The sequence below is a fragment of the Alosa alosa genome, chromosome 11 (assembly GCF_017589495.1).
Source record: "Alosa alosa isolate M-15738 ecotype Scorff River chromosome 11, AALO_Geno_1.1, whole genome shotgun sequence".
NCBI lineage: Eukaryota > Metazoa > Chordata > Actinopteri > Clupeiformes > Clupeidae > Alosa > Alosa alosa.
Genome location: NC_063199.1, coordinates 10861613 through 11144798, shown reverse-complemented (window position 1 = coordinate 11144798; position 283186 = coordinate 10861613). Strand labels below are relative to the sequence as shown.

Below are 283186 nucleotides of genomic sequence, written 5' to 3'. Positions count from 1 at the left end.
ATGGCTACTGGAACCTGGATGGTGATGCAGGATGCCAGCCTTGCAGATGTGACCCTGATCACTCACTCAACAATGTCTGTGACAAGGTAAGGTCATGCTGACTGATCTCAGATTAGTTCCAGTTTGTTATTTTACTAGTTGTGACTGGCAATTGGACAGTTGAACCTCTTATAACAGTATTTTATGATAGGTTCCACTACTATGTTTGGCAACATTTTTGCACTCTGATGCATTCCTCCATCTTTCCTCTCTTGCATGTGCAGGTCACAGGCCAGTGCCCCTGTCTGCCTGAGTATGGGGGTCAACATTGTTACGAGTGTGCCGAAAACTACTTTGGAAACCCCGACGTTCAGTGCCTTTGTACGTGGTGCAAATATAAGATTTATTTTTGTTGTTGTTGTTTGAATGTTTCATTGTTTGTAATGATGGTGCATGGCTTGTGCTTATCAGAACAGTATTACATTACTTGCCTTTGTGCCACCTGCATGAATGGCCTTGTGTTTATGTCCCTCTGTCCCACAGACTGTGACTGTAACATGGAGGGCACCCTGCGGCCGGCCTGTGACGTGGACACGGGTGAGTGCCGGTGCCGCCCTGGCGTGACGGGCATCCTGTGTGATGAGTGTGCCCCAGGCCATGAGGCCACCTTCCCTGAGTGCCCACCTTGCCATCCCTGCTCTTTGCTTTGGGCTGCAAACATCACAGATGTCAAGAAAGCTGCAGAGAAGATGCAAACCCTCGTCCCTAAGCCTGGTGACCAAAAGGAGTCCAGTTACAGTCAGCGCTGGCAACACATACTGGACCTGCAGTCCCAGCTGGAGTCGGCTCTGAACATGACAGGAAATACCCAGTCAGAACTCGATGCAGCCGAGGATCTCCTCTCCCGTATCATGTAAGGGCATGCCTTGCTTACAGTGCTGATTTACCTGGCCTTCTATCTGACTTCATAGCTTTTTCATTCCTGATAAATAAGTGTACTTGTTTCACTTCATAGCCTACCAAAGAGATGGCTCAAGAGAGTCTGCCAAGACATCTTGGGCTCTCTTTTTTCAGTTACCAGGTTTAGGTTCCATGTGATTGAGGGTGGATTAGATGCAGGATTTTTTTCTGGGCAGATAGTGTCTAGTGTTTTTAGTTACTAGGATGCTAGAACAGCCAGGGTCTGATATGTTGATGATGACACTGATGCTGAAATTTGTTTATGTTTATATAGTTCATGTTATGTGACGCTTTGGTCAAAAGAAACTTACAGATCAATAAACATTACATAAACATTAAATAATGATAATAATAGATAGATAGATAGATAGATAGATACTTTATTGATCCTCAAGGGGAAATTCAAGGGTCTCAGTAGCATAAAGACATAACACACAACATGCAGTTACAACAGAAATGGTAAACATTAGTATAGTATAAACATATAACTAAACTCCACTGTACAATAAAGACAGTAGAAGATAAGATAAGAAACTAACAAAACTAAATACTAAATACACTATATAAGTTAAATTAAGAAAGTCTGATGTGCTTGAGGGTGATCAAGCATAAGACGCTTGTAGTGACAGGGCCAGGACTGGTGAGGTGCTAAAGGGAGTGGGTGTCATGGTGAAGGTGCAAAAAGTAGTCCAACATTAGTCCAACAGTGCAACAGTAAGGTCTAGAGACCAGCATAAATAATATAGACAATGATAATAATGATGATACAATTTATTTATATAGCACTTTTCAAGTGTGCAAAGTGAACAGTTTAAAGTAGACATATAGCCTGAATTAAAAATACACCAATATTAATAATAGACTAATAATAATAAGTATATTACTAACATATACAAGTCTGTTACTAACATACAAACTGTGACTTAATTTGTTAGATACAGGGTAAATAGATGAGTCTTTGGATGTTTTTTTGAAGACCCTAAAATGATCCCTAAAAATAAGAGCATTAGATAAATCATTCCACCACTAAGGAATCACAGAAGAGAAGAGTCTTGACTGTGACTTCCTAGTGTTGATGGAAGGCTGATATAGCAAATGCTCATCAGAGGACCGCAGTTTGTGTTGAGAGATTATTGTTCTAGTTGTATTATCAAGATCTGTCATGGAATATATTGATCCTCCAAGATCTTTAATACAAGATATTTGTGCACTGAAATGATCAATGATACATACACATAGAGATGTGGCTGAATGTCATATTTGCTCTCCCTTTTTGTCTTTTTTTTTACTTAGGGAGCTGAAAGACAGCATAGATCCCAGTGCCATTGTCGTTGACCCAACATCACTTCTGAACACAGAAATAGATAACATCAAGCTGGAGTTCAAGAAACTTATAGATAAGTTAATCGATAAAACAAAGGAAGTCCCAATAACAGATCCTAAGGCTCTGAATGGTAAGACTCCTGTTTATAGTCAAAAAGGTCTCCTGTTTATAGTCAAAATATTTTGTCAGCAGCATTATCCAGTTAGATTGCCTGATGGTGTTGGAATCTCTGTGATGGAGATGCCCACAATCTATGTGAATTCATTCTCTTTATCTAGACACACTGGAGGAGATCAGACAGCACTATAAAGACTTCATCAAAGACGAGGAGCGGGTCAAGGATGCAGAGGACAAGGTGGAGTCGTCCAGGGACATCAGGCAGAAGACCAAGCTAGAGCTGGCCAAGTGTCACACCGGAGGCTGGGACACACTAGAAAAGAAAGTCAAAGCTTTGAATGTGGTCAAGTTCAATGAAGAGGTGAGCAGTGTGATTTCCTTCTCATATCATGGCATCATAATGTATCATTGTTGTGAGTATGTGTCATGCATTGGAAGTCTTTCCTGAATGTGGGGGGACGGGTGTGGCTCCTCAGGTGTGTGGGGCTCCAGGTGACGCCGAGTGCTCTGAGGCCAAGTGCGGCGGTGCTCTGTGTAAGAATGACGCTAACAAGAGCAAGTGTGGAGGCCCTGGCTGCAAGGGCAGCCTTCCTCTGAGCCACAACGCCTTCGAGACAGCAGAGAACACCGAGATCGACCTCATTGATCTGAACCACAAACTCAGAGAATCAGAAATCAAGGCAATCACGCTTCTTACATACATTACCTTTTAAGTCAGACCACATTGTTTAGTACAATACAGACAATGTCTCTGCTTGATAGTTTTATTTGATTTTACACCAGTTATATCCTAAATACGATACATTTCTACCATTTAGTTGTATGTAAAGCTTATAATTAGTGTATAAATTAAATTGTAAGCTGTTTATCCCTAAATAGCATAGTACCATGTAATGGCTTATTCAGCTTCTTTTGACATGTTTCTGTCTATTGAGTTCTCTGAAGTGCTGTTCCTCTCCCTCAGATTAATGAGGCCAGAGACATGAATGAAGAAATTAAAGGAGAAACAGTCAAGATGAAAAAGAAGATCAATGACAGCAAGAACAAATTTGAGAAGGAGAAGAATGGTACCAAGGATCTCATCAAGAAAGTGAAGGACTACCTCACAGGTAAGGCTGTTCATCTGGTCATGCAGCTCAACATCTTCTAAGACACACTCCACAGCCAGTGTAGTATCTTCATCTCGAACAGTGTTCTGTCAACAGATGAGACGGCAAGCCCAGAGGACATTGAGGAAATTGCCAAAGCAGTCTTAGCTATTAAGCTCCCCAAGACTCCGGATGAGATCCAAAGCATGATCAAAAACATCCGTGACCTGCTGTCCAACTTTACAAACTCTCAAGAGGACCTAGAGCTCCTGGAGGAGAAAGCCAAGACAGCAGAGAAACTACTTGAACAAGCCAACAATGTCAAGTAATCCAAATATTGCCATCAGCATTATCATTCAGACTATTACATAACTATTTAGATTATTCATAACAATTTGTGCAAGAAGTCTCATGTTTTTATTCATTTTGTATTTTTATTTACTTTTTATTCAAGAAACCGAGCAAAGGCAGTCGATGTGAGTGACATTCGGAAGACGTTACAAGAGGCTAAACTCTTACAGGATAAGGTCACGGATAACCTAAGGGATGCCACAAATTCCACAGTCCAGGGTGCTGACAAAGTGAAAGAGGTGATTCAGAAAGGTCCCTCTAGTTACAGCTGCAAGATTCTGCCCCCTCAGATCATTTCTGCAGCCTCATTTTAGTATTTGACATGGTTTTAACATGTCCCTCTTTGTGAAATTCAAACAGTGCCATATGTTTGTGTCTTTTCAGACTAAAGGTAAACTGGACACCATAGAGGCACAGTTGAATCCAAATGTGACAAAGTTGCTGCAAGATGTTGAAGCGTTGAAGAATAAAACTGAGATGAACCGAGCGCAGGCAGAGGAGGCCAAAGCTGCAGCGGACGCTGCCCTAAAAAATGCCACAGGTGTCAGCACGGTACGGACAAATCACTCCCTCTTCCTCAGATGATCTGAGGAGTCAGTCAATTACATAGATGAATTTCTTCAAGAATCACATCCTATGTACTGCAGATTGCTTTTGGTGCATTAAGGCATATATATACAGTATAACATATTTTAAATCGTTTTGTGTTTTTGCAGGATATCAAAGAGGTCATTGAACTGTTTGAGGAGCTAAAGGACAAAAAATCAAATCAGACTGCTAATGACGAGGTAAAAGATCGTCTGAAAAATATCACAGCTGAAGTGGAAAGTATGGCCAAAGATGTGGCTGACAAGATGAAGAAAATTGAAGGTTTGTGTGTGATGAAAATGTCAAATAATTTGATTTCTTTTATGTAAAGATATTAATTTATCCCGTATTCCCACACCAGAAATATGTGAAGGCCATTTTTATGCATACTTGCTCATTTGGTTGTGGCTGCTTGTAACTGGTTGTCGCTTGTAGCTCATTTGGATGTATCTGTTTGTTTAGACTTGGAAAAAAGACTCCAAGCAGTCATCAAAGATAAAGAAGATAAAGAGAATGATGTTGCTAAGCTGTTGGAGGAGGCAACAGCCCTCAGAAAAGTGATTGCCGAAAAAGCTGACAACTACATACAGTGCCGTTCCTAAAGAAAATATCACATCTTTTCATGCACACATCTCATAAGCTTTTCCACAGACTCTTCTGCGCTCATAATGGACTTACTTGTGTCAGTGTTTGTTCATCGCCCTGTCCATTAGGTGTCCACTGTGTCCACTGCTCATTCTGGACTCTGGTAAGACCTTTATTAATGGCACAGTGGTGTTGCTGAAGCGTTCATATGAAATTAAGCTACTGAATATATTGTCAAAGGATGCATATCTCATTGATAATCTCATTGACTGATATTGTGTTATTTTTGTAATGAGGCTTCTTTGAGATTTGTTTAGCTAAAGGATATAAGGAATTGAGTTCCTTCCTGGAATATTTTCCTTTTACTTGTTTTATTAAAAAAAATATTTTGCTATCTAAAACATTCATCTGTGGTTGTATAATGTTAAATGTGTGTTAGAATGTAATGCCTTTATATGTCGAGCCTTCAATGTAGGTAGTTCCCTTAATTGCCACAGGAGGGCATACTGTATGCAGGCAAAGTTTAGAGGTATGTCACTGACATGCTCTTGTTTCCCTGAACAGCTGGATCTTTTATTTATCAGTAATGGATCTTAATACTACCATATAGAAGTTGATCCATCTACACACTATTACTGTTCCCTTGTGGTCGTTACATTTTTAAATGTAAATATTTGTGCCTATTCTAACAAAATATTTTAAATTAAATTTTAGATGGTCATTTGACAGCTTGTTTCACATAAATGTAATCAACATTTAATCACATTAAAAATAAATATTGAAGATTCTCTTAAAGCAAAGAACAGGTATATGTTCAGCTGTTTGGTAGTATAGTAATGAACCAATGTGTAGGTTCCCCTTTGGCATCTTGTCATCCATTTAAGCAACACACATGGGAGAACACACATACAGTACCTATGGGCAGGAGGATCGCATGTGGGTGGAGGTCCAATACTATATAACACTAGTGAGGCTCTGTGGGGGCTCTCCAAACTGCAGACAATGCACAGGAACCGCATCAAGAGACTTCATTTGTAGTCAAAACATCCCTGCTGAAAAAAAAACCAGCTTATGCTGGTAGCTGGTTTTAGCTAGTCTTTGCTGGTTTTCTTCCAGCTCTTGCTGGTCTTTGCTGGTGTGGCTGGTTGGGCCACCAGCTGGATATTCTGGCGTGACCATCTGAGGAAGATAGTCATGCTGATGACCAGCCTGTCAAGCTTGACATTGTTGGTGTAAGATGGTCATGCTGGTTTGCTAGAATGACCAACATAAGATGGCATGGCCAGTTAAACCAGCAGTGTAGACCAGCAACACCAGCTAAAATGACCAGCTTAAGGTGGTACGACAAGCAAAACCATCTGAATTACCATCATAAGCTGGGTAAACCAACTGAAAGTATGTTTTTGCAAGAGTTTTGCTGGTCTAGCTGGTCAACCAAGCTGGTTAACAACCTGATCAACCAGCAAACCACCTTAAGCTGGTCAGGCTGTTTTTTTCAGCAGAAAGACCATTCTTGGGCCTTGAAAGCTGAATCTTAACAGTTGAACCTTATCATGTAATTGTGCCTCAACAGCCTTAGTCAGCTTTAGCTCTGGCCAACAGTCTTATTAAAGTGTAATAATAAGATGTTTATTTGAACATATGGACAAGACCTATCCATCCAGGCCTAATGTATGTCTGCTGTTTTTAGATGGCCAGTGATCTGACAATTGAATAGAAGATTTCCCCATACCTATTTGCACATGGCAATAAGGTGTTAGACACATTGCCCAGCCCCTTCACAGTTCAACATGTTCCATTTTCTTTGTCTGCATCTACTTTCTCAAGATTGCGCTGTGCCTGACCTGAGCCTGATTACATGCACAAAATATGCACACACATACACACACCACACACATACACAAGTGTAAGCGTGCACACACATGCATGGTTGAGTTTACAGTTGAGTGACCAGGATGAGAATTGAATGTTGACCAACGGTATTGGGGGTGAGATTAATAGTTTGATGTTTAGTGAGGTAATGTTTAATCATTCTGCCATATTGTTGTGCAACTGATGACCTGAAGTCATCCCCAAGAGTTAAGTTTTGTTCTTTATCTCAGTTTATTATTTTGTTCATTGATGAATTTCAATATTTCAATATTTAATTTGTTACATGAGGGATTGCCTGTCTCACCTATGTACATAATCCACAAGTATAGCTACTTCATGAAGAAGCTATCCCCACCATGGAAGTAGTAAGTTTACAGGTAAGACCACAATTAGATGCCCTTTCAATGAGGGAACTGTTAATTGATGATCTTGGTGCTGCATTTCGCTGAGAGTATGCACACACTACCGAATTGTGGTATTATGGTATTTATGACAGCCTATATTTGTGACCAATTTGGACATGTATTTCTAGAACTGCTTGAAATTACTGTGATGACTTGATGACACTGAATCAATTCAAACCACGGTAATCAATTAGACCTCAAGGCATAGCGAGTTCTTTCCTGCCCTCTGGAATGTCTTTTGTTATTGATGAAGTAGGGGGTTGGTAGCTTAGCCTACCTGCAGAGCAATCTCATCAAAATACCGCAACTTTCCTATTGTAAATAAAGATAAACAGACAGTTCTATGCGAACACACTGATGCTTTTCATGATAAAATAACCAACTTTCAGGTATTATTGTTTAACTTGTGATTAGTTCTAGTCAGCTCTTTGACTGGGCTGATAACATAGTCTGGACTTTTCGAATATCGCTCTAGGGGGTGGGTAAACCACGCATTGTGCGCATGTCTTGATGTCTTGCAGGAAAGTTCGTTCATTGACTGCTTGGTGAGCAGAGCAGAGTGGAAAATCGTGGCGGAGAAGGGAGCTCGCCGCTACCTAGAAGACACATCACTGGCCAGGCAAAATGCAAAACGACGGAATTGAGAAATCATCGTTTTGCTTCTTAATGTTTCATATAACTGCGCTTTTGTGTAAGTTTTTCTCACTGTTGTAAACGGTTAACTGTTACCCTTTCATTTATCTTGACAATGCGAAACTTGTTACATTTATATTTATTGTACAGGAAAGTAACTAATTTTTCAGACAGCGGAAATAGCGGAAACTTACTAACGTCTGAAACGTTTTAACTGAAGTAACTGCAAAATAAGTGTATGGATGCAGTGATGAATGAACATTTGTGCATGGTAGTTGTTGATCAGTTCTGCATGCTTTTAACTTTTGCTTGTGCTTGGTAGGCTAACCTACATTCGCATGATTCACATTATACGGCAGAATCTTGTGATGTGTGGTGAGGTGAAAAAGCCCACCGGTGGCTGGGACAGTAGTTTTAGATAACGTGCTGTTATTTCATGAGAGAGCTGAATGTTCATTGACCATAGGCTACTGCATGCAAATGTAGAATTTTAAAGTCCAAAATTTTAGCTCTCTCGCATGAAAGACACCACAAAGACCTTGCACGAGAAAATCACAAGAGAATGACATAAATCATAAAAATGGAAACGGCATAACTATGACTATTTCTTCCCTTCTACAGTTATCGGCGCCCTAGCCCTGGCCGAAGAGCCGGAGTTTGGAGACGTCTGCACACAGGGGAGCTGTTACCCTGCTACAGGAGATCTCCTTATTGGGCGAGCTCACCAGCTCTCAGCCACCTCTACTTGTGGCCTTGTCAAGCCTGAACCTTTCTGTATCGTCAGTCACCTACAGGTAACTAAAAGTGAGACTGGATGCTGTAGTGGTTATGCAGAGATGGTTATGCATCTTGGAAAGAGCACACTTGCTCCTAATCTATATACTTTAAAGGTGATTCCACATAAAAGTGCTTGCTGTAGGAATATTGCAGCAGCTGATAGTTTAGTCTATAATAATCACTGTGTGATTGCAATCTACTCCTGATCTACTGTCTGATTTAAGCAGAAGTCAGTGTGGGAACACCTCCAAGGGCTCTTGGCCCCCTTATCATCCCAAATCTGTTGCCTGAATCATCTTCGATCTCATTTATGGTTGAGCATTCATTGTTGCAAGACACTAAGAGAAAACTAGGCGTCTAGAAGGATTATTGTGTTCCAAAATATTATCTGAATTGTTGGATGGCGGTCCTACTCTGATTATTTAGAGACTTCAACAGCAGTTCTCTGTATGCATGTTGAATGTTTGAATTAAATTGGTCTTTGTAGATAATTACCCCAAACAAATGTCTTTGTACCGACCTGAAGGGTGGAGCCTATTATCAAAGTATGCAGAAAACCAGACCTAAGGCTGTCATCTAAGATTTCATTTCTTAAGACATCGTCTGCTTTTGATCAGCAAGACAAGTTGTAACACCTTGAACAAACAGTGACTGAGATTAAGTTAGACCTCCCTCTTCTTTACAGTTCTAGTTCTCCATGTAGACACCAAACATGATGCTTGAAGATGCTATTTTCAGTACAGTGGAGAAATCCTTCCTTTTCCCCTCTTGTCCCCTCTCACACATTCCTCCCCTCACTCACACACACTGACAAGCAGAACATCTGGAGAGCAAATGACATCTCTTCTGTGCCCTGCCTCTCATCTAGCAGGGGGGTCATAGTGAGCCAGTTGTTTTGAGCTATGTGACTTCAAAGGTTCTTAATTATGGCCTCCATATGAAGTAAAGGAAATCAGAGTTACCATAGTGCTAAACAAGTAACCTGAATCAAGTAGGTCATTAGAATGTGAAATGTTCTGTCTTTGGAATGTCGCTGACATTTAATCCTCCCCCTTTGCCTCCCCCAGGATGAGAAGAAGTGCTTTGTTTGTGATTCCACCGAGACCTACAGTGAGAAAATGAAGCACACTACCAGTCACAGGATTGAGAATGTTGTGACAACTTTTGCCCCCAACCGCTTGAAAACCTGGTGGCAATCCGAGAATGGTGAGTTCTCATGGGAAAAATGGGAGATGAGGAGGAGGAGGTGGAAATAAAGGCGAACTCTCTCCCTCCTGTCCTTTGTCTGGTCCCCTGTAATCAGGCCATCACTGAGGGTGTCAAAGCTTTAAGGCAAACATGTAATTGCTGACCAGACACGGTGGAGACCCACCATTTAACTTGAAAGTAATCGTCTTCCCCCTGTGAATGATTAACAGGCTGGTTGTGGGAATTGGTCAGTTTAGTGTGTGAGTAGTCAACTGCATGATTATCTATTAGAGCTCATAGACACCATCACAGACTCCTGACTCCATCGGACCCAGTGCTGTGGCATTACTGTTAAAGCCCATGAAACCAGAAGACTGAGAGTAATGTGTTAAGCATTAAGATGGTTTGTGGGGTGTCCAAGAGTCTGGAACTGAAACATGGAATGAAAAAAATGAAGTCTCTGGTTGAAACCAGAGAAGCGTGTGAGAGACGGGGAAGAGTGTGGGGTGGTCAGACAGGAAGGGAGTCAGGAAGGGGTGGGAGGGTTGGGCATATATCTCCTCTGAGAAGAAAGGAAGTGGTTACTCATCAAAAGAATGAATGAATGGTCACTCGTGGATCAGGGATCTGTAAATCCAGCTGAAGCAAGCTGTGCTGTTTTTATGATGAAGTGAAGCGACTGCCTGTTGCTTTGACCCAGCCAGCATGGTCCCAGTAAAACACAGGGCAGTTCTCTTCATGGCAGCTCCAAGGATTGCACCTAAAGACCACTTGCACTCAGGACACTGTCCCTTTTGCAAGCTTACTGCACTTAATCACCACTTTCATTCGAAAATTCTAAAACAACGATGTTTTTCAATATTTAAAATAACAATACTTAAAATAACATTTGATAAATGAACCTTACATTTTTCAGTAGCCATAGTGTAGATTTGAACAAAATCTGTTTTGGTTCTTAACGGGAGCATTTACTGCCTGAAATATCCGATTTTGTTTACTACGCCGTTTCAACAGTACATGAACGGTTAGACTGAGAATTCTCGTCATGAAATTAAAATTCCATTGGAGCTCCAAGCGGATGTGTACACGCAGCCTTACAACACTGTTTACAGCTCTTCGAGTCATGGTAAAATGTAATTTTTGGTATATAGCTAATTTAGATACACCTATGGTGTGGGTGCTTGCGTTTCTTTAGGAATCCGCAGTCTTGATTTGTATAGAAAAGGATATTAAGACACATACACGCAAGACGGTGGAAATACGGGACCGGCGGTAATAGGGGGAGTTCCGATATCATTAGCTGAATCAATTGTTGAATTGGTTTAAACCCACAAGAATATGACATTGTAATAAACATAAGAAACATGCATAATCCCCCAAAGGTCTGACTGTGTGTGACATTAAGAATGTAAGTGATATTTTCAGTCTCATGGAAATAAGCCTAGATGTCATATACAGCAGTACATTTGTATAAATCTAGATTTTCAGTAGTATTGGGGGCTTAATGATGAAGAATGCAGTTGAATCTCTTTTTGATTTATTTTCCCAACTTAAACTGAATTCTCTCTCTCTTTCTCCCTGTTTTCAGGTGTGGAAAATGTAACCATCCAGCTGAATCTGGAAGCTGAGTTTCACTTTACACATCTCATCATGACCTTCAAGGTACATATCAACTGCTGTTCTGTTGTTATTAAAGAAAATGGTTTCAATGCATTTTGGACGTCATTATGATGGTCATTTTCTGTGAGTTGTTAAAATGCTCTTGGTGAATATTGATATTTGATCAGGGTGCAATCACAGTGTTTCCCAAGACATTAACAACAGGATTGTTAATGTTTTCCTTAAACATGCATGTAGGTTTGTTGAGAGACAAGGGGAGGCTGTGCAAAGGTGCACATATCTCTACAATGAATGAATTCCATCCAATTTAAAGTACAACATGCAGAATCATTGTGTGGTGGTCAATGTTGATATTGTGGTGGGCCACCACAAATAAGTCAATATATGGGAAACACTGAATCATAAATGTTGTCTTTGTCTCCAGACTTTCCGTTCTGCAGCTATGGTGATTGAGCGGTCAGCTGACTTTGGAAGGACCTGGCAGGTATACCGCTACTTTGCCTACGACTGTGAAACCTCTTTCCCATCCATCTCCCAAGGGCCAATGAAGAAAGTCGATGACGTCATCTGTGACTCCCGCTACTCTGACATTGAGCCTTCAACAGAAGGCGAGGTTAGTACAGAGCTCCAGTCCAACACCAACTTCCTCCTGGGATAGTTTTCTTAATAGTAGAATGATGAAAATCTACACTCTACACCATTTTTATCTTAACTTATATGTAAACTAAATGCCAACCAGTCCACAGAAGTAAGTAACACATTGAGCTAAGCAAGATAGAATTTCATCTAAATAGATTAAGCAATCTTTAACGATACCGAAGTGCTTAATCTAGATGAAATTTGATCTTGCCTAGCTCAATGTGTTACTTACTTCTGTGGACTGGTTGGCGTTTAGGAAACACAAGGTATTTTAATTGAATCTGCATATATGTAGGTCATCTTCCGAGTTCTGGATCCTGTGTTCAGGATTGATGATCCATACAGCCCCCGGATCCAAAGTAAGTAGACTGCATCAAGGCAGAAGGACAAAAAGTTGAGTTGAGTGTATCTGCATCTGCCTCTATCCTCCCACAGCCACACTCACAAGGACTATTCACTCATTTCAGATATGCTGAAGATCACCAATCTCAGAGTGAAATTCGTCAGGCTCCACACACTGGGGGACAATCTGCTGGACTCACGCATAGAGATCAAGGAGAAGTACTACTACGCTCTGTACGACATGGTGGTCAGGGGAAACTGCTTCTGCTATGGCCATGCGTCCGAGTGTGCCCCGGTAGATGGAGTCGGTGTTACTGAAGGCATGGTGAGTCTGTCATTCCTGTTAAATCCACTTGTGTGTTTGTGTAGTTGTAGGTGTAGGTGTGGGATGGTAGAGGCAGCGTGTGTGAACACACATAGGTTTGTGTGCACTGTAAAAAAGGAAAAGTCAGGGCTGTCAATTTTCAAGTTTCATGTTAAGACTTCAATCAAAATGGTCTTGCTTTAACATTGATGTTGCAATGCCAAGTATATCCGAATGCCTACTGTCAGTACATGTCTCCACCTGTAATGACGAATATTTAATGTAAATTTAATTTAAACGATTTCTTTGGAATTACTTGCTTAAATTGGGTAATCACAGCATGAATCAATTTTGTAAACCGGATGAGAAATGCTGGACTAATTTCTGACATTTCATTGCAGCTGAAACCAAAGCAAAAAAAAAAAAAAAAATGAGTGTGGAAGGCTGTGTGAGTGTGTTAGGGTTGATACCGTCTTACCATTTTGTCTATGTCTGTAAAAAAACCATGCAATGAAGTTCCTGTTTAGTCTACACTGAGCTGTTTACACTCTGCAGCTGGCTAGAAATCCTCCTCTATTCATAGTTGCATGTTGCATGAGTCCTTAATTCTCTGGTTTCTTCTTGTACATTTCCCATGAAAGACTGGCTTCTTTAGCAAGATTCCAGTCTATGTGCTAGCATTTATTTAATGCAGACCAGATGCCCAAAGCTAAGGATAAACATCTCGCACAGCCACCCGGAGTGGGGGCTCTCAGACTGTGCAGGGAAAGCTGTAGCTAGACAACATCGTTTGTTTGTAGTTGCGTTCTCTCTCAGTGACATCCCCTCAACCCTAATTCATACCCAGGGGAGGGCTGTTCAGAGGACCTAGACCTAGAGCAGAAGTGGTTGTACTCAAATCCCCTTGCCTGTTTCTGTTCTATGACTGTAGGTTCATGGTCACTGTATGTGCAATCACAATACCAAGGGACTGAACTGCGAGAGATGCCAAGATTTTTATCATGACTTACCCTGGAGGCCCGCGGAAGGCCGCAACACCAATGCTTGCAAAAGTAGGACTCCTCTTCATCAGCATTCTACTCTTTCAATCCATTTGACATATATAATTACAATGATTATTATTACATTATTACAGAGTGGTTTTAAAAAAAGAGAAAATGAGTGAAGATTATGGTTCAGTGTGATGATTCCCACCAGCTAACCATTTTTCCCCTTGCAGAGTGTAACTGCAATCACCATTCGGATGCATGCCACTTTGACATGGCGGTCTTCGTGGCCTCGGGCAATGTGAGTGGAGGAGTATGTGATGAGTGCCGGCACAACACCATGGGCAACAACTGTGAGCAGTGCAAGCCTTTCTTCTACCAGCACCACGAACGAGACATACGTGACCCCAACATCTGCGAGCGTAAGTTCATCATTTCGACACAGTATACTGTATTTGTATAACTGTATTTCCCTATTGCTATTTTATAATTGAGATACATAAATAGGGCTAATAAGAAGGGCACAGTTTGGATGTAGTGTATAGCATGCCACACATACACACACTAGCACACACACCATGAACTGCACTTGTTTTGTGAAGTAGAGCTTCTGTTCTCTCCTCTTCCTTTGTTCTCTACTGTATTCTGATCTGTCATCTTCCTCTTTAGCGTTTGATATTCAGTCCATGTCATGGTTTGGATTCCTCAGTCTTGTCTGCCTTTTGTATTTAAAGATTCCCTTTGTGTTCTCCTCTCAGCCCCCACTTCCAGCCAGCGTCCCATATATCTGATAGCACGCATGCCTCACTTCTTTCTGACCTCTTTTTCTGCCTCATGAACACACCATCATGCGATAATGTCTGATCCTGCATCCTGTTTATGCTCCGCTCTGTGTCGGAAGTCGTATTACCCCCCTGAAGTTCCTCCTGTTGTAAATATGTCTCTGCAGCTTGTAACTGTGACCCAGTGGGCTCTCTGAATGGAGGGATCTGTGATGCTCTGACTGACGTCTCGACCGGGTTGATTGCTGGCCAGTGCCGCTGTAAGCCCAACGTGGAGGGAGAGCGCTGTGACCAGTGCAAACAAGGTCACTATGGTCTGAGCGATGACCATCTGGGCTGCAAGCGTAAGAATCCTCGTCCTATACTTTTAAACATGGCAGTTGGAATACCGCACTTGTATCTGTACAAATAGTCATTTGAGCTTGTGATGTGATTTGCTTTGTGTTCTCTTGTCACAGCGTGTACCTGCAATGCTCTCGGGACAGTTCCTGGAGGAAGTCCCTGTGAAACAGACAGTGGAAGGTGCTACTGCAAGCGTCTGGTCACTGGTAGAAATTGTGACCAGTGTATGGTGAGTTCCATTGATATATGGGCAAATGTATGGGAGAGCAAATAGAAATAGATACATCCTCAATGATTACACAAATCATTTGACTTGAAAGGTTTTTAGAAAATGTTTGTGCAATTTCTACTTTCTATACCTGTCCCTATCACCTCAGAGTGATAGGGACAGACTTTCGTATTGCCCTAAAGCTCTTTGACTGAGAGTGTTTTGTGGGTGGTCTAGCCTTTTTACGATGTGTACTGAGAAGCTGTTTGTTTTACAGCCTCAGCACTGGGGGTTGAGCAATGACATGGATGGCTGTCGCCCATGTGACTGTGACCTCGGCGGGGCACTCAACAATGAGTGAGTACTCTATCAGTTATTTGTTTAAGTTCTCACACTGAATGCCCATCTAGCCGTAAGAGTCCTAGCTGTTTGTCTTAATGCAAATCCCCAGCTGTTCTGCAGAGACGGGACAGTGTCAATGTCGGGAGCACATGTTTGGCCGGCGCTGCGACCAGGTGGAGTCAGGATTTTACTTCATCGGACTGGACCATTATACTTACGAAGCAGAGGATGCCAAATTTGGGCCTGTAAGTATAACATCATCTTTTAATATCAGTTGATATGCAATTTTAAAGTTTTAGTTTTTTTTTTTACAATTTTAGGCCACTTTGGATAAAAGCATCAGCTAAATGCATAAATATATATAAATATAAATGTACTGAACTGATACTTTTCTCTTTAGGGCGTGACAGTGGTGCAGAGGCCTTACCCTGTCGACCGCACTCCCACCTGGACTGGCATTGGGTTTGTTAACGTGCCGGAGGGGGCATACCTAGAGTTTAACATTGACAACCTTCCCCACTCCATGGAGTATGACATCCTTATTCGCTATGAGCCTCAGGTAATCTCACTTCCGGACTCCATCAGAAAAAAGAGTGTCCAAAGTAGTCTGAGCTCCCCTCATATGTGCTGTGTCCGTGTCCCTGTGTGTAGTTGCCAGAGCAGTGGGAAGAGGTGTTGATGACTGTCATTAGGCCCAGGGTGATCACAGCAGATAGCAGATGTGCAAACACAATGCCCGAGGACGACAACCAGCGGCTCTCTCTTCACCCCGGCTCCAGGTGGGCCCCTATTGTTCTCTCTCTTTGAATGACTTTGTGTGTGTGTGTGTGTGTGTGTGTGTGTGTGTGTGTGTGTGAGAGAGATTGAAAGACAAAGAAAAAGAATCTTCTTGGGTGTTCTCGTGGTCCTACTCCAGAGGTGCTTTTTAAGTGGACTGTATACCCGTGTAGGACCCGAGTCTTGTAGATCAAACTTATGCTTCAGCTTTTGATGAGTCTGCCAAGTAAAGAGTCTGTAAGAGTGAGTCTGTGGTTCTACTCCATCTATGTTTGTCTTCACAGCTCGATCTACACATCTACTTTATTAAACAGGACGTAGGAATGTACTACGTTAAATGTTAAATGTTATGTTATTGTTAAATGTACTATGAGTTAATGTGGTCTTATGATTTGGGTAGGTATGTGGCGCTCCCCAGGCCTGTGTGCTTTGAAACTGGCCTGAATTACACCATCCGGCTTAGTCTGCCTCTCTACTCCACACTCAGTGACATCCAATCCCCCTACACCCTCATAGACTCAGTGAGTTTCATCTTCAATCTTTGCATATCTCTGCATATTTTATTAGTTGAGAAATAATATTCTGTCCATGATTCATCACAGATGCAAGCACTAACACACATTCTCTTTCTGTGGTTAGATTGTGCTGATGCCGCACTGTAAGAACCTGGAGATCTTCTCAGGGTCAGAGGGAGGAGATGTGGTGACCAATAACGCCTGGGACACCTTCCAGCGCTACAGGTGTCTAGAGAACAGCCAGGGGGTGGTGAAGACCCCATGACGGATATCTGCAAGGACTATATCTTCAGTGTGTCTGCACTGCTACACTCAGGAGCTAAAGGTAATCTCAGTCACACGCCCAGGCACCTATACACACAGGCACAAGCAGGCACCCCCTCCCCCTACACACACACACACACACACACACACACACACACACACACACACACACACACACACACACACACACACACACACACACACAGAAAAAACAATGCAGCTTTGATTTGCCCACATGCACATGTCTCTTTAGCCCTTGTTGTAAATCTAGCCTTTCCTCACACTCAGTCAAGCATTTGTCTAGATCATACACTTGTCATTTAATACTCTAGAGTTGTGTTTGTGTGTGACCTCAGGCCTTCCTCCGTCTTGTGTGTATCCTCATGTCTCTTTCATCACTGAGCCACAGAGATCCCGCATGGCCCCTGTTACAAGTGTGAGCCTGTCCAAAGCCTCAGGCTTGATTACAGAGCTCGGCTTCTCAGGCATTCCGTCACATGAGAGACTTTCTCAAGCCAGCTGTAAATCTCCACTATTGTCAGACTGTGGTAGATGTACCCTCGAGGCACAGGATGCAGACTGCAATTTTGGCAGGTCTGATAATTAGAATGATATGCTGAATTCATAAAGCAGCTCCACAACAAAAACCCAGCGACAGATAGCTCGATAGACAGCACTCTGAAAGCATAAAAACAAAATACTTGATTAAGTTGTTTTTACTAAGTAGTTTAACTTGTAATATTTAGTTGATTCTGTGTTTGCGTGAAAAGCAAAAAGGTGCGTCTTTGGCTAGTTCCTGACTTGGCTTTTGCGCCTGGCACCTTCTTGCTTCGTATGCATTTCTTCCTGTTTGATGAATAGGATTTTCAGCCCAAGGACAGTGAAAAAAAAACTAAGATGTGCTCCAGATGAGCAGGATAGGTTATTAAACCTGTGAGATGTGGGTGCGGAAATGTGATATGACTGTTGTAAATAGTATTAAGATTCACAGACGGTTGGGAGTTCAGCCTTTCTTTGAACTGCAGTCAGCCATAGCAACAGCTGTCATCACGTTGCCCTAAAGAAAGAACAGGCTTTGTAGGGGTTCTCATCATGCTCAGCTAATTGGGAAGCTCTAATACAACTTGACACAATTCTTAAAGGTCCCATAACATGAGAATTTCACCTTTCAGTGCTTTTACGCATGTATTTGAGATGGCTGCCGATGCAAGAAGACAGACATTGCAAAATCCAGTTTTTGTTTATGGGCTGCATAGGTCTGGAAACATGTGATTCAGTCAATAGAATTGTGCAGCTTGTTGAATAAAACCACATCAGTTCTACTTATCTGAACAAAGTTTCGAAAAACGAAAGTCAGAAAGGTTGCTTTTATCCTGCATTCTCGGAACGTGCCTGTGTTTGTTAAGGTACAGGCACACAAACAGGGCGCTGAAAAGGGCTCTTCAGATGGTTATAGGGCTGCAACGATTATTTTTAATGGTCGACTAATGCCGAATATTTTCTCGATTAATGGATTAGTTGTTTGATCCACAAAATGCCAGAAAATGGGGGTCAATCATCGTTTCCCAAAACTCAAGATCAGCTCAAGTCTTCAAATGCCTTCTTTTTTTTCCCCACACACCAAAGATATTTAGTTCACTGTCATAGAGGAGTAGGTAAAGCTGAAAATATTGAAGTTTAAGAAGCTACAATCAGAGAATTTGTATATTGTATATAAAAAGACACAAAAACCGAGTAATCGATTATGAAAATAGTTGGGGATTAATTTAATAGTCAACAACTAATCGATTAATCGTTGCAGTCCTAGATAGTTGTAAACAGTGTTGTGGTGCTTCTTCCTTTTGGTATTTTGACTAAAGTATGCACAGATGTTTTATTAGGACGTCAAAACTATTTAAAGTATGTAAACCCTGTATCTGCTCTGGGTGTCTCAGGAAGAGTGTGGAGAGGTCTAAAGGACTAATAGGGGGTGGCTGTGTCCCGGGTGGGAGGTCATCAGGGTCCTCGCCACTCTCAGCTGTTTTTTCTAGCTTTCATGTCTGACTTTCCAAGTCAGCACACCTGTACTTTTAATTAATGTTTATATAGACAAGCTTCCCCAAATCCTTTTCAGATACACATAAGGTAGTTAAATAAACCAAACTGTGGAATGTGGAACTCATATACACAGGGACAGAGCGTTATTGATTTGTCATGGTAATTGTGTAACTTTGCTTTGTTTTCCTGTTTTTCCAGCCTGTCAGTGTGATCCTATGGGGTCCCTCAGCACAGTGTGTGACCCAAATGGTGGACAATGTCAGTGTCGTACCAATGTGATGGGCAGGAACTGTGACAGCTGTGCCCCAGCCACATTTCTCTTCGGACCATCTGGCTGCAGACGTGAGTTAATGAGGCAAAAAACAAGCAAGCTACACAAATGTGGCCACTTCATTTTTGTTTTTGTGAACCTGTTTTTGACTGTTCTAACCCCCCCACCCCCCTCTCCACTCCTCAGCGTGCGAGTGTAACCCTCAGGGCTCCCTCCATGCTTTCTGCCATGAGGCCACTGGTCAGTGTGAGTGTGTTCCCGGTGCTTACGGCCGACAGTGTGACCGCTGCCTGCCTGGCCACTGGGGCTTCCCCAACTGTCGGCCCTGCACCTGCAACGGCCACGCTGACCAGTGCGACGTCCACTCAGGAGAGTGCCTGGCCTGCAGGGAACACACCACCGGGCACAACTGTGAGAGGTCTGTTGCAAACTCTACCCCAGTGTTGTTCTCTAATGTGTATTGTGCAGTTGGATGTGACTCTCACAAGAAAAGCCTGCAAGCCACGGTGCTTCACCCACGCAATTAGGAGTACATTATGAGTCATTCATATTCCGAGAGTCGTGGCCATGTAGCTCACAGATCATACATTCTTTTGCCCATTTTTTTTTCTGAAATTCGGTACCTGAAATTCCTACAACTTGGTCCTCATCCACAGGTGTCTCAGTGGCTACTATGGTGATCCAGTTCTTGGATCTGGAGACCACTGCCGCCCATGCATGTGCCCTGATGGTCCAGGAAGTAATCGGCAGTTTGCTGGGGGATGCTACAAGAGCCCGGACTCCTTCCAGGTGTTCTGTGTCTGCAGCCCTGGATATCAAGGTAGGAAACACCCACCCAGTTACGAGCCCTCTGTCATCACTGCCAACACACAGCCATTTATAGTGAGACACTTGCAGGGGCTTGTTTGCGTTTTATAGCGGAGCTTCTTCCTTTCTCTCTCCCTGCCTCAATCATCTCTTCCTGTCTTTCAGGCGCCAGGTGTGATGAGTGTGCCCCAGGTTACTATGGTAACCCTCACCAGGCAGGAGGTCAGTGTCTCCCATGCCAGTGCAACAGCAACATCGACATGATGGATCCGGGCGCCTGTGACGCCAGCACAGGGGCTTGCCTCAAATGCCTGTACCACACAGAGGGCCAAGACTGCAGCCGCTGTAAGCTGGGCTACTATGGCAATGCCCTCACCCAAAGCTGCAGAAGTAAGTCCCACCATGACATGCTTACATGCCCATCATTCTCCTATGGTTCATTATTGTGATACATCAACAGGCAATCATTGTGCATTTATGGACCCATTTTTATGAATGTTAAAGAAATAAATGTCAAATGTTTTTTGCTGTCAAACAGCATTAAGCGGCCTGCTTTATCCCTCCTCCTGGTCTCCTAATGGGTGTTCTAATGTCCTTTTATCAGAATGCATCTGCAACCACCAAGGCACTGCCCAGGACTCCTGCCCCTCTCTGGGAGATTGTCACTGTGACCTCTCCAGTGGCCAGTGCCAGTGTCTCCCCAATGTGGTGGGACAGCACTGTGACCTGTGTGCCCCCGACACCTGGAACATGGGCAGCGGCAGAGGCTGTGAGGACTGCAACTGCAGCCCAGAGCACTCGTACGGGACCTCCTGTAATGAGGTAGATATGGGGGGAAGCTTGCCTTGTGTGTGTGCTGTGGGAGAATTCCAAAGCTGTGATGTCGTATAATGTGTAACTAGGCAGTGTTGTGTGTGGTCGGTTTTTATGGTTAAATTGTATGTTTATTTTCAGTGTGGCTGGAATATGGATGTCCTGTTTTGAGTGACTATACTTGTGAGTTGTTCATGCAGACACTGAGCCCTGTCTTTGTGCCCTGTACAGATCTCAGGCCAGTGTTCCTGCATGCCTGGCTTTGGGGGGAGGACATGTCATGAGTGCAGAGAGTTATTCTGGGGGAATCCAGAGGTGAAGTGTCACGGTGAGTTCAGGGTCTTTGCTGCACATTGCTTAATAGTTCTACTGATTACAGATGAATTATGATGCAAACATGTAGACTTGTATGATATCACTTATCATAAGATGGTAATAGAGAATTTTTACTGAAAAGAATTATGTTGAGCTGTGTAAACCTACACAAATTAAGTAGTCTAAAACTGTTTCAGCTGTTTTGTCATGTTTCAGCTATTATATCAACTAAACATTGCAGTCCATGTCCCTTAAAAAATAGTCATTTAAAATGTTCCATACAGTCATATCTAAAACATTCCAATGCTAAATCCTCTGCATGCTTTCATACTTTGCTGGGCATGTGAGGGGTTGTAAAGATGTCACACCACTGGAAGTCCCCCTCATCACCCTCCTGCGGAGAGCCAGCTGTAGATCTCTGCTCTGGGATGGCCCATCTGTCAGTGGGCTCCAGATTAGGGGCTGGAGGTACTCCTCCCTCCACTGACGGCATTCGCTCTGAGAGCATGTAGGGGATCTGTCTAAGCCTCTCAATATCCTGTGCGCGCTACAATACACCTTTGTTCGGACACTCTGTGAGGAGGCTGGGATGGCGATGCAGGACCCTGCAATAGAAAGGAGCCTTTTGTCCAGTGCTAAAGCGCTGAGTTCTTTGAACAGACTGTCATGGCTGAAGAGCATGCTGACTCTGAACGGGTTACTTGTGTGGAAGGTTCTGCCATGAAAAGTGAGACACTGACTACTTTGGGTCTATAAGACCTTAACAACAATGAACTCAGTCTTTGCAATGGCCAGTGTCAGTTGTTAAATGCTCTCATCACCTCTATAATAAGTGGTGATGACGTATGCATTTTACTTAACACACTACAGCAAGTACTTAGTTGGAGGTAATTAAGCAATCAATGTTTCAGTGTTATTTCAAACTAAATTTTTCTTATACTTTGGCCGAGCTTTATAGACCTCTTCAACTCTGATTCAAACATCTGGAAAGAGGAAACCCCAGTTATTCAAGGGTGGAGTAACAGGGACATATTTCACATGCTCTCTGAAGTGACTGTCTATTGGGAAATGAATGCAGTCCTAACATCCTGTAGTCCCACATTTGAGTTTTTTTTTTTTTTTTGGATGCTGTCTCACCCTAAAAGTCTCCTCGGTCAGTCTGGCGGGCTCATGGTGAGTGTCTCTCAGCAGGCAGCGGTGATGGGGAGAGTGAGCTCACAGGGGCTCTGCCTGTTTGGATAGCCTGCAAGCAGGAAATGCCCTGTGTTTCTCCCAGATCAGATTGCCTCCCCCGCAAAAAGCCCTGTGTTACACAGCCACAGTTTGCTGTATTTAAACAGCTGAAATCAGTTTCCCCTTATTGTCAGAAAAGCACTTGGAAGAAAAGCACAGGAACTTTTGTTCCTATCCCAGGCTCTTACATGTTTAACATTTTAAAATATTTTTTTATTAAATAACTCAAATATCATTGATAAAAAGTAATTACGTAACTTTAATTAGGGCAAGTCTCAACCACATGCACCCATGCCTTAACAGAAGACATGGAAAGATGGCTTTGCATCCGCCATTAAGTGGTGGGTGCTGTAAAGGATGCCTACCCTCTGCAGCAAACTCATGTTGGAATGTCAGCCAGATGGTGATCTTTTACTGAGGAAAAAAAGCCTGCTTCTCTTGTTGCAATAGTGGTGTTGTTGTGAATGATGGAGAACACATGCTCTGTGGAGAAGGCATATCGTAAGGGTGAGAGCCTTGTCTGAAAGGAACTATCATGTTTCAAATCCCAGGGATAGATTAGGATTATGTCAAAATTGTTTGAATTCATCAATGGAACATGTGTTATTTTGGCATAATTAACATGTAAAGTTATACTAAATGATCAAGAACAAAGACCATCTGATTGCCTATACTGGTAATGTGTAGACTTTTGTAGTTATTGGCTGCTTGTTAGGTAGAGATAGATTGAGTAGATTTACTTTATTGATTGAGAAATTAACATGTTTTCAACTTCACAATATCTTTTCAAGATTCTAAATTGTTGAGTGGTTTATGTCGATCCTTGCTTGCTTATGTTGAATGAGACTTAATTGTGTGCCGTGTGAACGTGGTGGCTAGACATACATTTATAACACCACACCTGGCCCTACTTCATGGTGTGTGTTTGCAGCTCAGTCTGTGTAAACAAGGCATTGCTTTTATCTCAGAGAAGAGTGCATGGGGTAAGGTGTGAGTGTGTGTGTGTGTGTGTGTGTGTGTGTGTGTGTGTGTGTGTGTGTGTGTGTGTGTGTGTGTGTGTGTGTGTGTGTGTGTGTCTGTTTGGTCATGGCGAGAAACTCCATTTGTTTCACTACTACAAGCCCACAATACAGAGACAAAAGGTCACATTCATAGCATACCTCCAGCTAGACCAAACCTCATCGGTGCCGGGGGTCCCTGCCTGCATAAAACAAGGATTAACCCTGTTCTAAGCCCCCACTTCCAGACCCCATTGTGCATTTGGAATGCCCTGAGGTGCGCTTGAAGCTTTTGTGTGTGTGTGTGTGTGTGTGTGTGTGCGTGTGTGTGTGTGTGTGTGTGTGTGTGTGTGTGTGTGTGTCAGTGTCTGTAAACACTTACTGTGGCATTTGTCGGTCATCACCAGCGCGAGTATTGTTTGTTGTGGGTCTGGCAGCACCAAGTGGGGCAAATCAGGCCCCTTTTGTTCTCCATCAGTGTAAGAGGCCCTAAAGGCTTTGAAGTGGGCAAACATTCCTGGCCCTTTCTCCTCCCCCTTGGTCACTCTCTTGACCACTCTCACGGCAGAGTTCTGTGGTTACTGTGTCTGACCTCAGGTTTTTTACAGCCAACAACCACGTAGGAACTAAACCCTGACCAAAGCATAGTTTACTTTTACTTTAGTGGAGGGAATCCTGTGTGTTAATTGTGTTAAATGTATGTATGTAGTGATGCATGTAATGACCTGAGAAGTGTGTGTGTGTGTGTGTGTGTGTGTGTATTTCAGCTTGCGACTGCGACCGCAGGGGCACTGCCGAGCCCCAGTGCAACAAGGCCACGGGGCACTGTGTGTGTGTGGAGGGTGTGTCGGGTCCCAGGTGTGATACCTGTGCTCGGGGATTCTCGGGCGAATTTCCCAACTGTGAGCGCTGCCACCAGTGCTTTGCCGAGTGGGATGTGATAGTGGGCGAGCTCACCAATCAGACCCACCGGCTAGTGCAGAAGGTCAACGCCATCAAGGCCAGTGGCATCACAGGGCCTTACCAGCAGACCATAGACAACGTGGAGAAGAGCGCCAGCTCCATCCGCAACATCCTGGCACAGAACCCAGCCACGCAGCCCCTCACTGAAATGCAGGCCCTTTTGGAGCAAGCCACGTAAGCCCAACTAATTCATCCCAGAAACCTCCTTACAGAGCACTCGGTGAAATGCTTAAAAGATAAATCAACCCATTTCTGACACTTTTTTTTAATAAACTTTATAAACAGGGATCTGGTGTCAGAAATGACCAACAAGTTGAACCTAACTGAGGAGGCTCTGGACAAGGTTTCCCTGGAGAACAATGTCACAGACACGAAGCTGGAGGCCCTCAAAGAGGATGCCCAAAAACTGGAGCGTACCGCCAAAGAGCTTCTGGAACAGGTGGAGTTTGTAAAGAACTCTGATGTGCGTGGTAAGTACACCAGTCATTTTCAGCTATATACAGTAGGCTGTAAACAAATGATAAACATGCTATATTATGTTAATGTTTATAGTCAGGTTTATGTTTGCTTTGCAGACAATTTTATCCAAAGCATCTTAAAACATAGAATAACAGTAAACATTACAGTAGCATTACAACGTGTCTCATGTAACTACTCACTGACTTGTCTAACCTGTCAGTTATATAGACAGAACTTAATCAAATTAAATTAACTTTCATTTTTAGAGATCGGGGAGGATTAACTCTAAATTGTGTTTTGTAGGAGCCACAGATAGCATCACCAAATACTTTAAGCAGTCTCTGTCAGCGGAGGCTCGAGCCAATGCCTCTAGCAGTGATCCAGACAGCACTGTGGAGCAGTCAGCTGCTCTGCGCCAAGCGGTGGAGCAGAGGATGAACGAGACGGGAGATGAGTTTCTAAACAGGCAGGAGGAACATGCCAAGAGGCTGGACGATCTAGCTGGACAGCTAGAGACCCTCAGTCTAGTAGAGCTTAGTGAAAAGGTATGACAGAACGTGCTCACTTTCTATCACTATGTTTATGACAACAGGGTGACTGAGTCACAGACAGTGTGTTTAGATGCTGCTTTTCTCATTTGATTTATCATGTTTTCTGAGTCTTAACATGAATAGAATTCATTGGTGTGTGTTGATTGTTGTCCGGCAGACGTGCGGTAGCCGTGCCGACTCAGAGACCTGTGCAGACTCCCCATGCGGGGGTCTCAGCTGTCTGGATGCCAATCGGGAACAGGAAGTGTGGCGGGGAGGGCTGCGATGGCCTGGCCACCCTGGCGTCCAGCGCCTGGCACAAAGCCAAGGACTTTGAGAAAGAGATTGGCAGTGCTATGGAGGAGGTGGAGAAGCTCTCCAAGCTGGTAAGCTACTAATTGAGCAGTTTTCGGTCGTGTTGTTTAATTCCAAACTAGAGTTTACTTGTTTGTGGTAAGAACTAACTCCCTATGAAGCCATGAAATACACAATCTCAGTAGAATGTAATAGCTCCACTTACTTTTCCTTAAAAATCACAAATAAAATGTTAGCATGATGTAATATTTTAAAACCCTTCTCATGCCATCATACTTGTATGTGCAGGTTTCAGAGGCGAAGGTCAAGGCAGACAATGCCAAACTGAGTGCTCAGGGCGTCCTCTTGAAGACCAACGAGACCAAGCGGCGTGTGGACCAGAGCAACGAGGAGCTTCGTGAACTCATCAAGCAGATCCGAGACTTCCTCACCCGTACGTTGGCTCTCCCTCTCCTCTCCCTCTCCTTTCTTCTACTCTCCTCTCCTTTCCTCTCCTCGTCTCTGTGCTTTATCAGAGCTGGCCCCTCCTCTGGGGAGTGTGGCTCAGCTCAGGGTTGTGTTGAGGATGGCACTGTGTTGGTGTCTGGTCTATGTCTGCTGGACTGCTCTCACACTGCTTAAGTGGCCCTCAGGAAACAACCTTGGAGGGACTGTTGGGGGAAAGGGCTTATGTTTGGAATGTTGGCGTGGGACCGATGACCATATATGGCATAGTAGCTTTAGGCTGTAATATCCAATGTAATGTTGTGGTTATTAACACCAGTTGAAGTATCATGCAGCTGTGGGCTGTAGTGAGATGTAGTGCAGTTTTGGGAACTGTAAGGAGGCTCCCTGCTCTGTTTGGTCACCCTGGTTATGACTGTTTCCTGTGCGGACACAGAGGATGGTGCGGACTTGGAGAGTATCGAGGCCGTGGCTAATGAGGTTCTGGAGATGCAGATGCCCACCACACCGGCCCAGCTGCAGAACCTGACCGATGAAATCCGCGAGCGCGTAGGAAGCCTGTCCAGCGTGGAGGACATCCTCAACCAGAGCGCTGCCGACATCCAACAGGCAGAGAGCCTGCTGGAACAAGCCCGCAAGGCCAGGTCAGTCAAACAGATGTGAGATGAGGTGTTGGGATGGAAGAGTCAGAGAGGCCCTTAGATTTCACTGCTTCCTCTGGTAGCTCTGGCCATTCAGACACAATTAGGGAGCAACTTCTACGCAGCAAACTGCTGCCATCTAGAGGCTATGGTATGGGATAACATAGCACATAGCATAGTGTTACCGTAGTAGGGTGGAGGGGCCTTTATAATAAAGCCAGATGTCTCCCAGATGTTGGGCGTGTAGCCAATGTGTGAGCATAAAAAGCAAATCAAAACTTAATTGTTGCTGCCAGGCAAACACATAATTTGCTACAGGAAATATATCTTGTTTCTTAGTTGTAGCTAAGTAATCAGTTTGATGGCACAAATTAGTTACTGTAGTCCTTAAATTCACAGCAAAGAAGCCACAGGATATCCGTGGCACAGCCGTGATGGTGAAGGAGGCCCTGGATCAGGCCGAGAAGGCTCAGAACACAGCAGCTGAGGCCATCAAGCAGGCCACCACGGACATCAAAGGAACACAGGACCTCCTCATCTCTGTGAGTAAACACACAGAGGGCCTGGGCAAGGAAGCACAACTTTCAAAGATAGAAATAAGATACGCCAAACAGAACATTAACTGTCACACATTTATGGGATAGAAATAGGGTTTAGGTGAAGTCTGGGTAACAATTTATAATAAATTTCAATGAAATGGAAATAAGTCAAATCAATGTTGCAGTTGAAAGTATTTAAACATTTGGGTATTTAAACATTTGAAACTTAACAGTATAAAGAAAATAGCTACCTACCAAACTACATACATTAAAAACAGTACACTTCTCCATATTGTTGCTTTAATAACGGACATAGGTAGTATTTAGTGGTTGTTTGAAATGTTAATGTATTGTGGTCTGTTTTCTGTGCCAGGTGGAATCTGAAACAGCAGATTCTGAGTTCAGGCTAAATAACGCAACACAGAGGCTACATCGTCTGGAGAAAGACGTGGCTTTGCTCAAGGAGAAAGCCCAGAACACCACCAGCACTGCTGAGAAGACAGAGCAAGACATGAAGAATATCAACAAAGTAGCTGAACAGGTTAAAAAGGTTAGAACGGTTGCTCCAGACTTTATTTTCTGTGCTTATTTGTATGAAACTGAATAAATTAAGTTTAAATATGCTAATGACCATTCTGGTAGCAGAAAAATATGGCTAAACAGAATAGAGCTTTCTCCTTGCTGAAGATACACTGAAGTACACGATCTTGGGAATATGTTCAAAACAGCATCCTGCATACTTGCTTCTTATTATTTGTAATGTATTTGTTCAGGATCTGGACGGTGACATAAAGAGTAAATACAACACAGTGGAGGGACTGATTACAGAGAAAGCAAGCGGCATCGCCGACGCCAAGAAGAGGGCGGAAATGCTACAGCAGGAAGCCAAAGACCTGCTGCTGCAAGCTAGTGACAAGCTGCAGCTCCTCAAAGGTTTGTCAAAGAGACTCCTCTGAACGAATAAAATATAACGCAAAAATATAAAGCGAATGTCTTATAGTTATGATGGTCTCCAGATATACATTCATGGCACTATCAAAATTGATCAATGGCCTGATGTGTCTCTTTATCACTAGACTTGGAGAAGTCTTATGATGACAACCAGAAGACGTTGGAGGATAAGGCCAATCAGCTGGTGGACATGGAGAAGGCTGTGCGAGAACTGCTCAAGGAGATCAGCCATAAAGTCACTCTTTACAGCACCTGTCTGTTTTAACACCAGGAGGAACAGTCACTAATTAACAGGCCGTTTACAACACTAATCTGGAATGCCATTCGATAAAATAGAAACTATAGGAAAATGCCATGTATTCAAGCTGATGGTATAAAAAAATATCTGAATGAGTAAAAGTTAAAAGAAGCAAAACATATTGAAACAAACTCTCAATGGCCCAAAGTCGTTACATTTCACTTTAAATACTGAGAGTGATATTGACTCTGTCTAAATTAAATGTTTAATTTATAAATTCCTGTCAGAATTGGTCTTTTTAAACTCAAAGTTGTGTGAACCAATGTGTTTAAGCAATTGTAAACTGGAAAAAATCTCCACCCATACAAATTGTTTTTCAATGACTATACTTATAGTCTGTAGTTATATAAACTATAGTTTTCAGGCTCATCAGCATTTATTCTGATAAGATTTGAAAGGATTACTTCTAGCTAGTAACCACGTGAGGCAGTTTCCTGGTGATTCTGGGCTCTCCCTCAGGTTTGACCCAGTCTGGTACAGCACCTTCACCAGTGTTCAGGCAGTGTTGACTACACTGGAGTGTGTTGTATTTCTTTTTAACTGACAGTATTACATTGACGTCGTTTGATCAGAGAGATCTGGCCAATGGTCTGGCCCTTTCCATGCTTTGTTACATTTGAACAGTGCTGACTGTCAATTCAACACATTGTTAAAGCAAAATTGGAACATTGTTTATTGTGTCATACATTTCTATGTTGATGTCACACTCTTTTGCAGATGACATGTCTGTTGTTAGAAAGATTTGAGGTGATATTTGGTTTACAGAGTATAATTGTATTTCTGGTATAAGAAACACACACACACACACACCTACACCTTTCCTTTTATCTTAAGTGTCATGGTATGTCTTAGCTGGTAGCCTCGTACTTTTACACTTGTCTTGTCATGAGAGGATGTGCCCCTTTCTTGAATGACAGGTTGACAGTTTTTCTTCTTTTTTTAAAAAAATTGTAAGCAACCAACACTAATAGTAAACGCAGATTCTCACTCAGTTTTTACCCAAACCCCTTTATTAAACATGTATTAAATAATAATATACTAAATGTTATACAACGTACACCTTCATGGTATGTATGTATGTATGTGGGGAAAGTCTTGACCACCAGGGGGTAAGGGTTTCCAGAGTGTGCGTGTGGACAGTTCCAGGCTGGCTAAGCAGCAGACATTTATGTACAGTACATGGGATCAGATGGGGGCCTAGAAGTTGATGGCTTTTCCAAATGAGGCAGCAAGGTTGGCTTCTCTGAAGGCCTCTGACACAGTCTGTGGTTGGTGGAGAGAAAGAGAGAGAAAGGTCAGATATCTACATGGCACTCACTTCAGAGTAAGTAACATACCATAGATGTCAAACATTTACATTTTATGCCCAGACCAGGCTTGTTGGAACATTAAGCTACAATGGCTCTGGTAGCAACTGCAGAATTATTGACATAAAGATGAGACTATTTCTATCAGAGTGCATAAGATAATTTATAACAAACTGATTGTGGAGGTGATGGACGTTATCACTCCTTATTACACAGCTCTTCAGAGTGCTGCAGAAAGTTCCATTCACATAAATTCCTGTTAAATTCCTATGTTAAATCTATATAATCACTGGCAAAGTATATAATCACCGCTGTCAATGGCAACGAGTTGATTAACGTCTTTCATATCCCTCTGCAAGACGTTACATAACGCTGTGACAAAACGGTGAAAGTCTACAACTGTATACTTCACAGCTAATAGTTTACATTATAAGATCAGTGTCAGTGATAATAGATAGATGTTTTTATGAATGCTTACAGGATGGGCGTGGCAGACTCTGGCAACATCCTCACACGATGCTCCATATTCCATTGCTAGCGCTGCTTCATTGATCATTTCCCCTGCACCCTAAACATGACAAAACATGACAATACATGAGAGCAGTGTTTATGCCGCTGCTGTTAATGTCAATAGCCCTCTAAGAACAGCCATGCGATCACGCTCAGCTCCTCACCGATCCTAGGATGTGAGCCCCCATCATCCTGTCCGTCTCTTTATGGCTCAGGATCTTCACCAGTCCATCAGTGTCTGCATTGGTCTTGGCTCTGCTGTTTGCCGCAAAGGGGAATTTGCCAACCTTATATGGCACACCCTTAGGAAGAGAAGACAAGCACATCGCAACATAAAAGTCATGAAAAAGTTATTTTTTCCCAATATACTTGATACCGATTCATTGTCACTGTTGTTGCGGGCGTATTTTAGTGGGATCTATAATGAATTTGACTTTTTAGTGAAACATTCTGAGGTGTTGCTCAGAGGATGCTTGATGACTAGTGTCATGTTGTGTGTGCTTCATGAGGAGCAGGGACTGGGGGACTGGGTCTCACCTCCTCTTTGAGCTGCTCCTCGGTCTTGCCCACCCAGGCCACCTCGGGGTGTGTGTAGATGACCGAGGGCACGCAGTTGTAATCGATGTGCACTGCGCCACCGGCCATGCCCTCCACACAGATGATGCCCTCGTCCTCTGCCTTGTGGGCAAGCATGGGCCCGGCCACCACGTCACCGATAGCATGGATACTGTGAAAGGGGCCAAGGATGGTAATTTAGCTTCATCAGGTGTACTGTCTAAACACTGCTGACCTATACAAATGTCCTGTTAAGTACACATCATGGTCATCTCACAGCACAGCTGATACATTCACACAGAGTGATAGCAGCTATAGCATTAGCAGTAATAGCAGCTTCTCTCAGACACTGCTGGTCTGAGGCTGTAAGAGTTGCAGCATGCCTGACCTGGGGACTTTGCTCTGGAAGCGGTTGTTGACAGGGATCCTGCCTCTGTTGTCCAGTTCAATGCCAACAGACTCCAGCCCCAGGTTCTGGGTGAAGGGCCGGCGACCGATGCAGACCAGCAGGACGTCGCAGGTCAGCGTCTCGTTTTTGCCACCAGCTGCAGCTTCAACCCTGTAAGAGCACATGTACCCCTCTATCAGCAAGGCCCACGCAGTGTCCCCACACCACTATCAGCAAGGCCCACAGTGTCCCCACACCACTCTATCAGCAAGGCCCACACAGTGTTCCCACACCACTAATCCTTACAAGCAGTCGCACACACCTCCCCTGCTATTATCAAGCACAATGTGTGCACCCATTCTCCTCAGGAATCAGAGGGTGAGTCAAATCAGTTTAATATCATGTACACATGAGCACACTTAATGTCCACTCCCACAAATGATCCTGTCAGTAATCTAGATTGGCTGGGACATTTCACATTTTAAAATGTACATAGTACTCAGTCAATAGCTTAGAACTACATTCATCTGAGATGTTCAGCTATCCCTCTGGTCAAGTCTGACACCACACCTCAGGCTAATGCAACTTCCTATAGCAAGTATATTAAATATAAGAACGTAACAATAACAAACTTACGCAACATCAATCTGTCCATCTGCTCTCTTGGTCGCCCCCATGACCTTTGTGCCTAGCTTGAACTTCATCCCCTGCTTCTGAAGGATGCGCTGGAAGTTTTTGGAGATCTCCATGTCGATACCCATACCTCCAACATGGCCAAGGAACTCGACGGCGGTCACTTTAGCTCCCAATCGCTGCCATACTGAACCCTAGAGCACAGAAATGTTGACAATGAATGTGTTTTACATTTAACTGAGAGTAAAGAAAAAGTTCCTCTAACACATATGTGGTAGTAATATGATCTGTCAAGCTAATTCTGAAGTATCATTCAGTGAAAAGCCAGTATGGTCTTCAGCCTTGAAGGAGAATGGCTGTGCTCTTTATTAATGCAAATACTCACCAGTTCCACTCCAATGACTCCTGCTCCAATCACAATCAGGTTTTGTGGAACCTTCTTCAGGCAGAGTGCTCCCGTGGAGGACACGACAGATTCCTCATCAATCTGAGACATGAAGTACAAATGAAGCATGCCTTCCCAAGAAACAAGTGAGGCAACAAGCTAAACATCGGATTACTTCAAACTCAAAGCAATGGAATTACCTGAATCGAGCTAATGCTTTTAAAACATTTATACAATTAACAATACCATTGAAAATATATTTAATATCAACACGCTTCCAACTTCAAATTAAGAGAGCACCGTGTCTTCAAACCTAACTAAACCAACATTAAGTCATCATGTTTCAGAGAATTATGATTTATGAACACACTGCATTTTGCCATATTTTATTTCTGCTGCCAAGGCGATATCACTGTATACCTCAATCCCAGGGAAAGGTGTAACTTCTGATCCAGTGGCAATCAGTATATTCTTGCTGTGGATGACTTGCTCAGTGCCATCACCGAGTTTTGCTGTGACCTGGTTCTTACCAGTGATCGTTCCAAAGCCATTGACATGCGTCACCTATAACACAAAACATTTGTCAACATAAATGACTACATGTGCCTTGTTAAATGTGACATCAAAAGTGAAGGCCTGATTTAGAACATGATGATCATTACCCAAATTAATCATAAATACACTTTGCTTAGTGTAAAGTGTTTGAAAGCTAACTCAAACTACTCCCAAAATTAAGACAAAGGGAATGCTATGTCTTAAATACTGACATGTCTGTATGGAAAACACATAGTAAACTTACTTTGTTCTGTTTAAATAAGTGTGCGATGCCTCCAGTCAGGGCTTTGACTGCCCCACTCTTCTGGGCCATCATCTTCTCCAGGTTTAGTGATATCCCTGAAACTACACAACAATATGTATGCACCAATGCGGTCACATCACCACACACATCATTTGAATTATTAGCATTTATTCCTCAGGTGGATCAGTTGAGAAGGGTTGAATGTTGCATTTCTAAGTGCACAGTCTATATTCTTTATAAATGATTTGCTATAAGATAGTAACTACTGTTGTGCTTAAGTCCCTGTATGCGTCCATCTTTGGTTTTCTGACATGTTTTGTCGAGCTTGGACTATCCTCTAAAAGGCAAATGATCTCATAACCTTCATTCTTACTTTCAATGCCTCTGTTTTCAAAGTCCTTTCCATGTGCAAGATGATAGAGGTAAGAATTGTTCAAGAGCGCCTACAAAGAAACCAGATGTGAAATCAAGTTAATCACCATTCTGTTGCTCGGTATTAAAGTAGATCTATTATTTTCACAGAATATTTCATGATTTGATCATGAATATTTGCCCTAGGAATATGTCAAAAAACATAAAGAAATGAAATATGCACAACAGACACAACTAACCAAACGATTAAATATAAATCAATTCAAATACGTGCATACTGTTCAAGAACAAATTTAAGTTATTCACATTTTGTTGCAAATGTGTCGTAAATGAACTGCACTACCTTAGATGGTATGCAGCCGACATTCAAGCAGGTTCCCCCAAGGGTGGCATTCTTCTCCACGCATACGGTCTGTGATGGAACAAAATATCATCATCATCTGATATTGTCCTCTAATAACTTTCAAGATATTTCTCTAAACTAAATGGCTCCCCACCTTGAAACCAAGCTGTGCTGCCTTAATCGCAGCAACATAACCTCCAGGCCCCGAACCCACAACTGTTACATCAGCTTCAACTGCAAGAGAACAAAACTTAGCTTGGCATGACCTAAATTGTATTTTACTGCCAGAGTTGATTGTGCTACCAATAGTTACAATACCTAACTGAGTTTCCACACGACAGCACTAAGTGACAACCAACCGGATCAAAGGTTTCTTAACATAATCAAAGCCTGATATAACTGACTTCACATTATGATAAGCAGACTTACTCTGGGCCTTGTCAGCATATGTCCTTACAGACAGAGCAGTTGTTTGATGGAGTTTGCATGGGAGACGTGAACCCCGCTGTATCAGAAAAAGAGAGTGAAATCATTGGTTAAAAATAACATTTCAAGACATTTCAGCAGGTGTACACACACACTACACCCAATAGGAAAACCAGAAAGACTATTGGTCTTTAGCCCCAGCCGTGGCGGAACTGGCTGGGACACCTGCACTGTATGCTCCGTGGTCCTTTCCGGATCCCACCCTGACTCTCTCTCTCCCACTCACTTCCTGTCATTCTTTACTATCCTGTCGCATTAAAGGCATAAAAGCCCAAAAAAATAAATAAATAAACACTATTCGTCTTTAGCAGGGTTGGGGTAAATACATCAAAATGTATTTTGAAATTAGATACAACATACTCAAGTTGGAAAAGGATCTAAACATAATACAGTAACCATGACATGCATCAAAATAAACTATGGCCTAGTATGTTAAAAAGTAAAAATATATACTTCTTGGGAAACATGACATAATATTTGATCTTTTGTTATATTTGACATCTTCCAATGTTCTTGTAATTGAATTTGAGAAAGCAACATCATCCAAGAGCGTTAGAGATAGAGACAGAATTGTTCAATGACTGCATCTGTTCAAATATTTTCATGCAGGTGACATGATCTGACTGTACAACCACAGCAGACACACATTTGTCACCTTTATGTCAGTTCCTGTTGAATGGCTCTTGTCGTCCAGACTATAAATTGGCCTTTCCACTGAATTAGAGAAGACAGATGAGCCATCACTCTTTCACTTGCCACATATCTTAAATATGCAAAGCACAGGGAAGCTGTAGCATAAGCGGTTGCAGTGCCTCTACCACACTCGCTTTACAGGGACCCAGGTCCTAATCTGACTCATGGTCATTTCCTGAACCCACCCCATTTCTCACTAGCTTCTTGTTACTCTGAAAAAAGGCAAAAGGCCCAACAAATATACTTGCAAGTGCTTAGCATACCATTCTATCATCCCAGAATGGATGCAGATGCAATCTGCCAGATACAGCCCATCAACTACCAATTAGGCTTACAACATACTATTCTTTGTTTTAAAGACATAATTTAAATACATGCATTAGAAATATTGTGGATCTCTGGTTTGAACCACTTCAGTATATTTCAACATAGACCTACATATTATTATTATTATTTTACAAAACTTCAAGTTCTTCAAGACCTTAAATGGATTTATAAACCTGTTCGGGATGCGTATCCATTTCAGTTTATGTTCTAGGGCAGCTTCTTCAGTCCTCCTACCGAATTGTAATAACTTCAGGCATCAACCTTCATTCAAATAGACCCATCATTGCGTTCACCAAAACGTCAATTAAGATTTTATTGTAGTAAAAGTTCGACATGCAACTGCATTTGTCAGGTGAGCAGCATTATTGATAGAAGTTAACGCGCCTGAGATCATTTGCCAAAACTTCAAACTTCGGTGTGCCAGCTCGACTTGGTACCAACCATTTTTGTTATAGGTTATAAGTTAATTATTATATCTTGTTTTATCTCGCGTGCCGAAACCTGTGGACATGATTGTTACGAAATCTATTTCCCCGAGTTAGCTAACGTTACCATCATCAGATAGTCCCACATGGTTTAAATTGTTATCATGTTAAACATGTTGGTCATCACCACCACCAACCCTCACAGATCAGTCAATTTGGGAAAATCTACCAAACAAGCTGGTATTGTGGTATTCAGTAATGGTGTCCAAACATAAGTTAGCTTCCTTGTTTCCACAAATGTAGCCTCTAGCATTGACCATTGACACTGACGGTAGCTAGCTAACGTTACTTTGCTAGTAAGATGGCCATTGACTTGATCAATGACAAAATAATCAAATTGTGAATTTAAGTTGGTTTGACTTGCATGCCCTCATAATAGACATCCATAGCATACTATTCGTTACACAACAGCACTGTTTTACCTTTGTCAGGGTGCGATATAGCTGGTTCCAACTATGCATTTTGACATTCGCCCACTTAACCTAGAGCAGACAGTGCATCCAAGGACTCTTTCTTGTGCGCATGCGCACTCGAGAGCAAATAACTCGTCGCTTGTTTATGACGTTTCGCTCCTGAAATGCAAACTCTATGCAGAGAATGTCTAATAAGGGCATGCAAATAGCTGACAACTGAATCTTCCAAACAAATTGCTGAAATTTCGATACTTCTGAATATTTTACATGGGCCTTTGGATCCAACTTATAGCCATGCTACTTTTCTGCTCAGAAAATACAGCCTATAGTGTCAAGGTCTATCACAGTAGACATTGTAGAGTTGTAACTCACAGGTAGGCCTATTCACGGGTTTCCGTTTACCAACAAAACTAGATGCGCACGCAGCCGTGGGGCAGAAGACGCTTGGTGGCCGTCCACAACTTTATAAACTTAACCTAAATAGTCGGCTGCTGTAAGCTACAATCGGATTTTTTTGTATACCCCTGTTGTCTCAATGATAATAACATCTCATTTCATTTCAAAGTTTGCCGTTTATTTGCATTATTAATATAACATTGTATTTTGTCATTTTTGGCGAAGACATGCATTCCTTTAGAGATATTGAACATATTTAAGATTCTCTAACCATCGTGATTTCGAATTGGTGCAGTTTTCAGCACAAAAACTCATTTTATTCTTTTGCTCTTTTGCATTGCTCTATGCTGTTCTATGGTGCTTTTTGCCTTTTGGTTGCGCACGCATGTTTTTGTGACGTTGCATAGAAATCCATGTATATGATTCGTGATTCTTATCACTTTTTGTCAAATTCTGCAAATATCTCCTCATTATACTCTAGCGTCTGTTCTGAGTGTGTAGGGAAAAATAGTTTCAAGTAACAAAAAGCAAAAAATTAACTGATGTATTGAGAAAAATAATGTCTGGTCCAAACACAATTGCATCTGACCCCACTGTGTCACAGGTAGGCCTAAAGCCTTGCTTAAAGGTAAAGCCTTCCTTTGAGAAGATGAGAAAAGTGTAAAGAAGGACAAACATCAATGCAGCACAGTACCTGGTTTCTTCCACACACCGTTGGGAATTGTGGCCAAATAGTTCAGTCTTCGTTTCATCAGACCAGATGCTGATTTTACTTCTCAGGGTCTGAGAGTCGTCCAGGTGCTTTTTGGGAACCTCGCAGCAAAATGGCTTCCATCTGTCCACTCTACCATAAAGGCCTGATTGGTGAAGTGCTGCACTGATGTTTGTCCTTCTTTACGCTTCCCTCATCCTCTCAAAGGAACTTTTGATCTCATTCATAGTGACCATTGGGTCCTTGGTTACCTGTCTGACCCCTTCGTCTCGGTTTACTCAGTTTGGCTGAGCAGCCAGATCTAGGACTGTTGGTTGTTCCAAACGTTTCCATTTCAGAATGATGGAGGCTCTTGGGCACTTTCAATGCTGCAGAAATATTCTTATCCTGATCTGTCTTCACACAACCCTGTCTCGCAGATCTACGGACAAATCTCTCTACCTCGTGGCTTGGTTTTCACTCTGACATACAGCATCAACTGTGAGACCTTATAAAGAGATGTGTGCCTTACCTAATAATGTCCAGTGAATTAATTTAGGTATAGGTGGACTCCAATCAAGTTGTAGAAGCATCTCAAGGACTATTGATAGAAGTAGGATGCGCCAGAACTCAATTACAAGCATCACAACAAAGGTTCTGAATACTTATGTAAATGGAATATTTCAGTTTTTTATTTTTTTCATATTTTTTATAAAACAATCCAAACAGCTGTTTATTGTGTGTAGATTGATTGAATTGAATTGATCAATGAATTGATTCCATTTTAAGATGAGTCTGAAACAAAACAAATTGTCGAAAAAGTGAGGTGCGGTGAATACTTTCCGTATGCACTATGTATGCTGCTAAACATGTTATATGTATTTATCTTTTTAGGTAACACTACTTCAATTATTTATTCTCTTTTAAATGTATTTATTTTTTTTTTTTATATAGACTCTGTGAATGATGCACTGACTGGAGAGCACTTTACATTTCATTGTACCTGTGACAATGACAATAAAGATCTATTCTATTCTATTCCATTCTAGCTGGCTTTTTAAGCCTGTTCAGTCTGTTAGCATCACACACTTTCATGCCACATGCTTGCCCAGCACACCACTGCATAAAAAATGGCACTAGATATGACAGACTGGTAGAACATCTTTAGCATTGTTGAACGATCAGTCGCCTAGGCTTTGTCTTTTCTTGTAAAGTGCCTCAGTGTTCATAGACCACTCCAGTCTATCGTCTAAGTGCACTCCAAGGCATTTATAAGAGTGAAATACTTCCACATCTACCCCATTGATGGAGACAGGGGTCAAAACAGGCTTTTCCCTTCGGAAGTCCACTACCAGCTGTTTTGTCTTGTTCACATTCAGCTGCAGATGATTCAGACTGCACCACTCAACAGACTTGTCTATCAGACCTCTGTATTCTGTCTCCTGTTGCTTATCAATACATCCTATGATGACTGAGTCATCAGAAAACTTCTGGAGGTGGCATGTCGCAGTTATGTCAGATGTGTACAGGGAGAACAGGAAGGGAGAGAGGACTGTCCCCTGGGGTGGCCCTGTGCTACTCAAAACGGTCTCGGACAGACTTTTCCCAAGCCTCACACACTGACGTCTGTTGGTCAAGTAGTCTGTTATCCAAGTCACAAAGGAGCATCTTAGCTTCTTTCAGGTGCATTTTGGCAAACTCCAGGTGGGCTGCCATGCCTTTTACTAAGGAGTGGCTTCTGTCTGGCCACTCTACCAAACAGGCCTGATTGGTGCTGCAGCGATGGTTGTCCTTCTGGAAGGTTCTCCTCTCACCACAGAGGAACCCTGGAGTTCTGTCAGAGCGACCATCGGGTTATTGGTCACATACCTAACTAAAGCCCTACTCCGTTGATCACTCAGTTTAGAGGGACAGCCAATCCTGTCTCGGAGGTACAGATAATTCCTTTGACTTCATGCTTGTTTTGTGGTCTAACATACACTGTTAACTGTGGGACCTTATATAGACAGGTGTGTGCCTTTCCAATTTTGAGCTTGATCGCAAAGGCTGTGAATAGGCTACATGTGAATTCTTCATTTTTTATTTTTAATAAATTTGCAAAAATCTCTTTTTTTGAAATTTTTAAAGTTGTCATTATTGGGTATTATAGAGGGAATTTTGAGGGAAAAAATACATTTAATCTATTTTGGAATAAGGCTGTAGGCTAACATAACAAAATGTGGAAAAAGTGAAGCTCTGTGAATACTTTCCTTATGCACTGTATACAGTGAAAAGGCGTACATGCTAGGTTTATGCTTGTTTATTTTGTGCACAAATATAGTGTGTGTGCAGCAGCCAGCCATGGTTCCTCTCGAAGATTTTATGTAGGCTATGTAGGTCTGCCTATTAGGCTATTTTTTAATTTTTAATTGTATTTAGCGCGCTCAGAGAAGGGCTCTGGCGCGCTTTAGAATCTTGGGTCCCACTGCTTTCTAATTTCTGGTATCATAGCAACGGGATATAAACAGAGAGGGAAGAAGAGAAGTGCGTGCGAAACATGACTTCCCTCAAAGAAGAAGAGGCAACAGAATATCTTAAGACACATAAAATATTAGAACTTATGGATAATTTGACCAGCATGGTATTCTTTCACAGGCCAGGTAAGCAAGAAACAGAAATATAATTGAATTCTGCTACAAGTTTGTGCAATGCCGTGAACACAAATTGAAGTTAGATCGCCACTCATTTTCCTAAGCTAGCATCTATTGTTACATTACCAGAGCCAGAGCCCCTTATTAGACATTCTCTGCAATAGATAACGAAATGATTGACGGTCATTGAAGATGAAAAGGCTACAGTTTAGGCTAAATGTTAACATAGGGTGGCTGGTTTGATTGATAGCCTAGCTCTCATGTTACCAGCGAATCAGGCTATACCTTCTCTCTCGTTCCCTCCATCAGAAAGACCACGGGAATTCTTGATTGAACAGTTGGAACAACTAAAATTATCTAAAACGACCTCAGTGAATAGCCCATGTCTGTTTTCTGATGCCAACTTGGATGCCATTTTTGGAATCTTGGATCCTGTTAATCGAGGTCACATCACTTATGCTCAGTTCAAAGAAGGTGAGCAGAAATGCATCATAGCCTGCAGCGCCCTCCACATATTGTCACTTTTGTTAGCTGGTTAACATTAAGAAATTCATCTTTTGGTAGTTTATAGTCTATAGTATTTCACTGAAATTAGTTTTTCAGATTTGCTCATCACAGCATAAATCAATTTTGGTAAACCAAAAAACTGCAGCATTCATTTTAGACATTTTATTTATGTCCAACCGATGTCCATATTACAATTATGTAAATCCAGTGAATATTGAAGTGAATATTAAACCAACCACCATCCTTTAAATTTTATTCTGGCATTGTCATCTCAGTCTCCTATCTGAACATAGTTCTTTATCCCCAATCATTCCACCAAATACACACGCAGTGCGCTGTTTAAATAACAAATTATCCATGCACACACATGTGTGTCGATAAAAAAAACATGATGTGGTCAGATCATAAATTGCTATTTTGACGTCACTGAAAATGATAACATCACTGACCAAGAAAAACCTGGTCTAAAGTGAAATGTGCAGTAGCTTATTTTACTTTTATTTTGAGAGCGCATGATCAAGAAGTCTACCTTGTGATCTGCCTACTGCAATGCTTGTGTGTTAGGATGTGCGTCCTTAGGAGTTATCAGTTAATCATTCAAATGTTATTGTGGCAAGTGTTGCTTTTTTCAGATTATAACCTCTGGTCAGTCAGTACTGTGAAAGTAAATAACTGTAAGACTTTGTTCCTTGTCTAAGAGTTCAATTACTTCACTCATCTTCATAATAGCATCATGCCGTACAGGTGCTCTCTCTTAAAGGGAATGGCATATGTCACTCTCATTGATTTAAAGGGGTATTATGCCCAAAACACACCCATGATTTATTACAGTAAGAAACATAAGAGCAACCCTTTTGAACCATGCACCTGGTGTCTGATCACTTATTCCGCAGTCCAACTAGCAATAGTGGACTAGATGCACCATGAATGCACTTAAACTATTTGCTTCAGACTGTGCGTTTTAGAAAAGAAATAAAAAGGTCCCTATGAGATGTTTTATTGGCAAGCAGAGGCTGTACAAGGTGTAAATGTGTTTTTGTTTAATATTCCGTCAAAAAAAATTTTTTTTCATTTTTTTCATTGGGAAATAAGATAAATTGTCAAAAGATGATTTATTTTAAGACCTCTTTTAAATGGCAATAAATGCGGAGGACGCTGTACACAGTGTGCTACCACTTCATTAATAACAATTTTATTCATTTATTGTGCTTTCTGTAGCTCTCACCACTCTTGGGATTAAGAATATCAATGATTGTCCAGATGGTTCTGTGTCAGACCAAATCACCAAAGAGACATTTAAAAATGAGGCGTAAGTAGCTTTTATTTTTAAAGTTACCTTTATATATAAGCGTTTTTTCCCCCTTATGGAAACATTTTTTTTTCTTTTTCCTTTTTTTCAGGAAAATGGGGCTATCTGTAAGCTCAGAAACTTTCATTAAGGAGTGATGATCTGTGGACCCCAATCCGGATGTATTTCACAGACGTGTTGCTCAAATATTTTTAATGTATATACCACAACTTTGTTAATCAAAAATTGACAACAAATTAAATATATTTCACCAGTTCTGAAATTGTACAATACAGTTCATCAACATAATATAACATCACTGTGACATAATAGGCTGATTTATGTGTGAAAGGCGATAGGAATAATACTACTTTTGAAGGTCTTCTGTAATTTCCCATTCCTCCATGACTCCATGAGTTTTTCATGATGAAAGGGAGCTAAGTGGGTCATCTCATGTGCCGACACACCTGCATTCTTTGTGGAGGCCTTCATATACCCCTGTGGTTTGGAATAATATCCATGCATCTTTCCAGATCACTAAAGGAGCATCACATATGAATGGATATCATGTTAACAACTTTTGGTGCAATGTAAAATATGTTGCACTATGTTTAGCTGATTAACATGCTTATTCCTGACCAAGGAATTTAACTCAAGGTGCAGAAAGCTCAGAAAAGCTTTTTATTTTGTTTGTTTAGAAAATATGCTAAAGTTTGCTTAATTATCAGTGCTAAATATAACAATTGGGTTACCATGTAAAAAAAGAGACGGTTATGTCAGATGTTCAACACAAGGTGGCGTCAATGTGCTTAGTTCAGAGCAGGCGCGTCAACAAAACGCAGGGTGACTGACCAAGGTTCAGAGTGGGTCACTGAGGGAATGTTCCATGAGAAATGATTGTCAAGGTCTACATTTCGTTTAAACTAAAATAAAGTTTATGCTATAACATGTTGCTCTCGTGTGTTATTCCCCTTCGGACTGATTCAAATAGCCGTTTTATAAAAAAGTATACATGTTTTCATTTAAAAAAAAATATGTAAATTGCTTGGTTCGCTTTAACACGTCCGTCCTGTTGCTGGAGCGATAGTCACAGCATAGAGACATCTCTCGGAAAAAGAACAAGAGCAAAGTTTGACGTTCAAAGGCTACGTGGGGACGGAGCGACTAGAGGTGTGGTGATGCAGGACCCATCAGTGGAGCACATTTCAGAGATTCCACTCGCAGGGTTTCTCGTGTCCTGGTGACTGGATCGCTGTCCTTTTCAGCACCACCGACAGACTTATTTTTGCGGGCAAAGTGGATGTGGCACGGAACTAACCATAGCCAGGTAGGCTACAATCTTTAATGCATCTGTTTGATCTAACGACAAAGCTGTCTGGCAATTATTTTTTATTGTTTGCAATTTTATTCAAAATGTGTATTGTACCACACCCTAAACATAGTTCATCTGCTCTCTGACAGCAGGTGCCCGATATCGTGCACTCCTCTGGATAGCTAATTACGCAACATATTGCATTGCATGATTTTGTAAGGCAAGGGCACAGTGACATTTTTTCTTAGATTGAGAACTTGTTCTTTATCGTGACTTTCTCAAAGAATAAAATCTATCCGTATTATTTGTGAAGAGATTTAATTTGTTAAATATTTGTTTGTGAGTAGGCTATACTAGATCAGCAAATAATCGTTGAATGATGAGAACTTCAAATGTTAAGATCTTTATTTTGTCAGCGAAAGGTTTACACAGTTACACCAATAGAGCTGCCTTCACCCTGTATAATCACTCTGTTAAAGCCTCAGCTATTGCTGAACAACTGGGAGCCTAATTGAACTATATAATGGGGATTGTGGGGGTGCCAAAATTTTGTATAGCTCAGGTATCATATCGTGTGTGATAAAGTAGTTTAAAGCATTATATTTAGCCCCTAGGTTTCATCTTGTTTAAACAGGCTGGATTAAGGAAAGGAGAGGTTTAGTGGTTAGTGCAAGTGCGATTGCAAGTGTTTGCCAATACTGCTTGATCATGGGTCAGTGAGATGAGCTTTCATTTCAACAGTCTTTGAAGATTTGTTAACAGCCTTGGTAGACAACACGCTCATTCTTTTTGTTGAAAAAGCCTGTGGGTGTTACTTGAGCTGTATACCTATTTTTAGTTCTAGAGCTATTAACCAAATGTTAAATTGGAATTTCTCACTCCGGATCAAAATAGATCTTTGAATAAGGCATGCTGTGATTCTTGACACTCACTCTCTGGGTAGTGGAGTGATAGAAGCTGCTAGAAGTGGTAAATGGAAGTGCAAGGGAAATTTGTTTATGCCAGAGCAACATCAAAATTGTGGAAATTTTTGTTATGGCTTCAACTTCCATGTACCAAATGGTGGTTTGCATATAAACAATGCACTTAACATAGAAACACATTCTCCTTTGCTTTTGACTCTACAGACCTCACAGTGATGGAAGCTATCATCTAATGTGTGGAGTTAAAGGTATCTACCTGCACATCACCACAAACTTTCATTTTAGCAACTCTCTGTGCAGATCATCGCCCACATGAATCCAGTTTTTTTGAAAGGCTGCAAGGCCAGGGGTCTGCTTCTGTGGAAAAGGAGTTGAAGTCAGACCACCAGGACTGCCCACCTTTCATTTGCCGCAACTGTATTGGTATTTTCTGAGATAAACACACATATACTGTTCATATATAAACGTGTATAGAGGTTATATAGCCCCCTTGTGTCAACATGCATAGAGCAGCAGTTTGCTGTGCGCTGCTGCACAGACACTTGTTCCTGTTGATGAGTGTGTGTTTGGGAACTCTGGCCACTACAGAGAAGCCTGAACTACAGACACAGGAGTTTGGCCACTCCATCCGCCTGGATGGTGACATCATCCTCGGAGGGCTCTTCCCTGTGCATGCCCGTGGTGAGCCGGGGCTGGCCTGCGGTGAGCTGAAGAAGGAGAAGGGCATCCACCGACTTGAGGCTATGCTCTTCGCCATCGACCTCATTAACAAAGACCCAGAGCTGCTGCCAAATGTCACACTGGGTGCCCTCATCCTAGACACGTGCTCACGTGACACGTACGCCTTGGAACAGTCCCTAACGTTTGTGCAAGCACTCATCGAGAGGGACTCATCTGATGTCCACTGTGCCAATGGTGAGCCGCCCGTCTTCGCTAAGCCAGACAAGGTCGTCGGGGTGATCGGAGCCGCCGCCAGCTCCGTGTCCATCATGGTGGCCAATATTCTGCGGCTGTTTGGGGTGAGTGCTCTTGTGTTAATGGTTTGGTTGCCTGGTGTTTAATGATCTTTACTTTGTTTGAAGAGTTTGTTACAGCCCTTACCTTTCTGGCTGTGTGAAAAGGATCGTTTCATGCCAAATCAACTCAAATCAATTGGACCATAACAAAAAAAGATGTTTTGCTGTATTAAAAACATGTAGACATGTAGATGCATACACAGTGCATAGCCATATTGCCAGTAGAATAGTGTCTTTATCTTTGTAATTGTCAGATGGATTGTAAATTAAATATGCACTCAGATGCAGATTCGACAGGTCGGAACACATTTCATCCTGATATCCTCAGCAGGACTGTACTGAAGATGTCCATGTCCAACACTGCTACAGCAGACAGATGAAAGTTGAATCTAATCCAGTATTAGATTCATGTATGTATGCAAGAATGTGTGTGAGAGTACCTTTGTGCATGGAATGATCCAAAAACAGAAAAAGGACAGTTTGATTATGAAGGCCTACTACTCTCATGCAGTAAGTTGTTTGATTGCTAATGAGTTGTGTGAGGCCGTGTGAGTTGGTTTACTCGGTCTGTATTCATCATTGCTGAATGATTGACAAAACATTGTATTTACACAGAGAGTCTGGTTCCATGACATCGAGGCTCTAACTGGAATGCAGGTTCCCAGATGTTTACCTAGTTAATATTTAAACTTAGGATCAGATACCATACCAGAAACCATGGCTTTGCATTCCCAGGTAGCACTGTAAAATGACCTTTTTGCTGAAATACAGTGTGCTCTATTGATTCATGCCAGAGGGCATTTGTAATTGAGCTGAATGGTGTTGGCTAAGCTCCACTGAGACATGAGGAGGGGGGGTGACTCTGGGTTGAAAGTGGTGGAGTATTCCCTCTTTCACTACAAAGACAGACTTGACATATTGCACCTACTGCTTCTGAATTCTCCTGCATTTGTGATTAAATCATGACATGCTTGATGAGTATGTGCTTTACCCAACAATATGGTGTTACAATGGAGAATGCTCCTGGTAAGTTGTATTTACTGTTTCATAAGACCGAGCAGTCAGAAATATAATTGAGCTGATATTCAAAGAGCTGTTTAACAGATCAGAACAGTAACAGAGCCCCTCTCCTGTCACTAAATCTGAGATAAGAGAAGACTCACGTTTCCCTAATCAGATTTAATTGGTGTTGGAAGGGAAATACCGCATAAGGGGGCACCGATAAGGGTGCTTATCGCACACCATGACAGTGGGTTCATCTACAGCACCATGTCTCATGAATTATTGAGCACTTGTCATGGTTACCAAAAATAGAGGACTGGTAATGCGCTAAATAATCTCAACAGATACAAGTCTGATCTGATCTGTTCTCTCCATCAATAATAGCAATCAATTATTCATCAACTGAGAGGGGCGTATAAATGGGAGTAGATCTCAATCTCCAATGCAATTTTATAGCCAGATCCATCGCAGGTTATAGCTATCACACAGTTGACAGACAATGTCAGAGGAACCAAGAAGATTTAGTAAATGTGGTTGGAAGTGGATGGAATTAAACATTAAAATTAAGAGCCCATTGACACACATGAATTATCCATTCACCAAAAAGCACTGATCAATAGTTAAACTCAAGAGGTCCATGGAGCCATCTAATGTCTGTACAAAAGAGTTGTTTGTCACCCTCTATGCTCTTTGGTCAGTCTGCAGTCCGGTCCATGGAGCAGTAGATCACTCTCAGTCTCGCATTGCCAGCTTGAGTGTGTCTCTGTGAGTTGTCAGGTCGGCTAAATGTAATGTCTGGATTTGCATGCAAAATTAATCATGCCCTCAAGGCAGTATCCCCTGAGCCCTCCTCCCCCTGGAGGATCCACTAATGAGATCCAAAACCTGCTTTAATCGTCTGAGCTCACCGTAAGATATTACCACAGTTAAATAACACCCCACCTCCAGTAGGGGAGGATAACATATGCACAGCATCACTTTCCATCTCACCAGATCGCTCGATTTGGGAAGCCTTGGAGTCCGTGTGCATACATGAGCAGGGCTCTTTCTTTTACAGTCAGTTGATACTATGCATTTTTTCCAAGTGCTGTCATGCCCTGGTAAGCCTCTGTGGCCAATCCACATATTTACCTTGTGTTCTGATCAGGAAGGGTGACAGCTTTCACAAAGCCTGGGGAGATAACATCTGCTTCTTCATTCACACCCTTTTTGCCAAGGCAGCAGAAAATCTGAAAACCAAACCATCGCTACGCACACACACACACACACACACAGACACAGACAGGACAGGTAAATTGGATGTTTCTGAGGAGAAACATGTCAGAATGCAACTTGCCGATTCTCATGATTAACCAGTTACTGTCAGCAAATAAAAGACATCTCGCATGAAAGGAAATGCTTCTCTGTGTACTTTGAAATTCAGGTTCTCTGTTGTTGATTTACTGAAGGTTTTTTTGGATTTCATTTTTCAGTTCAGTGGTAAAGGCATGGCCAGCCAAATGTAACATTTTAATTCAGTGGGTATAATTTATAATAATCCAATCTGTCTGTCTACCATGTATTTATTTCAGTGTTTATCGGTCAACTCTCAATAACACTGGGACAAGCATGTTATTTCCAAGGGAGAAGGACTACCATGCATCATTTAAATTATTTTTCAAAATACTAATACAAAATGTAGTCCTCCATAATCCACATTCTAGACTACATTCTCAAACATCTTTTCTCACTGCACATATTCAAAGATGGTTCTGATCGTCTTCATAATGGTTCTGATATCAGAACCATGGACAGCGCTTTACTGTGTGTTGTTTAAACGATTTATTAGATTTGAACCATACAGCTCCCCGTATGGTAGCCTACTGTGAAGTACCAATGTTAAAACAGTTGTCAAGCTAGTTTGTTTGCTAAATTAAATAGTTCAACTTTCGCCATCATTGCATTCAGCTTGTCTGCCCATCCCTAAAATAGTGTAAGATATGGATGGATGTCAAAACGTGGCTTTGTAAGAAACAAGTCAGTATTTTATTGCCTAGTAAAGGTAAGCTTAAAGTTTCATTATTTTAACCAAAGCGTTGGAAAGGATGGGCAAAGGCCTACTTGGTGCACATACAATGTAAAGACGTTTGCACCAAGAATAAAACAAATCGTTTGAATGGATTTCGAGAAAATAACGGATAGCCTAATTTCCCTTTGCGCAGATATAAGTGCCCTGATGTACCCTGTGCCTCTGATGTTTGGAACAGAGCTGTAATTGAGAAGTAGCTGTCCATTGCTGGCATGCTGCCAATCATCGGAATGTCCGTGTTTTATTACTCAGTAGCTGCTGGTGGTTGGCAGTCATGCGAGAGAAAGGCAGACCTTTGTTACTTACTGTTGAGTTACTTAGCATCTGAATGACCTAGGTGCCATCTGTTATTCTTCATGTATATATCTTTTTATATATATATAAATTATAGTGTTTCATCAAAGTGAAATAGTTGATTGTATATTATTACAATGGCACACGTTTCGACACATTTGTGAGTGTAGTTCTATGGGCTGAATGCCAGTCAATGGATATCATAAATCTGAGACTAGCGGCGATCAAAGAAACAAATGACGCATAGCGTGATGCCAGTTGTTACATTGCGAAGGCTTTTCCAGAGTGTCATATTAATGAACTATTGGAACCGAGATAAGTTTAACAGTTACATGCTTCAACAGTTAGCATGATGTTGTACTTTGACAAATATGTTGTGCTTTTGTTAACATGAAGCTTTTATGACATATTCATGAATTGTTTGTCAATTATTAAGGATTTTCACTGTTTTTTTATTCATCATTCATACATGTCTTCATTTTTAACAGTCTATGTGTTATTTTTATGGTAGCCTATGTTTTTTGCCACTCAGAAGAACACTTGATAGTGTTCTGAGTTAGTCCTTGATTTTATGGAAATATTGTGCTTGTGTGGTGATAATCAAACATGACCTTAACATCCCATCTTCAAACGGAGTCTCATCAAATATTCACTTGCTGAAAATCGCTAATGTGAAGGTGATGCCTTTTGCCTCTGGCCAACAGAAAACTGAATGAGGGTTGCCCACTACAATTTCCATTCTGTACTGACAACAGGGTGGTGCAGTGGTGGCATTGGCCTGGTTGATATGTAGGTTTATTAATAATGGATATGATTTTAGCTATGAATCTCACTTTCATAGGATTAGTGAAATGATAGACCCCCTGTGACACACCGGACTAGTGGACTGTAAGGGAATTTAGGAAGTTAGTTACGGATTTGAACCCAGGAAGCTCTTCTTTTGCTTCAGACAAAATAACCCTGCTTTCACATGCAAAACCATGGCATTAATAACTGCTTCATAGTGCTTTGTATATGTCATGGCATTGATAACTGCATCATAGTGCTTTGTATATTTCAGATGTGTCCTTGACATTTCTTTCATGGTAAATGTTTGTTCTGAAGCAATGAGGTGTAAATGGGAAATAGGTGAAGAACAAATGATCCTTGAAGTTCAGCCCCCCCTTCTGGAAGATGATGCATCTGTTGAAAGATGTGCTTTCATCTGTATATTAATGTGTAACTGACAGTATTGTTACTGTTTCACATGCCAATGAATAAAACAGACTCACTCAGAGAGAGTGCCGAGGGCAGCGTCTGTTCAGGGATCTGCCCCAGGGTCCAGTGGAGACATTGTTCTTAGCCTGTGTGAGCTCAAAGCCCATCAGAAGGACCATGAGACTACAGGCTTTTGAACTGTCCACTAGATGAATAGTGACACTTACCTGCCACCAGAGATAAAAAAAAACTCCATCCAAGCGCTTTATTGACAGATCAGCATATGGGGCAGTCAGAAATAGCTGTCTTGTTCAGATGGGACACTTTCAGTTTTATCTTCCTTCAATAAACCTTTTGTGGATGGAAAAACATTTGACCAAATTAGTGTATAATCCTAATTTCAGTGTGTCAATATGTGTCAAGGTGGTCTTTTAGTTCCCTGCTAAGTTCCCTGCCCATCATATAATCATGATAGCAGTCTGATGTGGGCTTTTGGTCTGTGACAGCAAAACAGACAAACAACAGCATGTATACTGTGCCTCTATTGGTCCTCGAGTAGCAACGGTTTAAATGTGCTACAAAAGCACAGATCAGGAGCCACCATCTTGTTGTCAGTGCTCTGTCAGTTCTGTTTTCTATCAGTAGCACTTCAGAGATGCAATATGACTGGAGTTGATACCTTTATGATATGCATCCTGCATTGAGTGAAAAGACAAAGTGAGATCCTGAGAGACATTTCTCTCCATTATTGCATTCTTACATCAAAGTCAAAGTCAAAGTCAAAGTCAAAGTCAGCTTTATTGTCAATTTCTTCACATGTTCCAGACATACAAAGAGATCGAAATTACGTTTCTCACTATCCACGGTGAAGACAAGACATATTTGACCAATTTTAAGTCCACAGACAAACATAACATTCAAGTAAACAAAAAAAAGTAAGTAAATAAGTAAATAAGAGGGCACATATAATAATAATGAAAAATAAGAGCAGCAAAATTTTGTTGACATTGTGCATAGACAGTCAATAAAATACTAGTGCAAATACTGTAAAATACTATAAAATACTGTTTGACCTAAGTAATAAAGAAACTGGCATAGTGGTGCAAGTTATGTAAGAGCAGCAGAAGTGTTGTGTTTTCAGGACAACAACACCAAGTTGTAAAGTGTACAAGTGTGCAAGTGTTCAAGTGTGCAGGTGGAGTAGTGCAGGCGGCCATTGTGGGTCCAATGTCCAGGATGTTATGTAGCTGAGGGTGGAAGGGGAGAGGAGGGAGAGTTCAGCATCCTTACAGCTTGGTGTATGAAGCTGTTAGTGAGTCTGGTAGTCTTGGGGAGGCGCAGGCTTCTGTACCTCTTCCCAGAGGGCAGTAGATCAAACAGATTGTGAGCGAGGGTGACTTGCATCACTCACAATTTTGGTCGCCTCTGGTGAGGTGAGGTGGGTGGTGTAAATGTCCTTCAGGGAGGAGTGAAGCACCAATGATCCTTCCAGCTGTGTTCACTATGCGCTGCAGGGCTTTCCTGTTGTATTCAGTGCAGCTTCCCCCACACAGCGATACAGCTGGAGAGGATGCTCTCAATGGTGCCTCGGTAGAATGTGGTCATGATGGCTGGTGGAGCACTTGCTCGCCTGAGTTTTACTTAGGAAGTACAGGCGGCGCTGAGCTCTCTTCGCCAGTGATGCAGTGTTGGTGGTCCAGGAGAGGTCTTCACTGATGTGCACCCCAGGAATTTGGTGCTGCTCGCTCTCTCCACCACAGCACCGTCGATGGTCAGTGGCAGGTGTTGGGTGTGACCTCTCGAGGAAGTCAACAACAATCTCTTTGGTCTTGCTGACGTTCAGCAGGAGGTTGTTGTCCCTGCACCACGTGGTCAGATGGTCGACCTCCAACCTGTATTGAGTCTCGTAAGCCCTTGGTGATGAGACCCACCAGAGTTGTGTCGCCAGCAAATTTCACTATGTGATTGTTGCTGTAGGTTGCAGTGCAGTCATCGTCAGCAGGGTGAAGAGCAGCGGACTGAGCACGCAGCCTTGGGGGGCCCCTGTGCTCAGTGTGATGCTGCTTGAGGTATTGTTGCCAACACGTACTACTTGGGGCCTCTGACAGAGGAAGTCCAGTAGCCAGTTGCAGAGGTAGGTACTGAGTCCCAGTTTGTCAAGTTTGCAGATGAGTTGTTGTGGTATTATGGTGTTGAATGCAGAACTGAAGTCTATAAACAGCAATCTCACATATGAGTCTCTTTTTTCCAGGTGGGTGAGGGCTGGGTGGAGGGCAGAGCAGATTGCATCCTCTGTAGACCGCTTGGCTCGGTATGCAAACTGGAAGGGGTCCAGGGTGGGGGGGAGAATGGCTTTGATATGTGACATGACAAGCCGCTCAAAGCACTTCATGATGATGGGTGTCAGTGCCACAGGGCGGTAGTCATTACATAAGTTGTAGGCTGAAAAACAAGTCATTGACATGCATTCTATACAGTGGATAAAGTGAACATTGTTCAAAAATGGCTCAGATCTAACCAGGACTTAGGTAGGGATTTGGTATTTCAAAAAACAAGACATTCTGGTATTAGCCTAGTTATTCCAGAAATGTGGTAGATGTGGTGAATATGCCTACATGCATATCTTATAATAAACCGTCAATGTTTAATAAGTGATCATTTGCTATTACACAATAGTTCAGGAAGGAAATGATTAGTTTAGAAAGATGAAAGAGGACAGAGGAAGGTAGAGAAACTGGGATTTCCGTGTAAGAACTTACCATCTGGGTCTTGCTCATGCAGCGTAGACACCATGTCTATGGCTGGCAATGACAGCTGTAGCTCCCTACAGTTTTTCCATATGAGTAATTTGCAAGTGATGGACACAACAGTCTTGCGTAACACAGTTTTGTTCCATGAGTGGTTGCCAGATAATGTTCTTCTTAATTGCGCTGCCATATTTCATGCACATCTCTCCTGTCCAGATGCAGCCTTTGTAAATGCCAGCCAAATGCCACAGGTATCCATTCAGATGAACTCTATGAGCATTTTAGTTTTTTACTCACTTAGTAGATGACGATACAATAAAGCAGTTCTTACAGCAGTTTGAGTTTCTGTCTAGTAAGAATGCTTGTACACAGCTAATTGATTGGCCTGCTAGTTTTGATTTAATTGAATCACTCAGTCAAAGCATTGACACCATGAATTCTCAGGTCGGCCTTAATGATGTACTTGGCTTGTGCACCACTTCTCGATGCTGTGCAATTTTTCATTGCCTTTTTTTAACATGTATTTGCTTCCATCCAGCACCTACTGTATTGCTTTTAAAGCATCCACGGTTGTGTTTGTTTTAAAATGCAGTGTGTTCAGGCACATTGTTGTCACAATCTTGCCGTTATGTTGAGGCAGCGGGAAGCTGTTCCGTGACTGACCAACACAAACCTGGTGTGACGCCTGTTATTTTGAGGTTGCATTATTTGGATGGTAGAAGGCCATGTGCCTACATACTGTAGACAGGTGCACAATGTGTGGACTCTCTGCTTGTTACACATACATGGACATGGAACAGCACACAAATGCTTGAAAATGAATCTTTCACCGTGTGTACAAGATATATGCAGTTTGCACTCGTGAATGGGTTTTGGGTGCAGCATGCAGTAAACCAATCAGGGTGTCTTCTCCCATTGGCTTTAAATATCAAGTGTGCCTGCACCTTGGTGGATGGCTATTGTATTCCATGCACTGTGAGTGAGCACTTGGCCATGATGAAGCACCCAAATACCAGTGTGTCACAATGCAAGTCCTATGGTTCCCCCTGAGATACCCCAGAACGTTGCAATAGAACTCGCCATTTACAGCCTGACCCTGGGGATCGTGTGAATTACCTGAACTGTGGCACGTTGGAATTTGGACCAGGTCCAGTCAGATCCCATTTAGCATTAAAATTATGGAATGAGATGAAATACTCATCTGCCACAATTTTTCAACGGTGTGTTGGTAGAAGCAGTATTCAGAACAACACCGGTAGGATGAAAAGATGGGGGATTCTATTTCTCCAGTGCTGCAGCATGATGTATCTTTGAAATGAAGAAAGATAGGCAAAGTAAATATTGAATCAAATGCACATTCGGCATAAATCTATCACCATTATGCCCCCATAGGCGAGGCAAGGCAAGGCAAGTTTATTTCTCTATCACATTTCATACTCAGACCATTCAATATGCTATACGGCAAGAGGATCATCAACCCCAGAGTATAAAACAAAAGAAGAAAATATGCCGTTAAAAGAATTGAAATGAAAAGATAAAGAATATAACATAATTAAAGTACCAAGTACATAAAGTAAAGAAGTGATATATGATTACAGTTGATGCAAGAATACAGTGCAAGTGCTACTTTTGGTGCATATCTAAGATCTTCCAACAGGCTGCAGCTCAGCTACACAGCCAAAACATCATACTGACTCCAGTGGGGTATTTAATGTCTCTAAAAGTGTAAGGACCGATACTTGCCTTTATCTCCTTATTGGCCGTATTACAATCAGATGTGCTGGCAGAGCACTGCTTTGATCCCCCTGCAGATTTGTGGAAATGGCCTACGGCATGCAAATCTGACTTTATTATGAGAGGCTTTCTATTGGATTTTTTCTTATGCTTAATGCACTTGAAAATATCCATACAATATGAATCCAACACCAAACTCATTTGGCAAGTCCTTGCACTTCACTCATAATCGCTGTGAAGCTAAAAAGAATCAGCATCACAAAACTAGTTTAACAAAACCATTTCAACTTGAATATTTAAAAAGGCACAGATACAGACAGGTGTTTTTAATTATACTGACCTATAATTCCAAATGACATGCCAGATGTAACTTGGAAAACTTGATCTTGAGAGAGCAGTTCTTATGTTATACTTTATTCTACCGTCTCAGCAGTGCCAGACTTGGGAGGCTTTAAGTGTGAGAGACTAAGTGTGAGACACCCAGAAACAGTTGGTGGTCTCCTGGTGCTGACTCTCCTCAACCATCAGCACTTTTTCTTTTCTAATGAGATACCCTGTCGGTCAGCTGTCACACGGCCTTGTTCTCCTTAACTTACAATTATACCTCTGCTGAAGCATCTCCTTGTTATTACTCCAAGCGGATTCTAGGTAATTAGTGAGTGCTCGTTGGTGCTAGTTCTGAGCTATTTTCTTTCTGTTCCAGAAACCTTGTTCTCCAGAAAATAAGTAATCAAACATCTTTAGTCCATTCTAGTGCACTGACAGCTAATTGTTCTTTGTCTGAATTGCATCTAGGTTATTTTAGGAACAAAGTCTCTGTACTCGTCTGAAACCAGTTAATGCTGCACCCTATGGAGGTCAAATGCACACACAACCAAATTCATTTGAAGGTCTTGTGAATAAACTGATTGTGTGCCTAAATTTGCGCACATGCATGTTATGTATAAATCACAGACGTTCATGGAAATGTGCCAATCTGAATGATATAAAATATCTACCCTGTGAAGGGCCTTCATGAGATCCTAGCATTTTAAAAGACTGCCTTATGATGAGAAAAGTACAAAAAAAAAGCAATTGCATAAACTGAATGATAATGTGTATATAACCAATGATAAGGGTCATGATGGCAGTATGGGTGCAGTCAGTCATGCCGTCGGGAACATCACTGATGCTGTGCGGTTCCCTATTCCATATGTGCCTGACTGCCCAGACAGAGGAGAGAGAAGCTCAAACAAGTACTGCAGTTTGAAAAACGGATGTATCCATCAGCACAATATCTGGTCTCTGGTGAACATGGTCCACATGATCAGCATAGTCTCTGGAGAATAGCCTTGCTATTGCTACACTAGTTTGGTGGTAGCAATTAATCAGAGCATTAAGAGGCTTCATAAAGCTAGTTCTGCTAAAAATACTGCTTTTAATTCTACTATGGTTGCTAATACTGCTTCATATTTATATACCTCATAATAGTAACAAAACAACAATCAATATTTATTATTCTGATCCAGATTATTCTGTATGTTGCTGTTGGCATACCTGCAATTCAGTTGAAGGGAAGAAAGTTTGAGTGTGAGTTTGTAATTATAATTCTGAGTTTGTCTTCATAACCATTGTACATTTTGCCTCTAAGAGCATTTTATAAATGATGCCCCAGACGAGCAGTGGTTCTAGCATGTCACCAACCTAATAACTCTCATAGATTGGCTGACTTGACAGCCAGTTTGAAGGCAGTTTGTCATACTGCTTCATGAATATTCAGACTCTTTGCCTTTCATACTCATTAGTTTACTTTGATATCAGATATCAGATTATTATGTAGTCTTCATTTTCCCATAGTTTGGTAGCGGTACAGATCTTGCTTTAACTGTAACTAGTCATGCATACAGATTTAGTTCACAGTTCAAACTAAAACCAGCTCAGCAATGAAGTCATAACAGTAGGCTACTCCTCTATTCTATTACCAACCAGTCAAGTCACAGATAACCCATACAGTACAGTGAAAATCAATGGTTGAACAAATAGGCAACATTTTAAAATGTTAGGCAACTTATTAGGCAACTTATTTTGCTCTGATAATCCAGAATGCTAAACAGTATTTTCTACCATTTAATGTTTAAATTTGTTTACCTGGCCGTTTTTGCAGACGTTTACTTTTTAGAACACAGGATTTAAGTTCCTGATAATTACATTTTTCTAAATTTGCTAAGATATGTAGCTTCTTTCTTCAACTTCAACACCACCCAAAGACTGTCATGCAAGGAGCTGAAATGCAGTGTTGTAGACTGAAGTGTGTAGACCACCTGAAAGTGTGAATCCAAAAATAGTGTGCAAGTGATAATTCTCACCTAAGTGATGAGCAAAAGTGTTACAGTGTTGGGTGCTGGTGTCTCTCCAGTTGTGCTCTTCTCAATACATGCTTAGTTAATGCTCAAACTGGGGTGAAGAGGCTGTCCTATTCTGAAAGACCCAACTGGTTTGAATTGAGCGTATATTTTATAGATTTGTTCATCCTGAAATACTGTTTCATCACCTATCTACTGACCCAGACTGTGTTAATTTTGCTTAACGGTTAACCTATAAGATAATACAGTCTGACACCAACGCAAGCCAGAGTGGAAATACCACAGAAAGTCAGCATGTTGTCATCAGGTGGATGGTATATTACAAGAGCAACTGTCAATTAGTATTATACACATCCTGTAAGTTATTGTGTTGGTGACCTGAATTCAGTATCTCAAGCATCTTATGGCCTTCATTATTGTAGATACTTTTTAACAAGCTGTGCTTGTTTTATAAATGTGGTACAATTCTAACCAAAGAATATATGAGTATGGCTCATCATCACAGCTAAATTTCCGAGTTCACTTTTGAGCAAAAGAATTGAGCCAAGAAACTTTATGGCTGTGATCTTTCCTGTTTTAGCCTCTGGCTCCCAGTATGTTTTAGAGTAGATTTCTTCAAGGTATGTATTTCTTAGCTCTTCAGGGGTCCTGAGTTCACATTACTTTTGAGTCGTAGGCAGTGTAGTGGGGATTTTTAAAGTGGAGGGACGCTATTTTAATGACATCATTGCAAAAACTGTCACACTCGCACCTCCACATACATCGATGAGTAGGCCAGGCCATTGTTACCAGCTTCGTGAACATGAATTCAAAATGAATGAATAAAAAAAACAATTACATTACATGGATTAGCTTCAAAATGAAGCCTAATGTCTTCACCCAAACTACACTTTTCCAACAAAGTCTATGAAAATGGTTATTTTGTTGTAGCCTGGCTATATTCATTACCACACGTGAACCATGGCAATCACAAGCAGGATTCACACGCATTCAACACGCTGTGTGGGCAGCCTACCTGCTTTCTGCAAAACACAAAAGAAGGAATTGCAACAGTGGGCCATGAAGATGCTGGCTAGATTCGGATACAGGCAGTTGTATAATCGATGTTTTTTTAGCCACTTTCGGGTAACGTGGAACGACGAGCCGCGTATTTTTGAATATATTTGTGCATGGTGGAGTGCTACAGCATGACGGTCATTCTTGTAACGAATTGTATAACAAAGAGGCCTAATTGGAGACGTTTGCGTGATGCGTCACTGGTAACAACACTTGTTATATTAATAAATGCATTTTAAAATGCTCAAAACAATGCTCCAAGAAGTGGTGGGACGGCGTTCCCCCGCGTCCAACGCTCACTACACCCCTGTAGGTTACTCTGGGGAAGTGTTTTATGGGTAATGAATCCATGGCCTTGGTGTTTTCTATACCTACTCTGTCAGTTTACATACAGGTCTATGGTGGGGAAAAAAGGCAAAGTCGAAGGAAATGCCCAACATAAAGATATCAGGTGAATCTCAGGCCTACACAAGCACATCATATCCCCTTCATTCATTTCTTATATCATATTAAATCATTATTCCTAAGTATATTTGTGTATGAACATAGAAGGTGTTCATCTGAGCTGTATGTGTAACGACCACACAACTCTGTTTTTCTGTAATGATGTTCTATTCAGCCAGTGTGTGTTCTTTCATCTGCAGCATCTCCCCTGATCGCCACATTCCTGTTACGCATGAGCGCACTGAAAAGCCTTTTCAGACACAGTTGATACATCAATTATTTTTGTCCAGACTTTGTAAAGGCTTTCAAGGACACGGACTGAAAGGCTACAGCTAAAGACTTATAGGCTCAGTAAATACTGAGGAAGATAAACAGTTGCATTAATGTGGTGAATACTGTTAAAAAGCCAACCATGGTAAAGTAATGACTCAAAAGGCATGAAGTATGCCAGTTTTAACAGAGCTGTATTCCAACCTAAATGTAATTTTACATGCTGGACTTCTTTAAAATGGAGAACTACTATAGCAGGGGTGTCAAACCAGATCAGGCCTGCCAGCAGGTTTCATACAGCCCCCAAGATGTTTTGGGTAGTAAGGGAAAATTAGAAAGCAAAGATATTCACATCCAGCTGTCTTCAACAATTTGTAATAAGCAATCCTGTGATAAATGTATTAAACCTAGCACTACAAACCATCCTCAGAAAGGAAGAGGCCTTCCTTTCTGATGATGGTTTGAAAGAAAGAGAAGGATATGATGTCAGTAGATGATTTGTACTTCTTTGCTCATAAGTGGGTATAGTAAAGGAGTTTATCATCAAACAACAATCTGATACCAATGCAGAGAAATGAAAATGACCATGACGGTCCCCACGAGGTCTCATTCCAACAAATCCGGCCCACTGCCTAATATGAGTTTGACACCCATGATCTAGAGGCTAGAGGTAGTTAACCCCAGTTGCTGGTGCTGACTGTGGGTGTAGCGTGGTGTGCAGAGCTGCCAGGTCCTGGGTGGCACATCTGTATGGGTGGCTGGGCTTGGTCTGTGTCTGTCTGTGAATGACAATAAACGGTGCCTGTGGAGCCTCGGGGGACGTGTTGGCCTTTTGCTGAGGAGAAATCCATCAGTCTGTCAACTGCTCTCAGGGGACCATTACCCAGGTAGCCTCCTGGCCTGGGCCACTTTCCTCCCCTGTCTGTTCTGTACAAGCTAAGCCAGACGTGGTGTACTTGTACAGTGATCTCGGATTACATTAGACATGAAAATATTCTGTTAGATGCGTTTGAATGACACTTCCTGAGGCTAACTTCTTTTCCCTTATGTACCAATATGGAGGCAGGAGGCAGGAGGCAGTCGACTCTTACAGCCTCTCTTTCTTTCGACAGATTCCTCAGATTAGCTACGCCTCTACTGCTCCAGAGCTGAGTGACGACGCTCGCTACGACTTCTTCTCTCGTGTGGTACCACCTGACACCTTCCAAGCACAGGCCATGTTGGACATCGTCATGGCGATGGGATGGAACTATGTGTCCACGCTGGCATCGGAGGGCTCTTATGGTGAGAGTGGCGTGGAGGCCTTCATTCAGATCTCACGGGAATCAGGTGGGTGCAGAGTGCAGCTCTAGAATTCTTTGATGCAATGCAAATTTTGTGACAAGATTGTACAGACTGGAGGGTGACACTTTATCATCACAATTGCATTTCAGGAGACCAGCATTTGTCCTGTTAGTGAGCAGGAAAGTACACACAGCCAGACTGTTTGGATTATGAGATGAAAACCTAAAATTATTTGGAGCTTGAATAGCACATAAGATAGCAAAACATTGCTGTCTTGGTACATTAGTGTACATTTACACTAATGTGCCAAGTAAACCAAACTGTTAAGTTTAGAGTTCACAACTGACTGAATGTACTTGCAAGTTTACGTGGACGTAATATTGTTTAGGGTTTGGGCCTTTCTGTTTGCTGTTAGAGGTGTTCTAAATAAATAGTTATAAATAGGCTCGCTCGGTTCCTCGCTCTCACAGTGATTTGTCACAATACAATTAGAGCTGGGCCAATCGCAGTCACATCACAAAGTGATTTATCTCTGAAGGTGTGTGTGTTATCGAGAGAGTGAAGGAGAGGAAGGGAGGGTGAGGACAGAGGAATAGAGATACTACAACAATCTATTTTATAAAGTACTTATATATTTATTTCCCATATCGCAACATTAAGATTACGACTTAATTACACCTCCACATATTTTTCATGCATAAACAGATCAAGCCAGATGATGGGTGTCTGAACTTGTACCATATCCTTCACTTCTGAAGTCTAAGTAGATGTGTAGGCTTAGCACATTAATTATGTTGTAATTGGGATTTTAAATGTCTATTGAGACATAAACAGCTGTGCATAGCATTCTCAGGCTCATTATACCTCCATGTTACGACAAACAGTAGTAGGTTTATTGATGTACTACTGTAAGACTATAGGGGGCTGTTCATGTTAGGCTGACTGCAGGCAACCAATCAAACACACCAAGTCATTGGTTGATGTCCCCCAGACTGGACAGACTAGTTGTGTATATTACAAGTATATAGCGCTTGTCTTTTGTATTTGTTGACGTGTTACCACCTATCATATTTTGTTTCTTTATATTTATATTTCAGTTTCTTTATATCAGGCTATGCTATAAATGGAGTACCAAGTGAAAGGATTTCTGCAACATTTTGGAAGCTGGTCAGAAATGTGACTAGCATGAGTCAGGGATGATGGTCCACAAATGGCCACCTGATTGAAGGAAATACAGAGAAAATGGATAGACCTGCTGGGCCAATGAGTTGTAAATGCCAGTCTCTGCTCTGGGAATCCTTCAGTCGGGAGGAGGCAGCTGAGGTCTGTCCCCAGCCATCCCCTGTAGCCGCCATAAGCTGCCTGGCTTACAATCAATTATCCACACCTGCTACATTACAGCAGCCTGCCACAGAGTATTATCCATCTCCTCAGGGGATCAGAGCAGCCCATCCTCACATCCCCACCACTTACCTAGTGCTAAAATGTTTAAATGTTTATGCTCTAGTTTGGCAAAACATATAAATGAAGCTTTGGCCATGAAAGGACATTAAGCAAGGCTGAGGAGTCACACATATTGATTTAATTAGTTGTAGTGGATTAAACTGACATTAGCATAATGCCAATGAACACAACTTTACTGTTTTGCCTTCAATCTCAAATGTAAGTTTTTTTTGTCTTTTAATTATTGTTACTAACACAATATTACAGTTAATTCTTACTACACACTTGAAGTTTTGAAGGTTATATTTTTCATAAGCTGATTTTTCAATAACATGATGTTGTACCCTGCTGAGTGACAGCAGCTACCATCGCTTCTTTCTGAGCAAATCCTTTGTCTTAATGTTCAAACTGTGACAAGCAACAAAAAGAAGATGGAATGTATAGGCTAATAGATAGGCAGGTTTTCTCAAAAGAATGGTCTCCATTGATTTGTCAAGACAACTATTGAAATGAGGAAAGTGTTTGAAGTTGAAGTCTGAACTCTGCGAGATTTGATAACATAATGATAGTATGTCATGATGGACATACTATCATTATGTTATCTAACATTGCAAACAGCATAAAACAAACGGATGGGCCCTGGCATGAAATGTTTTCATCAGGGATTCTGGCGGTACTTTGTAAAATGAGAGGAATCCTATTTACACCACAACTGTTTGCCGATTACATTCATTTGTAGCCTCTTTCATACTGACTGAACCAATTCAGATGCCTGAGATTACTGGTTAACTCACTCCCGTGCTGCATGTCTTTATGTTTTATATAAAGGCTGTCTTAATTCTCAATTGAACAAGTCTGAAGGAAATTAATTGAGTCACAGACTTTTACCACAAACAATAGTCTTTTAGTGGCCAGTCAAAGTGGCCTTATTTTTGCTTTTCTTCAGCTTCTTCCCTGATTTCCTTAAACTTTGAGTATGCAAAGAAGAGCTCTCCTTATGATATTTGTGAAATTCTCAATGCATTTAATTCTGGTGTGGCAGTGAGGGGACCAGAAGCAGCTTTCACTCAAATTGGAGAGTGTGACACTAGTGAGGACATTCAGCGGACATTTCAGGAAATTATTTCTTATAGATAGTAATATATCAGTAGGAGGACCTCTACCTTTGTGTGACTATAATATGTGTGATTGTATGAAGCAGCAAGTAAAGAGGAGACATAGACAGACATGTAAAAGGTCCTCTTGTTACAACCAAAAAGTACAACAGTGCTTGTTTTGCATAGGCTGAGCGGAACCTTAAAATAAGACCGTAATTCAGCGAGGAAACAGCTTGATAAAGTGTCTATAAATAAGTCCTATCTATAAATAAAATCTGAAATAGTGCCTTATTCATGAATAAATGCACATCAATTCACATATCTACAACTAAATTTGCAGCAGTTTTTATTTAATCATTTTTTTTCATCATTTCCCTATAGTCTTCACTCCCACCAAGTATTAGCTTTGACTGCAGCAGACATAAATGCCCAGTGAGATGTATGTGAAATGAGCAGTGCATGCTGACTGTGCAACTGTTGACCCTTAATGTGTCCAGGAACAGTTTCAGACATTCCTTGTGTCCAGCTGATTGAGTACATAAGGAGAAGGTGAAGGAATAGACAGGCCCCTGTGGTGGTCTCCATATCTCCCTAAGGTGGCATACCAGTGATGTCTGGAGACCTGACAGCTGTTGGTGCCGTGGGGTTGGTGGATTAGGGTCTCTGAGCTCTACTGTGCTCCTTCACCCTCCACAGCACTACTGCTGGGGCCCCTGGTGTCGCCTCTGTTACTAGTGCAAGTCATGTAATGCTCCACAGTGTCTTTCTTTCTCCAATGAGCATGTGCATATGCATTATGTACTGAGAGCACTTCAGGTATTGACATGCAAAGCTAGGAACTTCAATGCAAAACAGGTCCTTGTAGTGAGCGTCAGTGGTGGGCAGAAAGAAAAGGTTGCATAGGTCATGAAAAGGGCTGTAAAATGGTCAAACTTCATGTTCAGGTTTGCACGTCACTGGCATTGTATCATTTTGATCCCCTCATCTCTGACTTGATGGAGTTGACAGCATCATGAGCTTGAGGCACGACAGAACAACATAGATGTTGAATGTTCAAATGAATAACACTCCTAAAAACTCTACACAGTCACATTAGGTGGTGGCATGTCTTGGATGGCCGGGACAGAACTGTGAACAGAGGAAACTAGTTGGCATTTTCAAATGAATGGTACTGTATGCCTGAGCCAAGGCTGGAGAGAGACAATAGTTGGGACCCAGGACATTGATAAGATCAGATTTGTCAAAAGGAGAAAACACATTCTGCCAGCAGTGTGACTCAGAAAAGCATAGACATATCTTGCTGACAAAGGAGAGAAAGACCTTGAGAAACAAGGAAGCTAATCTATAAGAACAGGGCTATTCTACAGGGGAACGCTCTCATAGCAAAGACGAGCTGATTAATAAAGGAAAAGGGAACATGAATTTGTGTGATGCTGTTACAGTGTTGATTAGATGATTATTTCCCAGCTCTAGTTACTAGTCAGAACTCAGATTTCTTATTGTTCTGCAGATCACCGGGCGGAGAGCTGCCTAGATCAGCACATGTATAGTGATCTCAATAAGTGCTATATATGTCTATTAGTATAACTTTGGATTCACACTATGAATTTAAATTGAATCTGAAGCATAGGATAATTTGGAAATTGAAACATGCCAGAGAGAGAGAGAGAGAGAGAGAGAGAGAGAGAAGTAAGCAGAAATCTCTAGCTAGCTACAGCAGTGTCTTACTATTGTGGTGGTCAGGGTATTAAAGCAAGGTACAGTAGGCTGCTTATGATGAATTAGCCTATTGTTATGATTATTAGTCTCATTCATTACTGTTGTTGTTATTATTATATTATTGCATTAAGCACCAATTGTGATGTCTCTAAATGGTCTTAGGTGAGTCATTCCAAACAGTTACAAGATTGAAGACAATTAACCATTTTAGGTCTGTAATAACACTGACATACAGTATACATAGCATGCAATATTAATTGGTTGTGTCTGCAGCCTGCACTTGATTGACAAATGTGCATACTGAAAAACACTTTTGTGTTCGCTCCCATTTTTCATTAATTTAAGTAAAAGATGTGATATGTGATATTCTATACACACAAAAGGCTTATTTATCCCACATGATTAGTGCACAGATGTCCCTAGGACTGGTCACAATGACAGGCCACTCTAAAACGTGTACTGTAGCGTTCTCACACAACACAAAGATACTGATGTCACATGTTTGAGGGAGCTTGCAGCATGTGAACTGCAGGGATATCCACCTAAGTGGTTGCCTATGAACAGTATGTACAGCTAAAATGCAGATATACAGATTTTTACAAAAGATTATACAGATTTTTGCAGCTAAATTGGCTTATCAATTGATCATTACAAATTCACACAATTATTTGATCAAAGTCATGATTACCTTATCACAAATGTATTACATTTTGAGTCTTTTCCAAAAAAACGTTGACTACTTCAAACAGATGTATATCAATGCCTCTCTGATATGAGAAATCTAGAAAATGTAGTTGTGCCAATAGTTATCTTTGCACAGACTTAACTGTTAATCAGATTCTTCCCTGCTCTTTTTTATGTGAGCTTTTTTTAATTTATGCATTTATGAGCTGTGCGAACATCAGTTCATAAATCACTCAGAGTACATTTAATGTAGCGGTGTTCTGGTTTCCTATAACAGCACAAAACACATATTTATGAAACATTAACAAGTGCAATGTGATTTTTCTGCATTAGAAAAGCCTTTTATGACATTGATGCAATGCAAATATTCCTTCCCAAGTGGAAATGGGTAGTGCACCCACACACATAATTTATCTGGGATGTGTAATGGAGATGTATTTCTCTCAGCTCCAACAAAGTAGGAGAGGAGGAACCTAGCAACTGCCCTCATATATGCATGCATGGGAAGACACACAGATACACAGACACACACTCACACTCACACTCACACTCACACTCACACTCACATTCACATTCACACTCACACTCACACTCACACTCACATTCACACTCACACTCACACTCACACTCACACTCACACTCACATTCACACTCACACTCACACTCACACTCACACTCACACTCACACTCACACTCACTCATTCACTCACTCACTCACTTACTCTCTCACTCAAGGGGGGTGGGATATGTTACTAGATGAGATGAAGATGTCATATACTAGGGGATCTAGATTCCGTTGCTGGAAAACAGAAGGAACATCAATCAGTTTTGCATCACCTCACTGCATCTGTGTCTCTGTAAGGAAATGTTTGTTTTGCCCCTGCCCATGGCATGATGGAGTATAACGAGTAAGGATGCCTAAGGATGGATCTCTGGGACATATTGAGATGACAGGGATGTCTGTCTGATCAGGGTGACTAAGAATCACTTCCTCACTGACATCAGGTTACACAGAAATGAGAAGCACTCAGTATGTGTCCTGTGTTGTCAAGACCACAGTCACATGCACTACCTACTTGTACACATTCAGGACTTGATCTTCCTATTATAGATGGTGGGCAGGCAGATCAAGGCTGACTTTGAATAGATGTCCATCAAGCTGACTAAATGATCCTTCAGAGAGGGAAGATGGTAGAGAAGTTACAGTACATACAGTAGCTTCATGGAATCCATGCAGTTCTATTCACCTGTGAGAAATGGGTTAGAATTCTGCATTTAGCAATTTAGTAGAGACTTTTAATGCCTTACAAGTGAAGTGCCATGCAATACAAGCAAATACAGTAGAAGTCTAAGGGACACAAACTAAACGCAAACTGCAGTGAATATCATGAATATCATGTGCAGAAAAGGCAGACAGTTCTTTTCTTTCAAGTCCACAAAAGGTTGGAGGAAAGGCGGAGTTTCAATGCCACTGTACACATATTTGGAGCATATCCGTATTTCTTGTATTCCTGTTGCTGTTTTAGGGTTTTTTTCATATTAAGGTTTTTTTTTCATATACCGTATTGTTGCCTTTTATCCTGTGCACCTGACTGCAAACCACATTTTCTACCTGGGGTAATAAGATGACTGAACTGAACACTGCAGAGCAGCTCCACTTAGGAAAACAACCTCTTTGCTTGGGCCAGTATGATAGAAGGCAGAAGGTTATGAACATTATGAACATTATTAGACCTTCGATAACAAAGTTGAGAGGGCTAAATACCCATTTATATATGTTATACATATATATGAGATCTGGAGATATAGAATGAATAAAGTCTATGCACCCCCTTTTAACAGCAGTGTGACTGGCAGGAAGTGGAAGGGTAATGTGCAGTCCTCTGGTCCCCTGGTCAGCATGCGTCATGATGGCGGTGTTGGATGTTTAAGAAGGCCATTTCCTCTGGTCCTCTGGTCTCTGGCTGGGGATCTTGTGCATGTATTTTGTGATTTTCAGAGATCACATAAAATCATCATGTTTCTCATAGCTATTGTGGGTCAAATAGAGAAGAACAGAAGAGCTATAAATGGGACATTCCTTTGAAATGCAGATGAAACAATTCCTTTGTTCAGTTCCTCAAATTTCCCTCATTGCAGATTAGACAGATGCAAAAACAATATGTTTCCACCCATCAAGTTATTTCTGCCTATATTCGCCTGAACAGATTTAGGTTTTACTTGTATAGTTGCGGTGCACAGCTGGGATATGTTTGAAATTAAACGTTATCTCTTTCTACTGCATGACATATAATTGTCATTAAAGTCTGTACATGCTCAGAAAATTACTGAAAAAGGATATTTGCTTTTCTGCTCAGGGCAATTTGCAATAAAGCCTAAACCCCAAAACTTAAATGTACAGTGTGTAAACATAGACCTGATAAGCAGATGATATTGTCATCTCATAGTTGACATGCTGTCTTGTTCCACAAAGGCAGAGAAACAGAGCGAGTGGGATATGAGAGATGCGATGAGAGGAAAGAAAACACACACTGTACAAAACTGTACAGTACATTAACCAGAAATGTAAAGCCCACAATCATAAACACAGTGTATAGAGGGGAGGGGTGAAACGGAAATCATTTAATTAAATATATGACTTAACAAACAGTGGCACTATATTTATCTCATTAATCCTGTCAGAGTTGTAGAAGTAGGTGACTAAGATTTCCATACATTTTCTGTAGTGAGGATCTAACTCTCACCCCATCAATAGCCAAGATTTGAAACAACCTGGACCTACTGTAACTCCCACTAGTTAGATCTTCATGGAATATTTTTTCCGGTGCTATGGACATAATTTGAAAATTGATATTCCCTATTAAATCAGATGATTAAGCGAGGAAAAACAAGCTCTAATCCATAACTAAGCTATTAAAAGTTCTGACGTATGAACAAGGGGCAATCATTTTTCTGTTTAATTACTGTGTACTACACTGTGGACTGTGGCTCTTAATTATGGCACACTTGTAATCGCTGGATATGGAGCACTGATGGGAAACAGTGTTGTCACTGTCACATCAAATGCAGGTTAACACATAGTGACTACAAAGCCAGAACTCCCTAAATTATAGCCACAGCAAGAAGAAATGCATGTCATAATATAATATAATATAATATAATATAATATAATATAATATAATATAATATAATATAATATAATATAATGTGAAATATTGGTATTGGCACACCTATGAAGTAGTTCCAGAATTTGGACTATATTACACTTACACAGCCTATCAATAGAGCAAGTACACATGTTTACTTTGTTTCATAGAGCCATCTCTGGTGAAGGATTATAAGGCGGGGTCCGTTTCTCTTGTCTTTACATACCCATACTTTAAGTACCCAAGCACATAGCTCTGTATGTCATAGAATTCCAATGGGAATTTATCTGAGCAAAGACAATAGATGAAACATTGATTCATCTTAATGTTTGTAACATTGTCAGATTAAAAGATGCTGTGACATATCTTTAAACATCAGCATTTACATTCTAATTGTGTCCCTTTTCCTGGTTGTTTATACTACATTGACAAACAGTTTGACTTTTGCACTGCTTTTTATCTCATAATAATCTATTTGTTTTGATCTATTTGACTATTGTAGATGAATATATTTCCTCACTAGACCAAAATATATTTTGATATTGTTCATTGTTGTTTGATAAGTGTCCTCTTATGACTTATTTATGTAATGGACTGGTTTTTTTCAGGACAGCAGCAGTCGCTCTATAGCAGCGGTTCCCGCTGGGAATGTCTTACGCCAGAAAAAGCCATCACAGATCACACAATCAAAATAAATTGTTAATTTAGCTCTTGTCTGCTGAATAATCACAATTGGTGATCTCTCTCTCTCTCTCACACTTCTCTTACGGCTCCTTCCCCTATCTGCCCATTCTACCGTTCACCCCCAATTTGCCCACACTTATCCATCCCCATTTGCTCATTTGAACCTATTTCAAAAGCACTCTCATTTTCTCCCCATTGATTACCTCTGTGCCCCTCCTCCTCTCTCCTCATCTCTCCTCATCTTCTCACAGGTGTTGTGTGCATTGCTCAGTCCCAGAGGATCCCCAGAGAGCCCACGCGTGGAGAGTTTGACAGAGTCATCTTCCGCCTGTTAGAGACCCCTAATGCACGCGCAGTCATTATGTTTGCTAATGAGGATGACATCAGGTATACAAATAAATACTTTTTTAACGTTAATGTGAAAACACTGGTTAATCTGTTTCTAATCTGGTTTAAAGGACAGTCTCAGTTCTTTTTTGAGCAGTAATATTGTGCTGTACTGCAGCCCATAACATCAACCTAAACTGATTTCAGTTACCTTACCTCGTATCATTTGTGTTTTATTGGAAGTGTAGCTACTGTAGATATGTTTCCTGGGTTTGTTAAATGAGAATGTTTCTTCTTCCTTCTGCAGACGTGTCCTCGAAGCTGCCAAACACAACAATCTCACAGGCCACTTCCTGTGGGTTGGTTCAGATAGTTGGGGCTCCAAAGTTTCGCCTGTGGTGCATCAGGAGGACGTAGCAGAGGGGGCCATCACCATCCTGCCAAAGAGAGCTGCTGTGTCTGGTAGGCAGGCTGCCAAAGAACTACTCTACTGCAACTACTTGGTGATAACAAGGCAATGCACAGTGTATAATACAAAGACATGGACAGTTGAGGAAATAAAGGAAGTTGATTTAACAGTTGGGCACTGGTGAAGTATATATATAAGTATTTATTCAGTTTGTGGTGATTCATCAATTGTCCCATTCAATGTCACTTCACAAAATTCATCAGTGTGTTGTACCTTTCAGCTTTTGACAGATACTTCAAGAGCCGCTCTTTGTCCAACAATCGACGGAATGTTTGGTTTGCTGAATTTTGGGAGGAAAACTTTGAGTGCAAGTTAGGGATGCATGCCAAACGGCCAGGCAGTCTGAAGAAGTGCACAGGTAAGAGAGTAGTTTTTAATGGTTCTATTATATTGTGTTAAGTCATGTAAAATGCATAAGCTACTGTGTTCACTCACTGATGGATCATATACTAAGTCATTTGATTGTTGTTTGGCTCTGTGACTGGAAATATCTGCATGATGCATCATTACAAAACATATTCAAACAGATTGATTTAGGAAATGTTCAAAAATGTCCCATCGACATGCAGATGAAAATCACCAGCAGTACAGACTAAAGGTTATTAGGAGAATTTATTTGGGTTGTGGTTTGGGTTGGGTTGTAGCTGTAGTGTGTGTGTGTGTGTGTGTGTGTGTGATGTGTGTGATGAGACATCAATGCTTTATTATCCTCAGCTAAAATATGCAACCATATTTATGACACACTCATCATAAGGACATTATTTTGGCAGATATATGAGTTATATATTTAGCACAGCTCAGGACACTAGTCTCTTTGCTTGACTTCCTGATGACACTGAAGCTACAGATGTATCTGAGTACAAACATGTACACTCCACTTCTGCATGAATCATCTCTATGGAATATATGCACTAAATGTATCCTTGAACAAAAGCATGTGCTAAATATCTTAACTATTTAGATTGTATTGTGTGTGTGTGCGTGTGTGTGTGTGTGTGTGTGTGTGTGTGCGTGTGCGTGCACGTGCATGCGTCTGCGTGCGCGCGGTGTGGTGTGGTGTGTGTGTGCATGCGTGTGTGCGTGTGTGTTTGTGTGTGTGTGTGGTATGTGTTTGCGTGCGTGTGTGTGTGTGTGGTTTGCATGTGCATCATTCTTTTCTCTCCACTTCTGTTGTGGTCCGTGTTGTCTGATGCTCCTGTGCTCAGAGAGCGGTGGTGCTCTTAGGTGGCTGTGGCCATTGTTCTGGCAGTGTGGCTTGACAAAGTGGAGGTAATTACCTTGTTGTCATTATGGCCCACCGATTGGCTCTCCTCTGAGATGCATGCGCTGCACAGTGCTGATGGATCACTCTGCCAAAAGCAAGCTGCTGGAACGCCTGATTATTATCACTGCATTTCTCCAAACAGGGAGAGTTCTGTTTGGATGTGAAAACATCCGTGACAATAATGACCATTCTTTCTGCAGTGTGTGAATCACAGCGGGAAAAGAGAAGCTTCCTACATCAATTCCACTCTGTTGTTGGGTATGCATATCGATCCAGCACATATTGATCCAGTCAAAAGCATCAAAGTGACAGCTTACAAAACAACAAAATATCTTCCTAGTATGATGCGTGAAATACAAATATATTTGGCCATCAGTAGTGCCACCTAAATGTGTGGCAATCATGATTCTGATGTGATGGCTGTCATTGTGTTTAACTGCTCTCTGGGGCAGAAAGCTGCTGGAGCAAATATAAGTGAAATTATATATATATTTTTTACGCCTTTGAATGTGGAGGAATATATCAGAAGCATAACCTCCCTTGCAAGGTCAAAGAGATTATAGAACTTTGAACTTCATAATTTATGAAAATGCAATTTCATCTGATTTGTCGCTAAAGGTTTGACGCTAAAGTTTTCAGTAAGAATAGTGCAACTGTAGACTATTTAAAGTATGGGTTAATTTGTCATATAATTACCGCTAGTATATTATTTAGAAATAAAGAATGTATGCCTGAAGATAATTAGTTCCTTAAGTCTAAGAGATGAATAGCCAATTTTATAGACTATGCCCACAATAGTGCATTTAGATACATAATTAACATCATCCTCCCTGTGCAGGTGAATCTAAGTTGTTCTTCTTTCATGTCTTCTTCAGAGGAAAGAAAGTGTTTTTGTTTTCAGGTAGAGTGCAGTTCCATGTGTGCAGCTTAAAGGATTCACCACTGATTCACCATTATATATTATTCAAACATAGAAAGAAAGAAAAAGTGATTCTCTGTTGGTGGGACTGGTATACCAGAAGTAGAATAAGAAGGAGTCAAGCTACACATCTACTTAGAGAAAGGGAGAACTACACAGAGATGAATATTTATATAAGCAATCTCTGACTGTGTGTCTGTTCTTCGTGCAGTATATCTCTAGAACTGTTCATCCGACCGACATCCAACCATGCTCACTTGGGTGTATTGCTGAAGACCCAAGTGAGTGCAGTGTTGCTGCGAAGTCTGTATGTGAAATGTAAAAGATATCGTTAAGACAACCTAGCGGACCTCAAGAATATGTGACCAACTCACATGCAGTCTGCTTGCATTGCATTGGGTTGGGTTGCATGCCATGTTCACAAGGTGACAAGATCATCATTTGGCTGATTCAACATGAGTAATGCTACTGTGTGGATCTAGCAAAGCATTTTACCCATGTGCATCTTAAAGTTCTTTTTTTATTTAAAACATTTTCTGCCCAGGTAATATGATTAACATAATTTCAGAGACAGTTAACCCCCATGCTCATCACGAGAGCTACTGCAGTTTCAGGTTCAAGAGTGCCACTGCCAACTGAGTATGTACAGTGTCTTAAGTGCTAGGAACACATCAAAAGTGTATTTCATCAGCTCCTCTGTTGGATACAGATATACTGTAAAACATATTGGAGTTGAGAATGGAGTATGGGCCAAACAGGATGATGGCTATGAGTTCATGTTTGACTCCTCATCTCCCAGAATACCAGGAGTGTTTCATTTCAGGAAGCAGAGGTTGAGTTGGAGGCATATTCTCACCTACATTTTTTAACTAGCATCTGTGTTATACTGCCAAATAGGAACCAGGTTTGAGGGCCATTGAGATGTAGGTTTTGCATTGTTTTGTAACATTCTATTTTAAGCTGTGTGTCTGCTCTAGTTTGCATAATTAATACTGAGTTTGAAGCTGTACCTTTGATCATGCCTGACAATGCCAGGCATTATAACATGTCATAGAAATAATTAATTCATTTTGTGTTCTGTATGCTGTGTGTTGATATATTTTTATAATTATTTAATTTAATCATTAAAACAATCAGGCAAGCAGCAGTCATTTGCCATTTATCCAATTTTCTAATCTGACCTGAATGATATCCCATCTGCTCACTGAAGAGTGGAAAAACATGTGAGTTACAGTAGTCCCAAAGCAAATTACATTTTCTCATAAATGACATCTAATTAAGATGTTTCACTAAGTGATTAAACTGTCTCTCAGCTTTGCTGCTTCTCATTTACAGATAACCAATTGTAGCCTTTCCTGGGTGGATTGTATAATCTGGTAGTACACATTAGTTATGCATTGTTATGAAAACGCTTGTTACACGAATCACAGAAAATCAGTAATAATAACCAATACTAAGACAATGGGTGGGTTTTATTGAAAGGACTAATGCCATCTGATTATAGTATAATCTGTCCATTCTTTTTTTTTACAGGACTGGAAAAAATAGGCAGAGATTCAGCCTATGAGCAAGAGGGGAAGGTTCAGTTTGTGATGGATGCTGTTTATGCCATGTCCCATGCACTGCATAAAATGCACCAAGACCTTTGCTCAGGATATCCAGGCCTCTGCCCACGGATGAGTAACATTGACGGCAAAAAACTCCTTAACTACATCCGGGCAGTCAACTTCAGCGGTGAGCTTAAAATGTCATGTTCACCATTTTAAAAATCACTTAGAACACGTCTTGCTGGCCGATGATTCATAGTGTGATTTGGTAGACATTTATCTTTGACTGTCAAGTAAAAAATTAATACCATGAGAAAAAAACATGAAATATGCCAGTGTGACAAAGAAAGAATACAAATGCAACCTAAACTATTTCATGTTTTATGTAACTGCAATACAAATTGGTATTGGTACTATATTTCTTCCATGATACTTCAGTTTAAAATAGGATAGATTATGTTATATGATATATAGCTGAAATGAAAAGAGTAAAAATAGAATTTCATACATTCCATGACTTTCCACTGGCAGCTGGAAAATATTTCCTATCGGAATGTGTGATGGAACTTTCCCTCTTGTGAATAATGCCTGACATTTATCATGCAGTACTTTTTTTACATGGTTCAGTGCTCTCACTGAAATATTATATATTCCAGAAACATAATATATCTGCATACATTTACTAGCAACCTGTAGCAAATGTGTTATTACACACACATTCATATTCACACACACAAGCATGCGCGCACGTGCACACACACAAACACAAAAAGAGAGAGAGAGAGAGAGAGAGAGAGAGAGAGAGAGAGAGAGAGAGAGAGAGAGAGAGAGAGAGCAGTTTGAGACATAGTAATTACTTTTTATGAAACCCCACGTTTGTCTTTCTACTGTATGCTGACACACAACTCTCTTTATTATGTGCATGTACAGTACGTAGCCATTTGATTGAGCTTGTTGGAGCATGAGCACATTGTGTTCCCACTGAGGTGGGCTTCCTACAGTGCCCCTGAGAGTTGTGATTTGGCAGGGTGATGGGGTGTTTCAAGACAATCTGTGGCCCAACTTCAACCCCCATCTCCAAGAATTAGTCACACAGTGACAGCTCCTGCACCCAACGGCAGATTGCCGGCTCAGCCACTGTCATGTTTGCTTCAGTGCCCACATCAGAGCCCTTCCTCGCCTTTACAAACACTTACCTCTAATTAGGCAAGGAGATGAAAAATAAAATAGCATTCTCCTTCTTCTCAGATTTTATTACTGACAATTTACAGGCCTCCAAAACATTCAGCTAAAGTTTTTCTTGAAGAGCTAGGTGAACTGCTATCAGTTGTTTGCATAGAGTATGACTGTCTTATTATATCAGGGGATCTAAACTTGCATGTGGATAATCCTGAAAACAATTATGCCAAGGAATTCATTGCACTAATCGATACTTTCTCCCTAACACAGCATGTACAGGGGCCAACACACTCCCTCGGCCATACCCTCGACCTTGTTATCACAAAGGGTCTCAATGTCTCTACAGCTGTTAAAGACCTGGCCTTATCTGATCATTTTTTTTGCGTGTTCTTTGATGTGTCTATGTCCCCCACACACTCAAAACACAGCTATGATGGTAAAAGGAGAATCATAAATGATCAGACAAGTGCTCTCTTTGAGCAAGCACTTTCACTAAAGTCAAGTCAACTGTCAGACTCTGAAGACTTATTTGATCACTTTAATGCAAAATGGCAAACATTATGGATGACATTGCTCCATTACAATTCAAGAAAGTTAAGGACAAACAGAAAGCACCATGGAGGCAAAATCCAGCAGTTAAACTTCTAAAAAGAGAGTGTAGGAAGACTGAAAGAAAATGGCGTAAATACAAACTTCAGATCCACTATGAAATCCATAAAGAGATGCTCCGCACATATAACTCTGAAATATGCAAAGCAAGACAGTCTTTCTTTTCTAACATTATCAATAGAAGTTCAAATAACACTCGTATTCTATTTTCAACTGTTGATAAGTTAACAAATCCCCCCTCACAATTAGCGCCTGAACTTCTCTCAACTAATAAATGCAATGAGTTTTCATCTTTTTTTAAAGGTAAAATGGACAAAATCAGACTCAACATATCTGCTCAATTACAAATTCAACAACCTGAACTTCCAGCAACAAACAGAGGGAAACTAAACTTGATGTCAGAGTTCAGCTTGATAGACTACTTAAACACTTGAAAAAAACGGTACAGAATCTCAGCCCTTCCACATGTGTCTTAGACACTCTGCCTACCAATTTCTTCAAAACTGTTTTTCACCTCATAGCGTGGATGTCCTTCAAATTGTAAATGTATCATTGCTGTCTGGCACTTTTCCTAAGTCACTGAAAACAGCTGTTGTAAAGCCACTTCTCAAGAAGAATAACCTGGATGCCTCCATGCTAAACAATTACAGGCCCATATCCAATCTACCTTTTATTGGCAAAATTATTGAAAAAGTAGTCTTTAATCAATTAACCACCTTCCTAACATCAAATGGGTATTTTGATTACTTTCAGTCTGGTTTTCGGCAAATCACAGCACTGAAACAGCTCTCATTAAAGTTTCCAATGACATGCGCCTCAACACAGATTCAGGTAAAACATCAGTCCTAGTGCTACTGGACCTTAGTGCAGCATTTGACACTGTTGATCACAATATTTTACTACACAGACTAGAACACTGGGTTGGATTTACAGGCATAGTTATCAGCTGGCTAAAATCATATCTACAAGAAAGGAGCTTCTTTGTTGCCATCGGAACTGTACCTCAACACCAACGCCCTTGACCTGTGGTGTTCCCCAGGGGTCATCTTGGGGCCACTATTATTCAACCTCTATATGCTCCCACTTGGACAAATCATTCAAAATAATTTGATTTCATATCATAGCTATGCAGATGACACACAAATTTACTTAGCTCTATCACCAAACAACTATGGTCCTCTTGAATCTATGTGTCAGTGTATAGAACAAATCAACACCTGGATGTCTCAAAATTTTCTTCAGCTGAACAAAGAAAAAAACTGAAGTAATTATATTTGGTAAAAATGAGGAAAGACTTAGGGTTGCCACTCTCCTTGACACAAAAGGGTTGAAGGCAAAGGATACTGTTAAAAACCTTGGTGTATTAATTGACAGTGATCTAAATTTCAACAGCCACATGAAAGCGATAACTAAATCAGCTTTTTACCACCTCAAAAATATTGTCAAACTCAGAGGGCTGATGTCAAAACATGACTTAGAAAAACTCATTCATGCATTTATCTCCAGCAGGGTTGATTACTGCAATGGACTGTCCACAGGCCTTCCTAAAAAAGACTATTAAACAGCTTCAGGTGATACAAAATGCAGCAGCTAGGACTCTAACAAAAACTAAAAGAACTGACCACATTACTCCAATTCTTAAGTCCTTGCACTGGCTTCCAGTAAGTCACAGAATTGACTTTAAAGCACTATTGCTTGTTTATAAATCAGTAAATGGAGCAGGACCTAAATACTTGTCAGACATGCTTCAGCAGTACACACCTTCTCGCCCTCTCAGGTCCCAGGTGAAAAACCTGCTAGTAAAACCTACAGTTAGAACTAAACATGGTGAAGCAGCTTTTAGCTGCTATGCTCTCAGCTGTGGAACCAACTTTCGGATGACATTAAAAGGCCCCAACTGTAGCCAGTTTTAAATCTAGACTTAAGACCAAACTGTTCTCAGGCGCTTTCTGCTAACTGTGCCGAGTTACAAATTCTGAATCTGCCTCGATAATTATTCTACTTTGTCTTTTACTTTTTTTTACTACTTTTGCCTTTGTTTTTGCTTACTAATTATTCTTTATTTTTAAATGATTTTACCTTGTGTTTTATGTTTTCTTTTTATTATGATCTTTACCTTTTAACTATTCTTTGACTATATTGCCCTTCTATGCTTTTATTTGTTATTATCGTTTGGTTTTGTTTATGTAAAGCACATTGAATGACCTCTGTGTATGAAATGTGCTATATAAATAAACTTGACTTGACTTGACTTGACTTGACTTGAAAAACACAGAAAGATCATTCACCAGGGCCATGTAATGCCCTGAAGAACAGCACTGAAGCCTAAAGGGATTGATACCAAAACACTGAAGCCTGAAGTGAGACTAGGTGAAACTCTCCTTTGGGTGAGCAAGCTTCCAGGGTTGTATTTTTAGAGACCTCATCTCAATAATTTCCAAGTTTTTACTCATGGCAGGAAATGATTTCATTCCCGTAGCTTGGAGGAACGTAAATAAGCATTATTCTATTTTTGTTTTGCTTTGTTTGAACTGTTATTGGCACCATCTGTGACCACCTTCTCCTACGTTCTCATACAGAACATTTACTGCTCAATTCTCAACTCCATATAAGCTTCAAATGCGGAGGATATTGTCTCTGTATTTCAAAACAAATTCCCCTGCCTCTAGTGTTATTGGGACATCCTCCATAGTGTTTTGTTTGAATTATTGTGATCTTGTTTGAAATTCCAATGATCACCTGCTATCTATTGGTGTTTTTCTTATAATTCTGCCAGAGTCCTTTTATGTCTGACAGAGAGACTCTTGATGGGACTGTTGGTTTGTAGCACAATCACATCACGCCATAATAGAATCATGGCCATAGACATACACATACCCATAGACATACAGGTGGTGTTTCGTTTATGTTTTGTTTTGAGCACATTCATTATTTCATGCCCTCATCAAACACACTCCCCCACTTGTGCATACACATGTATTCTCATGCATTTTTCAAATGGACTGACAGACCCACCAAAATTGAGATGATGAATATTCTCTTTAAAGGCATACTTACCCTTTTCAGTCAGTGGTAGCCCCCAGGCCCTGATTTCAGATCAGCATGATGTGGGTTAGTTTGCCTTCTCACAGGGCCCTGCAAAGCTGCAGTAATTGAAAGACTAATGAACATGTTATTCTGCACGTAAGAATTCATTAATTTAGGCATGATGTGAACTGTGAGTGAATGGGTAGCCCTGCTAATTTATCACCTTGCTGTCATATTTCAGTGTATATTTAATCAAACGTTCATATATGGATTTCATGTTTGATAAATCACTCTTTCATGAATTTCTAAATTGCATACTCATGTTGATGTAGATCACACATGAACAAATTTCATTTTAATTTACAGAGCCTCACAGCACCAAAACTAAAAGCTATGGCGCAATATACTTTCATATAGGCTATATGTAAAAACGCCTCTAAAATGCACAACTTCCCTCAGACGTTTTGTCTCTGTATACACATTTAAAACATTATAATGTATGGTTTTTCTCTGTGAGTACTCATGTTTTTCTTCTGTATCTTGTGAGTGTAAGGATTCTACCGCTGTGACCAACTCTTTAAAATGTCTAAGAAAGGGTACTGTATAGAATTTACCTATAACGTGCTCATCACTTTCGGTACAATGTGATCACTTTCATTATAGTGTTTTTACCTTTCAATTGTTGTGTACATGTAGTTATTTAAGAGAACATGGATCAGGTCACGTTCTGCACAGAATTCTGTGAGTTCTATTATCTTCAATGGATCAGGTCACGTTCTGCACAGATTTCTGTGAGTTCTATCATCTTGAATGATAAGAGACTGCACCAGCACTGACCACCTCCCCCCAAACCAAAAACATGGTGAGAAATAACATGCCATTGCTACAGTATATTACCAATGATAAGACAAGAAGTAAAGGCAATGGAAAACACTGAAAAATGCCCTGGGCTTGAAACAGAGGTCTCGATAAATATTACAAATGAATGTAGAGGAAAACCTCCACCTCAGGTAATTTGGATGAATGTGTGTGACAAAGGTGCATAAGAAGGTAGGCTTTATTTTTTCATCAAAATTATTTGCTTCTACACTTGAAATAATTGTTATTCCGTAGGTCAGGCTTCAGCCTTCTCAAGGCTTCCATGTAATTTATCGTCCATCATAGTTTTTTTGTAACTTTCATTTACATTTTATCCAGACAAAACCAACAGCAGCTAAAAGGGTAGCTTAATGGCTTATTTGGCTTGCTTGGGAAGGCTACTGCTAAGGTTCTTCTAACAACGTGCTGGAACCCTTTGGGCCCCCAAATTCATTTTGCAGTCAGACGTGGGGTGGGTAGGGTAGACTGTGATGAATGAGTTAGCCATGAGTTTAATGGCACTTTTATCGGGTAAGATGGAGTTCAGATGAACCACCCACTCAAACTCTTTTTTAGCTTTATGGAAAACGATAGACATATTCTTAAAGAGGTCATGCAAAGCCCCATAAAAGAGATTATGCCTTTTGCCTAGCCAAAACACTATTCGAAATGTCTTTGCACATTTTTAGCTTTCTTGGGTCTTTTATGTGAAGTTAATTTGTTCATATTGCTGCATATCTGGCAACATACAGTACATGTGCCTGTTTAGGGGCATTCATTAATTGTATTAGGCATAGTTAACTAAATGATTTTCTTAAATCTGAACCTTGAAATGTCCTAGCAGCAGATACTTGAAAGAACAAAAACGTTAGCTGCGAGGGAGGATCAGGGCCCTTCTGTATCCTTTCTTAGATATATCAGTCTGTGTTGGGCACTCAGAGCCAATCTCAGACGTATGACTCATCAAGTAGGCTATCCTCCAGTTAAGATTAATATGATGAGTAGCAAATTTTATACTAACTGTAACAAAGGTAGCAATGCTAAGGCTTCTCTTTGAGTTCTTATTTTGCCATTTTTGATGGACAACCCAATGGAAAATAGAAAAACAGAACACAGCTGGGCTGAAACGCTACAGTGGTCTAATCTCTACATCACATATGGGATAAAGGAGGACAAATACACTAAACAGACATGGAACTACACATAGACAATTAGGCATAAACACACACGCACAGGCGAGTAGGCCTACACGCCTCTCCATCTAGCTAGCCAGTATTAGTTAGTTGTTTTTGTTTTTCATAATTTAATGTAATGTCTTGTCCTATTGCTGTATGTACTCGATAAGTTACAGTGATTCGCTTCACAAAGGTGGTATTTTCAGTGCATTTTTCTATCATGGTTATGATATAAGCCGTTACACTAACCTGAACATTGCAGACCGTATCAGCCAGCTAATGTAACCTTAATTGCTGAAGAGTTTCGGCTGAACTTCATGGGACTTTGAGATCCACCGCTAACGTTACCCTCAAGTCTGAACTGCTGATGTAGCCTAAGCCCAGAGAGCTCAGAGAGTTTATTGTTAGACTGAGAACACCATGCTGATGCTTATTAGCTAGAATGCAATTCATGAAAATTGGGCACTTCTGATAAGTTTTTGATTTTTGGCAGGTTGTTAGGTATAGGCAGGGGTGAAAGTAGTTTTTATTTCTTGGTGGTACTATGATATAGAGTTATAATGCACGCCTTAGCGCGCGCCGAAAATTTCACTTAGCCTAATTATTTATTATTTATTTATTTGTTTATTTACTGTATTATAGTCTACTTATCAAGCATTCACTAGGACTTCTTATCACTCTAGTATCACTCTTTAACCCACCTGCATCTGTTTTTGATTATGAATAAATTGCAAACACTTAATTTCAACATTTATTTATTTATTTAACCTAGTTACTCTGCTCGCTCCCACTTCCAATCAATTTTTTTTTATATAGGCTACTGTATATCATGAAACACGTTTCTTTGAGTCATGCCTTTTTATTTGGGAGACTGCAACATACTTCTGTCCGCTAAAACACTTTCATTATTGCTGCGCAAGATCTGGTTAAGCCGTACACGCGCTGTCTGTCTCGTGTCTCTCCAGCGAAACACTGCACACATAAAACCAGAATAGGCTATTGAAACATCAACATATTTTTCTTTAGCCTGTATGTTTTTTTATTTGGGAGACTTTCCAAGAAACGTCCGTCTGCTAAAACACTTTGGATACCAGTGCACGTTGGAGCAATTACTGTAGGCTACTGTACACGCGCTTGCTCGTTGTCTGTCCAGCTGCACGGGAGGTTTAGACACAATTCAGATACAGTTCAGAACGATGTATATGAAATATATTTTGGGGGAAACGTGTTGCTTCTGGTAATTTGACGTTAGCAGTTGTGTTGTCATGCTGAAAGTGCTATATTTTTCAGAGACAGTATAGTTTTCTTTCCGGTACGGCGTACCCTCTCCAAATATTTTAGTGGTACTCCGTACCGGCCAGTACCGGCTTACTTTCACCCCTGGGTATAGGCCTAAGGTTTTCAAAAATCCATGGATACAAGTTGGGGTGGCCCCCCTAGTGGCAGTTATTCATAAAATCCAAAATGGCCCCCGCCGAAAAGAGAAAAGGTTATATCTCAGCTTCCTTTAGTCTTAAATTGTTGTATAATGTATTTTCTCTACTTTGTTTGATACAAGGAATCCAATTTTGATATGTTCTTCTTATTTTAAGTCCATTTCCATGTAGTATCATAGTCATATTTAGCTCATAAACTGTCAATATCTCTGAAAAAGTCATGACTGTTGCGCCCGACGCAAATCTAAAATGGGGTGGTCTGAAGTAGCTACATTAATCATGGGTGTGGTTTGGGCGTAACGTGCAATAAACCAATCAGAGCGTCGTCTCACATTCCCTTTAACAACAGGCAAGCTTGTTCCATAGCTGATTGCTATTATGGTGGCGTATTTGCCAGGCGCAGCCAGGAGCGTTCACTGCGCTATAATCACTGTTCAGTTGGGAACAGTTAGCTATTGATTTTTCCTCTTGACAAAATGTAATGCCGAATTGTCACAAAGACATACTTTCCGATGTTTTGGGATCACTCTCACTGAATCAAGAGGTTATGAATGCATGGTGATATTTTTGCAATGTACAATGTAATCTAACATACTCTCCCGTGCTGCTGCTGGGGCATTTGGGTTAAATGGCATCGGCATGCAATTCAACATCACGTCTTCTTAAATCCTCTAATATTTCCTAATTTATGTCATCAACACATCCGTGATTCGTCAAAATGTGTACGCTAGATTTATGCCTATTTTTTTCACATCTTAATGGACACCACACTGATTTCCCTCGAGTGTAATTTTTCTTTGAAATGATGTATGGTTTACAGAAATGGGAACTACGATGTGCGTTGCGCAGCACAGGCGGCCAAGCAAGGGCTCCTTACCCTCAGGCAACTCAACAAGAGAAACATTTTCCAAGTTGACCTAACTTTCAACTCTGCACAGTATCCCATTAACTGCATGATAGGCTATTTAGCCTACAATATTTTCTGTTACGTAGAGTTTGTAAACACGTTATCATCAACTTAATGCACGCACAACATTTGTTTGAGCAGGAGAGAGAATAACAATGAATGGATGCAGCAACTACAGAAATTGTAGCCATATTGCTGCTTTCTTGTACTATGGTTGCTGGTTAACAGCACATAAAAGCTGATTTAAGCTAATTCACTAACTCAAGACTTCAAGGCCATCATAGATATAAAACGTTTTTTGAAAATAACGACAGGATGGAGGGAACATAACAAAGCTTGGAGTTATTTCAGATGGGCTACAACAAGGCAGGCAAAATTATGGTGCTTAAAACCTTAGCGCAGCTGGAATAATGCTTGGGCTGATGTTAAAGCGCACGCGATGTTTAAAGCCATACACAACGGTAAATTGGAACAAAACTAAAGGTAACTTTAGCCTGTATAGGGCTGTATAAAGTTGTCCAAATTTACTAGGTCATAATTAGGCGTTGTTGTTGTAAAGATATTGCATGTAGATGTTGTACTATATAGGCTACTAAATTTGTAGGTCACCAATGCACGAACAAAACCGGGAAATGGACAAATATTATCAAGGCTTTGAATGTTTCCGTCTGTGCACGGGGGTGTCTGTAGATTGGTGTGCAACGCATTCATTCATGCAGGCCTGTGGTCATGCATGCGCCCTTAAAATAGCAGCTGCATTTGCGCCACATACTTTAGACCAGGGAGTTCCTGAGGGGTATTTCACTAAACCTAGATAAGGGATTAAGCTGGGATTTTTAGGTTATCCTGGATGAATTTATGACTTGGTTTCACAAAAGAGATGGCACATAAGTTACCATGGGGATTTATTCTCTGCAACAGCCAAGCTAAGTTAATTCTAATGGTAATTATGTCGTCTTATTGGTTTAGCTAGCTGTCATTCACATCAGACCTCCGTGCTAATTTTTTAAGGAGCTTTATTCCATTTATAAACTATTTGCTAAATGTATTTGCTCGCAAAACAAAACAGATTGTCTGCCTACTACCATATGGTTATTATTTTACTTGATAGCCTTATAATTATTATGACCGCGCGCAGCGAAGCGGCGGTCATATAGGTTTAGTCAGATTTTTTTTTTTTTTTTTTTTTTTCTTTTTCGCATGTCCAAATTTCCGTCAATGATTCCCGGGACACTGAAAGACCGGGGTAGACAAAACTTGGTGGGCATGTAACCCCATATGGATAGCATGGAACCATCGTTTTCGTTTTGATCTGTAGCCCCACGCTGGACTGCACCCCCGAAAGGAGGGTAAGGGCAGACACAGTTTTCTGTGAATATCTCGAGAACCGTAAGGTTTAGGGAGGACCATTATTTTTTTGTATGTTGATCATCTCAAGGGGCCATGTCAACGCATTCCATAACCACTCATTTCATGTATAGCGCCACCTAGTTAAACACAAAAAGTAAAATGAGGTGGTGTAATTGAAGGTATCTGTGACCTAACATAGTCAAAACTGCACAAAATTGGAAGTGTAGGATCATTATGACACCCTCTGTATGCACGCCAAGTTTTGTGGAATTCCGTTCATGGGGGCCACACAATAAATTAATTTATGTTACTATACACCAACTGGCCTGTAGGTGGCCGGAGACAGTTTTCTGTGAATATCTCGAGAACCGTAGGGCCTAGGAGGTCCACCCTTTTTTTTTTTTGTATGTTGGTCTTAAGGGGGCATGTCAACCCATCCCATTACCACTTATTTCATGTATAGCGCCACCTAGTTAAAAATGAAAAAGCATAAAATTAGGTGTTTTCATCTCAATATCTCTGGCTGACAAGGTCAAAACTGCACAAAATTAAAAGTGTAGGATCATTATGACACCCTCTGAATGCATGCCAAGTTTTTGTGTACTTTCGTTCATGGGGGCCTTACAATAAAATAATTTATGTGTACATTTAGTGGATTACACCAACAAGGATTCCCGGGACACTGAAAGACCGGGGTACACAAAACTTGGTGAGCATGTACCCCCATATGGATAGCATGGAACGTCATTTTCGTTTTTCATCTGCAGCCCCCTGGACTGGACCCCCGAAGGAGGGTAGGGCGAACACAGTTCTCTGTGAATCTTTTATGGTATGTTGGTCTCAAGGGCCCACATAAACCTGGCTCATAATCACTCATTTGTGATTCCCCCTCCCCGGTAAAAAATGAAAATCAGTAGGATTAAAGAAAGCCAAAATAAATATTCATCATCATCATCATGGCTGCATTTTTCAGTATTGAAGTAGTCGTTTGTCCACTAGATGGCTGATCGTTGCAGTGAGGCGTAATTTTGTTGGAAGTTAAAGGGGTTGGAAAAACAATGGGCGCTTCATACAAGGACTGTAATTTACCGCAGCGAACATCTAATAAGGATAGGACGATGTTCACATGAAGTGTAATTCCCATTTCTTCTTGAAGCCGAAATAAAATCTGAGGATGTTTATCGGACATGCTTGGTTTTACTGCGGAGGTGCGTTAATCTTGTAATATCAATAAGGACCTAGGTAATGTTACTGTTAGCGTTGGTTGAGTGATGGAGGCATTTGATTTATTGCATTTGTAGAAAACTATAAATGCGGTTATACCAACAAATGTATAGCAGCACTGTTTGTATCTTCGACTGTCATTTTATTGCACGTGCTACAAAAATCATTCTGTGCAATGGAAGATTTACCAACGTTACACCGGTCTGATGCAGTTTTGCCTATACATCGTGAGACTGAGGACGCCTGTTTATTTTGTTTTTAAGTGCGTGCAGGGTGTGAGAGGGGAATCGATGTGCTTTGATTACAGCTTGGTAGTTGTAGTCTGTGAAATTAAAAAGCACGTGTGTGTGAAGTATCCAAACAATGACACCTTCATTTCATTATGGCTGTTTTAGCAAAACACCTTAAGCTACTGTGTAGTAGGTCCCATTTAGAAGTGGCTACTTCATTTGCGCTTTCATTGACTCATGGAGCTGCGTGAATGTTATTACAACTTTTCGCCCGCGATATGACAGTTTAAGTCGCTTGATACTGTAAAGTAAGCCATTGGTTTCCAAAGGAGATTTTATTTGTGTCGCCAGCATAGCCTATTGACAATTTATGTTGTCAATAGGCCTACCTTATAATCCTACCTGTAGCTTAGGGGAAGCTAACAACTTTCTATTGGGATCTAGTTTGTTAGTTACCGTTTTGTCATAACTCCCTGATGCATTTTTGCATTTAGAATAGCCAGAGGCGTGTATATCTCAATCGAAAAATTAAACAATATCGGTGCCTATGGACTAGGCTGGGTGAACCCAGCCTGATCTGCCCGCTATTTATTTTTTGATTTCTTAAAAGATTGAGCTTGGTCTGATGAAAGCCAGACTAGCCATGGACCTCAGTTAAACAATGCAAGGGAACATGAATCAGCCTATATTTACACTAACAATAACGGACAAAAGCTCTTCAACGTTGGCCCGTTAAAATGTGTATGAACAGTCTAGCGGACGCATTTCATCAAGGCCCATTTGGACATGTCAGTTATTTGCACCACTGGTTAGATGTAAAACAGCACTTCGTTTCAGACTAGGCTACTGTTACTTAATTTGTGCATTAACAATAACGTTTCAGACTACTGTTACTTAATTTGTGCATTGACAATAAAGTATTACATGAACTAAAGATGACTAAAATCTTATGTAGAAGAAGAAACATTCACAAAAAAAAAAAAAAAAAAAAAATGACCTTTGTTTTTGATAGCTGTTGAAAACGGCATGGAACTGACAGAGATGTTTTTTGTTTATAAATACATAAAAAAATAAATAAATAAATAACATTATGCTGATACCTTTGCTTTTCCCAAATACAATGTAGCCTACAGGTGTAAGTGACCTTTCATCAATCCAGTTGCAATGGATGAACTGTGATGAACTGCCCTACTTGTGATTGTTTAGAGATTTTAAAGGTTTTATAACAATTCTACATCTTCTTTGGCTATTCTACAATCTATTCACCTTTTCAGCACCAGTAGGGTACTTTCTGTGCAGCCGACACACCCACTCAGGCATGCCAAACAAGCATACACAAAAAAGTTTCAAGAGTGGGGGGATGGAGTAAAATATGGAGACAAATTGAAGTGTGATTTATTTTCGCGGAACGGATGTACAGGACTGAGCGGCGGTCATATTTTGTACCGCTATGCGGTACATCTAGTTAACATAGGCCTAGGTACTCAATTGTTGGCTTATTTTATTGATAGACGTTTGATTAATAGCCTACTGTAGTTGATTGGAAGTGGAGGGGCAAGTTCTCGAAGGTATTTTCAACTATAATATTAAGGTATATCATACTATGTGCATCTTTGCGAGCTTCAAGCGCTTTCTTAATGACGTTGCGTGCCGAGACAAGGAAGCACTCACACGTGGGTGCATACGTACATTTGCATTCAGTTGGTCTACCACGCCTACTCCTGCTGTTTTATAGAAATAGCCATGATTCCCCATTCCAAAAAGGACAACTTTACTTCATTGTTAGTCTATATCAAAAGCGGTGGTTCACTTTGTGTGAATGACGCTATTTTTCGCGTCTTTTTTATTCCAACCGTGGGCACTTTGGAGCAGAAACGAGAACGCGCACACATCCTGAATGATGTACACCTGGCTTGACATAGTCGCTCCTACTCATCCTGGATTGGCATTAGTGAAACGAGTTGAGCTAGGATGACCAGACAGCACTATGTCAAACCTCGCTTTATCACTTATCTTGGATGTCTTAATTCTGCCTTTGTGAAATACCCCCGTGGGCGCAATCGAATTCCCTAATTCACAGGCATGTACCTGTGGAGGGAAAATTCCAATATGCGCTGACTGCAAAATAGGAAAGACAAAAGCGCGAGTATACAAAGTCAATTGCGCTGGGACGCAAAATAGAGCCCTTAGTCTCAGAGCTACTCCGGTGTGCGGTCTTTCTCTTTTGTTTTTACCTTTTAGTTTACTTTGTCCTGCACCTGGCCAGGCTGGCCTAAACATTGGGGAAATGTACATGCAACCACTCTGACTTCATATAAATACATATACAATACCTGACACAGAATGAAAGAAATGCATACTAATATTAAAGGCATCCTTAATAGTTTTTTTACCTTATAATAACGTTTCATAAATCATTTTGATGGCACATAACCTTAGAACATGACGAAGGGCACTTCTGCCATTGTCTGAGCGGTCCTCAACACATTTTCTGTGTTCAGGTAGGAACACTACCCTGCTCCCCAACCCCTATATTCTATCAGAGTTATGTTCATACTTTGTAGCAAAAGACACATATTTAGTTTGTTTATTATTGCGCTTCTCAACTGTAGGGGGACCCTGAGAGCAAATCTTGTTTAGTGTTGATTTACAACAAGCAAGGCACAATCTAGATTTTAACCTTGAACATTAAACACAGAATTAAACATTAAGCATTCTTGTTCACACCTTACACTGTATTATAAGGTGAAACTACATGAAGCATACACAGCAGCACAACCCCCTTGCCAGCTACAATATGTTTCCTTCAGTCAAAAGCTTGATTTAATACTATATGTCTACATGAAACAGTATGACTCAGAGGAGTAATCCAGAACAAAGCAGAAAATAACAGGAGTCATACACTGGAAATATTAACCAAAAGTGAGCATGATCTCATAGAACAACAACAGATCAAAGGGGGATCCCAAAACTACAAAGACAACAGGGATAACATCAAACTGAGAGCTGCTTGAGTGTATGTGAAAGGAGGCTGTTGCATACATGCTTGATGGAGTTGTAGGAAAATGCCTTAAAATCGTGACCACTTCTCTAGCTTTCTCCCTGATTACCATTCTGCAGTGAATTAGAATTCCAAGCAGCTACAGTCATGTGACACCATGAAGAAGATGATATAATGCTAATTCATTTACATTTATTGGGATTCAGTTCTATAGCCCTTTGGGTTTTATATGCATCTCCCAGCCTTCATTTGTTTGCTTAAATAATACATTTGTTTTGGCAGACAACTGAATTATGATTTCGCTGTAACCCAGAGATCTTCTCAGTGTAAGTGTGACCACTAGACCAGAGGAATCCCAGGCTGCCTCCTCTAATAGTGCAGACCCCACTGCTGGCTGGCTCCGATTGCTGTGCAGCCTTTAATAATGCATGCAATTCAGCCGCCCGAGATCCACATTCATAATTACGTCCCACCCCCCTCTGTGCTTCCCTCTGGCTCTCCTGCAAGTGTTTATTCTGAATAATTCATTGCCTTGAATGATTTTGCAGAACAGGTTAATATTATGTACACTGCCAGTTTTAAGAGAGAAAGTGTAATCAGGGATAAAGGGCTGCTGTGGCTCTGGGTGCCAGGTCATATGTCTGAGTGCGTGGGCCCCAATCACCTGGGCTGACTTATGGCCGGCATCTTGCTCATGGGCAGAAGTGATGGATTTTTAGTCTCTGGGCCCCATCCATCACCTGCCCTTCTCTCATTTGTGTTCAACAGACATATTACAGTACAACTCTCTCAGGACAATTTTGTTCCCTTTCTACCGAGAGGCAAATTCAAGGGCAAAGGGGGGCATATAAATACACAGCAAATAACGATGTGAAATACATAGAGAGACTATCTCATACCACAGTGGGATATTTATCTTAATTAAAATGCTGCTTGGTCAAAAACCTGCTCTTCGCCCTCCCACTGCAGGTAGTGCCAAGACCCCTGTTGTGTTCAATGAGAACGGAGATGCTCCTGGACGCTATGATCTCTTCCAATACCAGTCCTCCAACACTTCAGCAGGAGAATACAAAGTCATCGGCCATTGGATAGACCAGCTGCATTTAGATGTGAGTATTTTTGCTGTTGTATAAATTCTGAACACAAAAAAGAGCAATGAGATGTAAGCCACATCTAAAAACTTAATCCCACTTAATGTAATGTGAATCCCACAATATGAAATCTAAAAAACATGTTTTGTCATTTTTTAAAAAAATAATATAATATAATGTGTAGGTGGAGAGAATCACATAATTGTTAGTTTCCTAGACAAGCCTCAGGGAAGTTCTTGTCAATCTAATTATCACGCCTTCAGAAGGTCTTCAGGGAATACATGCTGGAAAAAATGTTTTCAAGAAGTGTGAATTATTGCAGTTATAGAAACACTCAGAATGTCCAGTGGACCACAGCAGACATGTTATATATGGCATTGGTATTTATAGGTGGGCAGCTGCTCAGCCAATGTGACGATATGAATGTCTACCTCTCCCCCAATGTCCAGATGGATGTCTTGCAGTGGACGAGCGGGGATTACTCGGTGCCCCCCTCTGTGTGCAGTACACCTTGCCGGATAGGTGAGCGTAAGAAGATTGTGAAGGGCGTGCCCTGCTGCTGGCACTGTGAAAGGTGCGCCGGCTTCCACTACCAGGCCAGCGAGCTCACCTGTGAGCTGTGCCCCTACGAGCAGCGGCCCAACTTCAACGGCACCGGCTGCTCGCCCATCCCCATCATCCAGCTGGACTGGCACTCGCCCTGGGTCCTAGTGCCCGTCCTCCTCGCCGTGCTGGGAATCCTGGCCACCGTGTTTGTGATGGCCACATTCGCGCGCTACAATGACACGCCCATCGTGCGGGCGTCAGGCCGCGAGATGAGCTACGTGCTGCTGACGGGCATCTTCCTGTGCTACGCCATCACCTTCCCCATGGTGTCCACGCCGGACGTGGCCACCTGCTCCTTCCGCCGCGTCCTGCTGGGCCTGGGCATGAGCATCAGCTACTCGGCGCTGCTGACCAAGACCAACCGCATCCACCGCATCTTCGAGCAGGGCAAGTGCTCAGTGGCGGCGCCGCGCTTCATCAGCCCGCCCTCGCAGCTGGCCATCACCTTCAGCCTCATCTCCGTGCAGCTGCTGGGCGTCTTCGTGTGGTTTGTGGCCGACCCGCCCAACGCCGTCGTCGACTATGGCGAGCAGCGCAGCCAGGACCCGTCCAGTGCCCGCGGGATGCTGAAGTGCGACATCTCGGACCTGGCCCTGATCTGCTCGCTGAGCTACAGCATCCTCCTGGTCGTCACGTGCACAGTGTATGCAATTAAGACTCGTGGGGTGCCAGAAACCTTCAATGAGGCCAAACCTATTGGATTTACAATGTACACCACCTGTATTATATGGCTGGCTTTCATACCAATCTTCTTTGGAACAGCACAGTCAGAGGAAAAGGTGAGAGTTTCTAGTACCAGTCCAGTATCAACAGTGCGTAAAAAGAATCTTACAAGTGTAAAGACAGCTCCTATAAACCTTACAAGAGCCGTCCTTACCGCACCCGGAACTTCACACGCCCCTACTCAACCTAAATAGCTAAGTATCTGTCTAGGGATGACTAAACTAAGGTGTAGTGTATTGACATGGAAAATGGCATATGTAGAAGTCTAGTGGTGTATGCAGCCAGGGAGAAAACAGCGTGAGGCTTACCTGTCAGGGCCGACCCTGTCTTAGCCCGATGGCGGCCAGCACAAACAGTGGTAGGTTAGTTCACGGAAGCTGTGAAAACAGCCTCTACTCGATGATGGTCGGTATAGATTTAAACTACGCGCTTCAGCGATGTAGCCCCACAAGTGTCCTCTCGCGTCAGTCGACGTTGGGGTTGTGTCAGAGACCCAGCAAGCCCCCATGCATCTGCTTATCTTCTCACACAGCAAACACAGGTGCATGCCAACACACTGCCCCCTGGCACATGGGATGTGGAAGTGTTTTGTGTCGTGTCTACTCTAAAGCACTAGACCATTTCCTAACACAAGTGAAATTGAGAATCTGTACTCATCAAACATGCGCACTGAGTCTTAAGTACCCTGTCTAGCAATAGTTTAAGACATAACAATGAAAGAAATGCAACATTCCAGAGCAATTTTAATTGACAATGGCTATATTAGCACAACAGTAAATCACAATTATTTATCAGTTATTATTTATCAGTCAAGCTCTTGCTGCATGAATGTTAATGCTACTGTCTGGAAGCATGGACATGGTGGCTCACAAACATGCCCCCAGAGTGTAGCACTGTAGCTGAACATGGGAGCTCGTGAACATGCCCCCAGAGTGTACTGTAGCTGAACATGGGGGCTCATGAACATGCCCCCAGAGTGTAGCACTGTAGCTGATGGGTCATGAACATGCCCCCAGAGTGTAGCACTGTAGCTGAACATGGGGGCTCACGAACATGCCCCCAGAGTGTAGCACTGTAGCTGCCTGGTTCTAGCTGTTGGCTGCAGCAACTCAAGCTCAACTCAGTACTCGGTGACCTCAAGAAACAGAGATCTATGTAAAAAATCGCCAGAATTCTCCTTTAATTTAAGTATGCAAGTTCAGTTTCAGCAGTATAAACAATAATGGTGAATGCCCTTCTTTACCTGTACATTTTTTTTACTCAATTTTTTAGACTCAATTATTTATCATAAGAATCTGGATATTTTGGGCATCTGCTGAAAGTCTTCATATGGTGCTAATATATTCTCCTCTTGAAATAATAATCTTGTGAGCCCTCATTATTCAGACAATAATGAGGGCTCACAACTGTGAACATCAAAAACCAGCACAGCTGTGTGTCTAAAAGACACCCATAGGAATGTGGTAGTCCCTTAGAAATTGGTCGTAAGGCTTGGCTTAAACTGTTGTGTCTAAAAATGAGTCCCTTCAAAGTCCCTTTTGTCACTGGAGATTTCTTTAGTGTGCAGCGTGTGCAGCAATTTTTGTCTGTAATGTCTAGGCATGGAGTGGAGAATCTGATTCAATAATGGCACTTTGCTGTTCTTTTGTGCTGTGTTTTCTTCCAGACCTCATTAGCACAGCTATGCTGTGAGTTTTGGAAGGACTTCAGTTGTGCTGTCGCATTTTCCCAAGTGTGCTTATTTTGCACTGTCACTTGGTTGCTGTCTTTGTGGAACAGACTCAATGATCAGATCTGTGAAACCAGAATAGGCTGTGACAATTCCGTGTTAGCTCATTCCTCTTCCCCTGGAATGCAGATCAGATCTTGTCCGAAGTGATCCTCATCATTCTGCATTGGACACTTCTAAAATTGCAGTGTGTGCATGTGGCAACACTTCTCTTTGTGCCATCCTACCGTATTACACAGTCAGATTCATAAGAGGCTCACAGGACTCGCCTGCTTTTCAGGAGACCACTAACACCTTGAGGGCTCGCTGTGTCTCACACATGCCCGCCGAGTTGTCTTTTAATCCTCCTCTTGCTCTCTCTCATCCTGCATGTGAGGAAGTCAGCTGTGATCCTCACACTAGCTCTCTCACTGTGCGTGCGTGAGTGAGATGTTGCTGACTCCAACCACACCTGCGTAGGAGAACATTTCCAGTCAGACGTGCGAGTGACCGCAAGAGCTCACTGGGACAGAAATGACTGATGCTCTCTGTTCTCTCTGGCATCCAATTATCCAATTCACTTGATTGATCGCTTGTGTCCCTTTTGTGTTGTAGATGTACATTCAAACCACGACACTGACGATGTCCCTCAGCCTGAGTGCCTCTGTCTGCCTGGGGGTGCTCTACATACCCAAGGTCTATGTCATCATCCTCCACCCTGAACAGAATGTCCCCAAGCACAAGCGCAGTTTTAAGGCCATTGTCACCGCTGCTACCATGTCCAGCAAACTCAGCCAGCTGGCCAGCGAGAGGCCCAACGGTGAGGCGAAGACGGAGCTCTGTGAGCCCAAGGAGAGCAGCCGTGAGTAGAGCCCCAATTCTATTAAACACTTGGATGCTTCTATAGCTTCTACAGTCTCTGTTCTGTTTAGTTCAGGAGTAAACAGTGAACTTCTTCCCATTTGTTTTCCAGCTCCACCTTCAAAGAACACATATGTGAGTTACACCAACCATGCCATGTGAAAACAGAACAGTGCTTCATACAGATGTGCATGGAATCCGATCTCACATGAGTCTCAATCAGACACGTCTAAATGAAGAGGGCATAAAGAGAAGAGATTAAACGATGAATAGTGAGAATTAAAAAAAAAATCTGTCACAATAGTTAAATTAAGTGTAAATATTCAGTGGCTGTCATGATTTTAAATTGTTGTTATCCAACAGTGTCTGACCAGCATTATGAAAGTCATTTGTCATTGCTAGCGGTGAAGTTGGATTATAGCCCTAAGATCTGGGTGTGTGTGTATGCCCTGACTAAAGCATGCCATTTTTATACAAATCGTTTATTTACAATAAAGGATTGTTTTATACATGTGTGGCATTTCTGGAAGTGCATCTGGGGGTAAGGGGTACTAGTTTGATTGAACAGAACCTAACATTAATTTGGCTACACTATTTGGGCTATGAATAGAAATGAGATATTTTGCTCAATGTCTTTGAACAAACCTTTGATCTTGAAGTGATACAAAATAGGAATGCCTCAGAAGAAGTTTTAGGAGGTTATCTTCACCTAAAGCTGTTCTCTATTGCAAATCTTATTTCACACACTGCCCTGTGCTCTATTCAAAATGACACATGGGAAACTGTTCATCCACAAACAGAACATGTTGTCCATGAACAAGTAGGCTACAGGTTTGTCCTGTATTTGAGTACTTATCCGTCTTTCCATTAGTCTCGTATGCCCACCCGTACGACATGTACGAATGAGTTGCTAGCGCGAACGTTGGGGTTTGGAGTCTTTTTGGGAAGAACATGGATGCCACCAGGGCAGCAGCTGTCTTGTTAGTGCTGGACATTTGTCTAGAACACAAGAACACATCCCTCATTCTCCCTTGTTGGGTATGGTCAATGTGAATTAATAATAAAAACTTTTTTTAGTAACTCAATTTCACCTATTTCAATTTCAACAAGTGCTGTCGCGTTTCTCTCGAGCCACGAGGGGCATTAGCAGGCTAGTCATTGTTTTTTGTGCTACATGTAGCCTCTTTAGCAAACCAGCTGGAAAACAAATCGTTGTATTGCACGCACAGCAAGACCGTGCAATGTATGAATTGGTGACCGGATTGAAGCAGCAAGGTAATCTAGTGCAGGGGTTTTATATAGTATAAGTATATATACTCTTTTGATCCCTTAAGGGAAATTTGGTCTCTGCATTTATCCCAATCCGTGAATTAGTGAAACACACTCAGCACACAGTGAGGTGAAGCACACACTAATCCCGGCGCAGTGAGCTGCCTGCAACAACAGCGGCGCTCGGGCACTTCAGCCATGCCTACTGGTTGGGGTTCAAACCGGCAACCCTCCGGTTACAAGTCTGAAGTGCTAACCAGTAGGCCACGGCTGCCCTTATTGTGAACCAGGGACCACCATTCTGACTAATTACGCAACCCCAGGACCACCACTGAATAAAAATACTGATTCCTACATTGAAACTATATTACTGAATCCATGATCATGGACCACTACCAAAGTCCTCATGGACCACAAGTGGGGGCGCGGACCACTGGTTGAAAACCCCTGATCTAGTGTGTGAGCATTGCATCGACATTAAAATGACCAACACAGTACAAATGCAAAGAAAATACATGTCATCTCATCTCAACTGTGGGCGCAGCCATGTTTGTTGTAAGGTCGTACGGCCACCTTGGGGTACCCTCAAGAACTCCGAGGTAAAGGGGGCGAGCTTCCGTGAAATGCCGCAAGAAAGCTGGGTAATTTACACTTTTCAACTCGGACGGGGGACTTACGAGACAAATGGAAAGACACATTAATTTGTATGAACTGTAAGAGGCTTTTGTTGCAAGTATACCTCACTTTCAGTCAACTATGTTTTATATGAAGGCATGTGACTGCAGATATGAAAAGGTTGTGGTGGAGGTTACTACAATGACATCACAGCTTGATACTAAAAGCTTGTGTTATTTATTCCTAATGTAAGACATAAGTATAATGTCACATACTTACAACAGAACATTGTAATACTTTACCCATCAGGTTAATGAGGTCGAACTCCACAGAATCCTCCAGTGAGTGATCTCTATTGTTCTCTCCCGTTTCAACAGTTGTGGATTTATAATCAAACCCATGTTCATTCTCCATGCAGATTGTACTTCAGAGGGGAAAGGCTGAAGGAGAACAATAACAGTACATATCTCAGAACTGGTGTCTGTGATCTATAGAGAAATAAATAAAGATTAGTGAGGATACATGAGTAGTTCTATTTACTGTATACATGTTTGTGGTTAGTCGTGTGCAAAACACAATGAAAACGACTAATATTGTAGGATGTTTGTTAATGTGTCTGTGACCACAGTAGGACCATAAGCATATGCATTTCCTTATACATGTTTTTAACAGCCTTGATATCTAAACTTACATGTGTCAAACTTGTAGATGCTGCATTTTGTGACAATTATAGTTATTCCTTATCACATGTAAATTAAATGGAAGCTACAAATGTGAAATGTAATTTATGTGGCTCAAGTTACAGCACTCAATTTCAAGGCCTTCAGCCCACATTAGTGAAAATGCCTTCAGCCTTTCTATGAAACTTTGATTGCTACAAGCATGGTAAATAGCCTGAACCAGCCTTCCTAATCCCAAACCTACTTTTTCATAAATACCTTGATGAATAAAATCTCCTACATATTCATGACTGATTCTGAAACAATGCATCTCAGGATTTGGACTGAAGCCTACGGCAAACACTATGACAAATAAGGTCAGTGACTGATTCCACAGTAAATCCCTTCATAGCTTCTCATGTCTCATGGACACTGAATAAAGAAGTACAATAAAAGCTGTTACACTGCCAACCATTTCAGATCATTACTGACTGAAGAAATGCAGTGAGCAGTTGGCCAAACCACAACAACATTACATGAAATTGAAGTAGTCTTTCTTCTTAAAGCATGATGACATCAATACTGTTTGATAAGACAGCCTCCCTTTAAAGAATGATCTTACTAATGACAGCGGCTATTTCTAGCATTGCAACATGATTCCAAAAATGTGTCGTTTTAGGTGTTAATTAATCATCTCAAATATATATTTTAGGAAGAATATCCCACTTGCAAGTTCGATTGTAGCTTAAACAATCCATCTCCATAGGTAAGACACAATCAGATATAATTATGGCTATCCATATTGTGCTGATATAATTAGGCTATCCATATTGCGCTTTTTTCCCCCCAGGATGATGTCTGAGAAATCAGTTGTCATGGAATTCTGAAAAGGCTACGAAATGAATGTTATTTTTCTCCTGTACAGGTTTTTACAGAGTAAAACACACCAAACTAAATTGTCAAAGGAAGGTTGGTTCCTTATTTGTCCTTACTACACCACAGCAACTGAATAAGAATTGAGTCACAAGTCATTGATGTCCAACACCAGAGTCACAAGAGAGAACACAGAGTCACTTACATCCCCCCTGGGATGCTCATTCTCAAACACACACACACACACACACACACACACAAGATCAAGATCAATGGCTAAGATTTAATATTACAAAAAAATACATTAACCATGTGATGAAAGAATAATTATAAATGTCACAAAATGAAGTACATGAATTTCCTTAAAGCAACAGTATAGGAGTTCTGGTCTGACCACTAAGCTAACTATCATTTCATTTAGAACAGAAGCCTTAGAACATCAGCAGCTTTCCTTGCATTTTCATGTGCTGATCTGTCCCAGACTAAAGATGCCTGGCTAGGTCATTTTTTAAAAAAAGTTCCCATATAAATTCCTTAGACTATGACAGGTGGTATAATCAAACTGTTCAATCTGCAAAACTGTTTTCTTGGATCCCTCCTTGAGATGTTCTTTATTTTACACAGAAACATGATGTAAAGTCATCATGCCAAAGTTGTTTCTGCAACACTCTGAGTGCTGTGGAATACAATATGTTATATGATATATGTTACACTTATCAAGCTTTGGTTGGGAATGGTTGGGTTGGTGACAATAAGGTTGACATTGTTTGTATTCTTAACACAATCATCTTTTTGGTCTAAAGGTGATTATTATTACTGTATCTTACAATTAAGAACATGAAACTACTGTGTGCTTTATTCCTGATCCCATAGGAAAAGATGAATGACCAAGACAATATTTAGCGAGTCACATATTGACACTTGATGGGAATTGTTGTACCAAATCAAGGGAACTAGAGTGCACTAGTGAATGAGTGTACCACTATTTTATATTGAACAATTTAGTCTGTTACATTTGCATCTACATTTAGTCATTTTGTGAAAAAGATCACTCACAGTGATATACAGATATACTTTTGTAACATACTGTACTTAGCATTATGTGCATCTTGTTGCTATAGTTGATTAACCATATTACATTACATTACATTTGGCTGACACATTTTTGCGACTTACAACATGGTAAACAGTTTAAAGTATCCCCACAATTCTAGAACAATTTCAAACAATTTAAAAGATAGAGTACAATAAGAGCAAGTTAGTGCATCAGTGAGTGCTGTTTTTATACAGTCAGGTGTCAGTTCTAGTCAGGTGGTAAGTGAACAACACTAGTTGTAAGGGTTAGGGTTAGGGTCTTCAGGAGATTTTTGAAGATGGAGAGGGATGTCCCTGTAGGAACTGGTAGCGCGTTCCACCAACGAGGAACAACAGATGAGAATAGTTTGGATTGGCCTGAGCGTACTGGTGGCAGAGCTAGATGTCGTTCGTTTGAGGAGCTCTCAACGGTCGGGAGGTAGCATATGCCTGTATGAGGGCATTCAAGTAGTTGGGAGCAGAACAGAGACTACTTTGTAGGCAAGCGTTTGAGGCTTGAATTTTCCATATGTTGAAGAGTGCAAAACAGCACTACCAGGCGACCGAGGCAACATGATCCGAGAGGGTTAGTTGGTTGTCGAGCATGACTCCTAAATTTCTTGCAGCCCTGGTAGGTGCAACAGACAGGGAGTCAATTTTGATGTTGATGTGATGATGTATAGTAGGTTTAGCTGGGAGGACCAGCAGTTCAGTTTTTGAGAGGTTTCGCTGGAGGTGATGTGCCTTCATCCATGTAGATATGTCTGAGAGGCAGTCAAAGATCTGTGTCGAGATCAAGGGGTCATCAGGTGGAAATGACAGATAGAGCTGTGTGTCGTCTGCATAGCAGTGGTATGAGAAGCCGTGTGAACGGATAATCTGTCCCAGAGAGGTGGTGTAGATAGCAAAGAGAAGGGGCCCCAGCACTGAGCCCTGGGGGACCCCTGTGGTGAGATAGTGAGGTGCGGACAGCTGTCCAAGCCATGATACCTTAAACGAGCGTCCTGTGAGGTAGGATTCAAACAAGGACAGAGCAGGCGGGATGTCCAAACCAGGACAGAGCAGAGCCAAAGGCAGAGATGTCCATGTTTGAGAGGCTTCCTTTTAAGGCTTCTGCTATTGACAATAGAGCTGTTTTTGGTTGAAGGATGAACCCAGATTGGTTTGGATCAAGAAGGTTGTCCTGTGAAAGGAATTCAGAGATCTGTTTGGAGACTGCTCATTTGATACCTTTGGATAGGAAAGGTAGGAGTGAGAGGACGGTAGTTCTCAACTTAAGCAAGGTTAAGATACGTTTTCTTAAGTACTGTAACAGTGTTACCTGGGCCGTTTTGAATGCTGTTGGAAACGTGCCAGAGGTTAGCGAAGCTTTGATCACATGTGTGATAGCTGGTGTGATGGTGGGGCTGATGGACTGAAGTAGGCTCGTAGGTATAGGGTCCAACGAGTCTGGTCACTCACGATTGCGAAACCTTTCCAACACTGGCATGGTGATGGGCATAGACATAGCGTTAACTTTGAAATCATTGGTCCAGCCTAACCAATCACATTGATCAGGAATTCCTGACATTACTCCCTACTTTGCCTAAACTTAATTTAAACTTAGACAATAAACAGCATCGGCAGCAGTGGTTCTCAAACTTTTCCTGTCATTCCCCGGCAAAATGGTAATATTTTTATTGCATCTTGGTCTGCTGGATCAGATGATATTTTAATTCATATGTCGGTCTGTTTATGACACCTATATTTGTGTGTGGCTATTTTGTTTTGAATCTATGATCTTCCTTGTCAAAAAAGAAAGGCAATATTAAAAATAAGCACAAAAAACAAATTTCCTCTTGTTCATGGCGCCCCACCTGACATGTCTCTATTCCCCACTAGTGGGGCCCGCCCCACACTTTGAGAACCACTGGATTAGATTCAACTTTATTGTCATTGTGCAGAGTACAAGTACAAAGACAACAATTATACCTGTATGTAGATGTTGAAACTGTATATGGACGTGGTAATATTTCACCATTGATCATTGACAAGTGGTCAGCTTCTGAGGAGCAAGAAGTCTTAAATGAGTAACACTCAGGGCCCTACCATGACAGTCAAAAGCGCATCGTCACTCGTCAAAAGCTTATTCAAATTTAGTAGGATGTCCAGTCCACATTGGGAGGGTATCAAATGTCGAAGCTTATCAAAAGGTGTTCCTAGTTTTTTAATCAGTCATGGGTGTGTTTGGGGCGATAACATAATTTAAACCAATGAGAATGACATCTGCCATTCCCTTTAACGGCGCAAAGCGCAATGTCAAATAAATGCATCTGTATTTTGACATTCAACGGCGCATTTGAAGGAGGCTGCTTGCGAGACCCTATGGAATAGTCATTCCACTAAACGCAATAATTAACCATTTTCCTTGATGATGTTAGGGATTAACTTCAGTGCCTAATGCTTTCTAATATCTCCAATATGGCGATGTCCAGATCTGATGACAAGCCGTGCAAACCCCTAATACGTGTCTCTCGCCTCTCCCTTAATCACTTTTAACTGTCATTATCAATTTGCAAATGACTACTCATCATGAGATGTACATTTCGTAATATCTTTATTCTAATTATGTTTCCCATTGTAATCGTGTAATTTGTAATGTTTTGCATGGACGTGCGCTGGTGTTCGTTCATGAATGATAGAAGGATGGTGCGTGCACCCGCCAATATGACTGTTGACAATGCGCTCTTAAAAAAACATATAAACAACTCGCCATAGACTTCTGACAGGGGGCCTATACTACGAAGGGAGCTTAACCTACCCAGATGTAACCCAGGGTTACTTTGTTAAACCGGGGTTGACAAAATCTGGTTATCTTAAGTGGTGTTAATCGGTACTACGACGCTGATTATGAAGTTGATTTGTTGAGCCGGGGTTAACCTAATTGGAGTTTGTGCGCGTTCACATAAAAGGGGCGGGTTGCAGCGCAAGTCACCACGTTCAGTGATGACGCGATCACCTTATTTTACGGATGAGGAATGCACAATTATTATGACAAGTTATGAGGAATTAAAACCCACTCTATGACAAAAATAAAATACGTCGGCAGTGAACAAAGCAAGGCAAGGCTGTTGGCAACGTATTGCAGATTGGGTAGCCTAAATGCCTAAAAGTAAAGTTTTATTTCCACATGTTCTTCAAATATGTGTTACGGAGGATTAATAGCTTGCGGAATGTATGAAATGAGTTTAAATTAAATTGCCATTATTAATTGCCTATTTTGAGTTCATAGAAATGCCTACAGATGCAACACAATTTATTATGCAACACAATTTATAAGTGGGCATATAGATTACAGTAATTGAATGTTTAAGTAGCCCCCATTGACTGATTTAGTGTATGCCTAATCCTGTGAACATTTCAGATGCAACACCATTGCCAAACGCACATGGCAGCAGGTGAAAACAAACACGTTATTCAGAATAGTGGTTTATATAGTCATAGCTTGCATTAATATTTCTTAATTATGAAAACATGTAGGCCTAGTATGCTTATGCCTCTGTTTTACAGCTAACAAGAAAAAGGTGTCTTTGAACACTACTGTAAGGCACCAGAGTGTTTTACAGTAGCAGAGGAGTTGGCCATCGCAAATAATAGTGGAAGACCGATTATGGAAGGGGTTGAGGGAGGCATTCGGTCGGATGGTGCTGTGGAAATGTGTAGCCTTTATGGGCAGGGTACAGTAATATGCCATTCAATTCAACAAGTTAAAATGGTGATTTTAATTTATTAGGCCTACTGTAGGCTATGTCCGATTTATTTTAGGCTATTCTTGCTCAGATGCTGGGCCTATGTCCGATTTATTTTCGGACATACAGTATTCTTGCTCAGATGTTCAGCATCACCGATTAGATGGAATACATGAATGTCCACGTAAGGGCATTGCTATGACGGGTGACATTAGAGACTTCTGCCTAGATCATCAAAGATAACGAATTCCTTCGGCGGACAATCTATATCTTCATAGAGAATATCATATATATATATATACAGCGGCCTCTAAAACCCCTCGCCCTGCGAAGAGAGCCCCTCATGATTTGCGCTCCAATGTCGTATGGATCATCCAGGTACGCCGACATTGTCTCAAATTGTTAGTGGAGAGGTGGTACTTATAAAGGGGGTGGTTAACGGAAACCTCAGGTTAACCAAGAACATAACCTGCTCGGAGCAGGTTTGAGATGCAGCGTAACTTGCCATGGCAGCATACCTCGGTTGAAACATATCCAGCTTTCGTAGTACGGGTTAATCGGGAAGTTACGCCACACGTGATCAAGTTACTCTCAAAGTTACCCAGATAAGCCAGTAACCCCGCTTCGTAGTACAGGCCCCAGGTGTACAATAGCAATTTTTAGACAATGCGCCAGGCCACTCCCTAGGTTGTTAATTAGCAGGAATTAAATCTTGCGCCAGGTTTAAAACTAGTTTTACGCCATGCTCCAGGGTGCAAAATACAGCCCTCAGAGAAATGTATCAATGCAGCAGGAAGTGACTGTTCGCAGGATAGAGGAGCATACTGAAGAAGGCGCTAAGCCGAAACGTGCCTCTGCAATAAACACGTTAGTATGCAAAGTTCGGCCTTTTTATCTTCCTTGATGTAGTTTAAATAAACCATTGTTGTCATAGTCAACAGGCCTGCATTGTAGCACATACATTTAATATTGTTAATATTGTTATAAGTGTTCTGTATCATGTGTGTGTCATCTATTTAACCAACAGCATAAAATAACAGAATATCAAAACGTTTTCCTTGAAATTATGTCATGAGGGCAGAGTCTAGCTCCTGCAGTCCATGGAGGACAACTGCAAGAACTGAATGAAGGTGCAGGCTCCTGTGATATTATAAGGCCATGTGACATGGTGACACCATGGTAAGTTCCTGTCTGGCTGGATAAAGTCGAACAGTGACAACAGTGCCCAACTGGAAACTCATTGAAATTGACTTTGCTTCTCTCCATTCAAGTCTTACAGAGTGGCTCTGTCTATTTATACTGTCTATGGTTTTAGCTCTTAGAAGCACGCTTGCCTCCAATTCTGGAATGCTGTTAGTTGCAGGTTCAAGTCTGGGCTGAGCCGCAGGGTCTGTCAAACCCAACGCAGTTGCAGAAGCATGTCTGAGATTACTACATCACTTGAGCAACCATGTCTTGCTGCAAGGATATGATTTGGATGCTGTTTTCTTCTCTTTTTTTTCAAGCCAAGAGCATGGACCAGCCCAGAGCAATAGAGATGCAGACCTTCAGACAACCACTGATTCTGACCAAATGCTAGCTTAGCATGCTTCTAAACATTGTCTCTGAGTCAGACCTGGCGGTCCACTGGTGTTTTGCTCATCGGTTTTCTGACGGTCCACTTGCGGGTTGCAGAAAAATGTCCCAATATTTTGCCATTATTGGTCTAAAATCTTTTTCATTTATTCAGTTATACTTCATCCATCATTTTAATAATATGTCATGGGTTTTCTTATTCAAGTTAAATGTAAAGAGATGGTGGCATGCCACCAGGTCCGCTGTCTGCCAATCTGATTTTGTTGTCGGGGAGGGGGGGGGGGGGGGCACCAACAGGTAGCTCACGAGCTGAAATGAGCCTTAAACCTTAAAATGTGTACAAAGCTTATTCAGCTGTTTTGGAGATCAGCTATGTGAATACATGCTATACTCTATTAAAGAGAAACTATGTTTTACCCTACAGCTTCAGAGTATATTTTATGACACTCCTCAATAGACCTCTGAAGTTCACCTACATAAAAGCTGCCATCTTCGACATCCGGTAGGCTATCTGGCGATTTTTCCTATGGGAAAATAACATGGGGATTTTGAACTCTCGCGGGGATGAAAAAGTCTGAAATGCAGACGTTTTCCTGAACACACTTTTGTCCTCTGCCTTTGAGTGGATACTGTGATCTCCGGTACGTGAAGGTGGCAGCCTTAGATTTTTGCTACCTCAGAGCTAACTTGCAATGCAACTTGCCATAGGTAGTTAGCTTCAATTAACAACCGGATCTCCTTATATGGGCAAAGATGGCCGTTTTGGTTCTGTTTTGTAGGCGAACTTCAGAGGTCTGTCAGTCTCAGTCAGTCTGCCGATTCTCTTTTCCTGTTCCTGCGACAACCGTTTACTTGCTTTCTGCTTCTTTTCGCTGGCTCTGCCATGACAAATGTCTAAGAAACTCCATCGCTAGCCGGTGCCTGGCATGTATGTGTAGTAGTGCAGTAAAGCAATTTGTTACATCGCGAGGCTGCAAGACTTTCTGTCTCTGAGGCTATCGGCCCGCTGGCCCAAAGTTGGAAGGGTGTTTTTTCCGCTCACATGTGCTAGGGGGAAGCGAGATGGCCACCATTCAACCCATCTGACAGATTGAGGGGACTTAGCCAAAATTTTGAATGTTTAAAACTCTCATGCCCCTCCCTCACTACCACTCAGCACCTAATGTCGGTTTCTGTGAATATGATTAAAAAGAATCTTGCCAACTGCAGCTTTAAGGTAAATTAAGCTAAAAAAACTGCATAGTTCTTTAATATAAAACATTGTATATAAAAGATTGGTAGCTCTTGGCCAGTTCATTTTGTCAAAGTAGCTCTCGGAGGATAATAGGTCGGAGACCCCTGCTCACATAGTACTGAATACTTAGCCTGGGTGTTCCCATGCTGCCTTGCGCGCGATTTGATTCACACTGCTAAGGCAGCCTGGAGACCATGGAGCAAATTTTCGCCCGAGATAGGGAACCAATCACAGAACAGGGGGGAAAGCAAGACGATGATGAGCTATGCACAAACGCATTTGATAGACATCCGTGGCACCCAATAAACGGATCTGGGCATTTTTTTCAAATACGAGAAAATGAACGTTTGGTTCCCAGACCACGTCTCATTGAGAAGTGGTGGCGCTAGCCAGGCTACTGAATACTACCAAAGTCCTTAGCAAGTCCCTCCACTCGGCGGCCATATTGCAACGCTTTTGGGACACTTATTGGGCATCTACTTCGGCAGAAATGTGCAAGGCTTCACACACCAACCTTGCTCCAGCAGCGAGATCACAACACATGATTTGCACGATGTCTTCACAACACACCACATGATTAGTACAATGTATTCACATGTCGACTTTTTGCCGTGGAAGGGGTGGGATATGTGTAGACAACTTAACCCCATGCATTTCTACAGAGGATTTTTGAGTGCTGTTTCTGCTCATTAGAGTCTCTGTTAAAGCAACACCAAATAACTTTCCCTCTGTCGCGAGCACGCTATTTGTTTATCCAGCACCGGCTTTGCAAATAACGATGTCCACAGACAAGGTAGAATATTTTGCATGACTTATAAAAGTACGATGTATTGCGACATCAGATGCACGTCAAATTTCTTCAGTTTCTTATGTCTCATTCCATCGAACTACAGATCCGCTACCTGATCTGGCAAACTTACATAGTGCTGTTAGCCGATAGAGGGCCGCGAAGCGAATGCAGAAGTGCCGTTCACCCTGTTACGAGTTGATGAACCACTGAAACGATTTTGGAAACATTATTTTAAGGTACAAAAAACTCTTTGGTGTTGCTTTAAGTAGACGGGCTCTGCTACAGTGGTTGGGACTGAAAATAAAGGTCACATGATCGTAACTGACGCATGCTCAGTTTAGGAACAGATGCTTCGAAACTCGCCGGGAAATGAGCAGCTTGGATAGTACCAAAAAGTCCTCCAAGGCAGTTTTTCAGGCTACTTAATACAATTGATAGAATTGTCTCATCGATATTTGGCACTTATTATCTTGCACTTGGTTTAAAATTCAGGTACGTTTTTTGCACGACAGTAGTAGCAGTAACCCCAAAACACTTGCAAATAGTAACTTGCAAGCTAGTCGCCACGGCAGCTAACTTAGGAGAGGTGATAATAATATGCCCTTAGCACGGCGCACTGTTAACGTTATACCTTGGGTATATCCAAGGATATGGCTGTAAACGATCACTAACGATTGTCTTTTTAGAAGAACATTGGATGCATGTGTTTTTTAAGACAATAATTTAAGACAACATTTACCAATGCAACGTTGTCTGGGTAACGTTCCCTACAAAAAAGAACTGCAGTTATGCGACAAGACACTTAGTGCAATATATTCATGTCCAAACTATTGTATTTCTGCTGTAAAGTGCACGACTATCTAGACCTATAGCGCAATGTAGTTTTCATGTCCATTTTCTTCATATGGACTGCAAATAATTCCTCCAACACGGCAGTTTTGTACGAGCTCCCTAATGACCATGGTGGAAATATTTATTTGCGTTCCCTCACTAAAGTTGGATTCATTCGCAATAGTTTTGCATTCCCTCCATGGGGAACGCAATGGAAACTCGAAAAAAATAATTCCCACCTCAGTAAAAGTATATTCCCACCATGGTCCTTCGGGGGCTCCGGAGTTTTGAAACATGAAGTAGTGCAGCTATTTTATTGTAAGGGCTAAGACAGCAGGAGAGTTAGCAACACATTTTAATTCTTACCATATTCTTATGCGGACATCTATAAACAGAGGATAGAAGGAAATTTCCATTAGGCTAGCAGTTGGTTTTTGCATAGTGTCTTTTCAGGGTTCACTATTTTAGGGTTGTTAGTTAATTAGTTAAGAGTTGCAGGTTATTTATGTTTTATGATGTAGTGGAGATGAAAAGGTTTTAGCTAAATGGTTAGAACAGTTGGTCCCACCCAGTGACTAGGTTTAATTGGTCCAAACCAACTTGATGTTATGTGTATTTATCATGATTTCTGAAAATATTGAGTGTACTAGGTCTGAGTGGCTTGTCATTCTTGCTCCCAGATTGAAATCATGCCGGTTTACACGGACCAAGATCCATTGAACATGGAAAAATGGTTACCGAAGACTCGGCAAAGCATCCCCCTACACACTTTAACAGAGCAGTCTGAGTGTGCTGGAAAATATGTGAAGGTTTGGTGCAAAAATAAATCATCTTGTAATGTATGGCATCCCTACACAGATATATTATAGCCTTATGTATGGCATCACCACAGAGATGCATAATAATGTATGGCATAATGTATGTACAGTTAAGAACAAAATTATTCATACCCCTGGCAAACATAGATTTTCTCTTGATATGTTTGTTCTGGCTGAAAATGACACTGCCACATGCCAAAAGGTTGTAAGACAATATGGGAGAAACAACACCTTATCATCACATCACACAACATTTTCATGAAAAATGGCATGTCCAAAATTATTCATACCCTTTTTAAATGGTCTATGTAAACATCTTTATTTGCCTTCACAGCTCTCAAAATTTTGTTTGTACCTACCAAGGACCTACCAAGCCTCTCCATGTCTCCACAATAATTCAAGGCCGCACCATTTTAACAGAAATCTGGGTTTTGAGGCAAGAACGATTATTTGCCATCACTCTGGCCTTGTGCTCGCTTTTTTGACAGATTGAAGTCTGGACTCTGGTTGGGCCACATTAAAAAATGTTGATATTGTTCTGTTAACCATGTCTTGCCTTGTTTGTTACCTTATTTCTTGGCTTAATGTCCAATGCCGCCTATTGGGGTAGGTCTCTCGGCACACTGCCTGATCTTTTTCTTCCAAAATTCTTAATGTAGCCCCTTGTTTTAGTGTTACCATGTACTTTGAGAAGTTCTAAAAAAAGATGAGCACAAGGCCAGAGTGATGGCAAAGAATTGTTCCTGCCTCAAAAAAAAAAAAAAAAACCAGATTGCTGCTAAAAAGGTGGGGTCTACAATCATTGTGGAGACATGGAGAGGCTTGGTAGTTATTATAAGAACCATTTTGAGCTGTGATGGCAAATACAGATGTTTCCACTGATTATTTAAAAAGGGTATAAATAATTTTGGACATGCCATTTTTCATAAGAATATTTTTTTAAAAAGGGGAAAATGCTTCTTTTTCTGATTCCATGCCAACATTGCTGATTCCAACACATTGTCTTACAACCTTTTGTGGCATGTGGCAGTGTCATTTTCAGTCAGAACAAGCATATTGCTAAAGAGAAAATCAGCAAGTCAGTATTTGCCAGGGGTAAGGTGTAGGTGCACCAGCTGTGCTGTAGGAGAAGTGTAGTTTCACACTTAATCCCACAGAGCCTCATGGTAGCACTAGCACCCAGTATACAGTCAGTGGGTAGCACTTACAACTGCTCAACCACCAGAGAAGAAGAAACTTGACGAATGTATATGTTTGATCAAATTCCAGATGCATGTAACTAAGTAATTATTAAGATTATGCTCTGACAGTTTGTTTAATTGCTCATGTTTTCTGCATGTGGTCTGTTTGTTTTACAGGGCAAAGTGGTTTTTAAGGGTCCTTTGTTACATATAGGAAATCATTTAAAATACCTGCTAAAGTCAGTTATTCAAGGTATTTCCTCACCTAATTAATTACGCATGACTTACACTTGATTCAGATATCTGGGGCCTATTTCAGAAAGCGGGTTTGTTAAAAATCTTTGTTTATTAACCCTAAGAACCCAGAGTCTATTAACCCTGAGACGAGGGAAACGGCAGGCTTCCCATTCCATTAAGATATTTGGGTCAGTTACTACAGTAACTGACAGTGAACATAACCTGCTCCTAGCAGATTTTCTTAAACAACCCCAGTTTTTCTCCATATCTCCTCCCTCCTACTGAGCAGTTGTTGGACATAGGTTGTCACATCAGTCTGACGCAAAAGCATATTTATTTGCATAGGCTACGCCCAGGGAGGATTTTGAGATCCTGAATATTTAGGCCTACCACCATCCCCTAATGAATAATCAAACATTATCATTTTTAAATTAAAATAGAAATGTATTCAGTGGCCAAATATGTCACCACTTTTTCCCACCTGTAAGCTTATAGCCCCTTCGCTTTGCTCACTTTGTGCCTAACACCCCTCAGCTGTGCTATATTCACGTTATAGAACGGCCTCTCGGGGCTTATTGCTTAATTAAAAGTTATTTGAAGTGAATCTACTGTATTTAACTTATTGGCTGGTGCCTCAATAATAGTAATAGTAATAAAACATAGTAGGCTGATCTTAGAAGGCTACAGTTTGTGAAGGTTTGTGCTGAAAAAATCATTTACAGTATGCTGTTAGGATTTTTAATCATTGTTAAGCCACTGGTCAGGAATTACAGCATTTATATCAAACGATTAACTGTACACATTTTTATTGCACAAATTTGCTAATTTTCTGATGACGGAAAAGAACAAACTCCGTGTAGATTGAACTTATTCATATTATCAGGTGTTTTGGAACCGAGACCTCAGAGTTTTGGCATTTCGTGATTAATCAACCCAGAGATCAGGGTTAGACAGACAGTTTGTTGAACCTTCTTTCTGGAATACCCCCTTGAAATAGCCCTAGACTGATGTTGTTTTTTCCTTTGAACGACAAACATGATCTCTTTGAAGTCAGAGAATTTTCAGACAGATATGTTTTAATCTTTACCAAATATTAATTTGGTAAAGATTATTATTATTAATATGAATATGCATAGTATTATAATAAGTAGTATTACTGTGTTACAAAAAGCGGTATGGTTGTGAAAACTGGCACTGTCTGTATTTATTTTCTAACACATTTTTCTTTTTCTACTGTCAATTTTCTGTCTTCAGAAGATGTCCCCAAACAGAGCCAAGCATCAAATAACATATCCATCAATGTCGTGTTGTTTGGAGGGCTGGCCAAGGACTTCTCACATGCTGTCAATCAAGGGGTATTCCTTTGCGGCCATATGACAAAAAGATAATATATTATCCTATAGACGTTTAGGCGTTACATAGGCCTGTAATTGCAATTCATTTGTATGATGACTGTTGTTACCATGGTTCTTTCTTCTCTTTCATGGTGGTAGATTGAGGCACCCAGTGTTGGGAAGTAACGGAATGCATGTATTCTGGATTACGTATTTAAAATACAAAATATGAGTAACTGTATTTAAATACAGTTACTATTTAAATGGGTGGTATTCAGAATGCAGTTACATTGATAAAATTACATTTTGAATCATTATATCTTGTAAATACCAATATTTTTAACCACACAATGTAGCCTATGTATCTCTTGGGTGGCTCCTTCCTCTTTCCCTCTCTGATTATATTGATAGCCTAAATGAGAAACGTCCCAGGGAATGTGGAGTGTAAAATGTATTTTGTTGTAGGCCAATGGGGCCTATATCCAGTCGGCATGTTTTAGGCCAGTATAGGTTTCACAGCACATAGGCTTATATATCAATCCATCCATCAATATATCCACCTGTAGTGGAATACATTTTAAAAGTAACCTTCCCAACACAGGAGGCACTGCATAAAGCCACTCTCAAGTTTTCATTAAAAATGAAGACACATAATGAGCATGCATACACACTGTTGCATTATGTTGCTTTGCTTTAGGGAATATGCAACCATGTGTAGTGATTTTCCAAAGTGTTAATGCGTTAATAGTATGGTACTACACTGTTTAAGTTATTTTGATAAAATATGGCATCAATAGATTATTATTTCAAAGATTCAAACTTTGGGTGTGATGTCTGGAACTGGAAAGGGTATCACTCTCAGTCTGCTTTGTTACACACCAACGATAACTTTTGACTCACCACGTCTTTGATGAAACTGTATTATTCCTTACGGTCCATCTTTTAAGAAAATGCAGGGCATGTCTTCAGAGTGCCTGAAATGCCTTTTGTAAGGATTTGGCAAATGATTTTCCAGAATGTGCATTACTTGCTCTTTATTTCATGCTCTGCCACCTCTTCAGTACCACTTTTCTGCTTCTGCAGGACACTGTTGTGTTGTCGGGCTTTACAGTGAGTCCTTCTCCCACCTTTATGAAAGACCAACTGCATCATTGTAACCTTCATTTAGATGGCACAGAGGCTAATGTTCATGTAAGTAAATTTGGCTTCACATGATAACATTCTGCTCTGACTTACTGACTGTACTGTATCAATGGAAATCTGGATTCTGGAAACTTAATGTCTGGAGCATATGTCCAGAACACATCCTGCAAATGTGATTCCATCAGTTTTTACATCAGTGAAATTGGATCTTTTGACCTCTGACAATTGTATAAGACTTGGTACAACACCCTGGCCAACAGCTGACTGGCGGAAGATGGGGTTCAACTTTTGATCTGGTTACAGGTTTGTGCAGCTACAGCGCCCACAGTGGGAACATCTGGAGCCAGTGCTACTGTGAGATCCTCCCCCCTCCTCCAACTCTCATTTCCCAGGCCATTCTTATAACTACATCTCCTTTTGTTCGCACAAAAGTGCATGTATTTGAGAATATACAATTGGATGCACATATTATAGAAAATGAGAGGTCCTTGATTGTCTCCTTCTATAGGTCCTAAGTGCTCCTGCTAAGTATGTGTATGTTCCACTGAATACACTGAAACATGGATCCCAGGTGAATGTCTATGGAGTTGTGACCTTTTTTAAGTTGCCCTTTCCCACCAAAGGAACAGGTGAGTGCTTTTGTTCAGAGAAGCATTATCATATCAATGAATGATTGAGATCTTTTAAGATATGTAGCATCTGTCTGTCTCTCTGAAGTCATATCTCCTCTGTATTCTATCACTATATACACTGGTAAATGGTTTATCCACTTCTGAAGATTTCCTACCTCTGCTTTCATGATATTGAGTCATCAATCCCCTCTTTTGTGTATAAAGACTCTTAAGCACTTAGCTTAGACTTGGGCCCAGAGATTAGAGCTTTCAAATGACGGGGAACTGTCAAGCTCTCAAAATCCTCTTCACTGCATTAAACAATGCTTAGTCAGGTCAGGTGGTATAAGACTCTGACTGATTCGACTGATGTACAGTAGGACTATGGGAGATGGTTTTGACCAGTCGTACACACCATCATACTCTCACACATTATCCATGCTCCATCACATATTTCTCACACACTGTCAGACACCTCAGACACAAGGTGAAACCATCTTATACACAGATGTGCAGATTGTGCACAAAACTTCACTAACACTACAAAGTCATGAGAAAGTATGGTGATGTGCAAAAGAGAGAGTGGATCGTCAGGGGGGTTTTATGGTGTGTAGAGTTGGATAATGTATAAGAAATGTGGCAATATGAGAGATGTATCAATCATGATGTTTTCAATTGTTTGGAAGTAATAATGATATAATCCTCCATTAACACTATGGTGTTGTTTTAATCCAAGCAAAAAAAAGAAACAAAAGTATCCTCAACAACATAAATTATGAAACATAAGGGTGAACATCAGAGGGAAGGCAACAACTTTAGCCATAGCGTCCGCAGACAAGGGTAGAAAATTAGAATGAGGGACAACACACACTATTGTTTACTGATCAAAGGAGTACCCAGAGTGAGGAGCTGAGTCTACACTTTGATTTTGAAAGCTGATGACATGTGAAGTAGAAGTCATAAAGGAGTTGTATGTACAAAGGGTCTGAAGTTTGGTTTAGTGACACTGAATGCCCATAGGCCAGCCTGAGGCTCAACAAGTCAGCCAATGTGAGAAGACCTGAGGGTTTGCACTGGGGCAGAGGGATGGAGGGAGATCAATAATGTGCTCAGAGCAAGATGGAGGATGTCATTGAAGTTTGTAAGGAGTGGTTTATGTTAGAGTCAGAATGGACGTGGTAGAAATATTATGAGAGATAGGCAATCGATGATGCTTGAGATGACATGTAAATGTAGGCCTACCTTGAGTAGGGCTGTCATGATCATGAAAATGTAGTTAATGATTAATTATAAACAACCAAATAAACAAATGCATTGTTTAATTGTGTTTTTAAGGTAAAATGTAACATAAATAACAATTTAAATATAAAGTCTTTATACAAAGAGATTGCTGATGGATAGCAACTATTGCTATTATGCCAAAAATATTGCAGTCGGTTTAAAGACATTTGTGTATGGTTATGACGGGCCTATCTTTGAGTGACGTGGTTTTTTTATTTATTTATTATTTTGTTTTATTTATTTATTTGAAAGGGGCATTGTTCATTAATCTAGTATGCATAGATGCAATGATGAGTCTTTAAAGGGATATCCCACCATTTAGGGAATTACACTCATTTTCCACCTCCCCTTGAGTTAAACAATTGATTTTTACCTTTGTCCAGTTCATCCAGCCGTTCTCTGAGTCTGGCCACACCACTTTTAGCTCCAGCCTAGCATAGATCATTTAATCGAATTAGTCCATTAGCATCTCGCCTGCTAGCATCACGTTTAAAAGTGACTAAGATTTCGGTAATTTTCCTATTTAAAACCGGTCTCCTCTCAAGTTAGAAAGTGTAATAAGACCAACGGAAAATCAAATGTAGCGATTTTCTAGGCTGATTTGACATGGAACTATACTCTCATTCAGGCGTAATAATCCAGTCACTAACTGATTCGTCTGCTGCAGCTCAACGTTGTTGCTGGAAATTAGCCTACAGGGACTATTTTCAGGTGCTGCATGATATCATTGTGCTGCTGTGCCCATGGTGTTCCTTGATTATTACGCTGGAAATGAGAGTATAGTTCCATGTCAAATCAGCCTAGAAAATCGCCACGTTTCATTTTGCGTTGGTCTTATGTTCTAACTTTAGAGGAGACAAGTTTTAAATAGGAAAATTCCTGGAAATCTTAGTCACTTTTAAACGTGATGCTAGCAAGCGAGAAGCTAATGGTCTAGTCAGATTCAATGATCTATGCTAGGCTGGAGCTAAAACTGGTATCGTCAGACTCAGAGAACGGCTGGATGAACTGGAGAAAGGTAGTTGACAGAGGTCAATTTTTTAACTCAAGGGGAGGTGGAAAATGAGTGTAATTCCCCAAATGGTGGAATATCCCTTTACATTTTCAGTAGTGCTATTCTGTGAATGCACATGATCACATATTCCATATGCTCACATATTTGGTTTGCTTTAAGCCAGGTCTTAGGTTTGTGTTTAAAGCCTCAGTAGCTAATGCTTTCTCTTTGGCATTCTGCTTTCTCTCTATTGAGTGTGCAATGTGCCAGTGGACAGAGACAGTGCTGGTAATGCATGCAACTAAGAGTTTAATCATCTCTACCAAACTGTAGCAATGTAAATGAATACTGTTCAATAGAGGGCAGCCAAGGTTTGTTCCAGTAGCAGTGCAGGGACGCCATACCTGTCTGTTTCCATTTCAGCTTTGATGGGGCTCAGTTAGAGCGCGCTCACTGGACGTGAGAGAGAGCACAGCTGCTTCTCAGAGTGGCTACCGATGGCTACAGTGTTGGGCCTTTCCCCTTTCCTTCATATGCTTGGAATTCTGTGGAAAATTCCCTGAAAAAACTGTGTGCATTTATGTGTGTTTTAATGTCACTGTTTTTGGTCCATTTTTGAAGCATTTCTATCCTGCTCATAGACCCTGTGTGTTTCCATAGTTTTTGAATTGAGGCTGTTGGAGGAGTTGACAAATGTCTGTGAGGCTCCACTCCAAACCCCACTCCTCTTCCCTTAGCCGTACATTTCAGAAATTATATACTTGAATGTGATAAGTGTTTGGAAAGCAAATGTGTACAAGTTGCATAAGAAAAATCAAGTGTTTCCCTTCTCTCCTCCTTAGAGAACTCCTCCCCACCCCACTGTGTGTCTTGTGGCCAGGCCTCTCTGTAGGAACTCCGTCTCCCTTTAGCTCCTCATGCGGCCCTGTCTGACGCCAGCTGGCTACTGTTAAGTGATCTTGTGCTGTGCTTCTGATGCGTGGGCCACCTTGTTTTCTATTGACCAGATTTCCCCCCAAGAACTAGATTTATATAGAATTCTGGAATGAGCATGAGAGTTATGTTTTTTGATGATTTACTGAAAGCATCAGAGGAGAGTTATTCAGCTCAGACAGAATGTTTCTTTGTTCGCTCGTAGAGAGGAAGCATTTCTTCACAACTTTATCTCAGTAAGACATACTGGTGATATTCATGATGTTATAAAGTTACTGAACTAATACATGATATCATGTACTATGATATGATCTGACATGATGCAATGATTATAAGGAGGAGTACAAAAGATAAATAAATAAGATAATATGAGTACAAAAAGAGTATACAAAATATATATGTGTAAATGCATAGGCCTAAATGTAAGTAAATGGGGATGATTTGCAGGGGCCGGGGTGGGTGCATGCCACTGTACTGTATATGAGATGCATCCTAATTATGCCACTACTAGTGAGACTCCAAAAGTCAGTCAATAGAAGCCCAGCTGGATTCCTCAGAGGCCGCCACATATGCGTCGATGGCACTTTAATAGTACATGGTTTTAAACATCTGCAGACCTCAAAGCAATTACGTATGTTGAGAGGATCTGTGTGGTAACACACTAAACTCATTGATTATCCATGCACTGTATAGATGCAGCACATTGATGACAAAGACCTCGGCTGCACTCCGTGGACCACTCATGCGGCTTGCTGATGTTTTAGTGTGAACAGGAGGATCTGGCGTTGTTTAATTAGTAGAACAAATGGATCAGGCTGAACTTTATTGCCACTTAAGTGACAAGACACAGTGAAAAATCCATGGTGGACCTTGAGGAAGAACAGCTGTCCTCATTACAAAGTGCAGTTATCGCCAGTGCTTACAGAGGAAATGGGCTCATTCTCCTTCTGCTCATGTTTCTATTTGTGTTTTCATCAGTTTCAACGCTTTATATCACTTATATCACGGATACATTTGTCTTAGAAATTGTTTTGCTCTAAGTTGCCTGTATTGTTTTCTCATTGCAAGATAACATTCAGTTGACACGTAAAACACAGCACTGCTGTTAATGTGGGCCATCCTTGCAAATGTGGGCTCCGAGACCTCATGTGAATAATTGAAACACGATGGTGGTTAGAACACTCTTTTGAATATTTTCATGAAGGCTCTTGGTGGGCAGTTTTTTTTCACAGTCTTTGTACTGTAATTCCTTTCCCTGTCACTGTAGTTTAATTAGAAGTTGCACAGCAGCGCTTACATTGCTGGTCAAGTTGAAAGGGGTCAGTGAAACGAAAAGAGAGGGCTGCCTCCTGGTCACCAAAGAACCCCTGAAGACTAGATTGCTCTTCAAAGAAGTAAAAAAGTTCAACTGTAATTTGTTTTCTCTGTCTGATTGTCAGTGCTGTCTGTGTTTTAGATTACTGTTCAACTTTGAAGCTCACAGACCCGTCGGGGGCTACAGTCAGCTGCACTATCTTTTGTGAAAACCAAGAGAACCATCCTAAAATATTCAAGGCAGGCGATGTCATCCGGCTGCACAGAGTAAAGGTAGAGTTACTGGTGCATGGAGGGTGTTAAATTAGTCAGAGAGAGATCCCTAATCACTCTACACTGTGCTCGACAGGCCAACGACTGCTTTACTGGCCCCCAGCTCTGTCCTCTGTCTTGAAATAAATCCACCTTGCATACAGAATACTGCCAGTGTACCGCTTAGAAGTCATTTTGATATGTATCACTTTCATCAGGATTTATTCTCTAGTGGGGTGGAGAGGAGATGCTGATGTTTTGCCGTCAAGCATGTGTTTATATTTTGGAAATGTCAGCTGGTCTGTTTCATCTGAAATTCTTTACCATGCTAAGAAATGGCTCTCACTAATGGCTCTTGCTTGCTTGCTTGATAACTAGGCTCAGATGTTTGGTGGCTCAATGACTCTGGTCACCTGCTGGGGCTGGTCTGCGCTCACCTTTGACGGTACAGTCGGCAGCCCTGTGGTGCCGAGGACAGACAAGTCGTTCCACTTTAGCGAAGAGGACCGACACAGGGTGATGGAGCTGCGCAAGTGGGCAGCCCACGAGTTGTCCGTCCTGCGGGAGCCCACCGTGCCTCTCTCTGCTGTGGTGCCCAGGCAGTACTTTGACTTCACCTGCCAGCTGCTGGCCAAAGCTTGCCTGGACAGTGCCTGCACTCTCCTCAAGGTATGCAGCACAGAAAAGCACAGCGCTGCTCATCAGCTTGGAATCTGTTCCTATTCTGTGTAAGCATCACACTCCCCAAGAAGCCTGCTGCTGTTCTCTGTGGAAGATTGTTGATAGTTTCTGTTGTATTTTTCCTTTTCTTTGTGTGAAGTATTTTGAGTGGTCGTTGGGGACTATATAAATAAATGTATCTTACCTTATCTTATATTAGCAAGTGCGTGCTGAGGTGGAAACATTTCCAGGGCACACAGACCAAGCTCAAAGGCTGTGTGGCCAACCTCCCAGCTTTGATTTAGTTTCATAAGGACGGGCCAAGATCATCCACTGTTGAACATCATCTTATTCTCTATGCTTCCAGTAATGAGTAGTAGCCAATATATTCAGGAGGGACCCCAGGTGATGATGTTCAACAGTGGATGATCTTGGCCCGTCCTTATGAAACTAAATCAAAGCTGGGAGGTTGGCCACGAGGCAGCAAGGTTGCCTTTCATGTCATTTTGGCGCTGATTACCCAGCGCCGATTACTTTTAAAGAAATTTGATGAAACATCTGTTTAATATTTTATATGTAAATGAATACATCCAAGCAGTTGTTTGCCTTCACACCCATGTTTATCAACATCTCTGAGACTTAAGCATCTGATCTTCTTTAAGGTATGGGATGGCACCCGATGCAGATACCCTTTTCCGACTATACCAGTGGAGCCAGGGACCTTGGAGGGAGAGATTCCTGCTGGGACAAACACACAGAACCTCATCGCCGACGTGCTGGTTTACGACAACCATGTGGAGGTTGCTCAGGCCCTGAAGGTGAAACATTCTGCTTCAGTTTCAGCTGAGGCAGCTACTTCCTGAGATATTCTATTTGTTTTACACATCAGATACAAAGCATGTGGCCTCAATACTAGGTAGCTTTAATTATTCTTTTTCTGTCTTCAGAGGAGTATACACAGAGAGACAGAGAGCGACAAAGACGGCACTTAGCAGGCACTGATGGCTTATGCTATGAGGAAGGCACATTTACATTGTCACAATATTCCTTTTTGCCAAAATCACAGTGACACAATTGAGAGAAAGATTCTGTGAAGACTTGAATGGCTTTAGTTGCGTTTTGCACAAAAGGGCGCAGAAAATGGAGGCGAGCCTCAAAGCATATTTGCATTGTTCAGTATAAACTAGCTGCTGTTTTGCTTAAAGGAGTCGGACAAAGCAGCTCTTCTGGTTTACCTCGGCCTATTTCCCTGAATCTCTGAAGTTTCATCATCAGCTGCCATGGCTATCTTTGTGGCCAAAATCCATGCTTCATTAATACGTGATAGAAATTATTTGGCAGACAAAACACCTAAATGCTAGGCATATATATCCACGTTTAGTTACCCCAGTAGATTACTTTATGAAGACATGAAGGAGCTGTACTCTGTTTGTTTTGTTTCACGCCAGAAAGTGCTCTCAAGTTGTTCTTCAATTAAAACTGCAGTACAACAGACGGTGGGATTCTGGAAACTTGAATGGCATCCAGGTTTGGTTACCTGTGGAGCTGCTGGTGGGGAGAAAAACACCCCTGTGCTGCTTGATTAAAGTCTGCAACTGACAGTCACTAAACGCTTTTTGCTAGCTGACTGTTTATTTGAAAACATTGCACATGTTTATCATTAGCAGGCTTTTAACTCGCATGTTCCTGGTCCAGTAGAGTGTGTAAATTCTCAATTTCTCAAGAATCTATTTGTTAATAGATATGAAAGGGGAATTCAGCCATGCTGAAATGTCTAGGGTCTGTCATTTCCAGCTCTGAGTTCAAATGGCCTGGTATTAAGGGGAATTGTGAAGAAAGAGAATAGGAGGCTATTAAGGTTAAAGAGATGGTGACAGATCAATACTGTCATTACAGCTCACATCACACAAAGAGGGCTCTGAGATGGATCTACCCCAACCCCCTGTTTTCACTCACACACACATACACACACACACACACACACACACACAAACATACGCACACACACACACACACTTTTACTACTTAGTAGCAGTCCTACTCTCACTTAACACATGGAACCCCCATCCACTGACACATTGTTTTAGTTGCCTGTACTCTCATGCTCTCGCCAACTCATGCTAGCGCCTGTAGTTTTGAGCACAGCCCAATTTATCTCAAATGTGGGTCATAGTCATTTATTGTGTACTGGCTCCTCTGACTGCATTCTTTTTTAATCACTATGTGGGCTCTGGGACATGGCCGGAGTTGTCAACAAATGATTTGTCTTCATCAGTAGCAGCATTGCAAACCCTCGGTACGCTGCTGTAGTTCACTTCTGTAGTGTTTTTTGACAGCAGAAGACGGTGTTTCTAGCAGCCATGTCCTTCTCCAGGTCTCTGACACAATGGCGCCCCTTTGACAGAACAATCCCATGTATCAATATTGAGCTGGCAGACCTTGAGAAACAGACTGATCAGTACTTGTGCTTGCTCTTCACGAGGGCTTTCTTGTCAGGCCCTGGGCATTGTTGCATGCCTGATGTGTCATTTGCATCATCCATCTCGAGGCAGTTGCCAAAATTAATTCTCATTCAAGTGCACTATTTTGACGCATTCACAGAACGACTGAGTTAAAAGGCGTCTAAATGATTGCACTGAAGATCTGATGTAACCTTTGGCTTTTAGTGGGGTCATGGAAGCCACAAGACTTTTCTTATTATTATCAAAAACATATCAGACATTGAGATGTACTCTGAAAAACATCTGTTTATGTGGTCATCTTAGGACCAGTAATAATAGAATGTGATCCTTTTTTGAAGGAAGGCATGAAACAATCAACACAACCCACACAAGGATCTGCCTTTCAGTCAACTCCGTGTAACACATTCAGAGGGAGGTAGAGCCCTGATGGGGATGTTTTTTACCCCCAAACTTTTATGACAACACATTTCATCCATGGATTGTCTTGAGCTGGGCTGTCATTTCTTATTTCTTGCCACTTTTCTTGTTGTATGTTAGTTGAAATAAAGCGCATCCCCCTTGAGCGAGTACTTTATATTCCGTGTTACCACAGTAACCACACCTGGGAGGTGCTCTAAATATTAAATAGCTGTAAGAAACAATAGCTTGCAAATTAAAGGACACAGTTGTTAGCATAATCAAAAGTTTTTTCACCTCCCTAAAGTCACAGGTGGGGTAATCCTCAGAGCATTCTTACGTTTACGTTTTTTTAAATAACAACTCCTAGTTTTACTAATCCCTGGTTTTGACATTATGCTGTCTTTTCATCTTGCCATCTTCTTTCTGTGTTTTAACATTCACAATATTCATTAGTGAAACACTTCAAAAAAAAGTCTAGCCAGCTAGATCATCACATAGTAGCGTTAGTAGGCAAAACTGCATACTCTTGATCTTGATCTCATTGGATTCTTGTGGTATGCAAGATGTTGAAATTGGTGTTTATTAGGCTTGGTCTCTTTAATCACATTTAATGTCATTTATTTCACACATGAGAATTCTATAATTAAAAGTAAATATAACAAGCCTTGATATTGAGCAAAGAAAGCAGAAATGCAGTTATTCAATCTCAGCAATCCTAAAATGAATTTACATGAAATACATTGCCACCATCTAGTGGCTGACATTAAATTAAAGATCAAATAAAGCAACAATAATGTGTCATACGTCCTGAGTTTGTCACACCACAGACAATATGTTATTTAGCACTTGTCTAAATTTGAATGAATTAAAAAATCACTAATTATATGAGATGACAACTTGCACTGAGTATTTGGTTTGATGTGTTGGCAGCCTGGCATGTTTCTGTGCATCTACAACCTGCACGCAGTGCCACAGATGGTGGCTGGAGAGGCCTGTACAGTCCAAGAGGTTCTGAGCTTCCACCTGCATGGGGGCACGTCCTACGGCAGGGGGCTTTGTGCCCTGCCTACCAGCAGCCCAGACGTCTCCAAGCTCCAGAGGTAGACCTCTCACTTCTCTCCAGCCCCACACTGTTAACTAGAGAAAGGAAGTCCGCTCTGCATTAGTTTATCACATGGCCAAGAGCCAACTGTCAAGAAGTAATTCATTAATAAATCCAATTCATTGACTTGCACTGCCATAAAAGATGAACTCCGATTGCCTGACTGCTGTCCTGTGTCCTTCAGAGCGCTGCAGTCGTGTGCTGAGCAGATGGAGGGGGACATGGACAGCTCTTGGGATGACCTGACCTGGTGTACAGCATCACAGCTCAGCAGTGAGTGACATGGCAAGATTTAGCCTAACATGTGCATTTGCCTTAATACTCACTGGTAAGCATTGATGTTGTGTATATTTCTTTACGTGCCGACAAACGTTTTACAGATTAAAAATTCTATTTCAGATGGAGTCATTGGGGAATGTCCAACAGGTTTGTCATTTTTTTACATTTAATATTGTCAAATTAAGGCCTTAAACCTATTAAATTAAACTATTAAACAAAGTCTTGAATTTAGTATATTTTCTTCTAATGTTGTGAATATCAACGATATTAGACCTTATAAAGTTTTTCATTACAGTTGTTTCATATATATACACTTGAGAAATGTCATCTTCTCTCTCTCTCTCTCTCTCTGTGTTAGTGCGGAAATGCACACATACTCTGCAAAAGGTGTCTTTGGCTCATGTGAAGAGCTCATCCCCTCCAGAGATGTTCCATGTTAAAGCCCAGGTCAAGTCCTATCAGCCGAAGAGACTATACCAGTGTCTGAAACTGTTCTGTTCTCAGTGTAAAACCATGTAAGTGTGCATGCATGATCATCTCTGAAATGTGATCAACTTCTGGTACTCGCTTAAAACCAAGGCAAAACCAGACCACGCTGTACCATACTGTACCTTACTTGATTTTACCTAATGGGTAGATTCATGAACTTGAAGGAGTACTACATTTATACATGTGATGGTATCGTACTGCTCTGGAATTGGAGGAAACTCTGCCATTTTCCCCTCTTGTCTTTGGCAGTGAGGAGATTCCAGACCCTGAGACTCTGAGGGCAAGGTTTGGACAGGCTGTGAGGGACACCAGGCCCTGCCGGGCAGCCTGGGCTGATAGTCTGACCACAGACACTGAAGATCCCAGCCGGCAGATCACTCTGCATGTGTCCTCTAAGAGCCCAGCAGACAGTGACCCGAAGCTTATCTTTGTTCAGGGTGAGTGAGGCAAACTTTTACTTGTCGACATGATTGGGTTTGTCAGATCTACCACTCAGACTCTTGAAGTCACTTTACACCAGAACCGTTTGGAGCGTTTTACAGTCACCCATCTGACGTTTGTGTATTGGTAGAGATACAGTAGAATTCCATTAGAATCATTGTACTGTAGCAATTCACACGGGCAGCACTCTGTGTGCATATTCCTTCAGTTCACACGGGCAGCACTCTGTGTGCATATTCCTTCAGTTCACACGGGCAGCACTCTGTGTGCATATTCCTTCAGTTCACACGGGCAGCACTTTGAGCAGAGCGTATTTCTACACTTCACTTCTGTTGTTAAAGTGAACACAGAATGTGAAGCATACACATACAGAAACACACTGTTCTGTCATCACTGTTCCGTCACATCAGATACGGAACCTGTGGAACTTGGTGTACTTATGTTTCAGTGGAAATGCATGGATTCAGTTGCTTCCAGTAGCAGCAACTGGAATCCATGCATTTTTACGGAATTATTTTTGGAATCTGATCGCTTATCATACCTGTTTGTTCGTACTCGTCGCTCGACTTATCGTGACTAAATTCAAGATGGCGTCGAACGGTAAAATTCTTTAAGGTACTGTCTGTATAAATCGTCTTGTAAATAAACTACCAGTGCTTTTTCAAAGTTCTCTATGTCTCGTTTTAAATGTCAAGGCCTTCGGAAGTCTACCAATGAAGTATGGAGCTACTTTGAGCCTCATAAATGGTGTAAAACAGTGATTTATTTGCATGGCTAGGCCGATGCCCGAGGCACCACAACGAAACACTGTGTTGGTAGCATTGGCTAACTAGCGCCAGATTTCTGAGTGCAGGGGACAAGCCGAGGTGAGCTATGAGACACACGTTCACACTCGGTATCATGTTTCAACACACTTTAGGTCAAAATCACACCGGAATTATCCTTTAAGCACACTGTTCCGTCACATCAGATACGGAACCTGTGGAACTTGGTGTACTTATGTTTCAGTCAGGCCCACGTCTTCCCTACTGTGTCAATTCTGAAGTTAGAGCCAAACTAATGTGGGAAGTGCAGCCACGTATGGAGATTTGCTTTCACAGATGAGATGAATGTCCTGCTTGGAATGTGTCTGCTTTGTTTTGTTCAAGTGGTTTGGTACCACAGAGCCTGCTACTTGCCATCGCTTTTAATATTAATCAGACAGAAGGGTTTCCATGTTAGAAATTGGGCATGATGAGTCAACAAGACGCTGTCTGTATGCTGTAATCCAAAATGATGATTAGAATCAACTGCCTTCGGCCATTGTTCTAGCAGAACTAATAAGCCTTTATCTGAGCTTACTCTTAAAATATCAGCTGAGTCTATACCTAAACTTTAAGTATTATTATATTATGATCATTGTGAGTGTCTGTCTGTAGAATCTGAATGTCTAACCTCGATTGTCTTCCACACTTACCACAGGTGCCAGCTTTGACGACATATGCCATCTCTCGTCTGATGAGGAATTCATGATTCCTGTAAAGTCATCGAGGGGCAAGCTGGCCTTCCTTGACAGCATGGTCCCTTTCCTGTTCAGAGGGAAAAGGCAGTTTTACGGGTCAGTTCATTAGAAAATACCACATGATGAACCACAATTAAAGGAGAAATCCGGACGATTTTTACATGGACCTTGATCGTTAAATGTCGCTGAGTACTGTTGATAGAAACAAAACACGATCAAATTCGGTGCTCCGAACTGGAGTACATGTAGCTGCAGCTAATGGCCAGTGCTCCCAGTGAGCTACAATGCTAGGTCTGGGGGCATCATCTAAACGTGCCTTTTTGCCTCTTAACAGACTGAAAATGTTATTGTGCAACATGACCTTACGTGACCAAAACGATGTGTTTTCTACTCATCATTGTGAAGAAACTGGTTTTATTGTGAGGAAACAGGTTTTTTTGGCAACATGTCATTGTTGCTACTGTCTTAATCTTTCTGCACTTTTTAAATCAAATGGTTGTGTTTTAGCTGCAGACAGTGTTCAGTCCGAAAATTTGTGAAGTCTGTTGAAGGCCTAGAGGAGGGGAATGAGAAGAGCATTTCTGAAGGTAAATAATCAAATGCAAATAATCAGTTTAACCTGTACTGTACATGAGGTTAGCTCAGTCAGAACAGTGTAGTTGAAAGCACACTTCTTTACAACCCAGTTAGTGTATGTAGAAGCCTATTCATAATTAGTGGTCAGTAGCATTATTCATTCATATTATTTCACATATAATATATTTCATATATTCATATTATTTAGCAGGCATCAGTGGCCCCTTGATATTGTCCTGAGTGTAACTCTCTCTCTCTCTTTCTCTCTCTACCTCTACCCAGCCCTGGGGCTCCAGCTAATGGAGTATGTATTGGTGATGAAGTTTGAGTTGGATGATGGCACGGCCACACTGGAGGCCTTGCTGTTGGAGGACTCAAAGGCAAACCACCTTTCCATCAAATACTGTAGACAGGGTTCCCACGGGTCATGGAATATCCAAGTCTATTCCAGACATGGAAAGTCAGGGAATTGTATCATATTTGGTGATAAGTCATTTGTCAATTGGGGAAAGTCATATTGTAGCTGTTTACAATTTACTTGCCAAAATACATTAGGCCTAATACAAATACTGTATATTTCCACACAGAATTGGTGCATATCTTGTTATTAGCTTTACTGCTTGCTTGAGTGGTTGTGGTTACCCCAACTTTGTTTATTCAATGCCCATTTATTTATCTTCCACTCTAAAAAAAGGAAAAAATTATTTAATGCTATGCGGCTTCTCTGAAATCTTTGGTCAGTATGTTGTACCATTCGTTATAGGTTATGGAAATTCTGTTGTTGGGTTTTTTTGTCAGAGAAAAGTCATGGAATTTTACATTTGACTTAGAGTGGGAACCCTGGATAGACCACACACACCACCTCTCCATCAGATAGACCACATACACCACCTTTCCATCAGATAGACCACATACACCACCTTTCCATCAGATAGACCACATACACCACCTTTCCATCAGATAGACCACATACATACATAAGTCAGTGGATCCAGAAGGACTGTGGCTCATCTGTTCACTACTCCCCCCCACCCCCTCCACCACCACAGGACAACTTCTTCCATGTTTCTGCTGATGACCTGTCCCACAGTCAGGAGGCACAGGAGAAGATGCAGAAGATCATGGACTCTTTACACCCACCAGACGGCAGCACACGTAAGAGCAAATTCTCATGTGATGAATTCCTATAATCCAGAGCAACAAAAACCTTGCACTGTACTTTTCTATGCTATGCTCTCCAGTTCAAGCCTCTATTTAAAGTCTTTGCTAACTATAAAAGTGTGGCTTTTTAGCAACCAGATTGTCTTTGGCAGCATTAACTTTTTGCTTATTGCATGTGGCTGTAACCCATGGGCATGCGTTCATCTCTCTTATTTAGCTTACTTTTGGTCCTACACTGATATGTGTCCAGTAGGTCATGTTGTTAACTACATCACCTCTCCTAAACCAGTAATCATCTTATTGTATGAAGAATAAACATGACCAGTTATCATTGTATTGTATGAAGAATGAGCATGACCAGTTATCATCTTATTGTATGAAGTATGAGCATGACCAGTTATCATCGTATTGTATGAAGAATGAGCATGACCAGTTATCATCGTATTGTATGAAGAATGAGCATGACCAGTTATCATCGTATTGTATGAAGAATGAGCATGACCAGTTATCATCTTATTGTATGAAGTATGAACAGATTGCTTTCCTTACTCTCATTACAGTGCAGTGTCCTTGGTTGGAACTTTGCCTGAGTTTATATGCTGTGGGTGAAAATGGCAAAAGCGAAGTCCACTGCCAGATTGTCAACACCCAGATCAAGGAAAGTCCTGTAGACCGATAGCAAGCATGTTTTGAATACTGTGTTTTGTATAATATGTTTAAGTTAAGTTCAAGACATCTTGACATTAAGTTAAATAATGTTAATGTTGGTGCTGTAATGCTGTGTTAATATTGCTGTTAAAAAAACAGCTTTTTGTGCTGTTGTTGGAATTATTGTTAAATAAAAAACAAGTTCTAATCTCAATTTGTTTGCCTTATTTTTACATGTACAATTATTGAAATGCTGTATGTAAAATATAAACGTTATAATTTTTTTTAAAAGTGTGGCATTCGCCACATTAAATTAGCCTAATTGAAGAGAATGTCACATTAATACTATCAGACACAATAAATACCACGTTTTCCCATGTAGGTAGAAGAAAGGCAAGAAAATCATGTAGTAAACATCTTTAAGTTTTCAAATTAACAGTTTGTCTAGATTACGGAAATATATTTAAATTCTAACTGTTTTTATTTACTAAACATAACATAAGCAATGGTGTTTCGATCAGTGCCCATTCCAAGCTCTTGCATAATGTTTCCTATTTAATTTCATTCACAATTTACAGCTTTCATTGTCGTATGTGAGCTGTCAAGACAATAGAGGGGGACATTTTGTTTCTTGGTCCTCACAGTGGCGCAGTCATCCGTGGCGCCCCTCCGTCCTTTGCGTTGGACCATGGCCCCCATCCCCCTTGTTAGCGCAGAACGCTGCCGCACGCTGGATTTCCTCGCTGGCCGTGAACTGCCCCTCATCCCTGCTGAGACGATGGATGTACTTTCCAAGCTGCAGATAATATCAGATCTGTAATTTGTTGTGCCATCGCGTTAGTTTTCGGAGTAACTTCAAGTTGCATTTTAGGATGATGGTAGACTTTGTCATCGGTCATGCCTGTTAGGAACATTTCTGTTTTAAACATTGACTTAGGGATTGAGTTTTTTGTTACGAAGCTATGACTTGACGGTGATTGTTGACGTTGTGTACAATTTGAATAATCTGTAATATGCACATTCATGTGCTCTCACGAAGCACGCAATAATGTTTTTGCTCGTAAGGCTTACTTTTTTCTTGGGTAGTTTGGCGCTGGTTACTGTCTTGTCAGACGCCAGGATCTCTAATATGGATGGAAATTCTAGCGGAACTGGGATGACAACGGTCAACAACAGCAGGCTGGCAGAGGGATTATCAAGGAACAGCCCGACTCTTCACGAGACTTACAGAAAAATAGTGCGCTCCACAGGTGCGTCAGTTTTGGATTCTGAGAGGACTTCAACAACTGATAGTAAAGCTCATTCAACAAAACATAGTAGGCCTAGTTCCGATCATATGTTATCAAGGCGAAATGAAATCTCGAGTAATCACCTCGAATTTCTTGGGCATCGAGTCAACAGCCAAACACAGGAGCTGGAGGTGCCAGGAACCACCAGTAAACCAACATCCATACACTCGGACTCGGAGCATCGCCTTGGGGGACAGCCCAGATTTAAAAGAGTTGCAGAAGACAGCAAAACAAAAGATTTAATTGAAAAGAGACCGACTGACAAATATGGCAAAGAAACAAATCTTGGAGATGTGCATTTAGCAACATCAAATACCATGTGGGAATCTGTGCCGAAGCCTATGGCACAGAATTCAACAGATTCTCCTTTCGATTTCACCAGAAATTATGATTTATTAACTGTGCCAGATCATGATTTAGACGAAATCACCCCTTTGATACCACTGGTTACACGAAAGAGAGGTAATGAAGTAAAAAATCCCTTTTACCCTGTCACATCTGAAACATATGGAGCATATGTGATTTTGATCATTTCTGTTATAATTTTCTCCGTTGGAATTCTCGGCAACATAACAATTATGTGCATCGTTTGTCACAACTACTACATGCGAAGCATCTCCAATTCCCTCCTGGCCAATCTTGCTTTTTGGGATTTTATTATCATATTTTTCTGCCTGCCTTTAGTCATTTTCCATGAATTGACAAAGGACTGGCTACTTGGAGAATTCTCTTGCAAGATTATTCCATATATTGAGGTAAGTGTTCTCTCCAGTGCCCTTAAATGTAGAGAGAACATTGCTTCTTGTGCTGAAATTCCATTGTCATGGTTCCTCCCTAGATAGTCTAATTAATATGTATTTAGCTACCTATTACTTTATTCAAGAAAGAAACTGCACTGTTTACCTGAGGGGTAGGCCTTCTTATCTTTCAGATGCTTTTGCCCAAGCACTTGTAACAGATTTAGCCATAAGTAGGCCTTATGTCTTTGCCCTTTTTTACAGACAGTTCATGAAATCATTGTGCAAAGAGCATTAAAGCAACTTATGCTACAGTTACATAGTTTTCACTGCATTCTCCCTGCAGGAAATTGCTTGCACTTCTTAGACATACCCTGGATAAGGACAGGTCATGAACTGCTGACCTATAGCTACCAAACACCTGCAACCGTTCCTACTTGTTCATAGTGTCTCATATGAGCTCAAATTGACTGTGTGGATAAGGCCTGGGTCTTGTATTTCTCAAGGTACCAGACCTAATATGGCTTATTCAGAGGGTCTCTCTGCAGATCTAGTCAGACAATTAATCTGATAAAGATTGCATTAGTGCCCCAGTAAAGTGCAGTTTAATTAGCCAAGTGGTGTACACTAATAACCTAGGGAGCAGGGGGTCATTAATTAGGTTAGTAAACCAATAGAATCCAGTCTTCATCAATCTAGTGTTGAGTTGGGAACAGGTGGCAGGAGCTCTACATATAAATGGGGCCAGTGGCATAAGCATAATATGCCTAATATATTTACATGAGCACATCATATCTGAACATGTGTGTTGCTGATGCACTGAGCATGTCTGATCACTTCTTGACATCACTGCTTGGCTTGGCATGGGCAGAAACATTAAACATGAAATCCTAAGTCAGGACTAGAAACCTAGGTATCTTCTAGTGGCCTATACATAAGAGAATGTGAGCTTAAGCTTGTTTTGTGTTGAACCAGTCTGGAAACATAGCACAAGAAACTTGTTTCAACATCTGAACAATGCAGTTCTGCTTCTGAATGTTCCCTTGATAAACAGGCCATGTGCTGCTGTGGACTGTGAAGTTGGGCCTCACTCACAGAAGTCCCTCAGCTTGCTGCCCTTCATTGCCTAGTGTGGCATAGACCAGACTAATATCACAAGACCAAGATTGTGGTGCATAGTTATTGTAAGCACAAATTCTGAAAGAATCAGATTTAATGAATATCCCTACTGGTGAAATGCTTTTCCACCATGTTCCATGACACATCATGCAGGCAAACAAGCATAGCGCTCTGCTCTTTAGTGATGTGTTGTCTTTGAGTTTCTGACAGATGGTCTGTATGTTACCCCTCCAGGTGGCTTCATTAGGCGTAACGACATTTACACTCTGTGCACTCTGCATCGACCGCTTCCGCGCCGCCACTAACGTGCAAATGTACTACGAGATGATCGAGAACTGCACGTCCACGGCGGCCAAGCTGGCGGTCATCTGGGTTGGCGCTCTTCTGCTGGCTCTGCCGGAGCTGCTGATCCGGCAGCTGGTGCGGGAGGAGCGCGAGCCGGCCGAGGTGACGCCGTGCGAACGCTGCGTGGTGCGCATCTCCACCGAGCTGCCGGACACGCTCTACGTGCTGGGCCTGACCTATGACAGCGCGCGCCTCTGGTGGTACTTCGGCTGCTACTTCTGCCTGCCCACGCTCTTCACCATCTGCTGCTCGCTGGCCACCGCGCAGAAGATTCGACAGGCCGAGCGCGCCAACGTGCGGGCCAGCCGCAAGCAGATCCAGCTGGAGGGCCAGATGAACTGCACGGTGGTGGCGCTTGCCATTGTCTACGGCTTCTGCATCATCCCCGAGAACATCTGCAACATCGTGTCGGTGTACATGGCGGCGGGCGTGCCGCGCCGCGCGCTGGACATCCTGCACCTGGTCAGCCAGATGCTGCTCTTCTGCAAGTCGGCGGTGACGCCGGTGCTGCTGCTGGCCCTGTGCCGGCCCTTCAGCCGCGCCTTCATGGACTGCTGCTGCTGCTGCTCTGCTGCTGCTGCTGCTGCTGCTGCTGCCAGGACTGTGTCTGCTGCTGCTGCTGCTGCTGCTGCTGCTGCTGCTGCTGCTGCTGCTGCTGCTGCTGCTGCTGCTGCTGCTGCTGCTGCTGCTGCTGCTGCTGCTGCTGCTGCTGCTGCTGCTGCTGCTGCTGCTGCTGCTGCTGCTGCTGCTGCTGCTGCTGCTGCTGCTGCTGCTGCTGCTGCTGCTGCTGCTGCTGCTGCTGCTGCTGCTGCTGCTGCTGCTGCTGCTGCTGCTGCTGCTGCTGCTGCTGCTGCTGCTGCTGCTGCTGCTGCTGCTGCTGCTGCTGCTGCTGCTGCTGCTGCTGCTGCTGCTGCTGCTGCTGCTGCTGCTGCTGCTGCTGCTGCTGCTGCTGCTGCTGCTGCTGCTGCTGCTGCTGCTGCTGCTGCTGCTGCTGCTGCTGCTGCTGCTGCTGCTGCTGCTGCTGCTGCTGCTGCTGCTGCTGCTGCTGCTGCTGCTGCTGCTGCTGCTGCTGCTGCTGCTGCTGCTGCTGCTGCTGCTGCTGCTGCTGCTGCTGCTGCTGCTGCTGCTGCTGCTGCTGCTGCTGCTGCTGCTGCTGCTGCTGCTGCTGCTGCTGCTGCTGCTGCTGCTGCTGCTGCTGCTGCTGCTGCTGCTGCTGCTGCTGCTGCTGCTGCTGCTGCTGCTGCTGCTGCTGCTGCTGCTGCTGCTGCTGCTGCTGCTGCTGCTGCTGCTGCTGCTGCTGCTGCTGCTGCTGCTGCTGCTGCTGCTGCTGCTGCTGCTGCTGCTGCTGCTGCTGCTGCTGCTGCTGCTGCTGCTGCTGCTGCTGCTGCTGCTGCTGCTGCTGCTGCTGCTGCTGCTGCTGCTGCTGCTGCTGCTGCTGCTGCTGCTGCTGCTGCTGCTGCTGCTGCTGCTGCTGCTGCTGCTGCTGCTGCTGCTGCTGCTGCTGCTGCTGCTGCTGCTGCTGCTGCTGCTGCTGCTGCTGCTGCTGCTGCTGCTGCTGCTGCTGCTGCTGCTGCTGCTGCGAAATGAATGATGAATTCACCATGTTTAATGATTTGCACTGCCCTGTAGCCCAGCTTTCACTTGAGATCTTGAGTGTTGTTACGTCAGAAGGAAAAATAATATATAATGTTTGTAGTATGTTTTTGGATAATGATTCTTGTGAATCAGTTCAACCTATGCTAGTTCCCTTACTGTGTGAGCATTCCAAGTCTGTATTTGTTAGCCGAATGTGTGATACACCCCAGCGGGCTGCTGGAGCGGTTGTTTTTAGCTAAGAATTGTTACTTTAGTAATAAAAAGCAAAAGCTATGATTCATCTCTTTCCATTTTAAAACAGTAACAGACCCGACAGTAAAGGCTTTCAGCTCTTTTTTTCTGAAGCAACAATGATTTTGATTTCCATGGATATTTTTCTCTTCCCATCTCTGAGTATTTTATGATGTTGAGTATAGTTAATTTGGTGTTGCTGGCACATAACTACAGTTTTATAAATATGAATGTATCATGACCAGACAACTTACAGTATGTTTTATTAATTAGTTATTTATTAATAGTTCAGAAAAGCAATGTGAGATTCATTTGTTGGTATAGAAATGTAGAAATTATTTGCTCTCTTATTTTGTCGGCCTAGAAATTGAGAAAATGTTTACTGTCTTGCTCCATCCCAAGAGATGTAGAGCAGTATCCTTATAATTGAGGCTTAGCATTGGGTGTATGCCCTGGTCATCTGGCTGGCATGACATCACCACCATACAGTACTTGACCAGAGCACACAGTGGCCATTGTTTTAGAGCCATCACTGCAGCAACAGCAGGAATCCAGAACCTACCAGGCTCTGTGACGTCGCAGCCGGCCGGGACCCGGGAGCTCTGAAGCCAGGAGAAAGCTGGAGAGATCCCGCTTGGGCTCCGACAGGCAGCTGGTGCTGGAGCGTTTCTGCTTTGAGGCTGAAGGCCCAGTTCTTCTGTCTGGAAAGTCTCAGTTGGAATGGATGTCTTCCAGACTGTTATGTAAACTCAGTTGCCTTCTCATGTCTCACGACATCCATCATGTATGTGCCGTCTGATTCATTTCAGTAGATTTATAAGCAGCGGTAGGGCTTGTTCAAGACTTGTGACCACAGAGAGATTTGTAGTTGGTTATCATGCACAGATGCGTGTTAAATGTGTTACACTATTAATTTCACAAGCAAGGGTCAGCAGTTTCAAGCATAGTTACTTGGGTTGTGGAATGAAACGCCATTAAAAAAAATTCCAAGCTCTCACCCACTCAGGAATATGAAAAGGCTGTTTGCAGGAGCAGCCCAGCTGTACAGGGTCCCATCTGCACAAAGGCCTCCATTCTCCCTCCCAGGCTGCTGCTCCGCATCTCACTGACCCGCCTGCTTGGATTTGAGCTTTTTTCTCCAGAACCACCAAAAGCAACAAAAAAATGAGCAGATGTGGTTACCTCATCTCACAAAGATTCAGATCTGATCATCATTGCTTATGTAGCATATTAATACAGTCCAAGTTTATAATACAGTATTTTGTTAACTTACAAATACTTGAGAGTATTTTCTGCTCAAGGAGGATAAATACTGCTAGAACTCTTTTTGGGAATGATATACTGTATCTTGTCATGATCAAAGCATATTCTTTTTAGAGTTGTTTTGACATACAAGGGTGTAAAGCTAAATAATTCAGCACAGTTTTCTTTCTGTTGTTACATTAGCTGGTACGTGGATTGTGAAAGCTATGTTGGTAGAGCTCTTACTCTGAGATTTCACACACATGCTAAACAACTAGCAGTACACGATTTGCATCTAATCATTCAGGTTTCATGTTATCAGCCCCACGATCATCAGCATTGCCAAGAGCTCAAGTGGCATTGTCCTTGAGGGATTATTAAAATATGTGCTCCTGCAGTTCTGAAATTGAAAGTGAGAAGACACCATAATGTCTTATCAATGTGATGATGCACTCATTGCTTGTGATCTTCCTGCTAATAAGCTATTCAAAGATCCGAAATGCCAAGGAATATTCATCACATCCACATCATGAATCCATGGCAACTGTAAGAAGAAAGATACGGATGAAGGTCTCTAACTGAGGTAAGGTGGACAGGGATCCGTCACACAGCATTGGGTACTGTATGGGAATGCATTTTGCTGCTATTGTAATATAATCTGATGCATCAGATTGAGTGGATGCTTCTCCCGAGGATAAGGGGCTTTATTGTTTCTCGCAGGCCTTTGTTGGATCATTCCTCATTTCTAGGTCACTGGCTCCAATCAACGCTTGAATGCATAAATGAGATGTGTGCGATGAGAATGCTGCTCTCCCTCTCTTTGGGATAAAGGGAGGAACCGCCCCCCATTATGTTCCCCCTGGGTGATGCCATTTTGCCTGTTCTCTCTCACAGGACCAGCATCCTCCTCTGTGCCAGATCGCCAGCCTCCTTTCTTTCCCCAGCCTCGTCACATGGTGCTTTCCAAAGTTTACTTAAACTGTCATCAAAGGGTCTTTCATGTTCATAATTGAGCCACACACACTCTCTCTCTCTCTCTCTCTCTCTCTCTCTCTTTCTCTCTCTCTCTCTCTCTCTCTCTCTCTTATGCCCACAGCAACTCTTCTGTGCATAGTTGGAAGATGTGTCGTTCAGCTTATTTGTAGTTAGTACCAGCCTTTGGTATCACACACAGACATGTTGAAAGTTTGAGCCCTCATTATCCAAATGTATTTTGGTAAAGAGCGCCATGCATGACCATCCATTCCTTTGCCTGCAAATACATTCTTGTACTTCTCACAAACAGTGCATGCATGTTTCCACAGTATGGACTAACATGCTGATGCAAGTGGCCTGTGCCTTGAAAGCTGCTTTGTTGTTGAGTTTACAAATAATAAACGGCGGCCTGTTTAATAAAGCCACCATGTTGACATGGAGGCATAAACAATCTGGCCATTGTGCAAGGATGTGTGATGCATTTGTCAGAGCAATCATTCCACAGCCATGACTTCACAACGGGTTCATCAACTAATACCCTGCCTGCCAGCACAAATGTATATGTAGTTGGGATCAGACTGTCTCTGTACTGTGTATCTTTATGTATCTTGACCCATCTTCTTAGTTAGTGTTCTGTTGCAGAGAGACTGTATGTTGAGACACTTTTTTCTGAAGTGAAAAGAGGACTGAGAAATAGTCTCTTTTGACATGTCCATCCTGAGCTGCTGAGAGAGGACTTTGCTGCTTTTCACAGGGACAAAGAGGGCAGCTTGCGTCACTGTGGACCCCGGAGTTGTGCAGGAACAATCAGTGGCCTGTGTGGGCTTTTTATGGTGTGCAAATGATGGCCAAGCAGTCACCATTGATTTCCACCCGCCCGCTAGCTACAAGCCAAGAGAAACTGGGCAAACAAAATGAACCTCCTCTCCAGCTCCTTTTGATCTGTCACTGCAACCGACCCCCTGCTACTATGATCACCCTCACACATACCTGTAAACACACACACACGCATGCACGCACACACACACACACACACACACACACAAAAGGTAAAAATCTTTACACCTGCATGATGGCTGACAGTACTTAAATGGGTTTGTGTAGTTGGGATTATGCTTCTATTTTACACCACTGAGAAGGCTAAATTGCATGCATATAAAATGCTTCATGGAGGTATTTATTGTATAAGTTACATGTTTAAGTAATATTCCTGCAGATAATTAAGGTCTGGTCAGACGTAAATGTCTCAATACATTTCTTTGAAATAAAGCAGCTACACAGAATTGCTCTAAAACTCACAATGCAAAAATCACACTGATGGCAACATCATGAATGTTTTTTGTTTTGTTTGTTTGTTTGTTTGTTGTTGTTTTTTGTATGGATAACAGATGTGCTTATCGGTCCTTCACATGATTATTTACCTTAAAATGATGCCAGAACTAGCTTGTAAGAGAAAGTGATAAAATACATCCATACTGTTGCTGTTAGCAACAGTTACGTTTATGGGCTTAATTTAGATCAACAAATGCTTGAGTATTCAAATTACTGTCTATACTTTGCTTTACTATACTTTACTAGCTTTAGGCCTGCTGTGCTCAGTGATGTTAGAAAAAGCAGAAAGCTGTGTTCATATAGATTTCCTTCCACCAATTAGCACCAACGCCAGTCAAGAAACGCACATGTGCTGTTGCTGAACGCCACACTCAGTGCACAAGCACAAGTACAGTATGTGTAACATAGACATCCATGTTCAGGGCTTTTACAGTTTGGACCTGGGACAGCTTCAAAAGGTGGAGACATTTTGGCTGTGTTGGATGGCTCTCCCGGCGCTGCATGCTCTCTGTGAAGGGCCAGTGACTGAGTGCACAATGGGCTCGCTGTGCTGTGGCTAATGGTACAGCACTAGAACATCGCAACCCCAGCGAGAGGACACGCCGGGAAGCGCCGTCCGTCATGCACGTGTCACAGACTATTGTCCAGGGAATCGGGGAGGCGGAGGACAGGGGAGAGGAGGAGGAGAGGCTGGACAGGACAGGACACCACCCTGGTGCGTTGGATAGGCATTACTTCTGCCTCCCTGGCCTGCAGGCACATGGGATAATTAACAAGTCTCATGAGGGAGCTGCCTAACAAGCGCCCGCTCCTGAGCCCCCGACCCCAAAGCTCACATGCACTGCAGCACTGGACGCAGCTCATGGCCAGTAGGGACCAAACAGAGTGAAGAGATGTCTGTCCTGAGGTGGAACCAAGATTCCATCCCATAAATTAAGCTGCATGTAAACACTTGCCATTTTGTGCAATTAAGAACATTGCATGTATAGGCCATGTATGGGTTACTTATTCTTTTCGGCATCCTGTAACTGAACTTGTGACATCTGGTTGTTTTTCTTTATCTAGATATGTGATTGGTGCATATAGCATTATACAGAATATGCATGTAAAAAAAATATGTTTACTCGTAAATATGTTGAAATTATATTATTCATGTTTCAGTAGCCTTTCTACGAATTGAGACTTCAGCCATACAGTAAAGTCATACTTTAGTGGTGATGGATGATGCGGGTACAGAAGATTGCCTTCATCAGTGTAGAACAGAATGGACAGAGAGATTGCCAAATTACAAATGGGTGATAGACATGCCCAAGACACACCAGGGAATCATAGGGTTGTTTTTGCACTTTATGGTCAATCAAATAACATGTTTGTTTGTCTTCATTCAGTGCTGTAAAAGGACAGCTGATGGGTCATACGTAAAGACACCTAGGCATTAGTGAGAACAGCTCAGCTCCAGTCATGGGCCCAGACAGGACAGGACACAGGCGGTCACTCCACTGCTGCCCTGTTGTGTTGTCTAGTGTGGAGCCTCATGCTGCAGCCTCACTGCAGCACACTTGAAAACTAGGCTGAGGAGCAGAGGGCTGGACTCTGTCTGTCCCCCACTACACTGTGCCTGTGGCTGTCAGGAGCAATGAATCAGTGGAGCCTGTAAAGGGCCATCAGATTCAGTATGCAAATCAAGCACACTGAACTGGTCACTGATTCAATGTTGTTATTACAAAACAACTATAACAAATAGTTCCCTTCAGTGTTGGGTAAATGCATCACACGATTTGAACAGAAATCAGGAATTTTCAGAGCTGAGATACAGTAGTCTTGTGTGTCCTGTCACTCTTTTTGGAGTCTGCTGATCTGCCTGCAGAATTACTCTGCAACTGAGGGATTGAAGAATCGGTCAGACAGACAAGCATGGTCAGAAAAGCTTTTCATGTCACAACATAAAAACTTTCAAATGTTGCGAAAACTGCTGTATTATTTTCCATTTAAAAGCAGCAAAGTGAGTGGTCTTTTTGAAGGTCACTAGCAGGAGAGAAACCAAGAGTGAAATGAGTGCAACTATTACATTTAATATCACTGAATCAGGTGTGTCATCCATGGAAATCATTTCAAATCTGATTTTCTGTTTAAGTGGAGCTGCATGATTCCCTGTAGCTGAAGGTCAACCTCTATAGACAAGAGACCAAACTCCAGACCTTTCTGAATTATTGTAGAATGCTGGTTGTCTTTGCTGACAAGAATGTTTAAATGAGGAAATCATTGATATTCTCTCTGGGGTACGATATTAAATAAATGAGATCCAAGTGATTCCTTATTCAACTTCCTCTCAGATGGCAAGTACCTCCCCTGCCTCTCCCTCTGGCCTCCCTACTCTTGGCTTCATTTTTGGTGGTTGAACCTGAATTCCACATTGATGTTTTTCATCTTTAGCGTCATGTTACTGTACGAGTAGAATTTGATGCAGAAATTCTGATTTCTGCTCTAGCATAGTTCTGATTGGGGTTCACTTTACCCTCTCTTCCTGCTAATGCTGAGCATCTGTTGTGTTTTAGAAATAGAACTGATTGGGAATGAAGCATTTTCTAATATTAGAGTCCCCCAGTGCATACCACCCTCATCTGCATGCTGTTCGACTCACAGCCCTCAACATCAGCAACCAGAGGAAAACCAACAAGAGTTTAAGGTCATTGATTTTTTATGTTCTTTTAAGTCACTTCTCAACTTTCAAAATATCTGGTCTACTTGTAGACTCTTGGTGTTGTTGGTGCGTCTACTTGTACAGTAGGTGCAGACTTTGTCGGGTGTCTGTTGTTCCATACAGAGTCTTTGAGGGAGCCAGATGGCCAAAAAGTGGGAGTTCAGAGTATGTGTCAGTGAGTCAGGCGGCCGGCTGCTTATCTGAGGGACAGCCCCACAATGCTCCCTAAATCCCCCACTGAACCTGGTGTTAATGTGCGTAGATGTCCCATTGTGAGCAGGGGATGTAAGCAGCCTTTAAGTGAAGACTACAGATTAGATTAGGATTTCTGTGACAATAGGGATTAGGATTGTGTCAGGGCCAACATGCGTGGCTCAGCCCAACTAGGGGAAATATTTGGACTCCACACTCACATTTCTTATAAAACATGAATGAGCATGCTGCCTCTTTCACTCCTTGCTGCCCAGAGGTGTAGTGGTAAAATAAGATGTGAGTACACTATGAATTCTGTGATCACAGTAAGGTGGACTGCGCCATGCAGTATCGAATTTTTAAAAAGGCATTCAGAACATGTTTGATGGTGGTGGAGGTTATTGTCCAATGTTCAGTGGTATTGTGGCCACAGGGGCAGCCATGGCCTACTGGTTAGTGCTTCAGACTTAACCCCTCACTGCGCCATTGTAGCAGGCAGCTCACTGCATCGGGATTAGTGTGTGCTTCGCCTTACTGTGTGTTCACTCACGGGATCAAAAGAGTATATATACTTATTTATACTACTTGCGTTGATGAGTGTACATATTGTGAATGTGGATAATACAGTGTGAATGTTGAATGTTGAAGTTGCAATTGGTGAATAAACTCTTTTGAGAGGTGGATAAACTCTATTTCTGAAGTCTCAGAGGTAGATAAACTGTGTTTACTTGCGTCTAGCCTCCACTGTTGGTGCCTATGGACATGGAGAGATCAAATAACGTTTTCAGTTTTTAGAGAATACAATTCTCTACAATTACACAATTATAACCATTTTGGTGGTGGTGGTGGTGTTGTGTGTGTGTGTGTACACTGTGTGTGTGTGTGTTGTGTGTGTGTGTGTGTGTGTGTGTGTGTGTGTGTTGTGTGTGTGTGTGTGTGTGTGTGTGTGTGTGTGTGTGTGTGTGTGTGTGTGTGAGAGAGAGAAAGAGAGATCCACCAGCATACAAAACAAAATATTGCATCTCAGCTACAGTGCATACAGTAGGCTACTGAGAGCTGAGTAATCCGGGACGAAGGGCCTTGGTCAGACAGGTAACCAAGGACCCAATGGTCACTATGAATGAAATCCAGAGTTCCTTTGAGAGGACCGTAAAGAAGAAGTGCATCACTCCACCAATCAGGCCTTTATGGTGGAGAGGACAGATGGAAACCATTCTTTGCCGGGAGTTTCCCAAAAAGCTGAACGACTCTCAGACAATGAGAACTAAAATCATCTGGTCTGATGAAACAAAGACTGAACTATTTGGCCACAATTCCCAATGGTGTGTGTGGAGGAAACCAGGCACTGACCCGCAGGGTAATCTGCCAAAATTATTCAGTTTGGCTGAGCGGCCAGATCTAGGAAGACTGTTGGTTGTTCCAAACTTTTCCATTTGAGAACTGTGCTCTCGGGCACTTTCAATGCTGCAGAAATTTTCTTTTATACTTCCCCAGATCTGTGTCTTCACACAACCCAGTTTCGCAGGTCTACGGACAATTCTGTATATATAAAAAATTGTGGAGTGTTGGAATATTGTGTGTAGATTCATGAGAAACAAATTAATTGAATCCATTTTAGGAGAGTCTGAAACACAACAAAATGTGGAAAAAGTGAAGCGCTGATACTTTCCGTATGCACTGTATACCACCAGCTATGCAATGCAACGTATGTACAGTACAGCATGCTTTCAGTTATTCACGAGACATAAAAAAGCAGAAATGTACCAAATGAGTGAATTAATTATTAGGCCTAATTAGTTATTTCAGAAATCCTGCTGGCACAAAAATAGAAAATTGAAAGAACATTGATTTATTTAAACCTTTTACTTACATACGTATAAAGACCCATGAAGGGAAAATAAAGACAACATTTCAGATACAAAGTAACTTTACCAACGTCATGCCCTTACACGGGAAATTCTGATATATAGTCCTTTATCGCCCCCTACAGTATGACTAACACACACAATCATCCAATCTTTTTCAATACACTATGTAGACTTGAGTATGATATAATGTTTCATATTGTTTTGCATTTGTATTGTTGCATGTGTTTGCATAGATATGGGTATGTGTGTCCATGATTTAGTTAGTCTGATATCTAGAGACAGAAGGGCGTGGAGAGGAGAGTGCAGGTCAGCAGCAGGGACAGGGAGAGCAGCTGCAGATGGCTACCGGCGTGCACAAAATTGGACTTGGCATTGAAGACTAGAGGAGACTGGCAAGGTTTGTCCGAGTAGCACAGGCAGTCAAATCTTGATGCGAACCAATCAATGTCGTCCTGGGAGAGGTCTCCCAACACAAACAGCTGTCCGTGGTGGTCCATTCGGATGCGGTAGCGCTGAGGGTCCAGGTGGAGGTACGCATCGCTGTCCCAGCGCTTCCTCACACAGCGGCCATCCTCCTGGCACAGTGCGCGGCTGCACAGCTTGGCCGCCGTGGTCACATTCATGATGTACGGGTTCATCACTTTTTCCAGATGATGTCTAGCTGCCATGCAGGTCTCCTGCAAATCAAGCACACATGGACAGATTCACACATCCTTAGCTAAACTAATATAACCCTAAAACCCCTTAGGCTAACAATAAAGCTGACAGATTCAGTTTCAACATGTTATGCAAGCAATGCAGGGAAAAAGTAATTTGAATGTGAATTAAAAACAAATAACGAGGGAGAGAACATGCCTAAGGCAACATCTGCAATTCAATCTCCTTGCTATGATAAAATCATTGCTATCTTGTGATTTATTAGTATCAACAGATTTGAATAGTCCCTCTTTGCAGCACACTCAGAACTCTGTGGGCTCTCCAGCTCTCTGCATTCCCTTGGTGCTGTGGGTGTGCGGTGCACAAACAATACCTCTGTGTCAGTGATGTCCATGTCGCCCCAGGAAACAACCCCAGCTGCCCCCAGAGCAGCGGCCTCTCCAATGGTGTTGACCAGGTCGTACTGGGGACAGAACACATCCACTGAAGTCACGGAAAGATCTGTGGTTTCTGTGTTGCTGTGCTTAGCCATACATATCCCCACCTTGCATGCTCCAACGTTTCAAGATATACCTAAGCCCACCTTGCATGCTCAGATGATGCCCACCTTGCATGCTCCGACGTTTCAAGATATACCTATGCCCACCTTGCATGCTCTGAAGTTTCAAGATATACCTATGCCCACCTTGCATGCTCTGAAGTTTCAAGATATACCTATGCCCACCATGCATGCTCTGAAGTTTCAAGATATACCTATGCCCACCTTGCATGCTCTGAATTTCCTCATTCTCTCTTGTGAAACTCACAGTGCATTACCTCTTCCACTTACCTCTGACAGATAATTGATGTCGCTGTCTTTAAACACGGGGCGTATGTACGCATAGATGGGTGTTGAGTAGTCTTGGTTGGAGAGCATGGACACCCGCATGGCCTCTTGGATGCGATGGCGCACGTACAGCCTGGCTTGGCGGGACTCCCTCAGCACCAGCTCCAGGTAGATGGAGGGGAAGAGGGCAGTGCACTCCTGCCAAAGCCAGTAGAGGTTGTTGTTTCTCTTTTTCTCTATGGCAGGACACTCCCCAGTGAAGTGGACCATGTCCTTGTTGTAGTCATAGTTATAGCAGTCAGGGTAGAGGTAGTAGCCCCACCTCCGGTTCGGACGCAGCTTTTTGCCCAGCTGCAGGGACCTCAGGAAGTATCTCTTGGCCGCTCTCTCAAAGACCCTGATGGCAATGTCCTCTGCTTCATCATAGGTTAAGGAGACATTTTTCTCCATGATGATCTCGATTGACTTCTCTCTGTAGATATCTTTGGTCCCCCAGTTTCGTATCCACTGCGGGCGCCACTCCTCAAAGTCCAGCACGGCCAGGCCGGTGAGGTTGCCGGGGATGTAGTGGAGGATGTCATCCTCTGCCAGCTCACGGTGCTCTTTGAAATCAATCAGCTGAGGCAGCCCCTCGTCATAGAACTTCTCTGACTCCTCATCCACGTAGGGAAACAAGCCAAAGCGGTCGGTGTAGAAAATAGAGATGCTTTGATTGGTGGCCGTTTTGAGAGTACTACTGACAAACTGGAAATAGGAGAGATCGAGCTCTATGCTAAAGCGCGACTCGCATAGTTCAGTCGGGGCGTTCCACATCAACAGAAACGGTACACCAGGCTCCAGTGGTGGTGCCGTGTTTATCAGAGCGCCACCAAGCTGTAACTCAGTCAGGAGAATGAGAATATTTATAAAGTTAAGTCCACACATGCGAGTCATGGCTTCATCTCTTTTTCAGCAGCGTCTGTTTAGTGCCTGTGGGGTAAAAAGAGATTAGATTTCCCCTCTCAGTAACGCTTGGAAATAATTAAGAGTTTCTGTATTTAATTAAGTTATCTATTCTCAGTTTTGCTATTGATACTATCATAATGGTGTTCATCAGCTTCAACCCTTCATATTTAATACATGACATTTTTATAATTTAGGGCATTGATAAGTATTACTTTTAAGTATTATAGCCATATAGTTATGTATTTAGACACTTAAGATAGAGTTTTACAGAGAGTTTGGCACAAGACACTGATATATTGATCATCTGCAGTGTGTTTGTGCTACACTGGACACTTTTTGCAGTTATTTACAAATGATTATCCAATTTAGTTCCACTGATCTATTATTCTATTATTAAGTCCAGTTGGTCTGATTGTTTGGTGTCAGTGCATATTGCTTTTTCAAAGATTGTCTCCGAGATTCCTGACATCAGGCATGGCACACAGATGAGCAGTAAACAGTACGGGTTTAAGTGTGATTTATTACTTTTAACCCCTAATATTCTCTAATGGAAAATAAGCTCCCAAAATAGTATGTGAGAGAAAGTGATCACAAATGTGTCTAAACATGAACAAAAACCCAGAATCCTGCTACCAAAAAGAACCATATACTATGAACCAACCTGATTTGCAGATTATGAGTCTTTATAAAACTCTTTGAATCCTAACGGTGCTTCCGGTCAATCTCTTTCTTTGTGGACTGTCAGACGTATGATTTGCAATGCTGCCTTCATGTGCTTAAATAGATAACCCTGAAATAGGTGCTGATAGAGCTTTGCTTGAAGTAGGTTACATTACAGGCACTAGTGTAAACATGTTGGGACACAAACCACACATCATATCAGGAGGATCACTTCCTTCAAGTCCTCACAACGTTTTCAGTCTGGCGTGAGGCATGCAAAAATGGGAGTTTTCTTTGCCTGAGGGTCAGCATGAGGCATCCATAAAGTCTCAGACAATGCCCTGACCCCACCGCTTCCACTCTGGATATTTTGGAAGGTGCTGTGACTGGAATGGAAAGTTTTATTGCCGTTATCTATTGCCAGCTCAGTCACTGTCACTGTCACTGGTGAGCCCATAGTGGGGAAGTACAACATGTCATCATACTATCATGTCTTAGTTGAACATCAGTCACAAATATCTGCTGGCTTCGTTCGGTGCACTGCAGGAAATCAGAAAGACTAATGGAATGTAACATTTGTGCCTGCATGTATTTATTAGTGAGATCACTCACACTATTGCTCTTTTTAAAGCAGCAGTATTTTTGTTTGTTTTTACATGACAAGAACCTGTTGATGATGCACTGACTGATGATAGGGTGAATGGCGGCTGTGTCATTACCACTGAATGTGCTGAACACCTGGTGTGCTATTGAAGGTTAATGTACTGTGCAGTAACATGACCATTTTCCTCACCTGTTGATGCACTGTATATGTTGTTGAAAAAATGATGCCAAGGGATTGACACTAACTCTTACACCTTGTTGCTTTAAGTTTTTAAGTTTTTAAGGTTTTCTTTAATCAACACGTTTTTTGCCATTATTAATGCTGTTGGTACTTTTGACTGGGATCCAATGCAACCATCCTGCAAAGTGCTTTTGTAAAAATGTTTGCAATTAGATATATTGGCACATATTGGCCACACTTTACACTTTTCACAGTATTGTTGCAATATGTTCTCTTTGACCTTTCAGGCCTGTCTGCACACGTCTCTCTCTCTCTCCATCTCTCCATATATATATATATATATATAAGGCCATTTCTGTTGTGAGGCTCCAATAGGTTATATTGTTTACATTTAGTAATGTAGTGTAAGCAGAGTCAGAAATTTGCATGAAACAAATCCATCAGGTTTATGATTTACGTTATATTGAGAGACTGGCAGTATGATGATGTTGTGATAACAGTCAAGAGGCCTTTATTCATCCATATCCATACTCATCCATATGCTGTATGTTCTTTTATAGTTTTTTGTTTTCAAACTAATGATGCTATTTTAATTAATTCCCATGCTTGCTCCATGTGGTTACAGTAAGTGACAATCACACTTCACGTTTTCTTCTCTTCAATCTCTTTCTTTGTGGACTGTCAGACGTATGATTTGCAATGCTGCCTTCATGTGCTTAAATAGATAACCCTGAAATAGGTGCTGATAGAGCTTTGCTTGAAGTAGGTTACATTACAGGCACTAGTGTAAACATGTTGGGACACAAACCACACGTCATATCAGGAGGATCACTTCCTTCAAGTCCTCACAACGTTTTCAGTCTGGCATGAGGCATGCAAAAATGGGAGTTTTCTTTGCCTGAGGGTCAGCATGAGGCATCCATAAAGTCTCAGACAATGCCCTGACCCCACCGCTTCCACTCTGGATATTTTGGAAGGTGCTGTGACTGGAATGGAAAGTTTTATTGCCGTTATCTATTGCCAGCTCAGTCACTGTCACTGTCACTGGTGAGCCCATAGTGGGGAAGTACAACATGTCATCATACTATCATGTCTTAGTTGAACATCAGTCACAAATATCTGCTGGCTTTGTTCGGTGCACTGCAGGTGCACTTCAAACTAATGATGCTATTTTAATTCCCATGCTTGCTCCATGTGGTTACAGTAAGGGACAATCACACTTCACGTTTTCTTCTGGAAATTTAATATAATTATTATATATTGATTCAAACACTTAAATTATGGAATTACACCAGTAGTTTAATCTTTGCAGATCCTACAGTGTATGTATCTATCATCATGCATTTTGCATGGAGGGCAAATGTTAAGATCACAGAAATGAATCGATTGCGTGATTGCAATTTTATTTTGATTATTGTTCATGAATTAGCCTACATACAGACCATTTCAGCTTTTCCTATTTTCCTACATTTCCTATTCTGTAGACTCATGCTCACCCTTATGACCAATGACTGGACTCTTTGGGTGATCACATACACAGAGAAAGTCCAGTGTGGCATCAGATTAATTGTGTATAACCAGAGGGCTCTGGGGAGGCTGAGTGGGAATTGCAGCTGAACAGCTCCTCCCTGCATAGCACTGGCATGTGAAGTGATTATACATGTCTGTGAAATCCTGAGTCGAGGGGACACCTGTCACCACGTAACTCTCGACGGAGCGCTGAATATGGAAGTGCTGTGGGTTCAAATGCAGGTAGGTGTCGGTGTTGTAGTTCCTACGGACGCAGCGGCCATTTCCTTGACACAGGAAGTTGCTACAGATCTGCGTAGCGGCTGTGACATTGGCGATGTACGGGTTAAGGGTGGAGAGCAGGTAGTCAGACAGATTATCACATGAAGCCTGCAGGGAGATTGCGCCAGAGCAGAGAAGTAGGTTTTCAGTAATGATTAGTCATAGACGTGTTCAGACAAATATTTGGAATTAGAAAGCCGATAAATTAGTTTCACCCATTCTACCTGTCATACACGCTGAGAATTAAACTTGAACCCTATAGGCAGTTATAGTGCTACTAATTAGAGGAAAGACATGGTCTTAAATCTATTCAGCTAACAGAGATGTCATTTTGATACAACATGTTCATGTTGTTGTTGAGCAAGTGCATATTAATTCACATGTTAAAGTGAAAAATGAAACGAAAAATACTGTCTCCACGGCTTATTTGATGTGTTTTAATGCAGAAAAACACCCTGTGGTAATTTTTTGCCAGAATTACACTTTAATTTTTATGTGCATAAAAAACACATCAATTAAACAACCATATCGTTTTTAAACTCTCTCTTCACAAAGTATGATTCAAATGCATTCTCATTTCACTTCATATTACCTGGCTATCGTAGTCAGAGCTGGCCCCCCACATCACTGTTCCAGCGGCCCCAAGAGCTGCACTTTCACCAATGCTCCTCACCAGATCTATCTGAGGGTGGCATGGACACAAGACCATTAGGAAGCCTTTCATGAGGAATTACTGTACAACCTAATGTTACTGGCCAAAAGGGCTCTCACCTCCGTTAGGTAGATCTTGTTTTGGTCACGGAACAGTGGCCGAGAGTAGAGGTAGACTGGTGCTGTGTAGGGACCTTCAGGCAGAGCTGACACCCGCATGGCCTCTTGCACCACGTTACGGACAAACAGGGCAGCGTTGTAGTTTCCTTTGAGGGACGTGGACAGGTAGGCTGAGGGGAAGAGGGCAGTGCTGGCCTCCCACAGCCAGAGGAGCTCATTGTTGCGCTGCTGTGCGACCTCTGGACACTTCCCAGTGTAGCCTGGCTCATCTGTGCCGTAGTTGTAGCAGTTTGGGAACAGGTAGAAGCCCCAGAGATACTCTGGTCTATCGCTAACTGCTACCTTTAATGTGCCTTCCATAAAATTTCTGGCTGCACTTTGAAACTGTTCCCTAGCTTCAAGTTCTGCTTGCTCTGAAGTGAGAGAGGGATCTTGTTGTTGGGCATAGGCTACTGACAATTTTTGGTAAATCATTTTGGAGCCCCAGTTTCTCTCAAAAATGGGTCTCCAGGCCTCCCAGTCAATGACTCCAAGACCAGGTGATAACTCAGGGATATACTCGGACACTTCTGCCCTCGACTTGGCCAGGGAAGCCCCTAGGTTAGCCTTTTGTGGAATCCCGCCATTAAACTCTGTCCCTGTTTTGTAATCTGTGTAAGGATATATGCCCATGTGATTACTGTAGAACAGGCTGAGGAACTGATCTGCTACTAGAGCTGGTGTAGTCACTGCTTGAAAGGCTGTCATATCTAAAGGGACCTCCTGCTGTGTGCAGTGTTTGAGAGGCCCATTCCAGATCACCATGAAGGGCTTTCCATCTACTATAGGGGCTGCAGTCTGTGGAAGTGAAGTGGCAGGACAGCAGGCGGCCAGAAGAGACAAGATAACAGGAAACAGCACACTGGAGATCCCTCTTCCAGCCCAATAGTGCTCCATGATGGCTTCTCAGAGAGAAAGGGTGAGACACAGATTTCATGTCATGAGAAATGATTACTGAGAACACTTCAAATTCTGCTAAAAAGTATTTGTTTTGATTTTGTGAAATCATTTAAAATGTGATATTCATTGATCTCCTTTTGTTAAATGAAGATCATTTGATATGGGGTGACATGAAAGCAAGACTGGACCTTACCTGCAGGAGGCACACACCATCATTGCCAAATCTGTGCTGTGTTTTATACATTCTAAATGGAACCCTTATCCTGAGATATCTCACAGTTGTTTCATTTTCTTTGTGATAACAAACATTTAGGCTCTATATCACCAGGCCAAACACATTTTTAGAACAACGTGACACAAGGGATATGTATTCCCTTTGATATTTTTATTGTGTAATATATTTATTGCAATCTTCAAAGCTTTTGTTTTGCTTGCGCAAGGTAAATATCTGATAAAAACTCTTTTGTGTTATCGCTAGAACAATGTGTTCCTGAAGATGGCAGATGAGAGGAAAACAATAGTTGTATTATGAAGACATTTTAATTTTACAGTTTGTACCTATTGGGGGATAACCGCACAACACCTGGTTTAGCAAGTTTATAATGTTAGGTTGGATGTTTCAGCATAAAAGGTTGTAGCAATGATTAATACATTACAGGCATGTAGCTGTGTTTACACAGTAATCTAGAGGTCTGTTTTAACATGTGGATAAGAAGCTATTAGTCCTCTAATTAGTTTGTTGTTCTGTGTTTAAAGTGATATAGAGATGATGGTCATGACCAAGGCCGCAGCTAAAGTGAAGTGTTTTGACTATGCTGTTCTAAGTTGTGTGAGAGCTATTTTAGCTCTGGATTTATGAGCAGGGGTCTGCTTTGTAACAAATTGACAAAATGATCCAACCTGAATAACCTATAGGTAGTGACCAATCATCGGTACCTTTTGTAGGCTACTTGATGTAGATGATGATTATGAGTGAAGCTACTAACTCTCTCTTGCGAAAGTAAATCACAATTAATAAATACAAATAAATGTTTATTCTGATATAGTCCAAATGACTATTTTGCTGTAAATCACAATGTTTATTCTGATATAGTCCAAATGACTATTTTGCTGTAAATCTGGCTAATGAGATCAGGTTCCAAATCAGGATGCACGGTAGAACATATTTAACAAGGCTGGGCCCTGCTGTCTGGGTGTACAAACACCCTTCATTGTGTTCCCAACTGGGGTGAGGGACAATTGGTGACAGGGGAAGTGGTGGATCATAGACTGTATATATACAGATAGACTGTAGCCTATATATATATATACAGTCTATGGGTGGGATAATGTGAGCACCGTAAACCAAATGCCCTGGCAGAAGAGTAAAGATGACATACATAGTCTGGAGAAAAAATACCTCATAAAGAATTATTTTTTTATGCAAAAACACATGTGCCACAATAATGGACACCCCTTGACAATCTTTTAAGTAAGGGATAATGTATAGACCCTTTCATCAATAAAAACAAAAACAATGCTTGAACGTTCTATTTAGGCCCCAATCTACTTCCTCTGCATTAAGATAACATATGGAATGTTAAAACGGAAGCCTTGTGGGGCCAACTATGATGCTGATAATGGAACTCTCTTGAAAGGGTCCATAGAACGCCGGTCATTATGGGGAAAATAAGTCCCGACAGGGCGAACCGGACCCCGACGCGCCAGCGGAGGGGTCTTGTTTCGCCCTGAAGGGACTTATTTTTTCCATAATGACCGGCGTTCTATACATTATCCCTCTTATACGGCTACTTGCCAAAACGAAAAAATAAACTCCATGATATGTCTCTTTACACTTATTTGTTACCGTTTCGTCGTGGCTTTTGCTGAGAAACAAATAGTTCGCAACACACGCTGAACTTGAATCAAACATTCTTTAGAACACAGCTGATCAACCGTCTGCTTTCACTTTTGAATGAAGTTCCAAGCACAAACTCCGTTGCCATTGACAGCGGTCATTCTCGTTTTCAGAGGTCATTTCCCTAGAAATAATGACCGCTAGAACTTTCGGAAATCCCATTCAAGTCAATGGAGCATTCTACTTGCATTGTGAAGAGCCGTAACTAAACTCCGATGGGGATGGCACTCTAGAATCTGCACTCCCATAAAAATTCTTCAACAGGATTTATTGTTGTGTTTTCAGATGTATAGTGGATTTGCTTAATGCACAGCTCTACAAAACATACAAAACATTGCAATATAATATGCAAACCACAACAGGAACGTTACAAAAATGTTTTATGTCAGGCAAATTGCTGTTTAATATGTTTAATTGTTTGTAGGGTCTTCTTGGAGCTGCTGATCAAATGTACACTGAACAATACCACCACTAGAGGCCCCTGTATTTCATGTTAACAACATTGATTAAAAACACCCCTCATTCTTTTTTTATTAAAAGAGCCTGTGATAGGCTACTTGTGAAAGTTCATTATAAATTTGCATATACTGTATCTCTCTGTGTTTATTTGTGTTTTATTTTCATATCTCATGATCTCTATATAAGGGTCAAAGATAGACATCAATAATTACTTTCATAGCATACTATAGGGGCTGCAGTCTGTGGAAGTGAAGTGGCAGGACAGCAAACGGCCAGAAGAGACAAGATAACAGGAAACAGCGCACTGGAGATCCCTCGTCCAGCCCAATATGGTCCATGATGGCTTCTCAGAGAGAAAGGGTGAGACACAGATTTCATAGCATTTGTCATACTTATTAACCATGACCCTGCCACCATAACAGAACCTGGTTTGCTACGCACAGTATGTAGCATAATAGACACTTTCCCCAACATTTTGACATTTTGACATGTCTTTTGGCACATCTATGCCCCATATACAATACAACAAATCCTAAAAAAATATGTTACTTGTTAACTGTCTTTTATCAAATTAAATGTTGACTTCACAGTATACACTTGTGAAATATTCTAGTGATGAGGCTGGCCAGCCGTGCCATAACAGTGGAGAACAAGGACAGCATGTGTGTAAACAATTTCAGGGTGTAATGAACTAATATGGCAGATGATTCCAGCAGTTTTGACCATCAATGCAAGGGTGGCACAAAGAAGTGTCAGCCTAAAGTTGTTTTTCTGCATTGTGACACATCTCTCCGGGAGGCTCTCCAAAAAGGGAGAAAGGGGAGCACAGCACACCCTGTTGCATCTAACCACAAAAACAAACCATTTGAGAAATGCCATCTTGTTTTATATGTAATTATATCGTATGACAGTAATATATCCATAGTCTTGTAATAATTCATATTCCTAATAATTCATATTCTACAATAAACCACATTCTCTCTTGTGCCCTTGTGAGCTTCATAGGAGCGGATATTGCTTTCCTTGACACAACACTAGAAACAGATTGGCAGGAAAGCACATTGAGATTGATAGACTTTTATGTATGGAAAATGTAAACAGCATGTTGATGGCAAATTCACACACAAGTATTCTCCAGGATTGTTCTTTGGTGCCGTTTGTGAGGTAGACTACACCTGAAAGATCAACTCAGTCTTGGGGATGTGGAAAGCCGTCTGGACTGAGCACTGCTGGCCTGCGTAACACTGACAGGTGAACTGGTCAGCAAAGGCTGTGAGTTCACTGAGCGATGGTACGCCAGCGCTCTGGTATCTCCCATCCCTTTTCTCGATGCGGAAGCTCTGGGGGTCGAGATGTAGGTAGTCATCCGAGTCGTAGTTCTTTCGCACACATCGGCCTTTGCCCTCACAGAGCATGTGGCTGCACAGCCTGGTGGCGCCAGTGACGTTGGCTATGTACGGGTTCAGCGTGCCGCTCAGGTATACAGACAGGGCCTCACACGCCGCCTGTAGGGAGCAGAGTTGAGACATTCAAGAGGAGATTCAAAAGCATTAGGGTGGGTTTGTGTGAATTCATTACAGTGAGTTCAGGCTTTAGACCTTGCTGGCGAAGTCAACACTGGAGCCCCACAGCACTGCTCCTGATGCTCCCAGGGCTGCACTCTCCCCAATACTCCTCATCAGGTCCGTCTGGAACACACCACATTTGCTTACCACAAATACATCAACAACAGAACAGAGTCACTGTCTCATTTCTTATCTATCGTACGCATAAGAGCATGTCACATGTGCTGAATTTATCCCATGTCTCCAGTCCTTACCTCACTGAGGTAGAGGTTGTTCTGGTCCCCGAAGACAGGCCGAGAGTAGACGTAGACGGGTGCTGTGTGTGGACGCTTGGGCAGAGCTGACACCCGCATGGCCTCCTGCACCTGGTTACGGACAAACTGAGCGGCCTTGTGGTCTCCGCTGAGGGCTGACCACAGGTAGGCCGAGGGGAAGAGGGCTGTGCTGGTGTTCCACAGCCACAGAAGCTCATCATTCAGCTGCTTTGTCGTGTCAGAGCATCTCCCTGTGTAGCCTGCTTCTGATGCGTTATAGTTGTAGCAATCTGGAAACAGATAAAACCCCCATCTGTATAATGGCCGCTCCTTGGCGCCAAGGCTTAGAGTTTCTTCCATGTAACTCCTGGCTGCCTTCTGGAACTGTTGTTTTGCCTCTATAACAACTTGATCTGAGGAAAGCGAGGGGTTCAAGTTGACTGTATAATTAAAGGAGAGCTTGCGGTAGAATTCCTTTACGTCTAGATTTCTGTCAAAAAGAGGTAACCACTCCTCCCAGTCAATCACCGCCAGGCCAGATGACAGCTCAGGAATGTGTTTTGTGATGTCTGCTTGTGCCTTCACTAAGTGAGCTGTGAGGTTTCCCTTTGGAGGAAAGCCTCCGTTATGCTCCTGTGAGCTCCTCAGGTCTGTGTATGGGTAGAGCCCCATGCGGTTCTTGTAAAACAGAGTCAGGAACTGATTAGGCACAGCAGCTGGTGTCGTGTCTGCCTGCATTGCTGACATGTCTAAAGGGGTGGCAGACTGTTTGCATTTGTGAGTGGGCGCATTCCATATCACCACAAAAGGTTTGTCTGGGACCAGAGGTGCCGCTGAAGGTGGCAGAGTGAAAGCAGCCCTCAGGTTCACCAGGACACACAACAGCTGCAGCCGCCACATGCTTATGCTCAGATGGGAGGTGGCTACAGTACGTCCTCTCCTCCTATGTGAGATATGACAGAAAGACTCTCAAGTATGCTACAGGGGAACAGAACATAATAGCTTGTGCAGTGTTATATGAGTTCTACGCAAAAATGGCCACACATACAACATAATGCAACATTGTTATTCATGCTTTGTAGTTTCATTGTTATGGACTTAGAATATGCACAGAACAGACTACATTGAACATTGAAAGGAGTTTCAAATGATATCTAATATATTTTTAAATCTTCAATGCTATACATGCAGCATTTGTCTTTGCCGGTTTCAGTAGTGTAATCTTACCTCAGCCACGCTAACTTGAAGGCACTACAGTGGAAGATGTGAACACACTGGCCAGACAAACTCCCCTTTGGACTAGCATGTGTTTGAACATGGTCATTGACCTGGACTAGTTCAATTTTGAAAAAAGTGAGAGTTTGAGGGGAGACTGCCAGTTCAAAGAAAAGAAAAGATTAACAACCCTGACTTTCAAGCACTAGTCCCCTGTTAATGGACTGTGTAAAGTGTTAGCAAAAAATTCACTTAACATTACTTTATCTATTGCATTGGTGCATACTTTTTGTATTAAAGGTACACTATTTGGCGACTGTAGAGCTCCCTCTAGTCGCGATGTATTTATATGTTACTCTGCTATTGTAAATAGCAAACTTCTTGCAACTTATCCCCCTTGTACACAATGCACATTCTTTTGTTGTGGAGGTCAAGGATTAACAATATCTCCAAAGAGCTGTATCTAGACAAGGTAATGTTTCACGATTCTCGCGAGATTTGGCGGGCCGCCGTTCTTGGAAGTTGCATGGCTGTACATAGTATGAACAATTCACCTATTACAAGTTCGTTTACCATCAAACCATGCATAGTGTATCTTTAACTGAAGTATTTGTTGATGTCATTTTCCTGTCACATCTAGTCATTGCTGATTAATTATTGAAATGTTTTCAATTACGTACAACCTTTCTTTTAAAGTGCATCCATTTAAAATGGTTGTTTGTGACTCCTGTATGTGTATTTATATGAAAAAAATCCAAGATGATGCAAAACAACGATTACCATTTATTTGCAGTGCATCAACATTCAAGCAACATTTATCACACATTGCATTGTCGTCATAGTGTATTTGGTATTGAATACTGAAAACATCTATGCATAAACAGGTTTGTATAAATTGTACAAAATAATCATTAATGTTGAGATGAATGAATGAAGCAAGTGTTGCCTTGCCCAAGATACTCTATGAACTCCATGTATGAATTGGACCTCAGTTTCCACTGGCTGTATTGAGAATGCAGCAAGGCAGTACCAGGTTTTATTCATTGGCATTATTTATGTGCATAATTTGGCTGTAATAACAATAACAGTATGTTCATATTTGGACTCGTCTATAAATGACAAATACTATGATGATTATTTGTTTGATTCTAGACATAAAAAAACAAATGTTTGATAATGCAACAAGTAACATTTATGAAGCTTATTGGTGAAAAAAGGTGTGATATTTGATGGTCTGGTTACATTCAATGTCTTTCTTTAACAAATAGTTAGAGAAGTACTGTACAATCAAGTGTGATGGTATTTTAAGACGTCAAAGGCTTCCTGAAATAAAGCTATTGTGATTATATATTCAGTACACGACACTAATCTTCATTCTACATGTATTGTTGATGTGCTTTATGTTACACTCAACTCACCCTCCGTCTCTAAAAGCAAGCTTTGTCATGGCAATTGCCATCAGGACTTTCTATGAATAAATGACGGAATCACACCAACCCAGAAATGGTCTTGTCCAGACGGCTCCAGCCTTAAAGTATTTAACCATTAAATACTACAGCCAAGACCATCCTCCACATTGGCCTATCTGTCCCTCTTGTACCTAAATATGAGTTTAGATGGCCATCACAGTGAGCAGGACATTCAAGAACACCACAAAGGCAAACTCTGTGCTACCATGGAAAAGATGTCCAGACGTGTACCAGAGTCCCTCTTAAAAAATGCATCGGTCAAGTCCTTCCAGTTCTCCGCCCAGTTCCCCCAAGAAAGGAATCTGAAGTCACTTTAATCAATGATACTGAAGTGCATAGTTGCATGACAGGAATTGTCTCCTCAGAAGCAAGATGCATGAGCACACCTTTACTTCTGCAGCTCTGATAGCATCTGTGGGACATGCTGCATCTGAGGTATGTGTGGGTGCAAACACATGATACAGCTGTCTGTCAAATTGTGGCATTGCATAAACTCATTCATCTTAATTTGGTATGCAACATATACGTCATTTTGCCTACAGATACACTCACAATTATGCGCTAACATACCCTGAAGTTACTCGATACAAAAATAAGTCATCTCATGTGCCATCTGCAGAGAGTGGGAATATCCATTCCTAAAGGACAGCTCATCCTAATCAGTTCAGCTCGTCCTACCAATGTGTAAAATACAAACACAAGAACCTGAAGCTCACACACACAAGTGAAGCACAAGGAGGAGAATAATGAGCCCAGCGGTGTGTGAGGTCTGTGGGGCAGCACTCTCTGTCCTCTCGTCCATCTGCTCCTCCTCCTTTCGCCTCCTCTGTTTTCTCTTCTTCCTCCTTCTTCCCTTTTTCTTCCTCCTTCCCTTCTTCTTCCTCTTTCTCTTTCTCTCCCTCTGTCTCCTTTTCACCGCCTTCCTCCACCACCTCCTCCTCCTCCTCCTTCTCCCTCTCTTTGTCTTTGTCTCTGTCCAGGCTGTCACAGCGCTCTCCTCCGTAGCCTTGGTAGCAGTGGCACTGGAACCTCTGGCTGAGCGTCTGGTAGTCCTGCGCGGAGTGCTGGCCGGTGACGCTGAAGGAGCCGTTCCTCAGGGACGTGATGCGGTAGCTGGGCTTGCTCAGGTGCAGGTAGTGCAGGGCTCTGGGGTCCTTCCGCACACAGCGGCCGTTGGACTGGCACAGGTACTCGCTGCACACCTCGGCCGCCCGCGTCACATTGGTGATGTACTGACCCAGTCGGTAGTTCATGAAGGCCCTCACCTTAGAGCAGTTGACCTGAGGGAGATTGAGAGACACAAACACAGGTCATCAAACAGTACACAAGAATGTAAGGGGCAGGAACAGCATCGTTTGGTAAGTATAATATGTATGGGACGGGACATACTCTTGATGAGGTGAGGTTAAGATCTCCCCAGATCACAAAACCTGCAGCACCGAGGGCTGCACTTTCCCCAATGGTGTGAATTAAGTCTTTCTGTAAACACACAAACAGTTCATATTTTATTTTCAACAATATAAATACGTAAATATGGATATCTGGAAAAGAGAATCTGAATATGGTGGAAAATATTGCAGGACTATTGCAGAATATTGCAAGACTGAGTTGTAATTATCAGGAAGAAGGAGCACAATCTAATTTATTATTTAGTTCAATGCAATTTCCTCCCATTATTTGATTTATTGAATAACACAAGAAGCAGCATTTCTCCCATGACTTTACTCCTACACTCTGAGGTGTTCCCAAGCAGGCTTACTTGGGTGAGGAAGGCCATAGCCTCGTCCCTGTAGCCCAGCCGTGTGTACACGTAGGTGGGGAGCTCGTAGGGCAGCGAGGTGAGCGCCCCCAGACGCAACGACTCCATCACCCGGTTCTGGGAGAAGTGCATGTTGCGCGTGCTGTCGGCCATGGCCTTGCGGATGGCCAGGGAGGGGAAGAGGGCCGTGCTGCTGCTCCAGAGCCACTCCAGCTCGTCATTACGCAGGCTCTCCAGCAGGGGGCAGTTGCCGCTGTAGTCATTCTCGTGCACGTTGTAGTTGTGGCAGTCGGGGTACAGGTAGTAGCCCCAGAGGCCGTTGGGCCGGGTCTGGGTGCCCAGCTGTAAGGTCTTCTTCATGAAGGCCCGGGCGCTCTTCTCAAACAGGCGTCGCGCCAGCTCCTCCACCTGCTCCTCCGTCACGTTGATGTAGGCCTGCGTCACCAGCTCGCGCGAGCGCTGCCGGTAAATGTCCTTCTTGTGCCAGTTGCGGCTCCACTGCGGGCGCCAGTACTCCCAGTCGATGACGGCCAGGCCCTGGAAATCCTCCGCAGGAATGAAGTGGCAGATGTCCTGGTGAGCTTTGCGCAGGTGGGCCTCCAGGCTACAGTTTTGCGGCAGGCCCCCATTGACGGGTGTTCCCTCCTCGTTGTAGAAGGGGTAATGGCCCAGCCGATTGGCATAGAAAATGGTGACATTCTGTCCTCTGTGCACAGATCGTGGGCTGCCCGATATCTGGAAGAGCTCCAGGTTGATGCTCATGTTGTACTTGAGCGTGCACATATCCAGTGGGGCGTTCCAGGCCGCCACAAAGGGTTTGCGGTCCACCAGGGGCAGTTTGGCCGGCTTCTGACCAAGCGCAGCCTGGAGAAGAAAGAGGAGGAGGAAGAGGAGGCAGCAGTTGATGGCCACAGCATGGTGAGGTGAGGCCCCACAGGGAACGCCAGGCATTCTGCTCCCAGTGTCAGGACAGGAACCCGCCAATCATCCTACAGCAGACAAGTCTGTTAACACAAACGCATTGATTCAGAAACAGCGTGCCGTTTAATTCAATACATTCCAGTATAGAGCACACAAAGAGACTTGCCAGTAATGCAGTAATGCATCAGTCTGTTGATCCTATTTATAGTGCTAGTGTTAGTGGGGTTAAAAAAGGAAGCAAAGGCTTGAACTTCCCACACTTTCACACACAAGTAAAAAAAACAACATCAAAGCTGTGGCTGGAAAACAGTTAGAGGGAGGTGTCTGGAGCTTCACACTTGCATGAAACCTCAGACAACAGACAACAACAGCAGGTCAGCTGTACGTGAACCTAGAATTTGGCCCCACTTCATGGTGCCTATAAGTTAAGGGGGTCACTTTGTGGTTGTAGGTTTACACCCAGACCAATGGCCTGTCTTTACCACCAGCGCTCCGTCCAGATCCAGCCACTCCGTCACCAGTGTGTCGCCCACAGAGCCATAATCATAAAGTGCCTTTGCCAAGTACTGTACGCGTGTCTCAGAGCTGAGGGCCTTCAGGCCATGTTTCTTCACATTTACACACATGTGTAACTGATGAATTCACCACCAAGTTCATAGCCCAGTACATAATAACTGTAATAACTGAAAACCATTTACCAACTCACAATCATTTATTCAGGTTTTAACCAGCCTAACCATCGAATCAGACATGTTATAAACAAGAAGCCTTTGAATCTTTGAATTGTAATAAACAATGTCTGGTCAGATTCTTTGTCATAATCCAGTCATTATTATTTTAGATCTTAAATATACTGTATACAGATACAGATTTGTTATCAATTATGAAGGAATGTATAATACTTCATAAAGAAATGTTTTTAGAGTGGAGCACATGGAATTGTTTAAGTAAGAATCCTGCTCTTCAGAGTTGTGCTATTGACCTTTCTGCTTATGTAATCGGGTTGATTGACAGTTGAGCTCTCAGGGTCCTTTAATGTGGCTGACTGACTGCTGGTGCTGGGGAGAGCTTGAAACCATAGAGGAGAGAGGCAGCTTCCTGACCGGGCCTGGCAGCCCCTAGACTCCCCTGACTCTCACGGACCAACTTATGGAATCAATCAGCCGTCACCATGGCGATAATAACAACGCAGGCCGGCATTATTAACAGCAGTCATCTGGTAAATCAGAGGTTGAGCAAGTGAGGCTTGATGGGGAATGCTGTGGATGGAGGGAGATGGCGGCATTCCGCTGCATTAGTTGACGGAAAGTTCTTTATGCTTTTATTTTTTACCCTCCTGGTTGGCATCAGGCCCGTGCCAAGAGGGGGGGAATGAAACCACTTCCTCTGTAATCAGAGAAATGCTTTCAAGCAATCTGCAGAGGTTCGGCTGCAGGAGACCTTTTCAGTCTGTCTATGAAATTCCTGTCAACTTTGGCATATCATGTATGCCCAAGCACGTCTATAGTCTCAATGTTCTAGTGAGATGGAAGTGATAGTTTCATTCATCAAACACATTCTTGCTTTGATCTGGAAAATGGCATTACACTATTCAAAGGGAACTAGGGAACTCTAGATGGGAAACCACTAAATGTTGGTGTGATATTTCAAAAACTCACTGTATTTTAACAAACAAGTTCAGAGGGTTTTTTTAGAATAAGTTACAATAACTCTAATAATAGTGCAGTAATACTTTTCATTATTCACATATTCACACTCATCCAGGTGTGAAATACTTCTAGAACCACTGTGTATTATAGAGAGATTATTGAAAGTTAAGTTAGTGAAGTTTCACTTCTTGTGCTCTGAGATCTGGTGTTTGAATCATTGAACACACATGACCCATGTTTTCCAGAATCCTTACCATTACAATCATCAGAGACAGTCATGCATATAAACCTAGCGTGCACCCTTCTGGAAAGACAGTTTATGTCAGAATCACTTTCAAGAAGATTTATTTATTTCTAAGCACTCCAAAGCCACAACCAACTCTGGAAACAATTAAGATAAGCGTTTGTTTGTAAGAGTGGTTTTTATGGAAAACTTAAATGATACATTTGCCAAGAGACAAAGTGTCTATGGTGAGTTGACTGCTGTCTTTAACCCTGTTGTATACATTAAACTGTCATCTAACCTTATGCCAGTTTACTCAAACGTTGAGTGTGCATTCAATAATTACTTACTGTTAACATTTACAAATGTCCCCAGAAGTTCTTGATGGCACATTAGCTGTTTTTTAAGTGATCTACAGTGTTGTTGTGGTCATGATGAGATTGAGATGGGGCTTGCCAGGGTAGGATTCCCCCTGTAGTTGACTCTCTACACCCAGCGTGAACCGCTACCATGACAGCGTGCCAGCCCATGTCAAACATACGCTGCCTGACAGGGGGCAGGCCAGCTCATCCAATTATCTGGAACCTGCAAATCTCATCGGTTACTTTCCCCATCTTTATTTAGAAAATGGTGCTGCTGATGTAAACTATGTAAACAAACATAGCTCACTGTCATTTCCATAAACAGCATTCCAAAGAAGTTGTCTTGCATAAACATAACTATTTGTTTTGATGTTCATTTAGAGCTCTCTCAGTTTTACAAATAAAGGAAAAACCCTTTTCACATGTAACATTAATAAATAGTTTTGAAATAATATTGTTCTAGATCATTCTCTGTACAACTCTGCCCCTTCCCTGTATTTGTAGCACATAACATGCTCCAGTGGAATGGACCTCTTTACAGCCTACACAGCAACAGCCTTTGGGGACACGCCCCTTCCCTTAATCCACAGTGGTGTTGCATTTCACCATCACTGAGCTATCTTTGTCACTCCACTCTCTCTGTGTATTTTAAAAATGCTCATGTTATCTAAGGCTTGTTTCAAACTCACAACAAACATGGTGACAGCAACAGACATGTGTGTAGAGTCCCCCCCCCCCTCCTCCCTTCTGCTGTGCACTGACTGGAGACCTGAGCTGCTGAGCTGCTGAGTGTGTGTGTGTGGGGGAGACTCACCTGTTGATCCCAAGCTGTCTTGTGTTTCTCCTGCTCATCTCCATGGAGTCCGAGCGTCAGCAGGCTCTCTCCCCTCTCTGTCTGCCTGACTGTCTGCCCACCACTCTTTTATAGAGAGGGAGAGTGAGAGAGAAAGGCGGAATGAGAAGACAAGAAACAAGAGAGTTTCCTCCGGAGGAGGAGCCAGGGCAGCACCACAACACTGTGATTAGAGTGGAGTAAGGAGAGAGGGAGGGAGGGAGAGAGAGAGGGAGGGAGGGGCGGAGAGGCGGATGATGAGGACGCCAGCTCAGCCTCAAACCCTCAAACTGACTGAGCGTGTGTAGATCCCTCACGGGGACGCCACACTGAATGGTGGTGTCCAGGCTCATCCTTCTCAGTCAGCATTAATAGGATCAGGCAGCTGAGTGAAGTGGACAGTGCTGACCTGGCTCAGGGTTCACTGGAGTTTTCTGAGGAGCTTGGCTGGACCAGACATTCGGATGGGTTAATCTCACCAGCCATTGTCCCATCAACAAAGACTTGGGTATCAGTCAGACTTTCCCATCTGTCTTCAATTGCATGTTGTTTAATGCTGCAGTACATCACTGTTCTTAAATGGCAATCAGTATGGGCTGGCCGTTAACATTCCTGTGGGGAGACCCACTCAATTATCACATGAACTCAGCAGACTTTGAGCTCACTGTACACATTCTTCTGAGCAGCCTCTCAAAGAGACATTTTGGTGACTGTGCGAAGGAACCCCATACCATGGGCGTTTAACAAGATCTCACAACAGCTCTCACAACATTACCCGTGAGTCAAGCCCTTTTGACTTTCTTCGGGTTTAATAGTCATTAAAAACACACTCAGCAGAATGCTAGAAGACAGTAGACATGACCTTCTTTTGTCTTGGATGAAATGGGCGGTGGTAGTGTAGTGGTTAAGGAGCTGGGCTAGCGTGCAGTAGCCTGAAAGTTGTCGGTTCAATTCCCGGCTTCCACCGTTGTGCCCTTGAGCAAGGCACTTAACCCCAAGTTGCTCTGGGGACAATGTGATCCCTTGTAATATAGCTGACATATGTAAGTCACTTTGGTCAAAAAGTGTCTGCTAAATGTAATGTAATGTAAAATAAGAAGTCCTGCTTTATGCATTATTTTGCTAAAGCATGTTTGTTTATATAGGAAAATGACAGCTGTAACAAGGAGCTGCTGACAGCCAAAAGAAGCCTACAGATCAGTGCTTTCAGACTGTCTGTGTAATGACAGGGTTTAGGGTTGTGCTGGAGGGCCACAACTGGATCGGTTCTGTGTTTTCTATGTGGACGACTGCAAAACTGAGTTTAGAGAAAAGAGCAGTCTCAACATAGGAAGTTGTTTTGGTAACACACTACTAACAAACAGCTAAAACTATGAAACAAATCTATTGTTTATCTCCATTCTCTGGAGAGATGGTTTGAACAAAGGCAAAGTGTGAAATATTGTTCAAAATGAATAACTGCCCCCACCCAGAGACACACATACACAGAGAGAGAAAGAGAGAAAGAAAGAGCAAGAGACACACAAACTGACAGAGAGAGAGAGAGAGAGAGAGAGAGAGAGGGAGAGAGAAAGAGCAAGAGAGACATAAAACTGACAGAGAGAGAGAGAGAGAGGGAGGGAGGAGAGAGAGAGATCACTGCACAGCTCATGCCCTACCCAGTGTGTCGTGTGGAGACATATTCTTCCAGAGGGGTGGGTGGGCGTGCGGGTGGAAGGGGATGGGGGCGGTGGGTCCTTTTTTCTGCTCCAACCACATTCCCACAGCAGAGGGAGTGGGATAGTTATGTTGGCCCAGGAGCCTGGATTACAGCAAGATCTTGGGTCCAGATTTGCCCGGCCTCTCCCTTCTCCTGCGGATAAAAGGCACCGCTGTTTCTCCTGACACCGGGGGCCCCTCCAGGTCCAGACCCTTCTGCAGACTCAGTGGAAAATGTCCTCACTAATGATGCAAAGCAGACAGTCCCGAGCCCTTCACACACAGCTGAACTGCTGTTGTTCTCCCACATATAAATACATTGGCCTTAGCCTTCCTCTTCTGCCCAGACAAACAGCCCGTGGAGCCTAATGCCATTAGTTCATTCTGTCAGACAACAAATCTGATGGACTTCCTGTTTGGTCCTTCAAATTGTTATCATCATGGTGACTCCCACAGATACTACTAACAAGTCTAGCCAGAGATGATGTAATGCCTAAGCATGCAATTATCAAACAATGTGTTTATTGTCTGTTCTATTTTAAATTCAAATATCTTCAAATACTTTTTTTTTAAAAAGCCCTATATCAACTAAGGCAGAGGATATGTCAGACGTCTGCCCATGTTCCTTTTTTTGTCAGTCCTTTTACACATCTGAATGTTGTAAGTCTGATTTTGTATGGTTCAGGAAAGCAGGAAGGGATGTTTGAGTGAAAAAACTCCTGACAGGAAGGAAACCACATTGGCCTCTAACCTCTCTAGAAGACGCTCTCACCACAACATTCAACCCCTTGTAGTTCTGCAGAAAAGGACACAGAAAGATGGATAAAGATCGAGATGGTAAGTAACATACTAGAAAAGGAATTTAGCACCAAAGAATCAGTTTTTGTAGTTGAGAGTCTAAAAGGAGACTGAAACTGGGAGTAATGAGATGAGTTCGGACGAGCCAGGCTCTAATCCAAGCTCTGCAGATATTTTACATTAGCACTGGAAGACCCTGAGAGGGTTGGTGAAGCAAAGCCAAAGCCGCCAGCCCTCAAACCTCAGAACATTGAGGTGATCCAAGTCTGCTCTAGGGGTTTTCAACTGTGGTGCAGTCATCTACCAAAACTGTGTCTCCTTATTTCTTCACCCGCTGAATATGAGAAAGGAATGATCATTGCAAAACATTAACAGTGAACTGTTGTTTAAGGGTTTTCATTATACCGTGTGGTCACACTCATCAGATGCAATGTGAAACATAATAAATTGAATGTTTGGGAAGTTTTGCAAAACCAGGAAATTTAATGATTCTTTTCAATCTACCGGTACTACCGTAGGGGTTATGTAATAACACACACACACATCTCAATAGGAAAGTCGAGAGAGAAAGACAGAGAGAGAGAGAAAGAGACAGAGAGAGAGCAAGAGAGAGAATAGAGTATCTGACACAAATTCCTACCATGGACATTGCAATTTTGGATCACACATGTAGTTCTCATAACAGTAAAATTCTGAGTTCATCATGTGCTGTTGGTTACAGGCTGTTGGGAGGGTGGCCATCTACATCTTGTTCTTTTTTTGTCCCAAAACCACATTTCCTGATTGAAACTGGGAGGTCTGCTTTGCTCTCACCACGACCTAGGAGAAGTGGTTTTCATGTTGTGCTAATATTCCCTTCAGGTTGGCGCACGATGACCTCTCTGTTTTCAGAAGCCTTTGTACCTTGGAGCAAGGGCTTCAACTTTACTGTATGGCTCTGCAGCAATTTTCCTCATTTCCTGGTTTGAGCAATTCTGGAAAATGATCTAAACATCTGCAGCTAAAAACAATGTTCCGTCCAACCCTCACGGAATTTCCCCCCTTTTCTGTTATTTCACGCTTTGAAGTACGCATATCAAAGTATGGCAAGGAAGTGTAACTTGTTTTTGGATTCAATCTTTCAAATTGTAAATACATCGTGAACCCATCTAGAGTTCCACGAAATGTTACTGAAGCACAAGCACCTCAACACAACCCAGATGTGTTGGTAGGATGCACTTGAATAGTCACAAGTGGTGTCCCTGGAAAACCAAAGGTGAACTGGAGACAGAGGGTGACTTCCACAAACTCTACTTGCGTCACTGGCTGTCTGTGTGTGTGTCTCTGTGTGTGTGTATGTGTGTGTGTGTGTGTGTGTGTGTGTGTGTGTGTGTGTGTGTGTGTGTGTGTGTGTGTGTGTGTGTGTGTGTGTGTGCACGCGCCTGCGTATGTATGTTTGTGTTTACTGCATGTAAATTGTTTGCGTCTGGAACCATGAAAGTATGTACCAATCCTTTCCCACCGGTTCAAATGAGTACAAGCAGATCAGTATAGCAGAAACCACAAATATGCTATACACACACAACACAGATGATAGAAGGATAAAGAGAGAGGGAGAGTTGAGAGAGGAGAAGAGAGATGAAGGCATTACATGCCACCACTTACACTTTTACTTGGAGGTGAGTGAAGCATGCATGAGTGAACAGTGTGCAGAGTTACTTTTTCAGATTTTCATTCTTGTAGGAGTAGCAGGAGAGCAGTGCATTTCTGCTTGACCTCTAGTGCTTTCATACCATTTGCATTTCTTCCTTACTTATACTTCTCATTGAATATTGTGTAAGTACTGTGAATGAAGCAACATTTTTGTCTGTAGCCTATTTGTTTATTTTTGTCTGAGGTGTAAGGGCTACAGAATTTTGGTCTAAAGCATGCAAACTACCGTAGAGCTGACACCAGCAACACAGATGACACATAGCAACACTACACCCAGTTCCTAACTAATTTCTTTAAATCGTATACTGTAATTTGTGACATCGCCCTAAGAGCTGTTCTTAGATTATATATAGGCGGCTTCTCAGGCTTTTCTTTTCTAGTGCTACTTCAACATTTGTTTATCAAAAGCACCCTTTGGAATGGGTTCACATGCTGTAGCGCCTCTCTTGGACACATCAAAACATTCATTTGTGATTGTCTTTGTAACCTGAAGCTCACAAAGATCTTTGAATAAATTATATTTTCATCCACAGACAGAGAGGGCCTCAGAATGGCTTTTGTTTTAATAATACTCTTTTGTTGCATGGCAAAGACAATTTGAAAACCTTCTCTTTTACACAGTTTAGGTGGATGTCAGCAGTTTCAAAGATTAATGACTCTGTCACTATTTTGTTTCAGTTACATGTTCACCACAAAAATATTTAAATGTGGAGCCACATTTTGATAATATCTTTGATTTTCTTTAATCGTCAAGAGTGTCCATTACACCGTTTCTGTTTGTGTTGGACACTTTCTGTTGGATCCCATCAAACATGAGGAATTCTTTTCTTTCAGGAGCCAGCCACAGGTTTATTTGTATGGATGGGCCCTTTGTTGTGGTGATCAGTCCGCTGCCAGAATAACTTCTGCGTGCCTTTTGTTCTCCAGTCTCTGGTACACACCTAGTCTCAGGTCCAGTAATGTATTCAAAACCCCATAAATGCATCTGATATGAGAAGTATGTTGTGTGGAAAAATGTGGCATTCACTCAGGATATGCACCACATCCTCCTCCATTTCCACCCACACAGTACAGAGTAAAAAAACTCAGCACCTGTGATTCCCTTTCAAAAGACTTCTGGGAAATGGCTTGAAAATAGTTAAAACTGTTAAAACTGGACTATTACTGACATGGTTATTCAGTTATGTGAGTATTTTTAGCTTGTACATATTCAATGTTAATGCATCTGTCTGTGTCATAAGTCAATATGTGATTTATCTTTAGTAGTTGTGATTATAAATGGATATTTTTAACATGTGCGTATTTACCTTTTGCATAGTTTTTTTTTCTGAAATGAACTCCTGACCAGGGCCAGCAAAAAAGTGAAGCAGAGTTAAAAGCAAACCAGGTATTCATGCAGTCGATTAGCCTGGAAGCCAACCCGAATTTACCCAGCCCACAAAATGTAAGGTCTGGAAATTCGGTCTGGACTCGCTCCATTAAGAAGCCTCTATGCCCGCACCGGATCTGTTCTACCAATCAAATCGTCTGGGCGGGCTTTTTACAATGATGGATAAGATAATGGTGTTTAGTACATCGCCTGAGTGCGCTTGAGTTGATATTGTTTGAAAAGCCTGTCGCTAGAGAACTTAGATTTTGAGAACTTTTGCTAACAAATCTGTTTAACAAGAAATTGATAGAGCAATAACTTTTGTTATTTGTGGTTATTTGTTGCAGGAGAAGGGTGTTTTGGCTGTTCTTCCAACAGGATTCACATATTTCACCCTCTATGGTACGATGTTACCTGTAGGCAACATAGCCTATTTTGCCATGTTGAAATAAAATACCTCTTTAAGAACTGGACAACTCAATACTAACCAATGAAAATGCTAAATAGTGGTCACATGCCCCACAGGCGGCTATTTTGACCCTTCTTTCAGCAGATGCACACGTTTGGCTGGGTATCATATTTTCTCCCTAGAAAAGTGTGAATTTCACTAATTTCCCTCAAGTTTACATTCTTCAAAAAATGGACAACCTTCATTGATAAAGATGTATTTTCAATCATTTTTATGTATATAAAATAACGTATATTTCGAAAAATAGCAAAAATCTGCATGTTGCCCACAAGCAACATTGTACCGTTATGGAATCAGAATAGGCCATACGTGATAGAATTGAGGGAATGTAGGGGATTTTTTACTTATTGTAATGATTTTTACTACTTTTAATTTTAATAAACAGTCATTTAAAGAAGCACTATGCAACAATTTTAGCAAAAATGACCTTAAATATGCAGGTTGAGGGTCGTTCTGATGGTTCTACAACACTTTCTGGATCGTTTGGTGGGTGCTTCGTCTCCCCCTATTGCTTCTCCGCGGAAAAAACGAATATGCAACTTTCTGGACCCGGTCCGGGTAAATCCGGATGTGACTCAGCGAAAGTATCCAATCGTGCCTCGAATATGTAGTGACTATTTTTAAGCAGGAAAAACATTACAAACATTTTTTCCCCATTCAGATCATAATGCGTATAGAAGGTTCAATACCTTGATTGGTTAGGTTTATCTAATAATATTGCTTTCAGAGGCATTTATCCCCGTTTGGAAACACGCCCTATAATCGCATCCCAATGGAGCCCAATGAATAGAATTGAGTCTGGCTACGTCAGGCTAACAGTTATTGTCTACAGTTATGATGCAATACTTAGGGAAGTATTGTATTAGTATTCACAATTGTGAATTGATAAGGTTCAGACATCTGGTACAACCTACAGGCAGAAAACATTCGGGTTGATTTATAAGCATCATTTATTTGAACATTATTTTCATAGCAGAATATTTGAAAAAGATCTGTACAGAAAAGTCATGGTAGTAATAATATTATTAGGTTATCATTAATTGCTCAATACTTCTTTCAGGTTTTTACATTTTACATGATGTTAGGCGATGTTGATAAATGCAGTGAGCACTGAGTAAGTAATTGACTGAGTAAGTAACTATTGAGTTTCTCTGTCTCTCAAACTCTGCCCCCTGTAGTAGAATACTTTTAAATGATCACATCAAAATGTTCTCTCTTGAGTTTCTTGTCCACCTACAGTACTTGTCTACAGTATTAGGCACTTGATGATCAGGCAGAGGCTGAGGAACATGATGATGGACAGACAGGAGAAGTGCATGGAAAGAGCAAACAGCAGGTCACCCAGGAGGCCGTCTGTGGGCGCTGGCTGCAGGGCAGATGTCTGGGGCATCTCGCAGTAGATTCCTGTCCACCCCTGGTAGCACTGGCAGGTGAACTTGTGCTTCATGTCCAGGATATCGTGGTTGTTGAGGTGGCCACTGACGTGGAAGCGCGGGCCGCGGGCACCTGGGCTGTGGTGGATGTGGAAGAAGCGTGGGTTCAGGTGCAGGAGGGCCCCAGAGTCCAGGCTCTTCCGTACACACTTGCCATTCTTCTTGCACAGAGCTTTGCTGCACAACTTGGCGGCAGATGTCACGTTAATGACATAATGGCCAAGGGGACCGTCAATGTATTTCTTCACTGTCAGGCAGTTCCTCTGTATTTAAATGCAGAAAACAGTATAGTTGAGGTTCTTTCTGGGTTTTTACACATATTCGAAAGCAATAGTGGAAACAGATATCTTGCGCATTTGAATTACTGCTATGGCTATCGAGGTGTGCTCACATAACCACAAATTGAGGGCTATGTTTTGAGAGCTTTGTAAGTAACAGGCTGAGTCATTTGTACATGTTACTACAATTAGATGGAATCAGAAAAGGGCGTTCTTCAGAGGTCTGTTTGCATCAGGCACACATAATGATAGCAGAAAAAACTTCGGCTGGTGACCAAGAGATAACGGCTCCTTGTTGTTACATAATCCTACTTTGTTTGGTGATAGCATAAACAGCAGTGATTTGCGTACACACTTTAACTCTACAGCCAATTTGACTCTTGCTCACATGCTCAAGGAGAGACAGCGTGTTTGTCATGACCCAACATGTGCGGTCTGCTCCAAGGTTTCTGGCATTCATTGGTATTTTGGCCTTTGAGGAATATGAGCAAGTAACTGGCGAGATGAGTTTGTTTTGATGTGATGCTCCTGTTCATATTTCTTGGCTGGCAAACCAAACTGGTAGAAAAGGCAACTTTCATATTTTTTCAGTTGTATTTATGTATCTGAGATTATAACTTGGTTAGTGTGTCAGACTTTTATCATCAGAATTTCAGAACCTGCTGTTGTGCAATCTGCAATGTTCCTTCCATTCCAACTAACACCATTTTCATTTGTCTTTAGTTCCTGTTAATTATCACATTACTGCCACCAAGTTAGCTCAGAGATTCAGCCTTTTAATGATTTTCACCTTTTGAAAATGTTATATCCAAACATACCAGACAATTTCATAAATCCCCAGAAGTAAGTCTTCTCTTAAGAGTCTCAACACTAGTGCTCACAGAAATCGTAGCTGGACAAAATCCAGGAAATTTCTAATAGTACCATATTTTCTTGCAAACGACTAGTGGGTGCACAAAAGACTGGAGGCTTCCTTTCATAGAGGTAACTATTGTCATATGGTGAATGTGGAGCAGTCCATGCACTCAAAGTCACTTTAAATATGTTACTCTCTCTCTCTCTCTCCCTTTCCTCTCTCTCCTCTCTCCCTTTCTCTGTCCCTCGTGCTTTTTGTAAACAGGAAGAATCCTAGCCCACAAAATAAGCATGTATCCTTACAAAGCAGCCACTGTCATATCCCCATCAGACAAAGTCCACACAGAGTGTCATCAGCCACAGTGACACTGGGAAAAGGCCTATTTCAGGAGTTCTGTATGATGACATTTCAGTGGAAAGTATCTTTTGCTTGCAAGTATTCAACATTCTGCCAACTTGTAGAGACAATGTATGTGTCAAGTAACTATTTGGCAAAGCTTAGGAATGCTACACTCCTATAAATGCACTTGTACCATTTTACTTTGATTGTAAATAACTTAAATATAATCATCAAAACATTGAATATAATCATCATTAATGGAATATTCTGTAAAAACGTTTTTTGGATGGATTGTACAATATACAGTAGCATCAGACATATTTGACCTTATACGTTGTTGTCTGTACATCTACTGAAATGTGCACAACTGCTAAGGGACAGATCTGGCCATAATCTGACATGGATCACTGTCACCTGGTATCTGGGAAACCATGTGGGAAAGAATCTGCAGATTCTGTTCATATTCTGTCTCTGCCTCTCCATGGGAATGTGTTTTGCTGCTGTTAAAAATGCTAATGTGCGACAATCAAGACCCATCCAACAGCAATCCCACACCAACACACAATGCAACTACTCAAAACCCAAGCCAAGAGCAATGTAGAATTTATAAGAAAAGTCTTCTGTGTCTGAATGATTTACTAAATTCAGTGGAATGTCTTCCATGTACAACTGACAGTCAAAAATCCACAAGTCTCATAATTTTGTTACAGGGTCATTAGTGAAACTTGCCAAGTAAGCAGCTTCTCGAGAATAATGTCAATATAGTTGCCAAAAAGTCATGTTTAACCATTACTATACTATTACTATAATCTGTTGTTTTTGCAAACGGAAAAGAATAGCTCGTCAACAACATTTACGCAACTACTATGAATGCCTCCTCATTTCAGGACTCAGTACAAAACTGCTTACAGTACAAAACTGGCAAGTGGGCATTAGTATTCTTAACTTGATAAGTTCAACATGGAAAATAGTGATTTGAATAATGAATGATAATGTTTTTTTTTGAAGGAGAACATGTTTTGTGAACTGATTAAGAAACAGATCAGTACTGACTATTACTGTTTATCTATTGACATCCCGTGTATTGGACAGCAATATGCATATTGCACGTGCCACAATGAACACATCTGAACTGGTCTGAGTAGATTGTGACTAACTTGGACTATGTTGAGTTGGTATGTTCATACCTCAGATCTGGCGTACTCTGAGGAGCCCCAGAGGACGACTCCTGAAGCTCCCAAAGCTGCACTTTCTCCAATGGTGTGGACCAGGTCACTCTGGGAAAACAACCACAGTTTAGTAGAAGCAGGTGTGGGGGCACTTTCACTGTTTCCATAATAGTTACATGAAAGAGTTTTTTTTTATTTGTCTAGAGTTAATGTTGCAAGCAAGCTCTAAAATCAATACAAATCTAATGATGTGTAGCCCAGTGTAACATGTGACATTACAGACATTATATTCACTCAGCTGTTTGATTACAATTATGTTAGGTCACTAACCATGGAAATCATTTAGAGTTTTGTCATAAGAAAACCTGAAATTCATGCTGATGTACAATATCAAACACCTTACACCCCTTTGGGGATGAACAAAGTAATCTATCTATCTATCTACCTATCTATCTATCTATCTATCTATCTACTGTATATATCTATCTTAAACACATGAACAGTGACAAAAATAAAAACAGAACATGTAAAAGCATCATGAAATCAATTGGTTGGTGGGAGAGTTTACACAGCTGTACTGTAGCCGCCAACATGTGACAGTAATTATGACACCCTAGCCCTCAGCCTTGCATAATGAACATTCTGAAGTGGTCTGGACAACATACACCTCCACTTTACAAAATGTTCTGGGTAAATATGCTCTCCTGCCGTATATCACGACATTCCTCTCATAGCTGCATGACAGCTGAGTGTTTCTCCCAGTCCAGGGAGGCACCTGAAACTTGAGAATTTTAAGGAGTTGCAGATTTTACAGCAGAGGTTGTCAGTCAGACCTCTCCCGGTGGTGGGCCAAAGTCAATGTAGGCGTAGGCCATGTCTGGGTAGACATTCAAGATTAGGTGGTCTGGAAAATTTCAATGTGATAGTCTACATTTTCAATAAAAAAGGCAAGAACAAGACAGTATTTTGCTTGAAGCTATACATTATTGTGAAGATTTAGTCCTAAGCAAGATATATTATATATAAAATAAGAATATTACTATTTTAAACAACCCTACCTCAGTGAGGACAACAAATGTATAGGCATAGAAGGGCCTAGAGTAGACAAACACAGGCAGGGTGAAGTCATTGCGTGCGATTGAAGCAATCCTCATGGCCTCCTTAACACGATAGTGCACAAACTTGACCGTGTTGGGTGAGGACTTGAGTTCGTAGTCCAGGTAGATGGAGGGGTAGAGGGCAGTGCTTTCCCTCCAGAGCCACATGAGGTGGTCGTTGCGCACATGCTCCACGTTGGGGCACTCGCCCGTGTAGCGCTGCGGGTGCTGCTTGTAGCCGTAGTTGTAGCAGTCGGGGAACAAGTAGAAGCCCCAGAGGCCGTGCGGCCGCCTGCTCTCGGCCAGCTGCAGCGTGGTGTTCATGAAGGCCTGGCCGGCCCGCTCGAACAGCTCCTTGGCCTCGTGCTCCACCTTGCTCTGGGGCCAGTTGGGGTGGGTCCTGCGGGTCAGCTCCTTGGACTTGTTCCGGTAGATGTCCTTGGAGCCCCAGTTGCGCACCCACTGGGGGCGCCAGTTCTCCCAGTCGATGACGCCCAGGCCGCGGAAGTCCTTAAAGGGGATGAGCTTGTCGATGTCGGCGCGAGCTTTGCTCAGGTGCTTGGTGAGACTCTGGTTTTGCGGGAGGCCGCCGTTGACGGGCACCCCGGCGCTGGTGTAGTACGGGTAGTAGCCCAGGTGGCTGTGGTAGAAGATGGTGACGTTGGGGCCGCTCAGAGTCTCGTTGTGATTAGCCACTATGTCAAAGACGCTCAGGTCGAGGTCCACCTTGAAGCGCAGGCGGCACGACTCCGTAGGGGCGTTCCACACGACCACAAATGGCCGGTGGGGCAGCAGCGGGGCTCGGGCCTGTTTCAGCTGCTCTCCCAGCAGCACGCCCACGTGGGCAAGCCAGCACACAACAACCCAGCCGGTCAGCCTCATCACACTGGGGGGGGCATGGGTCAGCTAGCGCATCCCATCCAGAGCACCATGCAAGACAAGCAGACAGCAGAGGAGAAGCATGAGAGCAGGCGTACACTACTGAACACATTACAGGGTTCACTTGGCAGGGATAATCAAAAGGGCCGCCAACACAGAAAAGGGAGTGAGGCTCATTGAGCTGTCCTGCTCCAGATTCCACGGGACAATGCTGCTCTATTCTCAGTGTTACCGCCATTGTGCTTTCCCTGACCAGCTGCGTGAATTTACCCTCATTTCTGACCTAACCTGTACAATGGAATAAACATACACTACCGGTCAAAAGTTTGGGGTCACTTCGAAATGTCCATTCCACACCATTATAGACAGACTACCAGTGGAGATTTGCATAGTTTTTTTTTTTAATCAGGGTAGCAGTTTTCAGATTACATTATGTACTTTCATAATTGAAAAAGGGTTCTCGACTGTTGTAGAAAGAAATGGCTGATCTTTAATGCAATATCTACATTGCCCATTATCAGCAACCATTCAGCCAATGTTCCAAAGACACATTCTGTTTACTAATTTGATATCATTTTAAAAGGCTAACTGAGAAAACATAGGAGAACCCTTTTGCAATTATGTAAGCACATAATGTAATCTGAAAACTGCTACCCTGATTAAAAAAGCAATGCAACTGATCTCAGATGCATGGTACTCTGTCTATAATGGAGTGGAATGGCAATTTCTAAGTGACCCTAAACTTTTGACCGGTAGTGTATGTAATATACAGTTTTTTGGAGAGGTCTTAATGATAATTTGGATATTTATTATTTCCAAGTTTATGATGCAAAATGGATGAATAAATGACAAAGTGGTCATCATTATTATAATTTTTCTTATTGTTGTTGTTGTTGTCATCAGCATTGATAGTTGCCATGTAGCAGAAACAGTATTATAAGCTTAGTTAAGTTTTATTGGGGCTAAAAAGAGTAGTACTACAAACACCATTATAAATGTTGTCATTTCCTTTGTCTGACTGCTCGTTAGAGTCAGACGCTGATCTTCTCATATACAAAACGACTGCACGTCCCCTTCAGCCAGACCCCCCCAGTATTAAGGCCTATTCTGTTCTATGTTGGATAATCATGGAGCCCATCACAGGGAAACCATGGCTCTCATTCTCAGGATATTTGGCCACTGTGGCTGCCACTAGGAGAGACATGGAAAATCAGCAGCAATTTCCACTCACCACAAAGCCCTGAGTAGGCTAGGAAAACCACTCACACGGAGCAGAGAATCGGCACAGAAGTGCTCTCTTTTGCCTTTCAACTTGGTTCTGTTTCTCAGAGCTGAAGTAGGTGCTTAAATGTGCACAGCTGCATTTATGAAACATTTGTCATACTGATTTGTTTTTTAAATAATAGTGAGAGAGTTGCTGAATATTCGGAATATTAAAGTCTCATATATGTTCAACATAAGCTTCCACTGATAATATCTGGCACAGTGGTAATATGGATATTAAAGTCAAAGATTTGACGTGTCTAAATGTTAACAGCATACGGATGTAGGCACAGTTTGATGTCTTACAGTGTATTGTGCCAGTGCAATGGTCAAGAAAGTCAAAGCCTTGCCCAAAAGCAATAAGAGTGCTGAAGTCATCTCCTCAAACCATAACCATTCACCATGTTTGCCACAAAAAAGACCCCCCAAAAAACAATGTCTGAGACAAACTGACAAAACCTCCCTGTTTGAAGATGCATTTTCCACCAAAAGTCTAAACTATTGAAGTTACATTTAAGCCAAGCTGAACTGATTGAAACCATATGAACTGGGAGATGAACTCTGTGGTCTAAATCTCGGAAACTCTTTTCTGTGACTTTGTGCTGTGGGAGATAATCAACTTACGACTCAATGAATCATACTTTCAAAAGGAAATTTTCGAATTATGTATAATACTGCTTAATATCTAATCCATATGGTGTTTCTGCATACTATACTCACAAAAGCATTTGTTCACAAACATGTTCTTTTCAGGTTCTCCTTTCATTAAATTTTAATCACTTTTCTTCTTCAGCAATAACTCTGCTTTTCACATCATCTCTTAAAGATCACTAGACCTATGCAGTTTTTTCACAGAAGAAGACAATTACTCCTAGCGGGGAATTCTATTGGATCAATAATTCTGTCATAAACTACAGTCACAGTTATAGTAATTTATATATTATATTATACTAATAAGTCATTATCACATATGACTAGAAATGTTTGTTTCACATTATGAAACAAACATTTCACATGACAAAATGAGAGAAAACACATTGCACTCATAATGTCAATACCTCAACTAATTCTGAGGTTTTCCCGAAAATGTGCATTTAGGTCATGTTGTGTTTACTGTGTGTTCAGACCCGCATGAGGTGAACAGACTAATCAGCCACATGAAATGGACATCTAAAGTGAGACCTCAGTACCTCCCACAGCTGGGTTAGAAGAAATGAATCATCTGTTGCTGACCTTGGACAGGACATTTGGTTAAGTCAGCTTTTGGCGAGAGGAGTTCACTCTTCTTGTAAAATGCATTAAAAAGTCCCCCTGCATGTTTTTGATTGTGTGTGTGTGTGTGTGTGTGTGTGTGTGTGTGTGTGTGTGTGCCAATGCTTGTTCAAGTGTGTGCATTCTTGTTTGTATGTCCTCTTGACCTTATGTGAGAGACCACTTCCATGCTTGTATGTGCACATATACAATTAAGTGTAAGCTCGGCTATGTCTCTGTACCACGACTACAGCATGATTCTAAAATGTCCTGTGGGTCAACCTTGAGGTGCCAGTGGTATTGGCATGTGCTTTGGATATCAGTTAGAAGCCAATTAATTTAGGAAAATGGTGAGCTTGGCAGCATTTGAGTTCTCATTAATTGGTTCTTGTTGCTATAAATGGCTAAAATGTTGGGCGGACACAGACTGTTTGAAGGGCAGGAGCGGAAAAAAAACCCAGACAAAATAAGGGCACCTATCACGACATGGTGCCCCAACCTCACTTAAAAAGCTACAATGTATCAAGTATGATGAAATAGTGTTCATCCTTAATGAAAATGAACACTGCGTCATTAGGCAATCCAGACTAAAAGTAGGACAAGCCTTCTGATAAAACAAACAGTGAACTAAAATAATAAAATTGTTAACTTTCTCCAAACAAATATATTTAGCTGAACATAATGTAACATGACAGACTGAGGTATTGGTAGGCTAGACCTACTCTGGGAAAATGGGGGTGAGGGTTCACAGGTAAAGAAAGTGAAACAAAAATCCAAAATGTGGATCTTGATCTCTCTTTACCATTATGAGCTAAGCGTGAGGTTTGCTGGTTGACCAGCTTCTTTGACCACCCAATGATGGTTGACCTGCTAGACCAGCAAAACTTTTGCGAAAACATACCTTCAGTTGGTTTACCCAGCTCACGATGGTAATTCAGCTGGGTTTGCTTATCGTTCCACCTCAAGCTGGTCATTTTAGCTGGTGTTGCTGGTCTACATTTCTGGTTTAACTGGCCATGCCAGCTTATGTTGGTCATTCTAGCAAACCAGCATGACCATCTTAAACCAACAATGTCAAGCTTGGCAGGCTGGTCACCAGTATGACCATCTTACACCAGCTGTATCCTACACGACTGGCTGGTCACCAGCATGACCATCTTACACCAGCTGTATCCTATACGACTGGCTGGTCACACCAGCATGACCAGCTTCCTCAGATCTCAGATGGCCACGCCAGCATGACCAGCTGGTGGCCCAACTAGCTACACCAGCAAAGACCAGCAAGAGCTGGAAGAAAACCAGCAAATACCAGCTAAAAGCAGCTAGCAGCATAAGCTGGTTTCTAACTGTTTTTTTCAGCAGGGAAATTATGGCTTGAAATGGCACTCCAGAGGGCACTGACATTTGTTTCTCACGTAAAGGCCAAATACAGTAGGACACTTCTGAGGGCACTACACACACACACACTCACACACACACACACACACACACACACACACACACACACACACACACACTCACACACTCACACACACACACACACACACTCACACACTCACACACTCACACACTCACACACACACACACACACACACACACACACACACACACTCACACACTCACACACACACACACACACACACACACACACACACACACACTCACACACTCACACACACACACACACACACACACACACACACACACACACACACACTCACACACACACACACACAGATACCCTTGCTGGTTGTTCATCTACAAACAATCAGTTGTGACCTCAGGTCAAGTGTTTTTTTCTGCCTTATTTGATTTTTAATGAGATGCTTCAGCCATCTGAGACCAGCTGTCGTGTCGTGTTTCACCACCTAATGACTTTATCATACTGTATGTACAAAAGTGTCTGTCATGGAAACCTCTTTGCAACGTTGATCCTATACAAATACGCAATTATGGTATGGTCAGTTGACCTATTTCTGGCTATTGCTTGCTTACTCTAACCCTCTCTCCCAAACAGACTTTACAAACAATTGACAAAAAGGGTATCAACATTCTGTACTGTTCATATGGGCAATTCAGAGATTACACTTTCAAATTTATTTTCAATACCAAAACAGTTGCAAATTACAACTTGAATTGGTTTGAATAGACCCTGCCTAATAGCTTTGATATTTGATAGATTCAATCAAACTAAATTGATTCAATTTAAAAGTCAATCAAACTACATGCCTTACGAAGCCTCTCATTCCCTTATTCTTAGTGTTAGTGTGCGCTTACCTTTCCACCTGTGGCTGTGTGAGAGCCAGTTGTCCAGAGGATGTAGGCGGGTCCAGAGGAGTAGCACTGTGCTCTGCCAGGTTTCCTCAAGGATGCCCTACAGCGGAAAGAGATAGTGGCAGCCGCTGCCTGGGAGGATGCATGGCTCTGCCGATGCCCGGGGCCCTGCTCCTTTGGGAGCCACTTTCCCACGGTGGACACATTTGTTTGGAGTGGCCATGGAGCTCCTTTGTTTGGATAGCTCCTCCTCACTGACCTGCCAAGCCCGGGCGAGGGAGATCGGCACACACTGGCCTGAGGGAACGCTGTCTCCATCAGAGCTCACAGGACACACAGCAGGGCATCAACAAACACAGTCTGAGTCTCCCTTCACTTTCAGCAGTCAACAATCAAACAGGTCCCCTGTCAGGGAGCCATGACTCAGATGCAATTCAGTTGGAAAAAATTGCACTCACATTACTCTCTTTGGCTTCATTTTAGTCATGCAATGCAATTATACATGCATGCAAATTAGAACTTATGCACAAAGAATAAAGGCAGTATAGCCTGGGCTTGGGAAACTGCTAGGATTCAATGATTTTTGGTTGCTGATTGGCTTAGTGTAAGTAATGTTATTTAACATATGAACATGGGTAAATTAGTGTATATGGTTATCTGCTTGGGTGTGAATGCAGAAGAAATCTGCAGGAAAAGCTGGAATACTTCTGTCTAATCAGCTCACATGTCCATAAGTCTGCAGGAGCAGCTGAGGAGAGATGTAGTCACCTGATGGGGAATCCAAAAGTGAGAGAATAAGAAATGCAACAGTGACAATGCTAATGTGATAGTGACAATAAACCGGCTGTAGTAGGAAACACAAGCTGTTGCATTTAGATTTGTTTCATCAGACGTATGGTCAATCATGCAGGACTGAACAAGTCATCTTATGCCTCTTCTCTTTACAAGATTTGGGTATAACATAGACAGGATTTGACATGAAACATGAGAAAGAGGTATATAAAAAACAGCACTGCATGTCAATCTGATCAAATCAATTCAAGAATATAAAAGGAGAGGACCAGATTAAAAAATGGTTAACCCTCAGGATTAACATCTGAATGTGTTCAGTCCAGATAAACCCAGAAGACGTATATTGCAGGCCTGATTAGGGAAGGGGCTTGGTCTTACAGTAACAGTAACGACCTTGACTCGTAAGTGAAATGGAATTTTATGTGCCTTTCTGTACCATCACTTTAAAAGGCCTCACACCAAAACGCTTGCAAAGCACTCTTTGAAATGCTATGGAATATTATAACAGCTGGTGGTCCAATTATGTCCACTAACAATTTTCAAATTCATATTTGTGTTTGAACAGTTGTGAAAACACAGCTAGTTCCCATTTGTCCTTCGAAATGCAATATCATTGTTTTAACAGAAGGTAAATCGCACAAAGTCTGCTTTAACGGTTATATAAGTAGGATCAGGTATGAGATCCAAACATTTAGACTAGACGAGAGGGTGGGAACCAACATCCCCACACGCAAGTGTACCTTACAACCTTTTGGTAGGGGGGGGGGGGTGGGAACACATGTGCTCTCTAAGCACATTCTTAAAGCCAAAGTATTTCCTCATAAATGACTAGAGAGCAGGTTTCCCTGTTCTTTCCAGATTACTGATCTGTGACTTAGCATCCTGTTGGTCAATTGCTGGCTGCCTTTATCTGACTCTGCTTGTCTCAGACACACGTAAAACCATATTCAGCGGTAACACAGAAAGTGCTTACTCCATCCGTGGCCATAAGTTGTGGGTGGCACCATAGGCTGCTTCACTATGCATATGTGGCTGGCACTTTTACAGACATGTTATAACACTAGCTTACTGGTTTTAACTGGAAATCACCTTGGAAGAACCCCTGAGGCAGTGGTGAAAAAAACTCCCCGATTGGGAAAGACCATCATCATTTTTGTCTTGTACAGTTGGTTTTATTTAACCAAGTACCATCTTATTGAGATTAAATGTTTCACAGGCAAATTATGAAACAATAAGGGCCCAAGGACCTCAGGGTCAATTTAAACAAAACATGCAAAGAGAACAGCTGGTAAAATTTTATTATTCAGCTTTTTGCCCATTTTGTGGTGAATATTTCTGAGATATTATAACATTCTCAAACACATTTTGACATACAGCCATATGAACACACATCATGGCCTCTAGCCACAGGGACAAGCACTGTGTGGTTTTGTGCTCCTATATTGAGGGCAATTATGTACTAGCCTACTACATTTTTTAAATTGACAAAATCTTATTGAACTCAACTTTGAACTGTGTGGAAGGCAGTTTCAGCATGTTAGATCTGAGCTGTACTGTGTATGTTATAAAAGATGACATTTTAGTCCAGTTCTGTGTTTTATCATTAATTTGGATTATGAGGGGCTTCCAATACCCATCCCTTTTGGAAATGTGACCTACCAAATGTGACCTATACTAAACAAGATATTTTTTTTTCAAACCCTGAAAAGGGACAGAGAGAGTGTTTATTCCTCTTTTTTGGATTTAGCAAAATAATAATAATAATAATAATAATAATAATAATAATAATAATAATAATAGTAATAAACGGCTGACTATAAAACAGTATAAAACAGTTTGTGATAAGTTGTTCTGGTAAAGAATATCTCTAGATAAAATTCTAGTAGTAATTGTTTACAACTATTATTTCTGTATTTATTCTTATAATCCCCAAATCTTCTGCAGCAGAGTTCTGTAATGCTTTGAGCTCCTCAATAAATGTCACTTTAATTAGACAATAAGTTGTCATAATTTTAGACTATTCCAATGCTGTAACCTCAAGACAATTACTGAAAAGAGGTGTTCTGTTCAGACCTTTTCAGACCTGTTATGCGTGCTGCCATCTAGTGGTGAAAGGGATGAACGTCAAGGAGTGATAAGTGGGTGAAGGTGAAGGTTACTGAGGCCTTCAGATCCAATGTGCTGCACTCTGAAACCCATTAGCTTGCATCGAGCAACAGGTTGTCACTGGATCGAGCAAAGCACCATTGATCTTTGTTCAGTTGAACTGTTGAACTTTGACTGTGGCATGCTGTGGCAACCATTTTACACTGATCCCAGAGCTTTCAGTGCAATGCAAAATGCTTATCTGAAAGAGCTTTAAAGGAACTAACAGACCAACCAACACACCAACTTTTTGGGAAATTAGTTTATTTGCTAAATTATAGGATACATACTTCCAGGGAGCTGTAGGCTAACTGTTCTGTTCCCCTTTAAGTGAATTTTGCTAAAACAGGTTAACGATGTCCGATTGGGTTATTGCACACACAGAAGAGAAGGGTATGTATACAGTATATCCTCTTATCTAACTTTGGGGTAGATGGCATAAATGATATCTCAAAAAGTTGGAGTATTCCTTTAAGGGGGGAGAGGAGGTAGATATATAGAAGGTACACAGCAGTAAAAATATAATCTAGTTATCAAAACTATTATTATTACCTTGGAACGATCAACTGATCAAGTCAATATAACATATACACCTGAAGCACACTCTTAAATAGGCCTACACAAACACTGACAGATTGTGCCCTCCTGTGGCCATTTGGAGTTTGTGCAATTGTATTACGAGAACTGTTCTGATCTCCCTACTGATGGCTCTACTTCAGACTAACAATGCAACAATGCATTCACTAAGTCTGTTGCATAACTGTCTGCCTGTTATCCAAGCATAATGAATGAACAAAAACAAAAGAGCTAACACTCATAGCCTCTGCCTAATTTCTGCAGCTGATGAGATACAAAAGATGCTTACTGATTAAAAATGAATGACTGATGTGCCTGTGTAGTTGTAAAGAGAACGTACTGAGCAAGAACATTTTCTTGAGAAAACATCAAATGTTTTAACATAATAATGTTGTGCTGCACTACACCCACACTTGTTGCAGCAATACTGATGCTAAGTAGCAGCACCTGACATTAGGATACAGTCTGTCCACTTTTGTTCTCTTTCCTGTCCTCTCACCTGACATTAGGACACAGTCTGTCCTTCTGTTCTCTTTCCTGCCCTCTCACCTGACATTAGGACAGTCTGTCCACTTCTGTTCTCTTTTCTGCCCTCTCACTAGCCCATCACGCTAGAGCTGAGCTCTATTCTCGTGCTGCTTACATAAGAGAAAACACAGGGAGTAAAACACAGAGCAGCAGGACTGGGACTCTGCTCTCTTCTCCAGGTTTTTCAAAGCTCATATTTTCATATTTTCCCATAATGTTAAACTAAAGCACTGTTATTTGTTCATACCAAATATAGTGAGGGCACTATAGAATGTCATTAGGCTACCATACTGTATACCATTGGACAGTACTAAATGTTGTTGAGACCATTTATCCTGGTAAGGTCACCTACCCTGGTCACTTACCAGGTGATCTTGTAATTTTGTTAACAATTACCAAATAGCCTATCAAAGAAAAACATTACACAATTCAAAATGAAACCGAAACATCTGTGCATCTGGCCAAAGATAACTTTCAACCCAGACACAGTGTAAAAATAAAGCCAGAAACTAACTAACCTAGTGGGCTGCAGAAAACCAGTTGATGAGTTGTGTGCTGGGGGACATTTTGACCCCAATTAGCTCATAGAAGTTTGTAAGCAGGTTGTCTTACATAGGTGTCTAATCAATCCCAGATTCATTCATCACCATCATAACCACCACAAACCTCCAGCTATAAAGAAAGGCGAGATAAGGCTGCCTTAGCTGACTTGTTTCTTTTGACTATGTCTATAGCCTACAGCAAGACTGAAATATTGGTTAAACAAGCTTGCGTAGTTTGCATGCTTAAGCCTGCAACACTAGCCTGACGAGCCAGACCCACATTAAAATGTAGGGTCTGGGCACTCACCGTTCGCAGTGCTCAGTCCGAGGGGCGGGATAATCGGTTGTCTTTCAAATTCCCTCTGCAAGCAATAGGACAGCGGCAGCGCTATGAGTCCCATGCGTTTCCCACCAGCGGAGCTAGTTGGATAGTTCAAACGTTTGCCAACTTAATAAAAGCTTAACTCCTGTCACACTGTTTTATTACACATCTTATTTGTTTTCAAGTAGCAGGGAATTCCAGCCAAACCGTTGCAACTCTGCCATCAATCATTATGTTAAGCCCACCTAACGACTCTATACACGATTTCATTGGCCTGATTGAGTTTCGATTTCTGGAGCTCACAAGCCAACGGAGAGTTGCTAGACTAGCAGCTGCCGCTAGGGGCGCGTCTAGATTTCTAGGCTACTGCAACACAGTTTAAGCGCAGATGTCAAAAAGGCCATGGCCCAATGGGCATGCCTCCCCTCTAAAACTCCAGAATCATTAGGCAGTGATAGGGTACGCTAAGATAAACGACTGCTTGGGAGAAACAATAACCTATAATTGATCAACAGTTTGACATGTGTGCAATCACATGAGTCGTAGGCTATTAAAAGGTAGGTAATGGTGTAGCTACATAATGCTCCACCTACTCACTGCAGTCCCCTCCCTGCTCTGTGCGCACCCATCCGCATACTGCACAATCCACAGGAAAACAGGATAATACCAACATGGAAATGGTGGACTTCATATCTCCGTAATATAACCTGTAAACTGGTAGAACGTTTTTTTATGCTTTCGATTGACCTTAATAATATTTAAAAGGATTTGTTTTTTTTTTATTATTATTTCATTATATTTTTTCGCAGGGATCATCACCATAATATGGACAAATTGCATCGTCCCCCCGCGCAAGAATTCCAAAGTAGTTAATTCTGCCTGCTGCCATGTTGGATTGAGGAATCGTTGTTGCAGTTGCACTTCAGGAATGAAAGTTTAGCTAAATAACGTTATTGTCTTCACAATATTGTCATGTCCACATTAATGCGAATGTAGCGATTAGGTCAGTCTAGTGCGAGAACATTTCAGAATAGAAAAACAAATTTGCCATATTTCTGTTGCCAGAGCAGTGTATCGAAATGAACCTGCTACAGGCCACGATGACCCGTCACTTCTTGTATTTTATATAACAATTATTTTTAGAGACAGAGGTGGGTTTTTGATTAATTTAACATTACCACTATGAGTAACCATCCGCCCCAGCGGCGGGTTGGGAATATTGGCTCCCTGCTACTCACACCACAAGAGAACGAATGTCTCTTCAACCACCTAGGCAGGAAATGCATCGTAAGTTTACACTTTAACGTTACTTTATGCATTAAACGCAATATTGAGATGTTTGTCCACTGTAAGCTATTATATTTCTGGTGGGGTATAGCCCACTTAGTGTGGCAGTTATGATATCCCATAAGTTTTAATGCTTCTGTGACAGACAGGTACGCAAGTCTGTCTTGGAATTTTGATTTTGACAGCCGAGCAAGCTATAGCTAACTTCTCTTGCAGCCTGATGGAATGATTACTGAACCACAGTCTTGAGATGGATATTATGGGAAAACAGTTTATGTATTTTATTGATGTTTGGGAGGGCTGAAACAGGCAGGTTAATTTGCATCAGTGTTGCAATGTTGGCATGTTCTGACTACTTGTGTACTTCATTCACTGTCACGTGTGTAAACTTCAGTGACCTAACGTCATGGCCTCGTAGAAGTCTGTGCATCCATACATTATTTTCAGGCAGTTGTAAGTGTAAATTGAGTAATGAATATGATTGATTACCTGTGGTGAAATTGTTTCACCATAAACTGATGAATCACTCTACTTTTTGGCCAACTAATCTGGAGAGACTGTAGATGCAAAAATGATGCAATGTTGATCTTTGGGCAGCAAAATGCACAGAAGAGGCCCACGGGCTCGTTTGGCAGGCCTACGCCATTAAAGCATGAAATAGGAAATGTGCATTATTGCTCTTGCACAATACAACCATGGCCCACATATTCTCTGTAGCCTACTTCAGTAAGGACTCTTCCACTGGAAGAGTGTTTCAGCTTCTTGAGGATGTGGTTTGGTGCAAGATCAGCTTGGGCTTTTTCAGCACTGGTGGTCCGTGCAGAGATTTGAGGTACCATTCTTCCTGCTGTTAAATAGCAGAGGTGTTGTGATTGTCAAGAACTTCCTCATTTTCACTGACCGGTAATCATAAATTGTGGAAAAGGAGCAATTACGGAAGCAAGCGTTTCCTCTTTTGTTGTATTATGGTAACAGGCAACTGACTATACACACCTAGCACAATACTACACACTAAACATAAACATATCTGGACATTTCTCAGGACAAGAGGCATCAGAATCTTCAAGATGCACCTGGCTACATGCACAGTCTGTTATGTTGATAGTCCATTTGGAAAGAGCTTAGACAGCAGCTGTGGTTTGAACCCACAGTCTTTATAATCACTGATCAATAAATTACATAATCCCAAGGCCATGCTTAGAAGGGAGGGTTAGGAGAAGGAAGGGGTGATGTTTCCTCCTGTGCCAGTCCCTTTGTGCTGTGCTGGTTTCAGACTGGCCAGTTTGTCACAAGGCTTCATACACTGATGGCCTGCCCTCCTGGACTGCAGCTATGTCCGTTGTTCTTCTGCCGGGCGGGTTGAGGGCTGCTCTGTTCTTCCTGTTTCAGCCAAATGAATTACGAATGAAAGTGCTGCTTTGATTGAGGAATGACTGGTGACCACATATGAGACACTGTGACTTGGCTTTCAGCAGTCATGTGCTTAATTCAGCACTCTGCTCCTCTCCCCAGAAACATCAAGCACTGGCCATAGAACTGTCCAGAACAGTGTCAGGATGCAGATGTGTAAAAAGCCCTTCAGAGGAAGTGCTTATACACGAGAATGATCCTGAGTATAGACTACTAGATGCATGGTCATCATTTAAAACCCAAGACATTGTTTTGACAGGCTCCTGGTACTTGAACAGGCTAACTTGTTGATGTTGGAGCCAGATAAAGGACAAGGCAGCAAAAAAAACTTCAGAAAGTAGAGCTTTTAGAAAATTCTGCAATCCCAAGCTTTTCTGTTATACATCATTGAATCACCTTCTGTCATTTAAAGGTGGTGTCCTTGTCCTCTGTCATTTAAAGGTGGTGTCCTTGTCCTCTGTCATTTAAAGGTGGTTTCCTTGTCCTCTAGCAAAAGGTTGTTGATATTTGAGCTCATGGGTCAATGCCATGTCTTCCTCTCCATGCTCCTGAAGCAAGGCTGGAGCACAAACTCACCCTGATTATCAGATGGAACAGCATTTCTGTTGGCTCAGTCTGAGCCCCAGTGATTCACACAGAGCCAGGACTTCTCAGGAATAACGTTTATGTGGGGTGAACATATGGGACAGCCAGCTAGAGGATTTAGCTGAATCCAGCAGAAGATTTGTTTCATTAGAATGAAGGACTGCATCTTTAAAGGTGCAATACATTTTTTTTCGTCAAACGTAAACATGCTTGGGACAGGGACATCCCCTAATGATATATTTAAAAAAGGAATAATGAAAGCAATATTTCTCATTATTCTTGTGGTTCTCAGTTTGAAGTGGTTGATGTTCCTTAGTTGGAGTTCCACAGGCTAGAACCTAGATCTGCCACAGAGCATAATGCTGATGCTGATGTAAGCTATTTCCATATTTTGGCATCTCTGTCTAAACCTGTGATCCTGACACACATCTGTGGTACATTCTAGTCAGCATAACCTGTTTCCTGAGGGTTCCTGTCATGCAGGAAAGAAGGGAGTGTGGTTAAGTTAAAGAGTGAGCAAAAAGCCATGGAGGGCTGAAAAAGTGAAATAGCTCAGTGTAGCCAGCGTGTGTTGGCTCAGATAAGATACAAATCTGTTAATAATTTTTCTACTTCACATTCATGGTTAAAGTCACTGCCCTCTCACACATTCAACATTCTCTCTGAATGATGTCTTTATAGGTACAAATACCCAACAAATAGACTTTTGCCGAAAATATACCTAAAATTATCCACGGCCTCTTGTGATGTAGTATGATCTGAGACCAGCTCAAGTAAGTGTGTGGGTGTGAATGGCAGTGGAACTGTTTGTGGAGGGCCCTCTCCTCGTGGCCAACTCTGGGGGGGTCCACTGCTGCTTCACATCTGTTTCATGATCGCCGCAGCCTGCTTGTGAAAGCAGCTTGAAATCAGTCGCTTCTAATGCATCTCACCAGTGCTTACTGTGCAGTTCTCACACACACCAGGAAGCAGGTTTTCTACAGAGACTCGGGAGCTACTTCACAGGGTCACTGAAACAAGTTATTGTGACGCATCAACCACAAGGATGGGTTGAATTACTTTTTATGGCTGTTGTTTGATCTCCTTCTTCCAGCTAAGTGTTTCAGTAATAGTTTGCCAAGCTGTTTCGTAGATCAGTATAGTGCTCTGAACTCTGAGGTTATTTGTTGCCCTCTCACTCTGTTATAGCCTATTTGTTTTTGTTTTGTGCTTCTAGTAATGATTTTGAGATTGTTTGTCAGACTTGTTTTATTAGAATGTGTATGTGTTTGTCTGTGGAAATATTGGTAATATAATAAGGTTTTGAACATCTGGCCATTTTTCTTATAAGTTTACAATGGGAACCTGGCCTGTAAGAAAACAATATTGAATAGGCCTCAAGGTACCGCACTACCCCGAAGAGGGACTGTGTGTTTTGTCTTGTGTGTCTTGTTTTGTCAACGTCTACACTAATTGTTGAATTGTTGTAACTGAATACTAGGCTACATGATATAAGGAAGTATATGATGATTCATTGTATTCATTGTATGCATTTGTGGTCCTTGCACAATGATAAAAGTGTCATTTAAGACATAGATAGATTAAATACACAGACATGAGAAATGGTTGTAGGCCTACTTGTAGGGCTTTTATGTGTTTTACGTTTTAGGAAGAATTTTTAGAATGCAATTGTGTGTGTTTAAGCATAGCTGGTTTTTCTCACTCTTACAGAGCCTCTGCTCAGCAGTTGTCCAGGTTTATGGGGCAGACCGAAGCCAGACCTGGATGAAAAGATGCTGCGGTGTGGCTTGTTTGGTCAAAGACAACCCGCAGAGGTCTTACTACATCCGTGTTTATGACATCAGGGTAAGACCACATCACAGCTCCTCTAGTACTAATGGTGGGCAAATCCTATATTTGCAACATTTGCTAAATAATACAAATGACACTAAGTCATTCAAAGAGCTATTGCATAATCATTTGCAGTAGTCAGTTAGACTTGATGAGCCATGCAACTTGTGTTAACAGGCCTGCATAGGAACCCTGGATTATGCATTTGCAAGCCTGCTAATGGTGTTTTATAACCACACTCAACACAAACATTGGTTCAAATGGGAGCATGGATCGGGCCTTAAAGGTGCTACAGTGTCCTCCACTTGTATTGGCACCCCTGGTAACGATGAGGAAAAAGGGAGTAGAAACATGGGAACAATAAGAGAAGACAATTCAAATAAGGGGGAAGTGTATTGACCTTGCTAAGTCAGGAAATGGGTATAAAAACAGGTACTTGCCTGAAAATGGCCAAATTTAAAATTAAAGGTGCTTCAAGCAATGGGTAAGGTCACTTCTGTTTATGTTCAAACAAAACAGAGAGCTAGCTTGCTACTCCTTCCCCCTCCCTCTCGTGTAATTGAAACTCTCCTAAACGCGCATATTGTCGGTGATTGGCTGGAACAGTTTGTTATGTTTTTATGGTCCAGGCTGGACCAGGTTGTTTTTCTTGCCGTTTTTGGAGCCTGGGCTGTCCACAGAGACCTTGTTTTTTTTTTAAAAGTGTATTCAGGGCACAGGCAGCTAGCGGATGATGAGGTGATGTTTGCTGTACTGTATGTGTGTATGAAAATTATTTTAGCTTAGATACCGCGTAACATTGTTTAGAGCACAATAATTTAGACATTCCAATCAAATGGAACTCTTACAAACTTGCCTGGAAAATGACCCATATCTATTTTGCCCTTACACACAATGAGGAGAATGGTAAGAGAGGCAAAACATTTCCTAAGGATTATTGTATCATGTTGAGGACACCAAGTCTAAACAAAAGACCTCCATGCTAATAGAGTATTTAAAGGGCATGCCAAGAAAAGCCTTTCTTGTCGTTTTAACTACAAATGTAAATAGCTGGAGCTGCTTCATGCTACTGAGACTTGGCCTGGAATTGTGTTTTATGATCTAAGAAAATTGAGCTTTTTACCAACAATCACCAACAATCAATGACTATACTGAAAAGAGCCCCTTTTAGTGTAATTATGCTGGATGAATTGTGATGTTCTGGAACTGTTTTTAATCCAAAGGCCCTGGGAACCTCTTCCAGGGTCCATGATATCATGAACTGCATGAAATACATGGGCATTTTCAAAAAAAATTCAATGAACCAAAATGGTAATGAAGGTTTACTAAACAAGGTACATGATTCTCTCAGTTCCCTCATCTGAACTTTAGAGGACCGTGCACAAGACGTAAGAATCTGGACACTCCAGAGATATTCTGCAAAGAGGAATGCTCTCATATTCTCTGTGTTGTATTCTCCAACTTTATGAGATGCTGTAGAAGAATACTAAGAGCTATTTTATTGGAAGAGGCAGGCTTTACATTAAATATATGAGACTTCTAACGCTGTCCAGCTGGATTTTATTTTATGTGTGTGTGGCAATGTGTTATTGCATTTGTGTACAAGTAAATGCTGTGTTTTTTTTGTTTTGTTTTGTTTTGTTTTAGGAGGGGAAAATAATGTTTGAACAGGAGCTCTATAATAACTTTGCAACTATTAATTCCCGGGCATACTTCATTACATTTCCAGGAGATGTAAGTCTCTCTTTTTTCTTGGCCTGATAAATTCTTGAAGCTAATATATATGCTAATATATACCAGTATGTTTTCTGATTGTGCTAGCATATTTTAACATGTTGCATGAGTAAACCATTATCTCAGCAACATATTTGTATATGGATTGCAAAGTCAACCTATGTGTGTCCAAAGTTATTTGACTCAATAATCTGCTTAAATGCCCCCAGACCTGCCAGGTTGGCCTGAATTTTGCGAGTGAAGAAGAAGCCAAGCGCTTCAGAGCAGCACTTAATGACCTATTCAATCGACGATCCCGGAGAACAGGTAACTCGACAGCTGCAAGATCTGCTCAGCTCTGCTTAGGAGATGAAGTTTTTGTGTCTGACTAACAGAGAGAAGGATCAATCCTGATGGACCTCACTGGTCATCCATTTATTCATCTCAGCCTGGCAGAATATTATAAGACACTGACTTTAGCTCTGAACATGCATGGACGGAGCACTCTATCCATAGCAGAGTGAATGATCTGTATTTGTATTCAGTAAATGTCAAATTACTGAAAACTGACTGACTGATAATGTGCATGGTTCCCCCGGATTGATTTTGGGAAAATCTGTTTTCCAACTTGGCCTCGGTAACATGCAGACTTATTTCTGTTAACCCCTGGATTCTGCTGAAATGTCAGTATTTTCGTTATCGTGTGGATTGGCCTTTGTGTTGCTTTTGTAAAATCCTCCAATCTGCCTTTTCCTCTTTACTAGGTTGTTGAGTATTTAGTAGCAAAGCTCTTAATTGTCTTTCTTCCACAAAGTCTATTCCTTTACTGGACTTTGCTCTCTCATCCTGGTCTAGTTCTTCCTAGTTGCCTGCTGGGCTTTGTAGTTGGAAAATCACTCTGGTTTTGTAGCTCCCAGCACTAAATAGTCTACCCATGTGACTTTCCATGTGGCGGTTTTATAGTTTATAGTTAATAGTTTATTCAGAAGAACCATTAGATTGAGTGTCCTGTAGACTTTAAACATGCATGCATGTGGCATGCTCACTTCCCAGCCTGTCTTCCTTAGACAAAGATAGCATGGGCTCCCACGTTGGGTGGCTTGGAAATCTATCCCACTTTTCCACTCTTTCCACTGGACTCATGATACTAACATAACGCACCTGTCCTCTAGCGCTTAGCTTGTTGATTAAGCACCCCATAACTGCCACTTTTCCCCTCTGTTGCTAACACCTTCCAATGTCTTTGATTGGGCTTCCAAATTCTTAACAATGTCCATCTTTTGTTTTTCAGAAAAAAGACGTGATGGACCCAATGGTATGTGACTTAAAATTGAACTTGAAATTTTTCCTGATTTTTCTCATTTGAGTTCCTTAATTGAGTTACTGATTGCTGCTCCATAATAGGAAACAGCAGTAGATTTAGCCGATTAGTCTGGAAAGGAGGTCATTTGCACATGCATATGGAAGTGTAGATGCACCTCTACACATATATGCCAACATCCCCTGATACTCAGTGGCGCACACAGCCAGTCAAACACACTCATGCACATGCACACACACACACACACACACACACACACACACACACACACACATATTTCCACACTGCCACTCAAACACACATGTAGCGGCAGTCCACTGCACTGACACACACCCAGCTGTGCTTGACCCAGATGCGAGCAGCAGCGTCCGTCCCTGCCCTGATCCCAATGGTTCGGTCAGAGAAAACGGAGGTCACTGCGGCCAGGAGAGCTCTACAGCAGACAGCTGCTCTCTGGCAGTTCCACAGTCTTGCCAGTCTGGCAGTGCAGCTCTGGGGGAGCATCACACACAGTGCTTAGCCATGGAGCTTCAGTCTCCGCTATTTGTCTTTATTAACGGGCAGCGTTTCATCAGCCTATTACAGATTCATAACAGTTTTTTTTGGTGGAGTTAACGTAACAATTTTGGTTTTTGAATGACAGGTTGGGAAGTCATAAACCGAAATGGCCCACAGGAACATACTTCACATTGCATATGGATAGTGTCACAGACGCAGGTTCTATCTTGGATGTTTTTTTCTTCTGTGACTTGCACTCTGATTTGTAGATAATTAACAGATGATTCACAGTGTGTGTGGCTGTGTTGATGTGTGCTGCCTGTGCCCCCCTTTAAGCCCTCATGACATCTTGCTCCGTATTAACTAACTTCAAACGTTTGTGACCCATAACGCCCATTGCCATTTTCTCGGTTTGGTCTAGTCCTGGCCAGGTTAGGATTTCTGGCTGCTAACTACCAGGGTCTAGTGTTTTTGCCTCATGCTTTGAAGGGCTCTTCTCTGTCCCCTCCTCTGATGGGACCGTATTGACATTCCAGCCTCATTACAGTGTATTTTGCTCTCATAACGCTTGTTAAGCTGTTTCCTCAAGTGTCCTAGTCAGTTAGTGCAGTTAGTTATTTTCTCTCTATTTTGAAAATTTTCAAGCTGTTAACTTTGTGTTAATGCAGAGTGTTGACCATAAAGGAAAGAAAGGCTAATGATTTGTGATTTACATATCAACTGTCATTAAAACTATTATTGTCTTCCATGTGGGGTCAGAAGTCAGAGCAAGCATCAGAACAAGCAGTATGTGGAGTTGATTTGGTACTTGTATTGTAGTTATCCAGACGTCTTTTTTCTGTCTTGACCTGGCTTGCCTTTATATTGTTACCATAGTTTTGGATCATTTGTTATTGCCAGCATAGCACATAGGTCTGTGGTATTCTGAAAAAGCACTGCTGCCTTTTGTTTCTTGAGGTTGACATTATGTTCAAAGTTGTGCTGTGTAATGTGAAGGCTGCTGTATGGTTTCTATGCAGCGCTATTTTATACTTTTAGAATGTCTTGACTGGTAAAACCATACATTCTTGCCCAGCATGTCCTAGCAACATGTTATTGCGGTAAAGCCTGCAAAAACAACAAAGAACATCAATGCCGTGCTGCAGACTTTCAGTTCATCATTGCTGTTCCCCCTTTAATCCTGTCTACTTCACTTTCTGTAGTAATGAAAGAAGCACCTGGGCTTATCTGCTTGTGTCTCTTATCTGAGGGCTCCTAAGGAGTGTCACCAGGAGGCAAAGAACAAATTGTCATTTATTTGAAGTTACGTAGTCTGTTCCAGACGGATCATGATTGGTTAGTCAGAGCAAATGTTGGGGGATTATACCGGATTAATGGTGGTTTTAGAGATTATATAATATTCCAGCGCATGTGTAATTTATTGGGATTACCGATGCAGTCATAGCTGAAGAAGGCTCATCTAGATGAAAAGAAGAGTGTTTGGGCTATGCATGTTTTCTGGGGAGTGGTGCTACTTGGTCCTTCAATGTGGCTTCTAAAGCGGTCCATCTGGGCAGAGCACTGAAAGGAATAGCAGACTAGCGCAGGACGTGTGTGGTGGGACAGCGATGCCCTGCAGGGGCCATGATGTTCTGCAGCAGCCTCCGCTCTCCACCGCCGCAGGGCTTTGTGGAGGGCTTGCCTAGCTGCCTAGTGCCCCTCCAGTGCCTGGTGCTGTCAGGGGACCAGCTCTTTGCTGCCCGCTCCCTCCCGGCCGCACGTCTGTCTACCGCCTCAAGGAGATCTGGAAGGGTTGTGTCGGAGACGGATGCAGTGCTCCCTCGGAGAGGGAAGCGGCAGGACCAGGGTGTTGGGCAGGATACGGTCACCTTGGCCATGGGGGTAGCCCAAGGTAGGGGGTGTGCCCAGAGCTCAGGTAAACAGTCCGAACATGTGTGACTATTGGGTTGGAAAGTGCTGTGTAGATCTTGATGGTGGTGCTGTGAATGGATTTCTGCTGTGTGGCTTTAGTTAAGTGCTATCGTCTCATTAGGGAAAGAGTAGGGATTCAACCGCAATACGTTTGAAGTTTAAAACAACTAAAGCGCCTGAAATCAGGCATCAGAGTCCAGACAATACACATGAGTATTGAGCAACATTTCATTGTCTTGTTGCTTTTTAACAATAACAGAGTTGGCTTGGTTGCCTTTTAGAATAGTTGTAACCCCCCATGCTACCTGTGTGAGATGCTGTGGTGTGTTATTGTGAGTGTGCATGATGAGTATGACACCTTGACCAGCACCCAGTTGTTTAAGAGAATGTTTTCATCCTGTATGACTCTTTGGAAAAAAACAAATTTTTAAAGTTTACTCTCCCTATTTGTACTGAGTGGTGTGTTGTGCTGTAGCTTTAGAGAATGCCATGTATAATACAATGACCAGGAAGGACACATATTTCAGTATTTGTATAATGAGTGTACATGTATCCATGTCTCTTGTCTGTATTATGGTGGAGAGTCCGTTGTTTGCTGGCAGGAGCTCTAAGCGTTCCAGCTGCTTGACCGTGCGTGATTGCTGGCTTGTAAACTCCCACTCCCAACTTTGCAAGTCCCCCGCAGCCTTTCCACGTGTGAGAACAGAGCTGTATTGTTCCGCGGCCCATGGCGTCCGCACGGTCCTACGGAACGCCCTTGCCCAGCTCGCTGTAGCTTCAAGCTGCTCATTCAAGTCCTGGACAGGTCTGACATCCCGAGAGACTGGCGTCCGACACTCTGACACCCCCTCCCCCTCTCTCCCAGGGCTGGCATTACCCATGGCGACTGTTGACATTAAGAACCCGGAGATCAACAATATGCGCTTCCACAACAACTCCCACATGAACAACATGATGCACAGCAGCCTGGGCAAGAAGGAGAAGAAGGTCAAAGGCAAGCGGAAGAAACTGACCAAGGCTGACATCGGCACCCCCAGCAACTTCCAGTGAGTACTGCAGTCTCTTCTGCCTGGCTCCGACTCCCCAATTACCTGTTCATGTTAAAAAGTTAATGTCAGGTTCATAGAAAGGAGATTAGAGGCTGTAATCTGTGCTAGTTTTTTTTATTATTCCTGTATGGGTGATATCCCACAGTCAGTGTAGTTAGTTTGTTAAGGATGTTGGGACACTTGTTTTAGATGATATCCCAAAGGTTCCTCAGCTTCATGTTGGCTCCTCCCATTGTGCAGGAGCTAATTGTCTGGAGTGGAGTGGAGTGGAGTCAGCAGAGTTCTCCTGTTTTGTGTCATTTGCTCCTCGTGTGTTCCATTTCCAACTCTCTCAGTATGTCACTGTGGTGGTGGCGCTGGGGAAGGGGAAGCTCAATTCCATTGTTTCCCAGTGACATGTGTGTGTGTGTGTGTGTGTGAGCATGTGTGAGCAAGTGTTTCTGTTTGTTTTCTGTCTTTACTGTGTGTGTGTTCACCCAGGACTGCCTTATGTTCTGTTCTAGGCACATTGGCCACGTGGGCTGGGACCCAAACACAGGCTTTGATGTGAGTACCACAATAATGGCTTGTCCTGCACACACACACACACACACACACACACACACACACACACACCACACAACACACACAGACACTCTTCCCTATGCAGTGTAGCACTGGGAAGCACAAAGCTGGCCCATGTGCTTGTGGCATGATGCAATGGCACAAAGCCCTTATGTTCCTTACAGACGCTAATCACATATCTGATGCTGTCATGCCTTCTGCTTCCCACAGAGATGCAAGCCTTGTGTCTGTCACTCGCAGCGCACACACTCAGACAGGAAAACAAACCTAGGCAAACATGAAATTATGTAACTATATATACTTCCCCTCATCCCAATGATTAAACTCTGGGTGGGACTTAGGGGATGCTTAAAACGGTGCTTTCAAACATAACTTGAACTGAAACTTAGGCTCAGTTATTACCGTTATTTGGTTGTGTTATAAAAAAGTCCACTTTTTAAAAGCATTAGGTTTGTCCAATTTTTTTTTGCAGTTTTCCACAGCCCCACCTGACTTGGAACAGCAGACACAGCTGACTGTTTTGAAACCTCTGGCTGAGAGTGTTGAATATAATAGGGGGAAATGTGGCATAGTCCGCTCTAAAACCCACACACTGTAACCATGTCAATGCCATAGTCATGGGGCAGGGAGGCAATGAATGTCAAATATGTACACGTTTGGAGTTGCTCAACACAGTGGGCGAGTGCCTGTCAGAGGGTCCAAAACTGACACTGTTTGGGTCAGTTACATCATCTCTCCATAGGGTGGCAGAAGTGGATGAAAAAAGGAAGTAGATTTTTTTGTTGTTAGATGGATGGTCGGATAGTTATTTCTTCATTGTTGCAAATTTGTTTTCATATGTCTGTACATTTTTTATACAAAACATACAGATAACCATAACCTACAGAATTCCATACCCCAACCCATGTAGATGAGTACAACTGATCAGTTCTCACAAGTTAGTTTGTTGAGTGCTGCATTGCCACAGAAGACAAAGCTAAAGACTCCTTTAAGCTCTCTTCCATTGTGAGGTCAGTTGGACAGTTCAAAATGAACTGATTTATTTAACTGTTTTCTAGAGCATCACCTCCTCCACGTCCATGGTTCTTAATAAACTGGTAATTGTCATGAACTGCAGTTATAATTGACAGTAAGAAGACTATCTATGAAAATAGGCTGTTTATAATTACTGACTGAGATCAGAGTGCACTTCACATTGTTTCTATTTTGTAAAATAGCATAATTTATCATGTGCTGTTGTAACCTGTGTTGTGTTGACAACGGTTCATTCAGTTCGAACCCACAAAACTTGCAGCACCTCGTATTGGGTGACAGGCGTGTTAGCAAGCAGGCTATCACCCATGGTTGCTATTGTCTGTCACGTCTCTTAAGGTGTCGGGAGGGAGGGTGACTCAGTGCAGAGCTGCTGTACCCGTTGGCTACCATTATTGTGACATTTTGTGATGATATTGAACGTAAGTTATGTGGATTTGGAGACTAGAGAGGCTCGGCTACAGCATATTGGGGCCATTATAGATCAAAAATGATTAGGAGCTGGGGGAGGTCCAAGGTCAAGGTTTTTTTTTTTCTTGGAAATGTATGACTTTAATCTTGGAAATTGTGTTTTTCACAATGGGAAGATTACAGCACCTCCCCCAGCTCTATAAGTGTGTAAACCTGTAGGGGCCCCTAATGTGTCATTGTATTCCACAGAGGTAACGCTGGTGATGCGATGTCCACCAACACACTTCTACTCACACACATTCTCTCGCCTTCTTCTTATTCCAGCTGAATAACCTGGACCCTGAGCTGAAGAACCTGTTTGATATGTGTGGCATCTCGGAAGCCCAGCTCAAGGACAAGGAGACGTCCAAGGTCATCTATGACTTCATTGAGAAGAAGGGAGGAGTAGAGGCTGTGAAGAATGAGTTGAGGAGGCAAGGTAAGAGAGAGAGAACGGATTAGAGAGAGAGAGAGAGAGAGAGAGAGAGAGAGAGAGAGAGGGAGAGAGGGAGAGAGAGAGAGAGAGAGAGAGAGAGAGAGGGAGAGAGAACAGGCTGGAGTTGTGTGGTGGTGAGAGAGAAAGCGAGAGAGAGAGTGCTGGGGTAGTGTATAAGAGAGAGAGACTATATCATATATAGAGACTATATCATGCCAATAAAGCATCTTTTCAATTGAATTGAATTGAATTGCGAGACAGAGAGAGCACATGCTGCAGTAGTGTAGTGGTAAGGATCTATTGAGGCCTAGATGCCTGAGGTGAATCATTGAACATTACTAAATGACATAAGTGAAGCTCTCAGTCTGTGTTAATACAGTCTATGCAATTCATAGACTAAGATATGTATGTGATCAAAAATAGCTACAGCCTTCAACCAACAATTTCTATTGGTTGGTTGTTTGAGGGCTACAACTTATGGTTATTCATAAATGATGAATCTGTCCATTATTTTCAACTTTAAGGAGCTAATAACTGATTAATTAGTTGTTGTAACTCTAGAATATGTTGTAACCCTAGAATATTTTAGTATGAGGTGACCCATTCAGAGGTGTTACATACATGTAGGCATTTTCCACCGACAGACAACCGATTCCGTTCCCGTTCACGAACCAACATTTGAACCAGTCGGAGCATTTTAACCAAACAAAACACTGTTCGGAACGGAACGGAATTTCTGCCTGTTTTACGGGGCAACTGTTCATACCATTCTCCCGTTTATGCATCTCATTAACTTTTGTTGATGACGCATCCATGGTTTGGTTGTAAACTGGTGGAAATGTGGGCTGGTTCACTAGATAGCACCATGGTTCAAAGAATTCTGAACGGAACCGGTTCAAGAACGGCTTCTCTGTCGGTCGAAAAACGCCTACAGTGGTTCTAATAAAGAGCCCCCTACTGGTGGTTTTGTGCTCACCTTGTAAGTTAGTTACTCCACTTCAACATCAGACTTATATATTATTATATTATATTATATATTTTTCATCAAAAAAATATTTCTTTCTCTCTTCTAGCTCCACCACCTCCTCCATCTCGTGGAGGGCCCCTCCACCTCCCCCACCCCACATCTCAACTCCGCCACCCCCACCCCCTCCCCCCGCCCGTGGCCGTGGAGCTCCACCTCCTCCACCTCCCTCCAGAGCCCCGACTGCAGCACCTCCCCCTCCACCCCCAGCAGAGTGGGCATGGGCGCTCCGCCTCCCCCTCCTCCCTTCAGAGGACACCCTCCTCCACCACCCCCGGCACCCTCACACGCCTCCTGTGCCCCTCAGGCTGCACCACCACCTCCACCCCCGGCCCCAGTGTCCCACGCAGGAGCGGGAGCTCCACCTCCACCCCCACCGCCGCCGCCTCCACCCCCACCTCTGCCTGAGGCAGACATAGATGCCGGAGAGCCCGTGGCCCCAAACGGCAAATCGGCCTTGCTGAATCAGATTCGTGAGGGTATGCCGCTGAAGAAGGTGGAGCAGAATAACAGCAGGCCGGTCTCCAACACCGGCCGAGACGCATTACTGGATCAGATCCGACAGGGCATCCAGCTCAAAACCGTAAGGGCTCCCAAGCCATGTCTCCTTTCTTTATTGCTCACATACAGCATATCACTCTCATGCCCAATGTATAATAAAAGTCAAATAAAACCAGACTCATGCATAATGTATAATACAAGAGGAACATTGACGTTGTCGCAGTTCAGTAGATATATTGTTATGGTTCATCTCTGCAGGCTTTGATATGTGTCTGTGTGTTTGTACTCAGGTGTCTGACGGCCCGGAGTCAGGCCCTCCTACCCCGGCTCCTTCTGAAGGTATTGTAGGAGCTCTGATGGAGGTGATGAAGATAAGGAGCAAAGCCATTCGCTCCTCAGGTGAGCGCTGTCCTCACATGCTTACTGTAATGCTGGAATGTTTTAGCCTAGAAATCTAGACGCACCCTAGCGGCAGCCAATGTAATTTGCTGCACAGGGTAGTCTACTCTCCGTTGGCTTGCAAGCTGGAAAAATTAAACTTCGATAAGGCCAATCACATCGTGTATAGAGTCGGTAGGCGGGCTCCGCTGGTGGGAAAACGCATGAGACTCATGAGTTGTAGCGCTATCCTATTGTGTGCAGAGGGAATTTGTCTTTCTGGTAGACCCACCTTGAGTTGAGGGTCAGCAGTAAACCACATATGATCTGAAACTGTAGGTGCAGACTTTAAATGGCATGGTCTATGTAACATTTACAGTATTTTTGAATGTGCAATCTTCTTATTTCCAGATGAAGATGAGGATGATGACGACGATGAAGACTTTGAAGATGACGATGAATGGGATGACTAGTTTCCTTTGTCATTCGTCTTGCCCTAAACAATAGCTGACACTAAATTTCTCATGCTTCCAAATCCAAAATTATATTCAAACTGTGTAAATGGTCTGTCATTTTGCTGTATATTTTGTTGCCTTTTCGGTTTTTATTAATCTGTGCAATACCTCACTTAATCTTTAAAACATTGTTATGTATCCTCTGGAAAGTGATCTTCTAGATTACAAACAGTTGTGTACAAGGTTGGTTTCTATCATAGTTTGTCTTTTTGAATGTTTTGTCTTTATTTTGGTTCCTTCACTAATGGGAAAGGGAGATGGACTAGGTCCTTTTATGTTGAAAATTGTTTGAATAATACTGAAGATAACACTATTTTCATATCCAGCTTTTCTGTACCCTTTTCCAAGTCTTAGTGTAGCACTGTACATTTCTGTGAAAAACAAAAACACTCTTACTCGACATATGTAGCCACTGTAGTTATTCATGTAAAAACCTACACAAGGCTATTGTATTCAAGGCTGTTATATTTTCTATTTTATTTTTTGTTTTGTTTTGTTTTATTTGCACGAATGAGAGGAGGAAATTCCCACAAGGTTATGTTCACTCAACTGGGTTAATAGAGGATAGTGATATGTCACTGTGACTTTTGTTTAAAATGCACATCAAACATGAAGACTCGGTGAAGAGACTTCTGATAAATAGCTTTAGGTATGGGTCTGAGGTTCTGTCTTCTCTCTCATATTAACTGGGAGAAGACAAAATATCACCCAGAGTTCTTATTTTGGGAGGATCAGATCAGCCCTCCACCTTTACAGCATCAGCCTCCATGAGAATTTGCTGCCGCACAAAAGCAGTTGACACTACTCTCGTAGACTAATCGTTTAAGGGGTCTTTGCTTAACTGACTGGCACAGGCAAGTGAAAGTGACAGAAATCCATGACGTGTGTAGTAACTGATGCTGAAAATACTAAATTGTATACATAAATAAATATTATTTACAGCACACTTTTTCTGTTTTATTTTTAGGGTGGAGGGTAAAGGTCATTGGTCATCGTTGAAAGTACAGACATACTCAAAAATAAGGAAAGGACCCTAGGGAAATTAGATACATTAGGTACATAGTACATTTTAATACTAACAAATAGCCTTTTCAATTTTTTTGTCACATCCTTACAAGCTGTGGTTGAGAGTTGAGACATCATTGAGATAGGGTTCTGTTTAAACACTTTAGTTTATTTTACACTGAAAAACACCAAAACCCACGGTATTACCAAAGATCCTTGATTAAAGCTCAGCTTTAACCCTCTCTGGTATTACGTTCCTCATGCTCTTTAAGGAGCTGACCCTGAAGAATGGAATTTAATTGTCTGAGGGTTTCCAGCTGATTCAGTCTGTTTGAATTAGGAGAGGGAAATAAAAAAAAATGTCTTGATTATTTCTAACCTGAGGTGCATTGGCTGGCCAAGTGTTTTCCAGGCAGTCAAACCAGACTAGAGATAGAGGTGTTTGAGAGATAAAACATGGAAGCAGAGAGAGCACATACAACCTATGTGGTGCTACCATTCTGTCAAATCTAATTACATCTAATAACACACCTCTCACCCCTTGGACTATGTTACCATACCAATCTAAATCATAACTGATCAGTATCCGATACATACTGGTGCAGTCAAGTGTTGTCTGAACCACTGAAAATAAGTTAAAGGCTTGCCCCTGGGAAAAAGCAGGATTGAACAGAATATGGGTTGCGTATTGTAGTATAGTACAGTTGCGTATAAGTATTATGGTGGTGGGACACTACCAGTGATTGTGAAGCAGAAGTCTAGTTTGAGTCATTAGTTTGGTTGATGAGTAGCCGACTCCATTTCTCTGCCAAGGCACCTCAGCCCCATTAGTCTTATCGTGACAGCAGTGCAAATGTCTGACTATTTTTAGAAGCAATAAGTAGGACGTATTTTCAGGGCCAGGCAGACTGTCAAATACAGATAGTTCTGCTTAACTCCACTGCCATGGTGACTGATGACTGTGAAATTGAGACTGGGTGTCTGCACTATTTTGCACAGGTAAAACTCTCATTCCTGAGAAATGGGACAAAACATGTAAAGCTGTTACAACTGCTATCAAGTTTAATAATTAACATATATTAATTATGTAAATATTACAAAGGGTTAAATAGAAGGCAGTTAACACAATTATTCACCTCAATTTAATTTGTCATCATTTCAAATGTGTGACATCTAATACTTTCCACTACAACTAGTGCATCACAGAGAAGGGTTCAATCGTTCATAAGTCAAAATGTTAATGTTAATTAAAAGCTATTAAAAAGTGCCGCATTCGTGAAAAATATCTCATTTGAGCAAGCAGCAGGTTGTATCTCTAGATTAAAATATGTTAAATGTATACATAAAGTTTAATTTGTCATCGCATATGGTTTTTGTCTCTTCTTTCAAGAATTAATGAAAAGCAATAGGGCAATTCTGTGCAAAACTGTCATATCCATAACGCCAACACAATGCAATGGTATTTAGTTGGCGTTATGGACGTGACAGTTTTGCGTGGAATTGCCCAAAACTGACTAAAGCAATAGCCTAGAACAGATATTGTAAAGTTTTGATGATATGTGTCCAAAGATCTAAGTTTCAGAACACAGATGGAATTTTAGTTTCTAGTAGGTACTGTATGGGTCTACTGTTTACAGAGCTTGCCTTTTAGAACATTCCAAACTCCTCTGTCCATAAATAACTTGGAGTGCAACTTCTGTTGACCCCTATCAGTGCAAACACAATAATTCCATCTACATCTATTATTATTAACTGAACTGGATATTTATGGGAAAGATAGCAAAAAAGCACTTTGCGTATTCTATAGCCAGAGACTCATATTATGTGCATAGACATAATTCATATAATTTAAACAGCCAGGCATGTCTTTTAGACTATTTCAATGTTTAATGTCTTTCTTGTAGGTACATTTACATTATTCACTTTACTGTAGATAACTTTGAATATGTAGGTGAGAATGTGGTTGGCTGTCACATTTTTCACTTCAATTTGAATCCCTCAAAAACAGTATCTTTAATAGATTCCCTTTCAATGTGGAATGGAAGCTTAAAGGAACACACCAACTTTTGGGGGGGGTGGGGGGCTTGAGGAAAATGGTTCCTCCCTTTCCACTACATAGCGAAGATGGTGACCGTTGAGGGTGAAAAGTGTCCTGCACCATCCAGGCATTTGCAGTGCACTTGCACTTCAAAAAGTAATGTGTTAGTCAGTGGACACTGAAGGGTTGAACGAGCTGCATCAGAATGGTCACACTGCCTTTCTAGCTCTGTGCTCGATGGAATGTTCAAACTGAACTTGAGTAGCTTCCTGCCACCCAGACCCTGAACCAGATAGGCCAAACAAGTTTAAGTGAACCGATCCATAGCAGCACTGCAGACTAGAAACAGGTAGTGTCAGTGGAATACACCTCCATTTGTTTTCAGGGTTACTATAGTCAGTCTACTTGACAGGTAACAACATTGTACCAGTGCAGTGACAGGCTGTGCAGTGGAGTCAGATTCATTATATTTGTAAAGATTAGGACATTTCATTCAATATTATATATTTCTGAAAAGCACAGAGACAAACATGCAGAAAGCGTTACCCTCTCCCAGTTCCACTGTTGATCTAGAAAGTGGCTTATTCCATGTGTCAGTACTTGGTGTGTGAGAATATAATCATTTTAGGGTCACACTCAAATTCTGTGTCAATTCTCCTAACTCAGCTTAAAAGAAAACTCAAAAGAGAATTGGATGAACATCTGCACACAAATACTTTACCTTGTAGATTTACACGTAGATGTTGTGATTACAGACTTAAATGATACAAAAATAGTCTATTAACATTCATTTTCACATACCCTTCGGAGTGACCGAGCGCTGCTACTACGAATGGCCTCCATGAGGTCACTGTGTGTTGACTGTTGAGGTAAGTGGGCCCCAGCTGACTCCTTAGTCTTCCTCACTGATGAAGGCCGCAGGGCAGACTTCATGTCCCGCAAGAGGTTTTCCCGTTTCTTATTCACAACCTCCGTTCTGGCTCTTTCAGGCTTCTGATTACTTGTGTGCCTTGTAGCAAAGCAGGAGCCTTCCTGTTGCCGGAGCACCTCAGCGATCTGTCGCGTTGGCAGGCTGTTGCTCCTCACAGACTCAGGAGGAGGTGGGGGTGAACGAGGAAGTGGACGGAGAGCGGGTAAGCTATTAGTTGATGTTTGTGATGATGAATCCGTCTCCTCATCACACACGTGGCTACATCCTGTCGGTCCACTGTATAGAATACATATTTTAAGCTTTTTGAAACTCAGCGACTTTTATGTAACAGAACATTTAGGTTCATGCATGACATGGACATTTAGGTTCATACATTTTAGTAGAACTACATTTGTACTTGTCAGAAATGTATGCTAGAACACTTCCAATAAACCCTGTGTCTCACTTGGTACCTGTGAGTGTTCTGTGTCTCACTTGGTACCATGTGAGTGAGTGTTCTGTGTCTCAGTGTCCTGCGTCTCACTTGGTGCGATGTGAGTGAGTGTTCTGTGTCTCACTTGGTGCAATGTGAGTGGGTGTTCTGCGTCTCACTTGGTACGATGTGAGTGACTGTTCTGCGTCTCACTTGGTGCGATGTGAGTGAGTGTTCTATGTCTCAGTGTCCTGCGTCTCACTTGGTGCGATGTGAGTGAGTGTTCTGCGTCTCACTTGGTGCGATGTGAGTGAGTGTTTTGCGTCTCACTTGGTGCGATGTGAGTGAGTGTTCTATGTCTCAGTGTCCTGCGTCTCACTTGGTGCGATGTGAGTGAGTGTTCTGCGTCTCACTTGGTGCGATGTGAGTGAGTGTTCTATGTCTCAGTGTCCTGCGTCTCACTTGGTGCGATGTGAGTGAGTGTTTTGCGTCTCACTTGGTGCGATGTGCACTTGGTGCAATGTGAGTGAGTGTTCTGCGTCTCACTTGGTGCGATGTGAGTGAGTGTTCTGCTGCTGGCGCTGTTGCAGGCGCTGCTGGCGCTGGCGGTCCTGGTTCCGCGTCAGGAGGCAGGTGGCGCTCATCCTGGGGCCCGGCAGCTCAAAGTGGAAGCCCAGCTTCAGCAGGGTGGTGTTCTCCTGCAGCAGCTGCACCATCTCCATCTCCACCCTACCGCCGCACATGTGCCGCTGGTTGTGGAGGCGGAGCTCCTTCAGCGTGCTGTTGTGCCTCAGCGAGGCCATCAGGGTCAGGACGCCGCTGCCTGAGATGAGGTTGGAGTCCATGTTCACCGTGGCAACCGTGCTATTCTTGTGCAGCATGCGTGCTACGCTGGAGGCCACGTGGTCATTGGCGTGGGTGTTGGCCAGGCTGAACACTCGCACGTGTGTGTTTAAACTCAAAGCCTCGGCTAAGCGCACCATGGTCTCCATGGGGATGTCCTCTGCGTTGTTCAGATTGATCTCTTTCAGAGCGGCCTTGTTACAGATGACCATCTCCAGCACATCATCGATCACAACGGGGTTTCTTGTCTGTTGTTCAGGGGCTGACTTTAGCTTGTGGTTTGGAATGATGCTGCGGTTCTTAGGACCTTTGAACCTACAGGGCAAAGTTGTTGTGACCTCTCCGTGACCTGGATGGGAATTGTTAACATGCAACTGCTGGTATTCTTCCCTTTTCCCCCTTCCAGTCTTGCCAGCTTCACTCCTGCTATCTCTCTGTATGTTCCTGTCAGCGTCCTTCAGTGCTGAGGATTGACCATCACCCCTGGTCACACTGTCCACTTCCCTCTTATCAGTCTGGCCCTCCTCCATGTTGCCCTGTTCTCCAGGAAGGGATGGACAATAAGGTTAAAGGCCTACCGTAGGTTATACTAGACCGTTTTAACTTTAAATTATGTCAGAAAGTGTATTACAGACTGATCCCCAGAACTACTTTAAGATGTCACTTGCAAACTAATTGAATGGCATGACTTTGATCTCCTTTTAGCATTGAGGATTTTAGTAAATTGGTCTCAATGACAACAATATGTCCATAACAAGATACGTATATATAGGCTATAGATCTTTCTTGACACAAAGTCCAATAAATAGTAATATAAACTGAGAGTGTGAAGGAAGAAAACAATGACAAGAGACTCTGCACTTACATTTGCCAATCTTACTGGCAAGGTTCAAGTGTAATAGAAGTGAACAGATAAGAATCTCACCCCAACCTCCTGGAGCCTTGGGCAGTCATTGTCCCAGTGCTTTAGGAGGGCGTCTGAGTAGAAAGAGCCTGTTGGGTTGCCGGCTGTCTGATCCCGTTGCCTCAGCCCAGTGGGAACAGCATCATCAGGCTCAATGTCCGCCAGCTCTCTCTCCAGCTCTCGGAGCTCCTCATCGCTTAGCGTGGCCAGAAGCTCCTCTTCGTCCACGTTCTCATACTTGTCCAGTTCCCTCCTGTACCCAAAGGAGCTCATGGTGCTTTGTCTGTCACCAGTCAACACTGGACTCTTCTCCGTCTTTAGCTGAACTGCTGGTGTAAAATAGCATGCTGTCCTGACTAATGATTGGAGAGCTACTTCTCGTCCAATCTCTTCAGCTGCCAGAGGGACTTGGGGGTGGGAGTGACTTTCTAACAAAGTGACCACACAGTGATGTTCCTTTTCTGGAAAGGAGATGTACAGTAAGCAGATAGCATTCCATTCCATCTTAATTGTATTGAAATAAGCTGGTATGGTGTGTCAAAGTCAGAGTCAGACATATGACCAAAAGTGAAATCAAATAGTGATGGGAGAGATGGATCATTTGACATTAGTGTTTTAATGACAGCATGAGGGAGAATAGTGTGTGGACCCATACTTTACTGAGTCACCAGGACACGTTCTCCTGCTAATGAAAGCTTATGTACACTGTACATTCTAGTGGTTCAGCACAATGTCTTTACATAAATACATTTGTAATAATTCAAGTACCTTTATCAACAAAAATTAAATATAAACATGGCAACACATGCGAAATGTATCCCACATATTTAAAGCTCATAATGATACAATGATGAACAATGTTCTGTTTCTTTACTTTTTAAACCCTCTTTCTCTCTAACTGGGAACAAGCAGCAAAGAAAAGAGAAAAGCACATGCTTTTCATATCTTGCTGCTTTTTCAAGTGCTTTGTTGAGTACATTCTATGTTAAGACATCAGGAAGTCTTGAAAATAAACTTAAAACCTGTTACTGTATGTGCTGCAACTGATGCAGCAGTAACTGTACAACAGGAGGAAAGCAGAATGGCATACTACTTTTTGACTCATTGGAGCATATTATATCAGTATAGAGATCATGCTCTTTGTACATCACATAGTTCTTGAGTCTGTGTGGAAACACGATTGAATCCATAGTCTTTGGGTCAGCAAATCTCTGTGAGGTCATTTGAGATCTGATTGCAAGCCTACAGAGGTGTCTAAGCGATCGTGGGTTTCCTACGAAAAGAAAAAAGCAAGAGTAAGGAGTTATAACAGGTATAATATGCATTGTATTTCTTCTCAATGTAAAAGATACCATACCCAGAATATGGCAGATTATTGACCACTCTTTGTGCTTCTCCAAAATCATTTTAAGTTTAGAACAGATGCAGACATGGCTGACATAATCCAGTAGCATTCTCACAGTTCTCCCTGCCAAATGCTCAAGCCAGGACACACTGATGAAGTCACAAAACTAGGAGGTAAACACAGAAAGTCATGTTGCAACTCACAAAATCATGAAACCAAACACTTCCAGTTCTCACTAGGTTTCCATATTGGCAAGAATCTGGTGCTAAGATATCAGGAGTTGTAGTTCGATATATATATATTGCAGAGATACAGCGACTATGATTCAGTACACTGCAGAGATACAAGGATTAAAATGTAAAAGGGGATGTATTGCAATACTGTAAGCAAGGGGATATATTATGATTGTTACAAATCTAATGTTAAGAAAACTATAGTGTAAAGAACACAGTAGAGAGGAAGAGTCACATATCTGGATTACAATACTGAGAGGGGTGGTTGGGGGTTTAAGTACAACATAACATTTCTACTATGAATATTTGACAATACAGTGTTTTTGAGAATCAGTATACAGTAGCATCACAAAACATAACATCTTGATACTCAAGTCTATCGATATTTTTTACATCCCTGGTACTCACAGGGACCTTTTTGGCAGGATGACAGTCATCCTCTTCAGTATCAGTACTCCATATACTATCATCATGATGACAGCTGAAGCATTTCTCCACATTGTAGCCATTGTTGAGCAGAAGTCGCATCATTATCTCATCTCTAAGGCAGTACTGTAGCGCGGTAGGGAAGACCGTGTCACTCACCACAGTGAAGTAGCAGTTCACATTAGCCCTCTTGGCCAGCAGCAGTTTCACAATCTCATACCTCCCGGCCCGTACAGCCACTAAGAGACAGCTTAGGGGGTCCAGGTCAGGCTTGGCTCCAGCATTCAGGAGCATCTCTGTGCAGGTGACATCACCGTTGGAGACGGCAAAGTAAAGGGCACTCCGCCGCATGTCACCGTAGTTCTCTGAGATGTGTGTGTCCAAGAGGGCATTCACATTAAAGCCCTTCTCCACAAGAAGTTCTAGACATCGGACATGGCCTCCATCAGCAGCAGAGTGGACGGGACTCTGGCCAGAGAGCCGGAGAGACCGCCGGGTAGTGATGGGGATGAAAATACGCAGGGCCCTTACAAGGAAAGTTACATGTCAAGATCTTCAACTTTTCAAAATCGAACCAGTCATGAAGTGACATACACAAGACAGAACTTTCTTTAAGGAGAACATAACCTGATCCAATAACTGGGCAATATCAGTGCTATGCTGGTTTCTCTCAGGATAAAATACTCACAGGTAGTGTCCTTCATAGGCAGCTCGATGGATGGGCAGCTGAGAAGAGAGGCTTGCGATATTGGGATTAGCTCCATGTTGAAGGAGAAGTTCGATGCAGTCAGGATTGCCTGATCCAGCAGCATCATAGAGGACAGTGTCCCCATTAGGAGCCACTGCATTGACGTTACCACCTAATGGTTAGGGAGATGTCTTGATATATAGTCAGCAGGCAGCTATGGCTTTTATTGTGTCTGAATATTAATGCTGATCAATTTTTAGTTAGGCTACATAGTAAGTCATGCCTTATGCTTGTTTAAAAGCAAAAAATGTAACAAGTCATGTCATTTTGCTATGAAACATCTCACTCAAATATACACAGGCACACAAAGGCACACACAGGCATTGCCATGCGCTCACCATTCTGAATGAGAATCTCTATAGCATCTGTCTGACCGTACTCTGCGGCAACAGCCATCGGAGTGACTCCATGTTGGTCTGTCTCTGAAATGTTCCCCCCATGTATCAAGAGGAGTCTAAGGATGTCTGTGCAGCCCATCTTGGCAGCCTCGTGCACTGACGTCCACTTCTTCAGGCAGTGCTGATTCACTGAAGCTCCCCGGGAGATCAAAGTCAGGGCCACATCAAACAAGTCCATTCGGACTGCTGTAGCAGTAAAACAGTGTAATGAGCAAAACAAGAGATGCATCTAATTTGTTGGAATATCAGATTTCTGGACCACATACATTTGATGGAGAAAACATTATTTGGTCAATTTTACCAAGCAAAAGCGGTGATTCATTCTTCTCATTGGTTCTGTCTGGGGATGCTCCATGCTCCAGCATCATCCGCACGTTGTCCACCAGACCCGCTTGTGTGGCCAGAATCAGAGCAGTATCACCATCCCCGGTCTTTTCCTCCAAGTTTAATCTATATGAAGCTGTTTTATGATATATGTCATGGGTAGTATTTCCATAGCATAACTTGTTTGCAAGTTGAACAGATAATACATTTCACTGTATAATTCTGGAATGAAACTGTACAATACAGGGATTAGTTCAACATTATAAGGACAGGTACATTATGTCTGCATTAAATACATTACAGTGCATATCAGGAAAATGTGAATTCAAAATATATGGTATCTAGGTATGTGATCATCCCATTCTAATTCTTTCCACTCACCATAGAGGACAATCTCCAGAACCTGAGGTGATGGCTGGATGGCAGCCTTGTGAAGGGGATACCATCCACCACTGTCCACCTCTGTGAAGGCGGCTGGCACATCAGACAGCTTTTGAAGCATGAACAAGTCTCCTGAAAGTGGACAGATGGAGAGCCGCCATAAGACCACAAAGAATGGGTAAGACTTATGAATATATAAAATAACAATATGGGGCACTATCATCTAAGTCAATCAAAAATGTCATGTGACATATATACATGCTGACATGAATATGTGTTGCATACAACACTTACATTTTAAAAATATAAGGGACCACACATTTCCCAAGAACACTTCAATCACTTTCAAATGAATAATGAAATATGTATCGTAGAACAAGTAAAAAACATAGCCATCTTTCAAAATACATACAATTAAGAAACACAACAAACAAACAAATTGATAAATTACCTCGATCTATGGCTTCCAGGATTTTTAAGTTTTCCGAGCTAGAACTAGGAAGACATTTGTTCATATCAACCAATTTTTTCATTTGAGTTCTTCCAAAATGTACACTACTGATCAAAAGTTTGGGTAACTTATACATTTCCATTCCACTCCATTACAGAATACCAGAAAAGAATACCAGCTGAGCATTGTTTTTTTAATCAGGGCAGCAGTTTTCAGATTACATTATGTGCTTGCTTAATTGCAAAAGGGCTCTTTTGACCGGTAGTGTGTATATATATATATATATATATATATATATATATATATATATATATATATATATATATACCCCCTGCAATAATTGATACAATTGAGATATACAATTGAGACAGTTTCAGAGATTCACTTCATACCTCTCTGAGCAGGCTGAATTTTGGCAGGATTCCTGAATACTCATCTGTATAGCATAGTCCAGAAGGTCATCATCATCTATGTCTGTAGTAGCCATGCTACATTTTTGTAGAAATATAAAAAAAAATGACATTGGTCAGCCATGCGAGTGTGTGGTATCAGTAAAGGCCACCGTTATGAATCTATATCACAACATTAATGTTCAATGTCCTGAAAAATCCAGTTTTATTGTATTTTCCAGGTTAGATCTGGTTATGCTTTTGACGTTTACTTCAAAGAAACATTAGAAAGAGGAACATGATGACTAAGCAAAAATGTCTAAACACACCTGGGCTAACCAAGAAAACATTTTGGATTTATTTGACAAATATATCAACATAGGTTTTAGATTGCAGGCAGTCCAACTGAGTTAACGTTTGCAGCAAATGTGCACCTGCTCCGGGGGAGCACAAGTTCAAAAGTTCAAACACTGCTACGAACACACAGCCTTGCAACATTAATGGAAGTGTCAGACGACAGTCAGCAGCCACCCCGTCTCTTACCCTCTGTGAAATATGGTTATGTTTCCAGTGAAATCACGAGTTCCAGATAACCATGCCAGGTCTGTTTGCACTGCTCCCTGCCTAACTACAACCTCCCCGCTGAGAACGCGCACACATGCCACAAATGTATTTTTGGCTTTCACCTGCCAGTGCAGTCGTGCATGCCAGCACACTAAAGTGCTGTGCATGTGTACACAAGACATGGTTTTCAAATAATGAATGGTTGTGATAATGAACAAGAAGCTCTCACTGTGCAACTAGGTCAATGATGTCAAAGGGCAGTGCTTTATCATAAACCTGCAAGGGCTGTTTGCTTCAGACAGTGTGAGCTGAAGAGTGAGGCAGGCGAGAGTGAGACAGCGTTTGGATTTATGTTTACCTCCCTGCTGGAAAGGACCCTTGAGGGAAATTAAGCTCTGCTCTCTGGTGATTCTACACACACAAACCTTGTTAATCTAACATCACAGCTTAAAGTATTACTACAGTTAATAACTTATAAGGCACGTGTATAGTGTGTATTTAATTGATATGCACTGAAAACAAATATTGTAATATCATATCAGGCTTTATTGAAATTCATCAATAAATGACGATAGCAAAACAAATATTAGGACAGGGTCACTGAAGAGTTAATCAAGTATATGTAAGTATGTAGTATGTGTATATGTATGTAGTATGCAGTATTATGATGTTTTTATATGCACTGAAAACATTATCATATCAGGCTTTATTAAAAAGTCCTCAGTAAATTACAATAGCAAAACAAATTCAAGTATGTAGTATGTACAGTATAAGATGCTGATGACATTATTTAAACATATTAACGCTTCACACAGGCACACCAGACAGCTGCTCATAAAGGTCATTCTCCTTAAACAACAGATAATTCCTAATTCTGGGTGGAAAAAAATCCATAGTGCTGGAGTCATGGAGAGTGTTCAGATGCAAGAGTCCTCTGACTTTCAGTCTGCAAAGGTGCGTCAAAGAGCGAGGGTTACCTAGTCCGCAGAGACACACACAAACTCAGCGTCAGTGCCAGGCTAGCCAAGGGGATACACTAGCACGGACAGGACATGTATGAATGGAGGAAACTAAAGACAAGTAAACTGTGGAAGTTTGAGAACTCACAAATGATGTCCGAAATGTCTTCCCATTCCCTCTGTTTCTTTAGAATGCGTCTCAGGTGGGAGCAAAGGTGGACATTACTCACGTAATCCAGGAGAATCTGCACCACCTTCCCAGAGAGGTGCATGAGGCAGTACAGGCCAATGAACTCACAGAACTGGTCAAGAAAAGAAACAAGGAGAACAACACGGTGGCTTGAATGATCACTGGGATTGAGATGTCACCTAAGGTTCTGTTCAAATAATCTTAAATCAAGGCAGTGAGATTGCTTAAAGAGCAGTGACATAAACCATGGTCTCATGGGGAGATCAGTTTTAAATGTCATTGATTCATCTATTAAAAAGGTTCTGGGGTTCCCTCAATAACTACATCAAGGCGTTTTTTTTACATAACTTAAGGTAACTTAATGGAGGAAAACTCACAGGGATTTTATCTCCATCACTGTTACCCTGACACAGCAGCTCATGAGGGTCCCTCCGGCAGCAGGTCGAATCAGATTGGTTGTCATGGTGACAGCTGAAGCATTTCTCCACATTGTAGCCATTGTTGAGCAGAAGTCGCATCATTATCTCATCTCTAAGGCAGTACTGTAGCGTGGTAGGGAAGACCGTGTTGCTGACCATAGTGAAGTAGCAATTCACATCAGCCCTCTTGGCCAGCAGCAGTTTCACAATCTCATACCTCCCGGCCCGTACAGCCACTAAGAGACAGCTTAGGGGGTCCAGGTCAGGCTTGGCTCCAGCATTCAGGAGCATCTCTGTGCAGATGACATCACCGTTGGAGACGGCAAAGTAAAGGGCACTCCGCCGCATGTCACCGTAGTTCTCTGAGATGGTCTGACTCAGGGTTGTGTTGACGTCAAATCCTGACTCAATCAGCAGCTGCAGGCACTGAGCATGGCCACCATCGGTAGCAGAATGCACCGGGCTCTGACCAGAGAGCCTCAAAGCTCTCTTAGAGGTGACCAGTATCAATGTCCGCAGAACACTATAAGTATCATTTAAACAAATTATTGTTAATTATTCAATAATACAGAAAACGGCAAACAGAATTTGACAAATGTGCCACCTTTGGTTGCACTCTGTGCATAGAAAAATGCACTATACTTGACCTTTAGCCATTTATTATTCACAGGATTATGTTAATTGTGCATGCATGGGAATTTCAAAATCAAAACTAACTTTCAAAGGTTTGGAATCATTTATATTTCAAAAAACGCATTTTAGTTCATATAACATTAGCTTTATAAGAAATACCATCTAGGCATGCTTAATACTATTAGTGACTATTGTAGATGGAACCAGCCGTTTTAGAATGGAATGGATGTGTCTACATGCGTACAAAGGTCCAACAGCAATGTACTTTTTAATGGAATTATTCAGTTCCATTAAAATATTCAGTATTCTTTAGGACTCCTTGAGTATCTGAAGTATTTATCAATTAAGGTCAACAAATGGTCAGCAAAAAATTGCTTTCAAGCATATTGTATTTCACGCAGAAATAATTCTAATCAATCTTATTAATAATAATAATTCTAATCTCAATGATAGCCTAATTAGTTTTGATGGTTGTGGCGTCCATGGAATGTGAGATTTTAGGAGTGATTCCAAACTTTTTCCAAAGTTTCAGTTGTTGACAGACAAGGGCAGAACGATGTTTACTATTCCTGAGATAGATAGATAGATAGATAGATAGGTAGATAGATAGATAGATAGATAAAAACTTTATTGTAAGAACTTCCAACCCTATCACTTACAGGAGGTGTCCATCGTAGGCAGCGCGATGAATGGGAAGGTGACCAGTAACATTGGGCAGATTGGGATTAGCCCCATTCAACAGTAGAAGATTGACACAATCTGGATTGCCTGAGCTGGCTGCCTCCATCAACGCACTCTCCCCATTGTAAGACTGGGCATTCACGTTGGCACCTTCAAAAGAGGAATTTCTGTTAGAGTCTGGGATTGTAATTGAACCTAATAATTGTATGATCTTATTTAACCAGTACCACATGCTAGCCCAAAATAACCACCAACAAAGATCGTATAGCTCACCATTATGAAGAAGGATTTGGATGATCTCCTCGTGACCATTCTCTGCTGCAGTGCCCAGTGGAGTCACACCATGTTGATCTCTGAAGGTCACCTTCCCTTCCCATCTAAACAATAGCATCATGATGTCACTGTAGCCCCTCTTGGCTGCCTCGTGCATAGCAGTCCACTTTTTGGCACAGGCCTGGTCCACAGAGGCCCCGTAGGTGAGTAGGACACTGACCAGCTCATAGGATCCTGCCCTCACCGCTTCAAGAGCATAGAAAAATAAGACATGTGAGAAGGGAAAAACATCTGACCATAATTGTCATAGTTCTTTAACTGTAAAGACATATGCTCTGGGTGATGCATACACAGTGCATTACTCATGGGGCAACCATGAATAATCATTTTTACAATGCCATTTGGCTGTTTTTCTACCATCCAATCTCAATTGAAAAGTTCACCACTATTCTACCCATTCATTACCCAGCAGAAGAGGAGACTCATTTTTGCTGTTGACACTGTAAGGAGATGCTCCAAACTCCAGCAAAGTTCTCACATTCTCCAACAGACCGGCTTCAACAGCAAGAGTTAGACAAGTCTCACCCACCTTTGTTTTTTTCTCAAGATCATGATCACAGGGGGCTGTAACATACATGACAGAAAACAAAAAGGTTATTAGTATACAACCGTAAGATTCTCACAACCTGAACAAGTGTTTATCTGAATCAAAACTCACAGTTTAAGACTGTCTCCAGCACCTTTGCTAGTGGCTGGACTGCTGCCCTGTGGAGAGGCAGCCAGCCACGACTGTCCACGTCCCGGAAAGCAGAGGGGAACTTCTGCACCTCTTGCAGAGCTGATATATCACCTGGAAATGATCATATCATATAACCTTAGAACTGTGCAAGGACTTTATGATCTCCAACTGGTTTTATGAAGTAATGAATCAAAAAGACTCATGGTCCTGTCTTTATCAGCAAGTGATCTAATTATGGTACACACTGCATCTTTTACACAACTATTATAACTATTTATGATCTGTCATGAGTCTGAACATTAACTGTCTGAACATTTACTGAATATTGTCTGATGTGCAATTCATTAGATATCATCTCTAATAAGTGCCAACAGTATCACAACAGATTACAAACACCAAAGGCTATAGAGATAAGCACTGGCAATAAAGCCAAGGGGGTAATGAGGTCAGTATGCCCTGTAGTCACTTACCTGCCTTGATGGCCTCCAGAAGTTTTAAATTTTCATCACTTAATGTCTCTAAACTTAATTAAGAGAAAACAACTTTAGTATATAAATGGTCCAAAAGATTGTGAATAACATTTTATTTAGAATACAATATTTATTTTAGAACAAATATTTCAAAGGTGGTAAAACAACTTTTGAGATACCTGTCTTTTGGTAATAAAAATGGATTTTGGCAAGTTTCTTGAAGACTCATCTGAATTACGTGGTCAGTGATTTCATCTTCACTCATACCAACAAACATATCCATTCCTATCTGTGAGTTATGACCTACATTTGTAATGGAGTGGAATCACAGGACAAACATTTCAGGATGTATTATATTTTCTAAACCCTTACAAAAAAAAATGCACTACTTCAAGTGTCAAAAGTTTCAGACATGAAAAAACTGTATTGCTCTATTCATACTCCTGCACCGTAGGCCTACTGCAGAAATAAAATATTTTGGACATGAAACTGTTATTGTACTGCATTGTACTTACAAGAAAAACTGCAGTTAACTGCAGTCATTTGTCCCATTAATGCAATTGCAATGTTTCTGTTAGGGAATCCCAACATCAGCAGATGCCTTCACATATATACATTTTGGCAGTTCCACTGAAAGCATGTACATTTTGTAATAACACTCACCTTTGAATGTCTCCCCCACAAGAGTGTTGCTCTGAGTGGGTGGCAGCATTTAAACACTGGGCTGGCCTGCTATCAATGTGGTCAAATTCTGAGAATGAATGCCATGCCATAACAATGAGGCATGGCTTCACATTATACTGTTTGCTGTTAGATAGCCAATAAATTATGCCAGTGCCCTTCTACCCTGCTGTTTCCACCAGCATTGTGTTTGTTAGTAAACATAGAATGGTGGTGTTTACCATGGTCTCTAGTGAATATTCCAGCAAAATCTTGCCGTCACATTTAAAGGTTTTACATTTTACACAAATAGGGCACTTCAGTTAGGCAGCCCTAGAGTAGGCTAGGCCACGTTGCTTATCTAAAACAGTGTGGGTTAATGTTAGTCTCATGCTCAAGTTATAGGGTAGGTCACTTCAACAATGTTCAGTGCACAGAGATAAGGTGTGATAGTTCCTTGTTACAAATGTTTTTGTTTACTGCCCCCACGAGCAACCAAGTTTCTGCTGAATAGGTCACGTGACCTGTTACCAGGGCAACAACCAAACACTCTATCCTCTCTGAAAGGAAACAATATTAACTAGCATAATATTCCTACTACCACGTAATTGAACATATTATATTTTTTACAAATGTTAGTAGCAACTGTTGTTCCCGTGTATCGAGTTTTACTTTTTAGAGTTTAGACGTGTACTGAATAGGTTAATTACGTAGCTATGTCAGCACGGGAAGATGAAGCCACACATCCAGAAGTGACCGAGGGTGACCCTGAGGGCCATCACGAATCAGTTTCGGAAAATAATTACGCAACTTCAGAAGTTCAGTCTGAAAGCGAAACACAAACCGAGGATGCCCTAAATGACATTGAAGATGCTGCGGAGGTTATAACAACAAATATTTGTCCAACATTTTTGACCTCAGGGGAGACTGGTCATGTTATGGCTGAGCAAAGCTCTACAAAGGCTCAAGATTATCGAGACGTTGCCAGCCATGTCAGCGTTACATCTGATTTGGGTAACTCCACGGCCAGTGGTGAGATTGACACTTCCCTGCTTACCCTTTTTACTTATAGTCAGAGGTCCCTTTAAAGGTCACCCTCACTCTTGTTGTTGCTGCATTTGGCTGATGTGGTTTGTTTACTAATTTTAAGCAGGTTAGCCATTTGTGCAAGAAGACATGAACTCATGTCCTGTGAACGTCAAAGTTTTCTCTCTATTGCAGTTAAGATTATGCTAATGCCCGAGGGACATATGATGACCATAGCTTTTACCATTGGTGTCACTACTCGAGAACTGAAGGATCACTTTGCTAATGAGCTGAAAGTTCCGTCAGAAATCATACAGCTTTCTCTTGATGGTAAGATCCTGTGAAGTGTTGACACTCTTCTGTGACATCCAGGAAACAGGTCATAGCCTAACGCCAGACTACTGCATGAAGTATGAAGTGCATGTTGAAATGTTTTCTAAGGCCTCAATTTTCTCATAGGAAAAGTTGTGGGGAATGACCAAACTCTCATTGAGCTGGGGGTTCAGCCTCATGGCACTATTCAACTAGAGATGACCTCATCAGACCCTGAAAAGCACCCCATCCGTCCAGTAAAACTCCAGCAGTACAACATGTCAGACGTCATCACTGTCAGAGTCCAGACAGGTGCAAACATGGTCCCAGTCTGTCCTTTATTTTGTATGCACTGGCATGCATTACTCAAAAATTATTTTGCATTTTAATTTACTTCCTCTCCCTTTCCGTCTCTAGAAGCAGACACCTATCAGGATGTAGTCGTGGAAATTGAGAGGGCCACCAGGAAAAAGCCTTTTCTGGGAGGTTACCGTCACAAGATCACCACAACAGAGTTCCACCATGCTGCAGTACAGACCATGCCCAAGAGGAGACCTGACAAAGGAGTGGAGACCTTCAGCCGGGACACACAAGTAGGCCAATAACACATCCAAGCACACACATCTCCTACAAGCCCCCCAACATGTGTGTGTGTCCACGTTTGTTTAAAAAGATGCTCTGTGCCCTTCCTCATTAGACAGTGCAGATGAAGAGTCAGACTCAACAGTGTGCCAACAACACGTCCACCCAGATGACCAAGACTGGCTGCTACATGTCCAGCATGGAGGACAAACTGATCAGCCCTGGCAAATACGTCACCGCAGACGAGTACCACAGCACGAGACTCAATGCTGTATGTGTTCTCTGCATCTGTGGGTCTATTTGTTAGTTGTGCAAACTGTATCACTGAGCATGTGAGAGACAGGAAAATACTTAAGTATGATTACTCCTAGAGGTGGCAACTCGTTAATATCTCTGTTATTATATTGTCTCATATTGTTGTCTTTTGTCCTTGTATCAGCCCTTTTTTCAGTTATCAGGGACGAATCATAGTTTATTAATGGATATTACAGTAGGTTGAAGTGTTGTGAGCAAACTTGTTTAGATACAGCTAGAAGTGGTGAGTTTTTTTATATAGGCTATGTATGGGAACTGTGTAGGAGGGTAGAGTATCACAAAATGTCTCGGTCAAACTTAAAAAAGAGAAATAAACATGTCTGTTGTGTGTCAGGTGATCACTCTGCAGACGTACTTCAGGCGTTGGCAGGCCAGTTGTTTTACCAACCTTCTACGGATGGACAGGGAGTTCCGTCGAGTCTGGTTGGAGCAAGATGAGGCGCGGAAAAAGCAGCAGAAAGAGGACTACATCAATGCTGAGCACCACAGGAGGATGCACCCACAGAACAAGGAGGACTTTGCTCTCCTCTACAATGCACTTGAAAGTAAGACATCCGTATGTGTGTGTGTGTGTGTGTGTGTGTGTGCATACCAGTGTCTCTGTGTGACTATGCTTGTCTCCCAGAGTGGAGAAAGGAGGAAATGGAGCAGATCGACAGCTCTCTGAGTGGGCCTGAGCGGAAGGCTGCACTGTGCGCTCTGCTGGAGAAGGAGACACAGCTCATTGCCTCCATCGGCCGCCATCGCATCGTCGCTGGTGAGAGGAATCAATCGAAAGCTGTACAAGCTTTCCTGGACAAGGTCTGTGGCCTCCCTGTCTCCTCCATCTACAACATTATACCCTCTTGTGTGTTTTTATAGTTTTATCAACCCCTATTGTTTGCTCCTTGTTGGTGCCCTCCACCCAATCCCAATCCTCCCCCACCTTTTTTATGCAGCCCTTGCCACTTAATCTACTAAACCCCTCTTCTACTGCACTTTTACCCCCATTAATGCACAAATAGGCTGACACCAGACATAATTTCACTGCATTTCTTACTTCCAGTAACTATATGCATGTGACAATAAACTTCCTTGTATCCTTGTATCCTTGTATTGCATTTGCGTTGTCATTTTCAGCTAAATGCTAATTAAATCGCTACTGCAATTCATTAGATTACCAGTTAAGTGCCTCTGCAAGTGTAGGTCTTGTTAATGCTTGTCTGAGGTGAGAATTCTAGTTGGATCCTGACCCTAGTGACTCACTGAACCCACTCACAGTGTGCAGCTCCTAAAAGATGGAAAGCGTTTGACGGGAAGGTCACTGAGATGGACACACAGTCCACCCTCCGAGCCAGGGAACTAAGAGATCTGTACACCAGCATCAACCTACAGTACCTCTGCCAGGAAGAGAGACTGGACGTGCTGCTCACACTCAAACACACAGTGAAGGTAGTCATTGTTTATGAGTGGGCTTTGCTGAAAAGCCTGACCTAACATCACTTAGGCTCACCTGATCTCTTTTATTTCCTTGGGTTTGTGTTACAACTGTTTGATGGAGGAGCATTTTTGGCAGAGACTTAGGGCGCTTTCACACCTGGCTCTTTGAATCGGAACGTGGAGCGTTTCCCCTCAAAGATCGGTTCGATTGGGTATATGTAAAAGCAGCAATCGCACTCTGTTTCGGAACAAAACAAACGAATCGAAGCCACTTGAAAGAGGTGGTCTCGGCTCGTTTCCAATCGAATTCTAGAGCGGTACATTTGCAGTGAGAAAGCAATCGGCCTGTTGTAGCGGAACAACTTGCTGGTGCTTACATTTTTGTAGGCCTACACATTATATTACAAGTTTATTCCACTTTTAACAGAGTATATAACTTTACCGGAGTTACGTGCGAAAACGGTAGATTAGACTTTGGATGCACACGAACCCAAGGGACAATGGGGAAAAACTGTATCGATTCAGCCTGTGATTCGGAACAAAATAGGAATGAAAGCGCCCTAATTTGATCGATAAGTCACTTTGCAATTGTGTTAGGAACATGACTGCAAGCTGTCCCAGGACATTGTGGAGCTGATCGACAGAGAGACAGATCTCTTGGCTAGGGGTGTGAAGGAAGCCAACCTGGAGGGACTGAGAAAAAGGATCTCCACTCTCTTCCTCCAGTACATCAAAAACCCCACCTTCAACCCACAAGTCACCAAGCTGCTCAGGGTCAGTGTGCATCTCAGGTTTTTATAGTGTTGACTTGATATTCTTAAGATTTTGTTGTTGTTGTTTGTTTGTTGTTAAGATTGAGTTGTTTCATTGTTTTGTTTATATACACAGTATATGTCAAATAACTTTAAAATTCTAGATGTGAGCAGATGAACTAAAACTTTTGCTTATAGTGTGTGAAACTTGTCAAATTCAAAATGTGTATGGTCTACGTGGTTGGAATTCTCCTAACCACAAATAAATAACAAGGCTAAGTATCTCTGACCAGATACCCCAAGACCCAGCCAGCCTCAGGAAGGACATCTACTTCTGCCGTGGCTGCAACACCTATCTGCGCTCCACTGACTTTGCCCTCACTGCTAACGCGCGAGCGGTTGGCCACTGCCGGCACTGCAGTGAGCTGGACAATGAGGCCCGGCACAGGGAGGACTTCTCACACTACAAGAGTATCCTTAGGCGTGTGCGCAAGGCTGAGGCTGAACACAACCCAGACGCCAAGATCCCATACCTGCTGCAGGTAAGATCAGGAGCACACATTTTATCTAGTCAAAGTATCTTTATTTGTCTCCCCAAGGAGAAATTTGTTTTGGATACTGAGAGAAATTGCTGCAAGAGTTCCAACAGAGACACAAAACAAGCACAGGGTTAAAACAATTACAAGACAAATGTACAGTAAGCATTTGGGCTACTCAAGGAGCTGTGAATTGCTCCTTTATCTTTATTACTCCTTTAGTTTTATTGCTCCTTTATCTAACTAGTGCAGTGCCCGTTCAAACATGCTATTTCTATAGAAAACCTGTAGCCCAATGCCCGCAGGTAGGCCTCCTTTAAAGGATAGGATGGGATAGGGGAAAAACATCATTCTAGCTAAGCATTCCATAATGAATACTGAATATTACATTCTAATATTATAAATGTGCAGTGAGCAGAATTTAAGCATGGCTGCATGTGACATTTTTTAAAGATGAAAATTATATAAGCCTAACAGCTGTTTTGAGTCAAGGCTATATGTTGAATAAGGCCTATTGAATAACTTCATGATAGAGAAGACAAACCATTTTTTTGGGAATGATGCATCATTATATGAAATTTGCAACGATGTGACTCAAAAACAGTCTCTGGTAGCTTATACTGTAAGTGACACCAGGCTCTGTCTGCCACTCGTCTGTAGCTGGTTATGCTTGTGCTATGCATATGTGGCATCCTGAAACATCCTTAAATTTGGGATCATTATCGCTCGTTTCAAGTTGGGACCTTGCAGTCGTTTGTTTATTCAAAATCTAAAGACAGTCCAAAGTAGCATGGGCTATTCGAAGTGTCAGTTTATTGCACATAATTTGTACGTCGTTTTGAATAGCCACTGCATACCTGTGTTTGTTGGCGTGTTGTTGCAAAATCTGCAGAATCATTTTATGCAAGCAAACCGCACATGATAATCATCCAAACATCTTGATCTTGTACTCGCTTTTACCCGTGTAGCCTACCTACAGTACACTGATTCAGTTCTGCCAAAGCCCCGCTTCTATCCTCTCAGATAGTCTAAAGTGCTGTGTGAGAGGGGGAGTGGCTACAGTAAAGCGGTGAAAGCCAATGTGTTCTTCTTTTACCGATATATTTAACAATATCTTTTGCCATTTTTATTCAAGCAACGTCTTAGTCTTGCCCCTAGCAAGACATCTGCCAAGTTTGAAATCAATTGGACGAACGGTTTGAAAGATATGCGAATAACTGACAGACAGACAAACAGACAAATGTTTCTGTCATTTATAGATAGATGGGCATTGATATCAGGTGTCATAATGTCAGATCATTCATTTTGTGTGTGTGTGAGTGCGTGTGTGTGTGTGTGTGCGTGTGTGTGTGTGTGTGTGTGTGTGTGTGTGTGTGTGTGTGTGTGTTTGTATGTGTGTGTGTGTGTGTTTGTGTATGTGTGTGTGTGTATGTGTGTGTGTGTGTGGATACCATGCTGTCTTTATTGTCTCTAGTGTATATGTTATGTAATGGTTCTGGTATGCGGATGGATGATTGTCCTTCTGTAGGAGCAAGACCTGCGGTACTTGGTTGATGTGGTGTGGGGAGCGCAGTCGGCGCTCAGTGCGTGGAGTAACCTGCATGAACTGACGCTGGTGCGCTGGGATCAGCTCTGGGAGTGGAGCCCCTGGAACTGCATCCTGCTGACCAAGGACGAAGCCACCGCTCACCTCACAGTGGACAACATTGATAAGGTGACCTCACAGCCCAAACTCCACACAGCTAGATGCAAATGGGCATGAGCACTGTATGGAGAGGGCATGACCGCTTCAGTGTACAAGCCAGGTGTTAATTGCTATTTGCACCCTAGAATTACTTTGATTAGTCTGTATAACATGGAAGTTTGCATTGCTAGCATTATAGACTGTAAGTTGTTGTTGGTACATGGTAGCAATATTTCTACACTTAAAGCAATGGAATAGTATGCCTAAATGATGTGTTCATTAGGCATCTTTGTAAATGTAAATGCAGTACATTGTTGACCAAAATACATGCTAGATGTGTTTGTTGAGGAAATTAATTTAATGAGATGAGTAAAAACAATGAGGCTGTACATGTGCAGTTTGTGTGTTGTATACCAAGCTGCCTGTTAGGAGACCTGGTCACCTTCAGTGTACCGTAATATATATATATATATCTTGTATATATAATATATATCTTGAATGATCATATAATTAACATGATCATTCAAGAAATTTGATGTACACAGTAAATGTCATTAGTGGGGAAGTGGGGAGGTTGCCTGGTGCCCAGTGTAGAATGTTTGCCTTCCACTCCTTCATGTCTACTACAGCTAGATGGCAGTGTTATGTGTTCCGCTTGTCATTATGCTGGACAAAAACTGACTTTGAAAGAAAAATCCTTTGGTTCCTATAGGCTTATGGTGTGGCTTTCATCCGCTCCGTGAAGCACAGACACACGTTGGCTCGGAAGTACTTCTCCCAGATCCCTGTGATGGCTGAATACCTGCATGATTTGGGCTCCCAGCCTGCTGCTCATAGCAAACTACTGGTGGCCAAGCCCATCCCCACAGTGGCTAAGTAAAGGAACCTTATTGCTTCCATGGCAACACAGAAACTTTGTGTTCCTGCATGCCTTACAGTAAAGAAGGCTTTCTACTTTCTTGCCCTTTCGTCCACAAGACATTTGTCTCCTCCTCCTTTCTATAGGCAAATGTGGTTGTTTTTAAACTGATATTGTTATATCAGTCTATAGCACCAGGAAAATTAAACATGCCTTTTTGTTTGGTTTTGGCATACTGATACTTGTTATGTATGTGTTATTCACATTTCCTTAATCTGATTATTTTTGACAATTTTTCAGTGTAAAAATGTTCATTACATAATTATCACTTGGTTCATGCACCTAGTAGAACCTTGGACTAACATATTTTGAAACTGTAGTGATAGGCATTGTCATATAACAGCTTCTAACCTTTGCTTTGCCAAACATTTATTAGGTACAAAATGGCATTTGAAGTATTTGTGCTAACTGTGCAAACCTTGACTGCCATCATTCAGCAAAAATGTGCTTCTGAACAATGTATTCAGAAGCACAGTGACTTATCTTGGACTTTAAACTTAAGGCAGTTACAGTAATACATAAATTAATTAAAAATAATAATAACATTTTTATCAAGATACAGTGTCAGTAAAACCCTAGTCAAAACTGGTAAAATATTACCGTAGTTCTTTAAGGCATCAGGCAAATCCAATTTGAATTGTCACAGACAATTGCACAAGGTACAATATGTAGAAAAATCCATTCTTCTTTGAAAAGGCCTTCCAGTTCCAGTCTCGTGTGCTGGGCTTTGTAGGTCTAGCTACAGAGTTTTGATGCAATGGCATACCTTTGCTCATTGCAGTTAAAAAGTTATATTTTAAATGTTTTCCAAAATGCATCAGGCTGGTTTAGATGTTGCTTTACAAACTTCTGACACTGAATTTTGTGGTGAGGATGCATTTCTTTATATGACAACTTCATACGAGTCATAATTGTTTCATCTTCAACCTTTTGGAGTTCAGTTACAGTAATGACCTACTCACTTTACTGTCACGTGCAGGAACTTTGATCAGACGTGCCTTACCTTTTCCATGGTATACATCTCAGTGTTACATAATACTGCTCTGGGGCCGTATTCACAAAGAATTTTAAGGCTAAAAGTAGGAGCAACTCCTAAAAATAATGGGCGTGTCACTCCTAACTTTAGGACTCCTAATTTTTCTCACTAAAAGTAATTCACAAAGCATTTTAGACCTAAAAGTAGCACCTAAGTCTGGGACAGCTTAAAAGAGTTTGAGAGGACTCTAACTCCCTAAGACCTATTCACAAACAGCTTTTTTTGTGGCATTTTAGCGTCAACGATGATTTGAAATCCCTATTTGGCTAGGAGCTTTCAATCGCGAGGGAACAATTTTGCATTGTAGGCATAACTAAGGGATGCAATAACGCCACCAACAACCAAAACTACTCATTCTCAACATGTAAATACGTCTCATTGTAAATCAAATTAAAATGTTCTCCTCTTTGCAAACGTAGACATAGGCATATGGTGACAGATTAATTTAATAATGTTGCAAAGATAGGCTACTGCATCAATCCATACAGTATGTTTCATTAGGCTGCAACTACTAGGCTATTTGTTTCACCTTAATCTTTATTCATTTAGGCTAGGCCTTTTTATTTAGTTATTCATCATCTTCTGTCCTTGTGTAGCGCACGCATTCTCAGACCTGTCACCTGTCACTCATCATCGTAAGGGAGGTGTTTGGAATCATTCCCGCGTTACAATCATCAGCCAATCAAGGTGGCCACTTCAGTCAAGCTCGTGCATGAGTAATGACGTCATCCATAGCAACGAAGACTCACTCTTAGTTTAGGAGTTGTCATTTTTCCTTACTAAGAGTAGGTCTGAAAGGCTTTGTGAATAACTAAGATAAAAGGCTTTGTGAATACGGCCCCTGATCCATAGAGGTTAAGATATGCATTTAATATAAGACTACTAGCAAGCTACTTAAATGAAGATATGATTAAAGGGGCATTTAGCAAAAGAACATATAACATACAATACTTGAGTTGATTCAAGGTAATTGGCTCTGTTCAATCTATTGAGTCCTAAACATTGGTGCATAGTGGTCAGGGGCCGTATTCACAAAGCCTTTTCTCTTACCACTAGGAGTACTCCTAAATCGCACTAAAAGATTTTAGCTAGGAGTTTTCTCTTAAAAGTTATTCACAAAGCCTTTCAGACCTACTCTTAGTAAGGAAAAATGACAACTCCTAAACTAAGAGTGAGTCTTCGTTTACTTATGGATGACGTCATTACTCATGCACGAGCTTGACTGGAAGTGACCACCTTGATTGGCTGATGATTGTAACGCGGGAATGATTCCAAACACCTCCCTTACGATGATGAGTGACAGATGACAGGTCTGAGAATGCGTGCGCTACACAAGTAGTGCGAAGGACGGAAGATGATGAATAACTGAATAAAAAGGCCTAGCCTAAATGAATAAAGAGTAAGGGAAAACAAATAGCCTAGCCTAATGAAACCTAGGCCTACGGATTGATGCAGTATCTTTGCAACATTATTAAATAAATCTGTCACCATAGGCTATGCCTACGTTTGCAAAGAGGAAACCGTTTTAATTTGATTCACAATGAAACGTTATATTTAATTTACATGTTAACAATGAGTAGTTTTGGTTGTTGTTGGTGGCGTTATTGCATCCCTTTTATGAATGCAAAATTGTTCCCTCGTGATTGGAAGCTCTTGTTGCCGCATAGGCGGTGGTGAATAGGTCTTAGTGAGTTAGGAGTCCTCTCGACTTATTTTAAGCTGTCCCAGACTTAGGTGCTACTTTTAGGTCTAAAATGCTTCGTGAATTACTTTTAGTGAAAAAAAAATAGGAGACCTAAAGTTAGGAGTGACACGCCCATTATTTATAGGAGTTGCTCCTAAATTCCCACTTAGGAGCTACTTTTAGCCTTAAAATTCTTTGTGAATACGGCCCCAGAATAGCAGGGCTTAGGCTATAGGCACAAACACAGTGGGTAAGGGGTGGCACACACTCTTGGGATCATTACTCAGGAAAATTAGGCTAATGTGTAATACTCGCTATGTGTTGTAATGTAATACATTACTCTACTTAGTTATGGAGCCCAGGAGGTGTCATCATAGGATTTGTTTTGTATATCAAGAGAACCTGGGTCATTTTACTAAATCATGTGCATGTTTTATAGAATTGTGCTCTTGTTTTAATTAAATCCTATGCTTGTTTTAATCATTTTGTTCCTATGTTTAATCACAGGAACTAGGAGAGGCAGCACAACAGATCACACAGTAAAGCTGGAAAGTTTGCCTATCCACACATTAGATGTCCCCCGCGATCAATAAATCAGAAGTCAAACATTGTTAAAACACAAATGACAGTGATTTTTACAGACTGCAGTAGCCACTCTCTTTTCAGTGTTGCTCTTTGTAGTCCCTATGCACTCTTACGGACATCCAGCTGTACATAAAATCGAGCCATCCCGTTTTCAGGGTTCGATTTTGTGAATATTAGGTTGTAACTTGTTGTCCGTCATAGCCTACTACGTGTGGAAATAGGTATTGTTTTGTGTTTTAACAATGGCTGCTTCTGCTCAAGTTGGTCTATTGTGGCCTAGTTTCTGCAAATAAAACATTGGAACCAAATCATTCAAAAGTTTGCTCAATTCCATTAAAATGGATGAAAAGTTAATCATTTTAACTGATATTATCCATCAATCCACAAGTCAATTGCTTACAAGAAAAACGTGTTATCAGACAAAACACATTTTATTGCGAACTAGAAGAGGATTAAAATAAAGGATATTTACAGAGAAGATTCTTTGTGCCCATTTTGACAGTTATACATCCCAACAATGTACCCTCAATCCAGACAAAACATTTTCATGCAATTTTACATATTCTGTCAAAACCATGAAATGATGGGAATGGGAAAATGGGAAGCCTCAAAGGGCGTTAATATTACAGTTTTTTTCAGTCGCTAACAAGCATTTGTCTAACCAGTTGTTACATTTTCAAAACTCTACACAGTTAGCACAGCATCGGCCTTTTGTGGCCATACCATTCACACTTTTCATGTCGTTTTCACACAATATGCAGTCAGTGGAGACATTTCCACAATGCTTACATTTTCTTAACAAGCTATACCTCCCAACAAAATTATGGATTGTTTTTGCAGTATTTACAAATGTTAACACACAACATCCCACATTAGCAAAACCCAGAGCCATATAAAGGTAGAGTTGCGACAACTCCATTGACGCCAATGTTCCATTTTTTTCCAATAATGGCAGCTAATGGAAGCCTCAAATAGTTCCCGGAAGTTAACAATTAATAATAGCAGCAGTGCTGTTACAGCAGTATAGACTGTTTGTAGCCAACATTTCAGACTCAGATTTACATTTGCCTCATCCGAATAATAATAATAAATATAACCGCAAGCGGTGATTATCGGGGTCCGAGCAAAATGACCATAAGGTAGCATAGCTTTTTAGCTTACATATGCTTTGATTGTTTGGGCCCAATTGTTCAAAATAAACGTGATCGGATTTCGGTTATCGGATTTCAGTTACCGGATTTCGGCTATCGGATTGGATCAAATCTTGAAAGTGGGTTGTTCAAAGGGAAACAAGGATCCTGAAATTGGATTCGATCACATAATCTATTCTTGGTTTTGATCTGGATAAAACCTTCACTTTGTGTTGTTCAAAACTTTTGAGTTGGATTGGAATACATTTGATCCATAAAATTAGGATTACTCTGTGCTGTAACGTTATAGTGTGCTAACCTCCACAACCCAACAGTATTGTAACAGTACTGTATTCTAGTGTGCTAATCTCCACAACCCAATATTATTTTAACAATACTCTATTCTAGTGTGCTAATCTCTACAACCCAATATTATTCTAACAATACTCTATTCTACAGGACTATGCATTTGTCGTGGATAAGATGAAGGGTCTGATAATGGAAGGCAGTGTTTCCCACAGAATTGAATTTGTGGTGGTAGGTGAAGGGGGTTCTGTGTTGGAGTCAATAAGATGAACAGCCTATAATTATAGTTATACTTGCCTTGCACGACAAGTCCTGGCAAGAAGCTGTAACGTTATAGTGTGCTAATGTCCACAACCCAACAGTATTCTAACAGTATTCTATTCTAGTATGCTAATCGCCACAACCCAACTGAAGGAACTGTAGGGGGCGATGTGGGTCGAGGTAGAGTGAGTGTGTGGCAAGCAGGCAGAGCCTCAGTCAGAAGGCTCAATAGTATGGAGTGATGACACAGAGATGGCAGGTTTCGGTGCAACACAAGTGAACTTTATTTGAGTTTCAATTCATCTGTTCTTTTGTTCTTTACTTGTATGTGTGCTGCATCAAAGAGGAAACAGACAGAAAATGGAGTAATCAGTGAAATGGGGTAAATCAGTACAGATCCCAACTCACAAACAAACCAATTGACATTTGAACAATAAACTGAAATCATATGGCTATATAAGGTACAACTAAACAATACTTGACATCCCAAGTCAACCAACATCATCTAATCATCTCTCACATGGGACTCCAACACACCAAACCAACAAACAAAGACCTTAACTTTACACATGATGGCAGAGCTACTCTAAAAACTGATAAACATCACAAAAGTCATAGTGAGGGTCATTAAAGTGATGACTTACGTTAACTCAAAAGGCGACACAAAGCAGGACACACTGGAGTGCTGGGTTGAGATGAACAAAAGAGTGAACTGAAGGTGAGCAAACAATTTATCCTGGTCTGAGCCCCTGCTCCGTAGCTACAGGGTTTCCCAGCAGATAAACTGGGCGTGGTTTGGTGGCAGAGCCAAACAATCCTGCAATTTCTTCACAGCACTTTCACCTCAAGGACTTTGTGAAGATTTAAGTGTACATTCGAAAATGAGAAACAAAATAATAATAATAATAATAATATATATATATATATATATAAACTTAGGGAGTCTTTTCACCAACAGTATTCTAACAATACTCTATTGTAGTATGCTAACCACCACAACCCAACAGTATTCTAACAGTACTCTATTCTAGTGTGCTAATCTCTACAACCCAATAGTATTCTAACAATACTTCTAACAATACTTGAAATGTGTATTGGTAAACACACAAAAAGGAAAAACTCCAAGCATACATTTGACAATAAAATGAAGGGCTTTCCTAAAAGAGTACACCTGAAAACTTTTTGAAATTCTGGGGCAATTACACATTTGTAGAGATGAACACTAATGGATGAAATATAAATATTATAGACGTAATGATGAAGTAAAAATAGTAAACAAAGAAGTTCCCCTAAATGTAATAGAGTCCCGGCATTCTGATTCTTGGCAACTGATGAGTGTGAATGTTGATTGGCTGATGTCATTCAGGTGCTGTTCAATGGTATGAATCTTAAATGACAAATCCTAAAGCTCTAACAGGGATTCAAACACTCACCCTAAGAAACACCAGTACAAGGCATTATCCCACTGAGCCACTGACAATCATACACATTGGGCGGTCACATTCACATGGTGAAAATGTGTGTTGGTAAACACACAAGAAAAACTCCATGCATACATTTGACAATAAAATGAAGGGCTTTCCTGAAAGAGTACACCTGAAAACTTTTTGAAATTCTGGGGCAATAAGACTTTTGTAGAGAAGAACACTAATGGATGAAATATAAATATGATAGAGGTCAAAATCCCCGTGCACAGCTCTTCTTGCTCCAGGTGCTGATGGTGTGCAGTATAACTATTGAAAAGTCAAAAGAGTAGTATATATCGCACACTGTAGGGTATATTTTGCTGACTTTATTTGGCGTGAACAACGCGTTTCACAAGTTGCTTCATCAGGTTCACGTTCACAGTCAATCTGACACCCACAGGTGAAATAGGTGGTAACATCGTCATGACCACACCAGACCCAGTGAAAGTACTCCACACTCTAACACACCAGAAATTGCAATCAATATCATCAATTCAATATCCTGCATATTTTAGCTTGCATATAGGCCTACATATACACAATCTATGTCATTTAAGCATATTTGTATCAAAAAACATATTGCATGTTCAAAAATACAATAGATTTTTTCGGTCATTACCCATATCAACCAACAATTCATTTACATAGAAAAAAAACACTCTATACAAAAATATACTCTATTTAAAAAAATATAATCTATTTACAAACAAATACTCTACATACACATCTTATCCCAAGAATACACTTAAATCCAGTACCTCATTTAGACCGTATGGTTCTACTGTGTTGAGTTCATGTATCCAAAAGGCCTCTCTCTGTAAAAGTTGTTTAATTAAATTACCTCCTCGTGGTTGAGGTTTGATCCTCTCAATACCTATAAACTTAAGGGTAGTGGCTGGTCCATGACTCTTATCTCTATAATGCCTTGCGATTGCATAATCAAAGTTACCATTTCTGATTGCTGCTTTATGTTCTGCAATTCTTAATTTTAAATTGTGTTTAGTTTGGCCTATGTACATTAGTCCACAAGGACATTTTAACATATATATGACATGAGTTGAGAGGCAATTAAAGGAGAATTCCGGTGTGATATTAACCTAAAGTGTATTGAAACATGATACCAGTGTGAGCATTATGTCTCATAGCCCATCTCGGCTTGTCCCCTGCACTCCAAAATCTGGGCTAGTTGCCCGATGCTACCAACAGATTTTTCAATAGTGGTGCTTCGACATCGGGCTAGCCATGCAAATAAATCACTGTTTTACACCCATTTTGAGGGCTCAATGTATCTCCACACTTCATTGGTAGACTTCGAGGGGCCCTGACATTTTAAAACGAGACATTGAGAACTTTGAAAAGCACTGGTAGTTTACTTACAAGGCGATTTATACAGACAGTATCTTCCAGTTTAGTTTAGCGTTTTGCAGCCATCTTGAATTTAGTCACGATAAGAAGCTATGATAAAGGGATCAGATTCCAAAAATAATTCAGTGGAAATGCATGGATTCCAGTGGCTGCTACTGGAAGAAACTGGAATCCATGCATTTCCACTGAATTATTTTTGGAATCTGATCCCTTATCATACCAGTTCATTCTTACTCGTTGCTTCGACTTATCGTGACTAAATTCAAGATGGCTGCAAACGCTAAACTTCGTGAAGATACTGTCTGTATAAATCGTCTTGTAAGTAAACTACCAGTGCTTTTTCAAAGTTTTCAATGTCTCGTTTTAAATGTCAGGGCCCTCAGAAGTCTACCAATGAAGTGTGGAGATACATTGAGCCTAAATAAATGGGTGTAAAACAGTGATTTATTTGCATGGTTTTGCCCGATGCCAAGCACCACTATTGAAAAAAAGCTGTTGGTAGCATCGGCTAAACTAGCCAGATTTTGGAGTGCAGGGGACAAGCCGAGATGGGCTATGAGACATACGTTCACACTCGGTATCATGTTTCAATACACTTTAGGTCAATATCACACCTGAATTCTCCTTTAATAAAAATCTTTAATTTCATATTTCTTGCCAGAATGGGGGTGACTAAAAGACTTTGTGTCAAATGTGTTTGAACAATGTGCGCATTTCCCACATCTGTAATTGCCATACACATGTTGAGCAAGCCAATTCTTCCTGGGGGGTTCTTGAAATGTAGAGCTGACCACCATATCTTTAATGTTTTTGCCTCTTTTAAAACAAAACTGAGGTTTTAAAGACAACAGGTGACTAAGGCTAGGGTCACATTTTAGAACTTCCCAACTGCTCTACAAGATATCTATTCCAGAAGAGTACTCCTAAGAGCCCAAAAGATTCTGAAGGACTCTTCTCATCCTAACAATGGATTATTCCTACCGCTGAAATCAAGAAGACGCCTATGTAGTCACAAAGCCAGAACTGAGAGACTCAGGAGAAGTTTTTATCCCCAGGCCATCCGAACTCTGAACTCACACTATACTGACTTTGCACACATTCACTCCTCAGCACTCTCAAACATTTCCCAACTCTGAACTCACACTATACTGACTTTGCACTCATTCACTCCTCAGCACTCATGACCCCCCCCCACACACACACACACACACCCACCCACACCTACAAGACTTTTAGCACTTTTACATCCCTCTCCCTATGCTACAGACCTTTTATTTATTTTCTTATTTCATCACTGCGTCAAAACACACACACACACACACACACACACATATCTGACTTTCTCCAACTTTTGCACACTTTTTATTTATTATTTTTGATTTCTCCTCCATCTACCCATGTCCTTGATTGCCTAGCCTTTCTTTCAATCGATTGGTCGATGAGGGTCTGATCATATCCTCTTTAAATGAATCGTTGGGACATTTCTTTGACTTTGATTTTGTAATAATTTTCGTCACTGCATATTCTTTTTAATCTTATAAACTGTCCATATGGGATGTTTTTAACTTGATGCATGTAGGATAGTATTCCTATCAGTACTCTTTCTAAAGATCGATGTCTCTAAATGTCTGTTTGCATTGACAGTTATCTGTAGGTCAAGGAAATGTATTTTGTCACAACTATGTTCCATAGTGAAGCGCAAAGATGGATGAGTACCATTGATGTAATCATTAAACTTCAACAATTGATCTTCATAACCCATGAATATTACCAAAATGTCATCAATAAAACGCTTAAAAAACAGGATATTATCCTTAAATGGGTTGTTATTGAAAACATACCGGTCTTCCCACAAACCCATAAATAAATTGGCATAATTAGGGGCAAATGGAGAACCCATGCTTGGTCCTTGGGTCTGTAAAAAGTATTTATTATTAAACATGAAAGTGATAGTTGGACTTTAAAATGAACCTCGTCATCAACATCAGTAATTCGGTTGGAAAAGCATCATCATGTCTAGATGTGAGGTAAAAATGCATGGCCTCCAACCCACCCTCATGAGGGATGTTAGCAGGGTCGGACTGGGAACAAAATTCGGCCCTGGCAATTTTCTCCTGGACCGGCCCACCACTGGACCCACCCCACACACACACACACACAAGGCCACCAATACCAAAATCCCCCCCTGACCCCCCCCCATAAATAACAAACACACAGTATCATGCAACACTTCATAAACTGAACCCAAACATTTAGATTTGGACCGATAGGTCATTATAATCACAATAACACGGGGGTCTCTCAGGATTTACAAAAAAAAATCTGGAAAAAAAAAAGGATTCAGGGATAGGCTAAAGACAGGCTCATCTTCTGTCTGTCTCACGTCATGTCACTGCTTGACTAAATGAAAAATACAGATCGTCATAGTTGACAGAAATTACGATTTGTGCCAACATGTTGTAACACAACCACAGCCTTTAGGCCTATTTGGTGCAAATCTTCTCCTTTACTTTGGTTATAGTCAGCGATTCACATTAACTGTAGGCTATCAACACCTGTGTATACTAAACGTTTTTACCCAAGTTTGTGTGCCGTCATCACATTTTGCAAAATTAGGCTACCTTCCTTAACCTACCATGCAGTTGATACTTTTTACGTGCATCGACTCGCGATTGATTGTGCATCTAATGTAACACTCGGTGGAGAGTTTCACTTTCACTGTCGTTGTGAGCTAAACGGCTATTATATGGGAAATACTTTGAAGTTCCTTTTGAGTCCAAACATGAATAGGTTTTCTTTAACCTGTGCTACACTTTTCCACCAAATTGTGCGAAAATTGTAGGCTACCCGGAGTTTTTTTTATGTTGACAGACAAACCGCACTACAGTAGCCTACATGGTGCAGCAGTAAATGGAAGCTCTTGGTAGCGCGTGCAACTAACGTCTATAAAAACAATATATTTATGGAATAAACTGCGATGGTTTACGGTTAAACTGCGATGATGTGAACACCAGCCAGCGGAGGGCACTTATATAGCCTAGGCTACCAGCATGGACTAGGCTATATTTCCCCACAAACCAAGCGGCTGCTTGGACAAATCCACTTGAGGGGTGGGGCAGGGGGGCGCGATCGTAACACACACTGAACCTGTCATGAAGAGGCAAAAATGATTGACCTGTCACCCCCCAATCCAAATGGATGCAACTGCATTTATAGGCTAGGCCTAGGTCTACATGACGGGCCGCTAAATCACTTTAAAAAAAAAGTACAGATTACCAGTCCGAGCCTGGATGTTAGTATACAAGCTTTCAGTATCAAAAGTTACAAGGAAAGACTTTTCTGGTAAATCATTCAGCAGCTTCAAAACATCTCTGGTATCAGCAACGTAAGAAGGAAGAGTTTGCACTATAGCCTACCTTAAGAAAATGATCCACAAATTGGGACAGACAGGGAATCTTTACTTGCTACTGTAGGTCTCCCTGGGGGGTTTTCTAGTTTTTTTTAATGGATTTTTGGTAATAAGTAAAAGACAGGAGTAACCGGATGTTCAGTTTTTAAGAATTCATATTGACTTTTTGTTAACCATTTATTTTCTAGAGCATTAAGCAGCAGAGCATCCCTTTCCTTCATGTATTTCTCAACTGGGTTCTGTGGTAGTTGTTCATAGAAAATGATGTTGTTTAACTGTCTCATTGCTTCAGTCATGTAGTCTTTAGTATTTTGTATCACAATTGCCCCACCTTTATCTGCAGACTTTACAATAATGTTCATATTTCCTCTTAATTCATCCAATGTTTTTCTCTCTTGCATACTGATATTATATTTGTTCTTTTTGCTTGTTGTCAATTTGTTCAAATCCTTCTCTACCAACTTGCTAAAAGTCAGTAAGGTGGCATTTTGAGCACCAGGGGGCATAAATGTGGACTTCTTAAATTTATGCAACGGGTCTAGCACATCATAACTCACAGTGTCACAAGAAGGTTTAGAATGAAAGAAATGTTTAAGGTGCAACTGTCTGAAAAATTTGTATGAGTCTACTTTCAATTTGAATGCATTAACTTTATTTGTAGGGACGAAGGATAGTCCTCGACTGAGTACCCTTAGCTGTGATGGTGTCAAAGGATGGTCAGAAATGTTTATCACCGTATGCTCCGGTCAGGGATGGATTACTGCACTGGCCTACCGGGCCCAAGCCCAGGGGCCCAAGGGGTCAGGGGGCCCTGAAGCCCAAGCCTTTGCATGGAATCATTGCCTCAATATCAACAAATCAGGATGTAGGCTATGAATCTGATTGAATTTAGTATTGGCCATCCCCAAAATGCACCAGAATACAGGAAATCACATCAAACAAATTTTTTTAAATTCTGGGGGAGGACCCCCAAACCCCCCTCCCACATATACGACAATAAGGGTTTGGCCCTTAATACATCTGGGCCCAGGGGCCCGAAAGTTCATAATCCGCCCATGGCTCCGGTGTAGGCTCCGGGTTACACGATTGGGGTCGCGGTCTCCTCTTGCCCCTCCTCGTTTTCTTGATGTTCTTTCTCCTAAAAAAACATCTTCGGTGGAGGATGCACTGGTTTGTCCCTGGTCGCTCGTTTCTGGCTCACTAGTCAGGAGGAGCTCACGCTGTCGTAGTTGACCTCCTCGGCGTCGGTGTTGTGGTAGGCCTCTGGAGTGTGGTACTTGGCTCCGCTTACTGCGCTCATTCTCATTCCAGTTGTACACAGTTCCCTTCCTGTAATCCTCCACATCTCGGGCATATTTCTTGATTTTAAACTCTTTTAGTTGATCTTCAAAGTTTTTTAATTCCGCTTCTAATTCTGATTGCGTTATCCTTATTAATTTCAGATTTTAATTCTTGTATTTCAGCCGTCACTTTCTCGGCATCGCGTTTGGTTTGTTCAATAATCAGCAAAGTTAAGTCCTGTTAACTTGTTTAAGTTCTGTTAACTTGTTTAGGATTTGCTCCCATTTCTTTATAAACTCAGGATCTTGATTTCCGAGCGTGGCTTCTTGTTGATTCTCAATCCTCTTGAAATTTGTTTGTTTTGCCAGTATTCTGAAAGCGCAAATCCGTGCCATTTAAGGCGAATGTTCTTTCTCTCCAAGTACAACAATTTGGACTTCTGATCTTCGGTGTAGGCCACTGAAGTATCTTTTTGGTGATCATCAAATTGAGTTCAAATCAAATTTTGGCGATCATCAAATTGTTGAGATATAATCCTCTGTGCTTCTGTCTCATTAAAAAAAAATATAAATAAAAAATACTTTTTACAGACCCAAGGACCAAGCATGGGATCTCCATTTGCCCCTAATTATGCCAATTTATTTATGGGTTTGTGGGAAGACCGGTATGTTTTCAATAACAACCCATTTAAGGATAATATCCTGTTTTTTAAGCGTTTTATTGATGACATTTTTGTAATATTCATGGGTTCTGAAGATCAATTGTTGAAGTTTAATGATTACATCAATGGTACTCATCCATCTTTGCGCTTCACTGTGGAACATAGTTGTGACAAAATACATTTCCTTGACCTACAGATAACTGTCAATGCAAACAGACATTTAGAGACATCGATCTTTAGAAAGAGTACTGATAGAAATACTATCCTACATGCATCAAGTTACCATCCTGAACATACCATTAAAAACATCCCATATGGACAGTTTATAAGATTAAAAAGAATATGCAGTGACGAAAATTATTACAAAATCAAAGTCAAAGAAATGTCCCAACGATTCATTCAAAGAGGATATGATCAGACCCTCATCGACCAATCGATTGAAAAGGCTAACAAAAGAGAAAGGACAGACTCGAGATCCCTCGCCCAAAAATTCAGATGGTAGTCAGGTAACCTTTGTGTCAGAATATTGTACGGCTTTCAAACAGATTAAACAAATTGTTAAAACACATTGGGAAGTTCTATAATGTGACCCTAGCCTTAGTCACCTGTCGTCTTTAAAACCTCAATTTTGTTTTAAAAGAGGCAAAAATATTAAAGATATGGTGGTCAGCTCTACATTTCAAGAACCCCCCAGGAAGAATTGGCTTGCTCAACAGGTGTATGGCAATTACAGATGTGGGAAATTCTGGCAAAAAAATATGAAATTAAAAGATTTAATCATTGTTCAAGAACCCCCAGGAAAACTTGCATTTGATTGTTCAAAACGCATTTGACACAAAGTCTTTTAGTCACCCCCATTCTGGCAAGAAATATGAAATTAAAGATTTTATTAATGGCCTCTCAACTCATGTCATATATATGTTAAAATGTCCTTGTGGACTAAAGTACATAGGCCAAACTAAACGCAATTTAAAATTAAGAATTGCGGAACATAAAGCAGCAATCAGAAATGGTAACTTTGATTATGCAATCGCAAGGCATTATAGAGATAAGAGTCATGGACCAGCCACTACCCTTAAGTTTATAGGTATTGAAAGGATCAAACCTCAACCACGAGGAGGTAATTTAATTAAATAACTTTTACAGAGAGAGGCCTTTTGGATACATGAACTCAACACAGTAGAACCATACGGTCTAAATGAGGTACTGGATTTAAGTGTATTCTTGGGATAAGATGTGTATGTAGAGTATATGTTTGTAAATAGATTATATTTTTGTAAATTGTACAATTGTAAAATCTATTTTTGTATAGTGTTTTTTTAAATGAATTGTTGGTTGATATGGGTAATGACCGAAAAAAATCTATTGTATTTTTGAACATGCAATATGTTTTTTGATACAAATATGCTTAAATGACATAGATTGTGTATATGTAGGCCTATATGCAAGCTAAAATATGCAGGGTATTGAATTGATGATATTGATTGCAATTTCTGGTGTGTTAGAGTGTGGAGTACTTTCACTGGGTCTGGTTTGGTCATGTGATGATGTTACCACCTATTTCACCTGTGGGTGTCAGATTGACTGTGAACGTGAACCTGATGAAGCAACTTGCGAAACGCGTTGTTCACGCCAAATAAAGTCAGCAAAATGTACCCTCCAGTGTGCAATGTATACTACTCTTTTGACTTATAAATTTAATAGACTTAATGATGAAGGAAAAGTAGTAAACAAAGAAGTTCCCCTAAATGAGTGTCTCGGCATTCTGATTCTTGGCAACTAATGACTGTGTATGTTGATTGCCTGATGTCATTCAGGTGCTGTTCAATGGTGTGAATCTTCAATAACATTCAAGCTTGAGACTAAAGCTCTACCGGGGATTCAAACTCTCAACCTAACAAACACCAGCACTAGGCATTATCCCACTGAGCCACTGACAATCCTATATATTAGGCAGTCACATTCACATGGTGAAAATGTGGGTTGGCAAATACACAACAATAACGAAAATTCCTAGCATACATTTGACAATAGAATTAACTCATTGAATGCCAAGCTGTTTTCAGAAGCTTTGTCCTAGAGTGCCAGCAATCTAGACCATTGTTGATGATTTTTGTACTGCCACAGCATATTCTGTGTTATAGCTATGAACACATACAATGGCTCGTTTAAAAGGTGAGACTCTAAGCTCTCAGTGGGTGCAAACCGTGTATTTCTACACGTCTCTGTTCCTGAGAAATCCCAAGCTAAACAGTGGCTAGTTTTCATCAAAATCACTGTTTTTTTTTAGAAATGGAGATATAACGTCTTTCATGAAATATTAAGTGTTGCCTGTAAACTTTGTGTTATGATAAAAATGTCCAGATAAAATGTCCAGATTGTGCGTTTTCATGAGTTTTCGATCGTCATATATTTCATTTCCATTCATCACAGAGCTTCCAAAATCACATATAAGGTGTGTTAGAGTGCCTAGTTTCGTAATTTAAAAAAAAAGCTAAAAACGGAATACTACGTTTTTGGCACTCAACGCATGGGAAGGAAAAACGTAATATTACGTTTTTGGCACTCAATGAGTTAAGGGCTTTATAAAAAAGAGTACAGATCTGAAAATGTGCACTGTTAATGGTATCCACCTAATGATGGTTGTATGTAGCCTGACGTTGTCATACTCAAATTCTAGTCAGAATATGAGTCTGATACTGCTCCATTGGGACGTAATTATGGGGCGTGCTTCAACCGATACAGGGGGGGAATGCCTCTGCACTCAATTGGATAGACCTAACCAATCAGACCAACAAAATAGCTTACCGTGAGGTGTAGGAAGAAAACACACGAACCATCCTTCTGCTCCTATATCCCCTCCGTTTTTAAAATAATTCTGCACCCTTAGAGCATAAGACCAGGGTGAAAAAGATGCATCTGAATGTAGAGATTAATATGATGAAATAATTTTGAGTCTAGGTCAATCTGGTAAGGAAAAATAAGCATTTTTGACAAAAGCGCCACCTTTGGGTGCAGTACCCCAAATTTTGGGTTATGGGTAGTGGGGGGTACTAATACTTGAAAATGTCAAGTTTCTAGGACTTACGGTTTATAGGAATATAGGTGATCTAGGAAAAAAGGCCTAAGTGGTCTAAGTTTATTGGCCTAACTTTTTTGACTGATTTAGGTCTGGACTCTGGCTGGGCCACTCTAAAATGTTGACATTGTTCTCTGTTAACCATTTCTTGCCTTGTTTGGCTGTATGTTTTGGATCATTGTATGGTTTAATGGTCCAATGATGCCTATTGGGGCAGGTCTCTTGGCACACTGCCTGATCTTTTCCTCCAGAATCTCAGTGTAGTCTCTTGCCTTAGTGTTACCGTTTACTTTGAGAAGGTCACCAGGTCCCCCTGGTTGAAAAATATTCCAAAAGAATACTTTTCTAGCCCCACAATTGAAATGGACACGGTGTCATTGGAATTTAATGCTTCTTTTTTATGCCAATCTTAGGCCATGTCCCTGGGTCAAAAAGAATTCCAACGAAAGGTAAATTCTTTGTTCAGGTGTGCCCTTATACTGTAAAGGTTTAGCTGAGTTGTGCATGTTTGGAGAAGTGTGATCCATGATCAGCATCCAAGGTGACCATAGGGTGACCAGACGTCCCGAAAAATTCGGGACAGTCCCGATATCCAAGCAGTTGTCCCGAATCCTGCCATAATTGTCCCGAAAATTAAACTCAATCAGAATACTGAGTAGTTATTTTCTGATAAACATTAAAAACTGTCCGTAGAGAGGTTGAGTCGACTGCATGCAGCCCCCGACGGCAGCTAAGTGTCTGGATGCAGCCCCGGCTACTTTGTTTCTTTTTTGACGTTCTATAATTAGGCGCGAATATGCACTGATTTTAGCTCATTTTCATTCATTCCTTGACATGGCTGATGTAGCCTACCGGAACCCCAACACGCCGCTAAAAAGCAAAAGCGTCTATGCAGGTACCGGGAGGAGTGGGTGGAGGTACCCGTGGATTGACAAAGCCTTAAGCGACGAGATGAAAGCATTCTGCAAAGTGTGCCTAATGTCCGATGTCGTTTTAACATAGCCTAATCTACTTAATCTATAGCCTACTTAATCTAATAATTATTTTGTATTTTTACTTAATGACCCATAGTTTTGGCAAGGCTTGTTATTAGCGTTGGTATTATCCTTATTCTGAAAGGTCTGATTTGCACTGTTACGCAGTCATTTTTTTTTTTTTTTTTTTCACAATGACTGTGAGGCAGACTTGGATGTTTGAATAAAAATGTGTTTTGGTACAGATTTGAAAATTCATTATCTTCTATAATAGTCTATGTAGGCCTACAACCCCCGCGAAAAAAAAAAGCGTCCCGAATTTCAGCCAATCTCATCTGGTCACCCTGCCAAGAGATCCATTTTGAAATTGAGTGTTTTTGGGTGTTTTTCAGAAAATGGAACCTGGTGAACTTCTCAAAGTAAACGGTAACACTAAAACAAGGGGCTACATTGAGATTTTTGATAGAAAAGATCAGGCAGTCTGCCGAGATACCTGCCCCAATGGCCATCATTGGACCATTAAACCACACAATGACCAAAACATATGGCCAAACAAGGCAAGAAATGGTTAACTGAGAACAATATCAACATTTTAGAGTGGCAGAGTCCAGACCACAATCCATCAAAAAAGTGAGCACAAGGCCAGAGTGATGGCAAATAATCAATATCATAAGAACCATTTTGAGAGTTGTGAATGCAAATAAAGATGTTTCCATTGATTATTTAAAAAGGTTATGAATAATTTTGGACTTGCCATTATTCATAAAAATGTTAAAAAAGATCAAATCGATTTTTTTTTTGATTCCATGTTTCTACTACATTGTCTTACAACCTTTTGGCACGTGATAGTGTATTTTTAGTCAGAACACACATATTGGTTAAGAGAAAATCAACATTACATCAATATTTGCCAGGGGTATGAATAATTTTGTTCTTAACTGTATATGCAGGATAACAGAAGTAGATGTTTTGCCAGTGAACAAAATGAAAAAACAACAAAATGAAAAAACAACAAAATGAAAAAAATATTTTTGAACCTGGCTTTATCAGACAATCTGATTTTATTTTTAAAATGTATGCAAATTAGCGCATTTTTAATGAGATAAGGCCTAATTTGCATATTTAAACATTAAAATATAAAAAACTTTCATTACATTTTTTTCATAGCTTAACATGCGTAATCAACTGAGAAAGTTTCATGGTGATATATATTATTTAATTTTTTTACCCTATTCACATGTAGTGTCACAACATATTACAGAGGTCAGTGACCTCTATCTGACCTCAAAGGTCAAACTGAGAATGCCTCCAGATCTTAAATTAAAGCTTAGGTCATCAAGAACAAACCCTGAAAGTGTCATGCTTCTTTCATAAAAAGCAAGATCTTCCTTATTTTAAGAGCTTAACAGCCCCACTATATCTCACCCACACACACACAGACAGGGTGCAGTTCCTGTCTGTCTGGGTGCACATTTAACTTGTACTCTCTGTTCTTAGAACTCAGCACAACAACATTTAACTTGAACTCTCTGTTCTTAGAACTCAGCACAACAATATTTCTGCTTACACAAATGGTTATGTAAGGGATAACGCCCGCCGAGATGTCCTGTTATATGGAATTAATGGAAGAGGGTGAGGGGCAAAAAACTCCCCGACGCGCAGCGGCTTCCGGTTTCTCAACTGGTTGCAGTTCCTCTTCTGGTTCCACATGAGGGCGCTCATGAATAAGTGCAGAATGAATGGAGGTCTAAGGAGCTGTACCCCTCAAATCCACTTTTCTCGGGATATAATTTTTTGCCCAGAAATTTGAATGTTGCATGCGAAAGAGGGGGCAGAGAAAATACACACCGCTGAGTATTATATTTTTTGAGTCACTTATTTTTTCTAAAAAGCCTTTCAAATGAGTCAATGACGTCATTCATTAGCAGAAAGCTAGTGTGTTGTGGGCAACAACCACCCAACCTGTAAGAAATCGAAAGGACGTAAGTACTCGTTCATTCAACTTTTGACCTATAATCCATATTGAGCTTGCAGAGACCACAATCAAATCTTCGATTTTTCAATGACAACCAGGTGAAAGAGACACATTTAGCCGTCTAGCTCCATAGACCCCCATTGTTTTTGCACTTATTCGTGATCACCCCTAGCGGAACTGCAACAGAAGGCAGGTACAATGGAGTTAATAGGGAGTGATCCGGCTCTCCGTAAACAGGCTCTGTTTTTATTCTCCCGAGACGCTAGCTACTTAAGGTAGTTCGCTTATTATCTCAGATCAGTGAAGAACTACCAGAGAAAACGTTGGGGAGAAAACTCAAACAAGTTAAAGGGACACCAGGCAACGTTTTCGCGTTAATTAATCACCTTCGTAAGTCGGTATATGGTTAAATGACTCATTACGGGGCGAATGAAGGCTCTCTCGCCCGCCCCTACTGCCTGTAGGAAGAATATCCCACTTGCAAGTTCGGGTGTATCCTCCCACCGACGTAAGGAAAGCAGTATCAGTTTACAGCACAGAGGCAGGCTAAACGCTAGAGATTGTTGTAAATGTGTGTATAATGGCAGAGCCGGCGAAGAAGCAGTTAAAACCCTTGACGGAAGACGCAAAGAAAAGGAAAAGAGCTTCAGACCCGGCGAGGGGAGTTTCAGAGAAAAAAGCATCAGGCTTGCCTGGTGTCCCTTTAATGTTAGACTTAGACTAGCTGTGTTACAGTTTCTCGTTGCAAAATTAAAATCTCCATGCGCCTTTGTAAGCTACACGAAGTCTCTTGAGTCATGTACTAGGTCATTTTTTTAAAAATGATAATTTAGGCCTAGGCTACACTTATGGGGTGGGTGCTATTGCGTTTTCTAAAGAATCTCCCGTCTTGGTTTTGTACAGAAATTAATATTAAGTGACACATATGCTACGTAAAAGGGAGAAAAAAAGGTCACCTTCCGATATTTAGCAGGCTACGGTCTGGAATTTAATTTAATGTTGTTGTAATGGTAGGATAACTACACAGTTTACACAATAATTACAATGTGTTATAAATATTGTATATCAATGCATTTATTGTCTGTCAATTACCCAAAATTGTGCCTCTGTCTCTCATTGAACAGTAGCTTATTTAATGCATTCTAATCCATTGTCAATCACTTCCGGGAACTTTTTGTTTACATGAACCACGTGACCTTAACGAATTTTGAACACCCATTGTCGCAACTCTACCTTTATATGGCTCTGGCAAAAACAATATTCCAAACCTTAGATACAGTATAAAAACCTCTGCTTCTGCAATGATATTAGTTCAAAATCAATATATCTCAGCTGATAATAAACAAACAATTGAATAATTGACACACAGCTGATTTATGTTGGGTAAATTGGGCCAATCACAGCTGATTCCAGTCTGGTTTAAAAGGAGGACTTTGAGGAGTGATGTTTTTGGAAACAAAAACAGAAAACTATAACTACACTATAATGTCTGGACGAGGAAGAGTAAGACCAAGGGGCCCAGGGAGAAGAGCAGGCCCAGTGAGAGGTGCAGTGAGAGGTACAGGAACAGTGAGAGGTGCAGGAGCAGTGAGAGATGCAGTGAGAGGTGCAGGAGCAGTGAGAGGTGCAGGAGCAGTAAGAGATGCAGTGAGAGGAGCAGGAGCAGTGAGAGGTGCAGGGCCAGGGAGAAGAGCAGGCCCAAGGAGAGGGCAAGGTATTAGAATGCGTGGTGGTGGCATTCCAAGGGCTGCAAGAACAGTAGTCAGTGATGAAATTCGTGCCACCATCATTGACCATGTAATCAACCATGGTCTTTCACTAAGAGAGGCTGGTAAAAGAGTGCAGCCCAATTTGAGGCGGTCAACAGTTGCCTCTATTATAAGCGTCTTTCAACAAACCAACAGGTAAGTACTGCATTTTACATGGATTGTTTCTATTCTCACTTGACATGTCAATATGGTCATACAGTAATGCATATGTTGAATGTTTTGTCCCTCTAAAGAATGCAACGTCTTCCACCCTCTGGGGGAAGAGGAAAGCTCCTCAATAATGATCAAGAGCTTGCCATTGTAGAAATGGTTGTTGCAAATAATGCAATAAAGCTGAATGAAATTAAAACTAGAATTGTGGAGGACCATGAGATATTTGACAATATCGATAGCATCAGCCTCACAATCATCACACGGACATTGTCCAAACACAGAGTGCGGATGAAGCAGCTCTACACTGTTCCCTTTGAGAGGAACAGTGAGAGAGTCAAGGAGCTATGACGACAATATGTCCAGGTATAGTGTATATTCAATTCAATGTCCAGTTCTATAAGCTTTGCACTTTGCAAGTAGGTAACTTACACAGTAATAGGTTACAGTACAGTATGGTATACAGAAATGACATGACTCACATAAACTTTGTTTCAGAGAGTTATGAAATTGGAGGATAACCAGGCCCCTCATGAATTCATATATATAGATGAGGCAGGATTCAATCTGGCCAAAAGGCGTCGACGTGGACGAAATGTTATCGGAAAAAGGGCCACAGTTACTGTGCCAGGACAGAGAGGGGCAAACATTACCATGTGTGCAGCAATTGGAAATGCAGGATTACTCCTTCACAGATGTCGGGTTGGACCCTACAATACCGAGCGCCTCCTTGCCTTTCTCAATGATCTCCACCAGCGCCTGGTTCCAGAGCAGGAGGGTGAAAACATGAGGATCTTTGTAATCACCTGGGACAATGTGGCTTTCCATCATTCGCAAGCAATAACAGCATGGTTTGAAGTCCACCCAAGACTGGTACATCTCTTCCTTCCACCCTATTCACCCTTCCTCAACCCCATAGAGGAGTTCTTTTCTGCATGGAGGTGGAAGGTGTATGACCACCATGGATGCTGGCTGCAGGGACATCACAGTTGATGATTGCCAAGGGTGGATCCGACATACCAAGCGGTTTTATCCCAGGTGCATCGCCATGGATAACATCAGATGCGATGTTGATGAAAACATGTGGCCTAACCCTGAAGATCGCAGAGATTAGATAGAGTAATTTTGTGTTTTTTTAGTTCCCCCATTTTTATCTGGGCTATTTGCTGTTTTTTTGTTCAGAATATTCTTGTGTGTTTCATGGATATTTTGTTCACTGTAATCAATACTGTAAAAAAATTCTGTTCTATCATACTGTAAACAGTATTTCTACTGTGCCTCCTGTAGTAAACAGTAAAGGGAAAAAAAACTGATTTGCTTTTTACTGGAATGCTTTTGAATGTGAACATTACATGTGGACATACAGTTCCCAACCAAGAAATTTAGTGTAAAAACGATGAATTGCATGTTTTGCAAAGTACACCAGTATTTTGAAACCTGGTGTACTTTGATTGACTGCGTGTACCTTGTGAAGTGAAAACAAGTGTTATTCTTTGACAGAATAATTTCATTTTGAGTCAGATTTCCAGTGTTTTGGTAAAGTTAGTGTGTGCATAGTAATATATTTAACAAAATGTGTTTTTGAGAAGTAAATTATCCATTTGGCCAACTGTGTTTTGTAGGTGTGAGTCTGTGTTAAGAGTTTAGAAAAAGTATCTGAAGTATGGGTAAGCGCTTGTTAGCGATTGAAAAAAACTGTATAAATAGCTGTCACTCTTTCACAGAAGGGCAGTGGACTACTAGGAATCACAGAGGATCGTACGACACCTGCACTGTGTATTATCTGATTCATGTTTGGAGACATTTGGCACATATACAGTATCTGTATCAATGAGGAATAATGTTTTATGGTTCACCTGAAGTTGATTGACCATGCACTATCTTTATCACAGATAAAAGCCAAGTGACCGCTAGCCAGATTATCTTGGTTAGTTATTAGTGAGGTTAGATTGTAGAAGGTATTTCACATGAGTGTGTCTTAGACAGTCAGTCAGTCTGTGATCATTCCAAGGTGTCTGACAGAAAATGAGAGGCCAGGGCATATGGATTTACCGCCATCTCATTCTCATCATCCTCACCCCTTTGCTGCTGCTACCCATCCCACTCATTTACAACACCAAGGTAAATATATTTACATGGATGTAAACATACACAGGCAGCACAACAGACCATACGGTTGTATGTATTTATACACGTGCATGCATTTACTTGCATTTCTATCAACATGTACAACATTTTGGTTTTAGAAACAATTATATAATTTTGAAATGTGTCAAATGTTTAGGAAATTAACTCATCTTTGGATTAAGCTCTTTCAATCAGTCACTCCAAATAGCTGTTTTTTTTTTTTTTTCAATTTCAAAATTGGATTACTATAAATTAAAAATTGACATGTTCTTTGCTCCTATTAATATAATGTATGTAGAGTAGGTAGATTATGGTAGCTATGGTAGATTTTTTATTAGGTTTCACAGGAATGACTGCTTTGCGAACACCAGTGCTCTCTGTATACCTTAGCATTTATCCATTTAGTTATTGTGTACACTCTGGAGCTTAGACATTGTGTCTGTCTTACAGTCGTTTCTTGACATGGTATTTCTATGCGCAGCACTGCTCTAAACATGGTAAATGTTATATATTTGATTTTCTCTTCTAGGTTGCAGAATGTGCCTTTACTCTTTTACTGATGGGGGTCTACTGGCTCACCGAGGCTTTGCCTGTGTCCATTACAGCCCTGATTCCTGCAATGCTTTTTCCTTTGTTTGGCATAATGAAATCTTCACAGGTATTATATAAAAAAGATCTATTTTGACTATTAAAATACCCAAGGATCTTCCTAACAATCCTAAAGTGAGATTATGTTTACTTGTCTCCTAGGTGGCAGCAGTGTTCTTTAAGGACTTCCACCTCCTCCTCACTGGAGTGATTTGCCTCGCCACAGCCATTGAGAAGTGGGGCCTTCATAGGAGGATTGCCCTGGGTCTCATCAGCATAGTTGGAGTTAATCCTGGACGGTAAGGAGAGACACAGTTAATGCATCTCCACTACTACATTTTTATCTGGCAGTGATCCCCAATGTGATGTGTTATCATTTTGGTAAAAACGCCCTCCAATGGTGAGGTGTTAATACTTAGTTCATATTTTTACTTGGATAATGGTTGGTGGCATAGTGAGTATTGTTGTTGTGAATGTTGCTTCAGCTGACCCTGTGATTTCAGACTCATGTTTGGCTCCATGGTTGGATGTGCCTTCCTGTCGATGTGGCTAAGCAACACCTCAGCAGTCGCTATGGTGATGCCCATTGTGGAAGCTGTGTTGAAGCAGATTGTCACAGCTGAGGGTGAGGCCAGAGAGCTGCGTAAGCGAGCGCTAACAGGCACCTCCAACCTGGGCTTACAGCTTGACGGTTAGTGTCCACTCAGAATGGTTGTTCTAATCACTGGTAAATAGTATTAACACTCAACCACTCTAAACTCTACATCTGTTCCAATTTGTTTGTAAATATGTGTACTACTCAAACAGAAATGGACAGACAAGATGAGAAGGCTAAAGAAAATATGAGGTAACAATTTCAATCTCTCAACAACAAAGCAATTCAATGTTCTGTATGTATTAATAGTAAACAAACCCTCCTCGCTCTTTTGCCCATTGTAGTGTTGATCCTTCTGTGGAGAAAGTTGACATTACTATTGAAAAATCTATTCCAGACAATCAAGTAAGTTTACTCTCCATGTTAAAGCACAATAGCCATGGTTTGGTTAAGTCAATTCCCTGAGCCAAACATTACAAAGCCAAAAGTATGAGGTGTAGATGTAATTATTCATTGCAGAGAATCCAGTTAGAGTGGAACAACATGTAACAATAGCCATCTGTCATTATTTTAAATGTGTATTAGATATGTATTGCATACAGTATGTATACATCTGCATACAATTAATATGTATGTCTTCCTCTGACAGGGTTCACCCTGTGACTCTGAGGCACAATGTACACCATCACAGGGATACTACCGCACCCGACAGGACCATCTGATGTGTAAAGGCCTTTCTCTGTGCATTGCCTATTCAGCCTCAATTGGTGGTATGACCGCACTAACAGGGTCATCCACCAACATGATCTTTGCAGAGTACATGCATCAGTAAGTTGGTAGCCACATGTAAAGCTAGTATAGTTGGTAGGCATATTATGACAATGTATAGTACAGCTGATCTGTACCCAATAATACATATATGTAATGTAAGAGACTAATGCATAGATGCATACCATACACATGGTATAATAAACATACTTTATCTATAGATTATATCCTGACTGCAACTCTATCAACTTTGGGAACTGGTTCATCTTCTGCTTGCCGATTAGCTTTATTTCTCTTTTCTTATCCTGGATCTGGCTACACTGGCTATACTTGGGCTCAGAGTAAGTTTGTAATCCTCTCCAATTAAGTTCCTCTTATCTTTCCACTCTCCAATGTGGTTATCTTATTGCTTCCAGTTTAACGTTAACTTCTCATCTGCCTCAGTGTTATTTCCCTCACCTACTCTTTACTGCAAATGAATTCTCTGACTGTATGTTGTGCAGAGTTGTTTTTACACTTCTAACACATTGTCTGCCACTTGTTGCACATGTTGCGTTCCCCATTTGGATTTGGCACAGCTGTGAAGAAATGCATGTTCTATTGTTATCTGTTATTATGCATGTTCTATTGTTATCTGTTATTATGCATGTTCTATTGTTATCTGTTCTGCTATTAAAGATATTCTACAAACATTCCTCTCAACCCTCTTTCCCAATATAGTTTCCGTTCAGTTCTGCATTCCAAGGCAGGCAACAACGAGAGAGAGACAGCAGTGGCCAAGGTCCTGCAGGAAGAATACAAAGCACTCGGGCCAATAAGGTGTGACTGCTTATAGTGGAAAGGAGTATGGATGAGTAGATGGATGAATTTGTCCTTGAATAGGTAACCATATGATCCATATGTGTCTGACAAGTGTCTTTGTGGTTTTGCTTTCTGATTGACGCAGTCGTCAGGAGATCATCTCCTTAGCAATCTTCTCCATGATGGTACTGCTATGGTTCACCAGGAAGCCAGGCTTCATGCCAGGCTGGTCATCCCTGTTCCCAGAGTAAGGGTCTTTCACACCGTGTTTAGTAGTTCAGCTGAGGCCTGTATCCAGTGAAAGAGTACTACAGTATGACTGCAGTCATAGACCAGTAAATGTTTCCTTTGGGTTCACTTGATTCATACTCTTGTTAAAAAAAGAAAATGTGATTAACTCGGAGCACATTGTTTGCATCAATAAGATTATTATAGCCTTAATTTATTTTCCAGTGGATACATTGGACAATGTTAGAATTTACTGCTGTTTGTCTTAAATATATTCAGTACTTTTGGCATTCTAGTATTATTGTAAAGCTGTGGGGATGCTGTAAGTTATTTAAGTGACCTTTCTAAATGATCTTCACACAGCATATCCAATACTCTTGACTTGACATGTTTACTGTGTCTGAGCAGCTATCCTGGATATGCCACCGATGCCACTGTGGCCCTTCTGATGGGCTTACTGTTCTTCATCATCCCAGCTCAAGTAAGCACTGATAACTATGGTAAGTCATGATAAATGATCAAATCTTCATTTGTATTACACTCTTTGTGAAATCGTGGTTAACATTGACTTTGAGCTGAAGGAAGACATGCTTTTAATCAATCGCTTAATCTTAACATCCACAGAGACCTTGATCACATGGAAAGACTTTCAGTCCTGTATGCCTTGGGAAATTTGTCTTCTTGTGGGGGGTGGTTTTGCACTGGCTGAGGGCACACAGGTAAGGAAATAATGAACACTGGTCAGTCTCCTCCAACGAAGAAGTACAATTAGTAGCCTACCATACAGATGATTTTTAAAAGAAACAAAGAACAGCAGGATATAGCCAGAATATAGAATTTTGCCTTTACATTAGTTAAAGTCTTCAGTAATTGTTGAAGCGCTGTGGTGAGTAGACCATCCTTTGTTATGGTTTCAAAAACACAATGTTGTTATGAACAATGCATGTGAAGCTCCTGTCACACATCACAAATAACTGCTGCTTGTCATCTGTGACAGTCAGTAGTTATGGGAGGAAGTCTAGTCAAAAATAAACTTTTGGTCCAGGGCAAAATGTCACAGTAAATCAATCAAAAATCTTTATTTGGACCATATAGCACTGGTATTATGTGAGTGCTATTTTTACCTAAATGTGTGTCTGCCTTGATTGTACTGTAAATTTAACTCATAATTTATTTATGCATGTGACCAAGTTGTCAAGTTGTTTTGTTCGGTGTTTAATTTTACAATGAAACACAGATGAGCATTTAGAAGTGTCTCCTTTTTGTAGCATATTTTAAACTAACAATACTAATATATTAAAACAGTGCTTATCAGCAAGTAGTGTATATAAATTAAAACCGTTTAGACCTTGTGGAAAGAAACATAATATAAACCTAAAATAATAATTATAATAAAAATGCAATTGTGAGAGATAAATGCATCCTTCCATCACATTCTCACATTACTCCACCCCACTTTATCTTGTTTGTGTGTGTGTGTGTGTGTAGGCATCTGGTCTGTCATACTGGATGGCAAAACTGCTGGTTCCTTTGGGGGTTCTTCCTAAAATTGCGACCATCACTATTGTCTGTGTCATAGTGACCTGTGTTACTGAAGTGGCCAGCAACTCTGCCACCATCACCATATTCCTGCCCATTCTTGCACCTCTGGTACGGTTAATGTTTCCTTTTAACATCTTCTTGCAAATCGTAGAAGGTGTGCATCACCAATATGCACTCACATTTAATTGTTCTCTGGCTGAAGTTTCTCTCACTGCTTGAACCAATCCAAAAATATGTGCATCGGATTGCATTTTTATGAATAGGGGGTTGATATAGAAGAGCTGAGAGGGAAATACCATCAAATTGTACTTTTTAATAAATGCTTTAAGGCATGAATGTATCGGTTTGTGTCTTTACAGGCTGAGAGCATCCATGTGAACCCCCTCTACATGCTCATACCAGCCACCCTGAGTGTATCCTTCTCCTTCCTGCTTCCATCTGCTAACCCTCCAAATGCCATCGTCTTCAGTTATGGCCATCTGACCACCTGGGATATGGTGAGAACTCAATCATACTTAAGAACATTCTCCAACACAAATGAATTAAGTAGGGCTGCACATTCTTAGGACAATAGTTGCTTTAGTGATTCTACAGTTAAATGTATGAGATGAGCATTATTACAATCATTGCTTTATATCACATGCTGACATGTCTCTCCTCACTAACTTAAGTCTTCACTGAACTTGTTTTCACAGATTAAAGCCGGCGTTGGTGTGAATGTTATCAGTGTTTTGGGATTGTTGCTTGGTACCAGTACATGGGGTATACCATTATTTAACCTGGACATTTACCCTGATTGGGCTACCAACCACCCAATGACTAACTCCTCTATAATCCCACACTGACTACGTAGTGGGACAGAGTACTGTTCCAAAAGTGATGAAAAGGTTTTACCTTAAAATAATGATGTTGTGTACTGACCACACATGTCCACTTGCAGTAGGGGGAATGGTGTCTCGGTCACTGCCACTGCATGGCCGAAACGCCTGGTACTGCACTATGTTACTTTGGTGTGCCATGTAGGAACATGAGTCCTTATGTCACTTTTCAATGCACTGGGCACCTCTTTAGCATCATTTTCAAACATGCAGGGCAGTCAGATAGACTTTAATGCATGGAACCCTGTTGAGAAATGACGCTAAAGGTGCACTCAGTACATTAACTAGATGACTAGATGAACTAGACAAAATATGACCGCCGCTCAGTCCTGTACATCCATTCCGCAAAAATAAATCATATTAATGAATTTGTCTCCATCTTCTACTCCATCCCCCACTCTTGAAACTTTTGTGTATGCTTGTTTGGAATGTGTGTTTGCAGGCGGCACACAAAGTAGCCTACTGGCGCTGCAAAGGTGAATAGATTTGTAGCACTTGCCAAAAGATTTGTTGCATTGTTATAAAACCTTTAAAATCTCCAAACAATCACAAATAGGGCAGTTCATCACAGTCCATCCATTGCAACTGGACTGATGAAAGGTGTAGGCTACATTGTATTTGGGAAAAGCAGAAGGTAGCAGCATAATGTATTTATTATTAAACAAAACAATCCCTGTCAGTTCCATGCCGTTTTCAACAGCTATCAAGAAGAGAGGTCATGTCATGGATTTTTGTGAATGTTTCTTCTTCTACATATGCATAAGTTTAGTCATCTAGTTCATATGATATTCAGCTTTATTGTCAATGCTCAAATTAAATACCAGTAGTCTAAAACAAAATGCAGTTTTACCCAGTGGTGCAAATAACTGACATGTCCAAAAGGGCCTTCATGAAATGCGTTGCTAGAATGTTCATACATATTTTAACAGGGCCAAGTTGAAGAGCTACTGTCCATTATTGTTCGTGCAAATAATAGGCTGATTCATGTTCCCTTGCATTTTGCAACTATGAGGTCCATGGTTAGTCTGGCTTTCGCCAGACCAAGCTCAATCTTTTAAGAAATCAAAAAAGAAATCGCCGGCAGATCAGGCTCATCCAGGAGTTCATCCATGGTAGGCGCCCGATAGATATATTGTTTAATTTTGCGATTGAGATATCCACGCACTGGCGCCCCCCCTGCGATGTGTTCGCCCCCCGGTTTCAGAGCTATTCTAAATGCAAAAATGCATAGAGGGAGTTATGACAAAACCGTGACTGTATAAATCTATATAAGCTATATAAGGTAGGCCCTATGCTAGGCCTATTACACAACATAAATTGTCACTAGGCTATGCTGGCGACCCAAATAAAATCTCCTTTGGGAACCAATGGCTTACAGTATCAAGCGGACTTAAGCTGCCCTCTTGGCGAAAAGTTAAAGGCACACTATGCAGGTTTTTTAGCTTAATATATAATTGTTTTAGCTTAACTTACCTTCATTTAACAGCTTCAGAGTCATTGGAATGGTTATATGACTTTCTTCGGGTTGAATGGTGGCCGTCTCGCTTCCCCCTAGCGCCTGTGAGCGGAAAAACCACCCTTGCAACTGTGGGCCGGCGGGCCGACGGCCTCAGTGTCAGGAAGCACAACTAGTGTAACCAACTGCTTTACTGCATTCAAATACACATACACGCCAGGCACCAGCTAGAAAAAGGTACTGTAGTGATGGAGTTTCTCAGACATTCGTCATGACAGAGCCAACAAAAAAAAAGCAAAAACCAAGAAAACAGTAAGGAAATTGGCAATACTGCATAGTTTACCTTTAATAGTTTTGCATATCAGTAGTAATACATTTCACGCAGCTGTGTGAATCACGGAAAGCACGAATGAAGTGGACACACACTAAATGGTGCGGAAGCGTATTGCTGCCACACTAAAATAAATAAAAAGGCTCAGTATTATGTAATTACGTGAAAAGTTTCTTGTTATAACAATATCTTTTTCACATTTTAACAAGATATGTAACACATTTTTACATGAAATTATCACGTTATTTCATGTTAATGATATTTTCACATTATAACGTGAAAATATCATGTTATTTCAAGATATGAATTTTTCAAGTTTTTACAAGATATTTATCACGTTTTTACATGAAATTATCACGTTATTTCAAAATAACAAAACTAAACGAAACAAGGCCACGAGAGCTCATGGCTGGCATAAATGATAACTAGTCGTATCTATGAACTTGCACCCTGACTGCTACACCGTGTGCACAATTATTAGGCAAGTGAGTATTTTTACCTTATCATAATTTTTATGCATATTTCCAACTCCAACCTATATAAACCTGACTGCTAATTGGATTTATGCATCATCAGTTGATGTGTATTTGTGTAATGAGGGAGGGTGTGGCCTAAAGTGATCAACACCCTACAATCAAGGTGTGCATAATTATTAGGCAGCTTCTTTACCTCAGACAAAATGGGCCAAAAAAGAGATTTAACAGACTCTGAAAAGCAAAAAAATATTTAAAATGCCTTTCACAGGGATGCAGCACTCTTGAGGAAGCAAAGATATTGAGGCGTGATCACCGAATAATCAAACGTTTTGTTGCAAATAGTCAAAAGGGTTGCAAGAAACATGTGGAGAAAAAAGGCGCAGAATAACTGCTAGAGACGTGAGAATAATTAAACATGAAGTTACCAGGAACCCATTGACATCCAGTGCGGCCTTATTCCAGAAATGCAACCTACCTGGAGTGTCCAGAAGTACAAGGTGTTCAGTGCTCAGAGACATGGCCCAGGTAAGGAAGGCTGAAACACGACCACCACTTAAGACTCATAAGTTTAACGTCAAGACTGGGCCAAGAAATAAGACAGATTTTTCAGCTGTTTTATAGACAGATGAGATAAGAGTGATTCTTGACGGACAAGACGGATGGACCCGTGGCTGGATCACTAATGGGTACAGAGCTCCACTTAGTCAGACGCCAGCAACGTGGAGGTGGGGTACTGGTATGGGCTGCTATTGTTAAGGATGAGCTAGTTGGACCTTTTCGGGTTAAAGATGGACTTAAAATCAACTCCCAAAGCTACTGCCAGTTTTAGAAGATACTTTCTTCAAGCAGTGGTACAGAAAAATCTACATCCTTCAAGAAGGCCATGATTTTATGCAGGACAATGCTCCATCACATGCATCCAAGTACTCTCCACTGGCGTGGCTAGCCAGCAAAGGCTTTAAAGATGACAGAATAATGACATGGCCCCTTCTTCACCTGACCTAAAACCCATTGAGAACTTGTGGACCCTTCTTAAATGTGAGATTTACAGTGAGGGAAGACAATACACCCCTTTGAACAGCATTTGGGAGGCTGTGGTTGTTGCTGGACAAAATGTTCATCATCAACAGATCAAGAAATTAACAGACTCCATGGATGGAAGGCTCATGACAGTTATTGAAAAGAAGGGTGGCTATATTGGTCACTGAATATTTCATGAAGTGTTTATTTGTACATTTTGAGTTGTTTATTTTTTATTCTTACTCTAGGAAATGAAAATAAACAAGTGGAGTGGGAAAATTTTAGTTTGTTATTTAGTTGCATAATAATTCTGCACACATAGATTTTCTCCTGAGAAAGCCAAAACTCACTTTCACTTTCTTAAATATTCAGGTTTGAGGTTTATTAACATTTTTGATTGACTGAGATCATTGTATTTGTTCAAAAATACAATTAATCCTCAGATATACAACTTGCCTAATAATTTTGCACACAGTGTATTACACAGTGCTGCTTGATGAGTGTTTGTTTTGCTGCTGAAAAGGAGGCCAATAGAGAGGTTCTGTGCAGGATAGCCTGCTCACACAGCCTGATAGTTCTGCTTTATCTTCTAATCAACACAATAAATAAAACTAACTTGACGCAAGCTAACTTGACGCAAGAGGGAGAAAGGGCTTTGATAAATATGCGAATCTTCACGCAATGTGGGTGAATGTATAGAGCGCTCTGGCTCGGTAGCCTGCATGTCAGGTCATCGCTGTCATTTCTAAGGCTGTGGGGAAGAGACGCGGGGAGTGGGAAGTGAAGCGCTGCAGTCGCACAGTGCAGGCTGCTGGAGAGCACAGCAAAGAAAATATTCAAACAGCAATAGCATGCGCTTTTAAAAATCACACTACAACAATCAGCGGCCCCAACGGGAATCCTCCCGACTCTCCCGATTGCCACTCCACTAGGCTAGCCTACTGCACACAGGTGCAGAATATTCTGGACAATGCTTGGGTGTTCACATCAGGCTATAGGCCTATAACAATATCATCCACCGTATTCAATAACGAGAATGTCTTGCGAGCTTAAAATAGAATTTGATTGAGTCGTGTAAACGAGCATATCCTATTCTTGCCTCTCGTTTCGTTTAGTTTCATTATCTTGAAACGTGATAATTTCATGTAATAACGTGATATAGATCTTGTAAAAACGTAAAAATATCATATCTTGAAATAACATGATAATTTCACGTATATAATAACGTTATAATGTGAAAATATCAATATCATGAAATAACGTGATAATGTCATGTATTAACGTGATACATATCTTGTTAAAACATGAAAAAGATATTGTTATAACAAGAAACTTTTTACGTAATTACATAATACTGAACCTTTTTATTTATTTTAGTGTGGCAGCAATACGCTTCCGTAAAATGGAACCCAACCCACTGTACAGTAGCTCAAGGTCTGTGGCTAAAGCAGCCATAATGAAAGCGTTATCATTGTTTGGATACTTCACACACACACACGTTTTTTAATCGCATAGACTACAACTACCAAGCTGGAATCAAAGCACATCGACTCCCCTCTCACACCCTAAACACGCACTTCGAACAAACAAAAAGCGTCTCAGTCTCACGGTATAGCCATAGGCAAAACTGTATTAGACCAGTGTAACGTTGGTACTAAATCATCCATCGCAAAGAATGATTTTTGTAGCACGTGCAACAAATATGTGTTGGTAGCCTACAGCCCTGCCCTGGATACATCTCTCAACGTGCGCTCTAAAACATTTGGTTTAAAAGGAGATGTACCATCACGGGTGCGTTAATAAATCTACATTGTGGCGAGTTGACACAAATTATTCACTTTGACGAATTTATGTAGTTTCAGTCCTAGTTACTTTACTTTGAGCCATGCTCTTCCTTACTTGAATCACCTTTGAAAATAGAGGATTGAAATAGCCTATATGGGTGTTTGGGAATGAACGTTGACTCAGATGCTTTTTGAGACTTTGAGCAGAAATGTCCCAGCCCGGTGTTAGGATGCATCATAGAAAGGTTACGTATCTTTCAGGTAGCCTATATATTTTCCGTTAGAAAACCATCACGTAGCGAACGTGTTGTGGCTAACTCACTTAGCTCCTGTTAGTAGCCTAGGTTATGGTCATAAGCAAATGAGATGATAGTCGAGCGATACAATTAGTGCTGTTATCAATTTGCTTGGTAGCCTATGACCGCATTTATGGTTTTCTACAAATACACGGGTTTCCCGTTTACCAACAAAACTAGATGCACGCGCAGCCGTGGGGCCGAAGACACTTGGTGGCCGTCCACAACGTTATAAACTTAACCTAAATAGTCGGCTGCTGTAAGCTACAATTGGATTTTTTTGTAATACACCTGTTGTCTCAATGATAATAACATCTCATTTCAGACTATATTTCAAAGTTTGCCGTTCATTTGCATTATTAATATAACATCGTATTTTGTCATTTTTGGCGAAGACATGCATTCCGTTAGGGATATTAAACATATTTAACATCCTCTAACCATCGTGATTTCGAATTGGTGCAGTTTTCAGCACAAAAACTCATTTTATTCTTTTGCTCTTTTGCATTGCTCTATGCTGTTCTATGGTGCTTTCTGCCTCTTGGTTGCGCACGCATGTTTTCGTGACGTTGCATAGAAATCCATGTATACATCAATAATCAAATTGGCCTCCATCACTCAACCAATGCTAACGGTAACATTATTTTACCTACGTCCTAGGCTATTGATATAATTTAAGATTAACGTAGCCTACCTACAGTAAAAACCAAGCAGGTCCGATAAACATTCTCAGATTTATTTCAGCTTCAAGAAGAAATGGGAATTACATGTCATGCAGAAATCATCCTACCCTTATTAGACGTTCTCTGCGGTAAACTACAGTCTTGTCCTTGTAGGAAGCGTATTGTCTTTCCAACCCACTTTAGATTAACTTCCAACAAAATTACGTCTCACTGCAACGATGCGCCATCTGGTGGACAAACAACTATGTAACGCCAATACTGGAAATGCAGCCAAATGATGATGAATTTGGTTTTCCTTTAACCTTTTGAGGAGTGAATTCTTTAAGACAATGCCGTTCCCCAGAGAGTGAATTATTTTCCTGGCTCCTTCTAGAATTCTACGCGAATGTTCTATAGTTTCAGTGTTCTTAAAATTGTTTAATGGCAGAAAAGTCCCTGAGGGTAATTGTTGCGTCATGTTATAGAACCTTTTTCGAAAACGTTCTAATCACATATTTGTGATCGTACTCCCAGGGGCCCAGCTGCATCTGATCACATATTTGTGACCGTACTCCTCAACAGGTTAATCCTACTGAATTTGTAATTATGTATCGGCCGTTCTAATTGCCGATACCGATGGTATGTGCGTGCCTGTGTGTGCGTGTGTATTGTGTGCACCACCATCTACAGGCCAATGAGTGTACAGTCACTAAATGTACATGTTACGGGTCCAAGAATGACACTGGTGTGACTGGTCTGGTGTAACACATTTAATTAAAAGTCTGTTGGGAATACAAAAAAGATGTGACAGTTCATCAGCGCACTTCTACACACGTAACTTACTTGACAACTCTTGTTCTGTCGTCAGCTATTTACACATTACTATTACTAAGTATCACAACCTTTAGTTCATGTATAACCCAATCACACATTGGGTTTCAGAAGAACATTGTAACAGATATTTTGAATATGCAATTAAATTCCATGTCTCGCATAAGCACTAATAATGTAACATATTATACAATTATTATTATACCACCAACAAGTAAGTATACTATGCGTATGTAGCAGAAATCATCTAACATCTAAGTTATTCATCCATTGATACCCTCTCTCATAAGCAGTAGACATGTAACAGGTAAGTATTACAGATGTGTATACAGTAATCATATAACTATTCATCAAATGACAATCTCTCTAATAAGCAGAAACCATGTAACAGGTAAGTATTTGTGAAGATGTGTGTGTGTGTGTGTGTGTGTGTGTGTGTAACGGCGCCAATTGTGTCTGTGCTCGCACAAATGCAGTGTACAACATTCTCACTGAAAACCTTAGCCTATGTTCTATTCATGTTGCTAGATTTCTTTCTTCAAATTCCCAGTGTGGAGATAACAGATAATAATTCTGTGTGTGTGTGTGTGTGTGTGTGTGTGTGTGTGTGTGTGTGTGTGTAATGGCGCCAATTGTGTCTGTGCTCGCGCGCGCGTGTGTGTGTACAACATTCTCACTGAACAACCTTAGCCTATGTTCTATTCATGTTGCTAGATTTCTTTCTTCAAATTCCCAGTGTGGAGATAACAGATGGGTAGATGACAAATAGCAGAATTCAGACTGTCCATGTGTCACACACTTATAAAAAATGACAATTATTAAGAATTGATATGGAAATGTTGTAGGTCTGGTAGGTTCAAGTTCTGTCATATTAAATTTATTGGATTTGTATTTAACTTTTGACTTAAAATAATCATCCAAACATAAAAAATGTCATATGGTGTGACTGTCCACCATGTGTGCGAACTTCCTAAAAAGAGTGTATATCCATAAAAAGTATAATTACTTTTAAAGTTTTACCATGCATATAAAATAATTGGATGTTTTTACAACCACAGAAAGTTTTGATGTTTATGCATGCTGTCCAACTAAGTTATAATCAAATATATTTTGTCCATAAAATGGTTGTCATATGGTGTGACACTATATTGTATATTTTGACTGGGCATTCATTTGGACATTATTATTGTGAAGAGGACCCTGCTTAACCAGGAAGTAACAATAGAATGTCAGGAGTAATTGGCATGGTCAAGAGGTGATTTCTGCTTTTTAGGTTTTTATATAAAAAGCTTAGAATTGGACATCATCAATCGTGGCCAAATTTTAGTGTCTTATGGTGTGACATCATTTGCCTAAAAAGTAGCTATTTTTCACAAATATTCTTCATGAATTCTTAAAAAGCACTGCTGCCTTGTGGTCAGTTGCATGCTAAATAATAGTTAGCTGTATTTAACTGTCTAGAAAATTAGTTTAACTGTCAAAATGTCATATAGTGTGACGCTGCATCATATGGTGTGACAGCTTTTTTCAAGTCACACTATATGACATTTCTGTCACACCCTATGACCAAATTGCATTTTTACATAAAAGTTCTTGTAAAAACATGTTTTAAATTCAGATATTATGTTTTTTTGTTAAATCTGTGATAATTGGGAAAAAAATGTATCTGTACAATTCATATTTCTCATACTTTTTTCTTTTATGTTACCATGCCATGTAACTTTAAAAAATAAATACTAAACTTTCATCTATTTTGCTGTTACATGCATACACCATTCATAGAGTGACTTCAAAAGTCATTGTTAATGATTTTATTGTCATTAAAAACCCTGTTTTGCTCTGACACATGGTGGAGTGGTGCAGTTCATCATATGGCGTGACACCATGTCATTTGGTGTGACATTAAATAATGTCACAAAAAAGACTTTATAATTGAAAAATCATTAAAACATCAATAGCACACAAAGGAAATGGTATCTGCAAGAACCTCAAGAATTTTGAGTGAGTTCTTACAAGAAATATCAGAATTAAGCTAAAATATCTGGTTACATTTAGGAGCATTCTCCACCTTGACAAAATAACTTGTTAAATGTTAGGTTTTTCTTCTAAATATTCACAAGGAAATGTTGCATATCAAAGCAAACATGATTAAAATGTACAGTGACATAAATTAAAGTAGAAAAAAGTATCTAATTTTCATTTTATTTCAAATTATTTTCACGTCACACCATATGACAATTTTAGGCACTAACATGACAAATTCGCATATAAATATATCTTTCACTTTTTTTTTTTGAAAAAGAAATGTATATTAGTCAAGTTTAGAGATACAGCAACACGTATAAACACTTTTTAGGGATGATATTTGAAGTTTTTTTAAATTCCTTTTTTCAGGCTTATTTGTCATCCACCCAGATAATAATTCCTAACATCAATACCGCCGAAATAATGTGACACTTAAACAATAGAGGACAATCATGTCTTGATGCCTTCCTTCAGAACCACATAGAGAGTGTAACATAGCAATAACCTCTATAGTAATGCAATAACCTCTATCGCGATTAGCGTTAGCTAACATACATTCACTCATTGGGACTGACGCTGACACAAACTTGGAGCTAATACACAAAATGATACCTTCAGTATTTACTTTTAGCCTATTTTTCATAACAGTAAACCTCATACATTACATACACAGCATTCATTTTTGAACTGTATTATTCCTCTAGCTGACAAGCTTTCGTATAATGTAACAACCATACTCAGTGGCTTTGCCGATAACCGTTAACTGACCGCGCGCCACTGTACCAGAAGAAGCTAGTTAAAACACACAAGAAAACTCGTTGTTGTAGAGAGTTAACATTACCACAGGTCGCTATCTGTACTTCTACTACTGTTAACTAATTTCAAGATTCTGTTTTAAGTGTATTTACCTGTTGGGAATACAAAAAAGATGTGACAGTTCATCAGCGACTTCTACACACGAACTTACTTGACAACTCTTGTTCTGTCGTCAGCTATTTACCAGTAGTTGCCTATGTGTATTACAGAGAGCGCCATCTGCTGGAGAGTTTACTCTTAACAGGGATGAATATCACAATGAGAGGTCTACAGAATCAGTGGTAGTGTTCCAAGTCTAACAAATTAAATGGGGTTCAGTCTTTTATGTTTTCTCAATTCACCCTATGCCACATACACATAACTTAATTTTTTTAGACCCCCCATGGATGAAAGAATGTCAGGTTAATCATGTCAGGAGAATGTCAGGTTAATCGTGCACATAAAATTTGGTACAGCGGCTAACCACCGGAATCGTTCAGTTTTTGAAGAAAGCATGAAACTTGGCACTTGGTTACTACTACCCCTAGTGATCAAAAATTTAAATGGACCCCAACATATAGCGCCCCCTAGTGGCCGCCATCTTGAATTCAAATATGCCTACCATTCTTAATAGAATTGTTGATACAACTTCAAAATTAAACAAGATAAAAAAGTCTTTTAAGTTCTAACACTCAATTTTTAGGGTCAAGGAAGCTATTGAGCTGCATAAGAAAGGTGGGGGAGGATTGGGATTGGGCGGGGGGCACCAACAACGAGCACCCAAGAGCAACAGGGGCAAGGAAAAACTCCCTGACATGATTTCCAAACAAACTTGATGTTGGCCATTTTAAAATCCAATATTAGTCCATGAGCCAGGGCCCCAAATTAGGGCCATCGGTATCATCTGGGGGGGACTAAGTCTCATAGTGATTTTTGGCAAGGTATACACCCCTAGTACTAGAAAAATCACGATAGCAGTGCAGGGGTGGTAGCGAAATCACTTTTTTCAGCTCATTAAGTTACTAACCCCCTAAGATAAATTCCGTTTTTAAAATCTGGTGTATATCTTGTTTATGCTCATGGTAGGGATATTGTCAATGCTTGGTATCAATAGAAAGGGGACCTTTTAGGCTTTCATTTAAGCTCAGTGCTGAATCTGTCTGACAAACACAGACGTCACATGACTTCTTTAAACCAGAAATAACACACATTTTCTCACAATTTCCGCCTAAACTGTATGCTTTCTTTTATCCCTGTGGCTTGAAAGAACACCAGGGACACAAAACTCAACAACTTCATCAGGCACTCTGATGATTCAGAAAATGTACAATATATACAATATAGCCATACTATTTATTTGTGAGAGCCTTAAAAATATCTTCAAAATAGAATGGACAAATAGAATTTGTCCCCCCCACGACACACGCATAAAAAATACATTTTTTATAGCCTATAATTTAGTATGAAAAGTATTTGTTTTAAAATACTGCTCATTTGTTTTAAAAATAGTGCTAATTTTATGCTGTTTAACAAATGTATAAATTGTGCACTGTCGCTTTAAGACAGTCGCTTTAATTCACGTTTATTTCTCAATGATCTTCTGCCTGCTCCGCTTTGGCTAGTGCTGTACCTACGGCTGGGCCCTCTCACAGTTTTTAAATAGTCAGTAGTGGGAACTACTGTTGCCTTCATGATTTTCTTTTAAAACTTTCTTATAAGAAGGAGATATCAATTATCAACAATCACAAGCCAGCTGGAACCTGCGGCTCTCTCTCCCTCTCGTGAGTGCAGACGCGTTCCCAATTAAATGGATTGCATAATGTTCACGTTAGATCTGCCGCAAAGGAGATAACTAAGTTAACTTAGAGATAACATCATGTTAAACTATTTAACATGATGTTTTGAAATTGACATTGTAAACGTTATCTAAGGAGAGTGAAAAGTAGTTTGCAGTAAAGCTAACCTACGTCGTCTCTATCGCAGGAAAAAAATAGCGAGCAGCCTGATAACTAAATGAAATGGTCGGCGGGCCGGATGAAAGTGCTTGGCGGGCCGGATCCGGCCCGCGGGCCGCAGTTTGCCCACCCCTGCTATAAGTCCAGGGCCAAATGGCCTAGTTTTTGAGATACCTCCACCCAATCATGTTTTTTTATATCTTTAATATGTCTAGTTTATGAAATGGATTGTTGTATAAAAATATTTTACTGCACAGTTAGTTTTTTGGATGGTATTTGAATATTCCCCAAAACCGGAAATTGTGAAAATTGGATTCTGCAAAAAGGACATTATTTGCTTTGTCACATATATCTTGTAGTATAAGTAAGTATAAGTATATATACTCTTTTAATCCCGTGAGGGAAATTTGGTCTCTGCATTTATCCCATCCGTGAATTAGTGAAAAACACACAGTGTAGGCTACACACAGTGAGGTGAAGCACACACTAATCTGCACACACTAATACGGCGCAGTGAGCTGCCTGCATCAACAGCGGCGCTCGGGGAGCAGTGAGGGGTTAGGTGCCTTGCTCAAGTGCACTTCAGCCATGCCTAGTGGTCAGGGTTCGAACCGGCAAACCTCCGGTTAGAGGTCCGAAGTGCTAACCAGTAGGCCACGGCTGCCCCCCCATCTTTGGAAGTAATGATCAGAAACTTACTATATTTGGACTGTATGTTCCCAGGTCATTGGCCCATACAATGAAGTGATAAATTAACATTTTTTATTTAACACACACACACACACACACTAATAACAAAGGGGGTCTGATCAGATTTAGAATTGTAGAGGCCTCAGATTTGGTGGCCATTTATAAAAAAATATCTGATGGGTTTTGTTAGGTGAAAAGAGATTGAAATCAGAAACGAACAACTATAGAGTTAAATATTATACCATAAATCAATGTCATTTTTCACACACACATAGCCCTTAAATATATAAATAATTTAAAAATATATACATTTTGGCTCCTGCAATACCAAATTGTATCATATGCAAGGTCATGTAGTGTGACATTTTTATCCAAAGCGACAAAAAAGGGAACAATAAAGGTACAGTGCGACTAGGACATGTTAGTGCAGCAATAAGCACTACTCGCATAGAATGGGATGACCGTTCAAGCTAAGCTAAGTCAAGGGAAGGAGAAGAGACATAGGCTAGTGGTAAGTGCTAGATTAAGCATGCCTAATTGTTTGTAGTGCTAGCAGAGGAGGTACCCTCGAAAGAGTTGGGTCTTCAGGAGGTTACTGAAGATAGTGTACACGGTAGTGTGCACGGCAGCCATTATGCGTCAGAACGCTCACCACACACCAGCTTGAGATGGAGAGTGAGGGAGTGAATGAGCAAATTACAGTGGGGGATGATTAGGGGGCCAGATTGAATGAGCCAGGTTGGTAATTTAGCCAGGACACTGGGGAATCCCCTACTCTTTGCGATAAGTGCCATGGGAACTTTAATGACCACAGTGAGTCAGGACCTCGGTTTAACGTCTCATCCGAAGGACAGCATCTCTAACAGTACAGTGTCCCTGTCACTGCACTGGGGCATTGGGATTGATCTTTTTGGCCAGAGGGAAGAGTGCCACCCACCAACACCACTTCCAGCAGCAACCTATTTTCCAAGGAGGTCTCCCATCCAAGTACTAACCAGGCTCACACCTGCTTAGCTTCAGTAATTCAGCTAAGACAAGGTCTTGGTCTGGCTGCTGGCACATTTAACGATCCTGTGAGGTAGGACTCAAACCAGTGTTGAGCCAGAGATGCCCATGTTTGAGAGTATTGAGAGAAGGAATACAGTGGCTAACCATACCAAAGGCTGCTGATAAGTTAAGCAGGATGAGGACTGATCTTTTGCTCTGGCTTCTTTTAAAGGGGCCCTATTATGGTATTATTTACTGTTTATTATTTAATTTGTTGGGTCTAATAGAATCGATTTACAACGTTGAAGTGTAAAATTAAGGCCATATTATTTTTCATCATAACGCCTATCAGTATTACAACCCCTATGTGAAACGCCCGGTTGCTAAGAATTTTGAGGGAGTTAGAATCTTGGCGCTGACAAAAACGTCTCGTCAGACATTTGTAAGTTAGGCGATTATGGCGTCAGTGCTGCCTTACCAATTTGAACCAGAATCCGACCCCGAAAGCGATAATGGAGCTGATGGAGCCAATGATGAGCGCGATGTTAGTCGTAGATTGGACCAAGACATTTCACTGTGGTAAGTTTTTGTTTATTCTATTATCCACACCTGATTTACGAAATGTATCTCTATAGCCTAGCGTCTAATTTAGCCCGAGGCTAGTAGGCTACTCGTACTAACAAGCTTTATTTGCCTGCCTGACATGGAAGTGAACTGCTTTTGTCTGCCAAAAATAGTTAGTTCTATAATTTATAACATCTTTGTTACTTAGGTGCACTTGTGGGAATTGTGCCACTATGCCTAGTGAAGTGGAGAACGTCTGCTGCGGAGAAATCACAAAGGTAAAACTGATAACTGTAACTTTAGGCTAGGCTACTACACGGTTTGGTGTTTATTTCTATGGACTGACCTAATGTCCTAGCATAACATCCCCTTTAGATGAATAGCTTAGGCCTACTAGTGAACTAGGCTACGCATGTTTATGACATCTCTAGCATAAAGCATCAGCATTACACTTGTAATGGTAAACGAGTGATCTCACCAGTTCATTGTAGTCTCAGCCAGGTGCATACTGTATTATAATTATTGTTATGTAAAAAAAACTAATCAATGATACATTTTTATAATTAATATGTAATGGTAAACGAGTAATCTCACCAGTTCACTGTAGTCTCAGCCAGCTGCATACTGTATTATAAATCATTGTTATGTAAAAAAAAAAAGTAGTAGTTCTTGTCTTATTTTCTTTATTAGGTAGTAATCCAGGCCTAGAACCTGTGTGTCTAAACCCATACAGTCTGCAAAATATCTGCAACATTTACAAATATGATTACGGACCTGTTAGGCACAGAACAGAAGAAGAGTAAGTTACTTTGGCTGTATTAAGCTCTTACTAAACAAAACAAAAGCATTATTCTTATGTAATTTGTATGCATGTAAACATTGATGACAATAGTGCATAGCTTCTTCTATAGAGTATGAACATTTGAGGTAATATTTGAAGAGTCATGTTATTCTATTGTGTATTTCAGATAATATCAATCAACTTGCTGTTTTGTTGTTTTGATTGAGTAAAGGTAAATCAATTAATGCCCAATTACAGTTCTACTGAAATTACTTGCAAAACAAATTGTAAAAAAATAATAATTATTTATCAAAGTTCTTTAAAATGGTCGATGTAGCGTTTTGGAACCAAACTCTTCATTTGAAAACAGTTGAACAGAGAACTGTGCCTTGTCCCTTCAGGCGTTTGAGGCATCTTGCCTATCGCAGCTTTGTAAGCTGGTGCTGGGGTTACTTAGGACCTAGTCGTCGGGTCATCATCCCGTCATGTGTGGTGCAGACCACCTATTGATTGAAGCGGGAGACGTGATGGGCAACCAGCTCAGCCTTTGGAGTTTTCGGGAATTCTGCTGAGAGATCTGGAGGGATGGGGATGGTCTTCAATTCCTCTGCAAAAGATGTAGGGTCCTCAAAAACTTCCTGCATGAGCAGCCTCATGAGTTCACGTACATAGTCTGGAAAATATAGCATTCAAATCCAATAAATGTATCCATAACAATCTGTAAACTGTTGTGGCTGTATTTAAAGAAAATCTTTAACAAACTTACTGAAGGTTGGATTTGTTTTCACAGGCTTCACAATGCCTTCCCCCCTCTTCGCCTTTGGAAAAACAACCTTGAAAACGGCCTGTCCTGTAGATGTTGTGGCTTGCTCCCGCATAGCATTTTCATTGTGGTGCATTGCTGCTAGATACAACCTATGGTAACAACACAGCAAAATGATTAAATACATAGAATGACTGACAGTCATCTCAATCAGTCACTTTTAAAATAATGACATTGTGTATTACCTGCACATTCCCATGAAGGGGAAAACTACATTCTTTGGTGCAAAACGTAGTATCAGGCTGTGGAAGGACTCTAGTGATGAGGTCTGGTGATGGTGGCTGAGTCTCTCTACATCCTTCAGGACTCTCTTGTTGAGCAGTATTTTCTCAGCTTTGTGAAGTGCAACTGATCCTTCAGTAAAATAAGAACACGTGGTGAAATATCAACCCCCCTGCATCACAACAAAAGACTGGAAAAATGTAATACTTTATTTTCTTAGTAAAGATAATTTGGCACATACCAGGTTGTAACCATTTGCTAGGGTCCCTTGAGACGTGGTCGGGATGCAGACATTTGGGGAAAAGGGGGTCTTCATGAACATGAACATTTTGTAGGTGGTTTAGCTAGTTGTGATTAGCTAGGTGGCTAGCAGTGGTCCAGTGCTTGATGACGTGACACACCAGTAGACATGGTTTTTGATGCTCTGTAGCCACTTCTGCAGAACATCACAGTCTTCATTGTGCGAAGCTTTCTCAAGTTTCTTGGACAAACCTGTTTACCGCACACACTGATTATACGATCTGTTAATTGCTAACTTCAAAGTTTAGGATATGAATTAGGAAAACACTTTACCTTTCTCAAAGTGCCAAACGTCATAGAACTGAGTTACGCTGCGTTCCCTCAGAAATTTCTGGATCTGTGGATGACGGTCTGTCACAATGTAATCCACCTTCAATCCATTCGACTCCAGATGATCTAGGCATCTTTTCAGTCCTTCCTTCTCCATATGATAGCTGCCACCTACTTCATTGCTCTGGTAGTGAATGGTCATTACAAACAAAAAACATTAGACAAAGTCACACACTTTTAAGATTCAAATTCAAACAAATCCAAAGAGAGAAACATACCTGAACAAGTTGGATGTCCATAATGGTGTTGCTCTCCAGATTCATTAGAGTGTAGCTGCCAAACTTTGCGGAGTGCCCTAAAAAAATGTATTACAGAGTGTGTAAAGCTTTTCAGCACACCATCAAGGGATGTCATATGATTCAGAATGCAAACTAATAATTTAGTTGCCAGACTATTTCAAATTTCTACAAACCTGGAGAATCAGCCCTCATGTCTCCTCCTACTGCAACCACCCCACCAAGGTGCAATTGATGCTGGAAATGACTCTGCTGATCCATCTTCCACTTATGAACAATAGCCGGTTCCATGTAATTCCTTGCATGCCTTTTGAAGGTGTCATACTGAAATATCTGGAGTTGCATGGCCTTGCACAGCTTTAAAGAAAAGACAAATAAGAGGCGTTTTAGACCAGTTTAGTTCATCACTAGAAAGATTCACATGTTTGAAATGGTAAAATGCTTACCTTTTCCAGTTGGATGAAGGAGGTCCCTGTAAAGTAGGTAGCCGCAGAAAGTTGTAGGTTGCCGACAGGGGTACTTCCAACCATGGGCTGACTCTCCCACTCTCTGAAGTAACTGCAGTGTTGACATCGCTGAGTGAAAGCCACATAGGTTCCCATCCTTCGTCGTTGGAGATTACAGCCCTTCTTACACACTGGACAGTTTTCAAACAGCTGTTTGAGGCAGCTTTCAAAAACAATATACTTTTCCTCATCATGTGTGGACTGTGTCTCAAACCTAACAGATTAGAAACACAACATAATATTAGCTTTTAAATATGTTTTCTAGAATAATAGCAATGTTGTATCGCTGGTAACCATATACTGAAAACAGTAGCCAATACTGCTTTTAGTACAGCCAATACTAAACAGTAGCCAATGCTAAAAACTTACGAGATGTCAGATTCCTCTGTAAGTACAGAATCTCCAGGGTTGTAAGTCGAGTCCAGAGGCTCCTTATGAAATTCATTTGAGGAGTCGCTCTCCTCCTCGTCCTCCAACTCAAGCCGTGGTCTCTTGCTAGGTCGACAGCCTGGGCCCTTTATTGGTGTAGACGCCAGTGGTGAGTCTATACCAGAAATGATTCCAGTGCCTACACTGAGAAGAGGCAGCTTTGTCTGGATACCTGCAAATAATATAGACAAATCTTATTAGAAAATAAAAAAATAATTCAGCTGATGATTTTGTCCTAGGTACTGAAGATATAATACAGAGTAGACCTTGGTTAACAACTACATCACACAATACCTTTGCTTCTCATGTGTGCCGTTTTCAGCGATCCCATGGACAACTGTGTGCCGACTGAGGTCGTCTTCAATGGCGCACTTTGTACTCCCACAGAATGCATTCCCACGGTGTTACTTGTCTGGGTTCCCGCCGAAATAAGCTGAGGAGAGTCCGACGTGCTGGAAGGGGCTATATGGGGCACTGGAGTCCTGTAATTATAACACCAAAATCTGTTACGAAAATAATTTTATACAACCTAACAGTTAACATCTGAAACAAAAACTATAACCATTCAACCAAATAGTACCCCTCACATAGCTGACGTTAATTGTCCGTAGACGGGCTCTGTTACCGTTTAGAATTGGTTTGAGATCCCCCGCGAAAACTTCTGTCACAGACAACAGAACTGTGGAAAGCTGATACAGTATGTATACACAATGGCTAGCAGAACTAAGGGTTGAACACAGCCACCTCCCTGAAGACCCAGTGACCATCAAAGCGGCAGACATCCAAGAAAGGGTCTCATGCATGAAGAACTGGACTAGACATGGTCCATAGCTACTAGAGACTAACCTCCCTACATGACCGTCTGGCCACATATGAACCAAATACCAAGTGATAGAACCCACCCTGGATGGCTGACTGAAGGGTAAACAGTCCTGCTCCTCTCAGGCATCATAGTGGATGTGTGGTAGAGTACCCGAGTGGTGAAGGAGAAATCAGGCAAAGACAGCAGGTTAAAGGTCTCTTATGGCTAGGCTACATACCACTATATAAAGCAGACCTGACCCTTACCGTGCGTCACAAAACTTTGAACCCCCGGATAGAGAAAAGCCAGCGTTCAAATGGCCAATTAACTAATTACTTCTGCCGACTCCGCTGAAGTCTAAACACCCAAAACGGGCACACCGCCCCTACCTAGATAGATAGATAGATACTTTATTGATCCCCAGGGGAAATTCAAGGTCTCAGCAGCAGCATACATACAACACAAACACATTCTTTAACAGCAGAAAGAGTAATTAAAGTATATAATATAAAAACACAACTAAGCAGTAAGGACAGTAGAAGACCTGGCGGACATCTAAAGCAAACATCATGACATCAAAAATTACCATAGCGCACCCCCAAAAACACACGTGATCAAATATTAAGCAATGCTCCTCGAGCGCAAAGGAACGCACCCAACACATTGAACACACACAAATAATAAATTCATGAAATTGACATAACATACATCATTAATTAAATAATAATCAAAGAACCATAGTGCGATGTGCTGCTGAGGCGGCACATCGTCACAGGATAAGATGAGTGGGCACATCAGTTAATACATGAGTAGAGAACAGAAAGGGATTGGCAATAACACCAGAGGAACCAAGCAACAGCTACTGGTGGATAAAGGGGCCTTCAGAGACTACCAGGCTAGACAGACCAACCTGTGCACTGCCTGGATTGACTACCAGAAAGCCTATGACTCAATACCGCACACATGGATCCTGGAATGCTTGGAACTCTACAACATCAAAATGACAAGAGCCTTCATCAAGAACTCCATGGTGCTATGGAAGACAACCCAAGGCCAACTCTGAGTCCATTGCCAAGGTCACCATCAAGTGCGATATATACCAAGGGGATGCTCTGTCACCACTACTGTTCTGCATAGACCCCCTGAGCCAGATCATTGACAGGAGTGGCTATGGCTACAAACTGCGAAATGGAACCACAGGATCTACAGCAGTGACATCAGAATGACATTCAGGCTAGACAAGTGTGGCAGGATGGTAACAAAGAGAGGTGGTCAGAACAGAGGGGATAACACTACCAGAGGGCAACCTAGCAAATGTGGGGGACAGCTACAAATACCTTGGGTCAATGGGAACCAAGAGGACGTAGCAAGGAAAGGTGCTTCTGCCAAGTATGTACAGAGGGTGAGATGAATAGGTCCTGAATAGCCAGCTGAATGGGAAGAATAAGATGCAGGCCATCAACAGAAACACCTTACCTGTCATCAGGTACCCTGCAGGCATAATAACCTGGCCAAAGGAAGAGATAGATGCCATTGACATCAAGACAAGAAAGCTCTTCACAATGCATGGAGGGTTTCACCCCAAGTCCAGCGTCCTGAGGCTGTACACTAAGAGGACTAATGGGGGCCGAGGACTAGTGAGTGTCCAGGATGAAACAACTAAGATCCACCAATACATCCAGAAGATGGCCCCATGTGATTGGATACTTATTGAATACTTCAGGCAGCAAACACCTAAAAGAGGAGTGTGAGGAGGAACCATCATGCAAAGACTCAACCCTGTACAATATGTACCACCGACAGATAGAGGAGGTAGCTGACACTGAGAAATCCTACCAGTGGCTCCATACAGCTGGACTGACAGACAGCATAGAGGCACTGATCATGGCAGCACAAGAGCAGGCCCTGAGAATAAATAGAGGGTGGGGTCTACCATGCAAGGCAAGATCAAAGGTGCACGCTGTGTAAGGAAGCCCCTGAGACAGTCTAACATATAACAGCATGATGCAAGATGCTGGCAGGCAAGGCATACATGGAGCGCCATAATCAGGTGGCTGGGATAGTATAGGAACATCTGTGCTAAGTATGGGCTGCAGTCAAAATGGGATACACCTCCAAAGGTGGTCAAGAATGACCAAGCCAAGATACTGTGGGACTTGAAGATATACATTGCTTATATATATATATATATATATCTTCATGAAAACACTTTTGAATTAAATCTAATAGCAAAGTATCTTCAAGAAAGCACTTGCTTTGAATGAAATCTATAGTATCTCCTTCCCATTTTGAATTTGCACTTTTCTTATCCTGTCCTGCATTGTCTTGTGTATTCTGTCATTGTTCTCTGATGTTACATTAGAAATTAACAAGTTGTTTTATTGCTCAATTTTGTTTTGAAAGCAATTTAAAATAAACATGGTTATGTCATATTTCGTATTACCTTTTCAATGTCCGCCTTCCATGTATGTTGAAGGGTATGTTTTTGCTACATACTCATAAAAATATGGTTAATGTATCACTTCATTGTATGGGCCAACAACCTGGGAACATACAGTCCAAATTTAGTGAGTTTCTGATCATTACTTCCAAAGATATATGTGACAAAGCAAATAATGTCCTTTTTGCAGAATCCGGAATTTTCACAATTTCCGGTTTTGGGGAGGATTCAAATACCATCCAAAAAACTAATTGTGCAGAAAAAATATTTTTATACAACAATCCATTTCATAAACTACACATATCAAAGATATAAAAAAAAACATGATTGGGTGGAGGTATCTCAAAAACTAGGCCATTTGGCCCTGGACTTATAGGGTATTCTATTTGTCCATTCTATTTTTAAAGGTCTCATCTCATCGTTTTTTCATTGATTCCGCAGTGGTCTGTAGTATTGATGAATGCCCTGTGAGCCGGTTTTGGTGAAAAAAATGCTGTCCTGCGTCTGTTTCATGCTGTTCTAGTTTGGTGGGGAAGATGGGCGGGGAGGAACGACTGGATTTCGCCTCTAGTCATGAATATTAATGACATGCTAATGAATTCACCTCTGATTGGCTAACAGTACTGTGACGCTTCCTCCAGTGCGTCCTCATCCGATTCTGCCTGTGCTATGCTCCATATTCAACTTTACAGTGCTAAAACCTGGCTAAACTCGAGTCAAACTTCATGTGTTTGATCCTAGTATCCGAGTAGGAAGAAGAACCGCTTCCTGATCGTTTGTCGGTGAACGTTGGTTTAATAGAATGGTAACAATTGCCTGTCAGCTTAAAATTTCTCCTAAAAGAGGTAAACGTTTGTGACAATCGTCATCTTGCATTCAAGTAATAAACAGTTGGAAACGTTTTAAAATAAAGACCTATTTCTTTACACAGTCAAAAGTCTTTGCGATCTTCCTAGTAGATATTTTACTTCACAACACAGTAAGCACCCTAAATGCAGTTCAGCCACTGACCTAGCCTACTAATGCTATCGGAATAGCTAGATAGTTATGGTTTTAATTCCATGATACTCTCATTGAAAGACCACTAGGTCATAGCCCAATATATATATAGATCTAAATGCAAACACACCTACCTAGCTATATTTTGCTGGAATTGTACCAGAATGCCTACAGAAGGAGAGAATGTGTGCTGCAAGACTTCTCCGGTAATGAGAACTATGGCTTTGATAGCCTAACATTGGCAGAGGTTAGCCTACTCAAGTTGTTTTCTGTCACGTATGACAGAAAAAGTAGCCTACTATAGGAATCTTAGTAGATCTTATAGTATTTTGGGACTAAATATTACAGTAATCTTATAGGAATACTATAGTATTTGGACATACTATGTACTAAGGTACTATAAGACTACTATAGAAAAACTAGCGGTTACAGGATATTATAGAGTTATTAGTAGTACTTCTACCCAGACAGCACACATACATCTGCCCGATGTCGGTTTCAGATCAGCATGGAATCCTCCCATATAATAATGTCGCAGGGGTATCGGCCTGAAGTCGCTTCCATGTATGTTGGCTTTTGATCGTTCCTACTATCCAAAGCAGATCCCGCTATCTGTTTTTTTTTACCCCAGCTTCCATGTATGTTGGCTTTTGATCGTTCCTACTACCCAAAGCAGATCCCGCCATCTGTTTTTTTTTACCCCAGCATCCATGTATGTTGGCTTTTGATCGTTCCTACTACCAGACGCACATCCCGCTCTATCTGTTCTTTTTCTGCGTGTGTAGCAGGCAGCCAGGCACGTCAGATCAACCTCCTGGAGCAGCGATTTTTTTAGGTTGGTAAATTCACTCATGTAAATTGTCAGAAAATAGGCATTGTGTCAATTGTATGACTGTTTATATATTTGCCTGCTAGCCTAAGCCATAACTTGGTGTACATTACTTTCTAAAGAGCTGTTTTGGGGTAATTACAACTTCGTTGTGAACTAATTCACGTTAGCTAGTTGAGCTAGCAGCTAACACTGGAAAATATGTTAAACCTAGCTAGCGGCTATGGCGAAATGTTAACACTACAGCATCCATGATTACCGGTACAAGGACAGCAATATGCTTGGGTGTAAGAATAGCAAGTTATTATTTGACCGTGAGATTTAACCCAGGAAAGGCTGTCGTTTTTGTATGGAGAGGAGTGGGAGCTAGGCTATTAGCTAACGTTACTGTCTTGGCTGAGCTAACCTGCTGGTCGTGTCATCATAACGCCTTTGCACAGAGGAAATGCACAGATAAATGCATCAGGCAAAGTTCCCAAAGCAAATGTAGGCTACGTTTCAGTCCCAACTTTCTCTAGTCACTTCCAGAGTTCGTGTTTTGGCCGGCGTTAGCGCGCTAGCCAAGTAACGGCATTAGCTCGTCTCTGCTTGATTGAAATATCAAATAGCTGAGGTAATGCTAATGGGTTTGAAATCTATTTCTCCGAGCTCGGTAGTGGTTCTCTGCATCTATGAAAATTCCTTAACAGCAATCGGTAAGTGTAGACTTTAAAGATGAAAGTGTTGTGGTGAATTAATTGTTGTTTTTGTCTCTTGCAGGAGAAGAACCTGATTTTTGGGGGAACATTTTCTAACAGCATTTTTTCATCATTCAGACTTTTTTAAACATTAAATAAAATGAATTGAAAATATTTCTGGCATCTTTCTTGTGTCTTTATAGATCTAATCATTTATAGCCTAGTGTAAAATGTGCAATCTCAAGTTCTGACCTAAATAAATAAAGGTTGTATAAGCCGGGGGTGGGCATAGTTGATGAGTCGTTAAAACATTGGCTCATTGTCGTTTTCGATGATTTGCCGACATCCCGGCGATGTCTTGCCAATGTGCAAACGATGAGTCGTTGAAACATTGGCTCATTGTCGTTTTCGATGATTTGCCGGGATGTCTTGCCAATGAGCAAACGCTTCCTATGCGATGTCTTCTAGACTAACGGCATTCATCGGTAAGATTTATGTGTGCCGTCTGGGTACAGTATGTCCCAATTATTCCTATAATAATTATTCCTATAAGATTACTATAAAATTTTGTCCCAAATACTATAAGATTCCTATACTACTTTTTCGTAAGGGGATTGCTCATGTGGTTCGAAAAATGGGCATAACTAGTACCCCTGTTGTCTGTATGACCCTGCACCCAGGATTAGAACCAGTCTGCCTTAGCATAATGTACTCCCTTCAAAATGCACTAAACATTCGACTATGACTACTATGGCCCTCTGAGACAGAAGATATGAAAGGTAAGATAAAACTTTAGCTTAAAAGGGACAAAAACTGATGAAACTCCTAAATCAAATATACAAAACAGGTCAATTTCCAATAAACAACTTTATTATATTTACATACAGCAGTGGTACTCAAAGTGTGGTCCGCAAGTAGATGTGGTAAAATATAATAGATGAGTTGTTTGCAATATTGAACCAACTTGTATGTAAATCCAAACAGTTCTGCAACACTGATGTAACCTATGCCAGTTTAAATCATATGAATCCTCTGACACCATAAGCAAGGTGGTTCAGTGAGAAGGCCTATTGTGTAATATACTGTTGAAGTACGTCTACTTTTTTTTTTTTTTGCTCGGTGGTCCGTGAAACACTGACAAATAGTAATATTGCAGTCTATTAAAATAATGCAAACACAAAACAAGAACATTCAAACTATGCACAGAATTAACAATGTCCTCTTTTTGCCAGACGATGCAGACATCTGGCCTACAGATCCTTTGTAAGATGGTGCTGGGATTATTTAGGGAAAAAGGTCTGAGTTGTTGTTTCGGCTTGTATTGTCCTGGGGATCCGAAGGGACAACACACAAAACACATTCGTTGGCTGTGATGATTTTATTACATAGCTCTTTGATTGCGCTGGGCCATAGGTGGAGCCATCAGGTGTTATTGTGGAGATGTCGCCTTCATCCTCCTCTTCCTCTTGATCAACCCGAGGTCTTCTAGCTGGCCTTGGATGAACAGGCTCGATGGCAGTAGAGGTAGCAGGCCCCCATGCCCATGGTGTATCCGAAGTGCTTGTATCAATACTCATACTTTTCATGAAGTATTCTGTTTGGGTACCTAAAGTAAATAAATGTGTATTACTGTCAAGTTACAAGATACTAATAGCACACAGGACATTCACTATCTCACACAAAACTTTACTGGCACAATGGAAACAATTTTTTTTTATTTTTTCAAAAATATTTTAGTGACTGTGGTAAGGTGTATGATGTACTAAGTAGCACACCCACAAGAAGACATTCGGTAATATCAATTCTATCTGTTATGCAATTCATGGGTTTCATCAGGTCCATTTACACAGGTGTATTAATCAAGCACCATGCAGTCTGCATTCATAATCGAGGTGCTTGATTTTATACACCTGTGGAAAGTGACCTGAAGAAACCCATGAATTGACTTTCCCAAACATTGACGAGCACATAAGAACCTGTATTGGCCTACTAGAAAAAGACTTCTAGAAACTAACTAGCACAACAATAAAAGTTAGATCACAAACCTTTGCTTCTAACGTGATGACCTAATGTAGGCTAGAAAGCTGTGTAGCCTGACATGAGGATGTGCTCTGGAAGACACAAAAGTAAACAGCAAGTAATCAAACAAGTCAAGTCAAGTTTATTTATATAGCACATTTCATACACAGGTCATTCAATGTGCTTTACATAAACAAAACCAAACAATAATAACAAATAAAAGCATAGAAGGGCAATATAGTCAAAGAATAGTTAAAAGGTAAAGATCATAATAAAAAGAAAACATAAAACACAAGGTAAAATCATTTAAAAATAAAGACTAATTAGTAAGCAAAAACAAAGGCAAAAGTAGTAAAAAAAAGTAATAAAAGACAAAGTAGAATAATTATCAAGGCAGATTCAGAATTTGTAACTCGGCACAGTTAGCAGAAAGCATCTGAGAACAGTTTGGTCTTAAGTCTAGATTTAAAACTGGCTACAGTTGGGGCCTTTTTAATGTCATCCAACAGTTGGTTCCACAGCTGAGCTGCATAGCAGCTAAAAGCTGCTTCACCATGTTTAGTTCTAACTGTAGGTTTTACTAGCAGGTTTTTCACCTGGGACCTGAGAGGACGAGAAGGTGTGTACTGCTGAAGCATGTCTGACAAGTATTTAGGTCCTTGTGAATGGGCTCGCGGTACCTTGGGTGCGGGTGAGGCAAGGCTGGACTCTGGGAGGTGGAAGGAGGCTCACAAGGCAAGATGTACAAGCATAGGTGGTGGTTTATTCTTAAAAAAGGTGCAGTTCCATGAATACCCACACGGGGTGAAATGCCAAATGTAGTATTGCAAAATAATCCAAAAATAACCAAAGATGCAAATTAAATAAATGTCCAACAAAAATACTGGGCTTTTAGCTATTAGCTTGTAGCTCCCGGTTTGGCACAAGCAAAAAAAACAACCATATCTTTAGCCAGTCAAAAAAAAACACAAGTCAGCAGAGCATTGTACTTACAGCCCATCAGCATTTAGCTCTCACACCAACGCTCCCTTGAACAGAAATGAGGCTCCCTTTTAACAAGGAAACCCCTCCCTTACAAATTGACACCAATCAGAGCCAAGTGGCTCACCCCATTTAAAAATATACATAATCGCGATTATCCACCACCAATATATATTCATAACAACATAACAACAAGGAAATAAACATTCATATCATGGCTAAATGCACGCCCCCCCCCCCCCAATGTTCACAATGCAAGCTCCCACAGCTCCGAGGCTGGAGAGAAAACCCCTCCTCTCCCAGCGAGCGCGCTTCGCATAGGCAGTTGAGCTGGAAGCGGCAGACAGGTAAGTTGGGTATGCTTGTGTTCGTGACTATGGGGAAATTAACGGTGGAAAATGAGACATGGCAGTAGGGCCCTCACTACGTGTCAAAGATGGTATGTAAATTACTTTGTAATGCAGAAAGGAAGAAATGATAAATGAGTGCGTTTTCCTGTCGCGGAGCTCTGTGCGTGAAAACGCCAAAATGCGACGCTGTTGCAATGGCGCCACAAACTTTTCCCCAGTCCTGGCATGTTGCCCAAGTTCCCAGCAAACATACCAACATTGGGGGCAGCCTTGGCCCACTGGTTAGCACTCTGGACTTGTAACCGGAGGGTTGCCGGTTCGAGCCCCGACCAGTGGGCCGCGGCTGAAGTGCCCTTGAGCAAGGCACCTAACCCCTCACTGCTCCCCGAGCGCCGCCATTGAAGCAGGCAGCTCACTTAGTGTGTGCTTCACCTCACTGTGTGTTCACTGTGTGCTGTTTGTTTTTCACTAATTCACCGATTGGGTTAAATGCAGAGACCAAATTTCCCTCACGGGATCAAAAAAGTATATATACTTATACTTGTCCACAAGCATTACATTGTTCATCAAAGTCCTGGTGTGTTTCATGCGAGTGTGCGTAAATATGAATGTGAATACGAACTCCGCGTTGCGCTTTGCTTGCGCAACGTAACCAGGGTACCTGCTGCGAGTAACCTCGCCAAACGCTACTCTATCAAGAGTTCACAGCGTGGCAGTGAGGAGGGGGGAGATCACCTCCTCACAGTCCTGCTCCATTTACTGATTTATAAACAAGCAATAGTGCTTTAAAGTCAATTCTGTGACTTACTGGAAGCCAGTGCAAGGACTTAAGAATTGGAGTAATGTGGTCAGTTCTTTTAGTTTTTGTTAGAGTCCTAGCTGCTGCATTTTGTATCACCTGAAGCTGTTTAATAGTCTTTTTAGGAAGGCCTGTGAACAGTCCATTGCAGTAATCAACCCTGCTGGAGATAAATGCATGAATGAGTTTTTCTAAGTCATGTTTTGACATCAGCCCTCTGAGTTTGGCAATATTTTTGAGGTGGTAAAAAGCTGATTTAGTTATCGCTTTCATGTGGCTGTTGAAATTTAGATCACTGTCAATTAATACACCAAGGTTTTTTAACAGTATCCTTTGCCTTCAACCCTTTTGTGTCAAGGAGAGTGGCAACCCTAAGTCTTTCCTCATTTTTACCAAATATAATTACTTCAGTTTTTCTTTGTTCAGCTGAAGAAAATTTTTGAGACATCCAGGTGTTGATTTGTTCTATACACTGACACATAGATTCAAGAGGACCATAGTCATTTGGTGATAGAGCTAAGTAAATTTGTGTGTCATCTGCATAGCTATGATATGAAATCAAATTATTTTGAATGATTTGTCCAAGTGGGGAGCATATAGAGGTTGAATAATAGTGGCCCCAAGATCGACCCCTGGGGAACACCACAGGTCAAGGACGTTGGTGTTGAGGTACAGTTTCGATGGCAACAAAGAAGCTCCTTTCTTGTAGATATGATTTTAGCCAGCTGATTACTATGCCTGTAAATCCAACCCAGTGTTCTAGTCTGTGTAGTAAAATATTGTGATCAACAGTGTCAAATGCTGCACTAAGGTCCAGTAGCACTAGGACTGATGTTTTACCTGAATCTGTGTTGAGGCGTATGTCATTGGAAACTTTAATGAGAGCTGTTTCAGTGCTGTGATTTGCCCGAAAACCAGACTGAAAGTAATCAAAATACCCATTTGATGTTAGGAAGGTGGTTAATTGATTAAAGACTACTTTTTCAATAATTTTGCCAATAAAAGGTAGATTGGATATGGGCCTGTAATTGTTTAGCATGGAGGCATCCAGGTTATTCTTCTTGAGAAGTGGCTTTACAACAGCTGTTTTCAGTGACTTAGGAAAAGTGCCAGACAGCAGTGATACATTTACAATTTGAAGGACATCCCACGCTATGAGGTGAAAAACAGTTTTGAAGAAATTGGTAGGCAGAGTGTCTAAGACACATGTGGAAGAGCTGAGATTCTGTACGTTTTTTTCAAGTGTTTTCAGTAGTCTATCAAGCTGAACTCTGACATCAAGTTTAGTTTCCCTCTGTTTGTTGCTGGAAGTTCAGGTTGTTGAATTTGTAATTGAGCAGATATGTTGAGTCTGATTTTGTCAATTTTACCTTTAAAAAAGATGAAAACTCATTGCATTTATTAGTTGAGAGAAGTTCAGGCGCTAATTGTGAGGGGGGATTTGTTAACTTATCAACAGTTGAAAATAGAATACGAGTGTTATTTGAACTTCTATTGATAATGTTAGAAAAGAAAGACTGTCTTGCTTTGCATATTTCAGAGTTATTTGTGCGGAGCATCTCTTTATGGATTTCATAGTGGATCTGAGGTTTGCATTTACGCCATTTTCTTTCAGTCTTCCTACACTCTCTTTTTAGAAGTTTAACTGTTGGATTTTGCCTCCATGGTGCTTTCTGTTTGTCCTTAACTTTCTTGAATTGTAATGGAGCAATGTCATCCATAATGTTTGCAATTTTTGCATTAAAGTGATCAAATAAGTCTTTAGAGTCTGACAGTTGACTTGACTTTAGTGAAAGTGCTTGCTCAAAGAGAGCACTTGTCTGATCCATTATGATTCTCCTTTTTACCATCATAGCTGTGTTTTGAGTGTGTGGGGACATAGACACATCAAAGAACACGCAGAAATGATCAGATAAGGCCAGGTCTTTAACAGCTGTAGAGACATCGAGACCCTTTGTGATAACAAGGTCGAGGGTATGGCCGAGAGAGTGTGTTGGCCCCTGTACATGCTGTGTTAGGGAGAAAGTATCGATTAGTGCAATGAATTCCTTGGCATAATTGTTTTCAGGATTATCCACATGCAAGTTTAGATCCCCTGATATAATAAGACAGTCAAACTCTATGCACTACTGATAGCAGTTCACCTAGCTCTTCAAGAAAAACTTTAGCTGAATGTTTTAGAGGCCTGTAAATTGTCAGTAATAAAATCTGAGGAGAAGACTTAATGCATGCACACAGATATTCAAATGAAGTAAAGTCACCGAATGACGACTGATTGCACTGAAAAGGCGTCTTGAAAATTGTGGCTATCCCCCACCTCTTTTATTTGCTCTGGTAGCACTCAAGAAACTGAAGTTTGGGGAGCTGATTCGATGAGAGTAGCAGCACTGTTTGCTTGATCTAACCATGTCTCAGTTAAAAGTAAAAAATCAAGGTTGTGTGTGCAAATTAGATCATAAATTAAGAATGATTTGTTTGAAAGAGATCTGATATTTAGGAGTGCTAGTTTTGCTGTAAGTGTTGGGGAAATATGATCCATGGGGAAATCTGAGGTTGATGTGGTGCGGGTAGGAGATTGGACTGGTTTACCCTATAAGCTCGATGCATTTGTGTTCTATTTCTTGTCAATACAGGAATAGAGAATGTCATGGGCTTACTGGGTCCCGGCATGTTCTCAAAACTACTGTCAGTACCATTTATATTGCAGGGACCCTGAGAATATCATGCAATACAGTCATCATATAATTGTCCCCTGCTGCTGCCATCTGTATTTTCCACTGCACATTCCATGCTATATGCCGGCTGAGAAAATGAACTAAGAGGTTGCTGCTGCTTAAGAGATCCTTCTAAATGGGGGAGGGGAGGGCGAGGGGGTGGAGGTGCCCTTAAGCTTCTTTGGTGCTAATGATCTTGGGCTAGTAAAACTCTGCATGGCTACTGGTAGCAGTCTCTCCATTCTTGCAGGGAACATCATGTGCTTGGGTGGGGATGGGTATTCAGGGGATCCTGTGGAGTTTGAGTGGGTGGTGGGATGACGGGGTGGGGATAGTGATGGTGATGGGAGATTAGGGGGGTTTGTGTTGCCTGGGGAGTTTGATTGGGTGGGGACGTGATTGGGTGTGGGTGGTGATGGGAAATCAAGGAGGTTGGGGTTGAAAATTGATCCAGAGTCTCCATCTGCCTGCTGAGGTTCTGGGAAGTTTGTTGCAGATGCTCCGCTTTCAGCATGTATTCCAGTAGTGTATTCCATGTTGTTGTGTCTTTGTGGTGACAAGGAGACGACGGAGGTGGGGAGGGGTATTGGTACTGGTGTTACAACATGACCCTTCCTTTCTGATATCCTCTCAGCAGCTTTGATGGGTGCTATCTCCTCATGCTCATCACATCCATTTGTTTGCTGAGATTCCAGGGAGTTTGACGCCAGTGATTGACTTTGAGTCATTTTAGCAGCACCCATCTTATCTTGTCCAGTGGACATGGCTTGGCATTGTTGAGCTGGTTGTTTATGTTTCTCCAAGGTCTGCATTTCAGTGGAGGCTAGCAGGTGGTTATCAGAGGGCCCCCACAGCAGGGGAGGTTGGGCATATCTCTGTTTCAGCCTGTGCAGAGTGTTTTGGTTTAGCTGAGTTGTTGAGGTCATCCGCTTGTTCCGTCTGTATGGCCACTGAGCGCTTATCAGAGGCTCGGCTCAAGGTTGGCAGAAAAATGTTGGGTGCAGGAGAGAGGTGATAGTATTCGGTTAAGATCTTGGCCCCAGTCCAACTCAGCTCTGTGCTATTTGGTCTGAAGTATTCCCTGCGATTCCAAAAAAAGGTTAAAATTGTCAATAAAATTCATCCCAACTGAAAAGCATGTTTTTGCGAGCCAGGTGTTTAAACTGAATAGTCTGGAAAATACAAAGCTTCCCTCTGCTGGGAGTGGGCCACTGATGAAAATTTGTATTCCAAGCTCATATAGGACCGAGAAAAGTTCCTTGAAATCTTCTTTGACATACAGCTGTTCTCTGTAGATGTCATTTGCTCCAACATGCACAATGATGCGCTTGATAGTTGCATATTTTGACACCAGTTCTGCAAGCTTGTTTTTTGTGTCAGACACTGAAGCATTTGGGAAACAACATACAATCATCCTTTCCCCATTTATATGTCTCACAGCAGAGTCGCCTAGAACGAGGGTTGTGGGATGAATAGGTGTCGAGTGCTGCTTCTTGTCTGTGCCCATCTTTCTATTGTTGTGGTGTGATCGCTGCCTGCTTTGGGTCTGTTTCCTGGGAAATTCCTCTCTCACGTCCCGGAGGCATTCAAATCTGTTCCATAGTGTTAGGGGCTGTGGGCTTCCCTTAGGACCACAAGCCCTGTAGTAGTTTGCTGATCTGTCTGTATTTCTGAGACGAGGCCTGAAGTTAACATCTGAATTTACTGGTGTTGAGGTAATTACTGTTCTTGTATTACGTTTTTTGTTTTTTGTTCCTCGTTGGTGGAACACACTGCCAGCTCCTACAAGGGCAGAGACATCCTTCTCCATTTTCAGAAAACTCCTGAAGACCCAGCTCTTTAGAGAACATCTCCTCTCATAGCAACACTTACAACAAGTCTTACTGATCCTAGCACTCACCAGCCGTCTTAAACTGACACGTAACTGTTAAAAACAGCACTCACTGATGCACTTATTCTTACTGTACTCTAATGTTTTTAAATTGTCCTAAAATTGTTGAGAACTGCTCTAAAACTTAAACTGTTTACTATGTTGTTAGTCGCTTTGGCTAAAAAGCGTCAGCCAAATGTAATGTAATGTAATGTAATGTAATGTAATGCCTGTGCCAAGGCTCTGTACTCACATTTCCCTTTGTGAGGTCGATGCATTCATCTGCTCTATTAGCAGTGATATTAGACTGCTGGGTTACATTCTCTGCATTTCCAGTAGTTGCTGTACTCACTTCATGAGATGCCTCTCGTAGTTCATCTGTCGTTGATGGAAGGGCATGCATCTTTGATTCCAAAGTAGAAATCCACTGTTTTAGCTCAGTACATTTTCGGCATGATCTCCTGGGTCTCTGGCCGGAGGAGCGCATTTTGTTTTAATCCAACTTCAAGGTGAATTGCCGTTCAGTTTTTGCTCGTTGATTTGGCTGGCTCATTTATAGTAAAAAACTAACCACTAAAGTTTCAGATTTAAATGTACTGGTTTCACTGTTTTTGCTAAACTAGCTTGTAAATGAAATAAAAGAATGAAAAAGAGTGGAAATTGCTAAAAGTATAGGTGAAGCAGGAGCAGTGTGAAATGCGTCCTACTCGCTTGAGTAGGAGAGAGAGACAAAACATCATTGTAGGCCTACAAAGGTCAATGTAATAATGGCAAGAAGACATAAATTAGACTGAAGTGTAAAATACCTGAGCTCTAGTGATAGCAACTTAGCCTAATAGTGCACGGGTATTGTGTTTTTGATTTTCCCTGTTTAGACCAGAACAATACCCGTACTTAGTTGAGCATAAAATATTGTTGCTAATATTATTATTTGTGGTTTAACGCTTAGGTTAGAAGATTATAGGTTCAACAAGCTAAATCTCTAGGTAGTGTGGTCAGTTTCTTATGAGTGTAGCTACACCAGGCACGTAACCAGGTACATTCCGTTCGCGTTATGTACTGCAACAATTAACTTCCAATAGGCCTAATCACTGGAAGTAGCTACACCTGGCGTGTTGGTGGCCTGTAGGCTACGTTCGGGAAAATAGACCATTCCTCTAATGGATTTTACCAGAGCCCTTCCTATTAGGCATTCTCTGATTTTACGTCGCCGCCGAACAGAACACTTCAGTTCGTGCCTGGTGTAGCTTCCTGTAATATAGGCTAGCCTAAGCCTAGCTTGTACCCTTTTCATGCATGCTAACGTGAAGAATATGAACATGCTATTTTGTAACAGACGTTAGGTGGAAAAGTTTGTTTGTACTTACAGCCTGTGAGCTGGTGGTCGATCGTCATGACGGTACAGAACCAGGTTTTCAGAACATCAATGCAAAACCACTTTCTAACTGTAGGCAGTGAGTGTG

The 283186-nt window shown here is 41.4% G+C and overlaps 19 protein-coding genes and 1 long non-coding RNA gene across 28 annotated transcripts in view; 10 read left to right on the top strand and 10 right to left on the bottom strand.

Annotated features, from left to right (window-relative positions):
• The window catches only part of lamb4 (laminin, beta 4), a 17821-nt gene extending 12069 nt beyond the window's left edge, over nt 1-5752 (top strand). Inside the window, exons 23-34 of the mRNA XM_048257187.1 lie at nt 1-86; nt 264-360; nt 523-892; nt 2233-2393; nt 2542-2741; nt 2857-3060; nt 3345-3489; nt 3586-3793; nt 3923-4058; nt 4204-4371; nt 4536-4689; nt 4870-5752. The exon at nt 1-86 is cut by the window's left edge and continues 132 nt beyond it. Coding sequence (XP_048113144.1) covers nt 1-86; nt 264-360; nt 523-892; nt 2233-2393; nt 2542-2741; nt 2857-3060; nt 3345-3489; nt 3586-3793; nt 3923-4058; nt 4204-4371; nt 4536-4689; nt 4870-5009 — 2069 coding nt within the window. The 3' untranslated portion in view covers nt 5010-5752. The remainder of the gene's footprint in view (nt 87-263; nt 361-522; nt 893-2232; nt 2394-2541; nt 2742-2856; nt 3061-3344; nt 3490-3585; nt 3794-3922; nt 4059-4203; nt 4372-4535; nt 4690-4869) is intronic.
• A 2071-nt stretch (nt 5753-7823) lies between these two features.
• Nucleotides 7824-29272, top strand: LOC125303981 (laminin subunit beta-1-like). Its single transcript, XM_048258016.1, is given in 35 exon segments — nt 7824-7959; nt 8523-8695; nt 9746-9884; nt 11455-11528; nt 11911-12099; nt 12421-12484; nt 12593-12792; nt 13703-13823; nt 13991-14179; nt 14707-14883; nt 14998-15110; nt 15367-15446; nt 15541-15676; nt 15832-15990; nt 16083-16210; nt 16609-16729; nt 16848-16977; nt 16980-17048; nt 19223-19366; nt 19482-19713; nt 19952-20115; nt 20268-20492; nt 20707-20924; nt 21147-21243; nt 24229-24598; nt 24710-24894; nt 25187-25428; nt 25592-25666; nt 25668-25799; nt 26017-26161; nt 26609-26820; nt 27218-27355; nt 27726-27902; nt 28126-28285; nt 28429-29272. Coding segments are annotated over 35 exon segments (5385 nt in total). The 5' UTR covers nt 7824-7892; the 3' UTR covers nt 28569-29272.
• Nucleotides 29273-29589: 317 nt separating this feature from the next.
• dldh (dihydrolipoamide dehydrogenase) lies at nt 29590-36414 on the bottom strand. Its single transcript, XM_048258005.1, has 14 exons — nt 36307-36414; nt 34323-34398; nt 34048-34127; nt 33894-33962; nt 33552-33621; nt 33179-33279; nt 32800-32943; nt 32380-32481; nt 31998-32188; nt 31362-31532; nt 30956-31145; nt 30583-30720; nt 30387-30476; nt 29590-29864 (listed from the first exon to the last, which is right to left on the bottom strand). The coding sequence occupies exons 1-14, from the start codon at nt 36343-36345 to the stop codon at nt 29799-29801; spliced, it is 1527 nt and encodes a 508-aa protein (XP_048113962.1). The 5' UTR covers nt 36346-36414; the 3' UTR covers nt 29590-29798.
• A 3470-nt stretch (nt 36415-39884) lies between these two features.
• si:dkey-42p14.3 (EF-hand calcium-binding domain-containing protein 10) lies at nt 39885-42737 on the top strand. Its single transcript, XM_048257640.1, has 4 exons — nt 39885-40023; nt 40324-40488; nt 41740-41830; nt 41922-42737. Exons 1-4 carry the CDS (start codon nt 39921-39923, stop codon nt 41965-41967), a joined length of 405 nt encoding a protein of 134 aa, XP_048113597.1. The 5' UTR covers nt 39885-39920; the 3' UTR covers nt 41968-42737.
• Nucleotides 42738-43006: 269 nt separating this feature from the next.
• LOC125303951 (metabotropic glutamate receptor 8-like) lies at nt 43007-93291 on the top strand. 2 transcript variants are annotated; one of them, XM_048257946.1, is made up of 11 exons: nt 43007-43136; nt 44249-45063; nt 59327-59543; nt 68523-68658; nt 68906-69060; nt 69288-69425; nt 72784-72984; nt 88763-88902; nt 89334-90269; nt 92537-92783; nt 92895-93291. In XM_048257946.1, the coding sequence occupies exons 2-11, from the start codon at nt 44545-44547 to the stop codon at nt 92942-92944; spliced, it is 2739 nt and encodes a 912-aa protein (XP_048113903.1). In that variant the 5' UTR covers nt 43007-43136; nt 44249-44544; the 3' UTR covers nt 92945-93291. The 2 variants fall into 2 exon arrangements, with proteins under 2 accessions (XP_048113903.1, XP_048113904.1); XM_048257947.1 differs by lacking the exon at nt 43007-43136 and having other exon boundaries at nt 44285-44467; nt 44633-45063.
• Nucleotides 93292-104938: 11647 nt separating this feature from the next.
• Nucleotides 104939-125438, top strand: pot1 (protection of telomeres 1 homolog). 3 transcript variants are annotated; one of them, XM_048257918.1, is made up of 20 exons: nt 104939-105091; nt 106111-106239; nt 107607-107682; nt 108924-109021; nt 110084-110191; nt 110447-110497; nt 110652-110772; nt 115419-115549; nt 115907-116197; nt 116851-117006; nt 119980-120149; nt 120336-120424; nt 120551-120577; nt 120789-120945; nt 121169-121356; nt 122822-122957; nt 123369-123448; nt 123720-123817; nt 124487-124592; nt 125159-125438. In XM_048257918.1, exons 2-20 carry the CDS (start codon nt 106120-106122, stop codon nt 125275-125277), a joined length of 2322 nt encoding a protein of 773 aa, XP_048113875.1. In that variant the 5' UTR covers nt 104939-105091; nt 106111-106119; the 3' UTR covers nt 125278-125438. The 3 variants fall into 3 exon arrangements, with proteins under 3 accessions (XP_048113875.1, XP_048113874.1, XP_048113876.1); XM_048257917.1 differs by having other exon boundaries at nt 108921-109021; XM_048257919.1 differs by lacking the exon at nt 110447-110497 and having other exon boundaries at nt 108921-109021.
• A 543-nt stretch (nt 125439-125981) lies between these two features.
• gpr37a (G protein-coupled receptor 37a) lies at nt 125982-135682 on the top strand. The gene is made up of 4 exons (XM_048257186.1): nt 125982-127290; nt 128626-129301; nt 134681-134827; nt 135636-135682. Exons 1-4 carry the CDS (start codon nt 126295-126297, stop codon nt 135680-135682), a joined length of 1866 nt encoding a protein of 621 aa, XP_048113143.1. The 5' UTR covers nt 125982-126294.
• Nucleotides 135683-138923: 3241 nt separating this feature from the next.
• On the bottom strand, nt 138924-142031 carry LOC125303753 (hyaluronidase-5-like). The gene is made up of 4 exons (XM_048257660.1): nt 141963-142031; nt 140360-141325; nt 139904-139993; nt 138924-139550 (listed from the first exon to the last, which is right to left on the bottom strand). The coding sequence occupies exons 2-4, from the start codon at nt 141287-141289 to the stop codon at nt 139146-139148; spliced, it is 1425 nt and encodes a 474-aa protein (XP_048113617.1). The 5' UTR covers nt 141290-141325; nt 141963-142031; the 3' UTR covers nt 138924-139145.
• A 2277-nt stretch (nt 142032-144308) lies between these two features.
• LOC125303427 (hyaluronidase PH-20-like) lies at nt 144309-148123 on the bottom strand. Its single transcript, XM_048257185.1, has 4 exons — nt 148093-148123; nt 145308-146248; nt 145129-145218; nt 144309-144644 (listed from the first exon to the last, which is right to left on the bottom strand). Exons 2-4 carry the CDS (start codon nt 146241-146243, stop codon nt 144309-144311), a joined length of 1362 nt encoding a protein of 453 aa, XP_048113142.1. The 5' UTR covers nt 146244-146248; nt 148093-148123.
• Nucleotides 148124-149341: 1218 nt separating this feature from the next.
• On the bottom strand, nt 149342-152476 carry LOC125303425 (hyaluronidase-5-like). The gene is made up of 5 exons (XM_048257184.1): nt 152461-152476; nt 151649-151754; nt 150422-151364; nt 150201-150290; nt 149342-150107 (listed from the first exon to the last, which is right to left on the bottom strand). Exons 1-5 carry the CDS (start codon nt 152474-152476, stop codon nt 149772-149774), a joined length of 1491 nt encoding a protein of 496 aa, XP_048113141.1. The 3' UTR covers nt 149342-149771.
• Nucleotides 152407-158918, bottom strand: LOC125304019 (hyaluronidase-4). 2 transcript variants are annotated; one of them, XM_048258065.1, is made up of 4 exons: nt 158834-158918; nt 154865-155868; nt 154495-154584; nt 152407-154385 (listed from the first exon to the last, which is right to left on the bottom strand). In XM_048258065.1, exons 2-4 carry the CDS (start codon nt 155813-155815, stop codon nt 153780-153782), a joined length of 1647 nt encoding a protein of 548 aa, XP_048114022.1. In that variant the 5' UTR covers nt 155816-155868; nt 158834-158918; the 3' UTR covers nt 152407-153779. The 2 variants fall into 2 exon arrangements, with proteins under 2 accessions (XP_048114022.1, XP_048114023.1); XM_048258066.1 differs by having other exon boundaries at nt 154865-155853; nt 158834-158905.
• Nucleotides 158919-165398: 6480 nt separating this feature from the next.
• hyal6 (hyaluronoglucosaminidase 6) lies at nt 165399-176090 on the bottom strand. Its single transcript, XM_048258064.1, has 4 exons — nt 175720-176090; nt 170011-170955; nt 168971-169060; nt 165399-166573 (listed from the first exon to the last, which is right to left on the bottom strand). The coding sequence occupies exons 1-4, from the start codon at nt 176032-176034 to the stop codon at nt 166124-166126; spliced, it is 1800 nt and encodes a 599-aa protein (XP_048114021.1). The 5' UTR covers nt 176035-176090; the 3' UTR covers nt 165399-166123.
• A 66-nt stretch (nt 176091-176156) lies between these two features.
• lmod2a (leiomodin 2 (cardiac) a) lies at nt 176157-203839 on the bottom strand. Its single transcript, XM_048258061.1, has 4 exons — nt 203280-203839; nt 202058-202890; nt 200970-201375; nt 176157-176484 (listed from the first exon to the last, which is right to left on the bottom strand). Exons 1-4 carry the CDS (start codon nt 203760-203762, stop codon nt 176437-176439), a joined length of 1770 nt encoding a protein of 589 aa, XP_048114018.1. The 5' UTR covers nt 203763-203839; the 3' UTR covers nt 176157-176436.
• Nucleotides 181027-198069, top strand: wasla (WASP like actin nucleation promoting factor a). The gene is given in 13 exon segments (XM_048258063.1): nt 181027-181908; nt 185614-185748; nt 187381-187467; nt 187677-187773; nt 188738-188761; nt 192042-192222; nt 192729-192771; nt 194557-194710; nt 195781-195807; nt 195810-195961; nt 195964-196314; nt 196523-196631; nt 197022-198069. Coding segments are annotated over 13 exon segments (1527 nt in total). The 5' UTR covers nt 181027-181803; the 3' UTR covers nt 197084-198069.
• A 182-nt stretch (nt 203840-204021) lies between the features above and the next one.
• LOC125304015 (ankyrin repeat and SOCS box protein 15-like) lies at nt 204022-208673 on the bottom strand. 2 transcript variants are annotated; one of them, XM_048258059.1, is made up of 10 exons: nt 208497-208673; nt 207957-208052; nt 207565-207608; nt 207114-207245; nt 206710-206868; nt 206349-206594; nt 205951-206122; nt 205245-205788; nt 204616-204769; nt 204022-204531 (listed from the first exon to the last, which is right to left on the bottom strand). In XM_048258059.1, exons 2-10 carry the CDS (start codon nt 208049-208051, stop codon nt 204284-204286), a joined length of 1794 nt encoding a protein of 597 aa, XP_048114016.1. In that variant the 5' UTR covers nt 208052; nt 208497-208673; the 3' UTR covers nt 204022-204283. The 2 variants fall into 2 exon arrangements, with proteins under 2 accessions (XP_048114016.1, XP_048114017.1); XM_048258060.1 differs by having other exon boundaries at nt 204331-204531; nt 204719-204769.
• A 388-nt stretch (nt 208674-209061) lies between these two features.
• LOC125303582 (ankyrin repeat and SOCS box protein 15-like) lies at nt 209062-213566 on the bottom strand. Of its 3 annotated transcripts, XM_048257400.1 has the most exons (11): nt 213545-213566; nt 213397-213452; nt 213061-213184; nt 212882-212934; nt 212391-212522; nt 212138-212296; nt 211673-211918; nt 211378-211549; nt 210044-210608; nt 209625-209778; nt 209062-209494 (listed from the first exon to the last, which is right to left on the bottom strand). In XM_048257400.1, the coding sequence occupies exons 2-11, from the start codon at nt 213431-213433 to the stop codon at nt 209325-209327; spliced, it is 1812 nt and encodes a 603-aa protein (XP_048113357.1). In that variant the 5' UTR covers nt 213434-213452; nt 213545-213566; the 3' UTR covers nt 209062-209324. The 3 variants fall into 3 exon arrangements, with proteins under 3 accessions (XP_048113357.1, XP_048113358.1, XP_048113356.1); XM_048257401.1 differs by lacking the exon at nt 213397-213452 and having other exon boundaries at nt 213545-213553; XM_048257399.1 differs by lacking the exon at nt 213545-213566 and having other exon boundaries at nt 213397-213531.
• A 516-nt stretch (nt 213567-214082) lies between these two features.
• Nucleotides 214083-224669, top strand: iqub (IQ motif and ubiquitin domain containing). 2 transcript variants are annotated; one of them, XM_048257355.1, is made up of 13 exons: nt 214083-214573; nt 214763-214897; nt 215027-215191; nt 215297-215472; nt 215577-215732; nt 216111-216321; nt 216402-216577; nt 217037-217207; nt 217793-217969; nt 218241-218489; nt 220012-220197; nt 220880-221043; nt 224314-224669. In XM_048257355.1, exons 1-13 carry the CDS (start codon nt 214258-214260, stop codon nt 224318-224320), a joined length of 2289 nt encoding a protein of 762 aa, XP_048113312.1. In that variant the 5' UTR covers nt 214083-214257; the 3' UTR covers nt 224321-224669. The 2 variants fall into 2 exon arrangements, with proteins under 2 accessions (XP_048113312.1, XP_048113313.1); XM_048257356.1 differs by lacking the exon at nt 224314-224669 and having other exon boundaries at nt 220880-221265.
• A 19304-nt stretch (nt 224670-243973) lies between these two features.
• On the top strand, nt 243974-250112 carry slc13a1 (solute carrier family 13 member 1). Its single transcript, XM_048258081.1, has 15 exons — nt 243974-244338; nt 244874-245002; nt 245095-245231; nt 245436-245623; nt 245740-245779; nt 245872-245932; nt 246177-246355; nt 246517-246636; nt 247016-247114; nt 247242-247343; nt 247733-247824; nt 247949-248043; nt 248813-248974; nt 249226-249363; nt 249562-250112. Exons 1-15 carry the CDS (start codon nt 244243-244245, stop codon nt 249709-249711), a joined length of 1788 nt encoding a protein of 595 aa, XP_048114038.1. The 5' UTR covers nt 243974-244242; the 3' UTR covers nt 249712-250112.
• A 14186-nt stretch (nt 250113-264298) lies between these two features.
• On the top strand, nt 264299-265349 carry LOC125303880. Its single transcript, XR_007195131.1, has 3 exons — nt 264299-264415; nt 264799-265015; nt 265188-265349. It is a non-coding gene; the product is annotated as an uncharacterized LOC125303880 (long non-coding RNA).
• A 52-nt stretch (nt 265350-265401) lies between these two features.
• Nucleotides 265402-267637, bottom strand: LOC125303423. Its single transcript, XM_048257183.1, has 7 exons — nt 267538-267637; nt 267184-267415; nt 266755-267028; nt 266485-266665; nt 266291-266367; nt 266016-266196; nt 265402-265574 (listed from the first exon to the last, which is right to left on the bottom strand). Exons 1-7 carry the CDS (start codon nt 267635-267637, stop codon nt 265402-265404), a joined length of 1218 nt encoding a protein of 405 aa, XP_048113140.1.
• Nucleotides 267638-283186: the final 15549 nt, after the last annotated feature.

Excerpts from the sequence above, each read along its gene's own strand:
- LOC125303753 (XM_048257660.1), bottom strand. The coding sequence starts at position 141,289 with ATGACTCGCATGTGTGGACTTAACTTTATAAATATTCTCATTCTCCTG. Across the intron at positions 139,994-140,359 it reads ACATCAATTATCTGTCAGAG|TACGACCTGGTCAACACCAT; the intron begins GTAAGTGGAAGA and ends TTCTGTCCCCAG. Across the intron at positions 139,551-139,903 it reads TGGACATCACTGACACAGAG|GAGACCTGCATGGCAGCTAG; the intron begins GTATTGTTTGTG and ends CTTGATTTGCAG.
- LOC125303423 (XM_048257183.1), bottom strand. The coding sequence starts at position 267,637 with ATGCATTCTGTGGGAGTACAAAGTGCGCCATTGAAGACGACCTCAGTC. Across the intron at positions 267,416-267,537 it reads GGCACACATGAGAAGCAAAG|GTATCCAGACAAAGCTGCCT; the intron begins GTATTGTGTGAT and ends TATTATTTGCAG. Across the intron at positions 265,575-266,015 it reads CGTTTGGCACTTTGAGAAAG|GATCAGTTGCACTTCACAAA; the intron begins GTAAAGTGTTTT and ends ATTTTACTGAAG.
- slc13a1 (XM_048258081.1), top strand. The coding sequence starts at position 244,243 with ATGAGAGGCCAGGGCATATGGATTTACCGCCATCTCATTCTCATCATC. Across the intron at positions 245,003-245,094 it reads GCATAATGAAATCTTCACAG|GTGGCAGCAGTGTTCTTTAA; the intron begins GTATTATATAAA and ends CTTGTCTCCTAG. Across the intron at positions 247,825-247,948 it reads AGTAAGCACTGATAACTATG|AGACCTTGATCACATGGAAA; the intron begins GTAAGTCATGAT and ends TAACATCCACAG.
- LOC125304019 (XM_048258065.1), bottom strand. The coding sequence starts at position 155,815 with ATGCCTGGCGTTCCCTGTGGGGCCTCACCTCACCATGCTGTGGCCATC. Across the intron at positions 154,585-154,864 it reads CTATGGCCTTCCTCACCCAA|AAAGACTTAATTCACACCAT; the intron begins GTAAGCCTGCTT and ends GTGTGTTTACAG. Across the intron at positions 154,386-154,494 it reads TTAACCTCACCTCATCAAGA|GTCAACTGCTCTAAGGTGAG; the intron begins GTATGTCCCGTC and ends AATCTCCCTCAG.
- LOC125303951 (XM_048257946.1), top strand. The coding sequence starts at position 44,545 with ATGCATAGAGCAGCAGTTTGCTGTGCGCTGCTGCACAGACACTTGTTC. Across the intron at positions 45,064-59,326 it reads ATATTCTGCGGCTGTTTGGG|ATTCCTCAGATTAGCTACGC; the intron begins GTGAGTGCTCTT and ends TTCTTTCGACAG. Across the intron at positions 92,784-92,894 it reads TGAGCCCAAGGAGAGCAGCC|CTCCACCTTCAAAGAACACA; the intron begins GTGAGTAGAGCC and ends TTTGTTTTCCAG.
- gpr37a (XM_048257186.1), top strand. The coding sequence starts at position 126,295 with ATGTTTTTGCTCGTAAGGCTTACTTTTTTCTTGGGTAGTTTGGCGCTG. Across the intron at positions 127,291-128,625 it reads AGATTATTCCATATATTGAG|GTGGCTTCATTAGGCGTAAC; the intron begins GTAAGTGTTCTC and ends TTACCCCTCCAG. Across the intron at positions 134,828-135,635 it reads CAGGACAGGACACCACCCTG|TGTGGAGCCTCATGCTGCAG; the intron begins GTGCGTTGGATA and ends TGTGTTGTCTAG.
- LOC125303427 (XM_048257185.1), bottom strand. The coding sequence starts at position 146,243 with ATGGAGCACTATTGGGCTGGAAGAGGGATCTCCAGTGTGCTGTTTCCT. Across the intron at positions 145,219-145,307 it reads ACAAGATCTACCTAACGGAG|ATAGATCTGGTGAGGAGCAT; the intron begins GTGAGAGCCCTT and ends TGCCACCCTCAG. Across the intron at positions 144,645-145,128 it reads GCTCTGACTACGATAGCCAG|GCTTCATGTGATAATCTGTC; the intron begins GTAATATGAAGT and ends ATCTCCCTGCAG.
- hyal6 (XM_048258064.1), bottom strand. The coding sequence starts at position 176,034 with ATGGAGACAGCGTTCCCTCAGGCCAGTGTGTGCCGATCTCCCTCGCCC. Across the intron at positions 170,956-175,719 it reads ACACAGCCACAGGTGGAAAG|CTGACCCATGCCCCCCCCAG; the intron begins GTAAGCGCACAC and ends GGGATGCGCTAG. Across the intron at positions 166,574-168,970 it reads CAGAGTACGCCAGATCTGAG|AGGAACTGCCTGACAGTGAA; the intron begins GTATGAACATAC and ends ATTTAAATACAG.
- LOC125303425 (XM_048257184.1), bottom strand. Across the intron at positions 151,365-151,648 it reads TTCAAGTTAGCGTGGCTGAG|GAGGAGAGGACGTACTGTAG; the intron begins GTAAGATTACAC and ends TATCTCACATAG. Across the intron at positions 150,291-150,421 it reads ACAACCTCTACCTCAGTGAG|ACGGACCTGATGAGGAGTAT; the intron begins GTAAGGACTGGA and ends GGTGTGTTCCAG.
- iqub (XM_048257355.1), top strand. The coding sequence starts at position 214,258 with ATGTCAGCACGGGAAGATGAAGCCACACATCCAGAAGTGACCGAGGGT. Across the intron at positions 214,898-215,026 it reads CATACAGCTTTCTCTTGATG|GAAAAGTTGTGGGGAATGAC; the intron begins GTAAGATCCTGT and ends ATTTTCTCATAG. Across the intron at positions 215,473-215,576 it reads CCTTCAGCCGGGACACACAA|ACAGTGCAGATGAAGAGTCA; the intron begins GTAGGCCAATAA and ends CTTCCTCATTAG.
- si:dkey-42p14.3 (XM_048257640.1), top strand. The coding sequence starts at position 39,921 with ATGACTTCCCTCAAAGAAGAAGAGGCAACAGAATATCTTAAGACACAT. Across the intron at positions 40,489-41,739 it reads TTATGCTCAGTTCAAAGAAG|CTCTCACCACTCTTGGGATT; the intron begins GTGAGCAGAAAT and ends TGCTTTCTGTAG. Across the intron at positions 41,831-41,921 it reads GAGACATTTAAAAATGAGGC|GAAAATGGGGCTATCTGTAA; the intron begins GTAAGTAGCTTT and ends CCTTTTTTTCAG.
- LOC125304015 (XM_048258059.1), bottom strand. The coding sequence starts at position 208,051 with ATGGCTACTACAGACATAGATGATGATGACCTTCTGGACTATGCTATA. Across the intron at positions 207,609-207,956 it reads AATTCAGCCTGCTCAGAGAG|TTCTAGCTCGGAAAACTTAA; the intron begins GTATGAAGTGAA and ends ATGTCTTCCTAG. Across the intron at positions 204,770-205,244 it reads ATCCTGCCAAAAAGGTCCCT|TTTTGTGACTTCATCAGTGT; the intron begins GTGAGTACCAGG and ends TTTACCTCCTAG.
- LOC125303582 (XM_048257399.1), bottom strand. The coding sequence starts at position 213,472 with ATGTTGGGATTCCCTAACAGAAACATTGCAATTGCATTAATGGGACAA. Across the intron at positions 211,919-212,137 it reads TGAGTCTCCTCTTCTGCTGG|CGGTGAGGGCAGGATCCTAT; the intron begins GTAATGAATGGG and ends ATGCTCTTGAAG. Across the intron at positions 209,495-209,624 it reads AGACATTTCGGACATCATTT|GTAACCCTCGCTCTTTGACG; the intron begins GTGAGTTCTCAA and ends TCTGCGGACTAG.
- pot1 (XM_048257917.1), top strand. The coding sequence starts at position 106,120 with ATGCCGGTTTACACGGACCAAGATCCATTGAACATGGAAAAATGGTTA. Across the intron at positions 117,007-119,979 it reads AGGTTGCTCAGGCCCTGAAG|CCTGGCATGTTTCTGTGCAT; the intron begins GTGAAACATTCT and ends ATGTGTTGGCAG. Across the intron at positions 121,357-122,821 it reads GAAGCTTATCTTTGTTCAGG|GTGCCAGCTTTGACGACATA; the intron begins GTGAGTGAGGCA and ends CACTTACCACAG.
- lmod2a (XM_048258061.1), bottom strand. The coding sequence starts at position 203,762 with ATGGAATGGAATGCTATCTGCTTACTGTACATCTCCTTTCCAGAAAAG. Across the intron at positions 202,891-203,279 it reads CAAGGCTCCAGGAGGTTGGG|GGCAACATGGAGGAGGGCCA; the intron begins GTGAGATTCTTA and ends CCTGGAGAACAG. Across the intron at positions 176,485-200,969 it reads GCGCTCGGTCACTCCGAAGG|GTGACTACATCTCTCCTCAG; the intron begins GTATGTGAAAAT and ends ATTCCCCATCAG.
- dldh (XM_048258005.1), bottom strand. The coding sequence starts at position 36,345 with ATGCATAGTTGGAACCAGCTATATCGCACCCTGACAAAG. Across the intron at positions 33,963-34,047 it reads CAGCACAGCTTGGTTTCAAG|ACCGTATGCGTGGAGAAGAA; the intron begins GTGGGGAGCCAT and ends GTTCCATCACAG. Across the intron at positions 30,721-30,955 it reads AGGAGCAGCTCAAAGAGGAG|GGTGTGCCATATAAGGTTGG; the intron begins GTGAGACCCAGT and ends TCTCTTCCTAAG.